At 40.0% G+C, this 248079-nt stretch overlaps 4 protein-coding genes across 14 annotated transcripts; 3 read left to right on the forward strand and 1 right to left on the reverse strand.

Annotated features, from left to right (window-relative positions):
- Nucleotides 1-36212: 36212 nt before the first annotated feature.
- ANGPTL5 (angiopoietin like 5) lies at nucleotides 36213-52739 on the reverse strand. The gene is made up of 8 exons (XM_039320701.1): nucleotides 52473-52739; nucleotides 49469-49613; nucleotides 48451-48554; nucleotides 46360-46453; nucleotides 45582-45682; nucleotides 42922-43042; nucleotides 40679-40864; nucleotides 36213-37635 (listed from the first exon to the last, which is right to left on the reverse strand). The coding sequence occupies exons 1-8, from the start codon at nucleotides 52569-52571 to the stop codon at nucleotides 37325-37327; spliced, it is 1161 nt and encodes a 386-aa protein (XP_039176635.1). The 5' UTR covers nucleotides 52572-52739; the 3' UTR covers nucleotides 36213-37324.
- A 1177-nt stretch (nucleotides 52740-53916) lies between these two features.
- Nucleotides 53917-77884, forward strand: CEP126 (centrosomal protein 126). Of its 4 annotated transcripts, none has more exons than XM_039320689.1 (12): nucleotides 53917-54528; nucleotides 57323-57442; nucleotides 58215-58360; nucleotides 60674-60752; nucleotides 63673-63862; nucleotides 65352-67452; nucleotides 69489-69650; nucleotides 70540-70664; nucleotides 71131-71218; nucleotides 72673-72828; nucleotides 73966-74030; nucleotides 77404-77884. In XM_039320689.1, the coding sequence occupies exons 1-12, from the start codon at nucleotides 54260-54262 to the stop codon at nucleotides 77497-77499; spliced, it is 3597 nt and encodes a 1198-aa protein (XP_039176623.1). In that variant the 5' UTR covers nucleotides 53917-54259; the 3' UTR covers nucleotides 77500-77884. The 4 variants fall into 4 exon arrangements, with proteins under 4 accessions (XP_039176623.1, XP_039176621.1, XP_039176625.1 ...); XM_039320687.1 differs by having other exon boundaries at nucleotides 53919-54528; nucleotides 72625-72828; XM_039320688.1 differs by having other exon boundaries at nucleotides 53921-54516; nucleotides 72625-72828; nucleotides 77404-77883.
- A 10521-nt stretch (nucleotides 77885-88405) lies between these two features.
- CFAP300 (cilia and flagella associated protein 300) lies at nucleotides 88406-117944 on the forward strand. Its single transcript, XM_039320700.1, has 7 exons — nucleotides 88406-88659; nucleotides 90371-90452; nucleotides 94052-94124; nucleotides 98838-99004; nucleotides 110027-110199; nucleotides 111376-111439; nucleotides 117553-117944. The coding sequence occupies exons 1-7, from the start codon at nucleotides 88547-88549 to the stop codon at nucleotides 117682-117684; spliced, it is 804 nt and encodes a 267-aa protein (XP_039176634.1). The 5' UTR covers nucleotides 88406-88546; the 3' UTR covers nucleotides 117685-117944.
- A 2319-nt stretch (nucleotides 117945-120263) lies between these two features.
- On the forward strand, nucleotides 120264-219704 carry YAP1 (Yes1 associated transcriptional regulator). Of its 8 annotated transcripts, none has more exons than XM_039320692.1 (9): nucleotides 120265-121232; nucleotides 130437-130672; nucleotides 177372-177487; nucleotides 182469-182582; nucleotides 200752-200945; nucleotides 202815-202862; nucleotides 215500-215627; nucleotides 217494-217606; nucleotides 218896-219704. In XM_039320692.1, exons 1-9 carry the CDS (start codon nucleotides 120918-120920, stop codon nucleotides 219132-219134), a joined length of 1503 nt encoding a protein of 500 aa, XP_039176626.1. In that variant the 5' UTR covers nucleotides 120265-120917; the 3' UTR covers nucleotides 219135-219704. The 8 variants fall into 8 exon arrangements, with proteins under 8 accessions (XP_039176628.1, XP_039176629.1, XP_039176626.1 ...); XM_039320693.1 differs by having other exon boundaries at nucleotides 120268-121232; nucleotides 200752-200933; XM_039320694.1 differs by lacking the exon at nucleotides 202815-202862 and having other exon boundaries at nucleotides 120264-121232.
- The last annotated feature ends 28375 nt before the right edge of the window (nucleotides 219705-248079 follow it).

The raw sequence follows: 248079 nt of genomic DNA on the forward strand, positions 1-248079 counted from the left end.
GCCGCCAAGCCCTGCGAGTTCAAGGACCTCGAGGAACGACTGAGGGACCGATTCGTGTGCGGGTTAAGGCATCGCGAGCTACAACAGAGACTTTTCGCAAAGGAAGAATTATCCTTCCAAGACGCCTTAAGGGAAGTCACCGCAGAAGAAGCAGCAGGCGGCGCCGTCAAAAACATGCGGCCGATCAGAAACAGTGCAGAGGGTGCGTCCGTGCACCAGGAAGACGTCCGACGAAACTCCGAGGAGGATCCGGACGAGGAAGTCGACCGTCTACACCCCGCGAAGGAAGAGAACCAGAAGGGAAGCTCTTCGGCTCCGCTCAAGTGCATCGGCTGTGGAGGTCGCCACAGGAGAACCGACTGCAAGTTCCGCTCCGCTACCTGCCGGGCATGCGGTAAACAAGGGCACATTGCAGCTGTGTGCCTGGGCCGACGAAAGGCACAACCCCAAGAAGAACGCCTGAAGGGTACCAGATTCCCCAGCCAGAATAGGGTAGGTTTTTGCGCTTCGCGAAGAAGCATCTGTAGAACAGGCACACACAAGCCCATGAAGAAAAAGCTGTCACTCAACGTGAAGCTACAAGGGGTTCCATTATCTATGGAACTAGACACAGGGTCTGCCCTGTCCATCATTTCATTGCATACATTTAGGAAGATTTGTTCCAGAAGTGGGTCTAAGGCCAAGTTAAGGCCTTCTGATATTGTATTAACAGATTTTCAGAACTCAAGAGTGTGTGTTAAGGGGGAGGCCACCCTTAACGTGCAATACAAGAGTTTTGAAGGTCCACTAGACTTATTAGTAGTAGGGGGTGAACGAACGAGTCTCATAGGACTCGATTGGTTTGAGGCCCTGGGGATACACGTCACAGGACTCAATAGCTTACAAACACTCGACCTACAGGAAGTCTGCACAGAATTTGCAGATGTTTTCAGCCCCCAGCTGGGCACATTCAAAGGACCACCTGTGTCCTTAAAGCTAGACCCCACTGTCACTCCCATTAGGATTAAAGCAAGAAGGGTCCCTTTTGCTTTAAAAAGTAAGATTGACACTGAACTAGACAAACTAATCCAACAGGGAATCCTAGAACCTGTTGATTCCAGCCCGTGGGAGACCCCCATTGTCACGCCTCTAAAGGCAAATGGGGACATTCGCATTTGTGCTGATTACAAATGCACACTCAATAAGGCATTGCAGCAACATGCCTATCCTGTTCCTGTGGTCAGTCACATCCTGGCCTCTCTCAAGGGGGGGCGTGTTTTTGCAAAGCTTGACCTAGCTCAAGCATATCAACAGCTGCCTGTTGATGATGATGCTGCCATAGCTCAGACCATTGTGACCCACAGGGGTGCCTTTAAAGTAAAAAGGCTACAGTTTGGAGTGAATGTCGCTCCTGGGATTTTCCAAAGCGTTATGGAAAACACACTACGAGGTATACCAGGGGTCTGCCCCTACTTTGACGATGTCTTGATTGCAGGAGACTCCACACACATTCTAGCTGAAAGGCTTAGGGCTGTCCTGTTAAGATTCAGGAAATCAGGCCTCAAGCTCAGAAAAGACAAATGCCAGATTGGGGTGCCTTCTACTGAATTTCTGGGATTCAAAATTGATGCTGCTGGGATTCATCCTGCTGAATCCAAACTAACTGCTATTTTAGATGCACCCAGGCCAAAGTCTAAGGCCGAACTTCAGGCCTTTCTAGGCCTCCTGAATTTCTACAATTCTTTTCTTCCACATAAAGCTAGTGTAGCTGAGCCTCTTCACAGGCTACTAGACAAACAGGCTGTGTGGCTGTGGTCACAAGCGCATGAGGCTTGCTTTAAAGAAGTCAAGGCCTTGCTCACTTCTAACAGTGTTCTTGCACATTTCAACGAGTCTCTCCCTGTGTGCATCGCTTGTGATGCGTCCCCCTACGGGGTTGGAGCTGTCCTGAGTCACCTCAGGTCTGATGGAACTCAGGTTCCTATTGCATACTACTCCAGAACACTGTCTTCTGCCGAGCGCAACTACGCTCAGATAGACAGGGAGGCTCTGGCTGTTGTTGCTGGAATTAAAAAATTCCACGATTTTCTATATGGCAGGCATTTCACGGTCTTCACTGACCATAAGCCTCTGCTGGGACTGTTTACCACACGTAAGCAGACTCCCCACATCATTTCCCCTAGAATGCTTAGGTGGTCTATTTTCTTGTCTGCATATGATTTTTCATTACTCCACAAGCCTGGGAAAGAAATGGGCCATGCTGATGGCCTCAGTAGATTGCCTCTGCCAGTAGTAGAAGCTGACCCCGCGCCAGCTGTCAACATTCTATCAATCCAAGCCTTGCCCGAGCTCCCTCTTAGTGCCAGGGATGTTACCGCTGAAACAGGTACAGATCACACACTTTCACGTGTCCGCTCCTGGGTCCTGTCCGGGTGGCCTGAGCACTGCCCTAGTCCTGAGTTTCAGAGTTTCTGGTCCAAAAGAAACGAACTGTCCCTTTCTCAGGGTTGTCTGCTTTGGGGAAACAGAGTTGTCATTCCCACCTCAATGAGGACTAGGGTCTTAGAATCCCTCCACGAGGGTCATCCTGGCATTGTTCGTATGAAGGCTCTTGCACGCAGCCACTTGTGGTGGCCTGCTTTAGATAAAGATATTGAGGCTAAGGTACACGCATGCCACCTGTGCCAACGATCTCGCCCAGAGATGCCCCAAGCTCCTGTGCATAGATGGGAGGAAACACAGTCCCCATGGTCTAGGGTGCACATTGACTACGCTGGGCCCTTTCAGGGCCAGTTCTTCTTGGTCCTTGTTGACAGCCATTCAAAATGGCTTGAGGTTGTGCCTGTCTCATCCACCACCACTGCAAAGACTATTCAGGTACTGAGGGGGATTTTTGCTGCACACGGGCTGCCAGATGTCATTGTGTCCGACAACGGCCCTCAATTCACCTCCTCCGAATTCCAAGCTTTCTTACAGGCAAACCTGATTCGTCATGCCACGTCTGCGCCTTTTCACCCGTCCACCAACGGTATGGCTGAACGCATGGTGCGCATCGCAAAGGACGCCTTGAAGAGACTCACCTACGGGGACTGGCATCACAGGTTGGCTGACTTTCTCCTTTCTTATCGCACCACACCGTCCACTTCTACAGGGAGAAGTCCAGCTGAACTTCGTTGGGGGCGCCAACTTACTACTAGACTTGACCGGTTGCATCCGGACAGACTGCCTTCATCTACCTCACATCCTAGGGCACCTAGACAACTACTTGTGGGTGCCCCGGTTTGGGCTCGCAATTACGGGCCTGGTCATACATGGGTCCCCGCTTCTGTGTCCAGGATCACAGGTCCTCTCTCCTACGAGGTTGCCCTGGACAACGGTCGTGTCCTGCGTCGGCACATCGACCAACTTCGCTCTAGGCGAGACTTTTCTGCTGAGACTCCTGGGTCTTTTCCAGGGGGGGAGGGGGACCCTTTGGAGCAAAGGGAAGGGCAAGAGCTACTGCCCATCTCCACTGAGGGAGCCACAAACGGCTCGTCCCAAGGTTCTGCAATTGCTCCGAAAAGAAAGTCATGGAGCTTACCCACACAACAGGCACTCACGCCTACTCCAGCCAGGGAGTCACCCCGGGGGCATACTCACTTTCCACACACATCACACAGCACTCCAGCAACGGAGGATACCCGGGGGCATCCCAACAAATCATTCCCCGCAAGAGAGCTGGCACACAATTCCCAAGGTTGGCCTGACCTTACCCCAAATCCTACAGGGGGTCAAACATACACAGAGCTAGTCGAGGAACCAAGTCCCGACTACAACAACCCTAGCACAAATCAGGGAACACCTGAGTTTTGGGAAAGTACAGAAACCCACACGAGCCCGAACACAGAATGGGGTTCAGGGAATGGACAGCCTCCTGACAGGTCTTGGACTGACCTAGGAGGTTCTACAGAGACGCCCAGCAGCGGCTATCACTTCAAGGGGCCTGAGGGTCTACAGCTAGGTAGGTCAACCAGGTCACAAAGTAACAGAAGCCCTGGCCTGACGAGCCCGGTGGGCAAGCAAGCAGGCCAGGCATCGGGGCACAGTCCTTGGAAGACACCAGGGCACAATAGAGAGAACAGGCTCACGCCTCCCTCCAGTCAGGGGACTTATGCCAGTAACCCAGAGCTAAGAAGGTCACAGAGAGCAAAGAAATCTCCTAAGTATCTAGAAGATTACATAACATTGCTGGCAAGGCAAAAGCCAGTAATCAGTGGGAGCACTGGGGAGCAAAATGTCATATAAAATAAATGTTGTATGTTGGTAGTAGTTTTAGCCCGGGGGAAAGGGGTGTTATGTCCCGAGCCTTTGCAAACGGCTCGGGCGTTTGCAGGCAGTCCCGGGCAGGTGCAAAGCTGCCCGGGACCAGACAGGCTGTCGCCAGCGCCGTGCGCATGCGCGGGTGCTGGCGCGGGAAAAGTAACCCATTTACCCAGGAGTTGCCTAGAGGCTGCGAGGCGTTTGGGCGAGGCTGAAGCCATCTTCCTGTAAGCTGAACGCTGTAAATGAAACTGAGAACTCCAGCTGCTTCTCGTGTCTGTTTTCCCGCCACGGACTCAACACTAAGGATCAAACTTGAGTGAGTTAAGGAAGAATATCTCCCATCTGTTTGTTACTAATGAGTCGCTCTGCCTCTAGAACGCAGGTGTCAAATTCGCCGCATCACGTGATGTGTTGTGATGTAGCGTCACTTTTTTTGCATTGCCGGAGCTGTGGTGGGCGTGGCCTCCACCCCAGCTTGACATCCCTGTTCTAGAGAGTTACCTAGTGAAAAATCAATAGGATAATAGGTTGGCACTAAACGGCCCTGTATAAAACACAGCCAAAAAGAAAAATATCCCACACTCTCTTTTTAACTAGCCTTATTTATCTTATCATCAAATCAAGCTTTTAATACAACATCAACAGAAATTGGGCTGTTGGCCTTGCAAAAGGTTATTAAAGCATCAAACAGAAAGAAGTCAAAATCATTGACTGCTTTTGAAAAGTTCATAAAACTTAATTTTATCTAACTATAAAGTCCCAAGATATGTGTAAGATAGCAAATTTCTTTTGCCCTTTATATTATTTCCTTAGAGATATATTGCCTCTAGAGTGAAAGTTAGTTTTGACCTGGGCCAAGCTCCTGAGCAGTAAAAACACATGGGGTACAAGCATTAACAAAATTATTTTGCTATGGAGATATACTGTTTGTGTGTGTGGGGGGGGGTGGGTGTGTGCGTGCGTGTGTGTGTTTAAGCTTGTGCCCTAATAAAGCTGTCTATTCTGTTAAAACAGCTCTTTTGCTATTTCCCAAATGTGCTGAAATAACCAGACTGGGTTCCTTAAAAGTCACAAAAAGGACTCCTAATTAAGTTTAGTACCTTGTACTAACGCAGCTGACCTGGTAAAACATTGTTGTATGAACCCAGCCAACATGCTATGACATCATTTCTTGATCATTTTACTCATATGTTGATATTTTTAAAATGTACACAGTTTGGCTATTTCCCACAGCAAGTATTTCTGCTTCCTGCTTCAGAACCTATGACCTTTAATCCTGGGAAAAGATTTAAATAGATTTCAAAAAACGGCACGTGATGATGTTTTCAATATATCATCACAGGAAATATGCCCATGTGAAGACATCCCACATACGACATAGGAAATGGTAAGAGAGGAATGTTCTCATTCTCCTCACAATATAAATAAATGTGGCATTTTCTTTTGATGTTTGAATTGTTTGGCTTTCATATGAAGGGGCAGCAAATTCCCAAACACTGTATCATCCACCCAGAGGCTGTTTATACTGTATTCAGCCTTGCCTTTGTTATTCTGATATGTCCTCATCATTAGAGCTGAGGGCTTCAGAGATACAGGCGGATGGATTAATCAAACATCACTCTTAGGTTGTTTGCTTAAATCCCAGCAGCACTGCAGCTCTTGAATCATTGAATTGGGCCAGAAGGAAGGAAGGAAGGAAGGAAGGAAGGAAGGAAGGAAGGAAGGAAGGAAGGAAGGAAGGAAGGAAGGAAAAGTTGAGTGTCCTAGAATGACCAGAATCCAAAGCCCAGACACAAATCCCATTAAGATGCTATGCGGTGATTTGAAACTGGTTGGGCAAGAAACTCCTTGTGAAAACTAGACTCTGTTTAGGGCAGGATAGACCTCTTCTCTGTAAACCACCTTTTAAAACCTTTCAAGGTTTTGGGCCATCTCTCTGGCATGGAGATTGAAGTAAATATAAATGGAAAGAAAAATCTAAACAATAAATCATATACAATATATTAAAAATCAAGATCTCTACTATACTAAAACATTCAGGCCTGTAGGGTTGCAGTCCTATGGTCTTTGTGAGAACATATGAAAGGTCATATAGGATTAATCAAATTACTCCCTCTGGGTCTGAAGGAGGAGGAAATATGACCTTGGAATTCCCCTTTTGCTTTCTGACAGCCTGCATATAGCTGTTTCCAAGGTTGGAAATTCCCAAAATGAGGGTGATGGAGTTGGGAAGAGAGAAGGATATGAAAAGCATTAGATCCAGTAAATCAAAAGCATCCTTCATCCTTGCCAATCCCCAACCTGAAAATGTTGTCCCTGGAAATACTTTCTGACTTATATTTGGGAAAACTGCAATAGAAATGCACAATCAGTTCAAATTTAGCTTGGGATAAAGACCAATCAGCCTAACAGAACAAATTTTGGGGAAGTTATATAAAATTTTTATGAAACTTAAATACTGGAAATATGAAAGTCGAAAAGTAACAGCCTCTGTGACCTTGCCTATAAATTGCAATAGCAAACTAAAACATTATTAGAAGATGCCTTGTCCTGGGGTTTTTTAGAAGGAAAAGTCTAGAGATACCAAGATGATGATGATCATCATCATCATCAACAGCAACAACAACAACCCAGGTTCTTGTGAAGGAATTGATAGGCAGATAAAAATGCCAAATCCAGTCTAAACATGTAGCTGACTGTGTAACCAACCATAATATTAATAATGCGTTGAATTTAAATCACAAGCAGGGGAGAATGTGCTTTGAACTGTGTGTGTAAATGTTCAATAAATGTTGTTTGAAAAGAAACTTTGAGAATGGAAGATGGAAAACCTGCATGTGAAGATCTAAGTCAGAGGAGATTCAAGAAAGGGGAAAATTAGCTGAAAAATTAAGATTGGAAGAAAGTACAAAACCAAAACCCCTTAGTCCAAAATGCAATAGCTTTGGGAATGAAGGTGGCTAGGTGAAAAGTAATAATGATGATGATGATGATGATGATGATGATGATGATAAAGTTGGAAGGGACCTTAGAGGTCATCTAGTCCAACCCCCTGCTCAGGCAGGTAACCTTACACCATTTCGGACAAATGGCTGTCCAGTTTCTTCTTAAAAACTTCCAGTGTTGGAGCATTCACCGTTTCTGGAGGCAGATTGTTCCACTGGTTAATTGTTCTAACTGTCAGGAAGTTTCTCCTTAGTTCTAGGTTGCTTCTCTCCTTGATTAGTTTCCATCCATTGCTTCTTGTCCTGCCTTCAGATGCTTTGGAAAATAGCTTGACTCCCTCTTCTCTGTGGCAGCCCCTGAGATATTGGAATACTGCTATCATGTCCCCCCTCGTCCTTCTCTTCATTAAACTAGATATACCCAATTCCATCAACCTTTCCTTATATGTTTTAACCCCCAGTCCCCTAATCATCTTTGTTGCTCTTCTCTGTACTCTTTCTAGAGTCTCAATATCTTTTTTACATCATGGTGATCAAAACTGGATGCAGTAAGTGGAGCCAGCAACTATGGTGAAGAATTAAGAACTATTGAATAGATCAGCTATTTGAACTCTTCAGACAAAGAGAAGACAGGAGATCACCCACAAGTCCTTCAGACAATTGCTCCTTGAGATGAGACTACAAAACAATGGTGTCTGCTGGGTTTTAGCCCTGGGAGATGTGGGAATAGCCATCTTGGTCAAACTGTGGTCAGGGCCTTTAAAACAACACTAAATTTGCCTACTTCCTTTTCTTCCTTTTTTAAACAGAGTTATTTTTCAAGGAAGATAAAAATGAACACGAACTGATATAAAATAAGAAAAAGAAGGAAATCAAAGAGAAATCTAAAAATGTAAAATAGTAAAAGACAAATAGAAAAGTAAGAAAAATGATATAAAGAAATGGCTTCCAATCTTTTTTTTGCAATAGTGATAAGTACCATTATAAATTTATCTTTCATCTATAATTACAACATAACTCTCTTCTTTCTATAATCTATCCTGTCTAATCATTAGAATTAAAAATTATGAGGGTTTTTTCGGTTTTATACAAAAAGTCCATAGATATTATCTTTTCTCTGATAAAAAAAATCAATTTAGCCATCTCAGCAAGTTCCATCCTCTTCACCAACCTTTCCTCCGCTGTGGGTAGTACTGAAGCTTTTCATTTTTGTGTATACAATAATCTCACTGCATTTGTTATATATAAAAACAAGGTTCCATGATTTTTCACATACATCTTTTTATAATCACAATTATGATTGATGATTAACTACCTTTCAGCTATGAGAAACTCTTGGATCAACAAGTCTGAAACACCAGTGACTCCCTCTTCAATCCCTAATGAAAGAAATTTTGAACTAAAAGCTTAAGAACTTAAAAAAACTGAAATAAACAACAAAAAGCTAATTAAGGCTTTGATTTTGGAAAGCTACACACGGATTAAGGGTACAGATAAATTTGAAACAAGTTTTAAGTATTTAAGTATTAAGAATTCTTCCCATGAGAAAGTCAATTTCTTTATTTTTTTCTAAGACATAAAAGAGATAAACCGTTTTAATAATTGGACAAAGAAGGGAACTAACTATTTTAATTAAAGGAGAAGAATACATAAACTTGATTAGCAGCTACAAAATGATGCAAAATATTATAACATTTGAAATAAGGATATTTTCAATAAATTGAATCAGAGGTTAGTATTAACAATGTCACTGATGATGTTTGCTTCCATGAATAATTGTCCAAAATATGTTTTGGAAGAAATGGCAGAAGAGGAATAAATTTTATCAGAACCTTCTGACATTGTTAAGACTCCCTATGCATTGGACTCAGTGGAAGATGTATATTACCTGAAATTAAGTTTTCATCCCAAATGACAAAAGACTTGTCCAATCAGTTGGATGAGATGTTAAACAGGATAAAAGACAGGAATGCACCTTGAGCCACACCATAACAAAGTTGCATTGGTTCATCCCAATCTCCCTCTTCACTAACTACCATCCAGGCACCCCAAGTCAAATTGGAGTGAACTGTTATTGCACGATCCAATCTGGATCGGTCACTGGGACCAGAGATTTAATTCTTCTGAGCTTTTGGACTCGTGCTGGAGCCCATCCTCAGGGAACTTTTCTCTCATCAGAATGTGTCACCAGAACTGCTATTATACATGCCACGATTCCCAAGCTAGTCAAGAAAGCTACTGTAACCAAATGATTTTCACTTGCAGAAATATGGGTGCATATAGAATGTTTCCACCCCAAAAGTCTCATCTGGAACCCCTGTTGGATTTTCAGAAGACCCTGAACACATGACTCCATCAGGCCTGCGGATTCTGTGAAAGATAGAGCCTGAAAGATGGCTGTATTGTTTCTAAGCTACTAGCTGGCATTCTTCTGAATGTTATTTTTGTTTTAATTTGTTTTTAATATTTTTGTTTCTTTGTTTTGGCTCTTTATTTATATTGGTTTTGAATTTTGTTATATTAACTTGGTGAGGTGCACATAGTCATGGATGGATGGAGATAGATAGATAGATAGATAGATAGATAGATAGATAGATAGATAGATAGATAGATAGTACAGATAGTCCTTGACATATCAGCAGAATTAAGTTCAAAATTTCTGTGGCTAAGCAAGACATTTGTTAAGTGAGTTTTGCCCAATTTTACAACTTTTTCTGCCACAATTATTAAGTAAATCACTGCAGTTCTTAACTTAATAACATGGTTGTTAAGTGAATCTGGCTTCCCCATTGACTTTGCTTGTCAGAAGGTCGTAAAAATTGACCACATGATCCTGGGACACTGTAATAATTATGAGTCAGTTGCCAAGTGTCTGAATTTTTATCACATGATCATAGGAATGCTGCAATGGTTGTAAGTGTAAAAAACAGTTTTAAATCACTTTTTTCAGTGCTGTTCTAACTTTGAATGGTCACTAAATGAACTGTTGCAAGTCGAGGGCTGCCTGTATTGTACACTGTTAGGTCCAATATATTAGAAACCCAGATAGTTAACTACTTACCAATGGTAGGAACCAAAGCATCCGATAAGGAAGATACATGAAACAAAGCAATTCTCTCAAACATCAGCCCAACACTGAAGCCTACAACAATCACCATCTAAGACTAAAAATTCCAACAAATTTTCCACAACAACATGTGTATATGTCTGTGTGAATAGTGAAAAGAATATTGCTATTTTATTCCCATGGCCCATTTGATTTTTTTTTAAAAAAAAAAAATCTTTGTTTAGCTATTCTTTTAATCCCATCCTCGTACAGAAATCAAATGGAAAAGGGTCAAAATTACTCATGGGAAAAAGCAAGCTGTTCCACAGGAAATATCTTCTTAGCTGCTCAGATCTAAATAAGAAACATGCATTTTCCCAGCATTGGTAATTTTAGAAATGGCAATCTCCTTTTTTTAAAAAAATAAAAGATTGGTATCTTTCAGTATGTAAAACTGTATGGTTGGCATATTTCAAAACTAGATAAGTTCTGTTTATCAAGGCAATGAATTTTTCATTGCTGGTCATGATAACAAATTTGCTACTAGACCCTACAAAATGTTGACATTTCAAGACATTTCTCTTTTCTAAAATCTTTATTATAAATGATTTTATTCTTAGCAACATGTGTCGATTGCCAAGACTGTCATGATCTTCCATCTCCTGTATAACTTCAAAGAAGTAAGTTTTTGTTGAATTTGTTGGCCTTCTTGGAGTGTTACCCTTTAGCCTGTCACTTGTTCAAAGTACACAAATTCCCAGGATGTTTGCTCATAGTGTGGGTACACATGCAGATTGTTGTCCTAAGGCATGTCAGGAGGGATACATGAATCTAAGATGGCAACATTTGTAATAGAGTGCACAAGCATGCCTTTCTGCTTTTACAATTTTGTGATTCTATGACCACTAGAGAAAGCAGCAACATAAAATGAGCCCCTAGGATGAATTAGAGTAAATACCTAATTTTCAGCAATCTCAGAACTATAAATATCACTCATTCTCTATGCTATTATAGTTGCCTTCTCCACCCTGATAGCATGGGCCTTGGGACTACAGCTTCTAAAATGCTGCCTGGAAATTCTGGAAATAGTGACCCAAACATATATGGAGGTTGAGATGATTGTTAGATTGTTAGAAAAAAGTAGGGCAAATCAGACCTTTGTTCTTTGTAGTTTGGATTTTATCAGGGTGGTTAAAGTCACTTCCTGCTGTTTAAATTTGTGTGGGTTGATGAGCCATTCTATATATTTCAAAGTGCTGTGTTGGTTTATGTATTTATTCAATTTATAAGGTCACTAGTCTTGCTACTGTGAGTCGGAGCAGCTAACAAAATTTTAAAAGCATACAAGCAACAAAATAAAAAGTATATCTGAAACAACACACTATGACAACTGAGAAAAACAGCAACCAACCCAACTTCCTCATGCCTGGGAAAATACACAGGTCTTAACAACTTTCCAAAAGGCCAACAAAGTTGTGCTAATCTACTGTTGGCTATTATGGTGTTCCAGAAGGATTTTTTTTCTTGAAAGTAGTTTTTAACTTGCTATAATTAGATAACAAAAATGTCAAACGTGACATTTGAGAGATATTGGTGTAGTAGTCAAAGGCACTGAGCTAGAAAGAAGATATTGTTCTAGTCCTGCCTTAACACAAAACCAGATGGGTGACCTACAGCAAGTTATTATCAGCAGAAGGAGGAGGAGGATTCTAGAAAGAGTGCAGAAAAGAGCAACAAAGATGATTAGGGGACTGGAAGCTAAAACATATAAAGAAGAGTTGCTGGAATTGGATAAGTCTAGTTTAATGAAGAGAAGGACGAGGGGGAACATGATAGCAGTGTTCCAATATCTCAGGGGTTGCCACAAAGAAGAGGGAGTCAGGCTATTCTCCAAAGCGCTTGAAGGCAGGAAAGAAGCAATGGATGGAAACTAATCAAGGAGAGAAGCAACCTACAACTAAGGAGAAATTTCCTGCCAGTTAGAACAATTAGTCAGTGGAACGACTTGCCTCTAGAAGTGAATGCTCCAACACTGGAAGTTTTTAAGAAGAGAACAGACAACCATTTGTCTGAAATGGCATAGGGTTTCCTGCCTGAGCAGGGGGTTGGACTAGAAGACCTCCGAGGTCCCTTCCAAATCTGTTATTATGTTATTTTGAGGAGAAGGAGGAGGAGGAAACAATAGCATACTTCTGAAATCTTGCCTAGAAAACCTGCAGTTCAAAACTGATTCAAAGAGGTATACACATGCTCACATTCACACACACAACTTATTCCTTTGCAGATCTATCCTCTGTGACTTTTTTCCTATGTATCCCAGTCTAAGCATAGTGAACACAGCAGAAACCGACTAGAATGAACTAGTAACCTACTTCATAGGTAGGCTAGAGAGACAAAAACCCCACATTTTTTTTCTTTATCAGAAAATGAGCTGAAGACCAAGCTGATTAGGATTTGTTTTATTTATTTATTTTTCTCATGGCTGGTCTTTGTGCCTGGTTACTTGCAAACTTAACTGTTATGTCCTGAGCCTGCAAAAGGGCAGGCTTGGGATGTTGCAACGGTCCCGGGCAGCTGCAAGTTGCCCGGGACCAGACTGCTTGGCGCCAGCGCTCGCGCACATGCACGAGGCGCTTTGCGCGCCTAAATGTTGCCTTTTGGCCCGGGGAAAAAGGTCCTTAAGAGAGGCTGAGAAGTCCGTGCTGCCTTGAGTTGTAACGGGCTGCTGAAGAGAAATAAAGAAGGTTACTGAACATCAAGAATGTCTCGCGTCATCATTGCCATTAGCCGAGGACTCAACACTGGCGACGAAGGTGGGATGGCCTTGCAATTACGCAAACAATTGTAAGCTTACCCTGGAGTCCAGCACAGCGAGGAAACGGCGTTAAATTCAGCAACTGCCTGCCAATACAGCTTCGTTGGAGGTAAGCTGGCTGATAGACCCTTCCTGCTTTATTAAAATGGCAAAGATTGGAAAACTTTCGGAGTTTGATATTACACATCCCGAAAGATGGGAATCTTACGTGACCCGAGCAGAAAATTATTTCAGAGTTAATCAAGTAAGAGAAGAGGCCTAAAGGCCGCCACCCTACTCTGCGTTTGTGGTCAAGATGCATTTGAAATTGCTGAAAACTTAGTAGCCCCTGCACCTCTTGAATCTGTTACCTACACAGATCTTAAGAAATTACTGAAAGATCATTTTCAACCCAAGTTGTCTGTTATTGCTTGGAGACATAATTTTGAACAGCGGGATCAATGGGCTGGTGAATCAGCTAAAGAGTACATTGCTGCATTAAGAAGGGCAGCTAAGCATTGTGAATTTAAAGACTTAGAGGAAAGACTGAGAGACAAATTTGTATGTGGACTGAGAAACAGAGATGTACAACAAAGGCTTTTTGCCAAAGAGGACATATCATTCCAAGATGCCTTGAAAGAGGTTACTGCAGAAGAGGCAGCAAGTGGGGCAATCAAGAATATGAGGCCCATCAAAAGCTTTCCAGCAGCTGTTTCCGTGCATCATGAGGGAGTTCAAGGAAGCTCAGAAGAGGAGCCTGATGAAGAAATAGATCATCTCTACCCAACCAAAGAAGGAAAGCAGAGGGAAGGCAAAGAAAAGTCTTCACCTGTACCCAAGTGCTTCGGGTGTGGAGGTCGCCACAAGAGGACCGACTGCAAGTTCCATTCTGCAATCTGTAGAGCACGTGGGAAGCAAGGCCACATAGCAGCTGTGTGTCTGGGCCGACAGAAGGTACAACCCCGAGAAGAATTGCGCCTGAAAGGTACCAGGGTCCCCAGCCAAAACACGGTGGGTTTCTGTGCTTCATGAAGAAGCATTTTTAAGACAGGCACACAGAGACCACTTAAAAAGAAGCTGTCACTTAGGATGAAATTGCAAGGAGTTCCATTGGTCATGGAACTAGACACTGGGTCTGCACTTTCAATCATCTCCATTCACACATTCAGAAAGATTTGTTCTGGCAGTGGTTTCCAGGCCAAGCTTAGGCCTTCTAACATTGTACTAACAGACTTTCAAAACTCCAAAGTGTTTGTTAAGGGGAAGGCCACCCTTAACGTGCAGTGTAAGGATTTTGAAGGTCCATTAGATGTATTGGTAGTGGGGGGTGATCGTACGAGTCTCATAGGACTCAATTGGTTTGAGGCCCTGGAAATACAAATTACAGGGCTCAACAGCTTGCAAATGTTAGACTTACAGGAAGTCTGCAAGGAATTTGCAGATGTATTCAGTCCTCAGTTGGGCACATACAAGGGTCCCCCAGTGTCTTTGAAATTAGACCCCACTGTCACTCCTATCAGAGTAAAGGCAAGAAGGGTACCGTTTGCCTTAAAAGGGAAAATTGATGCTGAATTGGACAAATTGATTCAGCAAGGAGTCTTAGAACCTGTTGACTCCAGTCCATGGGAAACTCCCATAGTAATGCCTCTTAAGGCTAATGGGGATATTTGCATTTGTGCAGATTACAAATGCACGCTCAATAAGGCATTACAACAACATGCCTATCCTGTGCCTATTGTCAGCCACATTCTGGCTTCCCTCAAAGGGGGGCGTATTTTTGCAAAGCTTGATTTAGCTCAGGCTTACCAACAGTTGCCTGTGGACGAAGCTGCTGCTGTGGCACAAACCATTGTAACTCATAGGGGGGCATTCAAGGTCAAGAGACTGCAATTTGGAGTAAACGTAGCTCCTGGAATTTTCCAAAGAGTAATGGAAAATACCTTGAGGGGTATTCCAGGGGTTTGCCCCTATTTTGATGATGTCTTAATTGCTGGAGAGTCTATCCAAAATCTGGCTGAAAGATTGAGGGCTGTCCTGCTGAGGTTTCGGAAAACAGGACTCAAACTCAAAAAAGACAAATGTAAAATTGGGGTGTCTTCTACAGATTTTCTGGGGTTCAGAATTGATGCCAATGGGATTCATCCTGCTGAGTCCAAATTAAAAGCTATCACACAAGTTCCCAGACCTAAGTCCAAAGCTGAACTGCAAGCTTTTCTGGGACTTTTGAATTTCTACAATTCATTTATTCCTAACAAGGCTGATGTAGCTGAACCACTTCATAAGCTTCTTGACAAACAAGCTATGTGGGAATGGTCACAAGCACACGAAGCAAGCTTCAATAAGGTTAAGGCCTTGCTAACATCTAACAATGTGCTTGCACATTTTAATGAAACACTCCCTGTGTGCATTGCTTGTGATGCTTCCCCTTATGGCGTAGGAGCTGTACTCAGCCATCTCACACCTGATGGAACTCAGATTCCTGTTGCATATTACTCCAGAACTTTATCCTCTGCTGAGAGGAATTATGCCCAGATAGACAGGGAGGCCTTAGCTGTTGTTGCTGAAATGAAAAAATTCCATGATTTTTTATATGGCAGACATTTCACGGTCTACACTGACCATAAGCCTTTGTTGGGATTGTTTACAACTAACAAACAGACCCCTCACATTATCTCTCCCAGGATGCTCAGATGGTCAATCTTCCTGTCAGCTTATGATTTTTCTTTAATTCACAAACCGGGCAAAGAAATGGGCCATGCTGATTACCCTTACAGGTAGCTGAGGCTGACCCTGCCCCGGCAATCAATATTCTTTCAATTCAAGCACTGCCTGAGTCACCCCTTAACGCCAGGGATGTGGCTGCTGAATCAGCCACGGATCTTACACTCTCTCGAGTCTTATCCTGGGTTTTGTCTGGATGGCCAGAGAGTTGTCCAGGTACTGAGTTTCAGAGTTTCTGGTTAAAAAGGAACGAGTTGTCTACCTTCCAGGGCTGTCTGCTGTGGGGTAGCAGAGTTGTCATTCCTACCTCAATGAGGTCTAGAGTCTTAGGGTCCCTTCACGAGGGTCATTCTGGCATTGTTTGAATGAAGGCGCTTGCGCGCAGCCACTTGTAATGGCCTGGGTTAGATAAGGAAATTGAGGCTAAGGTGCATGCTTGTCACCTTTGTCAACGCTCATGCCCAGAAATGCCTCAGGCTCCCGTACATAGGTGGGAGGAAACACTGTCCCCATGGTCTAGGGTGCACATTGACTACGCTGGGCCCTTTCAGGGTCAATTCTTCTTGGTCCTGGTTGATAGCTATTCAAAATGGCTTGAGGTTGTACCTGTCTCGTCCACCACCACTGCAAAGACTATCCAAGTACTGCGGGGAATTTTTGCTGCACATGGGCTTCCGGATGTTTTGGTGTCTGACAATGGCCCGCAATTCACTTCTTCCAAATTCCAAACTTTCTTACAGGCCAACATGATTCGTCATGCCACTTCTGCTCCTTTCCACCCTTCCACCAACGGGATGGCTGAACGGATGGTCCGCATCACCAAGGATGCTTTAAAGAGACTTACCGATGAGGACTGGCATCACAGGTTGGCTGACTTCCTCCTTTCCTACCACACTACACCTTCCACTTCTACCGGGAGGAGCCCAGCTGAACTTCGTTGGGGGCGCAAACTGATTACTAAACTTGACCGGTTGCATCCGGACAGACTGCCGCCTAGGGGTACACAGCCCAGGGCACCACGGCAATTGCAAGTGGGTGCCCCTGTATGGACCCGTAACTACGGGCCAGGCCATTTATGGGTTCCTGCCACTGTTTGCAAGGTTACAGGCCCTTTGTCTTATGAGGTCTCCTTGGAAGACGGCCGCATCCTGCGAAGGCATATTGACCAGCTGCGTACAAGGTTGGACTCACCTGCAGAGACTCCTGGTTCTTTTCCAGGGGGGGAGGGGGACCCTTATGGGCAAAGGGAAGGGTGTTAGCAGCATTCAGACTCTCACAGTGAGGCCACAGACAGCCTGTCGCATGATTCCGCGAGTGTTCCAAACAGGAATTCAAGGGAACCAGTTAGCGCACAAGCTACAGCGCAGACTCCAGCCAGGGAGTCACCCGGGGGCATAATCATTACACACATACACCTTTCAGCACTCCAGTCAGGGAGAATAACCGGGAGCATCCTAATAACTCAAACATTGCAAGAGAGCTGGCACACAATCAATACAATTGGCCCAACACAGCCACAGTCTCCAGAGAAGGACACTGCCACAGGGAAGTGGGAGAAGAGCCAATTTTAGACAGTGGACTCTCTGGTTCAACGGAGGGGGAACTGAGTTTTGGGACTATACTGAAATAATAGACAATCCTGCTATGGAACTGGGGAGTAGAGGAAGCCAGCCTCCCGTTAGGTCCAGTGTGGGCTTGAGAGGCCATTCAGAGCTACCCAACAATGGCAGCTTAATAGAAGGGTCAGATCGCCTGCAACTAGGCAGGTCAACCAGGTTAGAGAGAGAGCAAAGTCCTGGCCTGATGAACCCGGTGGGCAAGCAAGCAGGCCAGGCATCAGGGCACAGTCCACGGGGGCCACCAAGGTCTGAGAAGGGGGGTGAACCTATAACCTCCACAGGACAAGGTGTACTTGTAAATAATCCAGGCCTACGTAGGTCACAGAGAGATAAGAGGTCTCCCAAATATCTTGAAGATTTTATAACCTTACAGGCCAGGCAGTAGACTTAAGTGTGTTCTGTGGAAGCCGGAAATGGGAACACTGGAGTTAATCCCCAGCACTATAGCGTGGTACCATTTAACAAGAGTGTACACCACGCTTGTGTTGAGGTCGCGTTAAAATTGTCATGTAGTCTTAGCTGGGGGGGAAGGGGTGTTATGTCCTGAGCCTGCAAAAGGGTAGGCTCGGGACGTTGCAACGGTCCCGGGCAGCTGCAAGTTGCCCGGGACCAGACTGGTTGGCGCCAGCGCTCACGCGCATGCGCGAGGTGCTTCGTGCGCCTAAATGTTGCCTTTTGGCCCGGGGAAAAAGGTCCTTAAAAGAGGCTGAGAAGTCCGTGCTGCCTTGAGTTGTAACGGGCTGCTGAAGAGAAATAAAGAAGGTTACTGAACATCAAGAATGTCTCGAGTCGTCATTGCCATTAGCCGAGGACTCAACATTAACTATCTCCTTTTTTCAGGAAAAGAGCCATCGTGCAAAGCATCGGGGTGCTTGGTGAGTTGTTATTATTAGTCATGGCAGATTATTCCATCTGATCTGGATTGACAGGGTCACTTATTTAGTTGTCATTTTCTTAATCCTTCCATTTATAATGAAGGAGATAAGACCGTACTCAGTGTGTGGTCCTCAAGGGAACTGCATCTACATGGAGGGAAGTGTGTAGTGGGGTGCCCCAGGGCTCTGTTCTGGGCCCAGTGCTCTTCAACATCTTCATCAACGATCTGGACGAGGGGATAGATGGGGAACTCATCAAATTTGCAGACGACACCAAGCTGGCAGGAATAGCCAACACTCCAGAAGACAGGCTTAGGATACAGGAGGATCTGGACAGACTTGAACACTGGGCGCTATCTAACAAAATGAAATTCAATGGTGAAAAAAGTAAGGTTCTACATTTAGGCAAGAAAAACCAAATGTACAGGTATAGTATAGGGGGTACCTTGCTCAATAGTAGTAACTGTGAGAGGGATCTTGGAGTCCTGGTGGACAATCATTTAAATATAAGCCAGCAGTGTGCTACAGCTGCCAAAAAAGCCAACACAGTGCTAGGCTGCATTAACAGAGGGATAGAATCAAGATCACGTGAAGTATTAATACCACTTTACAATGCCTTCGTAAGGCCACATTTGGAATACTGCATCCAGTTTTGGTCATCACGATGTAAAAAAGATGTTGAGACTCTAGAAAGAATACAGAGAAGGGCAACAAGGATAATTAGGGGACTGGAGGATAAAACATATAAGGAACGGTTGCTAGAATTGGGTATGTCTAGTTTAACGAAGAGAAGGACGAGGGGGGACATGATAGCTGTGTTCCAATATCTCAGGGGCTGCCACAAAGAAGAGGGAGTCAAGCTATTCTCCAAAGCGCCTGAAGGGAAAGGCAAGAAGCAATGGGTGGAAACTAACCAAAGAGAGAAGCAACCTAGAACTAAAGAGAAACTTCCTGACAGTTAGAACAATTAACCAGTGGAACAACCTGCCTCCAGAGTGGTGAATGCTCCAACACTGGAAATTTTTAAGGAGAAACTGGACAGCCATTTGTCAGAAGTGGTATAGGGTTTCCTGCCTGAGCAGGGGGTTGGACTAAATGACCTTCAAGGTCCCTTCCAACTATCATTATTATTATTATTGTTATTATTATTATTATCATTATTATTATACTGTTATTTCACTTTCTTTTTATCATCTTCCCATACTGGAGCAAAAAATATCACTGCAGAATTATAATTATTCAGTATCAATTATCAATATCACTGCAGAATTATAATTATTCCCCCTCTCCTTCTGCTCCTTTTCCCCAATGGGATGATCTTTGAAAACTAAAATCATGGTGAAGATGAAGTTTCTACAGAAACTTTATTTTGCTGGATCCTCTCTTGGGCATTGCTTTTGTTTTGAAATGGGAAAGGCCAGTTAATACTGCAGGATGATCCATGACTTATGATTGGTGGCATCATGACTATTCAAAGTTATGATGGACTTGAAAAAAGTTACTTACAACATCTTCAAATTTGTGATTGTGGCATCAACCTCACAATCACACAATCACATTTCTGGCACTTGGCAAACAGATCGCATTTACAACTGGTTGCAGCATCCCACAGCTAAGTGATTAGGTTTTGCAATGTTTTTTGCCCTTTTCCAGCAAAAAACACCCATTGGATCATAAATTAGATTCAAACTTATGACCATGTGATTCACTCAACAACTGTGGGGCTCGCTTATTGACTGTCATAAAAATGACCTTAAAATTGAATCCGGTCACATGGTAACTTGACTTATGACCACAACAACCAAAATTTTGGCTTAATTGTGGTCGTAAGTCAAGGACCCCTGAACCACAAAGAAGAGGGAGTCAAGCTATTCTCCAGAAGGCAAGACAAGAAGCAACGGATGGAAACTAATCAAGGAGAGAAGCAACCTAGAACTAAAGAGAAATTTCCTGACAGTTAGAACAATTAATCAGTGGAACAACTTGACCCCAGAAGTTGTGAATGCTCCAACACTGGAAGTTTTTAAGAAGAGATTGGACAGCCATTTTTCCGAAATGGTGTAGGGTTTCCTGCCTAAGCAGGGGGTTGGACTAGATGACCTCCAAGGTCCCTTCCAATTCTATTCTATTCTATTCTATTCTTATTCCAAATAAAATTAAGGCTGAAATGAACTTTTTATGGGTTAATTTTATTTTAAGCAATAAGACTATTAATCTCTCTTTTCCCCAACCCCTCTGGTGATCTTCCTTTGGACAGGTAGATGTAATTTTAATCAAATGTTTGGGCTGTACTATACAATTTCTGAAGCCTAAGACAGATTCAAAGTAACATTTGGTCTATTGACACCTATTTGGAAACCCTTGGGCTATGCTGGTTTCACTTTCAGATCAATAGTCTCTTCTTGGGAATAAAGCATTAGTCTGAGCTGGTGAATGGTATAAATGCAATTGTATTTCTCTACTGATGTTTTCCTGATAATAAATAGAGTTCTGTCTCAATTATTAGAGAAAATGAATGGGTTTCCAAGTATTTTTACCTAAATTTGTAGCTTGGAGCTCTTTCAATTATTAATCTCCCTACATTTATTGAAGAAAATTGAGAATATTTTTGTAGGGAATCTTTATATTAAAGTTATGGGCTTATTATCTCCATAAATGAAGCATCAACATTTCAAACAGGTTTTTTAAAATATAAAACTGAAGTTTTGTTTTTGTGCCTTTTAACTTTGAACAACCAAAATATCTAAATTCCTGAGTAAAGTTAAGTTACAAACGTTTCTACCACTTGATATTATCTAAATCCATAAAATGCAAAACATATTTCTATTTCAAGCTTTCCATAAAAAGATCCAAAATTTCCTTCTAACATCTTGAAATTCATTCTGGATTCCTTTGTTTATTCTGTAACCCTAAATATATTCCTTCTGGCCCTCCAGATGTGTAGACTATAATTTTCATTATGCTCAACCAGCATGACCTCTGTCTATGCAAGTGGTATCATGGGACTTGTAATCCAATCCATCCATGGTAAAAGGAAGCAGGTCAGTGAAAGCTGCATTAGGAAATAAACCTCTCTGATGCAGTCACTGACTTACCAGAATGAACTCAACTTGATTGCTAAATCAACTAATATACTGTGTTTGTACAATATGTCAAAGTACAAAATGATTAGAATGAACTATGGTCAATTTAGTTAATGTTGTCACCTATAGATTATGATATCTCTTGGCTGCTATTTGTATTTAATTTATTTTTTTCATACTTTTAATTGTTTTTATGGTTGTACACTGCCTAGAGTTATTGATCTGATATTGGCAGCTATACAAATTGAATGAATGAATGAATGAATGAATGAATATATTATGCTCCTTCACAAAGGAAAAAAACTTTCTGAATCAGAGTAAGGTCCAACCAGTTTTACATATGTGATAGGTCCATTCAATATTTAACTTACTTGATTAAATGTTTGGGTAGTCTTTGATTTACAACAATTCATTTAGTGACCATTTGAAGACACAGTGTCACCAAAAAAAGTAACATGACCATTTTTCACACTTACAACCATTGCAGTACCCCCATGGTCATGTGATCAAAATTCATATGCTTGGCAACTGGCTATACTTATGATGGTTACAATGTCCTATGGTCATGTCACTTACCTTTTTGACCTTTTGATAAGCAAAGACAATGGGCAAGTTAGATTCACTTAACAACTATCTCGCCCAGCTACAGAAATTTTGGGCTCAATTGTGGTCCTAAGTCAAGGACTACTTATATTCTACAAACTCATTCAATGAAGCTTATGACATTGAACTGATTGAATGGTTAAACTATTTTCTGATTTTCTTAAAAAATATCTCTTTTTAATAACATTTAAAGAAATGCTATCTCTTTTTAATAACATTTAAAGAAATGCTTTTCTTGATATTGTACTAACAAAACATTGTCTTTGTACTTCTTGTAAATATTAAATGAACTACAATGGCTAAATTCACGTACTCCAAGTCATAAATGATGATTTACCTAAATGATGACATACAAACTGCTAGAGCTCAGTTTATAGAACAATTAATCAGTGGAACAACACTGGAAATTTTAAAGAAGAGACTGGATAGCTATTTGTCTGAAATAGTATAGGGTTTCCTGCCTGAGCAGGAGGTTGGACTAGATGACCTCCAAGGTCCCTTCCAACTTTATTATTATTATATCATTTGATAAACCACAACCAAACAAACTCCATTTTGCTTCCAACTGGTATTTGAACAAAAAGAGATGAATCCAGAAATCAGTGAGACCTAATAATCCAGCACTAACTTAAAGCCCATTAATTTCATAGTATCTACATCATTGTTTTTCACAACCATGGCAACTTTAAAATGTCTGAATTTGCATTTGCAATTTGATGGAATAACATGCTCATTTTGATAGAAGAAGCCTACCTTACAGATGTCCTGAAAGGAGATTTTACATATTCTATATTATAAGATTAAGTTAAGAATCAATCCTCAGGAAATCGCTGTTGACATTAATTCTGAAACAGTTTCTTGGAATAAATTTTGAAACAGGGGCCCTTGGTGCTCTCTGAGCTTGGATGTTTTCTTGCAGGTGTTTCATTAGGTAACACCATCAGTGCTAGTGAATGGAATAAGCTATATTCATTTGTACCTCATTTCAACCCTGAGCTACAAATATTCTCCTTTGCAACCCAGCTTTCCTAGGAAAGCCCTCATCTGAAGGTTTGTTGTGAGAAGAGTGCAATAATTTTTTCTTGTATTTGTTTCCTTAAAATAAATCAACCTCCACTAGGGTGATTATAAAAACTTACAAAATTACAATGCACTTTTCTGGGCAAGAATACAAAAGTAGTTGCCTATCACTTTTTTCCAGGATCCTTCTTGGAACTTCCCACTTTGTAGTGCTTAGTAAACAGTGTGTTGTCTGAGTTCATATATTTAAAAACAATCAACAATTAATTTCAATAGTTAATATGTTAGTCAATGATATATTTCCTTGAAATAATAATAATAATAATAATAATAATAATAATAATAATAATAATAATAATAATAATAATAATAATAATAGATCAAGTCCAACAAGAAGAGGATATCTAAAACGAATGCACCAGTTCTGGAAAGAATAACATCCAGAATCAGAAATAACAGAACAGAGACTAGCAGATCAATGCCGATTTATAATACAAAATAAAGTATTCACAGAAACAGAATTGGATGAACTGCAAAGGTTTACCCAGGGCAAAGAAATCAAAGCCTTACCAGAAGTAATTCAGAATGTAGAGGCAAACCAGGGGGAGTTGGCAGTGAAGGAATCCAGCAGAGATATACAACTGTTCTCATTTGGAAAACAGGCACCTCTTCCTCAGGAAGAACAAAACCCTCTAACTAAAGAAATAAAAGAATTGAAACAAAGAATAACTGAGCATCTAGAACAGCACACAAACAACAGAATAAGGCTGCCTGCATTGAAGCTTGTTCCAAAGAAACAGCTAGCACAAGCATTAAAAGATGCAAATACTGCAATAGCAAGTATAAGCACCAATTCACTGCAAGAAACAAACCAACTAATGTACAGCACAGCTGCAGTTATAACTGAATACCTGGGATGCAAAATCAACAAAGAAGAAAAACAAACAAACAGTGCACCAGAAAAATGGAAGGTTAGACTAGAAAATAAGATCAGCAATTTAAGATCACATGCAAGCAAGCTAGAACAGATGAAAGAAAAGAAGCTGAAGAACAAGAAGACCAAAGAATACCTAATCAAGAAATACTACTTAGAAACAAGGAAGATCAAGGAAGCACTGGAAATAATAAAGCAACAAATAACAGCTATAGCCAGGAAAATCAGTAGATACGAAGCTCGAATTGCAAACTATAGGCAGAACCTCCAATTTCAATCCAATCAGAAATGTTTCTACCAATCCATCAATGGAGAAACTGCAAGGAATCAGTCATTACCTGACAAGGAAGAAACAGTGCAATTCTGGAAGCAGATATGGGATAACCCAAAGAAATACAACAAGGATGCAGCTTGGTTAAAAGAGGTGGATGCAAATAAAACAGAAGTTGAAATGAAAGAACTAGTAATAACAACAAAAAATGGTAGAAAAAAGAGCAAAGAAAATCAAAAATTGGTCAGCACCAGGTGAAGATGAACTGCATGGGTTTTGGTTGAAACATCTAACTGTTATACACCCACTCATTGCCAAGGAGTTCAACAATATACTACAAGGAGGAGAAATTGAAAAGTGGCTAACAACTGGGAAAACCTACCTACTAATGAAAAATCCAGCAAAAGGGGCAACACCAGGTAACTACAGGCCAATTACCTGCTTACCAACAACTTTCAAATTACTAACTGGTGTGGTAGATGATGCAGTACAACAGCATCTAGTTGAAAACAATCTCTTTCCACCTGAGCAGAAAGGAAACCGCACCAATAGCAGAGGAACAAAAGATCAACTCCTAATAGACAAAATGATCTTGGAAAACTGCAAGAGAAGGAAGACCAACCTGAATGTGGCATGGATTGACTACAAAAAGGCATTTGACTCTCTGCCACATGATTGGATAATAAAGGGCCTAGAAATAACAGGAGTCAGTAGAAACATCAGAAAATTTGTGCAAAGATCGATGGCACAATGGAAGACACAACTGCAGATCAATGGTGAGAGGCTGGGAAAGGTTAATATCAAGAGAGGAATATTTCAAGGAGATTCATTATCACCATTACTATTTGTTATTGCACTGTTTCCTTTGTCAACAATACTGAATAACTCAGGACATGGCTATCAAACATCAAAAACATCTGCCAGACTATCCCACCTCCTTTACATAGATGATCTGAAGCTGTATGGAAAAACATCATCTGAAATAGAATCGCTGCTCAACACTGTCCGTATATATAGCCAAGATATTGTAATGGAGTTTGGCTTGGACAAATGTGCCACACTTACTATCAAACAAGGAAAAATAGTGAAAACTGAAGGAATCAAGATGCCCACGAAAATAACATTAAGAGTCTGGATGAGGAAGAGTACTACAAATACTTGGGTATCCTTCAAGCTGATAACATCAAGCACACTGAAGTCAAGAAAAAGATTAGAGGTGAATACATCAAGAGAGTGAAGAAGATCTTAAAGTCCAAACTCAATGGAGGAAATCCCATAAAGGCAATCAACACCTGGGCAATCCCAGTCATTAGGTACACAGCTGGAATAGTGGACTGGACTCAAGCAGAACTAAAAGCAATGGATAGGCAGACCAGAAAAATAATGACAATGAATCATGCCCTTCATCCACGCAGTGACATTGATAGACTTTATCTACCAAGGCAAATAGGTGGGCGTGGAATGCTACAAGTACATCAGATGGTTGAAGAAGAAAAAATGGCTTTAGAAGAATATCTGAAGAACAATGATGAAGATGCACTGAAATTAGTATATCAGGAAGGCTTACTAACTACTGGAGAGACTAAACTGGCCTACAAGAAAGACCAAATGAAGAACAGAATAGAGGCATGGGAAGACAAAGCACTACATGGCCAATACATAAAAAAATAGCTGGGAAAGCAGATATTAACAAGACCTGGCAATGGCTAAGAACAGGAAAATTGAAGAAAGAGACCGAGGGACTAATTCTGGCTGCACAAGACCAAGCCTGAAGGACAAATGCATATAAAGTCAAAATTGAGAAGACAGCAACAGACAGTAAGTGCTGCCTATGCAAAGAAGCTGAAGAAACAGTGGACCACTTGGTAAGATGTTGCAAGAAGATTGCACAAACTGATTACAAGCAGCGGCATGACAAAGTAGCAACAATGGTGCATTGGAAGATCTGCAAAAAATATCATTTGCCTGTAAGCAAAAACTGGTGGATCATAAAATAGAGAAAGTCATAGAAAATGATAAAATTAAACTGCTCTGGGACTTCAGAATTCAAACAGACAAGCACCTGCAATATAACACCCCAGACTTAACAATTGTCGATAAGAAAGACAAAAAAGTCTGGATAGTGGACGTGGCAATGCCTGGAGACAGCAGAATAGAAGAGAAAGAACTGGAGAAGATAACAAAATACAAAGACCTACAAATAGAAATAGAAAGACTGTGGCAAAAGCAAACAAGGGTAGTACCAATAGTCATAGGCTCCTTGGGTGCAATCCCAAAACAATTGGAGCACCACTTGAACACCATTGGCATTGACAAATTCGCTGTTAGTCAATTGCAAAAGGCGGCCTTATTAGGAACTGCTTCCATCCTGCGACGATATCTGTAATACTATCAAACATCCACATCTGCCTATCCCAGGTCCTGGGTAAGGACTCGATAGGTAGACAAAATGCCAAATCCAGTCTGAACATCTGGCTGACTGTGCGATGATCCATAATAATAATAATAATAATAATAATAATAATAATAATAATAATAACAACAACAACAACAACAATATAAAGTTGGAAGGGATCTTGGAGGTCATCGAGTCCAACCCCTGCTCAGGCAGGAAACCCTACACCATTTCAGAAAAATGGCTGTCCAGTTTCTTCTTAAAAACTTCCAGTGTTGGAGCATTCACCGCTTCTGGAGGTAGGTTGTTCCATTGGTTAATTGTTCTAACTGTCAGGAAATTTTTCCTTAGTTCTAGGTTGCTTCTCTCCTTGATTAGTTTCCATCCGTTGCTTCTTGTCCTGCCTTCAGGCGCTTTGGAGAATAGCTTGACTCCCTCTTCTTTGTGGCAACCCCCAAGATATTGGAACACTGCTTTCATGTCCCCCCTCATCCTTCTCTTCGTTAAAGTAGACATATCCAATTCCAGCAACTATTGCTTATATGTTTTAACCTCCAGTCCCCTAATCATCTTTGTTACTCTTCTCTGTACTCTTTCTAGAGTCTCAGCATCTTTTTTACATCGTGGTTACCAAAACTGGATGCAGTATTCCAAATGTGGCCTTACGAAGGCATTGTAAAGTGGTATTAATACATCACGTGATCTTGATTCTATCCCTCTGTTAATGTAGCCCAGCACTGTGTTGGCTTTTTTGGCAGCTGCAGCACATTGCTGGCTCATATTTAAGTGATTGTCCACTAGGACTCCAAGATTCCTCTCACAGTTACTACTACTGAGCAAGGTACCCACTGTACTATACCTGTACATTTGGTTTTTCTTGCCTAAATGTAGAACTTTACTTTTTTCACCATTGAATTTTATTTTGTTAGATAGTGCCCAGTGTTCAAGTCTGTCCAGATCCTCCTGTATCCTAAGCCTGTCTTCTGGAGTGTTGGCTATTCCTGCCAGCTTGGTGTCATCCACAAATTTGATGAGTTCCCCATCTATCCCCTCGTCCAGATCGTTGATGAAAATGTTGAAGAGCACTGGGCCCAGAACAGAGCCCTGAGGCACCCCACTACACATTTCCCTCCATGTAGATGCAGTTCCATTGAGGACCACACAGTGAGTACGGCCAGTCAGCCAACTACAAATCCATCTGGTGGTGTTGCTGTCTAACCCACATTTTTCTATCTTATTGAGTAGTAGGTTGTGATCTACTTTATCAAATGCCTTACTGAAGTCTAAGGAAATTATGTCCACAGCATTCCTCTGATCCACTAATTTTGTCACTTGATCAAAGAATGCAATAAGGTTTGTCTGGCATGATCTATTTTTGACAAACCCATGTTGGCTTTTAGTAGTGATTTTTTTTGCTTCTAGGTGTTCTCTGATTCATTGTTTGATTATCTTTTCCAGAATCTTCCCAAGTATTGAGATCAGGCTGATAGGTCTGTAATTTCCTGGATCCATTTTTTTTTCCTTTTTTGAAGATGGGAACTACATCAGCTCTTTTCCAGTCCTCTGGTAGTTCCCCAGTGCTCCAAGATCTTTGAAAAATATAATTTAGTGGTTCTGAGATCACATCTGCCAGTTCCTTGAGAACCTTGGGGTGTAATCCATCTGGTCCTGGCGATTTGAACTCATCTAGGCTGGACAGGTGCTTACTTATTATTTTCTTGCCTATCTTAACTTGTGTTTCTATACTGTTTTTTATGGCACTATTTTTGATAGGTTGGTCTGTTTTTTCCCTTTGTGTAAAGACAGATGCAAAAAACTAGTTAAATAGTTCTGCTTTCTCCCTATTGCTTCCTATCTTCTCTTCTTCCAGTAGTATTCTTCTTTTGTCTGTATTAAATACAATCCTTAATAGTTTCAATACATACAAGGTTGGATATAAACATTTTTCTAGTATTTGTACAACAATAACATCATATAATACCTTTTTAAATCAGTTTATATTTCACTGTATTGATAAAAGTCATCTTATTAAGTTATTATGTTTTCAAGATTTTTATTTAAGCTTAATTTCTCCACTGTATTCAAATCATTCTTATCAGTCATAATATTCTCAAAATTAAGTACCTTTAAATATCCAAGTTTCCCACTCTATCTTATAGTTCTTGGTATTCCTGGTGTTTCCAACTAGGTTTTAGACTAGTCTAATCCTACTTACCAGGACCAGACACCTGGAGGGAATGAGGGCTAAAAAGGTAAGATATCATGATGTAGAATAATAAATGTTGCCACAGCCTACTGGATGTACTTCTTATGCTGTTACTTCCGAGATGTAGGTATGTTCATAGGAAAAAGATGAGCAAGGCTTTTGCTGCAGAAACCTGCAAGCCATTGGTGAATGTGGCCAAAGCCAGCCACAGGCAAACTTTAGGATTCTCTTCTCATTCAATCAGCTAAACCTAAACTATTTGCTCTTTTCTCCTCAATGAACAGCTTCAGTGCTCTGCAGCCAGGAGCAACGTATATCTCCCTGCAGTTGAATGTATATCCCATCTCCCCTTCAGGAATTCAAGGCAATACACGATTCAAGGCAACACAATTCAACACAAGATTTTCACTCCTCTGATTTTTCTTCACAACAATAGATTCATCAGAGAGACAGAGAGTGAGGAACTTTCCATTGAATCTGGGCTGAGGAACTTTCCATTGAATCTGGGTCTCCCAACTGCTAGTCCAATATCTTTACTATACAACTCCCTTACTCTCTTAGTTGCTATTCATTAGTCAGGAATGATTTCTGAATGGAGCCAACAGAGCTTTGCATCCTGATTCGGTATGGTTTGTTTGTTTGTTCAGTTTAGATTTAATGCACTGTACCCAGTTGCAATGTATGGCTGTGAAAGTTGAACCATAAGAAAGGCTGAGGGACAAAGAATTGAGTCCTTTGAACTATGGTGCTGGAGAAGACTCCTGCAAGTCCCCTGGACTACAAGGTGATCAAACCGGTCAGTCCTAGAGGAGATCAATTCTGACTGCTCTTTAGAAGGCCAGATCCTGAAGTTGAAACTCAAATACTTTGGCCACCTAATGAGAAGGAAGGACTCACTGGAGAAGAGCCTAATGCTGGGAAAGATTGAGGGCAATAGAAGAAAGCGATGACGGAGAATGAGGTGGCTGGATGGAGTCACTGAAGCAGTAGGAGTAAGCTTAAATGGACTCCAGAAGATGGTAGAGGACAGGAAGACCTGGAGGAACATTGTCCATGGGGTCGCGATGGGTCGGACACGACTTCACAACTAACAACAACCCAGACTTTGTGCTTTGCAAATCATGATCTGCTGTTTAGTATAATGGGAATCTGTCCATGGTTTAGATAACAAATTATGGTTAAAGCAAACAATGAGCCAATAACAAATCTTATAAGAATTGTTGGTTACATTTCCATCATTTTAATGCTTTTGTGTTTAAGGGGACTTACTCCCAAATAAACCTGCTCAGGAATCCGATTTTAGATTTAGGAAACTTAAGGTAATTAGCAAACAAAAGAGAAAGTTAGTTTTGGTCTAGTGGTTAAGGCACCAGGCTAGAAATTAGGAGAGTGTGAGTTCTAGTCCTGCCTTAGGTATGAAATCTGGCTGAGTGACTTTGGGCCAGTCACTTTTTCTCAACCCAACCCTCTTCAAAGAGTTGTTGTTGTAGGGAAAATAGGAAGAAGAAGGGATATTAGATATATTCACCAGCTTGTTTATATCAATAGTAAAGGTGGGATAAAAATAAAACAAATAGTAAGGATTTCATTCCTTTCTATAAGTAATTAAATCATCACCCAATTTCGGTGTTCTGTTGCATTTGTAATAATATTGTAATGACATGACCATATTGTACATTGATAGCCAACTCTCTGAAGGCTGATCTTTAGGAAGCAAAATTGCACATTTCAGGAATATAAAGCATATAGAACAGTGATGGCGAAACTTTTAGAGACTGAGTACCCCAAAACTGTCCCCCCACCTGCCCCCAACCCACCTGCCTGCAGTGCCACCCACTGCCTCCACAGCCCGCCACAGATCACACAGGTGGCCCAGCAGCACCATGGCAGCCACGCCCTCCGCCCGCACCCCACAGCATCAGATGTGCATGACAGGTGCGAAGGCAAAGTCTTGTCCCTGCTGATCGGCTGCCATGTCCTTGGCTGCGCTGCTCTACATGGGCTGCGCTCAGGGGTGACTCTCCTTGGGGGAACTGCTGGTGAGGAGGGGCCGTGGGGGGAGGCAGATCTGGGGCGATGACGCACGTGCCCACAGAGAGGGCTCTGAGTGCCACCTCTGGCACGTATGCCATAGGTTTGCCACCACTGATATAGAACAATGAAACCAACCAACGCTTACTAATGAACATATTTAATGAACACCATACTGATGGCCCAGTAAGAGAAAAACAGAAAGTGGGGGACAGAAGACCCCTGACACCTTGAAAAGAGCAAGTCACATTATTTTGCTTGTTGAGGTATCTTTTAAAAAAACTGTACAGGTAGTCCTTGACTTATGACCACAACTGATCCAAAATTTCTGTTGCTAAGAATGACGGTTGTTAAGTGAGATTTGCTCCATTTTATGACCTTTCTTGCCACAGTTATTAAAATAAATCACTGCAGTTGTTACGTTAATAACACAGTTGCTAAGTGAATCTGGGTTCCCCATTGACTTTGCTTGTCAGTAAGTCACAAAAGGTGGTCACGTGACTCTGGGACACTGCAACCATCACAAACACTTGCCAGTTGTCAAGCGTCCAAATTTTGATCACGTGATCATGGGGATGCTGCAATGGTTTTAAGAGTGAAAGCTGTCATAGGTCAGGTTTTTTCGGTGCTGTTATAAATTTGAATGGTCACTAAATGAATGGTTATAAGTTGAGGGCTACCTACCGTATATTCCAGCATATAAGGCGACCCGGTGTATAAGACGACCCCCATCTTTGGCGCCGAGTCATGCCTAGAAAGTCATCTTATACGCCAGAAACTACTGTAATTTCCGGTGTATAAGATGACTCAGCATATAAGATGACCCCCGACTTCAGTGCCGATTTTACCGCTTGCGAAAGTCGTCTTATATGCCGGAAAGTACGGTATGATGAATTTGTATAGCTTTTTAAATGTCAGACAACATTTCTGTAAATGTAAGAGATTATGCTGTGCCTCTATTCCCTCCCTTCCCCAAATTAATTTTTTATTTGAATTCATCTATGTGTAACAGAGAGAGAAAGGAAGAGGGAGAAAAGAGAGAGGAGAGGAAAAAGAATAATTTTGTCCATTAGTCACAATAAATGCAAGAAAATATAACTCCGTTTCTTTCCTTGTACTGCCACCTGCTGATTCAGTAGTTCAACTGAAGTGATTATTTACTGCCAATCCAGATACTATTCAATGGACTGTATATTCCTGAAATAATGTGTTTGAGACTTCAGGTTATATACTCCACAGCCATAATAATTTAAAGCTAAAATATTGTTTTACTGCAGCGTGACTGTAGGCTAAAGAAAATATCTGCCACTGGCTGAATAGATAGGCCTTAGGCTACAGACCAAATGTCTGCCCTCTGGAATATTTTTCCCCACGGATTAAGGTCGGCTCCAAACCTCCCAATCTTCTGTAAGAGCCCAAAGACCTGGCTCTTCCAGTTAGTTTGGGATTCCAATGGGGGAACATCACAGTGAGGTGATTAATAGATTAAAAACAGATCTCATCTCCTGCCCATCAGCTCCTACTCTGCCCATCTTTAATTGGATCATAGTGTTTGGCTTGTATTAATTTATTTATGTTTTAATATCTATATTTTTTATCTGTTATGAATTGTACACCGCTGACAGCTATCCTATGGTAAGATGGGCAGCCAACAAACAAACAAACATCTGAAGACCCCTTATGAAATTACATTTACAATACTTTCAATTCTTACTAAACTAGAACGCTCAACCGAAGTGGTAATAAAATTCAAGATCTGAAAAATATTGGTAGGATAGGGGAGATAAATCTTCCATAACACCTCTCCAAATTGCATTGCCACGCAAGGCATTATTTATCTTGATGTACAACTCAAATGTCTAATGCAGGATTAGGTGACCTCAGTCAGAGGCCACGTTCCTAAAATATGAGCAGGGCTGGAAATCAGAGGGGCAGAGGCAAGATCAAAATTAATTTAAGAAGACGTGTAGACCTTCACTTATGTTCCTGAATCTTTATGGTGCATCTTTCCTCTGGCTCAGCAGTAGCAGCCCTTCATTGCTTTACCCCCGTTTTTCAAATTTGACAACTGTAAAATGTGTGGGCTTTAACCCTAGAATTCTGCAGCCGGTGTGCTGGCTGGGGAATTCTGGGAGTTGATGTTCACACACTTTAAAGCAGGGGTGTGGAACGATGGCCTCTTTACAACCTGTGGACTTCGACTTCCAGAATTCCTGAGCCAGCAGTGCTGCTTTAAAGTTACCATGCTTGAAAAACACTGCTTTAGCTTCACTCATGCTCTTGAGAGACACTTCTGCTAGATATTTCTTTGAGCACCTTTCCATGTTAGCCTTTCCATCCATGGCATACAATCTGTGTGTATTTAATGAACTGATTTGATTTAAATCCTGCCTCACAAGACCCTTCCCAAATCCGCTGAGAAAAGCTGAAATGTAGACTTCAAAAGACAAATAAAAATGCCATCTCTGAAAATTCAATTTAATTTACGGATAAAACATGTGTTTTGCTTGCTCCTCTAAAGATTAAGCCAATGGGGAGTGAAATAGACATGGAACAAGTGAAGGGCTGAAAGGATAACATCTAAGAGGAAAAGATGATAAGCATGTAAATTATCTGTTGAAGAGAAGGTTGGAAGTCATTGTATTTCATCAATTTAGTTTCCTCCTTCTCTTTTCTTTTCTTTTCTTGAATGTTTTCCTTTTTTTCTTTCATTCCTTTTTTGTTTTGTTTTTTATATTTTTATTTGTTATTTAATTTTAAGATTTCTTTATTTACATATAAAATTCTTAATATATATAAATAAATATCAACAGGGAGTAAAATGAATTCTTTGAATGGGGCAGGGGGAGGCAGGATGCTGGAAAGCCTATTTTTCCCCACACAAAAAATAAATAGGCCTGTAGTTCAGCCAGTTCTTCAGAAGATCTTCTCCTGCAATGCTTAGAATCTAGTCATATTTGCAGTGAAAGGGGCAACTCCTCAAGTAGTTAGGCCAGTGGTGGTGAACCTATGGCATGGGTGCCAGAGGCGGCACTCAGAGCCCTCTCTGTGAGCACGCATGCTGTCACCCCAGTTCTAGTCCTTCAGCTGGGTTTTATAAAACCTTTTCGCTTTAGGCCTCCGCCGCCGTGTGCAAAACAAAAAAGATTCAATCAATCAATCAATTTCAACTTCTCGCGGGGGAAAAAAAGATCTTGCAAAGTTGGAATTGATTGATAGAACTTTTTAATCCCACCCAGTCTGCCGTGACCACTGCAGCCATGCCCACCCAATGGGCCACACCCACCCAATGGGCCACACCCACCCGGCACTCGACAATGCATAAGTGGGTTTTGGGTTGCAGTTGGGCACTCGGTCTCTAAAATGTTCACCATCACTGAGTTAGGCTGTAGTTTTTTTAGATCATCAAACTTAACACCAACACCAGAATGAATACTTGCTTGCAGAGAGACTGGCAGACAGTGCAAATCCTTTACCACTGATGGCACACAACATCTGTATTTCCATATCTTCTTGAGTTAACAGCTTGCCTAGTACGTTTTGCACTAACTACAACTTTCTTTTAATTTTTTTTATCCTACCTTTATTTCTTTACAGTAATTTATAGTAAAGAACAATGTATACCAAAAATGATGAGAACCAAACAATTTTTTCCCCATAAGGAAAAATGTGAGTGAGTCACGGCAGCTGACACCGACAAGTTCTAGCTTGTGCATTGAGTACCAAACAAACGATGAGTACCAGGACAAAATTTTTCATATCAAAATAATTTGAGTACCAAATTTGATGTTTCAAAGCAAATGTGTACCAAGATACCACTGTATAAACAAGTCAAGGTGTCAGACCTGCCCCAACTAGTTTTTTAGGCAAGAAAGACCCTTTACTCCATTGGTAGTGAAAAGATACACATTACTAAAAGCTAAGTGATTTACAGTATAGCAAAGCCAGAACTGAAGTTCATACACCAAACTTTCTTGGTTAACTTTCCCCATTCGGTTCCTCCCCAATTCCTCCCCTTTGCTACCCTTATTGTCCAATAATATTTGAATACATTGTTTGGGGAACTGTCTCTTCAACAAGGGGTTGGTGAGCCATTGCATTCCATTCCCAGCACTTTGACCTTGAGATGGTTTCTCTGGAAGGCACGATGAATAGTTAGCCTTCCCCCCTCCTGACCTGCTCCCTCCCTCCCCCCATAGTTCATGGCAGATTGGCAGCTAGTGAATGCAAAGCTCAAGCCTATGATGGCAGTTCTGATACAAGATGACCAACATATCTAATACTCCTTCCTCTTTCTCTTTTCCTCACCCTTTCCTGCAACAACAACCTTGTAAGGTGAGTTGTACTGAGAGAAAGTGACTGGCCCAAGTCACCCAGCTAGCTTTGAGTCTAACGTGGGACTAGAACTCACAGTCACCTGGTTTCTAAGTCAACACCTTGACCACTACTTTCAGACACTTATAAGGGTATCTCCCTTAATTTCTCAAAGAATGCTGCAAACTGCCCTCTCAGTTTTTTGAAATCACTCTCTGCATTATTCCAGTCCCCTGCACTAAATATATGCTTCTCAGTGAGGAACTTTGCAGATCCAGGAGCAATCAGCAATATGTAAATAAATGTACTTTACTGCTAACTTCATTTAGAAACACAGAGAGATTTGTCATCAAAGTACATTTCAGAGGTTATGCAACTCAAACCAGAAGTTTTTCAGAGAAAAAGCACAATTCTTGGACCAAATTGCTCAGTTCTGTCCAGATGTTTAAAGCAGTCTGCATCTGCTGCCACGTCAGTTAGAGCCTGGCTGTATGATTTCCCCACTTAATGCAGAAAACATATTTTTCTCAGCTGCTCAGTAATATTAGGAATCATTTTAAATAATAGTTTTCATTACAATTAAAGTTAGCACGGAGAAAAGGGACCTAATAGGGATATAAAAAAATGTCCATTATGTTGCAACAACTGCCCCTAATATAATCTCTCCAAATGTTCTGATAAAAGAACTCCAGAATTCCAGCCAATGATTTGGGAGAATTCTGAAAGTTCTTATCTCTGCAACAAGTTGAAAAATTCTGTATAGCATATTAGAAAGCAGATAGACATTTTTCATATCCATTCTTCACTCCACCTGGAAGCCAGATATGTTGCATGAATCCAGTCCTGGTAGTTATTTTAGGGTAGAGTCTAGCGTACATACACAGGCAACCAGTTTCAGTTAAGTCATGATTGGTAACCATAGGATTGTAATATGATCACAGCTGTGCTTTTTTTTCTTAACAGTGCCACATGACAAAAATTGTAAGTGATAGTGTTTATTTTAAAAGGCTGTAAGAAAGCATTTGTTAAAGAAAATAGAACACATTCCAGATTGAAGTAATTAGAGACCAATCATTGCAGGGTGCAAGGATGTCTGACTGCCTTCGCAGTCTTTATTGCTCTTATACAGTTTTTACAAGCAGCAAAAGTTAACATAGGAGCAGCATTTTTATTGGTGGATTCTCCTGCCAATCCTTAAGAATATACCAGCCAAGGGGCACCAGCCAGGGGCAGTTTTCTCCAACATCCTGTTGGTGTGAACTAGGTAAGATCATGTGAACTAGGTGAGATCATGTATTTGAACCGAGGCAGTGTGCTGCACACGAACTCTACATGACCTCTATCTCTACACCAGATATTAACGATGTAAACAGAACATTAATCGAGGGCTACCTGCACTGCAAAGAAGCTATTTTTAAAAAAATAAGCAGCCTCAAACCAGATAGAAGGCCTTTTCCCCAGTAGTCTTCATTTAACGACCCCAGCTGGGACCAGCAATTTGCTTGTTAAGCAAAGTGGTCACTAAGTGAACCCACAACTTTGCTTGATCCTACTTCAATTTTTCTTTGCTTTATCGATGTACAAAGGCCATAAATGCAAGGGTCGGTCCCAATGTTATTTGTTCATCACTGTCATAACTATGAACAGTTACTAAAGGAGGACTATCTTCTCTTTTCTCTAAATAAAAAATAAAAAATTAACCACAGTCTAAGTGTTATTTTTGCACAGCCGGATATTTAACTACATTGAGGATTATTCGCCTGTTTTCATCATTCACTAAAAAATAAAAAGCATATCCATATTGTTTACTATCTTCACTGATTTACTACAATCGCTTGTGCAATTATAATCCTTGCATAGCCCTTCTCTTAAATTAACACTGGTATTTTAAATTTTCAGGTCTGCAAAGGAATAGAATTAGAATTATCATGCTTATAACTTTCCAATCCAGTAATGGCATATTAATATAGTAAGTCATGGATGCATTCAGCAGAGCAGTAAAATATCACAAATGCATTTATGGTGGAAATGTAATTATATTGTCCTGAAGAATGTAATTGCAAAATAATGCAATGTGCATAGTGCCTCCAACCTTTCAATAAATTGCTATACTAAAATATTATGCATATTAGACCGAGAAGAGCTATTAGACAGCCTAATTTCTTGATTGTAATGATATTTTTCTGTTATCTGAAGTATGTTCTTCTGATCTTCATTGACACGGATTTAATTTTAACTGGCTTGTTATCGATCTTCCAGGTGTCCCACTGGATACCCGATACCAGCAACTTCCTTGTGAACCGGTGGACACCGTTAAGATTTGCAAGACCGCATTGGTTAAACCACCAGCCTGTTTTCTCACTAAAGTTACTGCAGCTCTTGACAGGTGGTTCTTGGAAAGAGCAGGCTGGATTGCAACCATCGTTATCCACATCAAAAGTACTGAAAGGAAATGTATCCTGATTATCTTCTTTTCTATATCCTCGAAATGCATCACCTAAGCAGGAACAGAAAAGAAAAAGAAAAAAGGAGGGAACAATGGTTGAGATCATTCAATTTACTTCTTCACAAGTATTTGGAATTAAGGAGAGTCATAATCATCTACAAATCAAACACTCAGAGAAATGAAAAGAGTCTCTGTTAATTGCTGTTACAAATAAACAGCAGGAACAACTCAGAAGTTATGCAATCAAGGGCTCTTTCCCCATTGCAGAATTGAACTGCTTGCCAATAATATAGAGCATTATCCCACAATCCTTGAGTCAGCAGAAAGCTACAGCATGAAACTTGTTGTCCTCATTGCCAAATCCTAGCCTGGCTCTATTTTCTCTCTTCCCAGTGTCTGGCCATCAAGGGACTTGGTTTCTCTTCAAGGGAATTGATGAGAAAACCAGATTTACACATCCTCATTCTTTCCTTGAACACTTCTACAGCTAAAGATATTAGGCTGCTTCTCTATAGGCTGTGCACAAGATGAAGGAAGAAAGTAAAATATTGCCAGGACATATTGTGCCATATTAGGTGCAAGTTGGAGACATTTCTTGACAACAGAAAGTAAACCAAGTGCAGGCAAATTTGGGGGAGATTGGATGCTCTCTCTCTCTCTCTCTCTCTCTCTCTCTCTCTCCCTCCCTCCCTCCCTCCCTCTCTCCCTTCCTCTCACTCTCATCAACGCACACACACACACACAGGCACCACATACATATAATGTATAATGCACTGCCTTTGAAGACCACTGGAAGTTTCAACTGGTCTAGAATGCAGTATGGGCATGGGCAGTGATGAGCATGCCTAGGGATATCCATATAACACTTCTGCTTTGCAAACTGCACTGGTTGCTTCTGGGTGCAATTCAAGATGTTGTTCATTACCTCTAAAGAGGGCCTAGAGCAGAGGTCCCCAACCTTTTGGGCACCAGGGACAGTTCCATGGGGAGAGGTTTTTCCGCGGACAGGAGGGTGCGTGGTTTTATGTGCTGCCTGCATCTCGTGGATGGGGCTTTGCTTGTTTGTGTGGCCCAGTTGCTGGCATTCCACGGCCTGGTACTGTTCCACGGACTGGGGGTTGGGAACCCCTGGCACAGAGGGCTTGAGGGACCACTTAGTATAATATCTGCCTGGCCAATCTAGTCTGGCAGGGTCTGTGCACTCTGGCTTCCTTCAATTAAACAATAACATCAGAACCCCAGAAACTTTCTCTATAGCAGGTCCTGCCCTCTGTAATGAGTTTTCTCCCCCTGAGGTTTGAAGATCCCCCCCCCCCAAATCGTACTGGGCCTTTGAAAGTCCTTGAAGACCTGGCTCTTTGCCCAGACCTTTCATGAGCATGATTGAAATCTCTTTTCTTGTTATCTCTGCCAACTTTGCTCCTTTTGTTTGGTTTTGCACTGGTATCTTTTTTTTTTTTTTTTTGCTTTTAAAAGTTTTAACAATTTATAAACCTCCCAGAGAAACTGGGAGAAATCAGGTGGTATATAAATTTAATTTACAGATAGTCTCATTTAATAAATACAAAGGGACCAGCAATTCAGTTGTTAAGTGAAATGGTCGCTAAGTGAAACTGCAACTGCGCTTATGATCTTGCTTCAGCCTTCTTTTCCCTTAGAGACCTGCAAAGGTTGTAAGTGCAAGGATCGGTCGCAAAGTTACTTTTTCATTACTATCATAATTTTGAGTGGCTAAATGAGTGGGACAGTTGCTAAATGAGGATTACCTTGTGGGAAGTCAGCCTTCCAGAGAAGGAAATATTAAAAGGGCAGAACAATATATTTCCTCAAAGGATCTTAAAGCGGCAGAAAAGCATGCCCAGTTTTCTTAATAGCCCCAAGTCTCCCTCCCCCAAGCAGAAACCAGTTCTGTAGAAATGCAGATGTAAATAATCCAGGAAGGTTAGAAGCCCCCAGCTAGAAGATTAAGAAGACAAAGACATCCAAAATCTACATACCTCACCCAAAGTCTAAGACAGGACATAGTAGGATTAACCCACAGATGCCAAAGGGCACACCCAGACTCAGGTCAGAATACATGGCACAGGAAATACAAAACCTCAAACAGGAACAGCAAACAACTCCAAACAAAAGGCTCCAGAGGATATAAAAACCTACTCTCTACATGTGCTTGCTCTCTTTTCTTCCACAGCCATCTTTCTGTCTGGCTCTCCTATTCAATAAACTGCAACCTTCTTTCTAAAGCAGTCTCCATGTTGTTTATTCTCGGCTTGGACTGAACCATGATGAAGACTTTTCCTTCAACAACCTCTAATAATAATAATTTAAACAGACTTCCAAAGAATGACTGGGAATACATTTTAACTTACCTCTCCTACCATCATTCCAGCAAACTATGACAGTTATTGTTTTTGAACTCTGGGATACTAATATATTAGTTATATCATTTTAATCCAGACAATGAATATACAATTTGCATTTGGGGGGGGGGGAAATCTACAATGTTAAGATTGAGTTGGAATCAGTTTGGTGTAGTGGTTAAGCCATTAGGCTAGAAGCTGGGAGATTGTGAATTCTAGTCCCATCTTGGACATAAAGCCAGCTAAGTAACCATGGGCCAGTTACTCTGTCTTAGTCCTAGAAAGCAGGTAATGGCAAACCACATCCCAAAATCTTGCCAAGAAAACTGCAGGGACTAGTCCAGGCAGTCACCAGGAATCAAGAGTGACTTGAAAGCACCAACAAAAATAAATAAAACAAAAAATAATTGGAATATGAACAATTTTGCAGATTGCAGCAGGGAATCAGGGGCCAAATTCCACTTTCTTCAATGACAGCAACTTGATTTAATTTTAGTCATTTACTTATAGCTGACAGAATAATTTATTCTGAGAATGGCCTATGGATTTTTGTATCAAAGAGCATAAAACTAGATGCCATTTGGCCAATGTAACATAAAGAGTTGGGTTAAAAGGACCCAGGTGTAATTTGGTTTTAGAATATCCAGTGCAACTACAGACATTATTCATTGCCCTATTTTCCATGTGTAGAAACTTGCTCTGAAAAAACAACTGTTTGGGCATCCAAATCTTACCAGCATTTCCAGAATAACGTCCTAGATGTATTTTAAAGGAGCACATTTCATCCTCTAGCCAAAAGCTGTCATACGATGCGTACGCATACATGTCATCTTCAGACTCCAAGTCTATATAAAGCATGAAACTGGTTGTTTTCTGGTTTGCTGTGTGGAAAATCTTTCGGAGGCCAAGCCAAAATTCCCCTATTAAAAAAAACAAAATATAGACTTTAAAAATCCTTATCCTGGCTCATTCTAAGTATATGAAATTCAAAGGTTTGTCTGCAGAACATCAACTTGCCCATCACTCAATTGTCATCAGAATTGGGAGATCTGGGGAGCTGAGAAAAAATTACTAGGTACTTTGGGCTGGCTTCTTCTCTAAAATCCAAGGGAGGGAGGAATGTGTTACTAAATGTATAAACATTATATCACATTAGTACAGCAACAGTTCTGGCATGGCATTTTCCAAAACATAAAAATAAATAAGTATCAATACCTGCAAGATAGCTAAGTATAAATAAGGTTGGCATGTTATTATTAGCCAATAATTTTCAATGCTTTGACATAAAATGTTTACTGATACAGGATTATTTTTTTATTGCAAATCCTTCTGATGTAAGCTTTTCATTAAAATTATACAATTACAGGTGTTTGCATGGAAACTTTCAGAAATAGACTTTTTAAAAAATGCAATTTGTTTTTAATGAGGACAAATCATGATGGATTCATCCTTTTGCAAAGATTAATAAAAGCAGAATGGCCAAATATGATCCTGGTGGGAAACATGGAAAAATTCTTCTTTATCTGTGTGGCCAATTGCCATTTTTCAGCTTCTTTTTTTTCCCTGTTTACCCTCATTCAATGTCCTGTTCAGCATCATCAAGTTGCATACATGTAGTCTTCACCTTACTACCAGTCTCTTAGAGAGCAGTCAAGATTCCAATGAAACCCACCCCAAACCTACTTATGACCCAGTTTCAAAATCACATCACCCCACACAGGTCACATGACCGCATTTTGGGTGCTCAGCAACCAGCCCACATTTACTGCCATGTGACTGCAATTTTTGATGTTTTTGTCAGAAAATGTTGTTTATAGTTTCTGGGGGGGGGGAGTCCATTACAAACAAAGAGTTCACTTAACAATGGTGGCATTTGCTTAATCACCACTGCAAAATATTGCAAAAATGGGTCTGATCATGTGATGACCTGATTTATGACAGTCACGATTTATGAGTATAATTGTAAAGCGTATGAAATCAGGAGCCAGATTAGTTCAAATGAATACAGGTAATTGCAAGCTGAAGCTCTCTACAAGAACCTGAACTACTAACGGTCAAAGCAAATTGGTGGTAGATAAGAGTCAATGGAATTCAAGATGGGCTGGATTTAGATCTCTTGTGAATGTGAAGGGACTCAAGACTGATGACACGCTTGATCCTTTCCTGGGCTCAGCCTGGTCATCTCCTACAATAATTGAGCTTGGCAATTATAGCCATAAGTCAAGGACTATCCATACTGTGTTAATCAAGATACCATCCATGCATCTCTTCTTGTATATCCAGTTCTTCATCCAATAAGAACCAGATTACAATCTTTTGCCTAACCAGTTATGTTGCCTCTCTAAAGAAAACAACGATTTGGAAGACTGAGTTCAGGACAAAGATGTATCTCCACTGCTCAATCCTAAAGAGAGAAGGCCTTGAAACTACAGACTATGAGATGAGAGTTTGCTCGAGATAATGGCATGCAGAAACATGGATTCCCCTAAGCATTATAAATCATTTAACACCAGTTCATAAGGGGATCTCAGTATTTAAGCTTTCCATTTGCAGCTCTCCAGTGTTAGAAGAAAGGAGGCCTTGTTCTTGTTCTCCCACCTGATATTTGGATTCCTCAGAACTGCCTGACTTGACCTTTCAGATTATTCTAAGGCAGGGGTAGTCAACCTTGGCTCTTTTATGACTCGTGGACTTCAACTCCCAGAATTCCTGTGCTGGCTCAGGAATTCTGGGAATTGAAGTCCACGAGTCATAAAAGAGCCAAGGTTGACTACCCCTGTTCTAAGGTATCTCCTCTAGTCTAATCATTTGAAGATGAAGATGGTTGAAGTTGTTGTGAATCTTTTACATCTAAGACCACAGATGTTTGTAAACCAAACATTCATTGTAATTGTCTGCTGTTTTGTCCCATACATTAGGACATTGAGGTACACTGGAGTAACTAGGAAGAGGTGTAGCATGAATAATAAATTGATACCTGAAAGATCACCAAATCCATCCAAATATTCCGACCATGTCCTCTGAAACTCAACTGTTCCTTCAGTTCTCTTCTGAATTACTGTCCATCCCCCTCCTCTAAAATCCATTTCACACAAAGCCTAAAATGATTAAAGGCAGGGGAAGAATCTTGTAATAAGGCAGTGTGATGCATCAGTTAACCCATCAGTGTGAAGGGTTAAAACAGAGGAAACATAGGTTGACTTCTACTCTCACTGAGTGATTTGAGGCCAGTCTTTCTTTTTCAACCTGGCCTAATTCAAAGGTTGATTAGCATGGGAATAAAATTAAGGATCCTCAATAATCCAACTGGTAGTCTCAGTGAAAACTTGCCTCATGAATCTAATGAATCATATTTTTTAACAAAACAAATGGAAATTAATTAAGGAGAGAAGCAATCTAGAACTAAGGAGAAACTTCCTGACAGTTAGAACAATTAACCAGTGGAACAACATGCCTCCAGAAGTGGTGAATGCTCCAACACTGGACGTTTTTAAGAAGAGACTGGACAGCCATTTGTCTGAAATGGTATAGGGTTTCCTGCCTGAGCAGGGGGTTGGACTAGATGACCTCCAAGGTCCCTTCCAACTTTATTATTATTATAAGTTACAAATCAGCATATGGACTTTTTCACCTAAATGAAACAAAATTAATTCTAATGTCCATATGGAATGTGAATATGTATGAAGCTGGATCTTATGTTTTGCAAGCAATTGAGAATCAGTAAGAGTCTGGTAGCATATTCAGACTAACAAATTTTATCATAAACTTTTCTTAAAAAATAAAATTTTATCTGCAATGTAAAAAAAAAAAGCAGACCCTGAAACTTCAAACAAAATAAATAAGGTTTCTTTTAAAAAAAAAACTTTAAAATTGTTAAAAATGGCTTTGAAAGAATATTCTGCGTAATTTTGTCTATTTAAAAAAGGATTCATGGTTACTGGATCAGTAAAGTAAAATGTGCTTGCATCTTTAATTTTAAAAGCAGGCAAGAAAATTTTCATAGGCTGCTGCAGTGTAAAATAATTTTAACAATTTGGAGCAGCATACAAAGTTAGCAGAGTACCTTAATTGTAAGTATTGTGTTGTTTGATATCATATCTGGGAGGGGGGAGTGTTTTTTTCTACTACAAGTTCAGGAGTATAATTTCTTTGGTGTTTAAATCAGGAGACCTATCAAATTTGTTTACATTTCTTGGTCTTGATCTCTCTGAAACTTGAAATTTCATTCCTCATTTTATTATCTGTCATGACATGTTTTCCGTTGGTTTCTGATCTACATCCATTCTTATAACTAAATATTTCTACTTATTTGGTGATTTTGATTTTTGTAGACACTGGTATTAATTTCTAAGAGCTAGGAAAAAGTTAACATTGGTTGAAACAATTTTTGTCATTTCTGAAAGTATTCCAGTGTATGCTGAAACATTCCATGCTTTCTAACTCATAGGGGAAAAAATCCATTAATGGCTTTTGGGAAAAAATGCAAATGATTTAAAAGTATGCTTGTTTGAAAATACAAACTGCTTAGAGAGGGCTGTAATGCATTATGAAAAGGTATATAAATCTAAGTGCTATTGCTATTGCTATATAACAGCTCACTTTTTATGTTGCGTTTTCTCTATGAAATTTCCTGCATTGTTTCATAATGTGCTGAATTAAAAGCACATTTTCTTAGGTTTTTATTAGTCACTCATTTTGTAAGCAACAGTGTTGGGATAGGCCCAAGAAGGGTGGATAGTTGACAGAGCAGCTTAGAACTCTGGAACTGTTTTATGTGCAGTTCTGTTCTGAGTCTGTTTTGTCATAAATCATAAAGTAGCTAAGGCTAAACATCTATCAAAGAAAATACCTTTTCTCCATGAGCTTTCTGTTGATGGGCAGGTGAGCAAAGGGTGGGAAAGACAGGCTTATGATTTCAGATATCATGAGGTCCTATTGTTTTGATTTGTCAAAATTACAGTTCCATACAAAATAATGTTTTTCTTTTGGGGATTTTTCAAAATTTTACCTAACTTTGCCACTGAATGTTATCAGAGCTTTTTATGGCTAAACCCTTTTTAGCCTAGTGCAGTGGTGGCGAACCTATGGTACGGGTGCCAGAAGCGGCACTTGGAGCCCTCTCTGTTGGCACCCGTGCCATTGCCCCAGCCTTGCCTTCCCCCATGACCCCCTCCTCTCCAGCAGCTCCCCTGAAGGAGAGTCGCCCTCAAGTGTGGCCCACACAGAGCAACGCAGCCAAGGACATGATAGCCAGGCAGCGTAGACAAGACTCTGCCCTCACACCCCATCATGCAGGGCGCGGTCAGGGGTGTGGCCGCCATAGCATTGCTGGGCTGCCTGGGCGATCTGCAGCAGGCCCTGAAGGCAGTGAGTGGTCCTGTGGGTAGGCTGGGCATGGGATGGAGGGCAGAGCAGGGACGGGGCCAGTTTTTGGGCACTCGGTCTCTAAAAGGTTCACCATCACTGGTCTAGTGAGTTGTGTGAACTCAGCCTTTGAGCTGTATGAACTTGTCTAGCATTCTGAGAAGCCAGAACACGGGATTAATTGAATCAACCTTGGTCAGGTTTCCTGTGGATAAGCTGTCCTAAGGAAAAAGAAAATTCAAGCAAATAGTAAATATGAAAAATCAATATTACCTCAAAGGGATAACTTGCTCCTTCTGGATGGATTATATATAAACCGCTTGGAGTTTTTGTAACTGAGCCAATGGTATCTTTAATATCACTGCAATCTAAACCTACAGGACAATATTACAAGGGATGTTTTAGTTACGGTAAATAAAAGAGATCCTTTTTCATGCCAGTTATTTGTTCAATATTGCAACTCTTGAACATGGATTTCCCTGTACAATAGATCTTTCCACTGACAGAACTATTCTTTTCTCCCCAAGTTAAAAGGATTCTGGCTAGTTATGATAGGTGGAAATCTTCAAGAAGTTCTGTAACTGTTCTGACTCCTGCATTCAAGATTTTAGTCTGAATTTGTTTCATTATAAAAAAATAATGTTATCAAAGCTCTAAATCAGGCATGTCCAACTTGCAGCCTGCAGAGTGCATGTGGCCCCATAAGAGACTTTTTTGGGCACTCGGTCTTTAAAAAGTTAATGATCATCTTACTCTGCTCCCTTTTCCAAAATTAGCTGTAGGTGATTTAACCCATAAATTCTTACTGTATTCCAGATAGTGAGCAGGCATTTGTGACCTATTCAGAATGAAACAAGCAACCATCAAACTTCAAAAACAGTAATAAAAACTGTTTGACTTTCCCAACAATCAAACTTTAAAAACATTAATACAGTAAAAGACACTCTATCGGATGTACCTCTTTTATGGTAGAAACATGCTGTCTTATAGTTCAATATGTATTACAATAAATACTGTAAAATCTAAGCAGGAATTTTAAAAAGCCCTTTACCATGAGACTGAACTGCTCGATGGGGAAATACATCAATTGGTTTTCTGGACATGTCTGTATTTAATTGCATAACTCGGCTCATAAGTTCATTAATCTGCATATGCAAAAAGAGAAATGTTTAAAAATCTTCAACATGTGGAGTTACTCAATAGCATATTCCTTTGGCCATTGCTTTGTAATGCTAACACTGGATGTGAGCCAATTGAAATTAAATAATTCCTGTGCCGCAGTTAATTTATTGGAGGAAAACTCTATTGCACAAAAAGGGACTTGATTCTGAGCAATGCATTATTATGGAGTTGGCAGACTGGTTAGGGTAACCCCACAAACAATCATTTTTCTGTACTTCTTGAGCATAAAAAGTCAGTTCCAAGATTTTTAAAAGCTAAACATTTGAAAGCAGCGCCTTAAGGCACTGTGTTTTAGAACTTTCTTTGCATTTCATTGGCTCAAGAAAATAGTTGACAGAGGAATTTTCCAGTCATGTCTTTGCAACAAAAGTTGGCATGTTCAGATATACAGATGTGCACCACAATCCAGGGGAATGCCATGAGAAACCAAAGGACTTGCATGCAAGAATTAGAGGGTTATTTTCTAGTCAGGAGTCCCTCCTTATTCTATTGAAAAGAAGATTTTGAAGTAGTAAAGGGGCTCCATCGTTGGAGATAATAAAAAAAGATCCACAGATCACAATGGTTTGCTTTATCTTTCTCCTGTTTTTCTGATTGTTCTTTTTCTCATAGATAACAGCATGTGTGCAATTTGGTCAGGAGCGCTAACTTTTTCGAAAATTGAAACATCTTGGGGAGAGCCGGTGGCAGGTTGCAATTGCGTCTGCAGAAGAGGCTGTTCGCTAAAGTTCCTCTTTGTTCTAAGGGAAACTTCCATTAGGAAGTTCCATTCAGCCATGGTAGTGCAGTGGTTAGAATGCAGTATTGCAGGCTAATTCTGCCGACTGCCCACAATTCGATCCTGACCGGCTCAAGGTTGACTCAGCCTTTCATCCTTCCAAGGTCGGTAAAATGAGGACCCAGATTGTTGGGGGCAACACGCTGACTCTGTAAACTGCTCAGCACTGTGAAGTGGTATATAAGTGCTACTGTTATTGCCTCTGAAAGTTTTCTTTCAGCCTGCTATGACAACATATACAAGAGTGGAGTTCTAAGAAGGACAATAGCAATTAATATGTTTCAAGACTTCCTTTTCTTGTATCAATTTCTGTTCTACCTGAATCCTCATTATAGGTAGTCCTCGACTTATGACTACTATTGAGCCAAAAATTTCTGTTGCTAAGTGAATTTTGCCCCCATTTTATAACCTTTATTACCACAGTTGTTAAGTGAACCACTGCAGTTGCTAAATTACTAACAGGGTTGTTAAGGGAATCTGGCTTCTCCATTGACTTTGCTTGTTAGAAGGTCGCAAAAGGTGACCCTGGGACATTGCAATTGTCATAAATACGAGTCAGTTGCAAGCGTCTGAATTTTGATCACACGACCATCAGGAGGCTGCAATAACTGCAAGTGTGAACAATGTTCAGTTTTTTCAGCGCCGTTGTAACTCTGAACGGTCACTAAATGAACTGTTGTAAGTCGAGGACACCTATATGTTGGCAATTTGGGTTTTTGAAAACTTGCTTGCCTCATGAGACTCATGTCCTTTGCGACCAGTCTTAAATTTTGGCATGCATTGATTCTTCAATCACTTAATAACCTAAATTAATAATAACCTAAATTAGGGCTGATTAAGTAAATTACACCTAATATTTTATTGTATAGATCATATCTGTACTTTAAAAAAAATCAAAAAGTCTAACTATTTCTGGTCAACCTGAAGAATTCTTAAGAACTTTCAAGACTCTTATCTAGATTTTCAGTGATGTGATTGGCTTTTTCAAAGCCTTTCAAGGGTGGAATTATGTTTTTTCAGACATTATAAGACAGAACAATATTTTTTTCACAACAATATAACAAACTGTTTTTGGAGAAATTGCCCAATTTATTTGTTAATTAGAATGTTTTTTATTTTAGTTTTAAACAGTTCAATTATATTATCGTTGCCCAAAAACATTTAGCAAATATTGGCCAGTACCTGATCGGAGAGATAATCTAGAGAAGACTGGTGATCATCCATCATGTTCCGTATCATTTTCTTAGTACTTCTTGCATATTCAATTAGAGAATTCTGCAAATTCCCTTTAAAAATATAGATTGCCAGCTATGTTACAGTAATTAAGAGAATGCATTGTATAATTAAGAGAGGCAATGTGAAATTTTGTTTTCAGTTTTTCTTTTGTTAGCCATATTAAATAGGTTTGTTTGTACAAAACCTTTTCAAACAGAATTTGATTTTTTTTAATTGAAAAGGACTATAATGAAAGCTCCAGTTTTTACAAAAATCATGACTGGCAGGAAAGGAAAACCATCTATCAGATACAGATAATATTGAGTTAACAAGCCAAATACTTCAGTATATATGCTTGTAAATGTCAGTGTCACTAGACATAAAACACTTTGAAACAAATTAGAATCCCAACAGAATGAACTGATCTGGAAAATGACATTTATTTCATCACCATGGTAAAAAAAAGTAACTATCAAGTGTCTTTCTCTGAAAAGATCAAGTCACAAGTAGTGTACTGCCAAATACCAATATGGATAGGCCCTTGAGGAGAAGTCTAGCACACAGATAGGAACATATTGTATGAGACAAAGCAGTATTTTATTTCTTAATGTGAAGAATTCCATATTGTGGGAAATAATCTATACAAGAGGCCATGACAGTGATGGATATTGCATGCATAAGAAGAAATAGATAATCCATCAATTGATCAATTAGCAATGGCCTATAATAGGGTTCCTCCACCTTGACAACTTTAAGACTTGTGGACTTCAACTCCCAGAATTCCTCAGCCAGCAAAGCTGGCCTATAACATATAGGCTTATAGCAGTAGCCTATAACCTAAAACATATAGGCTATAAACATGTTGTCAGAGATTTGAATTGATGGGTTGCAGACTCCTGAAATCCCACATATATATTATATATAGGTTGTTCGGGCTCAAGTAACAAATCATAGGAAAGAGTTGTTAAAGTAAAAATATACATACGACACATGTAGTGTTTTTCTTCTCTTAATAGTTTAGCTTGAGAATCACAGGATGCATGACTCTTTTTCGCCTCTAAATTGTTCGTGGACAGATTTTTTGTTACTCGACCGGCGGGCTCCACCGCTACAGTTGCTGTAGAATTGCCCTGTAACATTAAATCAAACAAAACTTTATTTCTTAAAAATATTCTTTAATTTCTGCTCTATATGGGACCAAAGTGTCTAACATCATACAAACAAATAAACACAACAGAAATTAGAAGACTTTGCATTTTCAGAACTGAGAGAATGACTATTTTCCTTGTTTCAAATAACCATTGTTTTTACTTTCGTTCATATCATCCATATAATTTTTTATACAAGATTTGTAAGTTTCCCAAGACCAGACCGCCTTCATTCAGATCAATTACATCTTTCCCTTTTCTCTGGGAAAGAGAAATTACCAATGACACCTCTTAAATCACAATCATCCAGATGCTATTGCATTACTGGATACTACATAAACATTGACCTGTGCCATCCATCCTACCTTTAGTTAATTAAAGCCTCCACATATTTTTTATGTGAAGAAAGAAAAGACAGGTACAATATCGTTTCCAGCCTAAGCCACATCCTTGCCATATGAAGCATTCTTATACATAATAAGAACAGTGCCAATCATCCTGTCGTAGTGAACTATGAGCAAAACCAAACCCCATTTTAATCTCAAATATACTCACTGTTCTCTGCAAGCCAAGATCTCTAATCTGCAATGTATTTTGCAAGCCAATGTGCCAATTCATATAGAACTATGAAAAGGTATGTAAGTTATCTAAGTGCTATTGCTATTCATGAATCAAACTGGTAGGTGTGTGCAGAATACTAACACATGCTATGGATAAACCTGGCACCAGTGATGGGATTCAGTTGGTTTGCACCGGTTCAGCAGAACTGGTAGCTAAATTTTGCTGAGTTTGGAGAACCAGCTAATGTACACTGCTTCTGGAAGTCCATTCTAGGCCTCAGAGGCCTGGAGGAGGCCTCCCAGGCCTAGAATAGCCCGCTGGAAGTGCATGGATGCCACTTTGGAAGTGTGTTCTAGGCTTTGGAGGCCCAGGCCTGCATCCAATAAGAGAACCAGTTGTTTAGGTATTTGAATCCCCCCACTGCTTGGCACCTTCCTGATGTTTTTGGGCTGCCATTCCCAGAATTCCCAGGCAACATAGAAGCTGGGACATTTCAAAAACTAAATGTTTAAGATATCTGGAAAGCGTTAGTTTGATCTAGTGGTTAAGGCACCGGGTTAGAAACCAGGAGACTGTGAGTTCTAGTCCTGCCTTAGGCATGAAATCTGTCTGGGGGACTTGGGGCCAGTCACTCTTTGTCAGCCCAACTAATCTCACAAGATTGCTGTTGTGGGAAAAAGAGGAGGAAGAAGGAGTATTAGGTATGTTTGCCACTTTGAGTTATTTATAAAAATAATAAAGGGCTGGATTTTTTAAAAAAATTAAAGTAAAAAAGCTTAGAGAAAGCTATTCTGGGATATAAAGATACCTTTTTGGAAGAGTTTCTACATCAGATTTGAAGTCAAATGTTTGTGATAACCCTTTAAACATTTCTTTTTAGAGTAAAGGATAATAAATTGAACTATTTTTTGAAACTAGGGCTTAAAAATGCTTTGGTTATTTAAATATTTCTATTGGGCCATTTTATCATATAAACATATATTCCCTTAAAACAGTTCGTAGTAAGTGATACTCATTGTAGAATTCCCTTTAACTTAATTTGCATTTGGAAAATTCTTGAATGCATTTAGTACAGATTAAAACTCCACTGAATGCAATGGAATAGACTTTCACTAAATATCTGTGGGGTGTTCATGTAATATTTTGTTTGTTGTTTGTATAGAAATTCATCACTGTATCTTCAGTTTCTGAGGCCAATAATATCATGCCAGAACATCATATGAAGCACATTCCCTAAAAGAATAACAAAATGTAATGGGCAAAGGCTGAAATTAGACACTCTAAGGCAGTGGTTCTCAACCTGTCGGTTGGGACCCCATTTGGGGTCGAACGACCATTTCACGGGGGTCGCCAAACAACGCAGTCCGCCATTTTTTTCCCCTTTTCCTTAGCTGTGCTACTCCCTTTTATTCTATTGGCTTTTGAAAGCCAATAGAATAGACTCTCTTGAATAGAATATAATTCTATTGGCTTTCAAAAGCCAATAGGAATTGTCCAGGCTGTCTCTGCCCTGCTGAGCCCGCCAAAAGTTCCATTCTGCAAACAGTGCTGCACCAGTTGAGTAGTCCTCAACTTACGACCGATTGAATAGTCCTCGACTTACGACTGGTTGGGGGTCACGGCATTAAAAAGATTGAGAACCACTGCTCTAAGGGATAGATAAACTGAGAATAAACTAATTAAATCTCTTTCACCTAAACCTAATCCTTTGACAGGAAAAAAAAAAGAATTAAAAAAAAGAATTTCCAGAACTTTGAGTCACTTAAAACAGTGAAAAATAAAGTCCACACTTAAAAGCAAAGAATAAATTTGTCTTTAAAAAAATCCAGAACTTTTTCAAATCCAGTTTGAGTCTCCAGATAAAATTATAATAAACAAAAAGAATTACAAAAAAAAACCCAACTTCCCGTTTGTTAATATAAAAATATGCAATAGAACAAGCACTTATTCCCAGATCCATCTAGGAACCAGACTAAAAGATTGCAACACTCCCATATAATTTATCAAGACATGTCTCTCTGTTTTACTTTTATTAATGATCTGGTAATTTTCCCTGCCTTTGCAGAAGTTAATGTCAAAATGCTTAGTTTCAGCAAGGCTGAACAGAATCGACATCAACAACAGGAAAAAGCAAGCAGAGTTGCTGTTGCTAATTGCTCCAATACAGCTTTAACATAAATCTTTCAAACCAATTGAAGTGGTTTGGGGTGAAATAAACAATGCCATTTAAAAGCAGTCTATGGTTCTATCATTTATCAAGGAATACAACACAAACCTTACCATTGCAGAACATGGTGCGACACTATGAACTATCGAATCAGTCCAAATGAAAAATATATTTAGGAAGATCAGTGAGGTGGATCTATTAGGGTAGATCATGTCTGAGTTGGAAGAACAAACATTTTTCAAACGGTTTCAAATTGCCTTGAAAAAAAGGCTATCTACTGGCCAATGGAGTCTTGAATTAAGAATTCAGGAATGTGTTTAGCCCAAAAGCCAACCCTTTCACGTCCAGACTTCATAACCTTATATAAACTTGATTTTAGGTCACCACAATGTAAAAAAGCTGTCAAGACTCTAGAAAGAGTACAGAGAAGAGCAACAAAAATGATTAGGGGCTGGAGGCTAAAACATATAAAGAACCGTTGCTGGAATTGGGTACATCTAGTTTAATGAAGAGAAGGACCAGGGGAGATAGAGGTAATAGCCATGTTCCAATATCTCAGGGGCTGCCACAAAGAAGAGGGAGTCAAGCTATTTTCCAAAGCACCTGAAGGCAGGACAAGAAGCAACTGATGGAATTACTATTGGTAGTATCTTTGCTTTGCTTTGCTGAGGAATACTTTGGTCTAGTGGTTAAGGTGTGGACTTTGAGCAAAGGAATCTGAATTCTAGTCCTGCCTTAGCCATGAATCCAGCTGGATAACTTTGAACAAGTCTTCATCTCCACTCCTAGAGAGAAGAAATGATAAACAACATCCCCAAAAGCTGCCAAGAAAACTGTATGGATTTGTCTTTGTAATCACAAGTAATCAAGGCTGACTCAAGGGCACAAATTAATACTGATCTTGCACCAATCTTTACCATAACACAAAAATCTATTAAAATTTGCATCACAGGGGAAGGTGTGTTGGGTAATCATACAAAATGATAACTGTTATTTTGATCACCAGAAAAAATTCAAACTGCAGATTAGGTAAAGGATAATGACCAGCGAATTTGGTGCAGCAATTAAGGAACAAGACAAGTGGCTGTCTTAAAAACTTCCAATATTGGAGCATTCACAGTTTCTGGAGGCAGGTTGTTCTACTGGTTAATTGTTCTGTCAGGAAATTTCTCCTTAGTTCTAGATTGCTTCTCTCCTTGATTAGTTTCCATCCATTGCTTATTGTCCTGCCTTCAGATGCTTTGGAGAATAGCTTGACTCCCTCTTCTTTGTGGCAACCCCTGAGATATTGGAATACTGCTGTCATGTCCCTCCTCGTCCTTCTCTTCATTAAACTAGACATACCCAATTCCAGCAACCGTTCTTTATATGTTTTAGCCTCCAGTTCCCTGATCATCTTTGAAATCGCCCTCCCAAAGTAACCAGAGCATTGCTGAATAATGACAGAAAGCCCTGAGGGGGAGGGGCGGGGAGATGGGGAATACGAGGGAGGGGCCAAGAAAGAAAAACCGCGCCTGCTTCAATTCACCGCCCCTTCGGATGAGGCAGGGACTTCTGGGAGTTGGAATCTCCATCAAGCGAGAAAGCTCGGCTTGGGCGATGTCCCTTTTGCTTCTCCCTCCCTCTCCGAAGCTCCTCCCCTTCAGCGCCGGAGCTTGGTTGCCGTGGCGACGAAAGCGGCGTTGCCGGTTGCTAAGATGGCGGCCGTCTCTGGATTCCCCTGAGGGGCTTCTCTGGGTGCTTCCAAGGCGGCAAGTGGGGCTCGCGGGGGCTCGCTGCGGGTGGTCCGAGGAGCCCGGAACGCGAGCGCCCGAACCCTGTCAGACCCACCGCGCGCCGGGGCGAGTGACTGGGTCTGTGTTGGGCGGAGAAAAGGATGGCGGCGGAAGGCTAAGGGTGGATGGAGCTTGGCGGCGGTGGCGGCGGCGGCGGCAGCAGCGGCGGCGGCGGTGGCTACTATCCCAGCTCCTGGAGGCCGGCGACAGCGGTGGCGGCAGAGCGCAGCAGCCCGGCTTTGGGTAGGGCGTCCGCGGAAGTCGCTGCTGCTGCTGGAGGCGATCTTTCCACGACTGCTCCATGCTGGAGGAAGGGCTTATCGGAAAGTGCCCCGCCGCGGGGACTTGGCCGCCGGTCCTTGAACGCTTTCGTCCCTTGCACGTATCCTCCCAGGTAGCTGGAAGGGAGCCGGGGTTCGTGGGAAGCAGGAAGGCGGGCCATATTGCAAGCTGAGGGATGCCTGGTTTAAAAGCCATGCTTTGCTTAATCGCAGTGGCACTTTTAAGACCGGCAGACTCCAACTCCCAGAATTCCCCGCCAGCCATGGAATCATTATTTGGATTCCAGTAGAAGGGAATACTTGGAGTTCAGGATTAAACTGTTGTTGTTTCTTAAATGTGCTTGTGTTTATCTTATCTGCAAGAAAACAACCAGGCCAGTCCAGAGAGCATCAAGAAGCCAAATATTGTTTAGATTTGTAGAGATGCACTTTAAGCCAAACGGCTGTTTCCAAGGGTGCTGTTCTATTCAGAAGAGCATCCAAGAGTTAAGGGGCATAGAGATGTTACATGTATTTATTTGAAGTTGGTATCTCACAGATGATTGGATGGGAAAAGAGTATGCTTTCATGGGTCAGAAACAGACTAAGGAATTAGAATACAGGAGGTCAAATTGGCAGAATGTGAAAAGATCGTAAAACAATTTGTGACCAACTTAAATTGTCTAAAAAGGATACAAAGTTTTGAGTAGGGAGATTTCTAGTTATTATTCCATGCCTTTCAGGGTAATAAAATAAAGGAATTGCAAAGAGATTTAAGAGGATCTCTGTAAATTGGAAGCAGGGGACTGAAAATAGAAGATGTGATTCACTGTGGGTAATGCAGTATGATGCAGGATAGCTTCCAATGTTCAAAACTTCACAGATTCATTATTAAATTTTCTACTGGCAGTGGCCAAACAGGAAATGGATCTCAGAATTATGAGATAGGTCAATGAAAATGTCAAACTCGTGTATATCTTTTGTAAAAAGTTAAATGTCATGCTTTGATTCATTAGGAAGGGAATTGAAACTCAAACTGCCAGGGTGGTCTAACATAAATCTGTAGTGAGACTATACTTGGAGTACTGTATGTAGCTCTGGTCATCATTTCTGAAAGGAGATAGTGTTCAGCTGGAAAGGGCAAACAAAATCACTAGAGGACTAGAACTGCTTCCATATAAGGAAAGATTAAAGCACCTGGACCTGTTAACTTGTGGCTAAGATATGCAAGGAAATATAGAAATATAGAATAATGCATGGTATTGAAAATGTGAATAGTTTTTCTTTCTTTCTCACAGCTATAGTTTAGGGTTAGCATGATGTACAGATAACCATTTCTATATGCAGTTTAAACAGTTTCTATATAGATTTGACAAGTGGGATAGGTGTTGACGTATCAAAGGAAGTTTTCTACTTTATGAATAAAATGGTTACTTTCTGGATTTGTATGCATATATAAATCTATGTGTACTGTTGATTAAGGTTTTATGTAAATATTTAAAAACTTTAGTATTCATTTTTAATTAATGCAAAATGTGCAGATTGCTTCAGAGAGATAGAATGGGCTTGAGCTCCCTGTCAAGTGGGCACTCTGTTGCAAATACTGATTTTATGTAATGCATTATGATAGAAGAAGGGTAATCCTTAAAACTGAGAGCCAGTTTGGTATAGTGGTTAAGGCATCATACTAGAACAGTGGTTCTCAACCTGTGGGTCCGGACCCCATTTGGGGTCAAACGACCATTTCACGGGGGTCGCCAAACAACACAGTCCGCCATTTTTTTCCCCTTTTCCTTAGCTGTGCTACTCCCTTTTATTCTATTGGCTTTCAAAAGCCAATTGGAATTGTCCAGGCTGTCTCCGCCCTGCTGAGGCCGCCAAAAGTCCCTTTCTGCAAACGGTGCTGCACCAGTTGAGTAGTCCTCGACTTATGACCGGTTGAGTAGTCCTCAACTTACGACCGGTTGGGGGTCGTGGCATTAAAAAGGTTGAGAACCACTGTACTAGAAACTGGGAGACATGAGTTCTATTTCTGCCTTAGGCACAAAGCCAGCTGGGTGGCTTTGGGCTTGTCATTCCAAATAAGTGTATGTAGTGTAAGTGTTTATACTAAACTGAGCTTGGATTAATATTTCATTCTTTAGTTTAACTACTGGAGAAAGAACAGGAATCAGAGTAGGGAATAGGTAGTTTTAATCTATTTTAAACCGTGATTCTTCTTAACTCATCTGTAAGTGACACAGCGCAAAATTGGCAGTGGGTGGACCAGGTTTGCTGATACTTAATTATTCAGTAGTTAAATTAAAAAAAAAAAGATTGTGAAGATTTACAAAAGAATCTCTTTAGCCTGGTTGCATCAGTGTAGAGAATCACACTGAAGCAATCAGAAATTTGTTTCCCATTAATAGGCTTTGACAGAGATTTATGAACTGTACAGAGAATGCAAATAAAATATCTAGCATAAACACTGTAGAAAAACAAATTCCATGCATGGAAATATCCGAAAGCAAATACTTAAGATATGAAAGCTGAATTAAAATCAGGTTCATCATTTGAAGTTAAATTTGAAGAATCAATAGCAATGGAGAACAGGGCTTCCCCAGTATGCCCTAACATTAAGGGCAATTACAAAGAAGAAGCATTTGAAGAGAGTTACCATCTTCATCACTGATTGTAGTTGATTGGCCTCAGTATGACAGAATGATAGGTCAGACTAGTCTTGTACTTATTTGTTTAAAGCTACAACAACACAGTGCTAATATTATATCTGGATTGAAACAGTTATTTTTCTAAAATAAATTGGACTCCTATAAAGACAGTCATAATGCCAGTATACTATAAAACGCTTAGTTTGTAATTGTTATTAAAACTAGAAGCTTATACTCTGTGTTTAGAATTTTTGCTAAAGTTTCTTAATCTCATAATCAGAAATCTAAAGGTTCTTCTTGAAAGAGATTTATCAAAAGAGCGTCATGAATTGCTAAAAGACCAAAGATTGTTTCGTAATCGAGCAAGAAAACATTCTATAGAAACAAATAAAAGGAGGAGGTATGTAAATATCAGGGTTGCTTTTTCTTTTTCTTTTTTTTACAGTAATGCAGATTAACTGTTCTCTGTGTATGTTGACTTTCCAGTATGGTATATGACAGAGCAAGTAGCAGCTTCTTGCAGTTCAGTTCCTTTATAAGAAAACAAATGTGTTGGATCTTGATTAGCTCTTATTTGAGTGGCTGTGTTTAAATCAATATTTTTTAAAAATTAATAATGAGTTACTGGATAGTGATCTTTTGAAATCTTAAAATCATGACAATAATGTATTTTGTTATTTAATCTATATGATTTATATAGCAGGCCATTTCACAAGCATTGGGTGATGTACAATGATTAAAAACACAAAAATTAATTATTAATATATTTTTATGGTTGCAAGGTGCAATATGCCCCATAGGAACTTTTTCAGAACTATTTTCTAGGGGAATAGCCCTGGTCTATTCAGAATAAATTGGTCTGATTAAAAAAAATCAGAAGGCATACATCTGTTACTTCTAGAATATTCATTTTCAGCATAGACTTTAAACCACTATAGATACTGCTAAACGAATTACTGTGGGTGGGACATATCATGCCCTCAGATAATCAGAATTTTCAAGGTTCAGAGTTTGTTTTGTAAATAATGTTAATCATCTTTAGATCTTATATTACTGTCTTATATTTTCTCCCAAAAGGTAAGGTTAGAGAAATATGTTTTTTAATGAAATGGACTCTAAATGACACACTTAAAATGTAGTTATTATTATTAAAAGCTATAGTTTTTAAATAGAGCACTTGAAGAAAAATGGAAAGAGAATGAAGAAAAAGAACAAAAATTTAGAGAACAAATATTGCTGCAGAGGAAACTGAAACATCAGGAAGCAACTGAAAAATTCCAGCGCAGTCATATTTCATCTTCACAACATAAGAAAGGAGGTTGGTAAATTAATTGTACAATTAAAATATTATTTATAATATCTCTTGATGTCAGTTAATAGAGATATAGTTGTTGTTATTATTTTGTGCCTTCAAGTCAGTGCTAACTTCTGGTGACTCCTGGGTTAGTGCCTGCCGTTCTCTTGGTAAGATTTTGAAGTTGTTTCCCATTGCCTCTTTCCAAAGGCTGAAAGAATGATTGACTGAAGGTCACAAACCCACCTTCAGGACCAAGGCAGAACTAGAATTCATAGTCTCCTGGTTTCTAGCCTGGTGCTTTAACTGCTACATAAAACTTGCTCTTCCCGATAAATATTAATCAATCAAATGAATTCCTGGTCTTGGAGCATGCCATAGAATATGTTTGAAATGTACACAAAGAAAAAATACTTTCATTTTTCAAAAATAGAATATTTATTGAAAACAGCAGTGAAATTACATAATATCAGAGGGTAATGAAAGCTTTTCAGGTTTTTAGAATCAAATCATTTGTTAACCTGAATTGTGTCTGCTGTCAATCTAGTTAACTAAAATATTTTAGCAAAAATATAAATTACGCAGTAAAATATATATATCATTTTGCAGGAGGAAATTCTACTAGCCACTGCAATGCAATTTAGTATGTTGGCTTCGTATTAATTGTTGAAGTTCTGGCCATGAACTCTTTTCTTATGATAATTTCTCTTCAGCCTTGTGTATCCTGCTTTGCTTATATGTATTTTTTTGTAAAATCTAGTAATAGAATTCAGAACTTTGGAATACCAAAAAAAATGCCTTGGATGTAAAGATAGGTATAGCAATTATCAGATTTCCAGATGATACAAGAAGAGTGAGAGACCTAATATCCTAAGAAAGAAAAGTCAAACCATTTTGACAGAAAATCAGGTCAAGACAACAGAATGAATTTTGACAGATACAGGCAAAATGATTTCTTTAAGATCCAGAAATCTAATGTACAGATATAAGATGAGGGTTGTCAATGTGTATGGAGCCTTCTTGGCTGCAGGATGTTTTCTTCCCTGTGTCCCTTCACTGTTGAAAACAGGCACAGATTGTTGGAGTTGGGTCTGTGTTGCCTGCATCTGAAACTGAAGTGCAAATGGTTCCTGTAGTCTGCAATGTTTTCTGGAAATCCGTTCATACTCCCTCACCATTCAAAGGGTGTTCGTCCCAAAGTGCATAGCTAAATGTCTATGGAGATTCTTAATCATCCAAGTCATAGTTGTCCCAAAGGTGCTTTTTCAGGAGGCAACTGAAGAAGTGCTTGACCTTAGCCTGGCAATGAAGAGGTGAAATGACAGCTTCAGTGAGAGTGGTGAAAGTAAAAAAACAATAGCAGTGAAGCTACAACAGAATAAGAACAGCTGATAAGCTACTAGCACATGCGCTCACTCAGCCGTTAGCCAGGGTATCACTCATGATGGAGCCTCAGATTTCTCATCTGGCTGAAACAGCGATGACCAGCCTCTTAGCTGCCTCTTTGATGTCTTGGGAGTGAGCTGATCAGCCCACTTTCACTGACCTTTCACATTCAGGGAGGTAGATGTGATTGAATCCCAGCTTCTTGGTAGTAGTAGGAGCTCTGGTGATGCTGTAAGAGACAGACAGAGTTCTGTGGCTGAAATTTATCTCTGAGATAAATGACAGTTGTGTTGGTCCAAACAAGATTTTTGCTTTAACCTTGTTCTTCTCAATCAGATAAATGCCAAAGAACGGAATGTTAGACCATTTATTCAACAGGAATCCCAAACAATAACTTACAGTTAAGAAGAGTTCTTCTGCTGAACATATTATGACCTTCTCCATTCTTTTGGGTGAAAGATTGAAGGTGAACTCACCCCATGGCTCTTATGGGACACATCACCTCGTGTCGTTCTTCACAAAGACCTCTTTTACAAGCTGGCACATAGCCAGGATATCCTGTGATGAACTTAGCCCCTCTTACTGACTTGTTAACATGGGATTCACTGAATAGCTAAACTACATTACCCATAAGCCATCTCTTAAGGACACAGCGCTTAACCCTTTAAATGCCAAACATTCTAACATATAGTTTTCATCTAACTAGTCAGTCCAGAACAACAGTACCCATCTTATCTTCATAGTCCCTAGTATCTGGAAGGGGAGGGCAGAGACCATCTTCCACTCTAAGCTTTGTAGGTGCTATAGCAGCTGAACTCGACCTTGTCATTTTATGGAGGCATTGGGATTTTTTTGAGTTTTTCATCTGAAGTCTGATTTCAGAATGGTACTATCCATATTGTATTAAGATTTTGATATTTAACCAAATGTTTTGCCTGTTTTTCACTGTAGTACAGAGAAAGCCAGAAAATAAATTGGATGAAGCCCAGAAATGTCAGGTTCCAGGATTATCATCTAGAGTCATTGAAAGGTAAATTATTTTATTTAATTCAGGAATAGGATCAATGACATAACAATTAACAATGATGATGAAATAATAGTTGCACAAAAATATCTGACATAAATTAGCTTATCTTCTGAAACTACAGTACTGTGCAAAATACTGTGGTAAAGAGGATTGCTAATACAATATTTCACTGTGGTTATTATTGTGCTTACAATTAGATTTTGAATCTCTTAGCTTATTTGCTTTAGGTATTTGTTATGTAGAATTCTGAAATACCACAAATATTGCCAAAATTCCTTTCTTTGAGGTTTTAGATATTATGCTGGCTGTACTCACAGATTCTTCTGGGGAATTTGATACCATTTATCAAATTATCTTCGTTTCATAAGAAGGTATTATCTTCAGCTCTGAATAAACCTCTGTATTCTGAATGATTTAAAGTTCTTATTTATCCTGTTTTATGCTTTGATCCTTATTAGTTTTATACATGCTAAATTCTTCATTCAGATACAACATTGAGTTTATATTTATTTTTAGCTTTTAGCTTTGTCTTATAATGTCCATACAAACCACAAGATTCAGTTTCATTAAGATTTAGATTTGAAATGAACAGTCTAGTTAATGTCAAATCACAGGCGACTTAATCTGGGCTGAATTCAGAAAAAGGCTCAGAAACTTGAAATTCTATCCCTCCCATTATACAGCATATAAACTTGTCAAATGGCTGTAACATTTTAATTTTAAAAATAATAGGATACAATTTGTTGCTATACCAGATTTTGCTAGGGGGATAGATCCATCCAGATTTCAGATGCAAAAGTACAAGGATTTTGATGTCAAAATTATTTACATTATCTGTTAAAAATGTATATAACTCTAGATAGGTAGATAGCTAGGATGGTACTTGCAGGCACAATCGTCCATTTTGTAGGAATGAATCTATGCATGAGAATTATTTACTGATATTAATTGAATAAATATTAGCTAATATTTTGGGGGGGGGATCAATTTCTATAAAAATGGCAGTCATTGTAGAGCTATGAAATGTAGGTCAGTGTGCTTGATTTTTTTGAAAGAAGTTGTTAAAACCTAGTGATGATAAGGAGTAGTTTATTTCAACATTCACACTCTCTGTTTTTTGTAGGTACTGCTGAAAATGGAGTAAAATGGCAATATGTATAGTGAAAGCGTGATCTTCTGTTCAGTATTGATCTTGGCAAATTTCATCAGGCTGATTGGTCATTTACCATCAACATTTTACCAGTGATAATTGTGGCACTGGAAATAAATATCACCTGGCCCCATATTTGTGTCATTATGTATCCTCCATATTGACCTTTACAAGTTTCTATTTCTTGTGTTTCTGGGAAGTTCAGTCTGAACTGTTAATGCCATTTTTCCCCATTGCATTATCACTTGACTACTCTATTCCTGTCAAAATAAATATTTGCTTTGCGGGGGGGGGGAGAAGAAAAGAAAACCCAGCGATTTCTGTAGGCAATCTCTCCCATGCCTGCCCCATTTCCCCCCTCCCAGAGTGGAAACATTGGAGAGGAAAGGATTACAAACGAGAATGCAGGCATATCATGGGGAATATACCAGACTGTTTGTATGCTAAATTCAGAACTGCCAGTGCCACCACATTTCTTTCAGTGTGTATTTCTCATTATGTCTGCTTACTCTTTTCTAATCCCTTCCTCTACGATCTCTCCACTATGCAAGGGGGGAGCAACAGATGAGGCATAAGACAATAGGACTATAATGGTGATCATGTGACTGAGGGATGCTGTGAAAGCCATAAATGTGGGCATTGGTTATAAGGGGTTTATTTTTAGCCCCATCGTAACTTTGAACAGTCATTGAATGAAGCAGTTAGTAAGTAAGGTTTATCTATATGAAACGCTCCATACTATTCTTAATTACAAACTTATATGAAAGAATTTTTAAGTTTCTAGATACCAGAACATAAGGAAAATAGAACAAAAAAAAATCTATAAAGAAAGGGACATGTAGGGAGGAACATACTACTACCATGTGGATTTAGAAACACAGTGCTGTACTTATATTGTGTTATGAATTATATCAGCGGTTCCCAACCTTTTCTATACCCCGCACTCCTAGAATGCTTCTGATATATTCTCGCACCCCATACAAAAGTTCAAAATAACAGCAATGAATTGTGTATATACACTATAATTTTGAAAATCCAAGTTTTTGTACCACCTGGAATATCGTCTCGCATCCCCAGGGGATGCGAGCACCCTCGGTTGGGAACCCCTGAATTATATATTCAAAACTTCATCTTTCACATTAAAAAAGCAATTTTTTAAAAATAAATTATCTAGATGTGTTTGGACAGGGGCTTAAGTAGTTTTGTTAGGCTGGTAAAGTACCATCCTCAAATTGAGATACAAATTATGCATTATTACAGTGGAAAAGATGCTAACTACTAAAAAGAAGATAATAGAAAATGCAAACAGGTTTTTTTCCATTATATTATTTTAATGTGCTTTTCTTTCTGAAAAGGTCAAACTGATATGTTAAAAACACAGCATCAGAAAATAATGCAGTGTTATAAACATTTTTTCAACATTTAAAATGCTACATTACATGAGTAAATAGCATTTTAGTTGAATATCAGAACATTTCAATTCAATCCATTAACAGAAATCAGAAGAAATAAAGAAAGAAATCATTTATAAATATATGAAAGCATTTCATAACATAGCAGAGCTGCATGGTTTTAGTTTGGTTCATAGGTTTGGATGATTTTTTAAATAAAATACAGTTCTTAGAAATATTATGTATTAACTATTGGCTATTAGATGGATTCTGTTTTCTACAAGTTGCACTTTTAATTTATTTTAAAACAGCTTATATGACATTTTGTTCGTAATCTAATATACATTATCCAGAAATAACAGTAATGTTTCATCCTTCCAAGCTCTATTGGGATAAATTCCTCAGTTACGAGAAATGGTCCTTTTCAATGGAAACAGAACTCAGCAAAAGCTATTTATGATAGAACGCTGCAGGTAAAAAACAGGATAAACCCATGCAATGGCCAGCTTCTCCTCCAAAAAAATCTAGATGAAAAGCAGCATCAATTACAACAGCATTCCGGTAACTCTCAGGTATGATTGCTTTGAACTTTTGATTCTTAAAATAAGAATTCTCAAAATATCTAAGCAGGCATGCTTAATATTCTAATTGCTTTTGATGGGTTCAATAGAAATACCCTGACTTCAAACTAGAATTCCTAAGAAAAATTAATCCTTTCTCACATCAATTAATAAAATTTGATTGTACTTTTTAAATATCTACTGTAATATTATCTATCTGACTAATATAATCACCAAAAAAGAAAAGATTAGCTTGGAACACAGTACCCAACTGAATTGCTGTTTTTGAGTGTTTGGAAAGTACCCAATATTTTTTTCGAAGTGTAGTGAAGTACAATTTTTCAAAGTTTAGTGAAGTACTAGAAGTAGATTTAAAATTAAAAGACAGCCTTACTTTGAACAGATATTTATTTACTCAGACACTAAATCATTGTTTCTCAGCCTTGGCAGCTTAAGGATTTGTGGACATCAAGTCCCAGAATCCCTCAGCCAAAAATGTTATTGTTTGACACTTGTACATTTCCTAGTACAAAAAGTGTATTACATCCATTTTAGCTTTTCTGTCTTATTATTTATATTCTATATTTTTGGTAGGGCAAATTATTGGGGTTATGGTAATGATAGAACTAGAATTTTGGACTAGACATCCTATCCTTTCAATACTGTGCTCTTGGATGCCCAGAGATCATTTGTACATGTTGTTTTTAAACAATCCTGCCCTTTCTTTTAAAAAATGCACTCTTATATCTATTTTTGAAACAATTATAAATAATATCATTGGTTTGAGGTACTTCAGGTAGTGGTAGAAAGGATTTACTTTAAATATCAATTTTCCTGCTATATAAAGTTGTTTAACCATCTATCCTTTTGGTGAAGTAAATATTTTGGTCTAGTAAATTATTCTGGCTAGGCAATTACTATTCTATTGTACTTATTGTTCAGAAGGCATCTGAGCTGAGGAGTTAGAAGGGAAAAGATCTGCAGTTGGTTGAATTATAAAACAATCCTTCCTTCCTTCCTTTCTTTTTCTTTCTTTCTTTTTCATCAAACTACCACTAATTGCTGATTCTTTTGTAATGAACCATACCTAGCTGTACAACTATAGATGCTCATTCCTTTTCTGATTATTACACATATTGAGATATAAACATATAGTTAAATGAAAATCCAACAGAATAAATATTAAAATTGTTTCCCCAAATGGTAGTTATCTTATTCTTCAATTGTTACAAGTGAAGGTCCATTTTTATTAAATAAAGATTGAAAATTGTGGCATCCTAAAATTGTGGCATCTAAAAATGAAATTGTGTGGTGTCTAAAAGAAATAAACCAGTCAATTTGGCATTCAGTCAGTGAACTCATTTTATTGCCCTGAACTACTGACCTAAATATTTCTTAATATTTTTCATGAAATTTCCCAGTTGTCTCTGAAACTCAGAATGAAAGTTTTGATGGAATCATGTTAAATTATCTTTGTATTTTATTTATTTTTCTTGCGCAGAATTTTCATCAAGAAGTAAATGAAATAACCCGTTCAGGGAGTGTTTGTAGTGTTGACAGCCTTGAGGCTAAAGAACAAAACGGAAGTTGCACAGAACCCTGTAAAATCTCATCTTTATCTACTCAAGAGGAGTCTTCCATCCAGCATCCAGGAGGATCAAAGAGCAAAAATAGACGTTTCTCTGCTGAACATGATGATTCTTTTTCTACAGATCAGCATGTGAATAATTGGCTTATAAATTTAAAAACTTCAGACATTAAGGCAACCTCTCCTTTCCGTGATATTTTAATTAAATACAATGTTGTCCCATCTGATGAAGTCCGATGCAACCCTGACCTGAAATCATTAGTGCCAACTTCATCTGAACAGAGAGAGTCTGAGACAGGTGCTTCTGATGGCAATCTACCTTCTGTACAAAATAAAACAGAAGACAAAAGTGTTCTGTTGAAATGTCCATCTTCAAACATAATTAGCACAGGGGATCCTTTACCTGCTGACAGCCCTGCAGCCAAATTAAATAAAGCATGGCCTGTCCCTAATCCTTCTCCTGCAGTTGCAGAACAAGAGAACTTTGAACTTTCTGAAAGCAACAGAACTTCATCCACAGAAACTTTCATTCCCAATGTAGATTTGTCTAATCAACAGTGGAATGTCACTTCCTATTTCAGCAACAGCTTCTTACTTAATTGCATGCAGAAGGGGAAAGATATTCATGCAGCAAGGTGTACTGAAGATACAGACTATGCAGTTGAAGTTAAAGGTGAAAAGTATTCTGACCATGTTAACGTTGAGGCATCTACATTTGAAGAGCCTTCTAGAGGCAGCACTGATCAGCACAAAGACAACGAAGAAGGAAAAGAGGCTGAAATTATTTTACCTGTGCCCCAAGGAGAGGTAGCAACCAATTTATCTGACCCCGAGCAGCAGAAGAATGACAATATTTGTGAGACAAAAGTGACGAAGCTGCCAAAAAGCATTTTAAAAAAGGAATCTAAATATGAACTTGGCTGTTTCAAAGCAATGGTTGTAAACAGGGGTATCAAATTTGGACATCAGCCTGTGGCTTCTGTTAGAGACAGTGTTGAATTGGCAAAAATAAAAGGGAAAGATGGGGAAGCTCAAAGGAATTGTAAAAAGCTTAGGTGGTTTGATGAAATTAACAGAGTAGTGGAAATTAATAATAATGAAAAAAATTCAGAGTCATGTGTTAGTGATATATCTCAGGCACAATCCCAAGCACCTGGCTTTCAGCTTAAAACCACTGCTTCTAAAACTAATCTAAGAAGTATTCCCTCCTGTTTGCTCAATTCTGTTTTTGCAGAAAACAATTCAGAGAATTCTCAGATATCTGCCAAACTTGCTACTGTTGGAAACTCAGAAAGAGATAATACAGTGCACAACATCTTGGTGCCTAAAGGATATCATATTGCTAAACAAGCATGGATGGCATCAAGAAGTGAAGAAATGATACCTTTTATTTATAGTTGTGATCCTAAAAGTCCAAAAACTAATCCACGGAAAGGAAGAATGAAAATGATCAAAAGACCAAAATCTGCCAAAGTCCCATCATCGACCATAATAGCTAAAAATCGGAAGAATGCCGTTATTCGACCACAGTCTGCTAGTGAAGCTACTAAGATTGTAAGAGCGTCAGGCAAAATCATAACACCCCACCCTCCATGTAAGCCTATACAAAGCAAAAAGCCAGATGAAAATCCTACAAATGCCTTAGGTCAATCATCAAATTTGTGTAAGCCTTCCACAGATGTCGAATATAATCAGAGTGACAAGAATCTTTTGCCTGAATGTCAAACTTTGGGAAGAGTTTATACAGACGATCCTTCAACTTCAGGTAGCTCTTGTCATTCTCAAATAACAATGATCAGACCTTCTTACAGTATATACACCTATGAGCCTTTGACAAAGTCAAAGTGCATTATGAATTCGATTCCACCAGTTGTCCACTACAGCAATATTTCAAGGAGAAGTCCCATGTTCTCAGAAAATGGATTATGTCCGGATCGTATACCAACTGATGAAGAAATCACAATTTTGTGGCAAGGAGTACATCGTGCATTGGTTCAAAGGGATGGTGCTGCTGGTAAGATGCAATTTTTTTATAAGAATCTTTTACATTTCTGATTTTGTAAAATGTGCAAAGAATCTCTTCAAGGAGAACGAATAATTAAGGGTCACAGATATATCACAAGAGACAACTTTAATTCTAATTCAAAGTATGCAAACCTTTTCCTATTTCAAACTTATTCTATTCATTGTATGTGAAATAATTGGTTACTGTCTAGCCGTCTCCTCAGCATTGTTTTCTCCTTCAAGTATTAAGTCAAACCTGTATTAAATATTAAGCCAATCTCCAGTCTGTGGACCAGTACTGGGCCACGGTATGCCAGAAAATGGGCCGCACAAATAGCCCATTTGCAGGATGCAGGCAGCACACAAAACCACGCACCCTCCAGAACTGGTCCCTGGTGCCCAAAAGGTTGGGACTGCTGCTCCAGAGGACTAGTGTTGAAGGGACAAATTGGTTTATAACAAAGGGGTGGTGGCAGCAAAGGAATCTAGTTGTCCAATCATTGGTCACTACTTGGTGCAGATTATCTCAGAACCAAAACACCTTGTGGGACAGATGGTTCAACCCTGGGAGTGCCTACCATATTATAGTGGCAAAAATAGAATCCAGCAACAAACCCCACTTATATTTTTTTTTAAAAGAAAGTTAAGATCTCAAGTTAAGATTAACAATTTTGTTGAAAAAATAACAGAGATAATAATTATATTTTTTAGTAACTGTAACTTCTGATTTTTTTTATTATTGCATGGCAATACCAGACACTGAATACAGATAGTCCTCAAAATTATGGCCCATATGGAGCCTGCCCATGAGGGTCATAAAGTGACTGACCTGATTTTATGACTATTTTGCAGCAGAATGCCATGGTAGTAGTAATGATGATGATGATGATGTTGATGATGATGATGATGATGATGATGATGGAAGGGACCTTGGAGGTCTTCTAATCCAACCCCCTGCTCAGGCAGGAAACCCTATACCATTTCAGACAAGTGGCTGTCTTAAAAACTTCCAGTGTTGGAGCATTCACAGTTTCTGGAGGCAGGTTGTTCTACTGGTTAATTGTTCTAACTCTCAGGAAATTTCTCCTTAGTTCTAGGTTGCTTCTCTCCTTGATTAGTTTCCATCCATTGCTTCTTGTCCTGCCTTCAGATGCTTTGGAGAATAGCTTGACTCCCTCTTCTTTGTGGCAGCCTCTGAGATATTGGAACACTGCTATCATGTCACTCCTCATCCTTCTCTTTATTAGACTAAACATACCCAATTCCAGCAACCGTTCCTTGTATGTTTTAGCCTCCAGTGGATTAAGTGAATCCATTGTTTGCTGACAGCCACTTTTGCTGAAAATAGGAATTAAATACCAGTTTTCAGCAAAAATGTAAACCACAATCATGTAACAGTGAGATTGTAGGAGATGACCAGGCTGAGCCCGAGGGAGAGGTCAAACACATCATCAGTCATAGGCCTGCGCATCCACAAGAGATCTAAGTCCAGCCCAGCTTGAATGCCTTCTTAATTCCTGCTCATTTCCCTTGACCCAGAGTAGCTCAGATTTTGGGGGAAAGCTTAAACTTGCAATAAATCTTTATACTCATTTGAACTGCTTGAATCTCCTGATTTCCCCCGCACTTAATAGGGATGCTGCAAATGCTGTAAATGCAGGCCAGTTGTCGAGCGCCTGAAATGCAGCTGTTGTAACTTGGTAACCAGGTTGTAAGTACCTTTGGGACAGTTTGTCTTAACCTTGGTTAAGCAACAGTTGTAAATCAAGTATTACTATAACTATAATCAGACTATCGTAATTATCTATATGTAATATGTCTATATGTAATATCGTAATTATCTATATTACTACTAGTAGCATTAATAATGGCATTACTAATAACAGGTCTACCCCCCTCATAGGAAACAGGTACAAATAAGAGTGATGCTTGGTTTTTTAAAATAAATTAAAACAACATCTTCCTGGTTTAAAAATAATAATTCTATATTCTCAAGCTGAATTTTGCTAATATAATTGTATGATTCTATTTATTTATTACTTTCAGGTGATTCACAGCATTATGCTTCCTTGTGCAATAATTCAAATAATGGTGACTTGCAGCACGCTCGATCTAATGTGTCTCACATCACTATAGATGGTGGCCATCTGATGAGCAATATGAAATCAGGTGTTAGGGTGAATCCTATTTTGTCTTCCCAACCAAGTGGTAAGATTTTTGTTGCCAGGTTTTTATGTTGAAAGAATGCCAAAGGACACACTAGCAAGCATTTCTTCTAGTCAGTGAGCTATTTATGCAATTCAGTAAAAAAATAACTAATTTTAATTGGTGCAATATCTAGAAATCTGTCATTTTTATTATCTTTTAGTGCGTGAAAAACTTACAGAAATGTATATTGGGAATTGGTATTTACATTGGAGGAATTGTTAGTGATGCTTTTATTCAGTAGTTGTTTCTTCCTTTACTTGTATATTACTTGGGAGTGTTTCTGTTTTTCTTTTTCAGAACATTCAGGCTAAAAATGCTGATCAAATTTTTAAAAACGTATACCAGAATTGAACTGATTATAATTAACCATTTTTCTTTAGCTTTCAACTCTGCTAATTGTTAATGACATTTAGAACTTGCTGCTACTGATAAACCCGGACGCTGGTTGAGTAATCTAACCAAAGCATTCAACCCAGTGGTTTACAACCATGCCTTAACCATTGTCATAACTTTTAGCACAGGCATGTGATTCATTGGATGAGCCCATATTTTGGAGAAAACGGTAGATTCTGTTTTCGATTTCTTGTACTAAAAACATCTGTTCTAGTAAGACTAAGAAAGGCTCTGCTATACACTGTGGAGAAATGATGTTAATCAAAGCTCAGTGATTGAATTATATTTCATTTTTTAGAAGGAAAGTGCATCTCTGGAGAAAATGAGCACTGGTTTTTAATTCTTTTTCTTTCATTGTTATCCTAATTTTTGTTTTTCTTTATACCCTCATTGCAAACTTGACATTCAAAAAAAGTGTATATATAATTTAGGAAATCAAGCATTACCATTTAAGCTAATCTGTTCTATTTTTTTGACACTTTTTCATTACTTTTAGCCCATTTTGCTTTTGCAAGACGAAAACAAATTAATGACAATAATGAAAATAAACGCAAGGCTCTTTTAGAACAGAGGAGACAAATGCCAGCCTCTTCAGCAAGGAAACCCACTGGTGCTGGGCAGGTAGGTCTAATAAATTCTTGTGTCAAAATATTAAAAATAGCTTTTGGTCAAAACACCATATAAAAAAAGTTCCATGAGTAAATACAAAATATTTGGAAAAGACTTCAAATAAAATGTAGGTAAAGCAAACTGGATCTAACAATAATTGCAAGTTGTTTAAAATCTCAACATTCTGACATTTATGTGTATTCCATTTGTACAAGCATTAAGAAACATTGCAATTATCTTTATCAATAGTAACACTAAAAGTACACTGCCTTTTTTACCAACATTATTTGTTTGCAACAAATGTTACATATCGTACATGTAATCACAATAGAGAGATATGTATTACTTCTTGACTGTGAACTGTTTTATGTAAATTTTACATTTTTATGTGTAAAATTTTACATATGTTTTAGATACATAGATTTTTAATTCACTTTGATTGCATTTTTAAAAACAGCTTGATAACTTTTTTACATAGAATATATCACAAGCCCCAATTCAAGTGCATTCTCAATGTATGTTCGAGCCAGTCCGAGTCACAGGTGGCATCAATCATTCTGATGAAGGTAATGCAGTATATTTCAATCTGATTTGGGATCTGAATAATTAGATCATCATTCATTCCTATAGGTGTTATTCTCGTTCTTTATTAACACTGATTGGGACTGGCTTCAGAGGAAGGAGGTGAATCATCGTAACACTGTGTCACCTCCGCCCAACTCCCAAAGTCAGCCCAAATTGATATGGTCAATGTATCAAAAATTGCCGAAGAGCAAGGATGGATGAACAACCTCCATCACACTCCTACCGTAAATTGTCCATAAGTGCGACCAATACTGTTTCTGTCCAATATCCTGACATGAAACATGACTGAAAAGGGTCCAGATAATCCATTTCCTCCAGGATCTTCTGCAGTTGTACGGCTACCACCTTTTCAACCACCTAAAAAGGGAAGGTGGGAGACTGGATAAAATTTGTTCAGAACAATGGGATCCAGTGATGGCTTCTTAAGTAGGGGCACACTAGCACCTCGTTAAAAAGAGCCGGAAACACCTCCAAGGATGAATTCATTATTGCTTGGTTCCATCCGGGCACTTCCTGGTTGGCCTTAACCTGCGAGGAGAGGCATAGATCTTATGCACAGGTGGTAGTGTTTGCATTCCATAGGACCTTATCCACTTCCTCAGGTCCAACTGAATGAAGCCATTCCCAGGTAACTGAGTAAATCTAACCCCTGGGCATTTCAACAGGACTTGTACCACACTTGCCAGTCAACTAGAAATGAATCTGAACAATTTTATCTTCCAGATGCCCAGAGAATTCCTCCGCACAGCCTTGCAAGTGAATCTCCAGGCCACCCTTTCCAAGGATAGTCTGGGTGATCCTAAACAGGGCTGCTGAGCAATTCTATGGATGCAATAAGAGCGGACAAGTGTTGACCCTTTGCTGCTCTTACTGCCACGAGTTGGATCTTAATAGCAGCCTTAACTCATATTTGGTCAAGTTCATTCTTGTTTTTCCCAATTGTGTACTGAGAATGTCTTGTATTGATGCATTAAAGTAAATATTACACTGGAACTCTGAAAAGATGAAGGTATATATTTGATGTACACTAATTCAGATATATATGTCCTACTGTCACAGAAACAGAACCAGCCCTGAACTGAGATGATTTAAACAGTCAATATGATATGCTTTGAGGAGGAGAAAACCTATTCATTGTCTTCTTATATTTCATGCATTTTGTTTCAGCAGCCCTCCAATATGATACTAGTAGCCCCACAATTGCACTTATCCTAGCTATACATAAGCAATTTGTTTTTTCTGAAAGTTGTTTAAAAACCTATCAAACAATATTTTCAAACCTTTGAAAGATACATAAAAAATACTAAATGCAATAGCCAATCCAGATATTTCTAGCCCATCTTTCTTAAAAGCTTTTCACAGTATATATTTTTGTTCTAAAATTCAGATGGTACTACCCAGTTCATAATACCAGAAAACCTTGTGAATTTGTCAGCTGCAGAAGGTGAAATTTTGGCTGGGTTGGATACACCACAACCATATAGGCAGATTGCAGTGCGAAATAGACCCCCACGGCAAGGAATGAGTTCTCTGTCATTTGAAGAGCACAAAGTTCTTCAGTCCCTTGACCGCATCAATCATCGGCTACAAAGTAAGTATTCTGAAAATTATCCACTGAATTGCACCAAAGTGATTTAATAAGTCACATAAATGTAAACAAGTATGATTCTCTTTTCTTTTTCGCCTTACGTTGATTGCCAGGCAGGAACTTCAGGTCCAAAAGTCACTCTGATGTGAAATGCTGGTAGGATGTTTCACTTGAGTAATTAAAATTAGTCATAATATATTACTTTATGTTTTATTTTATACTGTCAGATCAAAGGAGCAGTCTCTAAGCCAGTGGAATTGAACAGCTACTAAGATGTTCTATTTTTCTTCCCTGGAAAATTAAAATCTATAGTACTGTTTGCTCAGGTATTATTATGATGACATATTAGCATTTTAAGGCAAAACATACTTTTCTCCTTATTTAGAAATCTACCACTAATCAGTATAATACACTTTGGAGATCAGCTGAAAGCCCTTTGTGCTTCACAGATAAACAATGGCCATAGAACATTCAGCAATATAAAGAAGAGGAGTATTATTATTATTATTATTATTATTATTATTATTATTATTATTATTATTAATCTTTTATTCATTAAACATGAACCTCAGTCAACTGAACATTCAAATTATTATTATTATTATGCTTCAGTTCTAAGTCACGTGACAGATGATAAATTAGTGAAAGCTGATTATAAATCAGTATCACCTAAAAGTTAAAAAATAAAAATGAACAACCATGTTGGTTGCTCGATCTGCATTGCATCAGAAGGTGGCAGTACTTGACAACCTTGTCTTGGCTCAGAAGTTCAGCAGGCCCTGGACTGAGCATTACTGGGATGGGAGACTTCCAGAAGTGCAGCTAGAATGGGAAGCCCAGAAATGGGTAATTTCAGTCCATTTTCAGGTGGCTGTCAAGAAGGCTACATGGGGAAGTTTGACTCAAAAGAGATATAATCAGTAATAAAATAGTTGTTGATAAACAATCATTCTCCTTAATTAAAAAATAGTAATTCCAAAATTAAAATGAAGTTTGATTCTAAAATAAAATATTTTCATGCATGCACCAATTTAAAAGTAATACACTAGATCACTTAATATTCAAGGGAAAGACTATACAGGCCACAATTTATTTCTTACCATACAATTGAAGTTTTATAATTATTTTATACTCTCTTAGATGTTCATGAAACAATTAACAAAAACCCATCTTCTACAAGTGTTTTGCAGACTATTTCCCCATTGGTAAGCATATTTGTTTAATGTAATGTTAACTAACATAATATAAGCTAACTAAATTAAAACTTAAACATTTACTTGTGAGTTACCAGATACATATAGCTTGCCCCTGCTAGAATTAGAACAGCGGATTTGGAATTTAGTTCTGATGCACCACAATTTATTGCCTGGTCACATTTAGAACAGCAAATGTGGTGTTGTAAAGGAATTGATGACTGCTGCTATGTGAGATCCTCAAATCATATTTTCCCCTTCCCTTTCCCCATACGAACCAAATATGTGCTCTGTATTTCTTCTTGTTGTCCATTTCGCTCACCGACTCTTAACTCCTTAAGTTTTCAATATTCAGATTCCAGTTAGAAGGAACAGTAGAAAAGAAACCAACTGTAATCATGAAGTATGTGTATATGTATGTGTGTTCCATGTGCTATGTGACTACTTCTAGAGTCACTTTATATGGAGAGGAATTAGGCTGTCAAGGAGAAAAAAACAGTCCGCATGAAATTAGGCTGTCTGTACACACTGTCTGGGAGAGAGAAGGGTAATTACTATTATGAGCCAGAGACCCAGTACAAAGTACATAATTTATTACTAAAGTTAGAAAAGAGTAATACAAACAGAACTTTAATGGGAACATCAGCAATTTAACTTACCAACTGAGATAAGGTCTGCATGGAAGGAAGGAAGAGGGGGGAGAATGAAATTGCTTCCTAATAAGAAAAAAACCCCTACATTTTCATAATTAACTTCCATTATATGAGGGAGGCAAAAAACAAGTCAAAAAATAAGAACAGCCAACTCACCAATATTACCTGCTCCTGTATGGGCACTGGTAGATTTTCAGTCAATTTCCTGCTTGGGAATAGATCATCAAATTTGGGAGCAGGCAGTCTGGATCCCTTGAGTTATTTGCAATGAAAGAGAAAGCACTTGAGCCTTGTAGGTTTATTTGTGCAATATGACCATTTCAGCAAAAATACCGTACTCTAAGGAGGAACATATACTTTGCCAAAATCTATATTTTCGTAGAACTGGGTACAATACAATATTAAATAGTAAAAATGTTGGTGACAGCTAACGGGGAGAACTGGGGGAGAAAATTGAACAAAAATTTTACAATCTATTTTACAATTCCCTTTAAACATCGTTACAAGCAGGTACGTTTCCCCCTAAACTAAAGAATGGAAATATAAAAATTAGAAAGCTTGGCCCGTAGGTTTTATTTATTTATCTAGAAAAAAAATTCTATCCGTGCTACAAGTTCCAAGCAAAATTACCAGCTGGGAATAGAGAATAAGGAAAGAATAAAACTGTATTGATATTGTTATAATAAAACAAATTTCAGTCTTTATATCAGGTAGATATTCAACATTTGAAATAAATGTATAGTGGGGCAAAAAAGTATTTAGTCAGCCACCAATTGTGCAAGTTCTCCCACTTAAAAAGATGAGAGAGGCCTGTAATTGTCATCATAGGTAGACCTCAACTATGAGAGACAAAATGAGAAAACAAATCCAGACAATCACATTGTCTGATATGGAAAGAATTTATTTGCAAATTATGGTGGAATATAAATATTTGGTCACCTACAAACAAGCAAGATTTCTGGCTCTCACAGACCTGTAACTTCTTTTTTAAGAGGCTCCTCTGTCCTCCACTCATTACCTGTATTAATGGCACCTGTTTGAACTTGTTATCAGTATAAAAGACACCTGTCCACAACCTCAAACAGTCACACTCCAAACTCCACTATGGTGAAGACCAAAGAGCTGTCGAAGGACACCAGAAACAAAATTGTAGACCTGCACCAGGCTGGGAAGACTGAATCTGCAATAGGCAAGCAGCTCGGTGTGAAGAAATCAACTGTGGGAGCAATAATTAGAAAATGGAAGACATACAAGACCACTGATAATCTCCCTCAATCTGGGGCTCCACGCAAGATCTCACCCCGTGGGGTCAACATGATCACAAGAACGGTGAGCAAAAATCCCAGAACCACACGGGGGGACCTAGTGAATGACCTGCAGAGAGCTGGGACCAACGTAACAAAGGCAACCATCAGTAACACACTACGTCACCAGGGACTCAGATCCTGCAGAGCCAGACGTGTCCCCCTGCTTAAGCCAGTACATGTCCGGGCCTGTCTGAAGTTTGCTAGAGAGCATTTGGGTGACCCAGAAGAGGATTGGGAGAATGTCATATGGTCAGATGAAACCAAAGTAGAACTGTTTGGTAGAAACACAACTCGTTGTGTTTGGAGGAGAGAGAATGCTGAGTTGCATCCAAAGAACACCATACCTACTGTGAAGCATGGGGGTGGCAACATCATGCTTTGGGGCTGTTTCTCTGCAAAGGGACCAGGACAACTGATCCGTGTACAGGAAAGAATGAATGGGGCCATGTATCGTGAGATTTTGAGTGCAAACCTCCTTCCATCAGCAAGGGCATTGAAGATGAAACGTGGCTGGGTCTTTCAGCATGACAATGATCCCAAACACACCGCCCGGGCAACGAAGGAGTGGCTTCGTAAGAAGCATTTCAAGGTCCTGGAGTGAACTAGCCAGTCTCCAGATCTCAGCCCCATAGAAAATCTTTGGAGGGAGTTGAAAGTCCGTGTTGCCCAGCAACAGCCCCAAAACATCACTGCTCTAAAGGAGATCTGCATGGAGGAATGGGCCAACATACCAGCAACAGTGTGTGACAACCTTGTGAAGACTTACAGAAAACGTTTGACTGATTGCCATCAAAGGATATATAATAAAGTATTGAGATGAACTTTTGATATTGACCAAATACTTATTTTCCACCATAATTTGCAAATAAATTCTTTCCAAATCAGTCAATGTGATTGTCTGGATTTGTTTTCTCATTTTGTCTCTCATAGTTGAGGTCTACCTATGATGACAATTACAGGCCTCTCTCATCTTTTTAAGTGGGAGAACTTGCAAAATTGGTGGCTGACTAAATACTTTTTTGCCCCACTGTATATTGAACTTTCAGCTGAACTGCAGATTTTCTATATTTTATTTATTTTTATTCAAATATTAATAAATAGTTAGCTTTATTAATTTGGGTTGTAATCTATGTTTATTTAATTGGACTAAATTCAATTTGAGTTAAATTAAGCTTGTAGAAAATTATACTATGCATCATCTTCCATCACCTGTTAATCATTACTTTTCCTAGGACTGTCCTTTGTAGGTTTTTGCTGTATTTTACTATTTCTATTTCTATTACTAGCAAATATGTAATCCATATTAACTTGGGTATAAATTCATATTTACAAATGGGTTATAGTAGGAAGTAACCTATTCTTACCATTACAATTCTCTGTGTGTTTTAATGTATATTTTTTATTGTTTGCTTTTTATCCTTACAGGTCACATCTCCCTCATATATGGATATAATGCCTCACAAGCAAAGGTATAGGAGCATATTGGATGCCACCCATAGCCTAAAGCAAAGAAGATACTGACTTGGCCCTAATAAAGGTTGCTGAACTGAGATTTATGTAATATATTCTCAGTTGCTATATTTGTAACATAATTATTTGCAACGTGCCTTAAATGCTATTTTTTTAAAAAAATTCTTCAAAATAAAGATGTAACACAAGTATTGACTGCTTGTTACCTAGTTTACATTTAGGGCAAAAATTATTTTATATATGCACTTTACTGTAAAATGTATTGTATTTTTTTAAGAATGGAAATACCTCAATTTTAAATGAGTGGCAATGTTTGTAAATTTACTGTAAATTTTAATTAAAAGGAAAAAATTATTTTGCTATTGATTAAAATTATGTATGAGTTCATCTAACTTTATGGTTTTCATTAAGCGCTAATAAATTTCTACTACATTTTCAAAACATGTGTTGTAGAAAATGAAACTCTTATCTATAAAACTCACCAATTTAATAATTTTCCCATTTTGACTACAATAGTGATAATAGTACAATAGTGATAACATTTTAAAAACTCAAAGTATTAATATACAGCTAACTCAATTCTTTGAACATATTTTTAAATTGAAATTACATAGAAACATGTCTGTCTCATTTCTGCAACACAGGGACATTTCAAAAATCAACAACAAATCTATTAAATCCATCTTTGGCATAAAAATATGATTCCACTTCATACTTACATCTTTAACAATGTTTTCCCCCAAAGTTGTATTAACATATAATAACAGAAGGATACAGAAGGATCTAGACAGACTTGAACACTGGGCGCTATCTAACAAAATGAAATTCAGTGGTGAAAAAAGCAAGGTTCTACATTTAGGCAAGAAAACCCAAATGTACAGGTATAGTATAGGGGGTACCTTGCTCAATAGTAGTAACTGTGAGAGGGACCTCGGAGTCCTAGTGGACAATCACCTAAATATGAGCCTGCAGTGTGCTGCAGCTGCCAAAAAGGCCAACACAGTGCTAGGCTGCATTAACAGAGGGATAGACTCAAGATCACATGAAGTGTTAATACCACTTTACAATGCCTTGGTAAGGCCACAATTGGAATACTGCATCTAGTTTTGGTCACCGCAATGTAAAAAAGATGTTGAGACTCTAGAAAGAGTACAGAGAAGAGCAACAAAGATGATTAGGGGACTGGAGGCTAAAGCATATAAGGAATGGCTGCTGGACTTGGGTTATTTCTAGTTTAATGAAGAGAAGGACGAGGGGGGGACATGATAGAAGTGTTCCAATATCTCAGGGGCTGCCACAAAGAAGAGGGAGTCAAACTATTTTCCGAAGTGCCTGAAGGCAGGACAAGAAGCAATGGATGGAAACTAACCAAAGAGAGAAGCAACCTAGAACTAAGGAAAAAATTCCTGACAGAACAATTAACCAATAGAACAACCTGCCTCCAGAAGTGGTGAATGCTCCAACACTGGAAGTTTTTAAGAATATACTGGACAGCCATTTGTCCGAAATGGTATAGGGTTTCCTGCCTGAGCAGGGGGGTTGGACTAGATGACCTCCAAGGTCCCTTCCAACATCATCATCATTATCATTATTATGGATCATCGCACAGTCAGCCAGATGTTCAGACTGGATTTGGCATTTTGTCTACCTATCGAGTCCTTACCCAGGACCTGGGATAGACAGATGTGGATGTTTGATGGTATTAGAGATATCGTCGCAAGATGGAAGCAGTTCCTAATAAGGCCGCCTTTTGCAATTGACTAATGGCAAATTTGTCAATGCCAATGGTGTTAAAGTGGTGCTCCAGTTGTTTTGGGATTGCACCCAAGGCGCCTATTACTATTGGTACTACCCTTGCTTGCTTTTGCCACAGTCTTTCTATTCTATTTGTAGGTCTTTGTATTTTGTTATCTTCTCCAGTTCTTTCTCGTCTATTCTGCTGTCTCCAGGCACTGCCACGTCCACTATCCAGACTTTTTTGTCTTTCTTATCGACAATTGTTAAGTCTGGGGTGTTATGTTGCAGGTGCTTGTCTGTTTGAATTCTGAAGTCCCAGAGCAGTTTAATTTATCATTTTCTATGACTTTCTCTATTTTATGATCCCACCAGTTTTTGCTTACAGGCAAATGATATTTTTGCAGATCTTCCAATGCACCATTGTTGCTACTTTGTCATGCCGCTGCTTGTAGTCAGTCTGTGCAATCTTCTTGCAACAGCTTACCAGGTGGTCCCCTGTTTCTTCAGCTTCTTTGCATAGGCGGCACTTACTGTCTGTTGCTGTCTTCTCAATTTTGACTTTATATGCATTTGTCCTTAAGGCTTGGTCTTGTGCAGCCAGAATTAATCCCTCGGTCTCTTTCTTCAATTTTCCTGCTCTTAGCCATTGCCAGGTCTTGTTATTATCTGCTTTCCTAGCTATTTTTTTAATGTATTATTATTATTATTATTATTAGAAACCAAATTTTGGGGAATTCAGTAAACATAAATAAGATTTTCTGATGAATACAGCTAATATTTTTAGTTATTGTTCAAGATTTAAGAATTACTTTCCGTGTGGTTTTTTGATATACTATTGTATTACAATATTTCAAGTATTATATCAAAAGTCCTGAAAATTTGGTAATCTTTTCTATCTTTATGAAAATATATCTTAAAAATATTCAGGATTAAGGATCAGCTTCTGTATATGGAATGAAATATGTCATTGTGCTTACAAATGATTTTGGATTTATCCTCAAAGTATCTTCATGGAAAACTATCCATCATTTGAGCTCTTACGGGTTAAACACCAAGGTTCTTTTCAACTGATTGAAGTAGATTCACCTACTGCGGGAAAGGAAACTTCCCAATTATTTTTTTTTACTATATTTCAAAGTATAATAAACAGATACTGGAGGAGGGGTTCAAAAATCAATCTTCTTCCAGGCACTTCAGACCCTTGATGAAATTCAACTGACTTTAATGCCTTATTCCTTTTAAAAGTTATCAATTCCAAAATGCCATTTTATAAATAACAGAAGAAGAAGTACCTTTCTATACTTTATGTTTCATGAAAAAAGTGCAATTCAGAGGATATTTTATTTACTTAAAATGTATAGTTGCCCATCTTGTAACCAACTCTGAGGAGCTCCCAATCAAAAGGTAAAACAGAATAAAAGTATGATTTTCACTGATTGGCTGTGTAGCCCCTGTGATACCTTCCATCCTGTTTTGGAAGCTCTCACAACTCAATGAAGTATGTTTTCATTGAAACGGGTCAGGAATCAAATCACTTTCCCACTTCTTACCATAACAGTGCTATGTCAGAAGGGTTCTGATTGTGGGAACTCTGGATGCAAGCCAATATTTTCTCTAACAAAATGCAGGAAACGTGAAATTAGCAGGAAGCATAACTACTCCCTAGATTCAGACTATTTATGATATTTGAATATGCTCACAACTTCAGGATATTTCTGGGTTGTTGGCTTTCAGATTAACAAGCTTGTCTTCATTTGGCTTGTTATGAATCTTGTTATTATATTGCTGTTTGCTTTTGTCACCTTTGCACAAGATTAATTCAATATCCCATAAATGAGACTCTAAGCAGGGGACATTGTTCCATCTGCTAAATGATTTCAAAATATTGTTATATTCCAGGTCGCGTAAATTGCTGCCAGTCTGATACTGCTTTGGTTAAATTTTAATTTTATAGGCTTTAGAATTTGAGGATTCATCCTGGGGAGAACTGAAGCTACTAACTAAAGACATATATCACTACTGTACCTGACCTCGATTTATGTTCACTTCAAAATATTTTTTTTCAAAAGGAGGCATAGCTAATGTAATTAAATGGAATAATTGACTCAATAGAACATTAGAATATTTGAAATAATTTTCTATCTATATCATCAAAAACAAATTGGCTGGATTTTCTTTTGTTAACTCTTTAAGCAGAGGCTGGATAGTCCAATAGCAGAAGATGCCCTAATAATAATTAGCCTACGTTGGGAGAGGGCTGAACTGGATGATCTTTCCAATTCTGTAATTCTGGTAATATTTAGTCATGTTGAAAATTTGGACCTTAATGTTTTTGCTACAGTAAAATATTTTGGAAAGAAGATGCCTCTAACTCTACTTGTTTTGCTTTCGGAACAGGCACAGCTGAGATTTCCTGGCACAGTGTGCATAGTTTTGGGCACCTTGTTTTGTAGCACTTCATAAATTTTATTTGCACCAATATAAACAGGGGAGAAAGAGAAGATAAATTTGCAATAAAGTTATTTATGTAAAAGCCAAAGAATTTTTTTTAAAAATAGGTGTGGCTCAGACACTATTATATAGGCAGCTAGCCAAAATGTTTTTGTTTTTTTTGTACTGTACAGGAGTTGGAATGCTAAAAAGAGATCCATACTTAATCAAATATACATAAAATATTTGTAACAATATGAATTTATGCTTTATTTAAAACTTACCTTGATAACTGTTTTCAATTTTTAACGTTTCTATTTTACTTTTGAGAGCAGGCAACAGAATTTCATTTTTTAATGTATGCCAGTGTGTTCAGAGAAAAAAAAGTGACAATAAAGGTTATCTATCTTAATCATTTCTTAGCGTTGCTTAGGTTATTTTTGTAAACAATCTTACAGCTCTGACAATATTGTAATGTGTGGTTTGGGCATATGTAATAAAATGCTATTAAGGTACTCTGGGTAGCTTATAATAATAAAAGATAAAAATCATTTAGACTAAAAACATAAGTTAAATGCATGATAGCAGTGAGCATCTATCTTGAATGGGTGAACTGTAGTAAGCCAATTACCTTAATCTTCTTCTCCTCTCCCTCTTTCTCTACGCTGCCAGACTGTTTGAAATATCTCACATGATTATCTTCTAAATATTTTCTGGATTTTGGCTGGGCTACTATTAATTGTAGAGTTCACTTGATCCAAAGCCAACCACTATCCTAATGGCTTGCACCAAAATTGTAATGGAATGAAAGCACGGATATAAGTTAGATAAGCTACTTACTTACACAAGTGGAAAATCTCTTTCCCTAGTGTCACAGCAGCAAGGTCATCTCTAACATACTAAAGTCTCAAATATATCACCACAATTACAGGTAGTCTTCATTTAACGACCATAACGGGACTTTGTTGCTAAGTGACATGGTAGTTAAGCAAAACATTATGTGACCACAATGGACTTAATGACTTTTACCTGCAAACATTAAGTGAATAACTTACGATCATTAAGCAAGACATCATGTTACCACAACTTGTAATTTTATCACTGGTTTCTCCATTGATTCTGCTTGTTGTAAGTCAGCTGTGAAATGTGTAAAAAGCAATCACATGACTGGGATGCTGTAAGAGTTATAAACTCTTCCCCCATTGCACAGCACCTGAATCTTGATCACATGACCACAGTTGCAACAGTTATAAATACGTTACTTTTTCAACACCGTTGTAATTTTGAACAGTTGCTAAATAGGGCAGTTGTTAAATAAGGATTACCTGCTACTTCTAACAGTGGCCAAGAAAGGGGTTATGTTTAGTTTTCTTCTCAAGAGTTCTCTACTTATGGTCTAGAAGCAGCTTCTATAACATTTAAAACATCATCATCCTTTGGATATTATCATGTATACTATCAGTAACCTTGCATGCTTGCTTCTGTCAGACTTCAGCTACCTTTGATGTGCCTCAATTGTTTTCATATCTAATGCGTGAGGAATAAGGTCAATAGAGCACTTCCTCTTTTTGAGGGTTTCTGGAACTACTACTTTGCCAAATCTGAAAATAGTACCTGTCTTTCTATGTGTCATTTGAACAGGGGTGAGAACATCCTCTGGCTTGAGTGGCTGTAGCTAGCTTTTCTGCTCAATTATGGTCATTTCCTTGAATAGCATTTGAACTTCAGGACTATGTAAATTCTCCCTTGCAATAACAGGTGTGGATTCACCTGCACTTCCTGCCAACACCCTCTAAGTGCCCTTTCCTCTCCTAAAGAACGGGAACAACCAGTCGGAGAAGTGAACACACCCTCAGAGTCTTCCTTACTCAGTGATTGAGCTGGCAGCATTGCAGGGTCTGAGCGGATGTCATGTACAGTACTTGATCCACGCTTAGTCATTTATTTATTAATTTGTACTTTGTAGGCTTCCCATTCCCTATGTATACCTTTAAAAACACATTTTTCAAACTGAAAGATACAAATGTTACACCATAATAAAGGGAGTAATAATAACACTACCATATTTGCTAGTGCTGCACAAAAAACTACATTTTTTAAAAAAAAGTGCTTTTACATATTTTGGTGAAATTGTTATGGATGGCATGCACAGTTTATGCACATCGAAAACAATGATCTTTCCATAGGCTCCAGGCTAGCATGCTCAGTAAAATCTCATGGAGATACATTATGATACGATTCTTCTCATAGAGCCTTTTAAAATCAGAAATTAATATTTCTGTAGTGGCTGCAAAATAAGGGAGTTGCCTAATCAAAGAATACAAAAAACAGAATAACAGAATACAATTAACTCAGAATTACCATAAAATACATTAAGGTAGCTGAGAAAGACACACAAAAAAAGGAGACCTTTATCTTGAAAGGAACATTTGGAGGAAAGCACAATTTTGACAGACAATCCCTTAAAATTATTTCTGTAGAATAAAATGTTTCAGTGATAGCTAAAGAATAAGGAACACTCCTATCAGTGTTCAAAACAGGCTAAATCACTGATATCAAGTTCAGTTTTCTATTTACCAATAATGTCTTCATCTTCATTTTCTTTGGATTTAATTCCAGTGTGTCCTCCCTCATTTAGCTCATTATTGAACACAAATATCAATCTAAGTTGCTGTTCATTATTTGGAAGTGAATATAAACAACCATGGAGCTGAGTGATATCAGATTCATTACAAAACTCCAGGTGACCTCCTGTAGGGGTTCCATGTAGATGCTGAAACATTTCGAAGACAAGACAAAAACCCTGGCACCAGTGCCTTCTAGGTGGCTGACAGGTAAGCCTGAACCACAGGTTGCAGTAAGGCAAAAATGGCTAAGTATGTGGTCACAGCTAAAATTCTAGTCTTTTGTCCTTGCAATGTAACATTGCATGCAAATGTTGTGATTTGCATCATAATGATGCCACATCATTTGTCATCTTTCCCCTTGCTCCTGTGCAGAAGCCTATGATTAAAACCTTTATAATACAATACCTCCAATACCCAATTCCATAAGGCAGTTCAGAAATAATAGAATAAGACAGTTGGAAGAGACCTTCTAGCAGTCCAACCCCCTGCACAAGCAGGAGACCCTATAGCCTATGCCATTCCACACAAGTAGCTGTCCAATCTCTTCTTAAAAGTTTCCAGTGATGGAGCACCCACAACTTCTGACAGCAAGCTGTTCCACTGGTTAATTGTTCTAGGGGTTAGGAAATTTCTCTTTGATTCTAGGTTGCTTCTCTCCCTGATTAGTTTCCATCCACTGTTTCTTGTCTTGTCTTCTGGTTCTTTGGAAAAATAGTTTGACCCCCTCTTCTTTGTGGCAGCCTCTCAAAAATTCAAATACTGCAATCATGTCACCCCCAATTCTTCTTTGCACTAGACTAGACATACTCAATTTCTGCAGCCATTCTTCATGTTTTAGGCTCCAGCCCTCTAATAATCTTTGTTACTCTTTTCTGCACTCTTTCCAGAGTCTCAACGTCCTTTTAAATCAGTGGTTCTCAACCTTTTTAATGCCGCGACCCCCAACCGGTTGTAAGTCGAGGACTACTCAACCGGTCGTAAGTCGAGGACTACCCAACCGGTCGAAAGTCGAGGACTTTCCCTGCCCGGGAGCGCTGCACATGCGTGATGCCACCCCCATGCCAGCTGAGGCGTAGCTGGCAAGGGGCAGCGACGGCGCAGGGTGACCACCGGCTGGGCCACCAGCTGGCCCAGCCCAAGGAAGGTAAGGCACCTGCCGGGCCCCACGCGCACCAGCAACCCTCCCTGCACCCGCCGGCCTCCCACCTCCCACCCCTGGCCCTCTTTTACTTACATTTTTAGTAGTTGCTCAGCAGAGAGGGGTGGAAACTTCCAGACAGCTCGCCTTCGCTGCAGACAACTTGCAGCACCGTTTGCAGAATGGGACTTTTGGCGGGCTCAGCAGGGCAGAGACAGCCTGGACAATTCCTATTGGCTTTTGAAAGCCAATAGAATTAGACTCTATTCAAGAGAGTCTATTCTATTGGCTTTCAAAAGCCAATAGAATAAAAGGGAGTAGCACAGCTAAGGAAAAGGGAAAAAAATGGCGGACTGCGTTGTTTGGCGACCCCCATGAAATGGTCGTTCGACCCCAAATGGGGTCGTGACCCACAGGTTGAGAACCGCTATTTTAAATTGTGGTGACCAAAACTGGATGCAGTATTCTAAGTATGATCTTACTAAGGCTTTATAAAGCAGTTCTAATACTTCGTAGGATCTTGATTCTATCCCTCTGTTAATGCAGCCTAAGACTGTGTTGGGTTTTTTTGGCAGCAGTGGCACGCTGCTGGCTCATATTTAAGTGATTATCCACTAGAACTCCAAGATCCCTCTCACAGTTACTGCTATTGAGCAATTCAACATATTCTATACTTATACATTTGGTTTTTCTTGCCTAAGTGAAAAACCTTACTTTTCTCTACATTGAATTTCATTTTATTAAGTAGGGCCCAGTGTTCAAGTCTGTAGAGATCCATCTGGCTATTCCTACCAGTTTAATCTTGTCTGCAAATTTGATGAGTTCCCCCTATATTCCCTATTCTAAATCATTTATGAAGACATTGAAGAATATGGAACAGAAACTTGGGGTACCCTTCTGCTTCCTTCCTTCCATGTAGATGTAGTTCCACATGTTGAGTGTGATTTGTCACCATCATATTCATCTGATGTTGATGCAATCTATCCCACAATTTTTTTAGCTTACCAAGAGGTGGGTTGTGATCTACTTTGTCAAATGCCTTACTGAAATCAAACTATACTATGTATACTATGTAAATCCAAGTGTGGACTTCACAATAATTCCATTGACCCATGGCATCAAATGCCATGCCAGACGAATTAGCAGTCTGCTCTTCCATTTAGTTTCCTGCATTGGCTGTCTACCAAGGCAACATTTGGTTGTTACTAATCCAACTGCAGAACTTCTGCTAGCCTAAACAATGATAGTAGTAGTACTCAGATGGAATACACTTAATGCATTTATTTTTAATTTTTTGAAAGTTTAGAAAGATCAGTCCCAAATATATTCAACTCTTAATGAATATTTTGGGGAAACTGTGTGACCATTAGTGGGACCAAGACAGATATAACTCTACTGGTTCTATTTGTTTTTTTTTTTTTGGCAGGTTTCAATGCCATCTATTATGATATCTAGATGAACTTTGTATGTTGAAGTGAAGGGCATTATGTTATAGTTTTCTTCCTTCCAGTTTGTGTTCGTAGAGGGGAAAGAGATTTGTAGGGTTTCTCATGGCCTGAGAAACTTCCCATTCTTACTTAATAACTACATGAGGCTGCTAAGTGAGGTCATCTATTGTTATGGGGCCAGATATTATTAAGTAGTTGATGATGCTAACTTTATAATTTGACCTTGGGCCAAACAAGCAATACAGATTAGGTTTTCTCCCTGAGGATTATCAGAATCTGGATAGGGAGAAATAAGCTTAGGCTCATCTCTAGCAAGACTGAATGGCTATGGATTCAAGGACTTTCTGATTCCAGGAATTTTCCAGCTTTAGTTCTTGATGGGTTTTGTATTTGCCCAATCTTGTATATAATTTATGGCTCATCTTGAACTGTCAACAGTTGCTCAGTGGGCCTGGGGATAGATTCATCTTTCATACCAATTATAACCTTTCCTGGACTGGGGTTGGCACTGTCTGAGGCATTTTTGTAAGCTACGGTACATCTTTGACCTGGGCTTAGGTCTCATTTACTGGATTGCTGTTTTATGTTGGGTCTTCCCTCTGTCATCCAAGGCCATCCTTTTTACTTACTGCAAACAGTTATTTTCCTGGATTGGAAGGCTCTTTTCATGATCAATCTCCTCATTGTCAACCTCCCATTCAGACTATCATTATGGACCCAGTCTTCGAAGACCACTTGGAAGCTACAGTGGGTGCACAATGTATATAATTTGCCCATGTCACACCATGTCAGCTCTATAAGGTAGTCAGACTAAGAATCAACAGTATGCAAAATCAAATAAATTAAATTAAATAATACTTTAAAATGTCTCTATTTCAATTTCTATTATTGATAGATATAACCATTAGAAACCAAAGGTCTTTGGGGTCTTCCATCACTTTTAAGAATGCAAATGGCTCTTGAAATCAAAATGTTTGAGAACCACTGCTCTCTCAATAGAGTTCTAGTGTTCTGTTCTAGTTTACCTCGTAGAGTTGATTTCTACAACCTCCCTCTTTTATGTTGATTGTATGCAATTATTTGTTTTGTCAAGGGAGAATGCTAGTAGTCTTGCAGTTATTGGCTATGATTTGTTTTTTTCCTCCAGACTTTTAGCCTTAATTCTACATATGTTCACTGCTTAGAAATATTGTGATGGAGGCCACCTATATTGATCAAATGTGAAGGCTTTTCTTATCTTGAGAATGCCTTTCATTTTGACTTTTGTATTTCATTGGTGAATTCTTTATTTCTGAAATAGTATTATGATTTAAAAAACTGTGAAAAGTAATGTAAAGGGCAGAACATAAATACTTAATATCCACAAGATATAATGCAGCCCAAAGGAGAAAAAGTTCCATTGAATAATGCATCTTATTCCAAAGCAGGAGAGGCAAAGCCGTTTTCTCCGACCTAGAGCCTTCCTTGAGGGTTGAACCACCCCCTCTGTTACTTCGAGACTGCTTGGTGAGAGAGATATAGCCCACCCTCGGCGGAAGTCAAACTGGCGGTATACAGCACCGCGTTTTCGTCCTTCTCTTCCGTCTCGCTATTGAAGGGAGGCAAACGGAACCTTTGTCCCCGGGACGCATGTTCCGGAGGGGCCCCAAAATACTTGGCGCCGAGAAAAACTGGTTCCCATGGTAACCGCTGGCGCGTCTAAGTGCTAAAAAGCGACTATGTCGGCTTGCGGGGACCACGGCTCGGAGTCCCGATATACTTTCCATTACCTCCGCCAGAAAAGCTTTCCGGCCTTGGAGAGCAAAGGCACACGGGAACGGCTACTCAAATGGTGGGGAGGGCCTTCTAACATTTGTCCCTTTCTCGGCTGGATGGGGGAGAAGCAAGAAGTGAGGATGTTTAGAGAAATGGGGGTGGGGAGGAAGTTTGGACTTCGGTGAGCGAGCAAATCGTCACCTTTGCTCCTACTAAGACGGAAAAGGGCTAGATTTTAAAAAAGAATTCAGATTTTTTTTGCCCTCTTTTATTTTTAAAGTTTTACAGGTTTTATTGTAAGTTCTTTGGTCGTTCTGAGCTGCCCAGCAGAGTCGTTGAGTTAGGAAGCATGCAAGTTGGTCATACAGATGTTTAATCGGATTAGGCATTTTTGACCATCTATGAGCCTTTCCGAAGGATTTGGGATAGGCAGATGTTGTCTGATGGAGTTAGAGGTATCGTGGCAGGATGAAAGCTGTTCTAAGTAAAGCTGCCTTTTGCAATTGACTGATGGCAATTTTGTCAATGTCGATTGTGTTCCATTGGTGCTCCAGATGTTTTGGGTTTGCAACCAAGGCACCCATTACTATTGATACTATTGCTTTTTTTTTTTTTTTTGGTCAGTCATTCTATTTGCAGATCTTTGTATTTTGTGATCGCCAGGTTTTATAATGTCCAATATCTGGATTATTATTATTGTTGTTGTTGTATGGGTTTTGAAATAACAGTTCCAGGCATGGGCATTAGCAGATGATTCTCTCTCTTTGTGTGTGTGTATGTGTGTACATGTGGACAAACTAAGATTGCTTCCATTCTTTAAGATTCTAGTTAGGCTTCCAGTCAGAACATCAGGTGTGAAAATAGCTATGTTGCAATCAGAATAGGTTTGGATGTGGAATCAGAATAGCAGATTCTGATTGGTACTACTGCCTGCTTTTCCAAAACTATAGAGATATATACATTTATATAATAACTACACTACAATCAGGTGGAGCAAGAATCAATAATTTGAAATTAATCGATTTTGATATTCTCATTTTCTATTTCTGAAAGCATTTAATTAGTCCTCCAAAAACCCTTATCAAGAACTACTGGTGCATTGTTCAATATGCATGTTTTTCAGTTGATGACTGATCTCTAATTTTACAAACATCATTCACTTCTTCTGGGTTAACTAGATATTCTTTGTCCTTGTTTTTATTAGCTCAACTTCTCTTTGTTTGTTCACATTTGTATTATATTGATATTTGTACACAATCCCATCTATTTTACAAATGAAGATAATTATGTTTTTAAATAATTTTCTTTATTTTAAATTTAAAAGACAATTCATACTCTGATTTATATATCTGTACAATTATGTTAGACTTCAAAATAAGGCATTCCAAATTTAAAGTTAAGACACAATGCTCAATTAAAAATAAAAATATGTATTGAATAGAGTGAGAGCTGATTAGACTTGGGCTATTAGAATAACCTATGAGCTCCTATGTAACATATGATATATGACAATATAAGTGGTTGTTTCATGCCCTGAATTCAGAAACATGTTCTATATGAGTAGTTCTAGAATTTGAATGCTGTAATTTAGCCTGTTCCAATCATTTATAGAAATGATACAAAACCCATTGTATACCAGGGATAATTATATTAATATTTCACTTGCAATGCTAATTTTTTTTCTTCCTAGGCAGCATTTGTTGTATATTCAAACTCCTTCTTTTTCAATAACTGTTTACTGTCTTATTAAACATCATTTATAAACTAACTCTAGCATTTCTTTACAGGTCCATGGATGGCAGAATCACAGCACAGGCATTCAGTTTTGATCAGAATCTCAAAGGCTACCAACAAGATGATTTTCTAATGGTAGTTACCCACATTTTATTTATTATTTAAAGGATTATTCATTTATTTATATTCCCCTTATTCAGTAGGAACTTAAGCTGGCATGTAAGGAGATATCCCCTCATTTTATTCTCAGAATAATATTCCTATAAATTACAGAATGACTCAAAACGTAATCCAATTAACTCCTCCATGAAGGGGTGACCTGAAGCTGGATTTCTTCCATTCTAGACCAGTTAGTTTATTACTATCCTACTTTTCAATATTAAATTAAATCATTCAAAGTAGAATGTCATAAATATTAAAAAGAAAGTAAGAATATAATCAACAGCCATACTCATATAGGCAGTTAAGAATTATAGTATATACTATATATGCCTCTGTAAACTGTTGCATAATAGTAATGAAAAACATTTGCCTTTGAAGAAAGGGATGTACATCAGTGATCTGTTTTCAGCTATTGTAGAAACCTGCATGGCTTTTATAATTAGATGTAACATCAAAACTGTGAGTATTTTTCTAGGTGGTGAGAAGATTTCTCTGCATGCCATTAATGGCCAACCAATGTATATCCTGAGGGTGGTATAGATTAACATCTTCAAAATAATTAATGGGAAAATACTTATAGAAGGACCTTCTTTTTGATTAACATATTTATAAATCTGTTTGTGTATATGTATGTGTATAGCAGAGTAAGATAAAATAATAGAGTGCTTAGGTTTTGCATTCTGTGTATGTATATGTATATGTGTGTATACACACACACACAATAAGGAACTTATTAAGGCACCATGTTTCTTAATTAGAATGTCAGTTAATAGTAAATAAACTCCCCAAGAAGATAGTTAATGTATTATTTTTTAATCTTTCTCAATTCAGTATGTTCTAGGATTTTTTAATGATTAGTGGCTACATACAAGAAGTCTCAAAGATGCTTTTTTTTAAAAGGCAACTGGACTGTTTTTTCTTTGAGAAAGAAGAAGAAAATATTTTGCTTCTCATCCAAGAAGCTTCATCAGTTCTGATGGTGTGGGAAATAGAAGGATAGATACTGTCAGTTGAGACTGGATGGTGGGGGGGATGGAAGGATAGGATTTGATAGGATGGTGGCAGTGATTGTGAAGGCTTGTAAATACAATTGTTTGTAACTGTCAGTACTTATCAGTTACCTGTCAGTACCTATCAGAATCTATCCTTCCATTTCCCCACCATCCAGTCTCAACTGTCAGTACCTATCCTTCTACCCACCCATCCCGATGAAGCTTCTTGGAAGAGAAGCAGAACATTTTTTTCCGTTAAGGCTAAAACAGTCCAGCTGTCTTTTGAAAAAGCACCTTTGAGACAATTATTACCTGGGTGACTGAGAATCTCCACAGACATATATACAAAATGAGATTTGGGTTCTCATTTTCACAGGGCAAGTTAAACATGAAGAGGCATCTAAATGTTTTATTTTGCATTGCATTGCATTACCTACAGTAATCAGATTCTTGGTAATATACAAACCTATAAAAATATCCGTAAATGTGCACGGTACAGATAGATAGTCCTAGGGTTACAATGGTGATTGAGAACGGGATTGCAGTCACTAATAGTCTCCCCTTAATTTATTCAGTGTATGTGATGAATAAATAGGGAGGGAAACTAGATTGGAAATAAATGGTCTTTTAAAATTGGAGGCAAAAAAATATAAATCTTTGCTGTACTGATAATATTACTCTGATAGTTGAAAATACAAATGATCTACGACAGGTGTCAAACTGCTGGCCCATGGGCCGGATGCGTCACACAGAAGCTGCGCCCACCCCATTGCTGGCAATGGCAAAACCATCCCGATACTTTGCGCAACGTCATGTGACGTCGCAAGTTTGACATGTCTGATCTACAAGTTTTAGTAAAGGAAGTCCAGGAACACAGTGAAAAAAGGAACTGAGTTAGATATAAAGCTCTAGCTCAGTGATGGCGAACCTTTTAGAGACCGAGTACCCAAACTGCAACCCAAAACCCACTTATTTATCACCAGGTGCCAGGTGGACGTGGCCCATTGAATAGGTGTGGCTGTGGTGGTCATGGAAGATTGGGTGGGTGTGGCCAAGGTGGGCGTGATCATCTCAATGTTGCTCGTGGGGAGGGACGCCTGTGGGGGCTGGGCAGGGTTGGGAGAGATCCAGGTGGAGCGGTGGGCAGGAGGCTCGTCCTGCGGGGTGAGGCATGGCAAGGCGAGGCAGGGCAGGGGTGCCATTGTCACAGGGCAAGGTGGGGCAGGGGCTGGGGCGGCTGCTGCCTGACATCATAGGCCCCTGCACACAGAGGCCAGCGAGCGCATGGGTGCTGGGATGCATCCAACCATGTGGGACCTCGGCAAGTTAGTGGGCAGCTGGTTGAAGAGGGACGGTTGTCATCTCTGTGGCATGGCGCGCATGCCCACAGAGAGGGCTCTGAGTGCCGCCTCTGGCACACGTGCCATAGGTTCGCCACCACTGCTCTAGCTAATGGCAATAGATACAACTGGCCTTAGAAAATACATTGAAGATATTAAAATAGTGAATAGCTTCTCCTTTTTAGAATTGGTTGTCAACAGTAAAGGAGCCAGCAATCAAGAAATACTCTGCAAACTAGAATTTGTCAGAATAGTAATAAAGGCCTTGGCAACATGATCAGCTGCTATAATAAGTCAATCATCTATAAATATCAGAATTATTTAGGAGATTATTTTCCTATGAGCTCTTTGAAAGTAAAAAAGCAAAATAGAAAGCAAGTTATCATCTTTGAACTTCGGTGATAGAGTTGACTTACGAGAATACCATGGATAGCCAAATAAATAAATGGATCATCATACAAATGGATCCGGAATTCTTTGAGGCACAAATGACCAGGCTTAAATTATCATATTTTAGACCCATTATGCAAAAATCTAGCTCTTTTGAGAAGTCTATTATACTAGAAAAGGTAAAAGGAAAGAAGAGGATACTAACAACAAGGTAGATGGACTTGATTACGGCAGAAATGAATGCAGATTTGGAAGTCCTGAAGGTTAGAAAGAGGTCATCCTGGAGAAAATCTTATTTATGGAATACTGATTTGAAGGCACATAAGCAATAGTGATTAATGTATAGGGTTATGTTGATCTGGGGTGTGAAGCAGCTTCAAAATGATGAGTAGTGAATTGGAGCTTAGAAAATGTTATATGAATGTTATATGCTGCTTTTAATTTTTTTTATTACTGTGCAGTGTATAGTATCAAATATTAATATACTTGGTTATTCCATAATCTAATAAATATTTTTCATTCATAGAAAAATCATGTTTTTGGCATGACAAGATTTTGAAGCAAGTGGCCAGACTTCTCTGGTTTATAAAGAGACATGGATATATATCTTTATATTTATATTTATATTTATATTTATATATATATATATATATATATATTATAGATTTCATCAGTGGAATGATTGCAAGTCTACTCACGTGAATAAAATCCAATTTGGAAGGTAGTCCCAAATTCCAGACAGTTGGAAGTACGCAGTGTCTGGTAGTTGTCATCTAATTTAACACGCCCATCAGATATTATTTCATAACAGAATCTAATTAATGACTTCTCATTGTCTCTATACTTCTAGGCTTTTTTTAATCACTCAGAAGTTAACAGCAATTTGAAATTGCTTTCATCATCTGGACAGTGGACTACATTGAGTAAGTAGAGGATATTTAAGATAAGTTTTTCTTATCTTTTAAATCCTTTTTCAGTGTAATTATTTTTCTCTTGCAACCACTAGGCTTGGAACTGATGTTATCTTGATAACATTATTACAAAGGTGAACATGTTACTGTTAAATTGATAAGGGACTATACTGGATTTTTTTTCTTCAGAACCCTTTATTATATGCTTTAATGTTTTTGGTTAATGATTTGTGATGTTGATTTGAATTATAAATAATTCAATTTTCTTTTTTAAAAACTGATACCAATCAAATGTGAATGTAGTAACGCATTAAACATTAGAACATTTTGGGGCAGATTATAGAAATCCATAACATAGCTTAGTATGTGACTAAGTGAGTGGCAGATCCTCAGCTCAGGTTTGTAGATTTCTTGATATTACAGTTGATTGAGGATTTTTATTCTGTTCTGTTCTTCTAACCATTCACTTATAAGTCATTATCTAAGGCAGCGGTTCTCAACCTGTGGGTCGCGACCCTTTTGGGGGTCACACGAGCCTTTCACAGGGATCACATAAGACCATCGGAAAACACATATTTCCGATGGTCTTAGGCAGGGCTTGTCAACCGCCTTCTCTCCCTTCCCCCCCTTCACTCCACCTCACTTGTTTGTGGAAAATATGCTGCTTGGTGGCAATCTGCACAAATTCTACCAAATGTGCCCTGCAGGGGGTGCATGAAGAGTGCAGGCGCAGAGCAAGGCCCCGCCCTCCCCAGAGACTCATTCTGCAGCAACCGGATTGACTTCTTCTCGTGCACACAGGTCAGCAAAGGGGAGGCCGCCGCAGCACCCAACTCCTGCGCCCGTCAGCTGGCGACCCCCGAAATTGCACTTGTCAGCCAAGAGGTCTGGCGATGGCCGCCGGTCTCCTTTGCCACCCCACCCGTCCTTGACTCCTCCGCCCGTTCATGTTGAGCCCGCTGGGGCTTGACAGGGAGAGAGGGAGGGAAGGGGAAAGGGACTCCTCCTCTCCTAAGCTTCAAAGCACGATCGGCTTCCCAAGGGCACCACAATCCTCCCAAAAGCGGGGAGGGGGGAGAAGCAAAGGGGGCGAGAAAGCTCACAGCGGGTTCGAAGAAGCACCTGTCAGCGTTGGTGACGAGAAATTCCCCACAAACCCAGGGAAGGGGTGGAGAAAAGGAGCCCTCTTTGGGAGGAAACCGCCATCTTCTTCTCCTTGGCTTTGCACTCTTCTGTTCCTTGGCAGCCGGGCTGCCAAGCCTCTGCTGGCTGAAACTTCCTTTCCTTCCCTCCCTCTTCATCTCTTCCTCCTTCCCTCCCTCTCCCATTGTCCCTTCCTTCCTTCCTCCCTCCCTCCCTCCCTCCCTTCCTTCCTTTCCTTCGTCTCCCTCTTTGTCCCTCCTTCCCTCCCTTTTTCACCTTGTCCCTCCCTCCCTTCCTTCCTTCCTTCCTTCCTTCCTTCCTTCCTTCCTTCCTTCCTTCCTTCCTTTCCTTCACCTCCCTCTTTGTCCCTCCTTCCCTCCCTCTTTCCCCTTGTCCCTTCCGTCCTTCCTTCCTTCCCTCTTTTCGGGGATCAGGGCGAACCTCTACAGCTGATCCGCGCTTCTGCAGAGCAGCCAAGAAGCAGGTCAGCTGTAGCAGCTCTCCTTGGCTCCTGCCCAGCAAACTTGCTCGAGCTTTGCTAGAAAACATGCCGCTTACTAATTTAGCAGAAGCGCGAATCAGCTATAGCCTGGTGCTGATCCTGGGGCTTCTGCTAACTTAGCAAGCGGCATGTTTTCTGGCGAAGCTGAGCAAGTGAGCTGGGCGGAGCTCTCCTCTGCCTCTGGCAGCCTGTCCCCCTCCCCTTGTCCCTTCCTGGGCACAGAGGGGGGGAGGAAGGAAGGGAGGAAGAGGGAGGGAAGTAAGGGACAATGGGAGAGGGAAGGAAGGAACAATGGAAGGGAAGGAAGGAAGGAAGGGACAAGAAGGAAGGAAGGAAGGAAGGAAGGAAGGAAGGAAGGAAGGAAGGAAGGAAGGAAGGAACTAAGAGGGAGGGGAAGAAAAAGAAGGAAATAAGGAAGGGACAATGGGAAAGAGGAAGGGAAGGAGGAAGAGACTAAGGGAGGTGAAAGAAAGGAAGGAAAGAAGGAAGGAAGGGACAATGGGAGAGAGGGAGGGAAGGAGGAAGAGACTAAGAAGGAGGTGAAGGAAAGAAGGAAGGGACAATGGGAAAGAGGGAGGGAAGGAGGAAGAGACTAAGAAGGAGGTGAAGGAAAGAAGGAAGGGACAATGGGAAAGAGGGAGGGAAGGAGGAAGAGACTAAGAAGGAGGTGAAGGAAAGAAGGAAGGGACAATGGGAAAGAGGGAGGGAAGGAGGAAAAGACTAAGAAGGAGGTGAAGGAAAGGAAGGAAAGAAGGAAGGGACAGTGGGAAAGAGGGAGGGAAGGTGGAAGAGACTAAGGGAGGTGAAGGAAAGGAAGAAAAGAAGGAAGGAAACGACAAGGGGAGAGAAGGGAGGGAAGGAAGGCAGGCACCCAACCCAGTCCCATCCCAGAGACCCACAGATTTCCCCCCCCCCACAGGCACTCTGCAACCTGAGTAATCAGCTGGCCACGCCCCCTGGCTATTGATCGCGTGACCCTGGGACACTGTGAATGTCATAAGTATGAATCAGTTGTCAAGCATCCGAATGTAAATTACATGACCCTGGGGATGCTGCAACAATCATATCTGTGAAAAATGATCATAATTCGCTTTTTCAGTGCTGTTGTAACTTCAAACAGTCACTAAGTGAATTGTTGTAAGTCGAGGACTACCTATACTTTCCCATTTTTTCCTCTTTTTTTTTTTTTGGTCAAGTTTTTGATACTCCCCGGCCATCTGGATGGGGGGTTGGGGGTCACCACAACATGAGGAACTGTATTAAAGGGTCACGGCATTAGGAAGGTTGAGAACCACTGATCTAAGGTCTGTTGAAGAGTCCTCATTATGTCTTAATTTGTTTCTTCAGGGTAGTAGCTCCCTAAAACATACTGTGTATTTTATATTTATTCCAGGCTATACTCAGGAAAGTAAATGTAACTTTTTAGTTTGAAAGGTTTCCAAAAGTAATCTTGGGGGAAAATATCCTGATATTCCTTCAGGATTCTAGTGGCATGGCCATGTGCAGAAATCAGCAGATTAAACTTTACTTTGCAATTACTTGCACATACCTAAAAGAATCAAGTTTGCATTGTGATGTGATCCATGATCCAGTTTTGTCACTAGAAAATCAAGGGAGGTGTGAACAAAAAAAGGTATGATCAGCACCTATATTTGGTTAATTTCCAGATTAGATTTATAATATATTGTCCATAATTATGCATTTGGATAATTATTTATTAAATGGCATGCACCTATTGGAAGATGCTTCTTCAATGATTTTATTCTCACAACACAATAAAGGTTGTGTGTCTGTCTGTCTGTCTGTCTGTCTGTCTGTCTGTCTGTCTATCTATCTATCTATCTATCTATCTATCTATCTATCTATCTATCTATCAATGAATTTTCCAATTGCCTAGGTTTGCTGCACATACTGAGCCATATAATTAACCACAATGGCAGTTCATACATTACAGACCAACTAACAACATTTTAGTGTAGTAAATGAATCAAACTTCTTTTTTAAAAAAAGCAACAACTATTGGCTTCAGGCCTGGTTGGACTTTATCTGCAATCTAAAGTATTGGTGTTTACTTATTAGTGCTGTACGTGTCTTCAGACTGGAGGAACTATTCTCGTTCAGATCAGTTTAGCTGTAACTAACATCTTCAAAGATTTTACAATTTCACTCACCAGGCACTGCATACAACTGGCAAAAGAGCATTCTAGATATGTTGTCCTAAGTATAGACATTTCTTCCCAGATGTGTAATTTAATTTTACCTGAAATTCTCAGTGCCAGTTTAATTATAGTTTTATTATGCTATATAATATTTGCATTTTATAATATGTTAAATTTCTAGGAGAGTTTACAGCATAAGGATAATATAAAAATGTTTTATTTCTTTGTTCATTTCACTCACACACACACACATGGAAAAATCAAGAAAAAAAAATTCAGTCAACGCCTTTTCTTTACAAGTATTGCTGGATGCTTTTAAATCTATTTTCTTTTTTCAGTTAGCACTGTTTCTTTTTTTTCCATCTTAACTTTTACTTAGAAGTAAAGATATGTACTTGCTGTTCAAAAAACAATTATATGTAATTTTTTTCTAGAAAAGTACTTGAATGTTTCCTGTTCACTTCAATAGCACATTGACAAGAGGCTTTTAAAGCTGAGGCTGTTTAAAAATACATATACAGTAAAAAAAAATAGTGCATTTAATAGAAAAACTTCAAGGTCTGGTATTTGAGCTATAATGTTATAATATATTATTAAAATGTATCGTCCTAAATAAGTAAAGACAATATTTTATTCTATGTTAATTTGAATTATAATGGGTTATGCAAGGCAATCTATTGAAGATATAACTGTTTTTGATCTCTCCTTTCCTATCCCCTCCCCTCTCCTTTCCATTCCTCTCCTCTCCATTTCTCCTCATCTCTACTCTCCCCTCCTCTCCCCTCCATAGGAAAAAAGAGCAGAAGCATGAATTAAATAGAGAGCCAGTTTGGGGTAGTGGTTAAGGTGCTGGCCTAGAAAATAGGAGACCTTGCAGACCTGCAAGTGGAAAATATCATGCAGATGCCTTTTATCTTTCAGATACTAAAGTGAAAAAAGTTGACGCCAAGAATATTTTGTGTACCCAAGTTTCTATGTCATTTTTTGACCGATTATACTGTGAAGGACTTGTCCGAGAAAATGGGACTATTGTAAAGTGTTTTGATGAATACCATGATGAAATTCTTATTGCAGATGAGCTGAGAAAGGTTAGTAAGTGTATTTTTAATCTCTTGCCAACATGCACATGTTGAGCCTTGTGAGTAATTTTTATCCTCCATCTATATTTTCTTAGAATTGTTGTCTTAGAGTTGAAGTAGGAATTATCAACTTTAGGGGAAAAGGAAATAAATCAAAAATTGGTTCAGCTGCAGTTCATCAGTAGGAGGTTGTTTTACAAATAGCACTGAGTTTACTTTTAGTATGATTATATAAGTAGTTCTTTTTGTTTCAGTGGAAGGTAATTAAGTCCCCTGAAATATTGCAGAACGATTCTATAGATTTTAGATATTTATTTTGCAGACCACATTCAGCTGTGATGGGCCTGTGCTATGGCCAAGGCATACCTTGAAAGAATATGGACCAAAAAGTTATTTTCTTCCAAGGCCCTTAATTACAAAGTTTTCTGAATGGAATGGCCAGGCTCTTGCAATTGTAAACTTTCTCAGTCCATTATCTTCATGGAAGCAGAGACATTAACAGGAAGGGGACTATTTTAACAGACTTTCCTTAAGAATTTTACCAAGGCTAGGAAATAATCCTCATCTTTTGTGTATGTGTACTTATATTATTATATATTATATTTATGAGTGAATGCATAACAGAATAACAGAGTTGGAAGGAACCTTGGAGTTCTTCTAGTCTAACGCCCTGCTCAAGCAGGAGACCCTATAGCATGTCAGACAAATGGCAGTCCAATCTTTTCTTAAAAACCTCCAGTGATGGAACACTCACAACTTCTGAAGGCAAACCGTTCCACTGTCAGGAAATTTCTCCTTAGTTCTAGGTTGCTTCTCTCTTTGGTTGGTTTCCATCCATTGCTTCTGGTCCTGCCTTCAGGTGCTTTGGAGAATAGCTTGACTCCCTCTTCTTTGTGGCAACCTCTGAGATATTGGAACACTGCTATCATGTCACCCCTAGTCCTTCTCTTCATTAAACTAGACATTCCAGCAACCGTTCTTCATATATTTTAACTTCCAGACCCTTAATCATCTTTGTTGCTCTTCTCTGCACTCTTTCCAGAGTCTCAACATCGTGTTTATATTGTGGAGACCAAAACTGGATGCAGTATCCCAAGTGTGATCTTACTACGGCATTATAAAATGATACTATCACTTTATGTGATCTTGATTCTATTTATTTATTTATTTATTTCTAAAATTTATATGCCGCCCAATCCCAAGGGACTCAGGGCGGCGTACAAAATTTAAAACAATAATATGACAATAAAACAATAAAATAAATACATTCATACAGCGTGTCCGATCATATCCCCCCCCCCGGGGACATCAGCCCCAGGCCTGCCGGAACAGGAGAGTTTTAATGGCTTTCTTAAAGGCCGGCAGGGTGAGAGTAGTTCGAATCTTGGGGGGAAGTTGATTCCACCAGGTCGGAGCCACCACAGAAAAGGCTCTTCCCTGAGGGCCCGCCGGCCGACAGTGTCTGGCCGACGGGATCTGAAGGAGGCCCAATCTGTGGGACCTCACCGGTCTCTGGGAACTGTGCGGCAGTATGCGGTCCTGTAAGTAACCTGGTCCTATGCCATGAAGGGCTTTAAAGGTGATAACCAACACCTTGAATTGCATCCGGAGACCCACAGGAAGCCAGTGCAGCTCGCGGAGGATAGGTGACACGTGGGCGTACCTTGGCGCGCCCACAATCGCTCTCGCGGCTGCATTCTGAACCAACTACAGCCTCCGAACGCTCTTCAAGGGTGGCCCCATGTAGAGCGCGTTACAGTAATCCAGTCTTGAGGTGACAAGGGCATGAGTGACCGTGAGTAAAGCCTCCCGGACCAAATAAGGCCGCAACTGGTGCACCAGGCGAACCTGGGCAAAGGTCCCCCTGGCCACAGCCAATAGATGTTCCAAATTTAGCTGTGAGTCCAGGAGGACACCCAAGTTGCGTGCCTGCACTGAGGGAGGTAAATTTACCCCCCCCCCAGGACTAATGATGGACCATCAAGTTGACTTTTGGGAGGCAAGACCCAGAGCCACTCGGTCTTGTCAGGGTTGAGTCTAAGCCTGTTCACCCCCATCCAGACCCTCACATCTTCCAGGCACCGGCACATTACGTCAACTGCTTCACTGAAAGGACACGGGGTGGAGATATACAATTGGGTATCATCCGCGTACTGATGACACCTCACCCCGTGTCGCCGAATGATCTCACCCAGCGGTTTCATGTAGATGTTAAAAGAGGGTGGACAGGACCGAGCCCTGAGGCACCCTATGATCGAGGCGCCTAGGGGTCGATCTCTGTCCGCCCGCCAACACCGACTGCGACCTGTCAGAGAGGTAGGAGGAGAACCACTGCAATACGGTGCCGCCCACCCCCACCTCTCCGAGACGACGCAGAAGGATACTATGGTCGATGGTATCGAAAGCCGCTGAGAGGTCAAGAAGCACCAAGATAGAGGAATGACCCCTATCCCGGGCTCGCCAGAGGTCATCGGTCAGTGCGACCAAAGCAGTGTCAGTGCTGTAGCCGGGCCTGAAACCACATTGAAAAGGGTCCAGATAATTAGTTTCATCCAAGGATCGCAAGAGTTGGGACGCCACCACCTTCTCTACAACCTTCCCCACAAAGGGGAGTTTGGAGACAGGACGAAAGTTCTTCAAAACAGCTGGGTCCAGGGAAGGCTTCTTGAGGAGGGGCCTCACCACCGCTTCCTTTAAAGGTTGCGGGAAAGACCCCTCCATCAAGGAGGCGTTGATTATCGCCTGGAGCCAGCCTCGTGTCACCTCCCTACTGGCAGAAACCAGCAGGAGGGGCATGGGTCCAATAAACAGGTGGCGGCATTCATTGCCCTCATGGCATTGTCCACTTCATCAGGGGTCACAGGCTCAAACTCGCTCCAGATAACATGACTAAGACCAGCCCCCGGCAACTCGGCTGGCACTACCCAGTCGGAGTCCAGGTCTCTCTGAATCTGAGCGATTTTGTCCGAAAGAAACTGAACAAACTCCTCAGCTCTCCCCTGCAAGGGTTCCTCCGCCTCCTCCACTTTAAGAAGGGAGCGGGTCACCCTAAACAAGGCGGCCGGGCGAGATTCTGCGGACGCAATAAGTGCGGAAAAGTGAACAAGCTTTGCCGCCCTTATCGCCACTAAATAAGTCCTAAGATAGGCTCTTAATAGTGATCAGTCAGATTCAGAGTTACTGGCCCTCCAACGTCGCTCTAGGCGTCTCTTGTGGTGCTTCATCTCCCGGAGCTCCTCAGTAAACCAAGGTGCCCTCCAGGGACCACCACCACAGAGAGGTCGCAAAGGCGCAATTCGATCCAGGGCCCCGGACGCCACCTCATTCCAGGCCGCAACCAGGGACCCGGACGAGTTGTGGACAAGGGAGTCAGGTATTTCCCCAAGCTCCTCCTGGAACCGATCTGGGTCCATTAGGCGCCTGGGGCGGAACCACCTAGTCGGCTCCATCTCCCTGCGATGGGGGAGTGATGCTCTGAAGTCCAGCCTCAATAGGAAATGATCTGTCCATGATAAGGGAGAGATCTCTATTCCCCTTAATTCCAGATTATGTCTCCATTGCCTCGAGAGAAACACAAGGTCGAGTGTGTGACCACCCCTATGAGTCGGATCCTGGATTACCTGGGTCAGGTCCATGGTTGCCATGGAAGCCATGAACTCTTGTGCCGCCTCTGAGCGTTCGCCGAGTGATGGCAGGTTAAAGTCCCCCAGTACCATAAGTCTGGGGAACTCCACCGCCAACCCGGCTACTGACTCCAGCAGCGCAGGCAGGGCTGTTGCAACGCAGCTGGGAGATAGGTACGTCAGCAGCAAGCCCAACTGAACCCGTGAACCCAACTTCAATAGGAGGGACTCATACCCAACAACCTCCGGGTTAGAAATCCCATGAGGACTCAAGGACCTCCGAGCGATGACTGCCACTCCCCCACCCCTGCCCTGATGTCGAGGCTGATGAAGCACCACAAACCCGTCTGGGCACATCTCCGAGAGGGAAACACCCCCCCCTCAGGGCCCAGCCAGGTTTCGGTTATACATGTCAGGTCTGCCCCGCTGTCCAATATTAAATCATGGACAAGGGGGGCTTTGTTGACAATGGACCTGGCATTAAGCAACAGCAGCCTACAACTAGGGCCCTGTATTCCCCTGTCACCAGTACTACAGGATGGGCCTTTTGAGGGGCCGGAACAAGGAATCGCTCTAATATAGCGAGTCCTCATTCCCCAAAGATGGCCTGCCCCTCGGCTCCCGCCATATCTGCCCATCCCAGTCATAACCAGGATGCTCCGACCTTCTCCCCTCCCCGGAGTACCCCCACCCTCACCAACCCTCTCCCTTCCTGACCGGACTAGCTTTCCACACACACCAAGCCCAAGGATAAGTCCTGCAACACCCCCCCCCCACTTTTGCTATTGTACTCAGCAGAGGGGGCACCAGGCTCCGCCCCCGACTCCATCATTCTACCACAAACACTCAATACACATTCACACTCAATTAATGTACATAAAAATAAAAATAATTCACATTCATACGCCCTAAATACAATAATAAAATTTATACCTAACAGGGCCACCATTCATCTACATACATACACATACCCACAACAAACATTCTCTAAAAAATATTGCCCCTCCGTGTCCCAAGCTGGTCCCTCTGTTAATGCAGCCTAGGATTGCATTGACTTTTTTGATGGCTGCAGCATAGTTTAGCTCATATTTAAGTGGTTGTCTACTAGGAGTCCTAGATCTCTTTTGCAGTTGCTGCTATTGAGCCAGGTTCCACCTAACCTGTTCCTATACATTGATTTTTCTTGCCTAAGTGTAAAACCTTATTTTTCTCTTACTTACTTTTAAATTTCATTTTGTTAGATAGGGCCAAGTGTTCAAGTCTGTCGAGATCCTTCTGGATTGTGAGCCTATTTACTGGAGTGTTGACTATTCATAAGATTGTCAAGATCCTCAAAGTCAAATAATTTCTCAGTTCTGGCTTATGGTATATCTAGTTGTTGAAATAGGATTTTCAAGTCCATTCTCAACTAGGGAAGTTCATTGGAGATTTCAATTGGCTATTACCCAACAGCCAAGTTTTGGTCTACAGGAGAAATGTGGAAATAACATCAAGACAGATTCTCATCTAAACTGCTTTAGTTCATGAAGGAACTCTAAAAAAGTCATTATTGAAGCATTTTTATATCTTTTCCTATTATTAGCTGGGGTGAATGAAATTGTAGTTCCAGACATTCAAAAAATGCCACTAACAAAATATACATTTTTTCATTCCATTAGAAAGGGAAGTTATAAAACATATATACAATTGTCTTTATCTGCCACGTCTCCAAAGAATCTTTATTTGCAAAGAAATCTGTTGACTGCTATTTTCAAATATATTAGATTTTTGGAAATAAAAAAGGAAAAGATGAAAGAAATATGACTCCTGTTTGAGTCAGTCAAAAGATTTTTATCGCTGTTAATAGCTGGAATGTTACTTTCTTTGCATTGAAATAAATCACACTGTACAAAGTATTTGTGTACTCTCCTATATTTTTCTTTTGTCCACTTATTGGAATACTAATCATGTTTTAGGTTGTAGCAGAATGTTACATTAACACCTAATCCACTAGCCCATGGAGCCAGTTGCTTTTTCCAGAAATAAAGCGTGGACTTTTTCTTTTCCATCAAAGATATAAACAGTATAATTAATATGAGCAAGCAGAAAGGGAAACAATGACACAATTGTTTTTCATCCTACCCTGTGAAGTTTTTTTTTTTATTTTTTATATTCGACAATGAAAGGAATTCAGTGCTGGATCACACCAAGCTGTATTTATTCCAGTCCTGCAGTTTAGTTTTCTTGGGAAGCTTATACATAGAAGCCGAAGGTGATTATTTGCTATGTCTTAACATTTTTGATCACAGAAGGCTTTTATTCCTAGATCAATCAGCTATATTATGAGGACCTTGTGCACATAAATCTACTACATATTAAAAACTCTCAAAATCCTTTGCTATTTGATAATGATGTAAGTGTTTAGTTTCATACAACTGTATTTGGCCATCATATTATTACATATTGTAAGGGCTGCAATGAACAGATTATATGCTTGAAGCATGATTTTTTATATTCCTTCCATTAAAAAATGTTTTGGCAACTGCTGTTTCATCAAGGGAGGGAGCCAGAAACTCACCCATAATGATTTTTTTAACTTCTATAAAATCAATATTTCTTCTCTTCAGTGAATTTTTCCTGAACTTCTTGCTGCCCTCGTTGATATTTAACTGCTCCATTTCCTTGATAACCCAGCTTTGCAGAATGGAACAATAGGTCCTTTTATAAATTTTTCTTCCAGCATGATCTGATTCGAGAGTGGATTATATGTCTCCTGTGGTTATAAACATACAATTATAGAACCAAGGGAATATATCTGTTTCAATACGTGCAATCCAAGTGTCAATGATAATGTTTCTAGGGCAAGGTATAGTTCAGAATTGCTTAGGATATAAGAAGTATGACTCATTTCAATCTTAATAAGTAGGTTGGTTTTTCAAACATATATACATGTCTATCATGGTATTCCCTTTCAGAGTAAAGCAATATTATGCAAGCACAAAAAGAAGGTAAGAAATAGGTCAGAGAAATTAAAGACTGATAAGGAAAAAAAAAGAGGAAAAGTAGGTAAATCTAGCTTACATCAGCAACATTCAACATTCAGCATCCAGCTCTATATTTTTCTCTATAAACTGCCTGTGCTTCCACCATGACCATTCTCTGTTCATTGCCTTGCCATATTCCCTCTTAGTGTTGAACCATTAGTTAAGCATTTGATTTATTCTTAGTAATGATGTACTTTCATCATACAGACAGACAGGCTTTCATCCTGTAGTCACGAAAGTATTCCATAATTCAGGCCTCTTCAGTTTATTACATAGTGTGTCTGAATTAACAACTTATCACAAATTTTCTCAAATTCATACATTTCACAATGACCTGTTAACACAAGCTTGGTCTGCACACCCTCCTTCCTATCACAAAGCCACACTGCATTTCTCTTATTTTGCACATCAATATCTCTCATAATTTTTCAATCAAAATTACAAGAAATACTTTTCCAGATGTACTTAATAACCTCTTTCCCTTTTAGGTTTTTTTTTTTTTTTTTTCATTTACTGTTGCCCTCTAAGGATGTGGTCAATTCTGAGTCCGTCTTATATATAATAGTACCAGCTAGCTTTGCCATTATATCTTATTAAGAATAACAGAAGGCATTTTGTTAATGATTTTGCTGAGGGCGAAGTACATGACATCTGCAGCGTTCCCCTGATCTACTAAGCGAAGAGCTCTGTCAAAGAAAGAAAATACAAAAAGGGAAAAAAATAATCTGGCAGGATTGTTTGTGGCAAATCCATATTGCTACTGTTAATTGTAAATGTCTATACAAGTACTCACAAACATTTTATAGACATCACATTGATTGGTTGGTAGTTTCTTAGATCTTCCTCCTTTCTTTTTTTTGAAAACGAGGGAAACGTTTGCTCCCTTCCAGCCTTCTCAGTTCTTGCTGTCCTTGGAAAATTATTTGTAAAGAGTACTAAATTATTTATATGATGATCTCTGTTAATTCTTTTAATACCCTAGGATGGAATCTATTTGGCCTCAGAATCTTGAATACCTTTAAATAAGTTTTCTTATTCTGTCTATTCTGTGGTTTCCTCATTCCCCAGTAGCATAACAGTGACCAACTAGGACTCCCATTTCTCTCCTATAAAGCGACTTACGTAAAATATGAATTAAATTGTAAAATATGAATTAAGATATTCTGCCTTTTCACTAACAACTCATATTTTCTCCTTTAATACTCACATTTTCTCCTTACAATGCTCCTAAATCCTCTTAGATTTCCTGTTTCTTGTTTGTGGTATTTGTCACAAGACTCAACTCCTTCTAAACTAGATTCTTTTTATTCTTATTTTATGGGTGGAGGCCATCTTGTATTCTTCTTCCATTATTTGTTCCTCCATCCATTTCCTATACCTATCCCTTTTTCCTTACAGCATTTTGTAGAGTTCTACATGTATCTTTGGCATTTCTCTTTAGATTTCTCTGGTTTTTTTCCCTTCTTGTAGAACTTGTTTGCCATTTTTGTTTTACTGTTTTATTTCATCAGATTTCCCATTCTTCTGGACACTTTTCTCCTTTCAATTGCTAGTCATTAGAATTAGTCTTATCTTACCTCAGAATTCATCAACAATCGGTTTAGAAAAACAAAAAAGTCCCACTGTTTTGTTCCTCTTCTGGCAAAACAAATTTAAGATAGCATATTTGCTTTCCCCCAAGATTCTAGACACCTTTAATTCTTCAACCAATTCTTCCCTATTAGCGAAGACTAGTTCCAGGATAGTAGAACCTCTCTATTTTTCTTCAGCTTTCTGAAAAAGAGAACTTCTCAGCAAGAGAGGAAAAAGAACTTGTTGATCTTCTGGCTCTTAGTTGTCAGGATAATTGAAATAACAATGACAATAACATTATATAGGAGTGGCTGATACAGTTCTACAGAGGAATTATTGAATCTGAGAAGATATCTACAGACCCCTCACATTCTGGACATAAACTGCTCTAACTCTTCTCCTCAGGACACCACTATAGGGCATTGCATGCCAAAATAGCTAGACATAAAGACAGTTTTCCCCCATGCCATCACTCTGTTAAACACCAAATTCCCACAGCACTATCTTATCTCTAAGGATATTTACCCATGTAGTAGGGCTGTATTATTATCTTTCTTATCTTTCCTATTACCTACTCCTACTGGTATCTTATGACTACCACTTTGTTGGTTGTATCCTACGATTTATAGAATAGAATTCTTTATTGGTCAAGTGTGGTTGGATACACAAGGAATTTGTTTTCGGTGCATAAGCTCTCAGGTGTACATACAAGTAATAGTGGTAATCATGACCATATACAATATGAAAATACATTCATCATAAATCATGAAATACAACACTTCATCATAAATCATAAGATGCAACACCTAGTGATATGATTTATGACTTATCACTTTATTGATTATATGCGTACTGAGAACTTACAGTATGCACCAGAGACATTCATTGTGTGTCAAATCACATTTGGCCAATAAAGAATGTTCTGCTCTGCTCTGCTCTGCTCTGCTCTGCTCTATTCTATTCCATTCCATTCCATTCCATTCCATTCTTTATAGTGCTTTACAACACTCTAAGCCAGTGGTTCTCAACCTTTTTAATGCCGCGACCCCCAACCGGTCGTAAGTCGAGGACTAAACTGGTTGTAAGTTGAGGACTATCCAACCGGTCATAAGTTGAGGACTTTCCTTGCCCGGGAGCGCCACGCATGCGTGGTGCCGACCCCTGCGCCGGCCGAGACATACCTGGCAGGCGGGAGAGACGGAGCAGGCTGACCACTGGCTGGGCCACCAGCTGACCCAGCCCAAGGGAGATAAGGCACCTGCCGGACCCCACGCATGCCAGCAACCCTCCCTGTGCCTGCTGGCCTCCCACTTCCCACCCCTGGCCCTCTTTTACTTATATTTTTAGTAGTTGCTCAGCAGGGAGGGGTGGAAACTTCCAGACAGCTCGCCTTCGCTGCAGACAACTTGCAGCACCATTTGCAGAATGGGACTTTTGGCGGGCTCAGCAGGGCAGAGACAGCCTGAACAATTCCTATTGGCTTTTGAAAGCCAATAGAATTAAACTCTATTCAAGAGAGTCTATTCTATTGGCTTTCAAAAGCCAATAGAATAAAAGGGAGTAGCACAGCTAAGGAAAAGGGGAAAAAATGGCGGACTGCGTTGTTTGGTGACCCCCGTGAAATGGTCGTTCAACCCCAAATGGGGTCCCTACCCACAGGTTGAGAACCGCTGTTCTAAGCAGTTTACAGAATGCCACAATTGCATGCCCCTTTGAAAGACTGAACATCTACCACTGAGTCATTTCTTCCTCTTTTAATCTGTTTCTTGTTCTCTTTGGCCAGATGCTTTGTAAATATCTTTTAATATATATTATATACTTCTTTCATCCTCATTTTTGCAGCAGCCACTTTCATATGTATGTTTTCCTCCATTTATGGCTTTTTTTTTTACTTCATTATTCCCTCAGGCATTTTATATACTTCCCATTAATGCATTTGCACACATTTCCATGACACCCTATAATGTTCTTTTCATCAAGCAACTTTAATATATTCTTTTCCCATGTCTACTTTCCATTTCATCCGCTCTTCTATTATATTCTCCTTCAGTTTTTAATTGCCCAATCACTTTTTCTGAATTCTCTCATCTTATTCCAGCCCATCCATACATGTCATTATACTGCATATTAATGCTAGAGTTATTATTTCCATTCTGCTTTAATTCTATTTTCACTTTAGTTTATTTCCTTTCTTCCAAGTCCACTTACTCCTAAGATATACTGTTGATCATACAAGAATCTGTTTCACATTCAGGGCCTCTCTATTACTCTAATATCTTTCATTGATTGTTGAAGATTTTATTACAGAAACAAAAAAAATGTGTCTGTATTTTTTCATTCATTTGTAGTATGAAAAGTTTTAACTTAAACCATATATACTGCTCAAAAAAATAAAGGGAACACAAAATTATGGGATCCTATATGTTTGTGTTCTCTTTATTTTTTTGAGCAGTATAGTTGAAATACATCTTTTTCTAAGATCACCATTCTCATTCCTAGTTCTTCAAATGCCCCAATCTGTTTTATGTTCTCATATCTACTCATCCTTCAGGTCAACTAATGAATAATTTATCCTCAGATTACATTTATTCAGAATGTGGTCCAATTTTCCTAAAACTCATTTCTGGTTCTTCGGTTGTCACCATTCATTGCAATATATATACCACTTCATCAATGTACAACTCCATTATTCTGTTTACTATACATGTCTATACAGAAAACACATTGGGAATCCAGGTGAATTTATATTTGTATATCTGAGGTAATTAAAATATTTCCCAACTCACTTTGCCTTTGCTTTTTGTTTCACCAAGGTACTACTTCTGGATGATTCAGACCACTATGACTTATTCAGCCATTTAGACCGTGAAGAGTTTCTTTTTTGCATTTTTAAACACCTTTGCCTTGGAGGAGCTTTCTGTCAATATGAAGATGATCTCGGCCCATACTTAGAAACCACAAAATCTTTATATAAGGATCTAGTGAGGTGTGTTCCTTTTATGTAACCAATTTTCCCATTTATTTTTCAACTGTTCACCCAGATCTTCAGGTAAATACTAAACATTTAAAATAAAAAATGTAATAATTGTATCAAAAGAGTATAAAAAAGTAAGTTGATACAATATAGAATTCAGCATTTAAAGTGTCTATCCAAAGAAAGTGCTTTTCTACTGCTGGAAAAAGTCCGGATTTTGTGCCAGGCAAGTGTCCTTGGAAATTCAAAGTCAAAATACAACAATATAAAATGCCCTAGTCTCATTGGCAATGGAAAAGGTACTCAAATGTATTGGTGGCAATGCCAGGTTAGGTAACTACTGCAATTGATTTAAGGCTAGCTTGTTGGAGAAGACTCTAGGGATCCCTTGGACTGCAAGGAGATCAAATCAGTCAATCCTAAAGGAAGTCAACCCTGACTCATTTAGAAGGACAGATATTGAAGCTGAAGCTCAAATACTTTGACCACCAAATTAGAAGAGGACTCGTTGAAAAAAACCCCTATGTTGGGAAGGCAAAAGGAAAAGATGATGGCAGAGGATGATATAGTTAGATGGTGTCATCCACATACTGGGGATGAGTTTCGGCAGAACTCAAGCAGATAGTGGAGCACAAGGGAGGAGGGGGCTGACATGCTAAATGGTCCATGGTTCCTGAAGTGTCAGATAACTTAGTGACTGAACAACAGCAAGATGCTAGCTACACTCCCACCCTAGTTCACTTAATTGTTGAATTTTGTACAAACTGGTGTTTTTAAATAAAGCTTATGAAGAGTATCATGCACAAGATATATCATGGAGAACATTACCATAACATGAACACATGCTACTCTTCAGGAAAGCAGAACATAGCAAATGTTTTGTCTTGGTTGGTGAAAGGTAAAATAAATTCTAATTGTATCCTACTTAACCATTTCAGATTTTTCTTCAGAACTTTTTTCTTTTCCTCTATCTAATGTATTTCATCTTATAACTTAGAGGTTTACTGTTGTTGTTCCTGAAAACTTAATTTGATTTTTTTAAAAAAATTGATTTAATTTGATCAGTTTAACTTAAGATTGTGTTTTATTTTTTGGACTTTGGATAAATCTCTCAGAGTGTAAAATGTAAGTTTTAAGTAGGCTAGCTGACTTTATTAAAAGCTGTTTTGTATTTTTTATGAATTTCAGTGTACAAAAGGATCCTGAAACAAATATAAACATAGTATCTACTGTGTTTAAAGTGTGTGCATATGTAAGTATCTTGGTAAAGCAGTATTAAATACGTAACATTTTTCGGTATAATTTGAAATAAGATTGCATGTAAGAGTAATCCAAATAAGTATCATCATTTATTTTTAAACTGAATTAATCTTGTTAACAAATTTAATAGATTGGGGTATAATATATACAATACACAAACACAATCACAAACATTTATTCATGGCTATGGAGGTTCTTAATCATATAGATCTTGATTGTCCCAAAGGTGCTTTTCCAAAAGGAAACTGGATTTTCTTGTGTTTTTTCCTTGAAAATGTTTCACTTTTCATCCAAGAAGCTCCTTCAGTTCAAACTGACTGGTGGGAATGGAAGGATTTATATTCTTTGCAGCCATCTGGTTGTTATTTCTCTGAGAGTCATTGAGGCCACTTGGAAGTTTATCTGTATCTTCAGAGTCATCTGAATCAGAGGACAAATGGGTGTGGAACCTTCTTGGGACTGCTGAAAGGACTGTGTTGTAGGCAGGAGATAGGTGGTGTTGTATCCCTCCCCCTCTGTTGAGAGAGGGATGTTCAATTTTAACAATAGATGTCCTAACATAGGCCATCTGATGAGAATGGTATCACTTAAAAAATAAATTGTATTGTCAGTTTAATTTTTGGAGATTATGATGATATACCAATTAACTTTATATTTTTCTTTAGCTAATTATAAAAAAGTAGATTTCTGGATTAATATGGAACAGATATGAGAGATATGCTCTGCTTATGATATAAATATCAAAATGTCTTGCAGTTCTTAGGCTGTTTTAATGACAACATATAAAATGAAAATGATTCCCATTTTACAAATTGGAGAGTTAACTGTAACTTGGTTACAAATTCTATTAAGGTTCATTTGGAAAATCTGTATATTTTATGCAGAACATTTTGTGTGAGACAAATAGTCTGATTTGTGTTGAGTCAGTGTTCATCCTCATGTTGCAATAACTGCAGCACAAACATGTCTTACTAATCATTCTTAAATGACATGTTTTTATGATACTGCTTTTGGCTCATTCCCAGTCTCCAGTGTAGACAGCTTAATATTGTCTCAAGCTGTTACAGATTTAAAGTAGGTACTATTTTCTCTCTTCTCGGTGTTTATCATGAATATAATATAGGGTGCTTCATTAACAATGTACTTGAGATTGGGTGTGATTATACGGTGTTGTAAGAAAGTTCCTTCCCACTTCACCTCACAGCTACCCTGTGCCTATCAGCCAACTTAAAAACTCCATTTGAGTGGTGAGAGATACTTCAACTGATGGAGAATGTACAAAAATAAAACCTTTTGGGGGACATATCCTGACGTGATTGCATTCCCATCATCTCATTTTGATTTTTGTATTTTTGAACTGTAGAGATGAATGTATTTACAAATAAATAAGAAATAATGCTTTGTTTAGAAAAACTCACATGGTAGGCAGGATATGAAACCGAAGCATAGAAAAAATAAGGTTTATGAATTCAAAACATATTCACACATGACTCTTTGACGTCTCTAATGATGATAATGATTCTCTTAAAATTCAAGCTGCTTGCCCATCTATTCTAAAACAAAGGAACATAATAGACCAGTTCTAATCCAATATTCACGCAGCGGACTAAGCAGAAGAAAATTGCCCAGTGAAGCAGGAGAGCATCTCCGTTTTATCAAGCAACCACCTATTCCACAGATCAACTGTCTTGATACCATTTTTGACAGAAGGCTAAACCAAGTGGTCTGGCCATCTTTCAAAACAGACCTTCCTCCCCAATTCACGCCATGATTATAAATAATGACTTGGTGATTACTTTTCCTACCTGTACATGATCTTGATGAATGGGGAAACTGAATCAGGAATTTCCTAGTTACTTTCCACCACCTTTCCCAGGCATTAAGGACAGTAGCATTATGTACAGTAGGCAAACTAAGATTCAGTAGTCAGGACAATATAATTGATGCCAGCATACTTTTCTACAGACTTAAGGACCAGATGTTAACTCATTTCATGCGGCCATGAGAGTTTTGTAAATGAAAGTGGTTGACTGAAACACTTGTAACTTAGCATAGAACTGCAAATGGATAGATGGAAGGCTGGCTGGCTGGATATTTACAACATGCACTGTATCTGTATGCCTGAAGTAGTCTGCTTGGAATATTTTATTTTTCATTTATGAAGTTCACAATGCAGCCTTTAAAATATCAGTAAATAGTTAAGTTTGTGAATTGACTGTAGCATATTTTAGAGTAAAAGGATAGAGATCATCCAGATTACAGAGTTTGCTTTTCCAAAAGAGCAAGTTGATGTTTTCTTAATGGGATTTTGATGCCTTTGTAAGAAACACTTATTCTGATATGCAGTTTTAAATCTTTTAGAACAAATTATTTTCCTATTTAATTTGCAACTCTATCCCTGCACAGAGACCACACAGAGAAAATTATCCCATCCAACACAAACATAATCCCAGACCTGGGAGTGGGGGGGAACCACATTCTCTGCCCTCTCCTCTTCTTCCCTCCACCAGGCAAAAACAAGCCTCTGGAGACCTGTTACCTGCATGCATAGGTCTATAACTCTCTCTGTGTTTGTATATGTGGTGTGTGTGTGTGTGTGTGTGTGTGTGTGTGTGTATGTATGTATGTATGTATGTATGTATGTATGTATGTGTGGTAAGGAGCCAGGTAGTTGTCTGGCTGCATTGTGATGTACATGAATGCAGTGTTGCCAATTTCAGAATTAGAAAATAAGTCTTAACTGAAGTTTGTTTTTGTTTTGTGCCTTTGAGTCACTTTGTGACACCTGGCAATTGTCTGGACAAGTCCCTGCAATTTTCAGGACAAGGTTTTTCAGAAACAGTTTGTCCTTGCCTCTTTATTCCTAGAACTGAAAGAAAGAGACTGATCCAAGATCCTCCAGCTATCTTCATGGCTAAGGTGGGATTAGAACTCAGAGTCCCACTGCCTGCTGCCTTAACCACTACCCCAAATTGTCTCTTGAATTGAATTTAGTGGGGCTTATAGTAAATGTTTATCACATTTTAAAACCGCCCATCTCGCTCACATATAAAAGTGATACACAGTTTTCACTTTGAAAGCACTAAACTATGTTTAATACTATGGTGGTGTTGGCAAATATATCCAACTATGGCACAATTGACAAAGCTAAAGAATTTGCAAAGTATATTCCATATAAAAGTTGAACTCTCACTTTCTGGCATTAAAATAAATGCACATAAGAAGTAGCTAAATAGGTTATGTAGTGTCTTAATAATTTAGTAATAGCAACAAAACCATAACACCCATTTTCCAATTCATCTATATACTACTAAAACTTTCATGCCCATAACCTTTAACTAGGCAAAATGGTGTATCATAGGGACAACAGTTTTTGAATCAAGGTGCCTCAAATGGAATAATTTACAGAATGTGTCCTAAATCTTGGACCCATGACTCCCATTGAATTGAAATTTGGCAAATTTTATAAAATACTTTATGACATAAAAATTATCATAAAAGAGTTTATAATACAAAAGGTCATAAAACAGTTTCTACAATGATGTTTGATTGTATAGTGATGTAAGTACTACTATACAGTTTTGCTAAACTAGTGGCCCCCAACCTTTTTGGCACCAGGGACCAATTTCGTGGAAGACCATTTTTCCACGGACGGGGTGGGGTGGGGAAGGAGCACCTAACCTAGATCCCTCCCACACATGTGCAATTTATGTTTGCTTGCTCACATGCCACCTCCAGCTGTGCGGCCAGACTGGTACCGGTTCATGATCCAGGGGTAGGGACTTCTGTGTTATACAGTTCAACATGGACTGCTTTCAAGGCAGATACATCTCTGAACTTCTCCCTGAATTTTAAGAACTTTTCAAATACACTAAACATTCTATCATTGTTGAAGGTATTGAGGAATCTGGTAATGAAATAGATCAGAAGAGATGCCCAACAGGTCACAGGTTGTCTGGTTATAATTAATAATAATAATGTAGACTTTCCTACATTATTCTTAATAATTCTGAGACAACTAGGTTTTTGAAACTATATTTGAAGAAAGCAAGCAACAAATAATTAATGGGTTGGATATGGCCAGTAATATAGAAAAAAAATCATTTCTCAAACACTTCCCTATTGGAAAAGCAATTGGGCAACAGCTCAAAACGTTGCTGATTTTATATTCTCACACTCCTTTTTTCCTTAACAATAGTAATTGCTATTATGAAGTGATTGCAAAGAATTCTAGTAGCCATGCACTGTATGCTTTATCTAGGTTGTTATATTATGGTTTCCTAGAATATTATTTATTATGTGCCAGCAAGTCAATTTTGAATGTTGGTGACCACAATATTTTCCCCATGATAGTATGCCCTAACCCAGTGATGGTGAACCTTTAAGAGACCGAGTGCCCAAAAACTGGCCCTGCCCCTGCTCCACCCCCGCTCCGCCCCACCCTGCCTGCCTGCAGGGCCACTCACCGCTTCCAGGGCCCACCGCAGATCACCCAGGCAGTCCAGCAGCGCCATGGGGCACGTTGGGGCATGAGGGCAGAGTCCTGTCTATGCTGCCTGGCTGCCATATCCTTGGCTGCACTGCTCCGCACTCGGGGTCAACTCTCCTCCAGGGGGGTTGCTGGTGACGGGGTCGCAGGCAGAGGCAAGGCTGGGGCAATGGCACGTGTGCCCACAGAGAGGCCTCTGAGTGCCGCCTCTGGCACCCGTGCCATAGGTTCACCACCACTGCCCTAACCTGATCCTTCTGATCTTCACCACTATAACTGAGTCCATCCACCCTTGTTGCTGGTTGTCTTCTTCTCTTTCCTGTTTAATAAACTAGGTGATTTAAAAGCTGAAGTCGCTCTTCTTTAAGAAATCTTTTACCGCATGAGGATTTCCCATCTAAGTGATAGAGAGGTCAGACATACACAAGTGGTGGCTAAAGATCAGCTAGGTGGTAGTAAACAATCCTGATTTGTTTTGGAGCAAGAAAGAAATGGTTTAGAATATTTTAAATTTTGGTAATTAAAATTGTAACAGCAGGGCATTGCTTTTTTTAGCTAATCTATTCTTATAAAGATGAGCCAAACCTTTTACATTTATGTTTTTCTTATATTTTTAGTTTTGTGGTTGATCAGATAATTTTGACTTGAGTTTTTAAACAGGTTTGGGGATCTTTAATTGATCATAATACAGTTTTAACTAGACCAAGTTTTAACCCGTGGAAAATGCTGTGTCTGTTTCATAGAATTGAACATAGTAGAATTCTGATATTGTTCCACGGATCTGTTGGAGTCATTCTCCCAGCTTAGGAATCACAGCCCCAAGTGCTCCTAACACTATTGGGACTTTTTTGCCTTTATTTCCACATCATCTCTACTTTCACTTTCAAGCCCCGATACTTTTCCAGCTTCTCATTCTCCTCCTTCCTGATGTGGCTTCACTTGGCACTGCTACATCTATCACCATTGTTGTCTTCTGGTCCTTCTCTACCATTATAATGTCTGGTTTATGTCGCTCCTGTATGACTCCTGGCAACTCCATGGACAAGGCCCCGAATTTTTCTTAGCAAGATTTCAGAAGTGATTTGCTATTGCCTCTTTCTGAAGGCTGAGAGAAACTGACTAGCCTAAGTCACTCAGCTGCTATTTTTACCTAAGGTGGGACCAGAATGCATCATCTCCTGGTTTCTAACTTGATGCCTTAACCACTCCACCAAACTGGCACTTGTCTTAGATTAATGTGATAGAAATGTGTTTGCAGTTTCCCTGAACTTAAAGAAAAGAATAAATGTAATTAAAGTGAATGTTACTTCATGATTGATTTATATTTTTAGAGGGATTTCCATGTAAATGCATGCCAAGTATTTTAAACAGGCTGGCAAACCACTCAGAAAGTGTTAAAGGAAGGTCACACCGTTAGGTTTTCTTTACCTAAATTATAATTTTCACATTGAAGATAGGAATTTCCACTTTCCAAAATACAACTGGGCACATATTTTTTAGTCCTAGTTCATCATGAAATTTAAGTGATTATTTCAAAATTAGAATTGGAAAATTATTATTTTACCATCTTAATATATTTACTGCATTATATTAATGATTAATATTTTGTCCTCTAGGATGCTGATGGCCTTTGTTATCCTTCATCCAATAACCATGAACAAAATTTTGCCTATTTGATTGTGAATCCTTCAAATCGTCATATCTATGTTTTGTACCATGTTTTTGGAGTATCTTCATTCTGTGAGTGATTGCTCATAGTTATTCAATTAGTTCTCGTAAATAGAGGAATTTGTTTTAAATATTGTTTGTTGGAATTCCAATATTGTTAGGGCATTAGAAATTACTTGCACACTGAATGGAATTGATTTTGTCGGAATGTTGTTAAATTAATGTTACCAATACCTGCATATACCTTGAAATGGGCGATTGCTAAATTAACTTACATCCTGTCCTTAGAGATCTTTATTTTAATAATTCTTTTATTGTACCACTAATAAATTATTAAGCAGAAATTTTGCAATGGTGTGAATGTATATCCCCATTATATAATTTTACAATATTATTTTTGGATTGTCTTTTGACCCCGGAAGGATGGCTAGGTAAGGTATAATTTAAAATCTTAAAACAATAGACAATGTTTAGAAGATAAGAAACATCAATATTTAAAATAAGAAAAATAGTCTTATAGAAGGCAGAAGTGGAACAGCAATATTAACAGCTTTCTTAAAAGTTAAAGAAGAACCTGTCTGAATTTTCTAGGACAGAAATATAGGCTGTTGATAAAAAAAAGACTCTCCCAGCATTTGTATTTTTCCTAATAAACTGGAAGACATAAGAAAATTTCTGAAATACAGTGTGTGGGATAGATATGGGGAATAGATAGATCTTTTATTTTGAGATGATCCAGTTCAGTTCATATTTATAATTCTTATAGAAGACGTCAATGAACAAATTTACTCAAAATTTAGATTACTAATGAGAAAAGGAAATACTGCTTAACAATATTATTGTAACACATTACATGGGTCTGCCTTTTCAAAGAATCCAGAAACTTCAATTGGTTCAAATGCAGCAGGCCTAGAGGCGCATGTGTCATCTCTCCTGCTGGAATTGCACGACTGACTGATTTTGGGTTTTTTGCAGTAGTTGTTAAGCAAATCACAGTAGTTGATAAGTGAATTCACGGTTGTTAAGTGAATGATGTGGTTGTTAAGCAAAGGAAAAACGGAAATGCAGAGTTTTGACAAAACTGTGATAAAGCATGATCACGTGATTGGTGAACCCTGCAAAAAACTATAAGGGCGGCTGTGTTGGGCATGTAACTATGGAGGAGGGGGTTGACTGTCCTGTTTTTCAGGTTGGTTGCAACTTTGCTAAGTAAGCAGTTGCAAATCAAGGACAACCCCCTACATTCTTTCACCTTTTATTTATTTATCAAATTTATATGTCCACCCATCTCACAAAAAGTGACTCCTGGTTGTATACAACATTTAAATAAAATACCAAATATATATCAAACAATCCCAGTCATTGTTAACAATTAAAATATTAAAAAATAAATAATTGTTCTTTTGTCTCGGAGATCAATATATGTTTATACATTTTAGGAACGACATGTTCATCATTTGTATACATTTTGATTTCAAATTCAGCCTTACAAAGTTTAATTTTAATTAAAACGAAAATTTTAGAAAAAGAGCAGGAAAGAGAGTCCAGAGAAGGGGAAAGGTATTCCTACCAATAAGCACTATTGTGTTTCTTAGCTTTCAATAGCAAGTAGAACCATCAATCGCATACAATCATAATTTCAACGATTAAATTGAAAAACAGGTTTTAGGGAGATAAAGACACTGGAAGGTAACATTCTGGAGTGGTTGACAGGATTAGAGGAGTGGACAAGAAGTTTTTGTCTCTTAATTCTTTCTTGTATTTATGCACCTATTTTATTTATTTCTTAAAAACAGCCATAAATATTCTTAAGTGGTTTGTTGTGATGTGTATGCTAATTATGTGTTGTCTGGTATAATGTGTCTCTTTTTTGAACTACTGTTTTTATCGTTTCTGTACTGTTGCCAAAAATTGTAAGGTTATGCCATTTTAATCACCAGGAATCAGGATCAACTTGAGGATTTATTTAATCAGGATCAATTTGAGGATCTATTTACCACATTTATACAGTTGCTGTGCTCATATATGACTCTGCGAGGTTAATGATTAAAACATATTAAAACACAAAAGAACAATAATGTAGGAAAGAAGAAAAAGGCATATAAAAACTATCATAAAAACGTCGAAGCTGAAATAATCCCATCTAAATAATAATACTAATACAACCACAGTGCAATCTCTACCACATTCCCCGATTTTCTTTTTTCTTTACTTTAGTTACTTGTACTTTTATTTACACCTGCGTGTTTTGAATCCGAGTTTTTCCCACAAGGATTTCTCTTCTGCAAAACGAGCCCTGCGTGGTGATTTGCAAGGGTGCCAGGCAAAGCTAATTCCAGGTTACAATCAAGAGTTTTGTGCTGGTCAGGACTTGCATCCAGCTTATTGGACTACAAGTCCCAGCACTGCCCTTGGGATTGTGAGACTTAAAAGCGCAGAAATCTGGACAACAGCAAGTGGGGGGGGGGCGGCATAGTGGGGAGGGGGAGGGACAAAGGAAAAGTGTTTCCTTTCTCTTTTCCCATCTAACCCTGATGGGTCGGGGTCTAGTTGCTATTTCCCTTTTTTCTTCCAGTGTGGGGGAGGAAGAGAAAATAGTCCCAACTATCCCTCCTCCCCCTCCTCCCCTCTCTGGGTGGGTTGGAAAACTTTTTTGGAAAAGGGGGGGGGAGAGGAAGAGAGCCAGAACTATAAACCCCATGTTTCCTGTCCACATCGGCGACGGTGAATCCTGCACGGGCGGCTCCAGGAAATTAGAAAACAAGTTAATCCGGAGGCGTCGAAGAAGCAGTTGTACCAGTTAGGAAGAGAAGGAAGTGGGAAAAAACACTATAGGCTGGACGGGCGTGGAAAGGAACCTCGGGAACACTCCGTGGCAAAGTTCGCCGCCGTTCAATTTCAGCGCGGCCGGGCGCGGAAAAAGAAAAGGCGGCGGCCGCGGCGGCTCCTAAACCCGGCTGAGTGGAATTAAAGCTGCTGTTGGGATTCGGGGCGGGCGGGCGCGCGCTGGGCGGAGCAGGCTCGGGCGGGCGTCTTTCCGAACTTTTGTTTGGGAGGGTTCGTGCGCGACCGAGCCGCGGCGACCGATTTATGCCCCTGGCTTCGGGTCCGGCGGAGCGAAAGCGCGGGAGGCCCCGAGTCCCCCCTCGCGTGTCAGACCCCCGGAGTCGCCGGTGCCCCCCTCCCGCGGAAGACGGGCGCGAGGCGAGGGAGCGAACGACCCCGGCGCCTGGGCATGCGGGGCGGCCAGTTCGGCGCTGTTGCTTAAGCGGAGCGGCTCCAGCGAGCGAGCGAGCGCGGAGGGGAGACGGCCATGGACGTCGCCGGGCAGCCCCAGCAGGCTCCGTCGGCGCCCCAGCCGTCGGCGGGGCAGCCCCAGCCTTCGGGGCAGCCCTCGCCGCCGGCGCCTCAGCAGCCGCAGCCCGGCGGAGGCGCCGTGTCCGGGCCGCCCCCGGCCGGCCACCAGGTCGTCCACGTCCGGGGCGACTCGGAGACGGACTTGGAGGCCCTCTTCAACGCCGTCATGAACCCCAAGGGCGCCAACGTGCCCCACACGCTCCCTATGCGGCTCCGCAAACTGCCGGACTCCTTCTTCAAGCCGCCGGAGCCCAAGGCCCACTCCCGCCAGGTGAGGGGAGAAGTAGGGGAGGGGGAGGCGGGGGGGTCGGTCTCCGGAATCTCTCTCTTTCTCAACGCACACACAAACACACACCCCGCCCCCCGTCAATAGTCGCTGCGCTGCTTTGGAAAACTTTCCCGGGGAAAGGCGAGAGAGGGAGCGCGCGCCTGCCTTTTTCAGATTGTGCAGGCTGGGAATTGTAGTCTGGAGACATCTTGGAGAGGCCAAGCTGGAGTGAAGTGACTTAGAAACAGGGCAAGAGCAGCAAAAAGCTCCTTCCAAGCGCCGCAGGACTTTGCGTGGCGGTGGGCGGAAGATGGGAGCAGGCAGAGCCAGGCTGGAGTCTGTCCTCCGCCATGGGACTGCCGGAGGGGACTGGGAGGCAGGCACCCTCTTTCAGCCCGGGAGGCCCAGGGTTGATGGTGGAAAACAGGAGGAGAGGAGCGCTGGGGATGCCCTTTTCAGCTGCAGAGCAAAACGCGGGATTTAAATCTGTTTTCAGCTGCAGGAGAAAAAAAAAACCCAACCAGCAAAGAAATATTTCCGAAGCAAATATGACAGATGGGGCTGGGTGAAGCAGGCCTTCCCGATCAGGCCCTCTGGATGGGGCAACTCCTGGAACAATATTGTTACAACACTCCAGCCAACAAGGTCATTGTGCTGGCTGTGTGTAATGGGAACTGTAATCCGACACAACCCCAGAGGGACAAGTTGAGGAAGGCTGGGGAAGTTCTTAAATCAGCTTTTGGAGGTTGGTTTTATTCAGAGGCATGGATTTATTGGAATACTAGTGCGATACATCTGGGATTAGGACATCATATAGGTAGTCCTCAATTTACAACAGTTCATTTAGTGACCATTCAAAGTGACAATGGCACTGAAAAAAGTGACTTATGACCATTTTTCAACACTTATGACCATTGTAGCATCCCATGGTCATGTGATTTACATTCTGATACTTGGCAACTGATTAATATTTATGACAGCTGCAGTGGCCCAGGGTCATGTCATCATCTTTCATGACCTTTGGACAAGCAAAGTCAGTGGGGAAACCCAGTTCACTTAACAACCATGTTACTAATTTAGCAACTGCAGTGATTCACTTAACAAATGTGGCAAGAAAAGTCGTAAAATGGGGCAAAACTCACTTAACAAATTTCTCACTTAGCAGTGTAAATTCTGGGCTGTGGTTGTAAGTTGAGGACTACCTGTATTTTAATCTCATGCATTGATTATGATGCTGGTTACTATCCTCCCAGACTGGGATGGCAGCTATTTTATCTCGCAGTTAAATTTTTGGGGACCAGATGATGGATATGAAACAGTAGGTGGAGCTAGTATCAAAAATGGATGGCCCCACTCATTTTTTTTCCTGAAATTCTGGTTTTTTTTTTTTTTCCTTCTGTCTGAAGTCCTCTTCTGTTTTTTCAAGCAGCAGGCTGCAAGGGGAGGAGAAAGCACTTTTATCAAGGGTCTGAACTGATCTTTTGCAGATGGGTTTTAAAGTAGGTCAAGGATTTTGTGAAATCAGCCTGAAGGCTGCAGGTTTCTCATCCCAAACTAGTGGCGTGTATTTGATATTTGCAAAGTTGGTTCGGTTAAAAAAAGAACTAGGACTCCTCTCCCAATTTAAGTATAATAGAGATAGAAATGGGAATGCAACGAAAAGCTCAAAAGATACCTGGTTAGAGGAATCCTGCAAGTCATGCCAGAAGGAGATCCAAATATAGATGAACCACCTCATTCAGTGTTGACAGACTTTTGGTGGGAGGGAACCATTTCTCCCCCTTTAGTTTTTCTTTCCTTTTTAAATGTTTTGCATGCTATTGAAAGCAAAAGTGCAATTTATGTATGCAAATTCCCAGAGTGGCATACATTTCTGCCTATATGGAGGGTTTTTGGGAGGGTGGAGATTGGGTACTTAGATTTATGTAGCACTTCAACAGAATTGGAGTGTTATCACTGTGACCCTTCTCTTAACCATTCTGAGTTAACCCATAAAAACATAAGCAGGGCTTCCCAGCTGTCTTAATATACAAACTGGATGCTAGTGGGGGAGGGGAAATTTTAGATACCTGAGTACTAAGCCCACTGTAATTTTCTATTCCATCAGAGATCAGATTCAAATGGGCTGCTTAGCTGACATCTTCTCAGAAATCATTGTGGTCTTAACTTGCATTCAATAAAAACTAGTGTGGTTCTGCTTCCCTCCTTTCTTGCAGTCCTGTGGCTGAAATGGGCCTTCACAAGCCATATCTTCTTGCACCCTTTGCATTATATGAGTAAAATGTGCATATGATAGTTGGTATTTCTAATGATGGAATATGCCATGAATGGCTAAATAAATATCCGTGTGTAGCAGCATAAAGTTTGGATTTGTTACAATGATTGTGTATATATAATTTATGCCAATATAAGTGGATGCTTTTTCTTGGAAGAAAACTCTTGTCAAGTCTTCTATACTGTTTGATGCTGCATCTTTATAATTATAAAATAATTATATTAATATAACATATATGATATTATTTTATAATTATATTTTTATAACTTAAATCTGTACAGATTTCCTATACAGTAATTGCATTGTGTTGAAGATTTCCCTTTAAAAGAAAGAAGTGTAGAAAGCATTTTCTATTTCTTTACACCCCAGAGTATTCTTTTGTTTCCCAACTTCACAGAGAGGACAATTATTTTATGTCATCAAATGTTAAAATCATTATTCAGCATATTTTAAAGTAGTGGAAGTGATGGCTGTTGTTTCCATCTTATCCTGACTTTAGTTCTGTGAAGTTGATTAGGATGTGCAGGAACAAGTGGATTCACAAATGGAAATTGGAAAATTTCACTCTTTTCTTGAATGTGTCTCTGGGAAGCAGACTCTTTCTTCATTTGCATCTTCTCTGTGGTACTTGTAAATAAGTGGTAGGGTGCCATGTTGGCAGTTCTAATATTTCAAGAAACAAGTCCCGGAAATATTGTAAGAAAAATAAGCTTTTCTTGTTGTGGAGAAATTCTGACCATCGATAGAGATTACATTTCTTATCCAAATTTCCCTCATCAAAGGATAAAAGATAATGCTGCCCTTTCTATATCTTAGGAGGAATAATTGTTGCATGCTGGGGGATTATACCCTTATCATGTATTAAAGGTAGGATTCACCAAATGTTGCCTATTTCCACGTACAGATTCATCCAATTCATGTTACCCATCTTTCTTTCAGAACTCATCTTTAGGAAAAGCTACTTCTTTTCTTGTTCATTTTTTAAATTTAGTTGTGGGAGAGTTCCTTCAGTTTTGTTCATTTTGATATTTGTTACAAAAAAGTTGATTTTTGCTCTCGCTTTATTTTTTCTTCTGAAATTAACTCATTCATGCCCCTTCTTTCATAGTTTGTTTTTCTTAACTCTCTCTGTGTGTGGGCTAATAAGAGTGGTTGTAATAGTAACCATAATATATTTTACATCCTTTGGGAATTCTCTTCTGACACTGGGGAGCCTACTTTGGTCTTTCAGTCTTTCTCAGCTGCTTGTGATAATTCCTGTTTTCTTTCTGTCTTTAAGGAAGCTAATGTCAGGGTGGGAGATGGAGAAGAACTAAACCTATGTTGAATTAAGTGATGTGTTTACAAACTTCATCTACATTTATCGTGTCTCAAATTTGGGAAATCTGGAACACTACTCTTGAGATAGAGGACCTCTATGGCGAGCTCCATTCTTGCCCCAGCTTCTTCCCACCTATCAATTTGAAAGCATGAAAATGCGAGTAGATAAATAGGTACCACTTTGGTGGTAACAGTGTTCCGTGTTTCACCTCACGCTCTGCACTATGGCCTGATGTCATGCTGGCCACATGACTATGGAAATGTCTTCAGACAATGTTGGCTCCCTCTGCTAAGAAATAAGAGACGAGTACCGCTCCCTAGAATCAGACACGACTGGATAGAGCAGGCATGTCAAACTCACAATGTCATGTGACATCACGCGACGTATCGCGACTTTTCCCCCATTGCCAGCACTGGGGTGGGCGCGGTTTCAACGTGACGCATCCAGCCTATGGGCTGGCAGTTTGACATGTCTGGTATAGAGGAAACCTTTACCTTTTTAAAATATTCTAATCTTCAAATTTGCTGCAGTGGCAGACTTCATTATCATATAACAAGGTTCTTATGTCTCTCAATAAATACTTAAATACGTAAAACTCATAAAGTTAGATTTGGAATAATATAGAAGACCCAAGAACCTTGATAGCATCATTAATCTTGGTTGAGTTGTTGAATCGCAGCAGGTTGGGTGGGCAAGAGTGCCCCCAAACTCCAGGTGATTTATTTATATTCCTCCTTTATATTATTACAAATAGTTCAAGATATTGAACATATTTAATATACTTTTGTCCTATGGTCTCCACCACAGCAACCCTGTGAGGTGAGTTGGGTTGAGAGAAGGTGACTGGCCCAAGGTCACCAGCTGGTGGGACTAGAACTCACAGTGTCCTACTTTCTAGCCTGATGTCTTAATCCCTAGACCAGGGGTCCCCAACCTCTGGGCCATGCGCCACTACTGGGCTGCTGCCCTATTTGCAACTGGCCCGTGTGAGTGGAAGGCCAGCGAGCAGGCAAGCGCAGCTCAACTTGCACAAGTTGAGCTGTGCGTACATGCACACTGGCCTGACGCTCGTGTGAATCGAACTGCATGCATGTGCACCAGCCTGACACTCATATGGCCTGGTTCCTCCTCCGCCAAACCACAAAGGTTGGGAACCGCTGCCCTAGAGCAAGCTGGCTGTGCCGAATTTATTTATATAGAGCAGGGGTGTCAAACTGGCAGCCTACGGGCCAGACGCGTCACACGGAAGCCGCGCCCACCCCATTGCCAGCAATGGCAAAACTGTCCCGATACGTTACGTCCCGAGTTTGACATGTCTGATATAGAGCTTCCTCCCTCTAGACAATCCCTTTTGCCTCTTCTGTTATTAGAATGCCATCATGAGAATGGCAAATTAAGATTAAGATGCTTGATCTGAAAGTAGATTTTTTTTATTTTCTTGTGGTCATTAAGTCATGTATTAATGCTTGAGTTTATATGGACACAATGTAGACAAAATTGCAAGATTAAATTTACTTGAAAAGCTTTTACATTCCGTTTATTTTTTAATCTGCATGTTTTAAGTTATATTTATTATAAAATGGTTTAATTATTAGCTATTTATTTATATAGCAAAAAGGAGTGAGTGTTCCTCAGTAACTCTGTCAAATATTTCTGTGACTAGTTATGTCTTTTTAAGAGGCTTTTGACAGCACAAGTGTTTTAAAAAGAAAGATTTTATTTGTTTATTTAGTTGTTAGTTTTATTTGCCTCCCGTCTCATTTCGAAAAGACACTGGGTGGCTTACAGCTTTAAGATGCTCAAATCATAGTTCAAAAAATCTTTGCCTAAAGTGTTAATTTACTTGTCAGATATAAAATGGAGAAAACCTAGACTTTTAAGTCATGGGATTGTAAATGGAGACTATTGCTTTATCACCTTTGAACTTTAGCCTAATATAAGCCTGACACATGCTTTCCCTGTGGGCTGAGTTTCTCAGTATCTGCTGTGACAACTATGAAAAACAAGATACTCCTTATATAGAAGCAAAAACTTCAACAAAGATATTCTGCTTTTTTCTCAAATAATTCACATTTGAAATATGAGGGCCTTTCCATTTACTGAGAATATAGGAAAGAAAGCAGATTATTTGATTTGGGTGAGAAATTGCTGTAAATTAAATTAAAAACATGTAAATAGATTAAAATTGTTGCCGGAATTGTATTAATTTTGTATATATTATTGAATGGATTATTTAATTCTTTGTTATGAGCCTTAAAACTTACAGAAATATGTGTGGATACAGTATTCTGTTGCACAGGGATAGCAGCATTTTCAAGTGGCAGGCACTATTGCACAATTTCATTTAAAAATAATATTCAAAGTTGAGCACTCTCCTATGAAGGCATAAATCCTATATAAGAACTCAAAAAATACATGTTACAATTTTAAAAATCAAGTCCTTGAGTGCCATCTAGTGGTTTTGTAAATGCAGCAGTGTCTATAGGTGCTGTATTGTTGACCCCTTTTTCTAGAAAGGTAATTGAATGGAGAGCAACCTACTAACACTGGCTGAAGATTATCTGCTAAAATGTAGACTATGGTTTCTGGATTAATTAAATCAGATAAAAGTCTGGTTTAATTATAGCAGGAGTCTCTTTACATCTCTGCAGTCAAGTTTTTTAATTTGTATACATTAATTGTAAAGACTTTCAGTTGTGTAGGTAGTCCTCAGCTTTCAGCCATTTGTTAAGCGACTAAAGTTACGAAGGCATTGAAAAAAGTGACTTATGAACATTTCTCACACAACCATTGTAGCATCCCCATTGTCACGTGATCAGAATTTGGATGCTTGGCAACTGGCATGTATTTATGATGGTTGCAATGTCCCAGGGTCATGTGATCACTTTTGCGACCTTCTAACAAGAAAAGTCAATGGGGAAGCCAGACTCATTTAGTAATTTTATCACTAACTTAATAACGGCAATGATTCATTTAACAACTATGACCCAAAAAAAAAAAGTCGTAAAAGGGCAAAATTCTGTCAAGTATGTTTTGGATAAACAGATGTGTACTGTTTATATGAAGGTGTATAATACCAAGAGACAATTTCTTCTCTGTAGAATCAACAGTAATGTATTCCTCAATTCATCATATAATAGCAAGATATCTCCATGGTGGAGGTATATGTCTATGTAATAATATGATATAAATACTGACACAGACAAGCTAGTAAATATGTGTTCTACTTGTATGATTTAACTTGACTTGCATGTGAGCAGCTGTCATCCTTAACAATTCCAGTGCATTTTTCTGTAGTTATGCATATTGTTAATGTGGTTTAAGAAGCAGTTTTATATTTCATCTTTATCTTAGTGCCTAAGTGTAAAAACAAATACGTTGTCATACATTTGCCTGATATTTATTATTCCAGTGTGTTAGACTGTAGTTAATACCTTTCTCAGACAATTATGTTGCTGTCAAATGTTTATGGGAGTTTTAATCTAATAAATCATAAATGAATGGCAGAAAAATTAGCTAAGCTTATGATGTGATAGTTCTTTAGAACCTTTGGAAGAAAAAAAAGATAAAGCAAGCAAATTTCTGTAACCCTTAATATGCATGTATTTTAAAAAATGACATCTTTTTAAACTTTTATATTCAAGGCCAGAATTCATTAGGCCATTATTAATTTTAATAGTTTCATTTTTTTTTTATTTTAAGGAAAAGTTAAACCCTGTTGCTGACAGTAATAATAGTGTGTAGTTTACAAATGTGGCTTACTATCATACTAATATATATGAACATAATATTTACATTAATTTAGTGGGTTGAATGTGTTTGCATTCTTCCATTTGGTTGAAAAGTACTTGATCCTGCGGAAGCCCCCCCTGTCTGGAGAGAGTTGACTCTGTTCTCACCAATTTCCTCTGCAGCCCTCCAAAATCAGCTTAGGGGGACTGGGAGTCTCTCCAGAACAGTATGGAATGTGGCACAGAGAAAAGGGTAATTGATGAAAATTGCTTCCCTATCTCTTCTGCTAGCTGAGTTCTCCATTGATTCAAAGAGTTGTCTGCAAACAGAAGGATTCCTTCTGTTCCTGGAAGGGATTGTTGGTTATAGTTCACAGCTGTGACTTAATCCCCCCTCCTGAGATTTAAAGGAGGTGAGGGTCCTTCCAAGACCTTTTGTGCAGATGCTAAAAAGGTTTCCCTAAACAGTCTTCATGACATCTGTTGAAAGTAAAAGAGGAACTGAGGTGCTTCATTAGATATTTTTTAGAATTATTTCTTCTTAAGGCTGTTAGTTTAAAGGCATATTTTTCCAAGAGAATGTCTGATATTCAGATGGCTACTGAGAAGAATCTTAAAGAATAACACATTTACTATGGCATAAGTTTTCATAACCCATAGTCCACTCCATCAAAAAAATGGTGCATTATTATCCTGGACAAAAAATATAGTACTCCTCTGTTGGACTGCAATACCCTATATTGATGAAAACCTATGCCATAATATATTTGTCAATCACCATAATATTCTGTTGTTTCTGCTCCCCTTCCTCTGTCTCTTTCTTTAACAGTATGCAGAGGAAAGTTATTGCGATGGGAAAGAGTTGTGTGGATTATTTTCCAAATAATTTTTTAAAAGGCAACTTTTGTGAATTTTAATTCAAAATTAATAGTAAAAGGAGGAAAGACTGAAGAACAGAATGATTCGCCCTGTCCTGCTTTAAATCATGCTTTGCTTTCTTTCTCTCCCCCCCCCCCCCTTTAAATCTTTTGTCATCTGGAATACATTTTAGGAAAACCAGACATGTATTACTGTTTGCAATGTGGACCTCATTTGTCCTATTCTGTAATACTGTTTAAATAGCTTTCACAGCTGTCTCTGAAGCCCTTGATAAAGATGTGGGACAAAGAAGGGAAAAGAAAAAAGGAGATTGACTCAGGTATTCTGAGAAAAAAAGAAAGAGAACTACTTGAACATTCTAAAAAGTAGTTATAACTATGTGGGTCCATGGGGAAAAACTGAAAATCTAAAGCTGCATGATCCCTTTATTAGAGTAACCAGATTTTATTTCTATTCCCTTCTTATGCCTGACAGAATGCAGAAATAAAGAAACATCAGTGTTTTTATCCATAGATCTGGGGAATAATTTGGCTTGTCTGTAAAATGAACCATTTCTTAATGGTTGGAAGGATTTTACACTCTCAAAATGTACAAATTTTGTACAAAATGTACAAAAGCATAAATTTTCAGAATCAATTTTCTCAGTCTGTGCAAAGCATCCTCCAGGTTCCATAAGAAGCAGTTGTAGATATCATTGAGCTTTGGTAAAAATAAACAAATCAGCCCCAAATGGTAAGATGTTGCATACATATAAGCCCTTTATAATGCAATAGTAGTGTTTTTGTAAAGCATTATACAATTATTCCCATTCTGTTCTTGTATTTCTTACTTTGTGTCACACATACTTCAAGATTAGTTTGGTGCTGGGATGAGTATTGCCCTACACATTCATTGGTCTCTAAAGTATAGGTCTAGTTGCAAAATATTTCAAGTTAGTGGTTCTTTAGCATGCTGTTAATGTATTAGGTATCTAGATTAAAGAGCTGTTTAACTCTCTACAGGCCAGCACAGATGCAGGAACGGCAGGAGCCCTAACTCCTCAACATGTCCGTGCTCACTCCTCTCCAGCTTTGTTGGGAACAGTTTCTCCAGGTGCCCTTGCTCCATCTGGTGTAGTTCCTGGAGGTACACCCTCTCAGCATCTCCGTCAATCATCTTTTGAAATCCCTGATGATGTGCCCCTACCGCCAGGTTGGGAGATGGCAAAGACACCTTCTGGCCAGAGATATTTTCTGAAGTAAGTAAAAGTATGAAAGATGGGGAGGGGGAAATGATGGTGCTGGCAGTTCGTGGAGCAGCGTTTGATTGAATCCTTACCTTTTGCCTAATCTGTTCATCCAAGATGTATTCCTGTTTAATAGTATGAATAATGTTGAAAATTATATTACCTGAAAAAGTTGTGCTGAAGTAACTTATGTTTAAATGATTTATGTTTAAAAGCCTAGATCAGGGGTATCAAACTCAATTTCATTGAGGGCCGCATCAGCATTGCGATTACCCTCGAAGGGGGCGGAGGTGTTTGACCAGGGTGGGTGCGGCCTACTGGGTGGGTATGGATGGAGTGGGTGTGGCCTACTGGGTGGGCATGGCCAGCTCTACATCGTTCACGTCAAGGATGCCTGTGGGGGCCTGTGCAGGAGTGGGACAGATCTGAGGGTCTCTGGCAGAAGGGGGTGGGACCGGGGCAAGCACCAAGGCATGGTTCATTTCTTCATTCCTCACAAAGGGTGACACCTCCCCAGCATGCACCCAGGGGGCGGGGCCGATGCAGCAGGGGCTGGTTCCTCGCTGTTTCTAGATGGCCTTGTGGAGCTAAGACTGAATATGTTTCAGCATAGATGACCATCACAAAATTGTACATTGGCTCCCAGCCGGCCTGGGCCAGGGCCAAGGCAGTGAGGGCGGTTCCCTCACTGTTTCCAGGATGGCTTTGCGGGCCACATGAAACCACTTCATGGGTCGCATCCGGCCCCTAGGCCTTGTGTTTGACATGTTTGGCCTAGATGATTTGTCACCTGGGCACTTGAAGGGGCCATCTTTCTGTTCAGTTTTTGGCTTGCTTGTGTGCTGCCTGAGAGAAGGTATGCCACCATAAATATAATTTTATTTATAGGCTTAAGTAGGAATGAACTGATTAAAATTCATCTTAGAAAGTATGAATTGGTTGTGGTGGATATGTATGAAACTAGGAATCTATAGGTAGGAATCCATTTTCATTTCAAATTCATTTGATTATAGTTGCATGTTATACGGATGGTGAATTGTGAATGAAAGAATCAGAAGAGAGTTTGAAACTTTCTGGGTGACTGTGATTCAGGGGAGAGAAGAATACTCTGCTAGGTGACAGAAAATAGACTTACTCATTACGAGCTAGAGGAGCAGAATCTCATAAGATGACTGAAGTATATTGTAAAAACATCTTGGATTCTTTCAAGACTGATTCCTGAGAAAATTGACAGCCAACTGAGAATTAGGTACTTGTCTGATGTGAGGCCAGAGAAATTACTGTGCCATAAGTGGAGGTGAATATGTCTTTCAGAGGGGATGATATGTCTTGATTGATTATGCTCCCTCATAAGACTGCCATTTCTTGACCTCTGTCGGGATATACCAACCACTCTCCAAATTATTATATCTTATTAAGGTGATTGAAAAGGGTCCTGGATGAGATGGATTTTCCTGTCTAGCCTTTCAAAGTTGGGCTTGGAAAGGACATTGTCATTATGGCACCCTTGGAGAAGTGATAGCTTACTACTTCTCGTCTTACTCAACCTCAGTGCCATTGATCATTGTACTCCTTTGCGTTATCTACAGAGGGTGGGAATTAGAGACATTATTCTGAGCGAGAGCCTTGCAACAGATTGGCAAGTTGCACTTGAGAATTACATTTTCAGTAGCAGCTTTTCATTTTAGTATGCTCCTTGAGATCATGTAGCTCTCCCCCTTAGTTTAGGCAGGGCAGAGTTTGGTATGAAAGTGCTGAAGATTCCCCTTTCTATTGGGAAAATTGGACTGTAAGTCCATAATTAAACAGTTATAATTTGCCGAAAATTCTGAATTGTTTTAATGAATTTTTTAAATTTTGTATATTGTAAACTATTTGGAGTTGCTTTAGTATCATACTGATCTTGTTAAATAAATAAATGAATGAAGTGAGTGATTGAGTGAGAGTGAGTAAATGAATAAATGAATGAGAGGATATGAGACAGCAACACAAGATGGTATAGACCAGGGGGCCCCAACCTGTGGGCCGTGGTCTACCACTGGGCTGTTGGCCACTGGGCCGTGTGAGTAGCTGGCCAGTACATGCTCATTTGTCCCCTATTCATGCTACAATGCTAGCATTGCCATGAGCTCACCCCTCACTTGTGCTAGCGTTGCGGATGTCGTGATGGCACTAGTGAAGCTGCGAGTGACGTGTGGGTGCTAGCATCACTGCAAGTGCACACTCCCCCCACCTGTAGCATCGCAGCATTGCACAGGCGCTATCATTGCTGCTAGTGCATACTCCCCCCACTCATGCTAGCATCGTGGCATCACGCAAGTGCTATCGTCACCGCAAGTGCACACTTCTCCAACTTGCGCTAGCATCACAGCATCGCATGAGCACTAGCGTCACCTGAGCATTGCACAGGTGCTCGTGGCCCCGTTTGCGTTGCGTGCGCAATACAACCTGCTCCTGCGCGTGCGGGTAAAGGCATCTCCACCCCACTGCCCCGGGTCTCCAACCCAGAAAGGTTGAGGACCCCTGGTGTAGACAGTTATTGGGCAGTTTGGAGACCCAAGGATTATGGAGAACAATAATTCTTGGGTAAGAATAAAAGGTGATCCTTTGTTTCAAAGACATGGTTTAACATGGGTGCATTTATATGGCAGATGAATTACTATAAATCTAACTTCATGACTGCTTTACTGTTTATGATTAAAAAATTGAGCACATTAGTGATGAGAGGCTTCAAATGTAATTCAGACCATTTCTTGATAATGAAGAGTTGATATAGGAGGGATATGGAAGAGAAGGAAAGTAGAAAAGAAGAAAAAAAAAGATTTGAGAGTACAATGTCTACAGGAAAAATAAGTCTTGTCAGGTGCAAGGAATCAGCAACCAAGGTTGTTCCAATGAATGCAAATTTATTCTATGCTATCCCTAAACCAGAATCTGAACTACTAATAGTCAAGGCAAATTAGCGGTAGATAAGAGATAGGAATTCAAGGAGGGCTGGACTTAGATCACTTTACCCCTCCCTCCCTTGGGCTCAGTCTGGTCATCTACCATCCTACCTCTTACCATCCTCCTAGTATTAATCCTGTGTATTAGAAGATAAATTATTACTCCACAGAATGAGTAGAAAATGAATATTTTTTTAAAAAAGGATCTAAAAGTCACTTAGAATATGTTAAAAGTCAATAATTTACAAATGTATAGAAATATACAGCAAAAAGATGCTTGGTGGAGTGAAAAGGGTGCTTGATAGAATTACAAAATGAAAAAACTCTGTGGATGGAAAAACAGATCTAAGACTGTAATTATTGAAAAATGAGGATTCATTCAGCGAAGATTGCCAAGAATGTTGTCATAGAGAGCAAGGAATTGTTAAGATTGGTCAGCTTCTTCTTTGGATTATTTCCGTTATATTTGACACCTTTCTTGCTGTAATAAGTTTTCACATACATGCCAGTACACTTAGCCAAGTGATAACTTGGGCTAGCAGAGATAGATAATGTATAGTTCTGGTTTGCTTTTATTCTGCATATATTCCTAAAATTGCAGGAAGTTGTCCATAAAATGGTGCCCTGTTGACCTTGTTGTGTGCAAGGAAGCACTTTGATAGATTAGTAATTACCTTCCTTATATTAATAAGGGTATTTGTGTTGTTTAAGTCATATCATAGTGTTTGATTTGTGTGTCCTGGGCTGAAATAAACACATAGAAATATTTTTGGTAACTGCCTCATTGTTTCTTCCTTTCTCCAGGGGTTATTGGCAGACCTTATTCTCTTTCACTTTCCAGTTCTGAGACAAAATGTCTGAGCCAGGCTCTTCCATAGTGAGCTTCATAACTGAGGCTTGTTATCCCTAGTCCTAATTCAATCCTATCCAATGCATACATTGTGTCTTTGTAGGTTTGTATTGTATTCATTCCCTAGGCCAGGGGTAGGCAACGCAAAACACTCAAAGAGCCACTTGGACCCGTTTCCCACTGAAAATAAAACACCAGGAGCCGCAAAACCTTTTTGATATCTAAAATGAAGATAACACTGCATATATCCTTTTTTACCTTTATTATAGGTGTGTGTGTGTGTAAACACAGGTAAAAAAGGATATATGCAGTATTATCTTCATTTTAGATGTCAAAAGGGTCTCTGTCTCTCTCTCTCTCCCTCCCTCTCTCTCTATCTGCCCTTGGTTTGCCAGTCTTCTTCCCCCACTCTCTCTCTCTCTCTCTCCCTCCCTCCCTCCCTCTCTCTCTCTCTTCCCCCCCTAGCCTGAACTAGAAACAATTTTGGGCTGTAAGAAAGTTTAGTGGAACAAATAAACAATATAGGCCTGTTCGATTTATTGTACTTGGTGATAGGTCACACAGTTGAATAGGACATGCTTTACTTGCAGAAGAATCAGGGTATTGGCACCTCCAGTTAATAAGATTAGGTAATAGGTAATGGAAAATAGCTGTACTTAAGTCCTGGGTAAAGAATAACGGAGCAGCTAAAATGCTTCATAATATACATCCATTATATAGCTAAATAATAGGTCAAACTCAAACTATACTGCGACTATTAAAAATCCATGATTCTAGAGACAACACAGTTTGGTGGATTTGAAGGCCAGCTTAGACAAAATTGTTAAAGATATTTCTGAATGAATTATAAGCAATTATGAACAAAATAAAAAGAAATTCTGAAAGTCTTTTCTTGATAATTTGAGGTGGAGACTTCTACATTTCTGAGCAATTCAGTCTTAGGAGTTTGCCATATCTATTATCTATGTTTATCCATGTTTTGTTGGTGGGTTCCTGAACATCTTAGGATAAAAAGTTTAAAATTTCTGAATTATCTAGACTATAGACTCTTTTGTGTTAAAATACATTCTTGGGAAGATCCAGAACAGTGTTTGCAACACCAATCATAATATAAGTAGTTATACTGTATTGTTCACTGCTTACAAACATATACAACTCCAAATCCAAAAGCTAATTTATTCTGATAGACTTTTTTCCTTGTTAGCTTTATTCCATTGGAGAGAAAAATATGTGTTTTTATCTGGAGTGTCAATATTTTGTACTACATAAATAGAAAGCACAAAGAAAGTTGACTTTAGCTGTGATATATTTCTGTCATGATTTTTGACTATGTAAAATTAATATCACCTTTTACTAGCAGCATAGCCTGACCTCCTTCATGATGATCTGAACCAGTGTGGCTCTTAAGGATTTCCATTCTTACATCCATTACTGCAACAGTTACATCTGTCTTCCTTTGTATTGGTGATCATCTTCTCCTTCTTTCCATTTTTCCCATCTTAGAGGAGCTGTGATCTGCATAATGTGACTAATACACATTAATTTAAACCTAGTCATTTGGGCCTTGTGTGAGAATTGAGAAATGATTTGTTCTATGATTTCTTTGTTTTCTTGGCTGCCTGAGGTATTCTCAGAAGTCTTCCTTAACATCAAAGTTCAAAGATATCAATACTCTTTTTTTATCTTGATTCTTTAAAGTCCAGATTTCACTTCCCTACAGCGTCACAGGAAAAACAATATGTGGTTGCGATCTATGTAGGTCAGGAGTAGGCAATCCAAAACACTCAAAGAGCCATTTGGACCCATTTCCCACCAAAAACTGGGAGCCGCAAAACCCTTTTGATATCTAAAATGAAGCTAACACTGCATATATCCTTTTTTACCTTTATTATAAGTGTTTGTGTGTGTGTGTGTATATATAATAAAGGTAAAAAAGGATATATGCAGTATTATCTTCATTTTAGATGTCAGAAGGGTCTCTCTGTGTGTGTGTGTGTGTCTCTCTCTCTCTTTCTCTCCCTCTCTCTCTACCCCCCCTCTCTCTCCAATCTTCTGCTCACCTGGCAAGCTGGCTTCAAGCTATTCTCCAACAAACTCAGGAGTAGGCAACCTCGGCTCTTTTATGACTCATGGACTTCAACTCCCAGAATTCCTGAGTCAGCATAGCTGGGCTAGCTAGCTCTCTCCTGCCCTTTCTGTTTCCTGCTTCCTGCAGAGATGCACCAAAGGGAGGAGCTCAGCCTAATAAGCTTTTCAGCTCCTCGGAGAACACTGTGAGTCCACTCTCTTTTTTACACACAAACACACACACACACACACACACACACACAGAGAGAGAGAGAGAGAGAGAGAGAGAGAGAAGCAGGGAAGCGCAAGTGCCTCTCTCTGTCTCTTTTCTCTGTCTGCAAATGGCAGAGGAGGCTCGGAGCCGCAGGGGAAGGCTCAAAGAGCCACATGCGGCTCCGGAGCCACAGGTTGCCGACCTGTGATGTAGGTATAGACATGTTATGGCATCCAGATATCTTTTCCAACGTTTTCTTTGCTACCCTACCAAGCATTAGTCTGCAGCAGATTTCTTGACTATCAGTTTCTTTAATGTTGATAGTTGATCCTAAAAGGCAAAAACTATCAATCACTTCAATGTCTTCATTGTCTATTCTGTCTAGCTGCAGTACCCATTGTCATTAATGTAGCGTGTTTTATATTTAATCTTAATCTCACTTTTTCACTGTGCTCCTTGACTTTCATTACTAGAATTTCTAAATACTTTGCATCAGAGTGGTAGCATTGATATAACATAAGGTATTGATTTCTGCCTCCAGTTTTAATATTGCACTTATCTTCTTCAAAGCCTCCCTCCTTCACTGTATATTTGCATATAGACTAAATAAATAAAAGGAGGGTATACAGTTTTGTTTCACACCTTTGCCAATCTGAAGTCACAAGTTTCACTGTGTTCCATCCAGACTATGGCTTCCTATTTTCTTTATAGGACAATGAGATTTTATGGAATTGCTACTTTACTAAGAACATTTCACAATTGGACATGGTCATGACAATCAAAGGCCCTTCTATAATCAATGAAGCTTTTTTAAAATTCCTTTTTGGCCTTCTCTATTATCCACTATGGCCTTCTTTGGCCTTCTCTATTCTTTGGCCTTCTCTATTATCCGCTATGCACCAGTAAAAAAATTTCTTGTGGTTCAGGTTTTTATAATATAAAATCAAATATCTGTCATTTCACCTATGTAAGGCTCCAATATGCATTGGATTATCCCAAACATAATTTTGTTAATATATGAAATTAAGAATATTTGTGCTACTTCTCACATTATGATAATTGTCCTTTCTGTGATAATGATCTCTTCAAATCTGTTGGGGGCAGATTGGATCATTTCCCAGTTTTCCTTGAATAGTTTGATTAGAACCTTTATTGATTCTTTTTCTGGTGCTTGCCATATTTCTATAGATTCAGTCAATTAACGTTAATTTTAGTTAATATTATTTTTAATTCAATTTTAGTGTTACTATTTACTGTTTTAAATGTTTTACCTTGTTTTAATTGATAGTAGGAGAGAGACTTCTGTAGCCTTCCCACTTGGTTATGATGAGATTGCTTAGATATCTTGGATGGTGATACTACAGAATTTTAGTGTACTCTTTCCATCCTTCTTTGATCTTTTTTGAATCAGTTACTGTATATCCCTTGGGATCGTTAACATCTTCTGAGTTTGAAACTCTTTTGGCAGATATATTTTATTTCTTGTCTGTTTCCATTTTTAGTATGTTTTTAGATGTTGTAGTGTAGCTCCTTGTGTCTTCTACCAACTGTCTGAAACAGCAAATTTCAGAGATTTGTTTCCTGAGGTCTTTGTCTTTCTCAGCTCTGATTTTTTTTTCTTCTTGGAAATTTATTTCCTTAATTTCTATCCCATATTTATCAGTTTTATATCCCGAAATCCACTTTGATTTGTACTATTTCTTTTTCTATGGCAGCCTCTTTTTACATTCATCAGAAGTTTCATCTGGTCCAGAGTGCAGTAGCATGTACAGTATCAGAAACACAATGATACATCCATGTAATATTGTTACATGAGCTGCACTGGCTCCTAGTAGGCTTCCAGCTGCCATATAAGTTTTCACAATTAAATTCCTACATGGCATGGGATCAGATTACTTGCAGAACTGCCAATCCCGAAGGGTTTCTGCCTGTGCTTTTAGGTCTGGTCCCAGAAGGCAACTGGACTTTCTTTGTTTTTGCTTGAAGACGTTTTGCTTTTCATCTGAAGAACTGAAGAAGCTTCTTGGATGAGAAGCAAAACATCTTCAAACAAAAATAAAGAAAGTCCAGTTGCCTTTTTAAAACGCACTTTTGGAACATCCATTACCTGGATGACTGAGAATCTCCATAGATATTAGGTCTGGTGTTTGCCAGTTGCCTTCAAGTCCAATTCAAGGGATAAACAATTCAAGGGATAAACAGTTGTGGCCCAAGGAAGTGGTGGGATTACACTCAGTGCATCTGACTGTTTATTGTACTCTTGTGAGGTCCATCCCAGGTAGGTTTGACATCAGTACGTGGTTCTGTTTTGTTTGACTTATGGATGTTATTGGAAGCAAAATCACTCCTGAAGAGAATCAAAAAAATTATTTTCTTAGGCCTTTGATATTGTTTAATCTTTGTCACCATCACCATCATCATTCTCATCTGGTTGTTAATGAGTTTTTTTATTGTAACTTGCAAACTGCTGGTAAGGAGATAAATTAATACACTACTAGCTGCATAATTACTATGAAAATGAGCTGTGCATTAAAGAACCATTTACTTGATTCTTTGCCTAGCCATGGTTATATTTCTTAGCACAAAATATAGGAATAATAAAGGATTGCTTTACAAAGGGGTTATAAGGATAAAGTCATGTAAATATACTTTGTATCTAACACAGCTATTGTAAATTCTTACTGGGAAATTATTTTAGGTTGGAATGAGCAGCTTTGACGTACTATTTACAACACACAAGTATTTACAACTGGGTCTGTTCACCGTTATTATAAATATATATTAGGATTATTTTGTGTGAAATGTTTCTTTGAGATTTGTTGGGCTGAAAACTATGTGGGGATTATTTTTAAAAAAATCAAAAGACTATAAAAATGGGGAAGCTTCAGGGTGTCTTTTCCATGCAGTTTGTTCCAGGATCAATGCCTGGCATTCTTTGATAAGACAAACTTCCACCTGAATCCTTATAAAACTTAGAGTCCACTCAAACACTATGACCTGATTTTGATGCAAAATAGTCTGAGAAATCAGATCTGTTTTTTATTTAAAGGTTATTTAACGTTGCAGTTAATGTTTTTAATTTGGCTCTAGTATATATATTTTATCAGCTACATATTAGATGTTTTGGTCAAGACAGTTACCTCCTTTTAAACAATTCTAATTTTTGCATGAAACAAAGAAAGCAAGGCTTTTTACAGATGTTTTTTGAAATTATGGTCCTGCTAGTGAAATCAGAATAGATTTTATTATGACTAGATTTTTATTATTGCTACTGAAAACAGGGCTCTCCACCCTTGAGAGAGGTGAGTTTGGTTTTTATCCTCTCTTTCTCTGACCTTTGTTTTTTTTTCTGATATCTACTTCAAAGAATCATGTTTCAGTAAGAACAATAAAGAAACTGAGACTGGAAAGTACACACAAGTCTGGCAAACTCATCTGCATGAGCATGATCATTTGTTCCCAAGCAGACATCCAAAGTAAATGATTGAAAGAGCTGCTAGCTATGACGGATCTGTCTTGAAGGGAGGTGGAGTTGGGGGTGTAGAAACAAACCAGGTTGTTAGGAGGAAAAATAAAGACTGTACTTTTTTAATCTCTCCCTGCTGGGTCACATGCTATTATGGAGGAATAAGCTGTGGGTTTTTTTTCCCTGCTTTTGCTTGGGGGCTTCTGTGCTTTGAGAATCTGAAATAACTGTAAAAGTTTTACTAAGGCTTAAAGAAGAACATAAATCTGTATAAACTATAAGCGATGTCTGGTTTGCTTTGAAATAAGAACTAGATAATTTAAACAAGTGATTAGTTTTGTAAGCTTTCTTTTTTGGAAATGTTTATTAGTACGTGTGTATCTTGTACAAGATACTGAATTCTCATTTGTCCTTGTATAAGCTGTAAAATTAATATCTTTTCATTAAATGGTATCAGGTTTTTACAGCTTGAAGAAATTAACAGTAGATCTTTTTTTTGTTATTTTCCCCCATTGCCACTCCCCAAAATTACCAATTGTGGTTCCATTGGCAGCATCAATTTGCGTCTATATAGGGTTCTGCTGCCAATTCACTACCATTGCTAAATAACAGTGATGCTTACAAGTTTGTGTACCCTTTTAAATTTTCAATATTTCTGCAAAAAATAAGACCATAAAAATAAACTCTTCTCCACACATCCTAAAACAAGAGAAAGAGAACCCAATTTAATAGATGAATCTAAACAATGGTATATTTGTTCATTGATTTATTGAGGAAAATATTCCAAAGCTACATATTTGTGTCTGGCAAAAGTATGGCAACCTCTATGATTATCAGTTCATTTGAAGGGGAAAGTTCAGATGTTTCATTGAAAGGGGTGCTAATCAGATATAACAGGTCCTGCCTTAATTAAAGATCAGAATTCTGGATAGTCATTATCAAAGCCTAATCTTCACAATACAGATATGTGGAAGTGGGTCACGTCTTGAATCGAGATTTCTGAGAATCTCTGAAAAAACAATCTATCTCACCATCAGGTTGGAAAATGTTACAGGCTGTCCACTGTCGGGCAGATCATATACAAGTGTGGCAATTCAGCATCATTGTTGCCTTCTGCAGGAATGGTCAACCAACCAGATTGCACTAAGACAGTGGTTCTCAACCTGTGGATTGGGACCCCATTTGGGGTCAAATGACCATTTCATAGGGGTCGCCAAACAATGCAGTCCGCCATTTTTTCCCCCTTTTCCTTAGCTGTGCTATTCCCTTTTATTTTATTGGCTTTTGAAAGCCAATAAAATAGACTCTCTTGAATAGAGTCTAATTCTATTGGCTTTCAAAAGCCAATAGGAATTGTCCAGGCTGTCTCTGCCCTGCTGAGCCCGCCAAAAGTCCCATTCTGCAAACGGTGCTGCACCAGTTGAGTAGTTCTCGACTTACGACCAGTTGGGTAGTCCTCGACTTACGACCGGTTGGGGGTCGCAGCATTAAAAAGGTTGAGAACCACTACACTAAGAAGAAGGTATGTAGTACTTTAGGAGCTCTCAAAGAACCCCGAATAATGTCTGAAGCCCTGTTGTGCTTGGAGCCCTTGTGCAAGAGTTGCAAGGAGACCATTCTTGAAACAGAACACTGCTACCTGTCTATAGTTTGGGAAAGATTAACAGAATAATAGAGCTGGAAGGGACCTTGGAAGTTTTCTAGTCCAACCCCCTCCTGAAGCAGGAGACTCTGTAGCATTTTCAATAAATGGTTATCCAGTCCTTTCTTAAAAGCCTCCAGTATTGGAACATTCTCTACTTCTGAAGGCAAGTAGTTCCACTAGTTGATTGTTCTTACTATTAGGAAGTTTCTCCTTAGAGATAGATAGATAGATAGATAGATAGATAGATAGATAGATAGATAGATAGATAGATAGATAGATAGATAACCTTTATTGACTGAATCTGGATGTTCTGCTTCAGATACCACGAAGCCTCCTCCCAGAAGGTAACAAAACAAAAACAAGCTGTGAAGAGGATATGTAGTATCCCAGACAATCTTGTAGACCCTGCTCAAGCAACGCTTATATACCATGTCCTGGATGGAAGGGAGGGAACTGCCAATAATCTTTTCAGCCATCCTCGCCACACTTTGCACCGCCTTCCTGTCTAAAGCAGTGATGCTTCTAAACCAGACTGTGATGCTGTATGACAGGATGCTCTTGATTATCCCTCTGTAGAAAGTGGTAAGGACAGGGGAAGGAAGATGTGCTTTTCTCCAGTACAGGAGATGGAGAATCCACCAATGGGTTTTCTCTGTCTGCCTGCTCTTGAGACCAAGTAGCCAAACTTGACACGCCGCCTCTTGCTGGGAGACCCAGTCTTGACTTGATCTCAAGCTCTTGAAGACGTGTCAGGGTTGGCTCTCTCAGCAGATTAGCATGTAGAAACCTATTGGTGAATTCTCCTTTATTAAAAATCTACATCAATAACTGTAATATTTAGAATATTATAATACTTATAATATTAAAGAACTTAATACTTTCCCACTGTTTCCCCTGCAGCGCTGGGATCAGTGCTGCCTAAAATCGGAGGGGTGATGGGGGAGGAGGCAACTGCTTTGCATTTGTTTAGTTTTCCCCAGGGCTCTGGGGGAAAGTATTCTTGGGCTACCTTAAAAATAATCTTCTCTCCCCTCTCAAGACCTGAGGAGCTGCATTCAGAGCTCCCACATCTGTAAAATTTCATTTCCAAGCCTCCGGAGCCATTTGCAAGCTGCGGGTGCCATTTGGGTTGCCATTTCAGGCAACAAAGTTTTAAAAAGCTGATTCCAGGGCTCTGCTTTTTTCAAGCTTCGATCGGAGGCCACCTTTGGGGCTATTCCCTGGCATAGCACCCAGCGCTGCGGCCACGGCTACCCCAGCATTAACAACACTTCCTTGGGGTTGATATGGCCCTTTTTTCGAGGGCAGAGGGAGTCGCGGCCGCCATTTTGTTGCCGCCTAAGGCAACGAAGAATAAAACGGTTCCCTTTTGCAGGATTTTAAAAAAAAAATTGCTTGTTCTGTGGCTAAATTGCTAAATCCTTTAGGACTTTAGTTCCCTACTCAAGGCACAGCCCCAGGGATTATAATTATCTCTTACAGCTCAATCGGTCGTCATTTTGATTGCCACGTGGTTGCTTCTTTAGGCCTCTTCAAGCGAGGACTTAATAGTCATACAGGCCGGGGCTGCATTGGAGGAATGTGTGTTTTATCTCATTTGCCAACACACAGACCACGCCAAATTTCTCAACCACTTTTGTCTTTATTCTTCCTTGCCAGGCCTTACTTCAGGCCCTCTGCGCCCTTCATTGGGCTATCTGGTACACCTTGACTGGCCACCTAAGGCCTCCGGGCGGAGCCCAGAACGGGTCCCCAACTGTGCCTTCGGCATCAGCCTCAATTGCTGTGACCAAGCCTAGATAGATTTGATTTTCCGGTTAGGGGAGCAGTCCTCGTTACTTGCTCCAATTTCGCTTCCACCAACTGCTTGCCTGCCAGAGCTTCACCTCAGTTTCCCTGAGACAGCTCAACCTAGGATGGAGGACTCTACTGGGCCTCAACCCATGTGCACAGCTTCCCCATCCTCTAGTTATGGCCGGCAGACCACCTCCAAACCGGAGGGAGCAGGCAAGCCCACAACCAAGGCTAAGGGCACACTCAAGAAAACCTCCAAGTTGGCGGAAAAGCATGCCAGCCGTAGGCACCAGGCTCTGGAGAAGGAGTTCTCCAGAGCACAGAGACAGGCAGGATTAGAGATGGATCAAATGGCAGCCCCTGAGTTTGACCTTCCTTTAGGTCCTTCAACCTCAGCTCATAGCGTGTGGTTCCTGACAGAAGCCCCCATCACACCTTCTGCAATGGGTTCAGCCCCTGAGGCTTCTTTTACTCCAACTGCAGCAGGGCTCAGGGATCCTGATCTCGAAGATATTTTCTCTGATGGACGACTGGAGGCCCTGTTATCCAAGGTAATGGACCACGCTCTGGTAGAACGGTCCTTCCATCCACCTGGACAGGGGCATCCACATCAGCTATGCTGCCTTATGTTCCCCCTTCAGGGATCCCTATGTTTCAGGGAGATGTTTCCACATCTCCTGCACACTCTTCAATGAGTGGATACTCATCTCTGCAGGGTGAGGACCACCCGGACTTCAATCTTTCAGAGGAGGAGGAACTCCCCCCTGAACCCTCCCCATCTGGAGATCTATTCAATCCAGCCCTGTTCCTTCCCTTACTCCGCAAGGTCACCTCAACAGCAAACATTGGGTCGGATCAGTTCCCTCAACCGCAGGCCACATCGGATTCCAGTCCAAATCCAATATTCTTTGAAACGGTGGCAGCCCAACACCACATTCCCTGTCCTTCTATATTTCTCAAGGGGATCAAAAAAACAATGGGTCTCCCTTGCCTCATTTCCTTCTGTAAGCAGGTTGGATAAAAAGATCTTTAGTACCTCTACAGACTTAGTGAGGTCCCCAAGGTGGATGAGGCCTGGACCCCACTGGTATCCCAGACTGTGGTCGCTGGGGATATGTCTGAGGCACTTAAAGCTGACGACAAGGAATGGGAACAGACTTTCCGTAAGACCCATCACTCAGTGGTATGGGCAATTAAAACTGCCACCTGTGCGTCCTTTTTTGTCAGGACCACCCTCTACCACCGTCAACTACAGGCCAGAGTCCCTTCTGAGGACATTCGGACTCACCAGGACCTAAGTAAAATGGTGGCTGCAACTGAGTATGCCACGGATGCAACTCTTCAGTCGGCCAACTTTGCTTCCAGGTCCCTAGCCTCCAACATCACAGCCAGAAGGAGGCTATGGCTGAAACACTGGCAGGCCGACGCCAAAGCCAAATGGCGCCTCGCCACTGCTCTATATCTGGGCAACAATCTCTTTGGGGAGGCACTGAATCCGTACCTTGTCGAGAACAAGGATAAACGGAAGGTCATGGCCCACCTTAATAAACGGTCCGACAAACGTGCCACTCCCTATTTCCGCAGGCAGTTCTTTCGGACAGCAGCAGGTTCAGCAGCCACCCAGACCTCCCGTTCATACATGCCCCAGCAGGACAGGCCATATGACCATCCGTACGATAGACCGGGCTTTTGGCCCAGGCAGCAGAACCAATCCAAGAGGCCATTTCGAGGGGCAGGACGTCTCTTCAGGAAGTCCAAATGACTCTCACACCACACGCCCCAGAGGGGGAAGACTTGCCCACTTCTTCCATCAGTGGGAACTCACATCCACGGACGCCTGGGTCTTACAAACAATCCAGTTTGGCCTGTCCCTGGAATTTCTGGCCAGTCCCCTGGGTCGCTTCATCTTCTGTTCCACTTCTCGGGATCCGATAAAAAAGGGACTTATGCAGGAGGCCATTCAACATCTCTTGGAGATTCAGGCCATAGAACCGGTACCGCCGGACCACATAGGCAGGGAATTCTACTCCATCCTCTTTATGTTTCCCAAAGCCTCAGGGGGATGGAGGGCAATTCTAGACCTCAAGAGTCTACTCTAAACTATTACATTGCATACAAAAAGTTCAAAATGCAATCCCTCCAGTCCATCCTGGGAGGCATCAGACAAGGAGACTTCCTGGTGTCAATAGACCTCACGGAAGCGTATCTCCACATCCCCACCCATCCAGAACACTGGCGGTTCCTCAGGTTTTGTTACAGGGGCCGCCACTTCTAGTACAAGGCCCTTCCGTTCAGCCTTTCTTCGGCACCCAGGGTGTTCACCAAGATCCTGGCTGTTCTGACCGCCCACTTGCGGAAGGTACCGGTACGCTTCCAATGTTATCTGGACAACATTCTGATCCAAGCGTCCTCCTTCCGGGCGGCCCAGTCGGACCTGGAACTAACTATTCGGGTCCTCCAGCAGCACGGGTTCTCGGTGAAGTTCCAAAAGAGCCAGGCAGTTCCCTCATCCAGGCTCCTACACCTGGGAACCATCATAGACACCACAAACTGCATGGTCTATCTCTCCCAGGAGCGGCTGGTCAGTATCAGGGATCTGGCTCGCCGAGTGTACAAGGACCGCACCGTTCCACTGGTCTTACTTTCCCAGATTCTGGGAAAGATGATCTCCTGCATAGCCATTGTTCCCTGGGCCAAACTCCACCTCAGGGAACTCCAATGGTTCCTCCTTCCATTCCAGCGGTTGAATGCCAGCACATCCAGCTGGCAGGTGAGGCTACCGGTCCATACCCTCAGGTCTCTACACTGGTGGTTCTCACAACCAGTAGCTAAGGGATCTCCTTTCAAGGAGCTGGACCGCCTCACTATCATGACGGACACCAGCCTCTTCAGTTGGGGAGCCCATCTTCAGTCTCAGTTTGCGCAGGGACATTGGTCCCGTGCAGACTTGAGACACAACATCAATTAGCTGGAACTCAGGGCCATTCACTTGGCTCTTCGTCAATTCCGACACTGGATTAGGGGAGGTCATGTATTGATCCTCATGGGCAACGTGGCATCCAAGGTCCACGTGAATCGGCAGGGGGGCACCTGGTCCAAGTCCCTTATGTCCGAGGCCCGGTTACTGAGATCCTGGGCAGAGTCCAACCTGGCCTCTCTCAGGGCCGAACACATCTCGGGGGTCAAGAACCAGCAGGTAGACTTTCTGAGTCGCTCCACGATAGACCCCTCGGAATGGGGACTACATCCGGATCTTTTTTCCGAAATATCCCACAGGTTTGGCCATCCGGTCATCAACCTGTTTGCATTGTCGAGCAATGCCCAACTCCCCAGGTACTTCTCCCGTTATTATCTTCCGGGGGCGGAGGGGACGGATGCCCTGAGGACTCCGTGGCCACAAGGTCTTCTTTATGCCTTCCCTCCCCTCTCGCTCATTCCGGCGACCATCCGCAAACTGCTTCAGGAGCAAGCAGAAGTGATCCTCATGGCCCCATATTGGCCACAGAGGCCCTGGTTTGCTGATCTAATGAATCTATCCCGTTCTCCTCCATGGAAGATTCCCCCACATTGTATATCCTTACACCAGAGGGTCCTCCAACATCCGGATCCTCAGTGGTTACAGTTAGCCGCCTGGCGCTTGAGCGCAACATCATGACACAAGAGTTATTCTCTCCACGAGCAATAACCATGATTCAGCCTCTCGCAGACCGGCGACCAATTGCATTTATGATTCCACATGAAAAAAATTTTGCCATTGGTGCAGGAGGCAACAACTGGATGTCTACAATTTAACTATTCCCCAGATCATAGACTACCTTCTTGATGGTCTGGACAGAGGTCTGGCCCCTGCGACCCTTCGTAGGCAGGTGGCAGCCCTATTGACATTGCTCACTTGTGCAGATTCAGTTCCTCTAGCTCATCCCAGGATACGCGCTTTCATCAAGGGGGCTTGCAACACTAGACCTCCCGTGGTACACAGGTACCCTTCTTGGGAGCTGCCTCGTGTGCTTCGTGCACTAACAAAGCCACCCTTCGAGCCGATAGCTACTATACCATTGCGGGCCTTATCTCTTAAAGTTACATTCTTGATCGCCATCACGTCAGCCAGGCGTATCTCAGAACTGGCTGCTCTCTCGGTCAGGAATGATCTTTGCATCTTCCACTGAGACCGGGTGGGTCCTTCAGTTGGATCCCGCCTTCGTGCCCAAGGTCAACTCACTCTTCCATAGGTCACAGGAAGTCATCTTGCCTAACTTTTGTCCGGATACTTCCCATGACTTGGAGCGGCAGTGGCACACGTTGGACATCCACAGGGCCCTGCGATGTTACATTAAATGTATGGAACCCTTTCGCAGATCTGAGGCCCTCTTTGTTTCCTTCCGTCCGGCTTCTCTGGGACAGAAGGTATCCGCTGGCACTATCGGCAGGTGGATCAGGTCCTGTATCGCAGAGGTGTACCAATCTTCTTCCCTACCAACTCCAAGTCATATCACGGCCCATTCCATTCGCAGCGCTGCGACATCTGCGGCGTGGGCCTCTCAGGCATCCATCGAAGAGATTTGCAGGGCTGCAACATGGTTGTCGCCCTCCCCTTTTATACGTCATTATAGGATTGACCGATTTGCTTCAGCAGACACCTCCTTTGGTCGGAGGGTCCTCTAGCAAGTGGTCCCCAGGGACGTAGAGTCGGCTTTTTCTTTTTAAATATATTTTATTGGTTTTATAGTTTTAACAAAAAGTGTTTAAGGCACACCGTGGTGTTTGGGTAAACAAAGATTCCAACATAAAATCACACAATAACAGCTCAACTTAATACATTCGCTATCATCTCTCTATTTCCCTCAAGTAACACAGTAAATTTAATATATTTCATTTCTATCCTAAATTTCTATTACTATTAAACCTGTTTATTAAAACTTTAAATCAATTTCAATTACCATAATCAGCATCAACATCAACATATTATCACTTCAAATACTTCTTGCAAATATATTCAAGTTCTTAATCCCTCTCATCCCTTTTTTATCACCAATCTTATTTATTTCTTCTTCCAATAATAACTAGTTTAGTTAAAAAAAACAATATTATCATATCTTATTAAATCGTATTATTATACACAAACATCTCTTAAATAATTAAACATTAAACATGTATAGAGTTGACTTTTTCTGTTTCCCACCCATCGGGACAGTGAGGCTTTGTTATGTCCAATTGGTGGATTCTCCATCTCCTGTCCTGGAGAAGGGGCGTTGTCTTACCTGAACGCCTTTTCTCAGTATGGAGATGGAGAATCCACACCCACCCTACGGTCAGTTAGGCCGTTATTAGGGAGTTGAGAGCCAACTCCTCATCCTTGCATCAGCCACTTTCGCCCTCGTCAACACTGGATCTCCTAGTAAGAGGGGGCATCTCAGATTTGGCTACTTGGTCTCAAGAGCAGGCAGACAGAGAAAACCCATTGGTGGATTCTCCATCTCTGTACTGAGAAAAGGCGTTCAGGTAAGACAACACTCCTTCTCATGCAACACAGAAAACGCAGCACTAGGTTGGTTCTCTTTGTATTCAGTTTCCATCTACTGCTTCTTGTCCTGCCTTCTGGTGCCTTGGAAAATAGGTTGGCTTCCTCTTCTTTGTAGCAGCCTGTCAAATATTGGAACACTGTTTTCATGTTACCCCTAGTTCTTCGTTTCACTAGACTAGACATACCCAATTTCTGCAAATGTTCTTCATATGTTTTAGCCTTCAGCCCCCCCACCCAATCATTTTTATCACTCAGAATCTTAACATCTTTTTTATATTGTGACCAAAACTGGATGCAGTATTCCTAGTATGGTCTTACCAAGACATTATAAAGCGGTAGTATTACTTCTCATGATCTTGATTCTGTCCCTCTGTCAATACAGCCTAAGATTGTGTTGGCTTTTTTGGCAGTGGCAGTACCTTGCTGGCTCATATTTAAGTGATTGTCCTCTAGGACTTCAAGATCCCTCTCACGGTTACTGCTTATGTGGACAAGCCAGAAGGCTATTGGAGGAATGTTCAATTATTTTGTGGACAAAATGAGACCAAAATTAATTTTTTTAGCTTGAATAAAAAGTGTTAATGTTTGGCAAAAGATAACTACTGCATTCCAGCATAAGAACATTATGCATCTGGGAAACGTGGCAGTAACATGCTTTGCTGTCTCTGGACTAGGATGGCTTATTACCAGTATTAATGGAACTGTGAATTCTGAATTGCATCAGCAAATTCTGCAGGAAAATGTCAGGCTATCTTCTACGAACTGAAGCTTAAGAGAATGTGGGTCATGCAGTAGTAGGACAGTGTCCCAAAGAATGGTTGAAGAAGAAAGTTAATATTTTGGAATGACCAGGTCAAAGTCCTGACAACCTGAAGCAGGCAGTGAGGTAGTCCATCAACATCCCTAAGTTGAAATTGTTCTGTAAGGAGAAATGGACTAAAATTTCTCCAAGTTAATATGCAGGACTGATCAACAGTTATTGGAATTATTGCTGTCCAAGGAGCGTTAATATATTTTTGCCAGACACAAGTAGTTTTGGGTCATTTTTTCTCAGTAAATCAATAAACAAATGTAATGTTTTTTGATTGATTTGTTTATTTTTGTGCCTTGTGAGTCAACATTGAATACAAATCCCTGCATTTATTCATTTTATTTATGTAACAGATTTGTCACCCATCTCAAAGTTCAGGTGACTCTAGTTTTTCTTGGCAAGATTTCAGAAATGGTTTTACATTGTCTACTTCCTAGGACCGAGAGAAAGTAACTGGCCCAAGTTTACTGGCTTCATGTCTAACTTTGGACTAGAACTCACAATCTCCCAATTTCTAGAGTGATACCTTAAACACTATACCAAACTGGCTTTTTCATTTTTTAAAAATTGAGTTCTCTTTATATAAATTTAGGACGTGTGGAAAACAGGTCATATTTAAGAAACATTGAAAATTCAAAAGGGGTCACCAAATTTTAAGCACCATAGTAATATAATGTGGTAGCAGGACTGTGTATAATTGTACTTTTTTTTTCTTTTTGCAAAGTTGTGCAGATGCAACACTGTTTCATGGTGGATACCTATATGAGATTTTTATGCTATATGACAAGTCATTCCTGACTGTTACAAATGATTCTTCAGCTGTAGCAAGCACATAAAAGTAGTACTTCGTATGATGTTCTTGAATTATTTGGACTTGATCTATTTTGTTCAAGTTGAATTCTGGATGCAGTTTAGTGCATTAAATCTATCGTAGCTTTATTCACTTTTGATCAAAGGTCATCTGCAACTATATTATAACTGAAACAGTGCAACAGTAGTTCACTGCTTGTTCCTGTGAATTCTTTTAAAGAGTGTGCCAAAAATTCATATATAAATGTTTGGGTATTTCTGTTCTATTGGAGAGAGAGTTGGAAAGAAAACATTTCATGAAAGTAATGTTTCCTGGAATAAATTAGTGCAAGATAGACCCCAGTCTTAGTTTTGATGAAGAGTTTTTCATGAAAAAGATAATCAGTGTTTAAAATACATAGGCAGTTTTTCTTTTTCTGTTTAATTCATTCATTTCAAAATAGGATCTACTTTATGCCTGAACAGAACACCCCCCCCCCATATTTAAATAGAATAGAAAATTAAAAGAACCTGCTTGGAAACTACCTCAATAGGATTTGGCTTATCATCTGTTGAACATTATCTAATAATATCTATAAAGCCTGGAAACAACACAGAATAAAGCGTTTTAACTTCTCATTTGTTAAGGTTGGACAAGCTGTACAGAAATAAAGTGCATTACTGGTTCTGTTTGAAAAGAGACATTTATGTATCTTTGAATCATGCAGTACCAAATTGATTTGGCATGTATACTGTCTGAGGCATGTATCATTTCTATTTGGAATTTAATCTTACATATCACACCATCATGGTTTTGATCCAAGGTATGATTTTAAAAATACATGCAGCAGCCTTATTTAAATATAAGCAGGCCCAGTATAAATCTGGTTGATACGTGAGTAGGAGACTTCCTGTACAATCCATCTATCTTGTCTTGAACTCTATCTTAGAAGGAAGTTAGCATAAAGAACAACTATGTAATTAAATACAATAAAGAACAAACAAATGGCAATTAGCTATTTTCCTTTTTATTTATTGCAAACAGCAATTATCTCTCCATTTAAAATCAATTTATGGTGTCCATCACTTGTCCTCCCCTTTATAGAAATTATGCTGCAATTTTCTAATTACCGCATTTAATTTATTTAAGATGTGTGATAAAATTAATTTTAGAATTCCAATTTTATTTAAACATACTAATAATGCAAGTTATTGGTTACTTCTGCAACTTCCGACATCTTTGTTGATGAATAGTACTGCCAGATGCACAGCTTTTGTTTTTGAGAGCTATTTCCTGTTTTTCCATAACACACTCATTTTGCATATTTCTCTTACGCTGATGTGAGATAGTTGGCTATTGCACAGATGGGAGCTTTGTGAGAATTTGTATTTGGGATCATAGTATGACAGGAAGAGCAAGACATAAAGCTTGTTAGCAAGTCTCTTCCTGTTATGACTGCTTACATAGCCTAACCTAATTTTAATTTCATTGTGGAGACTTGCAAATGAAGCTATAAGTTTAGTATCTTAAATGAAATTCATCAGATGATTATTGAACTTTTATTCCTTTTTTTTGCACACAGAGCACAGTGCATGTTAATTTGTGTCTCTTTTGAAGATTCATTGACCTTTATTAGGAAATTAGTGTCTTTAAAAGTCTGGACTTATTCACCAGGTGTATGATGAATTGAACAAAGACATATATACTACTTTCAAAATGCTTCCTGCTGGCCAGCTGTGGGTTGACATGCAGTGAACTATGGTGCAGTTTTGGGTTCATCCTGCAAGGTAAAAAGCAGGCTTTAATTATCAACAGATGATTTTTCAGAACTGTCTTCAAGAGAAGTGCTTCCCTTTAGGTGAATTTATGTTTATTTTCTAAAGCAACCAAAATTGAATGATTTGATTTCATATTTTCATGAATTAACTCACACATTCTTACAATGCTTGCTTAATCATACCCCATGATGAGGAAATAGTTACTGATTATCCCTGCTGTTGTTAGCTTTCTCTGCAGGAAACTGTTCTTTCAAAGAGTTTGTCAACAACTTCCTTTTTTCTTTTTCATCTGGCATATAGCTTCCTAAATGAATTTCTAGGCTGTCTTCAGTTGATGTCTGGGTTCTCTTAAAGATGTTACTACAGCTCTAAGTAAGTACTAATATAGTGACAAATTGTTCTACCCTTAGCGAATCAGTGTTGGATTGAATATAAGGCATTCAGATAGTCTCTTTAAAAAAGTAATCTATTTAATAGAACAATTTCATAAATAGGCAAAGTCATAGCTCTGTGTCTGGAAAGGACAATGAATGGGCATTATATATCAGAATTAATCCAAATAACTGGGATCCCTATGGCTATGAGTCCAGTCTGAATTTCTGAGATTTGTAACATGGGGTTCTTTTGGGTTCTGAGCTCCTGCAAAAGAATAAACAATAGCTGTGACTAGGAAAGAATTTGCAGTTATGTCTTGCATGGCATTTTTTATTCTTCCTAGATTGGGAAGCCCTAGTTAGTGTTACTAATGCATTGGTGATTTCTTGTTTGAACTGTTGCAGTGTGCTGTACATACAACTGCCCTTAAAGACAATTGAAATTTTCAGTTGGTCTTGAATTTAGTAGCTTGTGTAGCCTCTAGATATTCTTACATAAGACCTCTAGTTCAGGAACTGCACTGGTTACTACTTAATTTCTGGGTACAATTCAGAGTTCTGGTGTTAAAGCCTTCCGTGGCTTAAAATTTGGGAATTGCCTAATCCTACTTCCACTGGCTTCGGATTGTGGAGTAAGATTTGAAAGAGTAGTCTCTGGATTCTTCTCCCTTGGGAATTTCATTATTAAGAACTAGAGGGACAAGACTTCTCAGTCTCAGCTCTACATTCTTTGGAGGATCATTCCCTTCCCTTGTTGATCTTTTTTTAAAGAAAGCCTTTAAAATCTGTTTCCAGAGAAACTTGTGTAGAATAGATAATCTTGAAGAAGGAATGTAAGAACAGATATGCAAACACCAGCTCAATCCCTGAGAAAGAGGGAGGTAGAAAGAAACTCAAAATTTCCCTGCTTTAATTCTTGATGTAAGACAGTGTTTCTCAACCTTGACAATTTTAAGGCATGTGGACTTCAACTCCCAGAATTCCACAGCCAGCATTGCTGGCTGTGGAATTCTGGGAGTTGAAGTCCACATGCCTTAAAATTGTCAAGGTTGAAAAACACTGATGTAAGAAGAGCAGAGAAAAATTCTGTGAGGCTGCCAAGATGATTGTCAGCCATTCCAGGTAGGCCATGTTAGGATTTGGATACCACAAGAAGTACTAGAAGTCTTCTTTATTGCTGTAGGATACAATACAGTTAGAGTATCCTGAAAACCTGATACCTTGGGAGTGGATTAGTTTTGAATGATAATATATTATGATTACAGGTAGTCTTCAATTTACGATAATTGGCAGTTGTTAAGTAAGTTGTGCCCAATTTTATAATCAATTTTGCCACGGTATAATAGTAGTAGTAGTAGTAGTAGTAGTAGTAGTAGTAGTAGTGGTAGTAGTAGTAGTAGTAAGGGATGAAGTGACATTGACAGACTTTATCTACCAAGGCAAATAGGTGGGCATGGAATGCTGCAAGTACATCAGATGGTTGAAGAAGAAAAAATGGCTTTGGAAGAATATCTGAAGGATAGTGATGAAGATGCACTGAAATTAGTATATCAGGAAGGCTTACTGACTACTGGAGAGACCAAATTGGCCTACAAGAAAGACCAAATGAAGAACAGAATAGAGGCATGGGAAGACAAAGCACTACATGGCCAATACATTAAAAAAATAGCTGGGAAAGCAGATAATAACAAGACCTGGCAATGGCTAAGAGCAGGAAAATTGAAGAAAGAGACCGAGGGACTAATTCTGGCTGCACAAGACCAAGCCTTAAGGACAAATGCATATAAAGTCAAAATTGAGAAGACAGCAACAGACAGTGCCGCCTATGCAAAGAAGCTGAAGAAACAGTGGACCACCCGGTAAGCTGCTGCAAGAAGATTGCAAAGACTGACTACGAACAGCAGCATGACAAAGTAGCAACAATGGTGCATTGGAAGATCTGCAAAAAATATCATTTGCCTGTAAGCAAAAACTGGTGGGATCATAAAATAAAGAAAGTCATAGAAAATGATAAAATTAAACTGCTCTGGGACTTCAGAATTCAAACAGACAAGCACCTGCAACATAACACCCAGGACTTAACAATTGTTGATAAGAAAGACAAAACAGTCTGGATAGTGGATGTGGCAGTGCCTGGAGACAGCAAAATAGAAGAGAAAGAACTGGAGAAGATAACAAAATACAAAGACCTACAAATAGAAATAGAAAGATTGTGGCAAAAGCAAGCAAGAGTAGTACCAATAGTAATAGGCACCTTGGGTGCAATCCCAAAACAACTGGAGCACCACTTGAACACCATTGGCACTGAAAAATTCGCCATTAGTTAATTGCAAAAGGCGGCCTTACTAGGAACTGCTTCCATCCTGCGATGATATCTGTAATACCATCAAACATCCACATCTGCCTATCCCAGGTACTGGGTAAGGACTTGATGGATAGACAAAATGCCAAATCCAGTCTGAACATCTGGCTGACTGTGCAATGACTAATTATTATTATTATTATTATTATTATTATTATTATTATTATTATTATTATTATTATTATTATTATTATTATTATTGGACGAACTGCAAAGGTTTACCCAGGGCAAAGAAATCAAAGCCATACAAGAGGTAATTCAGAATGTAGAGGCAAACCAGGGGGAGTTGGCAGTGAAAGAATCCAGTAGAGATATACAACTGTTCTCATTTGGAAACCAGGCACCTCTCCTCAGGAAGAACAAAACCCTCTAACTAAAGAAATAAAAGAATTGAAAAAAAGAATAACTGAGCATCTAGAACAGCACAAAAACAACAGAATAAGGCTACCTGCATTGAAGCTTGTTTCAAAGAAACAGCTAGCACAAGCATTAAAAGATGCAAATACTGCAATAGCAAGTATAAGCACCAATTCACTGCAAGAAACAAACCAACTAATGTACAGCACAGCTGCAGTTATAACAGAATACCTGGGATGCAAAATCAACAAAGAAGAAAAACAAACAAACAGTGCACCAGAAAAATGGAAGGTTAGACTAGAAAATAAGATCAGCAAGTTAAGATCACATGCAAGCAAGCTAGAACAGATGAAAGAAAAGAAGCTGAAGAACAAGAAGACCAAAGAATACCTAATCAAGAAATACCACTTAGAAACAAGGAAGATCAAGGAAGCACTGGAAATAATAAAGCAACAAATAACAGCTATAGCCAGGAAAATCAGTAGATATGAAGCTCGAATTGCAAACTATAGGCAGAACCTCCAATTTCAATCCAATCAGAAACGTTTCTACCAATTCATCAATGGAGAAACTGCAAGGAATCAGTCAGTACCTGACAAGGAAGAAACAGTGCAGTTCTGGAAGCAGATATGGGATAACCCAAAGAAATACAACAAGGATGTGGCTTGGTTAAAAGAGGTGGATGCAAATAAAACAGAAGTTGAAATGAAAGAACTAGTAATAACAACAAAAATGGTAGAAAAAAGAGCAAAGAAAATCAAAAATTGGTCAGCACCAGGTGAAGATGAACTGCATGGGTTTTGGTTGAAACATCTAACTGTTATACACCCACTCATTGCCAAGCAGTTCAACAATATACTACAAGGAGGAGAAATTGAAAAGTGGCTAACAACTGGGAAAACCTACCTAATAATGAAAAATCCAGCAAAAGGGGCAACACCAGGTAACTACAGGCCAATTACCTGCTTACCAACAACTTTCAAATTACTAACTGGTGTGGTAGCTGATGCAGTACAACAGCATCTAGTTGAAAACAATCTCTTTCCACCTGAGCAGAAAGGAAACCGCCCCAATAGCAGAGGAACAAAAGATCAACTCCTAATAGACAAAATGATCTTGGAAAACTGCAAGAGAAGGAAGACCAACCTGAATGTGGCATGGATTGACTACAAAAAGGCATTTGACTCTCTGCCACATAACTGGATAATCAAGTGCCTAGAAATAACAGGAGTCAGTAGAAACATCAGAAAATTTGTGCAAAGATTGATGGCACAATGGAAGACACAGTTGCAGATCAATGGTGAGAGACTGGGAGAGGTTAATATCAAGAGAGGAATATTTCAAGGAGATTCATTATCACCATTACTATTTGTTATTGCACTGTTTCCTCTGTCAACAATACTGAATAACTCAGGACATGGCTATCAAACATCAAAAACATCTGCCAGACTATCCCACCTCCTTTACATGGATGATCTGAAGCTGTATGGAAAAACATCATCTGAAATAGAATCGCTGCTCAACACTGTCCGTATATATAGCCAAGATATTGTAATGGAGTTTGGCTTGGACAAATGTGCCACACTTACTATCAAACAAGGAAAAATAGTGAAAACTGAAGGAATCAAGATGCCCCACGAAAATAACATTAAGAGTCTGGATGAGGAAGAGTACTACAAATACTTGGGTATCCTTCAAGCTGACAACATCAAGCACACTGAAGTCAAGAAAAAGATTAGAGGTGAATACATCAAGAGAGTGAAGAAGATCTTAAAATCCAAACTCAATGGAGGAAATACCATAAAGGCAATCAACACCTGGGCAATCCCAGTCATTAGGTACACAGCTGGAATAGTGGACTGGACTCAAGCAGAACTAAAAGCAATGGATAGGCAGACCAGAAAAATAATGACAATGAATCATGCCCTTCATCCACGCAGTGACATTGATAGACTTTATCTACCAAGGCAAATAGGTGGGCGTGGAATGCTACAAGTACATCAGATGGTTGAAGAAGAAAAAATGGCTTTGGAAGAATATCTGAAGAACAATGATGAAGATGCACTGAAATTAGTATATCAGGAAGGCTTACTAACTACTGGAGAGACCAAACTGGCCTACAAGAAAGACCAAATGAAGAACAGAATAGAGGCATGGGAAGACAAAGCACTACATGGCCAATACATGAAAAAAATAGCTGGGAAAGCAGATAATAATAAAACCTGGCAATGGCTAAGAGCAGGAAAATTGAAGAAAGAGACCGAGGGACTAATTCTGGCTGCACAAGACCAAGCCTTAAGGACAAATGCATACAAAGTCAAAATTGAGAAGACAGCAACAGACAGTAAGTGCCGCCTATGCAAAGAAGCTGAAGAAACAGTGGACCACTTGGTAAGCTGTTGCAAGAAGATTGCACAGACTGATTACAAGCAGCGGCATGACAAAGTAGCAACAATGGTGCATTGGAAGATCTGCAAAAAATATCATTTGCCTGTAAGCAAAAACTGGTGGGATCATAAAATAGAGAAAGTCATAGAAAATGATAAAATTAAACTGCTCTGGGACTTCAGAATTCAAACAGACAAGCACCTGCAACATAACACTCCAGACTTAACAATTGTCGATAAGAAAGACAAAAAAGTCTGGATAGTGGACGTGGCAGTGCCTGGAGATAGCAGAATAGAAGAGAAAGAACTGGAGAAGATAACAAAATACAAAGACCTACAAATAGAAATAGAAAGACTGTGGCAAAAGCAAGCAAGGGTAGTACCAATAGTAATAGGCTCCTTGGGTGCAATCCCAAAACAACTGGAGCACCACTTGAACACCATTGGCATTGACAAATTCGCTATTAGTCAATTGCAAAAGGCGGCCTTATTAGGAACTGCTTCCATCCTGCGACGATATCTGTAATACCATCAAACATCCACATCTGCCTATCCCAGGTCCTGGGTAAGGACTCGATAGGTAGACAAAATGCCAAATCCAGTCTGAACATCTGGCTGACTGTGCGATGATCGATAATAATAATAATAATAATAATAATAATAATAATAATAATAATAATAATAATAATAATAATAATAATAATAATAATTAGTCCTGCTCAGGCAGGAAACCTATACCATTTCAGACAAATGGCTGTCCAGTCTCTTCTTAAAAACTTCCAGTGTTGGGGAACCGCTTCTGGAGGCAGGTTGTTCCATTGATTAATTGTTTTAACTGTCAGGAAATTAATTCTAGGTTGCTTCTCTCCCTGATTAGTTTCCATCCTTTGCTTCTGTCCTGCCTTTAGGTGCTTTGGAGAATAGCTTGACTCTTTCTTTGTGGCAGTCCCTGAGAAATGAATCAGGCTTTCATTAAGTGGATCCAATTTTCCCCATTAACAGTGTCAGAAGCCAGCTGGGAAGATCACAAATGGTGATTACATGATCCCAGGATGTTGCAACCGTCCTAAATACATGCCGGTTGCCAAGTATCCAAATTTTGATTGTGTATCCATGGGAATGCTGTGGCTGTCATAAGCGCAAGGACTGGTCGTGTCACTTTTTTTCAGTGCCATAACTTTAAACAGTCGCTAAATGAATTGTTTAACTCTAGGAATCTTTATATGTGTTTTGCGTTTGTCATTTCTCAGGTGTGAAAGTTTATTCTAAAAGTTAATTACAATTGGTTTTTGTAATCAGTTTTCTTATTTGTGTGATTTTTTGTTTTGAACTTTATTGTAGTGCAAGTAAACTGTTCAGTCTTTTCTGTTTGGAGTTGCATGTAATTCCTAGCAAATAGATTATTTTTATGTGTGTATATATACATATTATTAAATAATAATATTAATATAGCACATTTAATGCTTTCTGCTTACAGTGAAATCTCATTTTAATGCATTAATTGGGGTAGGGGTTATGCAATATCTAATAAATCAGAGTATATCATTATGATACAAAATAACATAGGTTTAGTATGTGGTCTGTTACATATAAACTCTGTGGCATTGAAGTTTGAAGAATTATGGTGTCATTGTACATTGTGTTGCAAACCTCTTTTAATCAGCCCAGAAACTGAGGTAAAGGAAATGTGATTAGACAAAAGAGTCTTATTTCCACCCAAGTGAGATGTTAAGCTCTTTAAAGGTTTTGCCTGACAATTGCAAAATATCTTTGTGTTGATATGACATTCATTTTGTTTTAGCTAGTATGCAGTGATCTCTAATTATCAGCAGGCATAGTTTAGCAATTCACTAACCATAAGCCTGTGACTTTCTTCAGTAGTTATCAGGCGAACTTCAACCACTGATGACTTCCTGGACACATCTTTGCTTTTTGGCAGTATAACAGAAGTGATTTGCTAGGATCTTTTTCTGAAAGGTATTGGGGGGGGGGGGAGAGAAATAATCTTTGAAATAAATGCTGCCACTTATTGACTCTTTCCACACATTTCTGCTATCATCTTCAATTTGTGTGTTGAGCAAATGTTTCGTAGATGAGCAGATACTTGCTATGCTACACTTTCTATATCTTGCCCTCAATTGTATAGAAGTGATGTAAAATATTTTGTTGTTTGGCTTGCTACCAAAGTTCTTGGTTAGAAAAGGATACAGGAATGAATAAACGTTGGCTTTTGAGGTGCTACTAAATTAGAGTTTTCACCAGTCCCAGCAAATGCAGCCAGTAGTAAGGAAATTGAAAGTTAACAGTAGATTATGGTGAATACTAGGTGACTGCCCACCTCCAGTGTTGTTCTACATATCTGTTTAAAAAGGTTGTTCTTGGATACATGTGAGGCAAAAGGTTTTGCTATAATCTCTTCTCTTAAATGTGCTGTGATAGTGTTGAAATAATGGAAAATATTTATTAAATGTAAATTAAGTACAGTTTTCCAATATTATTTTTCTATCTGTAGTAAGGGGCATTTGCCTATTTATGTAAGTTTTCTGGTCAACAAGGGTAGAGTATTGGTCAGCGGGGGCAGCTTAATGAGTAACCAGTGGAAGAAAGATTAACATGCTAAATAACATACTACCTTAAAAAAATGGGAGTTACTTTGCTGTGTAACTTCCTAGAAGAGAAGAGAGCAAAGAAACAAATCTGAAGAAATATCTTCTGGATTCTTTAGGATATATGAGGGGTAGGGCTTATATTAGGCCTACTCCCCAAAATCAAGCAAGGACTTATTTTCGGGGTAGGTCTTATTTTTGGGGAAACATGGTAGCAGTTATTCTGATAGTTGTGCACTTATCTGGATATAAAATTTGAGCTGTGGAAAGAAATCTGCAATTTTTGACTGGAAAGAACTTCTATATACATATTTAAAGAATGAACCATAATGCAGAAGACATATAAAATACTAATATAGGATGCCTTATTGTGGACTCTAGCATATGTGATTATTTTCTATTGCTTGTGTTCTGTATGGCCTTACAGCGAAATTGATGTGCAATATCTCTATTATATACAATCTCCTGAAATTTCAAACATCTTGAGTTTTTCTGTTAACAAAAGCTTTCAGCTTAGTAACTGTTTTTAGGAAATTCTGACTTGTGAATTGCAGGGGTACAGAATCAGTGAGCCACAGGTACTTTCTTCTGGGTTCCCCCACCCCACCCCAAACCCTCTAACTGGATTTAGAATGATCCATTAAAAATAAGTAGTAAAATATGTTAAGGATTGTAGGAGGAAGGATTGGATTTCGGTCATAAGGTTTATCACTTTGACTTTGGTTGCAGTTTTCCCCTTCCTTTGAAAAGAGATTAGGCTTCTGTCTACATCACCAAGATGGTTGTTTGGGGAAAACAGGGGGAGGAAGGTGTGCTGGGTATGTTTGAATTATTTGTAAAAATAATACATGTGGGATACAAATAAGTAAAAGCAAATATATGCTCTAATGTTCTAAGTCACCGAGATGAGAGACCATTCTCATAAAAGCATGTGCTTTTGAAATAGTAGTGGGTGGGCTTTGTACCCAAAAAATATAAGGATGCTTGTACCTTTTATCTCACCCCTAACAATAATGCCAGTAGTATTGTTGCCTACATAAGAATGTAGGCATACATGTATCTTATTTTTTTTTTTTTGACAGTGAAAGACTCAGAAGAAGCAACAGGCAGTGGCCTCTCCCATGTTATTTTTTATGTGGATAACAACCTTAGTGGCCTCGTTTCTTAAGGCTGTGAGAGCAATAGTTTTTAAGTGGCATATTTTCTTCCTATCTCAAGAATGGAAAAAAGCACATTATCTTGGGTGTGTGTATAAGCCTTAGAAACAGTTCAAATATTTTCATTCAACATTGTTCACTTGTGTGCCAGAATAAAAAGACACAGAAGGTAACCATTATAAATCCTCATAAATCTTAGGCCATCCAGAAACCTGAAACCAACTGCTTAATTTTGTTAACCCCTTTGAAAAATCCCTACTTCTGTGCTTCCTACTAAAGCACAAAGCTAATTGCAAATCTGATACCAGAAGTATTCTCAGGCAAAATCTGTGCATTCCAAGTGACTCTATACCAGTGGTTCTCAATCTTTTTAATGCCGCGACCCCCAACCGGTCATAAGTAAAGGACTACTCAACTGGTGCAGCACCGTTTGCAGAATGGGACTTTTGGCGGGCTCAGCAGGGCAGAGACAGCCTGGACAATTCCTATTGGCTTTTGAAAGCCAATAGAATTAGACTCTATTTAAGAGAGTCTATTCTATTGGCTTTCAAAAGCCAATAGAATAAAAGGGAGTAGCACAGCTAAGGAAAAGGGGGAAAAAATGGCGGACTGCATTGTTTGGTGACCCCCGTGAAATGGTTGTTCGACCCCAAATGGGTCCCGACCCACAGGTTGAGAACCACTGCTCTATACAAAGCCCCCACCCCCATTTATTTCAAGGAGATATAGTTTACAGCAATGTGAAATGAAAGTCAACACAGCAAGGAAAACTGCTCTTTTGGTAGCCCCACTTTCTTGAAGGTGGTTTTAATGGGTTGAAGTTTCTTTATTCTCTACTAGAAAAGAATCCCTATTCCAGGGGTAGGCAACCTTGGCTCTTTTATGACCCGTGGACTTCAACTCCGGCTCAGGAATTCTGGAAGTTCAAGCCCACGAGTCATAAAAGAGCCAAGGTTGCCTACCTCTGCCCTATTCCAATCCATCCCCAGAAATTCTGTGTTGCTAGTTTTGCTTGTGTATCTGGGGAAATGTATCAAGGAATATGTGTAAATGTGCCACCTAAAGTTACCTTATAGGGGAGATGGGCGGCATAAACATTTAATAAATAAATAAATAAAAAATAAATGTAAACCTCTATTGTAGTTTGAATTGTTTACAAGTCGTGATCACTTTATTGCTTGCTCATGAGCTAAGTCTTTTAAATAATATTTCTAAGTGTGTGAAATTGTGAATTTCAGATTGCAAATATACTTGATTATCTTTATTGTATGTTCCTTAGTATTTATTTAAAAGCATTTCATCCTCTTTAAGGCATTGGTGCTTAGTCATGTTTACAAATTGTTTCACAATGTAATAATAATCAATGAAGTCTTAAACCTGTAAATGAAACTATATATACCTGTCATTTTATGATAGTTCTTCATAAAATAGTGAGATGAGATTTCACCATTCTTTTTGTCCCTTTGTCCCTACTTTTCCCTCTATATCAGGGGTCCCCTAACCCCCGGTCCGTGGCCCAGTACTGGTCCACAGCATGCCAGCAACCGGTCTGCACAAACAAGTAAAGCCCCATCCGCGAGATGCAGGCAGCACACAAAACCACGCACTCTCCGGTCCACGGAAAAACCTCTCTCCATGGAACAAGTCCCTGGTGCCCAAAAGGTTGGGGACCTCTGCTCTACATCTTTATAAAAATGTAAATAAGCATTATGTAAGAAAGACTATGTAAACTCGATCTTCATGAATAAATTTTTGAAAAATTATTTTCAACCTATTAGCTAGGCTCATTGTGAACAGTTTATAATGATTATTAAGTGATGGTATTGGTCTATAATTTATTGCCAAAGTCAAATGCTTTCTCCTCTTACATTCAGTGCCATTGTAACTTTCCATGGTGGACCCCTATACTGTCACTCAGTAGTCCTGTGTAAGATTACTAATTCACTTCTAGAAAGGAGTCTTCAGAGACACCCCCACCCACCCCCACCTGGCTGATGTGACCAATTTACATAGCACTTCAATTCACCTGAATTCACAGACTTGAATAGGCAGATTCTATAGTCTTGCCCTGTTATTTGGAAATTTTGTAGTCTTTTAACTTTAAGGAAATGGATAGCATGCTGACTGAAATGATTTTCCAGAGTTCATAAACCAATTAATATTTAATTATTCATATTATGCCTTGTGTGGCAAGCATGCATGGGTTTTGCATCTCTGATGCCTTGAGGAATGCTGGAAACTGATTTCCCTGCTCCCTTTAGTATTTTACTATATTTATTTTCAAACATTCAGGGAACCTATGAATGATGTTGCTTTTCACCATGCATAATTGCAAAACTAAAATATATAAAGTAGGATTGCAAGATGCATTTAGCTGAATCAGACTTTCACATGCTAATGCATGTCAGCTTTACTGTTGACAGTACTGAATTTGGATGAAGGAATGTACAGAAGGCATACTCATCAGGCACCAAGTTGTGGAATGTATACTAGACAACTATTTCAAGTAGAGCTAAAAGGAAAAGAAGGAGACTCCCAACCCTGTCTTTGAATCATTTGAATAATTTAAAATAGTATTTATAAATAGTGGCGTACAGAAGTTGACAGGCCGTTGTTTTGAAGAAGAAAGATATGTATTTAATTCTAATGCGGAAAATAATTAACTAGATTGACTTAAGTGATTTTAGAATTTCTGTACTTTGGAAACTCTGAGCTTATTGCCCAATTAAGTATGTAAATTAGGTTCAAGAAGCCATTTTATTACTACTGTTGCTTGCTCATGAGACCTTACATATGAGATCCTGTTCTCTAGCAGAGCTGGAAAAACTGCATCTTAAGAAATGTGATTGCTCAATACTGATGGCTTGAAATAAGTTGTACATGTGTTTCTGCATTCTGATCCTCTAGTCTATTCCCTATTCTTTTCTGGGCCAGATTCATTGATTTATGCTTTGTGCATCATACTATCTCATATTGTTTGCGTGGATTTTCTCTCCAGTGCATCCCATGTAAACTGATGACTGTAAATTGTTATGACTTGTTTATTAGTGCAATGTCTAGAACTTGTTTCTCTGCCATTTGTCTTAATTCTACCCATATTCCTAAAATATTGGGTAGAAAGCTATATGTGTCCAGATGCGGATACTTTGGAATCTAGCTAACGAAAGGCAGAACTATATTTAAGAACTTAAAGCTAAGCAGTAACAGTAGTCTCTTCATTTTCCCTACTCCTTGAAACCAAGGGGGGGAAAAGTGTCCTCTGTATGGACAGAGGACTGTAAGCTCCCCACAGTTGCTTTGGAACAAGATGGGGGCTGAATTAATTAATTAATTAATTAATTAATTAATTAATTTTGTAGCCCGGGGTTGAAATGAGGGATCCTTGGTGATCTCTGAGTTTGGTTCAGGAACCCCTCTATGTTTTGTGCTTTTGTAATCTATAGAACTATATATAGAACTGTTCATCATATTTATATTTTAATGAAATAACTTCTCCATTTGTTAATCATTAAACTTTGTGGGGAAATGAATTAGTTAATACCTAACTAGCTGGAAATATGCTATCAAGTATGTATATTTTGTCCTGATGGACAAAATTACTAGGATTTATAATTCTAGTAATAAGTTAATAATTTCCAAGCTGTCTTAAAAGTATTAAAAATAACTGTTCTGTATAGTAAATATTGAAGGTGTAATTGAATCCTTGCTTTCTGAATTAAATAAAGGATTTATGATACTTAAGCCTGATTTTTTTTTTTACTATATTATGCTTGTAGTATTAGCCACTGGTGAGATTTCTTGTGAAAAGCTGACTTCCATTATAGTATGAAATTAATAAACATGGTTTTAATTTGTGTAATGTAATTGTAGTTTGTTGTGTCTATGCTTTGTATTGACAATTCTGCAAATAGACAAAAGCAAATGTCTAATAGAGTAAGCCAGATGAGAGATTTTTGTATGAGGAACTGTAACAAGATTACATAGTCAACAATAAAGCATTGTGAAGAGAGTAAATTAAACTTGTAGGTTTAGTGAGCTCGAGAACAAGTCCAAGCATGTGACTTTATAAATAACAATTTCACAAGGAATATAGGCTTGGTAAGCAGCCCATAAATCTGGGCAAACAGCCTGCTGAGCATTTTAATGCTAGCTGCGCCATCTCCATTCTTTGAACTGGCTACTGATGAGAAAATTAAGGAAAGCTGAAATTAAGTAGGATTCTGTGGACAAAAACAATTTTATACTCTTCATGAATTTAACCCGTATCACTTGTCTTTTCTATCAAGAAATATGGAATCATTAGATTAAATGAAGAATTCAAAGGATTTTGATATACAGGAAAAAGAAATACAGCACAGGTGGAATGCAACAGATGGCATATCTCTTACAACATAAGGTAGTAATGCAAGCTTTGTCATAGGAGCTATTGTGTGACTTAAATTTTTTCCAAGTCTTCTGTTCCAAGCAAAAGGAAAAATATAGAGGAGAACACAATTTGGATATGTAGAGAGGTTATACTCCTTCCCATGCACCCACCCTTCTCCAAGTATAATCTGCAGGTAGGTAGAAGAGATTTGGAGGAAAGTACTTGTATACACTCTTTTCTGGCTTCCCTGGAAGCTTTGCAATCTCTCCTTTTCCTTCTCCAGTATTCTATTGTTCTTCAACAGTGTAGAGGTAGGAACTCCCTATATTCAATTATTTAAAAATATAATCCCTAGTTTAATATAATAACATGTATTCTTGATGAGAGAGAGATACCTATCTCACAAAACATAACTCTGGATAGCATACAAGTACAACGACAATTAATTACACGCATACACAATATATCATTGAACAGCTTCTCATTCATGGTTACATATTGCTCTATCTGCAATAATAATTGCAAATAACAGGTACTTTATATTCTACTTAGAACTGTGAGAAATGATTTGTGTATGCATATCGCATTACACATCTGTGATAATAGGCCAAGAGCACTGTAGAGGGTTAAATGAAAGTTAATATAAACAAGTTGAAAATTCAAGAAAGCTTGATATTTGGGGGACAGTGTTGTGCCTTGCCTGGATTTTAGTTTTGTAGTTTCCTATGTTTTAAAATTTTAGTATAAAAAGGTCCCTAGATTCATTGAAAAGCAATTTGGCAGCTTTAACTTTTGGAAGACGAGGTAATTTTTTTTTTCATAATTTGAGCTCCAGTAAAATTAAGACATTCTCCCATTGTCAATATAAACCTTTAATTCTTTTTCCACTCATTTTTTAACCTCAGAATTTATTTATTGATAACATATTTATTAAAATTAATGGATTTTTTTTTTTGCTGTTAAAGCTTTAAGTTGTTCTAGTATCTCAAGTGTCTCAGAAGTTGAAAATGCTTCTGGTCCAAACAATGTTAGAGTTGTAAATATTGCCATTGACTTATATCTAATAGATTATATTTGTTTTTTAACATAGACTATATTAAAAATTCATCTTCATTATGAGTTGGTCCAGAATCAGTATCCCTGCTTCCACATAGTTTTAACATATCCCCATCTTTTTCTCAATTTTCAAGGTTGGGTTTACCTATAAGTTCAATTTGGCTTGAGAAAGAGTCATTTTTTATTAGACATTCCATTCCATAACTTCCTAATTGATATAATTGTTTCCAGAGTTTTGGTATATTTAGATCCTATATAACCAAAGGCGTTGCCCATGAATATTACAGAGTTGCCCATAATGGAAAAATAACACCAATTGTTGGTTTTGAGTATTTAATTCTTAATAGGTCAGCATTATGATATAGTACCAGTGAAGGAGAATATTTATAGCTCAGGGTTGAAATGGAGGGGTCCTTAGTGCTCTCTGCGCTTGCTTGTTTTCTTGCAGACGTTTCATTACTCTAACTAGGTAACATCATCAGTGCTAGGAAGGAGTGCTGTTTGCTGTCAGTTTATATCAGGGGTCTTCAAACATGGCCCTTTTATGACTGGTGGACTTCAACTCCCAGAATTCCTCAGCCAGGCAAGTCCACAAGTCATAAAAGGGCCAAGTTTGAAGACCCCTGGTTTATATTAACTCCAAGGCCAACTTCAGACCAACAATCACGTATGCAATACCCCAATCAAGAACCTGACCAAGAGCCATTAGTAAACAGCCCAACTAAAGAATTCCTAAGACCGCTCCCACCCACACCGACAGGCAAGACACCAGAATATAAACTGACAGCAAACAGCACTCCTTACTAGCACTGATGATGTTACCTAATTAGGGTAATGAAACATCTGCAAGAAAACAAGCAAGCACAGAGAGCACCAAGGACACCTCATGATGATATGGCTCCAGTTTCAGAAAACTGAATCCTCCCTTATTAATTGATAATTGCATTTTCTTAAAAGATATTCTTGGAATCAAAGAACCCAATAGAAATTCTCTAAAAAAAGAATTTATTTTCTGGAACTATTGTCCTGCTATATAAACTGAAATTCCTTTCAGAATATAAATTAATCTGGCAATAGTATTCATTTTGAGAGTGTTTACCTTTCCGCTTAGAATCAAGGAGCTAAGACAAAGTCTTTACGGTATACTTCTGGCGTGCAGCATTAAAGGCATAATGAGGTATCTAGACTAGTATTGTATCAGAGCTATAGCAAGCAGTAAACTGCATGCTTTACTCTTGGAAGTGACTGGCTGAAAAGTTAGCTTCTAAGAATTTATTTAAACAGTGGTACATCTGGTAATGATAGGGTGTTTTTTTTCTGTAGGATTATTAAGGGCTTCTGTCCAGCACTGTTTCATTTGTAAAGTTAAATATATTTTCTTCCAAGTCAGCTGCTTACCTTCTAGTGCTTATTTCTTTTCTTCTGAAAAGAAGCAGGGCAACTGTAATATGAGATTCATGCTGAGTGGGAGTCAGAGATATGCCTTAGAACAACAGGCCATATTAAAGGACTGAAAGTCAACTTTTTGTAAACACTGGGCTGTGGTTTGTCTTGAAAAGATCCGTGAGAAGTTGCTGCTAATGTTTTCGTTTTAATAAAATCAGTCAACTTCTTCTGTTAATCTAATTTTTAAAATTAATATTTGAAACATATTGTGGGTTGGTAGTTACTGAGCTACATTTTCCTATAAACTTATTCTATTTCTGATGAGAGACAGGGAGAGGGAGGATTAGTTAGGATTTGAATGCATCTTTATTAAAAAGGGATTGGAAGAATTATATGGAACTTTCATCACTTCCTTTTGAATAGAAACCAAATATAGTTATTGAAGTTATTGAAAAGTACATTGCAGGCTGAACTAAAGGAGATCAGAAAGTGTTTTTCAGTGATCTATGAGCTGTGACTCTGATTAAGGATTGTAGTGAAAAGTTCACAACATTAAACATGGGAAAATTTTTCTACAATAAACAATGAATGTTTTTCTGGCTGAAAAATAGTAATATTGAGTGATGGATGTGTGTGGCAAAATGGGCAGTCATCTACAGATATTCTCTGTTAATTAAAGGCTTCTTGTGCTTTTCATTTATCTAATAGTACAAATGGATGGAAATTTTGGATCTTTAACTTTAGTATTTGCATGAACTTAGTGAGATGGGGAGTGTCTAAATTGAATGGATGGATATGTGTATCTACAACTTAGAATATTTAGAATCAGTCTGCTGCTATATATCCCATCCCTGCATCTATTATCAATTTTGTAGAAAGCTATGTGTGTCTGTGTAAATTAGTGGTATATGTTCTAGGTCAGCTGCCCCCAATCTTGTGGACACCAGGGGCTGGTTCTGTGGAGAGTGGTTTTTCTGCGCACCGGTGGGGGCGTGGTTTTACATGCTGCGTGCATCCCAGGGATGGGGCTTTGCTTGTTTGTGCAGCCTAGTTTCTGGAATGCCGTGGCCTGATGCCAGTCCACGGCCCAGGGGGTTGGGGACCCCTATTCTAGATATTTTCTTTAAGAGTCATGTTCATGATGCAATTTCTCATGCAACTTATCTTTCAAAAAATAATGATGGTTGTTCTCCAGCACTGGAGATGGATAATCCACGCAGTGGGTTGAGACTGTATTCCTGGCCAATCAGATCAGTCAGCCAAAGTTGCCACGCCCCGTCTTGGACCATGATCCTTTAGTCTTGACTGATCTGGCCATGCAGAGACATCTACAACTTTTGGCTCCTGGGCAGGTATAGTTCCTTTCCATTAGGGGGGATTTTTTCTAGTAGCTGAAATTGCTTAGTTTAAAAGTTAATTAGAGATAATTTAATTCAATTTAATTGACCACTCAAAAATTTCCTTGCTAAATTGTAAAACTCAGGAAGTCAGATTCCTACAGGGGAAACCACCCCCACTTAAAAGGGGGAAATCCCTAACTCCCCTCCCTAACCAACCCCAGCCACCTTCCAGCAGCCGGCAGCCGCCTTAAACAAACGGGGAGGCTCGGGCAACCCCTCGCGTTTAAAACAAACAAACAAAAAAAAAAGACAGAAAGGCAAGCAGTTAGCGAGGGAAGCGGAGGACAAAGGACGCATGCTGGGAGGGAGATTGATTAAGGGAAACAGCTGGCGTGCGAAGGAGCAGTCTTTTCACTCCAGGCTGCTCAGGATTTTTTAAACGAGGCGCCATTGTCTGTACAGCTGGAAGCACGCGCAGCTCTTTGTTACAACCGCACGTGGCATAGGCAGCCTTGTTAACACATGCGCAGTAGTTTCCTGGCAGCGGCGGCCATATTTTTTGTCCAAACAGGGGAGTTAAAGTTCCTTAAGAAAGCTAGGTTCAGCCGCTGGAGTGAATTAATAGGCAAGCAGTACTGGGGTACTAAAGCATCTATTATTCATTCAGAGACATTCAAATCAGACACATAGCTACTGGTTCCAGGACTTGGTGTCTTCTACCTAAAGTAAATAAGAACCTTTCATAACTAACTGTGTTTAGTTGCCTTTGGCTCCTTCCAGACTTCGGGTCCCCCATTAGTGGCCCGTACGCCTCTGGATTTAGTGGTGGGTCCCAGGCATCCCCAGTCGCGTGCCTGTCCTTACCCACCATAGTCAAGCCGGGTTCCAGGCATTCCCATTAGCATGCCTGTTCTTATCCGTGCACAGTGACTAACTCTGACAATTTGGCAGAGTCTGCTCCTGAGTTCCAGACGCCCCCAGTAGTGCGCCTGTCCTTACTCAAAGTTGGAGCTCTCCTACTACCTGGGTCCCCCCTATCGCGGCCCAGCGTTAGTGGAGAATGGAGGAAGCAATCATTCCCTCCACTGGAGCCCCGCCTTCATCCTCTGGAGCACCTGCTTCAGAGGATTCGGAATCCTCTGCAGCCCCTAGAAAGGCTGCAAGGAAGTCATCAAAGAAGGCTGACAAACAGGCAATCAGAAGACACCAAGCCCTAGAAAAAGAGTTCGACAGAGCCCAGAAAAGGGCCAGAATTGAAAATAGGCAGAATGGGGGAATAGGTCCTGATCTACCGCTGGGTCTCCCTTCATCCCCACGGGCCATTTGGTCATTAGGGAGCTCATCACAGTCCCAAACAGAGGGTGGGATAGGCGAATTCTCATCGCTCTCCCGATCCCCCTCCCCACGGAGGTTACAGGAAACCCCGAGGACCATGCTAACCACAGCACCTGCAGGGTCGCAGGCAATGGTCACTCCTCCTGCATTGACGGGGGATCTGCTAGCTACCCTAATAGCACAGGCAGTGGACCGTGCATTTGAGGCCAGGGCTCAAACTTCAAAAGCCAAGTCTCTAGGACTTAGAACGAGGCATCGGGAGGAAACGGAGGACCATCAGGACCTCTCCTCCGTCTCAGACTCGTCGGTCTCTGAGGAAGCTTACCTGGACCAGCCAGGTACGTCACAAGGGATTCAAATGTCTGAGGAGGAGGAGGACACCTCACCTCAAGGGCCGTCCTTCAGCGGCCTGTTTAACCCTTCTCTTTTTGTTACTATTCTGCGCAAGGCTGAGGCCACAGCCCATCTGGGGCATGGGACACCAGCGGAGCCTGTCACAGTTGACACGGAGGCTGAGCCGACGTTCGCCGAAAAGGTAACCACTCAACACCGCATACCATGCCCGACCATGTTCCTAAACACAATAAGGAAACAGTGGGCAGCGCCAACCTCCCTACCGCTTCCTAGCAATGCGGAGAGGAAGCTATTTAACGTAGCAAGGGAGCTAGAGGGAACATTGGAGGTGCCGGTGGTGGACGAACCCATAGGTCCCCTGATATCGGACACGGCCATATCAGGAGATTTTGCTGAGGCTCTTAAAGCCGAGGACCGAAAGAGTGAGTCCAACTACAGGAGAACGCACCAGGCAATAGCTTGGGCTACCAGGGCGTCTACCTCCGCGTCCTTTTTCACCAGAGCCACACTTTGTTGGCTCCGTGAGCTACAGGGCCGGGTTCCCATGGAAGATATACGCACTCATCAGGAACTCAGCAAAATGGTAGCGGCCACGGAATATGCGTCGGACGCAACACTTTTAGCGACCAAGTTTTCAGCCAAGGCAATGGCGGCAAACAACACGAGCAGGCGCATCCTCTGGCTAAAGAACTGGCAGGCGGATACCAAATCCAAGTGGAAATTGGCTTCGGCTCCGTACCAAGGGGCAAAGCTGTTTGGTGAGGCACTAACGCCATACCTGACAGAGAACAAGGACAAGCGCAAGGTCCTTAAACACATGCTTAAAAGGCAGGACAAGAGACCCGGCTCCTGGGGAAGGAAACAATCCTTTCGTACGGAAGCCAGGGTCAACTACTTTCAAAATTCCCAACCCTTCCAAGCTAGACAGGATAGGGAAAGACAGGGGGACAGACAGAACACAAGACATAGGCAAACACAGGGAAGACGGCCCTTTCGGGGGAACAACCGCCCCTTCCGCCGTACCAGATGACTCCCGCCCAGACCTTCCCATAGGGGGCAGACTAGCAGGGTTTGCTCCCCAGTGGGAAGAGACCACCACGGACGTATGGGTCAGGAACACCATACGTCATGGTCTATCTCTAGAATTTCTCTCAAAGCCCCCGAACCGCTTCCGCCCGTGCCCCTGTCCCACAAACCCAACAAAGAGAAGGCTCATGAACGAGGCCGTTCAGCACCTTCTAAACATACGGGCCGTAGAGCCGGTGCCTATGAACCAGAGAGACCAGGGGTTTTATTCTATCCTCTTCGTGGTCCCAAAACCCTCGGGGGGTTGGAGAGCCGTTTTGGATTTGAAAAGGCTAAATTTCTACATAAAATACCGCAAATTCAAAATGCAGACACTACGCTCCATCCTTGGAAGCGTAAGGAAAGGGGATTTTCTGGCATCGATCGACCTCACGGAGGCATACTTGCACATCCCTATCTCTCTGGCTCACCGCCGCTTTCTACGGTTTGCCTACAGGGGGCACCATTTTCAATACAGGGCACTTCCATTCGGCCTGTCATCAGCGCCCAGGGTGTTCACCAAGATTCTGGCGGTTCTGGCAGCACAACTAAGAAACGTACCAGTCAGAGTCCAGTGCTACCTGGACGATATTCTAATCCAGTCATCGTCCGCCCAGCAGTCTCGGGCGGACCTAAAGTTAGTGATAAAAATGCTGCAGGACCACGGCTTCTCGGTGAACTTTCCAAAGAGCCATCTAACCCCAACTACGAGAATACTCCACCTGGGAGCGGTCATAGACACAAAGGAATGCAAGGTGTACCTATCACAGGAACGCCTCAGCAGCATAAAGAAAGCCGTAAAACAGGTAAGCCGCGGTCAGTCAGTGACGCTAGTCTGCCTCTCCCAGCTGCTAGGGAAGATGATATCGACCATAGCAATAGTTCCTTGGGCAAGGCTGCACTCAAGAGAACTGCAATGGTTCATGCTCCCGTTTCAGAGACAACAAATCAGTGCATCCCGGAAGAGGGTAGGCATACCTCTGAGAGTACGACACTCCCTCAGGTGGTGGCTATCTCCAGCTCTCCTCAGGGGGTCCCCCTTCAGGGAACCAGACAGAGTAGTAGTCACAACAGATGCGAGCTTATTCGGCTGGGGAGGCCACTTGGGGACCAAGTGGACACAGGGCCGCTGGTCAGCGGTGGATCTCCGACACAACATAAACTGGCTCGAGCTGCGGGCTATTCACCTAGCGTTAAGGCATTTTCACAGCAGCATAAAAGGCAGGCACGTACTGGTCCTGACGGACAACGTGACAGCCAAGGCCCACATAAACCGTCAGGGGGGCACACACTCTCGCTCGCTCTCGGCCGAGGCCCTCCTACTGGGGGCCTGGGCGGAACAAAATCTGGCCTCCATAAAGGCCGACCACATATCGGGGGAGGCAAACATCCAAGCAGATCTGTTGAGCAGATCAACAATAGATCACTCGGAGTGGCAACTACACCCGAGGATCTTCAGGGAGGTCTGTCACCGCTTCGGGCTTCCCCAGGTGGACCTTTTTGCCTCTCCTTCCAATGCCCACCTAACTCGCTTCTTCTCCCGATTCCCATCCAAGGGAGCAGAGCAGACGGACGCGTTACGGAGCCCATGGCCAAGGGGGCTCCTGTACGCGTTTCCACCCTTACCTCTCCTTCCGGCGGTAGTACGCAAGATTCTGCGGGAAAGGGCCGAGGTAATCCTTGTGGCCCCTTATTGGCCAAGGAGACCTTGGTTCGCAGACTTGAGGAGTCTCTCCCGCACGAATCCATGGCGGATTCCTCCGGAGAGGATCTCCCTCAAGCAGGGGGAGATCTCCCACCCAGAGCCACAATGGCTACAACTAGCCGTCTGGCTCTTGAACGGTCAATTTTAGCCAAGGGGGCTTGCTCACAGGGTGTAATTAGGGTCATACAGGCATCAAGGCGCCCCTCCACGAACCGTATCTACGAGGCCACGTGGAGAAGCTTCCAATCATGGTGCTCTAAACAGGAAGTGTTACTCGAAGGGATCACAATTCCCAAGATCCTAGAATTTTTACTAGATGGCCTAGAGAGGGACCTCTCGCCAAACACACTGCGCAGGCAAATCGCCGCCCTCTCAACTATACTTTCTGCCAGCCCCGGTGAATCCTTGGGCAAGCATCCCTTAATACGATCCTTCCTCAAGGGGGCTGCAAACATCAGACCGCCAACCGTGCACAGGTATCCATCGTGGGAACTACCACGAGTACTACAAGCTCTTACCAGAGCGCCCTTCGAACCACTCAAAACATGTGACATTCGCTATCTGACCCATAAGGTAGCATTCTTGGTAGCCATCACGTCAGCTCGGCGGATATCCGAGTTAGCTTCTCTCTCAATGAGGAAGGACCTGTGCCATTTTCACAGGGACAAGGTAGTCCTAAGAATAGACCCTTCATTCATTCCAAAGGTCAACTCCCTTTTTCACAGATCACAGGAAATAGTCCTACCAGACTTCTGTCCAAACCCAGCTCATCCCCTGGAACAACAATGGCACACCTTGGACGTACGCAGGGCACTAAGACATTACATTTCACGCACAGCGGAATTCCGACGCTCGGAAGCGCTTTTCATATCCTTCCACCCTGCTACTAGGGGCCGGAAGGTCTCGTCCTCTACCATCGGTAGGTGGATTAGGGCATGCATCACGGGGGCATACCAGGCGGAGTCCTTGCAAGTCCCCAAGCATATCACAGCCCATTCCACAAGGAGTGCTGCCACCTCAGCAGCATGGGCCATGCAGGCTTCTATTGAAGAGGTATGCAGGGCAGCCACTTGGGCCTCGCCCTCTCCATTCATTCGTCATTACAAAATCGACAGGTACTCCTCTGCAGAGGCCTCCTTCGGTAGGAGGGTTCTCCAGCAGGTGCTAGACCAAAGTTGCACACGGGACCAGTCTATTCCCCAACCCAAGGGACAATAGGCTTTGGTATGTCCCACTGCGTGGATTATCCATCTCCAGTGCTGGAGAAGGGGCGTTGACTTACCTGAACGCCTTTTCTCAGCACGGAGATGGATAATCCACACCCACCCTTATAGACTAGAATAATAGGGTATATTTAGTGGAGCCAAAACGTCTTACTGTCAGTCAATGGCTGCGCTCGAGTCAAGACTAAAGGATCATGGTCCAAGACGGGGCGTGGCAACTTTGGCTGACTGATCTGATTGGCCAGGAATACAGTCTCAACCCACTGCGTGGATTATCCATCTCCGTGCTGAGAAAAGGCGTTCAGGTAAGTCAACGCCTCCTTTCTTATTTTAGTGGGAAGGTGTGCTATTCCAATCACAAACAATGCTGACCCAAATCTGTAAATTGAGGTAAAAACAATACAATAGAACTAAATTGGTAATATTGTGCAACCTACATATAGCACTGCAAACCTCTATTTACTTGCTTTGGAAAGCAAGGTTGGGGTTCTTCAAAGTTCTTGGTGGGCAGAGAGTGTTTTAAAGGGGAGTGCTGTGATCAGGTGCTTCTTGGGTCCTGTCACATGACATTGCTTCATGGATGGGATCCAGAACATGCCAACTTCATCTGATCTTATAGAACTGGCAGAAACAAAGGGAGAAAGGTAGTCCCACAAGTAACATTACAGGTAATCCTCAACTTGCTATAGCAATAAGGACCAGAATTTCTGTCACTAAGCAATGAGGTCATAAAGCTTGACTGCATCACATAGTAACAGCGATGCCTATAGTCTTGGTTGCTGTTGTTAACCAAATCCCATAATCATTAGGTGAGGCAGCTTCCTTCCAGTTTCCCACAACAAAGTCATTGGGGAAGCTGATAAGAAGTTGTAAGTTCCATGCCAGCTGGCAGACAAGTGACTGGAGGTTGTAAAGAGATGCGTGGAAGAGAAGGCACAAAAGAGTGCACTGGGGGAGGGAGGGGCATGGGCATATATGAGTGGCCAATGTGGCTTGAGCACAGAAGGGCTAGGGGAGGGTGTGCAGGCAGAAAAGACTTACTCCAGAAACTTGTGACCTTCCCTGTAGTTTTCTCAGAAAGTCAGTGGAGAAACTGGCAAGGAAAGTTGTAAATGGCACTCACATGATTGTAGGGCTGCAGCTAATCATAAGTGCAAACTGGTTGCCAGGTGCCCAGATCACAATCACATGACTGTGGGACTGCTGGGATGGCCAGAATTCCAAGGATCAGTCATAACTACCATTCTTTCAGCATCTTCTTAACTTTGAACCGCCACTGAATGGCCATAGGTTGAGGTCTACCTGTAGTCAATATGACAAAAATCACAGATAATCCACTACCAGACGGAATAAACTACATCGCTTGTTCCCCAGTACCTGATAAATGTGTTTTCTAATAACTATAGAACAGCAGCAAAGACTGCCTTTGGTGGTCCTTTATATCAGGGGTGCTCAACCTTGGCAACTTTAAGACTTGTGGACTTCAACTCCGAGAATTCCTTAGCCAGGAATTGAAACATCAGACCTCACATGACACATTACAGATTTATTCTTTTGAAGTATTTCTGAATTTCAAAAGCAACACATATCAGCAAAAATTCTTGGACAAACTGCACTAACTCTGTCTCCTGGCAGCAGTGATTTGGAGCAGATTTTTTCAGGACTGTATTCATTGCTCATTTTTTAACTGCTCACTATTAATTTTTATATTGATTCACTTATGTGGTATTTTAACACTTTGTTCTATTTTGCTTTAGTCACATTGATCAGACAACAACATGGCAGGATCCAAGGAAGACTCTCCTTTCCCAAATGAATGTTACAGCTCCTACAAGCCCTCCAGTGCAGCAGAACATAATGAATTCAGCAACTGGTAAGGAGAAATCAACCAAAATTTCTAGAGAATTGCAAGTTTAACATTTAGTATATAAAGTTTATGCTGACCAGTGTTGTTTGTCATTATTGCTGAGATTTATTACTGAAAATGGATCTTAAAGAGATTGTCTTCCATAAGTGTTTATCAAACAGATATTTCCTATGAGAAATAAAATACACAAATTTATGAATAGAAAGTGTTATGCAAGTGAAGATAGTAATTTTAAAACAGTACACGAGGATTTATGCAAAATGCTGTAAAAATATATGCAAGCCTTCATTATCCCTTTCCCAGGCTTTGCCTCGTCATGCTGAAAATTTTCTCAGTTTTGTTTCTTTTATATCTTGCTGCATTTATTTCTTATTATTTTGTTTGCTATGACTTCATAGTGGCTTTTGTTGGCATTAGTTTGTCATATAAAACAAATCTTTTTAAAACATCAGTATTGTTTTCTGAATTCCATGTTGCCAAGTGATTTAAACAATCTGGAATACTTTTTTTATAGCAAAGGCATGTCAAACATGTATGTTCTTAAGACCATGTTACAGCTGTGGAAGGCAGCTCAGTGATCTTGGAAAGAGATGTAGCTACCTTAAGTGGTTGCCTACAGGTATTACATTACTGTTTTTACTTGGGAAGTAAATTTCTCACACAGTCCTGAGGAATCTGAATGGACTAGGCCAGTGATGGCGAACCTTTCAGAGACCAAGTGCCTCAAAACTGCTCCACCCCTGCCCCTGCTCCACTCACTGCCCCTGCCCTGCCCCACCCTGCCTGCCTGCAGGACCACTCACTGCCTCCAGGGCCCGCCGCAGATCGCCCAGGCAACCCAGCAGTACCATGGCGGCCTCTGACCATGCCCCACAGCATCGACTGTACGCATTGGGACGTGAGGGCAGAGTCTTGTCTATGCTGCCTGGCTGCCATGTTCTTGGCTGCGCTGCTCCGTGTGGGCCACGCTCAGGGGTGACTCTCCTCCAAGGGGGCTGCTGATGAGGGGGTTGCGGGTGGAGGCAAGGCTGGGCCAATGGCAGATGTGCCCACAGAGGGCTCCAAGTACCACCTCTGGCTCCCGTGCCATAGGTTCGCCACCACTGGACTTGGCTTTGGATTGGAGGAAATCAGACTAGAGTGTTCAGGGGAAAAGGTGTGGCTTCTCCCCTGTTGGGTTTTGCCATCCAACTTTTTTTCTTAGCTTGTCATTCCCACCATCTTTTCATCATTCTAATGAATGATTTTCTGCCTTTAAAATAATATTCAAAGTAGCTTACAAATATATAATGCACAAAGAAAGTCAACTATAAATGTGCAGAACATTTGAAACAAAAAATGAAGTATATTCTACAAAATAACAAACTAAATAAGAGTATTGAAGAAAAACAAATATTGATTTTTTGGCAACCAGTGAAGGAAAGATTTTTTTGAATGAAGATGGCACTTTTTACAGATTCTGCTACAGATAAATTAATAATCAGTACAGATAGTCCTAGACTTACAACCACAATTGGAACTGGAACTTCCATTGCTAAGTGATGTGGTCATTAAGTGAGTTGTGCCCAATTTTATGACTTTTATTGACAGACAGACAGACTGACTGATTGACTAAGCTGAAATGGATTAGTTCTGCCCCTGCTAGGATTGTGAATCAACAGACATTGGAATAGGCAGTCAGAAAACTTGGCTGCAATTTCCCCAGTAAGAATATACTAATATCTAATATCTGCCTGCTACAAGTTTTGGTATAGTGAGTGATCTGAAACAATTGCCTTTCCCTGACAGAAAAGTCCTGGCTTATTAATCTGTAGCTTCTCCATTCATTTTGGTAGATAACATCCAGGCTCTCAGTCTGAATGATAACTAAATAGGTCTTAACAATCCTCATCTCAGTCCATATCTTGTCCATTTGAAATAAAAATGTAGACTTTATTAAAACATTTGTATGAGCAAATACTTTTATGACTAAGAAACAGGTGGTTTACTCTAAATGGTTAAGGTTTGTTCCATAGGCCTCTATTCTCCATTTGCTGGTTCTCCTTCCTAGAAGATTAAGAAAAGATGATACTATAAAAACTTTGCAGAAGTTGTTCTACTGTTATTTGTTCCATTGGCATGTTAAAGGAAAGACTTCTATTTGAGAATATTGTTTGATTATTTAAGAGGGAAAGAGTTCATTTATAGTTACAGAAAAAGATGTTTATGAAAATCTCCAGGGATTTTTAGCAAAATAAGTGTGTTTATTTATTTTATATTTTTAAAACCATAATTTAGAGAATGGTAAAAGTTTCACAGTAGTAATTTTTGAATAAGACATGTGGCTGATTTGAAAGGACATTCCTTGCTGAGGAATAATAGAGATTTGTAATTAGTTATACTTCCTAAGCTTGGTGAAAAATGATAATTATGGGTATCTAAGAATGTGGAGAGAATACTGCAAATTATTCTGGTGGCAAATGTAGTCTTAGCAGCACACTGATTCATCTTGGCCCAAGATGTAACAGTGAGACATGATTTAATGGCATTGTATGAAGTTCAAAATTGTTTTGTGAAAATAGTATTTAGTATTTGGTTCAACAACATACTAATCATAAGCAGAATCAGTGGTTGAAAAGAGACAGATATTTAATGGTTTTATTTTATTTACAGTATATAGCCACTCATCTCAAGTACATAACTGGGCAGCTCACATTATTAAATGATATAGCAGTTCTTTGCAAGCCTAACCTGGTATTTGAACCTCATCTCACTTTTACGGAATTGCTTTATGGTATTTTCTAAGCAGAACAAGGTCAACTTTGGCATTTTGTTTTGCTTTGTTGTATTTGTGTCATGGTTCCGATAAATGAGACCAACTAAAACAAAACTCTGAGTCTTGAGCTTTCCTCTAAGAACATGTTTATTGGTTACAAAGTATTGGCATCGTCAAAAGCAAAGCCAAGACTAAAGTTCCCTCCAAAACGTTACAGTAATACAAAGTTAAACTTCCCAGCCCAGTACTATGCAATCAACTATGTTTCCCAATAGAATAGTTTGGCGGGCTTTCTAACATAAGGTTCAACCCCCAGTCTAACAAATAGAAATGGCCTTAGTTCCCACAGGACAGAGAATTGTTTAGACTAGCATAAAACTCCATATCCCTCCCCCCATTCTTGTGGCTATCGAAAATGAGCAAGATGGCTTCAACCAGGTTTGTTGCAGAGTTGACAATTTGCTCACATCAGAGCAAAGCATGTTTGAAGGGGGAAGATTATTACTAATGTGAAATAAAATACATTATCCTAGATAATATATTGAAATTTTTCAAATCATGGCTTATTAAAGCAGCATATTAAAGCAGACAAGATAAACTTGTCTTCAAAATTAAAACAAAATTCTGATTTTTTTTTAAAAAAAACTAGCTCACTTTATACAGATGGAGATAAATATAGAGATAAATGCAGGCACAGAAATAGACTTCCTACATTAGGAAGCAAGGCACTGCACTATAGCCCCAAAATTTAACAGTTGAAAAGGATTGAGGATGGTATGGGAAATAAGAGTTAAGAATATTTGCCACAGTTGTATTAGATGAATTATAGTGGTTTAGCAATTTTGTTTATTCTCAAGCTACAAAGTTTGATGAAAGTTGGAGTAATAAAGCTAGCCAAACTCTGTCTTATCAATACTTTTTTTTAAAAAAAATAATATAAACAAAGGTAAATGAGCAAAGATTTTGGCAGCATAACATTATTCTCGATGTTTTGAATTTTTCAGAAAGACAATATTGCAAATAAACTTTCCTATTTTTCTACATTCTTCATATCTGCCTTTTATTCTCTCTTGGTTGACCTTCCCAACTTAAGAGTTCATTCTCTCTGTTTTTCTTGAAATAACACTGAAAAGTTCATTAGCTAATCACTTTCATTTTCAACATAATTTCCATAGATTTTCATAATTAATGTGTGTTTTCCATTGAAGCTAAGTGGAGCATGTTCTACTGTGATATTTCAATATGGAACATTAGCAGTGCTCATTAAATAAAACAGGACGTTGCTGTTCCCAGCTAATAAACAAGCTTCTCCCTGATTAATGGTTTATATAGTTCTTTTATCCTCTAATTTATTTGTGATCTTACCAAACCTGTGAAAACTACATAATTGCTCTTCCCATTCTGTAGAACAGGGGCAGGCAGCATGTTGCCCTCCAGTTGTCTACAGTAAGTTCATGGTTAAAGATAAAAAATGATCTGAGATTTGTGAAATGATAGTTCAAAGAGTCTGAAGACCATCAGGCCCCATTTGCTTTTTATACGCACTGTAGAAAAGGGGAAAAAAGGATTTTTTCTCAGAAGATATCCATTAATTTGCCAACCCAAAATTAGCATATGTATTGTTAAGGGGTTCATGACAACCTGTATTAATATATACAGCCTCTTTATTGAGTTATTGCAGGATATTGTTCTCATATAGAACTCCCACTGTTTCACATAAAAACAGTTGTACAATATAAGGAATAATGTACAATATATGGAAAATTAACATAGATAAATAGGAACAGAAATGTGCCTAAAATAGAACTTTGAAATGTCCTGAAATATGAATGTTCAGCTAATTCTGAAAAAGGTGCCAAGACAAAAATGAAAATAGGAATAGTTGTTTTGTCTCCTATTATGAAGCCAGGCAGCAGAGCTGGACTTGTAATTATCCCTTCCTTTTCATTTTCACAATAGGAAGAATTTAGATTAATCAAAAGATGGGGTAAATTTTAGGGCATTTTTATTTTTTCACTCTAAATATTTGAAACAAATGTTTTATTGCAACACAGCTATAGTATTCTTCCTTTTCCTTAATCCCTCAGAGCCACGATATGCTGAAACAATTAGTTTCATGTGTGCTGTGTTTTATGTAAATTAATTGAGGTTTGTTTCTTTTTTTAAGTTTAGCTACTTTTTTTTAGCAGGCATAGCACAGCCTACTATGAATTGCTTCCTTCTGTGTTACAGGCCCGCTCCCTGAAGGATGGGAACAAGCCATGACCCAGGATGGAGAAATTTACTACATAAACCATAAGAACAAGACTACATCTTGGCTAGATCCAAGACTTGACCCACGTTTTGGTAAAAGTTCCTGGCACTTAAAATTCTTCCCTCCACCCACCTACCCACCCTTTCCCCCCATTTAGATAAAAACTAGTAGTTGTAGCCAGAGACTTGGCTAATGATTTCAAATTAATTGAGAAATTCACCCCCCATCTTGATGTCTTGTGCCTTTGCCCATTCCTACTAACAGCATGTAACTCTTTCTCTTCCTTGAGGGCAAGGTGAAACTTTCCAGAAACTCTCTCTTTTCATTCATCTCATCGTATTTCAATTTTCTGTTGCCTCTCCATCCTTTTTTTCAGATTTGAATTTTTCCATTGCTATTACATTTGTTATTTTTATTGTATAAATATAGAAATAATTATTTATATTGCCAGTTGTTTCAAAGATAATTCAGTTTTCTTATTGACCATGATGGTTTAGGTGTTAATAAAAACAGAGACTACCTGGTGCGCGTAGGGTAAAATGAACTTTAAAAAGTCTAGTTCATGATAGTTTTTAAGCCTGTATGTTTACTTAACAAGAAGCTGATATGACTCTGAATATTAATTTAGCTTTCAAATCTTCCTTTAGATTTATGTGTCGTGGGGCATTGTTTTAGGTTTCTGTTCTATTGTATATCAGGCATTGTTAGGCAGTATAAATTCTTGTTAGTATAATTGTTTGCATTAAAGTAAAGCAATGGCAGTTATTTGTTGTTTAAGCTATCATTATCAGTCTTGTACTCTGACCTAAGAACTTCCCCACAACTGCACAGTGGATTTTTTTTTAAAGTGCACATAACACCTTTGTTCAAAATTTACAGCTTCCAATTCTGTATAATTTTATTTTCATGATATAAGAGTTCATGCATAAGAGAGTTGAGTAAACCCCATTAAAACTAATATGTCACATCGTTAACTTTTTAAAATACTCCATTGAGGACCAAATAATTTTGGAGAGCTAAAATACTAGTGTCTGATGCAGTAATATCACTTCGTACTTTATCCTTTGAGATGAATTTTCTTGAATATAAAGATTACTGGAAAAAGTTAGGTTTAATTTTCTTTCACTTTTAAACAACTGCTAATGCAGAGGCAGCAAAATTATGCAGAAGTTTCTGTTTTCCCCGGTGGATTAGTAGTTTGCAATGTTTTTCATGTTCAGTGCAATCCTATGTATGTGTATTCATATGTTAATTTTACAGTGATTAATTGGGCTTCCTAAACTGTTGAGTTTTAGTGACCCTTGTTTGGAATTTAAGCAGTCAAAGGTACTTTGCAACTAATGCAGGAAAAAGTAAAGAAATTGCAATAAAATATTAGCATATGCCTCTTTCTTTAATAAGAACACTTTCATTCAGATCTGCAGCATAGCTGAAGCTTCAAGAGTGAAGGAAGAAAAAGAAATATTCCCTTCCATTAAAATCTCCCCATTCTTTATTATGTAATAAGAAAAGGAGATCAAAGATTGTCTTAATTCTCAAATGTAACAGAGATAGGACTATTTATCATTATAACTTTTAATTGCTACTATTATTATTTCATTCAAGATGCAATAATAGGACTTACATTTCCATTTTTTTCATATAACAGCTCTGTCAGCTGGCCTGAATTGACTGATAGTGAAGAACCATGAATCTTTCACCAGTTCTAGTCCTATACTTTATTAACAAATAAGCATCTGGCTCTAAATGGCAGAAGTGGGGCAGCTTCCAGAGAGTTGCAGAAGAAAGGTGTTTTTTTCTATCTTATTCTAGAAGTATTTCATAAGACATGGGGGGGGGGAGAAGAGTTGAAAAATTCTTATAACACATAATTTATTTCTGTTACCAGTTCTAAATCCTGTAAAAAGTCAGGGGTTATAAGCTATTCCACATACAGACTGTTTTCTTTTCCATTTTCTTTAAAATTATCACTCACAACATATTGTCATATTTGCAGACATCCAGGTGCACAGAACATTTCTTCCTTCCAATCCTCACATTGTACATATTGCATGGATGATGATGCAGTTCAGTTATCACAGTGGGTCTGTAACTGCTTGATAATACTGAAGGCTGCTTAGCAGGATGGAATAGGAATGACAGTCCACAAATTACTTCTTAGTACAATACTTAGCTTATGTCATTTGAAAGTATTGTTCTGCAATTTTGGAGTCTGGCTGAATTGAAACTACCATAAACTGGAAGAGCTTAATGGAGACTTCTACTGCTTGATAATAGCTTGAATAATTATCTTAACTTTCTTCAAGTTGGACAAAACAATATTTAAAACACTACATAAATCAAGGATGATATTACTATCTTCTCACAACAATTTGAAGACACAGTTGCCAGATTTTTTAGCTGATGTTGGCCTTCATATACATCACGTTCTTCCCAAGAATCTAGGGTGTTGTAATGATATGTGCAATGTAATCTGGGTTCCCAGCAGAGAGGGGCTGTTTTCCAGAGAGCAAAGAAGCAGTGAAGCTTGCAAAGAAAGAGGGTTAAAATAGTTCCTCTGTAGCTATTCCCAGAATATATCTGTAGTTATGCCAATAGTTGCTTTAGTTTGGCAAGATTCTGTCTATAGGTGGAGAGTGATAAAGGAAACTACTCTTAAGTGTTGTTCTTGGGGCCTAGCAAGTTGTGCTAGAAAAGGCATGCTTCTTCCTTGCTCCCATAAAATGACAGCATTTAATTGATGGGACTTGGAGTGCATCCATTCTGCAGATGATGCATTTAGGAAGAGACATGTTAGTATCTAAAGAGGAAGGATATGGATAATCCTGTAGATAGGATTGTATCTAAAAATGTGGTTTAATCTGTTTCCCATAAATGTATGCAGTTAGCATATATGATTTTCAAAGGCAGATTAGAAGTGTAGTAAAGTTTTTGCCTAAAGCAAGGCTGCCTAGTACGGAATATATTAGCCTTTGGCTTTTTCCTAATTGTACCTGACAAGCTAAGTTACTGGTGGATACTTTCAGGTTTTCATAAGATTGTTTTTCAAATTATTCGTGTTGAATACATACTCTTAATTTCCAACGACTGATGTATACCTTCATATGAGTGAAAGGTGATGTCTCTTTCAAATCAGTTCTTGACTCTGCTCTTATAACTACCCATATATTTGTATAACCTCCCATCTCACAAAAAGAACTTTGAGCAATGTGAACGATCAAATAAAACAACAAATAAAAAATATATAAAAATCTACATTAAAAGATACACGTTACAGAAAAGAATTTACAGACTCTAGGCAAAGAGGATAAAAATGGCTACTTTAGTAATGGAGTCATCTGAAAATGTCATTGGTCTATATAATTGGCTTGATAGCACATAGAAGTGCTTTCCTCCAGGATGTGTATGCGTCCCATTACTAGGATTTCTTGATTGCCTTCCATCCATGTATTAATTTAGCCTTACAGCGTAGACGTAGATAAAATTATCCAGGTACTGTTTATCTGCTGAGACTTTTAAATGGTACATATCACATAAAGTGTGTGTGTGCGTGAGTGCGTGTGCGTGCTTTCAGGTTAGTCTTGACTTCTAGTGACTGCCTAGACCAGGGGTCTGCAACCTTAAACACTCAAAAGAGCCACTTGGACCCATTTCCCAGAGAAAAGAAAATACTGGGAGCCACAAAACTTGCATGTGCACGCACACACACAGGAGGGGAGTTTGATTGAAGAGTTTAATTAAAAAGAAATAGAGGCTGCTGTGCATGAGTTCTCTCTCTCTCTCTTTCCTCTCTCTCTCTCTCTCTTTCTTTCTCTCTTTCCTCTCTCTCTCTCCCTCTCTTTCTCTCTCTCTTTCCTCTCCCCCTCTCTCCCTCTCTTTTTTCTCTCCCTTTCTTTCCTCTCCCTTTCACTCTTTGTCTCTCGTTCCTCTCTCTCCCTCCTCTCTTTCCTCTCTATCTCTGCCTCTCTCTTGCTCTCTTTCCTCTCCCTCTCTTTCTCTTTCTCTTTCTCTCTTTCCTCTCCCTCTCTCTCTTTGTGTCTCATTACTCTCTCTCCCCCTTTCCTCTCTCTGCCTCTCTCTCTTCCTTTCTCTCTTTCCTCTCTCTCCCTCTCTTTCTCTCTCGCTCTTTCCTCTCCCCGTCTCTCTCTCTCTTTCCTTCTCTCTTTCCTCTCCCTCTTTCTCTTTCATGTCTTCCTCTCTCTCTTTCTCTCCCTCTTTCTCTCCCGCTCTCTTTCTCTCTCCCTCTTTCCTCTCCCTCTCTCTCTTTGTGTCTCGTTCTTCTCTCCCCCTCTCTTTCCTCTCTATCTCTGCCTCTCTCTCACTCTCTTTCCTCTCCCTTTCTCTCTTTCCACTCACTCTTCCCTCTCTCCCTCTCTTTTTCTCTCTCTTTCCTCTCTCTCTTCCCTCTCACTCTCACTCTCTTTCTTCTTTCTCTCTCTCTTTCCTCTCCCCCTCTTTCTCTCCTTCTCTGTCTTTCTCCCTCTCTTTCTCTGTCTCTTTCCTCTCTCTCTCTCTTTCACTCCCTCTCCCTCTCTCTTTTTTTCTCTCTCTCCCTCTCTCTCTCTCTCTTTTTAACAGTGGATGTATTGAAGGACACGTTTGAACAATGGATCCAGAAGTTAACTTTAAGAGTGTCTGCCTCTGTAAATAAACTATGTTTAAAATATGTTATGGAAGAGGAATAAAATTTACTGAACTAGACAAACATTGATCTGAAAGTGGATTTAAAAATGATACAGGAATGAGATGCCAAAAGATGTTACACTGGTTATCTATAAGAAACAGGCAGATTTCTTAATAGTTAAAAGGCATATACAAATAACAAGCCAAAAGAGCAACTTGGATAACTTTCTTATGTTGGATTTACAAAAGAGGCTTGTCAAAGCTGTGAATCAATAATCAAACTTGGTGACTTGAAGATGTGTGGAGACCTTATACCATCCTGATCAAATAGCAATAGCAGTTAGACTTCATTGTGCTTTATAGCCCTCTCTAAGCCATTTACAGAGTCAGCCTATTGCCCCAAACAATCTGGGTCCTCATTTTACCAACCTTGGAAGGATGGAAGGCTGAGTCAACCTTGAACTGGTCAGGATCAAACTGCTGAACTGCTGGCAGTGGGCAGTCAGCCTGCAATACTGCATTCTAACTATAATGTTAAAAGAAAGAAGGAAGGAAGGAAGGAAGGAAGGAAGGAAGGAAGGAAGGAAGAAAGAAAGAAAGAAAGAAAGAAAGAAAGAAAGAAAGAAAGAAAGAAAGAAAGAAAGAAAGAAAGAGCAATAGCTCTTAAGACTTCTATACTGCTTCACAGTGCTGTACAGCTCTCTCTAAGTCAGTGGTTCTCAACCTGTGGGTCGGGACTCCATTTGGGGTCGAATGACCATTTCACGGGGGTCGCCAAACAAGGCTGTCCGCCATTTTTTCCCCCTTTTCTTTGGCCATGCCCCTGGCACCCGGTGATGTATAAGTGGTTGGGGGTCACCACAACATGGGGAACTGTATTATGGGGTCACGGCATTAGAAAGGTTGAGAACCACTGCTCTAAGTGGTTTACAGAGTCAGCATATTGCCCCTAACAATCTGAGTCCTCATTTTACCAACCTTGGAAGGATGGAAGGCTAAGTCTGCCATGAGCAGGTCAGGATCAAACTCTTGGATGTGAGCAGTGAGTTAGTCTGCAATACTGCTTTCTAACCACTGCACCACCACAGCTCTTGATGTTGTTGAACTAAAGATAGTGCTTTAGATAAAAGTTATAGATCTTGTTCCTCTAGATATATCTGATAGGAAAGGTTGCTTCACCTCCCAGAAACATTATTTGTTTGACTGCCCTGTATCTTGATTCCTTGATACCCCTTCTTCTTAAAAAATGGTTATTTACAATTCTGTGTTGAAAGTAGACGATTCTGAAGTTTATTTATGAAAACTTGAAAATTTGTTTGAAGGAATAAATAATCATTTATAATAAGTATAATAATAATTTACATTTATTGATTTACATCTACTAACATGCTGAAAATAATCCCAGGTGAACCCTTGGGTTAGGAACTAAGGAAAAAGTTAAATGTCAGAATAAACAGAATTAAAGGACCAGGACCTATACTGCAGAGACCTGTTGCAACACAAGAGTCAGAATGTAATCAAAAATAAGCAGCTATAACAGATATCCTATTATTCAAGCACTCTGGAAATCAAATGCATTGAGTCTTGGTCATCACATAATATTTCTTCCTTGCCAATTAATAAAGTAAAAACACATCTGCATTTCTTTATATTAGTTTTTTACAAAGCTGAAATATTGGTAATGAAATGCAGCATCTTGCTTGCATTTTCCATTCAGTTCAGCTTTTATGGGAAAGTTTCCAATTGACCCACTGTAGCTCTTGACAGGCAGATAGAGAACTTCAAGCAAATTATTTGTCCACAGTTTTTCGTACAGCATAGCAATAATAGAGAGGTGAAGGCATCACTCTGGAGGATAGAGGAAGTGGGAGTAGCAGAAATAGGAGGAAATGGAGGAGGCAAGCAGGTGTTAGCAAGCAATGTAAGTATATGTTTTGGTGAATGAAATATGCAGAAGTATGCACACAAGTTCTCACTTGTACATCCTTTTTTCTGAAGACCTAAACTGGCATTCAGTGAGCCCTTGGGAACAAAAAAAAAAAAAAAATACAGCTATTCCTGTTTTAGTGCTTGACAAAGTAATCCTGCTGACACTGTCTTCATAGAGACAGTGATCAAGGTATTAGTCTAGGTAGACTTGATAAAACTTTTTTCAAAATGTTATCCAAACAAAATCAAAATAGGAGAAACAGCAAGCATAATGCTTTTGATAAGGTATGCAAAGAGCCATATTCTCAAGTAAATAAGTGCCTGGTTTTGATTGGGAGCCACCCAGATTTCAGCTATGTACATTTTAAAAATAAAATAAATAAATAACTTTCATATTTTCAAAGCTACATTTCAGATTTGTAAAGCTTTTCTATAACATTGATAGCTTTGAGAAGAGGATGAGCTATTACAAGTGACCATTACTCTTCTAAATGAGCTGCTTTCTCTCTAGGGATGCAGAGAAGATTCTTTCCCATCATGAGCATTGGATTATACTTCCCACTCCACAGTCTCCTCAGCATCTCCATAGATTGGAGAAGGAATAGATGGAGTTATGTCCTTTTTGCATTGGACAGCAAAATGACATGAGCTCCCCTTGTTTGTTGTTTTCTCTAAATTATGGCTTAGAGAACTAGATAACTAGAACTAGATGGGTCACATCTCTGCTTTCTTCAGTCAGTGGTATCCGTATCAAGAATTGAATGCACAATTAGTGTATTTTTCTTCTATTTTATTTAAAAATATATTCCTGAAAAGGTTTATGATCATATTTTAAGAATACTAAGAATACTTTACTTACACTTTATAACTTGGTCAAACCATTTTATAAAATGTGAATAATATATATACATTCTGTGCAGGTTAGTAACAGTGATAAGACATGTTAGGATTTGTTAGTTTTCAAGTAACGTAAAAGTGAGTTCTTGGCCTTAGTAGTATAGAGATTCTGAAATCATGAGCATGTCTAATAAAATGTCAGAATCTGAAGAAAAATCGACCTATGCCGTGAAGGTGATAACCAACATATAAAATTGCACCTGGAAGCAAAACAGCAGCCAATGCAGCTCGCTCGCAGAATATCAATGTAACATGGGCCACCCTAGGGGTAAAGAACTGCCCATACCACCACATTCTGCACTAATTTTAATTTTCAAATATTCTTCAAAGGTAGCCCCGTGTAGAATGCATTGCAGTAGTCCAGATATGAGCTGACCAGGGCTTGAATGATTGAATACAGGGACTCCCAATCCAAGAAAGGATACAACTGGCATACAATATAGAGTTGTGCAAAGGGGGTTCCAGCCAGGACTGCCACCTGTTCTTTGAGCAGAAATTGCGAGTTCCAGGAGAACCCCAAATTGCGCACTGGCTCTGACTGGGGTAGTGCAATCCCATCCAGAATTGGAGATGCTGCACTCCTGGATTTCAAAAGTCCATGAACATAAAGCCACTTGGTCTTGCTAGTCAAAGACTGTTGGGCCCATCCCGACCGTCATAGCCTCCAGCCAATACACAAAGGCAACAACATCACTTGGGTCACCAGGGTTGGAAATAAGAATATTCGGTATCATCTGCATACTGATAAAACTTCAACCTATGGTGATATATGACTTTACCCAGCAGCTTCATGTAGAAGTTAAAGAGGAGTGGAGAGGAGAGTACCAATACTGAGCCCTGCAGCACCCCACAAGAAGCTAAAGTGAATTGGATCTCTCACTCCCTATCATTTGGGACCAGCCTTGAAGAAAGGAGCCATGCCCAGCCTCAAACAGTGGGTCCATGGTTGATGGTATCAAAGGCTGCTGAGAGGTTGAATAAGGATGTTTGTACCACCCCCATCCCACTCTCATCAGAGATCATCAACAAATGGAATCAAATGTTTTTGCCCCATAACCAGGCCTGAAACCTGACTGGAAGGGGTCCAGATAATCCTTTTCATCCAGGGTCCTCTTCAAGCAACCACCTTCTCCAGCACTGGAGATGGAGAATCCACCAATGGGTTTTGACTGTATTCCTGCCCAATCAGATCAGGTCAGCCAAAGTTGCCACGCCAGTCCTGGACCACCGAGATCCCAGTCTTGACTGATCTCACCCAGGGAACAGACGTGCAACTTGGCTCTTAGGCAAGTACAGTCTCCATTGGTGGATTTTCCTTCCCAGTAGCTGAGAGATTGTAGCAAGGTAATTGGATTTTTCCCTAATTTGGATTAACCTTACCTAATTCTAAACACTTCCCAAGAAATTAGTGATAGCCTTTCTCCATTGAGGGGATATTCATCCTTGCTAAGAAAGGGGTCCTTCCTCCTCCCCCCACACACACCCCACTTCCAAAGGGGATTAAGCCCCGGATTAACGAGGAGTTGTGACCAATGGCCGTTACCGCAGCCAGCTCGAATGGAGCCTGCGGCTGCAGCTCCGCTGAAGAGCTCAGATTCAGGACACCTGAGACTTTCACTTACTCAGGAACCGCAGCTGCTTCACGGGCCATTTTGGAGCCGTAAAAGCAATTTCCGACTGCTTTTCCCATCGGGTTGCCGTAGGGAGGGGTGCGCATGCAGAAGGCAGCGCGGATCAGCTGGCAGGCAGCTGGCGGCTGCTGGGGATTCCGGAACCGGGGCCGCTTCCGATTCTCCTTCCGATGAACTGCTAGCTTCTTCGGCCTGAGTAGGCACCGTTCTCCACGCGCGGCCGCCAGTTTTCAAGCCGCGCGGTGCACACTCGCTTTCCTTTGTTGGGCCCACGTGGCCTAAAGAAGCCCAGGGGACACAGACTTGAGAGGAAGAGCCACGGCACATGCGTGGCCACCATTTTTGAGACCGCGCGGCCTAAATAGGCCCCAACGGACACAAGTTGTGCCAATACCTACCACGGGGGGAGGGACACCTGGGGTGGAAGCTTGCCCTCTCCGGGGGAGGTGGTCCCCAGACAAACATCAGACCGGACCATCTGCAGGCTGTTTGGGAGACTTTATAGAGAATCGCCCCTGGACACAGGTTGAGGATCCTTCCAAAGAAGGACCTCTGATTTCCCCTAGACATTTTCACAATAGTCACAAGCTTCGCTTGATGACCTGACTAGGTTGAAGGGGGGACACAACCACACTTCTCTGATTCTCCAATTTTCAGGCCCTGGTGTCTCCTCGCTCTCAATTTGTTGGCATTTTTACAAGTTGGCTCCACCCGGATTCCAGGCACCCCCAGTCGTGTGCCTGTCCTTATCTGTGCACAGCCATATCCTATCTACATAGAGACTGTACCTGGGTTCCAGGCGTCCCCTGTAGTACATCTGTCCTTACCCAGCGTGTATACTCTCCAGATACCAGGGGCCCCCTACCGTGTCCCTGTGTTATTGGAGAATGGAGGAAGCCATCCTTCCCTCGACAGGAGTCTTGCCATCCTCATCAGGTTTACCTGGTCCGGAAGGCATTGATAAACCAACGGCCACTAAGGCCAGGTCTACCAAAAAATCTTCCAGAAAGGCAGACAAACAGGCCAGCAGAGACACCAAGCCCTAGAAAAGGAGTTTTCCAGGGTGCAGAAAAGGGCAGACTGGAAACAACTCAGACTGGAGGCTTAGCCCCTGACTTGCCTTTGGGGGTCCCGACTTCCCCTCTAGGGATCTGGTCAACGGGGGAATCCTCACAGTCCCCCGCACGCTGCGGGACAGGTGAGTTCTCTTCCCTTTCCCAATTCTCTACTCCATGGGCATCTCAGGGGGGCCCCGAAGCCACATTCACTCCTGCTGCAGCAGGGCTACGCCCTAGCGAGTCGTTCCCTTTACCCTCGGAGGACTGCCTAGCCTTACTGATTACACAAGCAGTAGGCCAAGCCCTTGAGACTAGGGCCCAGGCTCCCAAGCCAGGAACAGCCATGATTCGCCCTGTTCAACAACCAGGGGCGGAGGCCAATCATTATCCCTCTTCTCCATCAGGGTCATCTGTCTCCAAAGTCTCTTACCCCGACCAACCCATCACAGAGCAGGAGGTCCAAATGTCCGAGGAGGAAGACATTCCACCTGAGGTGCCCTCATTCAGCGGCCTCTTTAACCCCTCTTTCTTTATTACTTTACTGCGCAAGGCTATATCCACAGCTCATCTCGGACAGGGAACCTCAGCTGAATCGGCTCCCGTTCTCCCTGACGCGGAGGCTGACCCGAACTTCGTCGAACAGGTAGCGGCCCAACACTGCATCCCATGTCCCTCTTTATTCCTGAATGCGATCCGGAAACAATGGACTTCCCTGGCTTCTCTTCCCCTCCCAGGTAACACTGACAAGAGGTTGTTCAATGTAGCCAAGGAGCTGGAGGAGACGTTGGAGGTACCGATGGTGGACGAGCCCTTAGGGCCCCTAGTATCGGCCACTGCCACATCCGGGGATTTCTCTGAGGCCCTTAAGGCCGAGGACCGCAAATGCGAGTCCACCTACTGCAGAACACACCAGGCGACAGCATGGGTAATCAGGGCCGCAACCTCCGCCTCATTTTTCAACAGAGCCACGCTCAGCTGACAGCGACAACTACAGACTCGGGTTCCAGCGGAGGACCTCCGCACACATCAGGACCTCAGTAAAATGGTAGCGGCCACGGAGTATGCGGCAGATGCAACACTCCAGGCTGCCAGATTTTCGGTCAGAGCCATAGCGTCCAGTATCACCGGTCGGCGCATGCTCTGGTTGAAACACTGGCAAGTCAATGCTAAGTCCAAATGGAAGCTGGCAGCTGCCCCATACCAGGGAGGCAAGCTGTTTGGGGACTCACTGAACCCCTACCTAACGGAGGACAAGGACAAACGCAAGGTCATTAATCACCTCCTTAAGAGACCGGACAAACGCTTCGGTTACTACCCAAGGAGGCAGCCCTTTTGGGCGGGGACCAGGTTCGGGTACACCCAGCCATCACAGCCCTTCCGGGCCAGACAAGAAAGGCAGGAGAGACAGGCAGATAGACAGGCCTCTAGACCCAGACAACAAGCGCAGGGTAGGCGGCCCTTTCGGGGAAACAGCAGGCCATTCTGCCGTTCCAGATGACTCCATATCAGCACCTCCCAAAGGGGGCAGACTCTCCCTGTTTGCCCACCAATGGGAGGCCACCACCACGGACGCGTGGGTACTCAACACTATCCATCACGGTCTCTCCCTAGAATTTGTCTCCAACCCCCCAAATCGGTTTCTCTCTTGCCCATTTCCCCAGAACCGAACAAAGAAAAGACTCATGAACGAAGCCGTTCAACACTTATTACACATACGGGCCATAGAACCGGTACCTCTGGACCAGAGAGGTCAGGGATTTTACTCCATACTCTTCGTCGTCCCCAAGGCATCGGGGATGGAGGGCCATCCTAGATCTCAAAGGCTTGAATTTCCATCTTGCATATCGCAAATTCAAGATGCAAATGCTCCGGTTCATCTTGGGGAGCGTAAGGAAAGGGGAGCTCTTGACGTCTATCGACCTCACAGGGGCATATCTTCATATCCCTATCTCTCTGGCCCACCGCCGGTTCCTACGGTTCGCATACATGGGATGCCACTTTCAATACAGGGCGCTCCCATTCGGCCTATCATCGGCTCCCAGGGTGTTCACCAAGATCCTGGCAGTCCTGGCGGCTTATTTACGAATGATACCAGTCAGAGTCCAATGTTATCTGGACAACATATTAATACAGTCGTCATCCAACCGGGACGCTCGGTCGGACCTTGATCTGGTGGTAAAACTGCTCCAGGACCACGGGTTTTCGGTAAACTTTCCCAAAAGCCACTTGTTCCCACAACAAGACTATTACACCTCAGGGCCATCATAGACAAAGTGGAGTGCCGGGTATACCTATCTCAGGAACACCGCAACTGCATAAGGGAGTCAGTTCTCCAACTACGCAGGAGCCAGGCTCTCCCAGTTGTTAGGGAAGATGATGTTGGCCATAGCGATTGTCCCGTGGTCAAGACTTCACTCCCGGGAACTGCAATGGTTCATGCTCCCCTTCCAGAGCAGAACCTAAGTGCATCCCAATGAAGGGTAAGACTCCACAACGGGTACGGCGTTCCCTCAAGTGGTGACTGTCTCCAGCCATACTCAGAGGGTCATACTTCAAGGAACCGGACAGGTTAGTACTCACGACTGACGCCAGCCTCTTCGGCTGGGGAACACATCTCCAGTCTCAGTGGACATAGGGACGTTGGTCCACGTCGGATCTCCGGCACAACATAAACTGGCTCAAACTACGAGCCATCCACCCCTACGGCATTTCCGCAATTTAGTGACACGGCGGCACATATTGGTCCTCACGGACAATGTGGCAGCCAAGGCTCAGGTAAATTGCCAAGGGGACACCCGCTCTTGCTCCCTACTGTCCGAGTCCCTCCTACTGGGATCCTGGGCAGAACAGAACCTGGCCTTTGGGATTCGGCGGCATATAAAATAAATAAATATCTCAGGGGAAGCGAACACACAGGCCGATCTGCTGAGCAGGGCAACGGTAGATCACTCGGAATGGCGTCTCCACCCGAGGGTCTTCAAAGAAATTTGTCACCGCTTAGGCCGCCCTCTTGTGGACCTCTTCATAACTGTCCAATGCCCAGCTGACTTGTTTCTTCTCCCGCTTCCCATCCGCAGGAGCGGAGCAGACAGATGCGCTTCGGAGCCCATGGCCACAGGGCCTGCTTTACGCCTTTCCCCCTCTGCCTCTCCTCCCAGCGGTAATACGCAAACTCCTTCGGGAGCGAGCCGAGATACTCCTGGTGGCCCCATATTGGTCAAGGAGACCTTGGTTCACCAACCTGAGGAGCTTCTCTTTCACGGACCCGTGGCGGATTCCCCCGGATCGAGTCTCGCTCAGTCAAAGGGTGATCCTCCATCCGGAACCCCAGTGGCTACAATTAGCCGTCTGGCACTTGAGCGCTCGATCTTAACAAGGGAGCTTTGTTCGCAAGGGGTCATCAAGGTAATTCAGGCGTCTCGCCGCCCTTCCACGAATCGCATATACGAGGCCATGTGGAAAAATTTTCAGTCATGGTGCTCTAGCCGACACTTGCCCATAGGGGAACTTACGGTTCCCAACATCTTGGACTACTTGTTAGATGGGCTGGAGAGGGGCTTGGCCCCAAACATGCTGCGCAGACAGATGGCGGCCCTCTTCACGGTTCTATCTTGTAACTCTGTGGAGTCACTGGGCCATCATCCCTTACTCCGCTCATTCCTTAAAGGGGCCGCAAATATAAGGCGATCCACTGTGCACAGGTACCCTTCGTGGGAACTACCACGGGTCTTACGGGTGATTACCAAGGCACCATTTGAGCCCCTAAAAACATGCGACGTCCACTACCTGTCCCACAAGGTAGCATTTTTGGTGGCAATTACGTCAGCACGACATATCTCTGAATTAACGGCGCTCTCAATGCAGGATGACCTGTGTGTTTCCCATAGGGATCGAGTAGTCCTTCGACTCAACCCTACATTCATCCCGAAGGTCAATTCTTTATTTCATAGATCACAGGAGATAGTGCTGCCGGATTTTTGCCCAAATCCAGCGCACGACATGGAACGACGGAGATGGAGAATCCACACCCGCCCTCGTAGACCATATAGGTTTAGGGTTAGTCAGTTTGTGAGCCACAACGTCTGCTGTCAATCAAGGGCTTCAATCGCGTCAATACTGGGATTTTGGTGGTCCAGGACGGGCGTGGCAACTTTGGCTGACCTGATCTGATTGGGCAGGAATACAGTCAAAACCCATTGGTGGATTCTCCATCTCCGTGCTGAGAAAAGGCGTTCAGGTAAGACAACGCCCTTTCTCTACCACCTTCCCTAAAAAGGGAAAGTTGGAAACTGGATGAAAATTGTCCAGGAAGGTAGGGTCAAGAGATGTTTTTTTTAGAAGGGGGCAACCCAGAGCTAGGAATATCCCCTCCTGCAATGAGGAACTAATTACTTCCTAAAAGCATCTGGTGGTCACCATCCTGGAAACTGTCATCAACCAGGAGGGATAAAGATCTAACTGGCAGGCAGTTGCACTGACAGCATCGAGGACCCTGCCAACTTCATCAAGTGCAGCAGATTGAACTGTTCCCAGGTAACTAGGTAAAATCTTTCTCCAGACATTTCACATGAACCCACACACAGGTTCCAACTGGGAACAAATTTGAGTGACTTTGTCCATCAGGTATGGAACAAAATCCTCTGCAACCATGAAGATGATCATCCAAAACACACACACACACACAATCTCAGGAAGGACCAATAGTTCCTGAACAAAGCCACCTGGCAGTACTCTGTGGACGCAATAAGAGCAGAGAAATGATATTTCACTACTCATAACTGCCACAACATGGGCCTTAATGGCAGCTCTGAGTCATGTCCAATTAGTGTCATCCCTCATCTTCCTCCAGTGGTGCTCTAGGTATCTCTTAACCCTTTTCAAACCCCACAATTCCTCCGTGAAACTGTTGCTGAAAAGTCAAGCAGCTTCGTGATACGTTATATTAAACTTCTCACTGAAGGCTACAAAGGAACCATTTTTTAATTCACTTATACAAATAGAGATTCTCTTATATAGAAATAAGATCTGCCTATTTTTGCTTTGCGTCATATCAAATGACTAACATGAAGAAATACCGTTTTTTTTGTAGGTGTATATGGTCATAAATACTTATGAAGACTGTATTGAAACCAGTACCCCTCCATCTATATGGACATGGGAATCCTGGAGAAAAGTGTCTAAAGCCAGCATAGTCTTCCATTTTTCTATTGAGACCTGTGCCTTTTAAGTTTGCCCATAATATATAAAATGTGAATGTTCAAATAAAGAACCTTTTCAGTTCTTTTTTTTGAAATAGACATAACATTAAATCCCACATATAAGTTAACCGGAGTGTAAAGCCCTTTGAACGTAGTTGGATTTAGTTCTAAAGAAACATGGATATACTTGTTTATGATTTGGTTCTTTGTATTTACTAGGTATTTAAGAATTTCCAGGATTTTGGTCTTCAGATTTCTTTTTTTAAAAAAGAAATACTGTACAGTTGTCTTTTAGACAGAATGAGTAGGGTATGTATAATAGACTGGATTTTGATAATTTCAGAAGAATAACTGGATAATGTACTTCATTAGAGCAGCAAGAAAGTGATTAGACAACATTCTTTCCTAAAATTATCCTTGTTAAAAGGCATGGTGGTTTCATGAAACTAAGATAGGTAAACAGTGCATTACTAACTTGTTCCTTCACTTCTTCCAAATCCTTTTTCCTCCTAAATCGTCTGTGAAACAAAGATTTGCTTTCTTCTTGTCTGCCTGTGAGGTCTTTGCTACTTGCCCCGTGTGGGTGTAGAACCCCATATTTAAATACTTCTCTGTTACCCAAGAAAAGAAAGAACAGGAAACAGATAAATCCAAGTTCTAGTAGATAAAGGACTACATATTTACTTTTCCCCTTTCCTCAATTTAGGCACCATTTAAAAAGCGGTTATGTTTTGAGCCGCTAAAGAGGCATTGAAGCTATACAAAAAAGGATCCCCTATGGGAGACTTGCACAGTTGAAACTTAATTTGTATGGTTTTTTTCTGGTCTAACATCCGCTCCTTCCTTTCTTCCTCAACAGAATTATTCTATTCTGTTAATAATGTTTTAAAATAATGTTAATAATCTCTTTAAAATACATTTTATTATATAAAAAAGCTTTTAGTGTTGTTTTTCTATTTCACTCATGGGTTGAAAGTTATACAGCAGGGGTCCCCAACCCCTGGTCCATGCACCAGTACCGGGCTGCGGCATGCCAGCAACAGGTCTGCATAAACAAGCAAAGCCCCATCCGCGGGATGCAGGCAGCACACAAAACCACGCACCCTCCGGTCCAAGAAAAACCTCTCTCCACGGAACCGGTCCCTGATGCCCAAAAGGTTGGGGACCTCTGTTGTAGAGTTTGGACTCACTGCCCAAAGATGTTTCTCAGTGTGTTTTTTTTTAAGTGTTTCCTTTCACATCTTTTAATCTCCTATTATAGAGATAGAATGCAGAGGCTGAGTAGTACTTTTGTGTCTTTATTTTTCTGTATCAGAGATGTTATTAGAGAACACGGTGCTCATAAATGTTAATCATTGTATATCTTAGATCTGGCTTAAAATCAATTGAGAGATTGAAAATGTTTGGTTCTTATTATCACACGCCTATAAAAAAGCCTCATCTTGGTTTACAGCCCAGTAGAACTGGTTGATCGTTGTCTGTTTACAACCAAAATGGAAACTGACACATGAGCCTATATTTATCTTAAATGTATTTTATTTCTATGACCTAGGAGCAACCCAGCTGACTAAAACATATAATTGGAATAGCAGACATTTTGCCCAACTGCTTGGATAATTTAAACAGATTTTGCTGGATATAAACCAGGTTTATGGAATTCCTGACCTTGTTTTCTCTTCAACTGCTATACTGAATTCAGTTTGTTTCTTCCTTTCATTAAGCCATTTTATTCTACTTGAAATAATATTGGAAATAATAAAGGTATCACTAAATATTTATCACATAATTATGGCCATGTTCTAAGGACTTCCTTTGATACACAAACTAAATTTTGTACATATATACTGATATTATGATTTCAATTTTAAACTACCTTTAGAATTTATCTTTGTGCAATATTGGCAATCTCTTTGAAATTCAGAGAGAGAGCGAGAGAGGGAGGCAGGCAGACAGACAGACCCATCTGGATGGCCTTTATTAGAAGTACTAAGAAGATAATTTTGCTTTGCCTATTCATCTAGAATTTCCTCTGCCTTATTATCTCTTCAGATTTAAACTTCCAATGTGTGTTGGTGAACTCAAAACATAAATTTGCCTTTTTCCATCTCTTGTTAGCATTATTTATTTGTTAAATGTATAGGTAGTCCTCAACGTATGACCACAATTAAGCCCAAAATTTCTGTTGTTAAGTGAGACATTTGTTTAGTGAGTTTTGCTCCATTTTACAACCTTTTTTGCCACAGTTGTTAAGTGAATCCCTGCAATTGTTAAGTTAATGACAAAATTGTTAAATGAATCTGGCTTTCCCAATGCCTTTGCTTTTCAGGTTTCAAAAGATATATGACCCCAGGACACTGCAATGATTATAAATATGAGTCAGTTGTCCAGTACCTGAATTTTGATCACATGACCCTGGGGATGCTGCAATGGTCTTAAGTGTGAAAAGTGGTCATAGACAGTCACTTTTTTCATTACTGTTGTAACTTTGAATGGTCAAAAAATGAACTGTTGTAGGTCGAGGACTACCTGCATTTGCCACCAATCTCACTGTGGGGTACTTTAGCGTTAAAAATAATAAACAAGATATATTTATACTTGCTAATGGGAATTTTTATTCTATTTCCTTTCTGACTTCTCATTTCTCAAAGTCTGTTAATGTGGGGAGACTATTATATTTGGCCCTAATTCTTCCCTTATTAAATCAACTAAGGCAGCGGCCCCCAACCTTTTGGGCACCAGGGACTGGTTATGTGGGGAGAGGTTTTTCCACAAACTGGTTTCATATGCTGTGTGCATCCCATGGAAGGGGCTTCGCTTGTCTATGTAGCCTGGGTTCTGGCATGCCGTGCTCTGTAGATTCCAAAACATGAGGATCTTTGGGATAAGGCTGCTTTACAGTGCCTGCTCTTTTGTTTGCTTCTACAGCTATGAACCAGAGAATCAGCCAAAGCGCTCCAGTGAAACAGCCACCACCACTGGCCCCCCAAAGTCCTCCTGGTGGAGTCCTGGGAGGGGGCAATTCCAGTCAACAGCAACAGATAAGACTGCAGCAGCTGCAGATGGAAAAAGAAAGGTTGCGACTGAAACATCAAGAACTGCTTCGGCAGGTGAGGCCACAGGTTAGAAAACACACTTCAACTCTAATACGATACTTGTTGCATATGCATGAATGGCATTGTGCTTTTCAACTCGCAACTCTAGCAAGCATCAGTAGATAGAGGAAGTCGCAAATTGTATAACTTGCTCCAGCAAGCAATGAATGAGACTCTTTGATCCTTTCAGAATATTTCTTTGAGACGGTTTGTGGTGCTGGGCTGTTTCTAGCATGGTGCTCTTTTTATTGCTGATAACTCTGCTTCCTGGACAACTTGCTGAGTAGCTCTGCAACTATATTAATGCTCTGCATGGTCAGAGCTCATCTGACTGAATTTTCCAGCTTTCATGGTGGATGGCATGTGTGAATTGGATCTGGTCTTGCTGTGTTTGTGAAGAGTATTGAAACTTCAGCCTTTCTGTAAAAACGAAGCTGTTCCTTGTTTTTAAGGACATGATGCATTGTTCCATTTCTGTCAGTAGTCACCAGGAGATTTTGGAAGTTGACAAGCAAGGCCTAAGGATATTGGCCCTGTTACCTATCTCAAGCATCTAGAATTTAAATATAAAAATATTTATCTCTTTAGGTAACATAATTTAACAGTCCTCGAAGAATCGATGCTCCAAATATACCTAAACCTTTTTTAAAAAGTCATCTAAGCCTGTTTCTGTCAACAGATCTTGTGGAAGTGAATCCCATAAAATAATGAAATTCAGGAAACTTATCATCATGGTACTTTACTGAGCCCTCTTCCATGGATGTGAATTCTTGCAGAATGCATGTCAAAGTGCTAAATTACATAGGTCATTATGAACAGATTCTCTGTGTGCTTCATAAGAGAGAAAATGAAAGGGAGAAATTCATCCATGTTAGGTAATGTTTACGTGGTTGCAGTAACATTAGTAACTCTCAGAACAGAACTTTAAAACGGATTAACCAAGGTCTTTTACTTCAGTTTAAATTTAGTTCTTTTAAACCATAATACTTTTCTTAAATGCTTAAATGTAAGCTGATTTGTTGCTTTTGCTTTTTTTGTGACTCAAAGAAACAATGAAGCTTACTTTCTAAAACCTTTGCTCTCAGTCATTGCTTACTGTCCTAGATCTTTTGCTAATGATTGATTAGCTCCTTGTCTGTAGTGCTTTGCATCATGTTTTGTGAGGGCTGTGGAGTATTGCAGATTTCCTAACCGCTTTTGGAGAATCCTTTTAAAACCTCTTTTTCCTTGCTTTTTGGGTGGTGGTTCTTGCATCAGGCAGTATTTTCCTATTCTTGGAGATCACTTCTTCAGGCTTTTGCCTTCATCATTCCTTGCTTTTTCTGCCCTTGTTCTAGAGGCAGTTAGACTTTATACTAAAATAATATTTAAAGAAATAATACTCCGTTTAAATTGGATGGTTATGGGATGTCTCTCTCTTTTTTTTTTTAATTATCATGTTGCCTCTGGACAAGTTCAAAATAACAGCTTCCTAAGCTGAAATTTCCAAACTTTGCCTATAACTGCTTTGCTATTAATATCAAACAAATTCAAGTGCCGCCAGGCCAGCATGCTTTTAGAAAAGGCTTCTAATTTGGGATTTCTTTTCTTCAATATCTTCTTCTCAAGAAGATAACTAACTTCAGGCCAGGCAGTGTCCACACTACTTCTTTTTGTCCCATATGTGTTTAAGCAAAATGTGTTCATGTGCTCTGTAAGCACTCCTAAGCGTCTTATTCCATTATGCGGCAAACTTTGTCATCTCTTAATCACCTTATCCCTTGTCATCGGTGGCTGCTTTAGGAGCTTCCCTCTTGAGAACATTAAGAAGATGATGAGTAAGTCAAGGTAGCGTAGCCATCCCTGTCATAAGACACAAAAAGTAATGTTGACCCATCTTATTTCTTTTACTCTTAGGCGTTGCGGAATATCAATCCCAGCACAGCAAATTCTCCAAAACGTCAGGTAGGCTCATAACAAATGTTTCAGCAAAATAAGAAACATTTTCTTTTGACTTAGATCAGCTGTGCAAGGTTCTTGGGTTTCATTTGTATTTTAATACCCTGGCATGCCTAAAAAAAGCAGCTATGTGTATCTCATTAGCTTGCTTTTGGTATGTTTCATAAATAATTGATGGTTTAATAACAGATACCTTCACTTGATCTGTCTCCCCACTCATCCAATACATATCCCCGTAAATAACTTCAAGATGGTATGGTCATATTTGTCATTGCTGGTTTCAGGCATTAAAAGAAGGTGCCTAGTTTTCAGTTCTCTCTTAGACTTGTGTAACTTTGGATTTCTAAAGCATACAAACTGGCCTATAAAGCTAAGGACTCCATTTCAGCTTCAAGGAGCTAAGTTGCCTCAACTGTTTTCTTGGTTGTAAAACTTGACAGTCAATCTTACAACGTTTCTTCTGTAGAAAATAGGCCTAAAATTGAAATTATGGAATCTGCTGAATGTTTTATAAAGATTTAAAAATTATATTAACTGCCAATTCTCATTTTCAGATCTCCTATGCAAATAACTATGTCACATTTAAATAAACAATACCTCAGAGAAATCTTGTATTGGCCACCCTGGGATATAGTTTTTCAAATTTTGCCAGTTAAGGAATTGGATAGCATACTGAATCTTATACCGGGCTATGTTAGGAATGGACCTCTGTATGGAAAAATTTTGCTATAGTACTTTGTTGGAAAATGCTTTGGGGGTAAGGAAAATAATGACATACAGTTTCATTCCATCTGTCACATTTCTGGGAGAGTCTCACATTTTTATCTTCTCCAAAGCCTTCAGTAATAACATGATTTATCAAAAGTCAATTGATTTCAGTTATAGCCAAGGCAAGATTAAAGCCTGATTATCTTGATTGAAAATCAGTACTTATTCCTGGTATTGGATTAGGTTTTGTGTTTGTCATATTATTCCTGTGCTCTATATTTAGAAGCTGGCAAAATTGATGCAATGGTGTTATTTTAATTTTTACAGACATCCCAGTAATCAACTTTGTTTTAATCAGTATATGGGCTGTACTGTTTTTGTTTATTACAGATGTTTTATTTTTCTGCACGCCATACACAAGTTGAAATAGCTAAATAATTTGCATTTTAATATATGATTGGCTGACTTGAGTTTTGTAACTTGGTCACTCTGTGCCATTTTAACAATCAAATTCTATTTGAAAGAAAAATTTTGGTAACAACTCAAGCACATTTGCTTCATCTGGCCACTGTACAGAATTTGTACAATTTTGTAGCAAATTTGTAACAAACCTGAACCACTCAATTTTAATTGGAATGTTGTTTCTTACAGTATAGATTTTTGATACCTTGTCATCAATTTTCTTTATCAGCATAAATTGTCATATATAGGCCATAATTAGATTAATGTTCAATAAGCAATTTTCTCATCTTTTATTTTCTTCAGTCACTCTGAAACATAGACTCCTCTGTTTCACAGAGACACATCTTTATACTGATATTTTGGGGGTGAGGACTCATCAATATGTGGATGATACCCAGTTATATGTCACTGTCCCTGATGGCTATGAGGATCTGGAAAGGGAAGAACAGCTTGCAACTCAACCCAGCCAAGACTGATTGGTTATGGGTTTTGCATCCCAGATCCAGGAGTTGGAGGACTTCAATCTTTGGTTCTGAATGGGGTGGCATTACCATGTTCAGCCTGTGTGTAATTCAACAGCACTCCTGGGCAGCGAAGGTGGTGGTTTTGCAGAACTGTGCCTTGTGTGCCAGTTGCACTTATTCCAGGACCCAGAGACTCTGCTCATGGTGACTCATGCCTTAATTACCCCCTGACTAGATGTTTGTTTGTACCCTGCCTTCATTATTTTTACAAATAACTCATGGCAGCAAGCATACCTAATACTCCCTCCTATTTTCCACACAACAACAATCCTGTGAGGTAAGTTAGGCTAAGAGAATGTGACTGGCCTAAGGTCACCCATCTGGCTTTCATGGCTAAGGTGGGACTAGAATTGTACATGGGGCTCTCTTTGAAGACCATCTGGAACAGGGGTTCTCAACCTGTGGGTCTGGACCCCATTTGGGGTTGAACGACCATTTCACGGGGGTCGCCTAACAACACAGTCCGCCATTTTTTTCCCTTTTCCTTAGCTGTGCTACTCCCTTTTATTCTATTGGCTTTCAAAAGCCAATAGGAATTGTCCAGGCTGTCTCTGCCCTGCTGAGCCCGCCAAAAGTCCCATTCTGCAAACGGTGCTGCACCAGTTGAGTAGTCCTCGACTTACGACCGGTTGAGTAGTCCTTGACTTACGACTGGTGGGGGGGGGTCGCGGCATTAAAAAGGTTGAGAACCACTGATCTGGAAGTTTAATTTAGTCCAGAATTCAGACAAGTGGGTAGTTAAGAGCACATTTTGTTGTTTTTATGTAACATTGCTACTCTATGAATTTCACTGGCTTCCAGTAAACATCTCGGTGAGATTCAAAGAAGTGATTACCATCTCTAAAACTCTACATAGCATAGGAGTAGAATACTTGCAGGACTGCCTTTTCTCATCTGCCCACTACACATGCCACACCACACAGGGATGGGATACTCCAGGTTTCGTCTTTTATGCGTCACCACTTTACGGGACCTTTTTCTGTAATTGCCCATTTTCTCTGGAATGATCTCTGAGATATGACAGGTCCCAAATCTGCTCCATTTTTCAGCAAGCTGTTAATAACTGTCTTTCCCTCCCCCCCCCCGCCTTAGGGGCCAATTGAGAGTCCCATTAGTTCTACTATGTTGCCCTTTTTATAAATGTTTCATGTTACATGGATTGGGAAGGATGGTTTATTGTTTGTTTTTGATGCTGTACACTGCCCAGAGTCACATTGTTTGAGTTGGGTGGTTTTATACAGCTTGTAAATCAATAAAATATTTCAGGAGGGAGGGCTGTTAGGCCATTTCTTTTAATTTTTGAAGTGGTCATTTTTATGTTTTTCTCAGCTCTGCTATTTGTGACTCCAATTCTTACTTGTATTAATTGTAGTTGCCGCCTCCCAGTGTGATTCACATGGGTTCATAATTTTTTGTTTGAAAATATACTGAAATATGTTTGAAGTCTATAGGTCTTCTTACTGCTTTTTTCTTTTTTCTTAGAGGCTCTAAAGATACGTTCGATCAATTGCTGGAATCATATAATTGTATTCACCCAATATACATTTTCAAAAGGAATTTGAGTATCTTATAAAAGTTTTTGAAACAGCATGAGACTCAGAGTTGCAAAAAGAACTATAATAGATTATCTCATGTCCTAGCAAAAAAGATGAGTTTGCCATACTTGCAAAATTAAAATATATTCTTAGTAACAACATTACCAATAATGTATAAAATTATCAAGCAAAATAAAATCATTCCTAGCCCTATGTGGTAATAACTCTGATAAGAAAAAACATTTAATCCACTGATTTATCTTACGAATGTTATCTGTTAGTGGAAGCTTTCAACATCAACTACACTTTACATATGTTGATTACTCAAATGCTGCAGAATATGTAAAGAAATATTAATCTCAGTAAATTATAAGAATCCATTATAATGTGACTTAAAATTTCCTCTTGTTTGACTTTTATTTTTAACGCAGGGGTCCCCCTGGACCACGGCCCACTACCAGGCTATGAGCTGTTTAAAATCGGGCCACCCGAAGTGGCAGGCAAGCACTCCTGCACCCCCTTGCAGGCAAGTGTGTGCACGCGCACTCCATTTGTATGAGCAGCATGTATGCATGTCTGCTGCTCACTCATATGGAGCTGGCACACGTGAGCTTACCCGCCGCTCACACAGAACCATCCCTTCTCCCCCCGCCAATCCGCAAAGTTGAAAAGGTTGAGGAACTCTGTTTTATGCATACTGTGTACTGGACTATGAAGACTCTTATACCAAAATTGATCTTGCAGGAATTGACAATTGGAAACATTGAATAGTATCTTCAAAGATGGTATTGTTTAAATCCTTCTGAAATGTTGATTATATTACATGCGGGTACAGAAATGTGATTACAAAAAATTGGTATCTCTCTTCCTTTTTGAAATGCCTCCAGCAGCTCTATAATGCAGGTAACCCTCAATTTATGACCATAGTTGGGTCCAGAATTTCCAATGCTGAAGTAGGTGGTGATTAAGTGAGTCACACCTGATTGTATGACTTTTTTTTTTTAACCACAGTTGTTAGGCAAATTATTGCAATTGTTAAGTGAATCAGACCATCATTTAAGCAAATCCAGCTTCTCCCATTGACTTTGCTTGTGGGAAGCCAGCCAGGAAGATTGTAGATGGCAATCACAGGACCCCAGTACCCTGCAACTGTTGTAAATACATGCCAGTTGGCAAAGTGACCATGAAGTTGCTGCAACAGTGGTAAGTGTGAGGGCAAGTCATAAACCACTTTCTTCAGTGCTATTGTAATTTCAGGTGATCACTAAACAAATGGTTTTAAATCATGGATTACCTGCAATATAAAAAATGACTAGAATATTTTAGGTATCTGGTTTGTTTGTTATCTTCAGATTTGTTTGCTTTTGTTTTTGCTTTCAAGTCAGTCAGTCTTGAGTCCTGGCAACTGCAAACACAAATCCATGCAGTTTTCCTGGCAACATTTTCAGCAGTGGTTTTCCATTGCTTTCTTTTTATGTCCACAAAAAGTGACTGGCTCCCAGTTATCCAGCCAGCTTCTTTAATTGAGGCAGGACCTGAACTCAGGTTTCCCTGCTCCTAGTTTACCACCAAATTACACCAAATTGGCTTTGCATGCACATGCATATACCAAATCAGTCAAAGGTCTATATACTTGCTGTTCTGAGGTTTGGGCAAGTTTTATCCTTTGAGAAGAAACAAATATCTTGCAAAATCAGTATACTTCTGTCAAGAAATAAAAAGGTCATTAGCAGTCCCCATGTTAAAAAACAATATCAACTAGTCCCATTGGATCCATATTGGTATTTCCAAGAAAGTCAGCTTCACAACGTACATGCCTAAATTATTGAAATACTGTAGATATAATTTATTTTGATTCCAGCAGGTGTCTCATGATATTCTGATTAGCATACTGCTTAAAGGGTTGGCTTAAAAGAATAAGTGGATATATTGCTTATTCAAAAATCATATTTAAAATGTCTTATTAGTCATTTTTCATTAAATTCAATGAAGTATTTAGTAGGATGTCAAAAGATTTTGGATCCTGTACAGCTTTTGTATTAATGCCTTGGATGAAAATCAGGGAATAACTATCAGAACTGCAGATGCCAAAAATTGGGTGGGATAGTTAATAGCTTAGAATTGTTGTTGTTAATTGCGAAGTCATGTCCGACCCATCGCGACCCCATGGACAACGTTCCTCCAGGTCTTCCTGTCCTCTACCATCTTCTGGAGTCCATTTAAGTTCACGCCTGCTGCTTCAATGACTCCATCCAGCCACCTCATTCTCTGTCTTCCCATTCTTCTATTTCCCTCAATCTTTCCCAGCATTGGGCCCTTCTCCAGTGAGTCCTTCCTTCTCATTAGGTGGCCAAAGTATTTAGAATAGAGGTTCTCACAGTCATATTTTGATGCCCACACCATGCCCATGAGTGAAACCAATGATTTCCATAGAGTTAGTAGCTGCCAAGAAATGTTAATTACCTATTTTTAAAAATATGTTTATTTATTACATTTTATACACCCACTTAGTCCAGCAAGGATCAAAGTATCTTACATCAATATAGTCACACCGCGAGAGTATGCAGTATTAAAATAGCAACAATCATTATCAACAACATGGAGAAGTAGCAGCCTGAGGAACAGCAACAACATCCAATCTAAAGGAAGCTTCCCCCCATCACTGATCTATACCAGAGTTCTTTGGAAAAGCTAGATTGTAAGAGGTTCCTCAAAAAAGGAATAAGGTAGAAGCCAACTTAAACTATTTAAGATCTTAAATTATATATCACAGTGATTTTCAAGATGCCCACTAAGATTTGCACAAGCAGAGCTCAGAACCCAGAGCAAGCTTTGAAAGCTATAGGCAAATCTGGGGTTGTATAAAACCTGCTCCCATTTGGCTAGCCCAGGGGTAGGCAACTTTGGCACTTTTATGACTCATGGACTTCAACTCCCAGAATTCCTGAGCCAGTCCATGAGTCATAAAAGAGCCAAGGTTGCCTAACCCTGGGCTAGAGCAAAGTAATCAGATTTTAAAAACTGTAACCCCTTTGCCTTTAACTTGCTTGCAACCTTCTCAAACGGTTCAAAACTGTTGTTTTAAAATCCTGCTCTAAAATACAAGTTTCAAGTCAGACTTTTATTTCTGTCTGAAAAAACTTCAGAAGTGGAATTAGTTAACTAGGAGATGTGTTGAAAAAGAGACTAGGCAGCCATCCATCAGGGACACTTCAATTTGGATTCCTGAACTGAACAGTACATAAATTACTGCTTCCTATTCTAGGATTCCTAATAATAAATAACTGAATACAAATGTTTAAACAGATTCAGCAGAAAGGTATTGGCATCATGCAGTGGCTTCAGCAACTCGGCTATAGAGAAAGAAAAAGTGGTTAACTTAAATTCTTAAGAATACAAACTGACAATTTTTAATAAATATTTTTTGAAAAAGTCAGGAAGAAGAATGAATGGAAATAATGTACTGCCTTGATAGATACAGACTTATAAACCTGGGCAAATATTTTAAAATAGTCTGAAATGACTACAGAGTGTACAATCTGCAAAGGACTGTACCATATTAGTTGGTGTAATATATAGCTCAGGTAAGACCTTTCTGGATATGGCAGACAGGCTTAAGATACAGGAGGATCTGGACAGACTTGAACACTGGGCACTAACTAACAAAATGAAATTCAATGGTGAAAAAAGCAAGTTTCTACATTTAGGCAAGAAAAACCAAATGCACAAGTACAGCATAGGTGGCACCATGCTCAATAGTAGTAACTGTGAGAGGGACCTCGGAGTCCTAGTAGACAATCACCTAAATATGAGCCAGCAGTGTGCTGCAGCTGCCAAAAAGGCCAACACAGTGCTAGGCTGCATTAACAGAGGGATAGAATCAAGATCACGTGAGGTATTAATACCACTCTTCAATGCCTTGGTAAGGCCACACTTGGAATACTGCATCCAGTTTTGGTCACCACGATGTAAAAAAGATGTTGAGACTCTAGAAAGCGTACAGAGAAGAGCAACAAAGATGATTAGGGGACTGGAGGCTAAAACATATAAGGAACGGTTGCTAGAATTGGGTATGTCTAGTTTAACGAAGAGAAGGACAAGGGGGGACATGATAGCAGTATTCCAATATCTCAGGGGCTGCCATAAAGAAGAGGGAATTAAGCTATTTTCCAAAGCGCCTGAAGGCAGGACAAGAAGCAATGGGTGGAAACTAATCAAGGAGAGAAGCAACCTAGAACTAAGGAGAAACTTCCTGACAGTGAGAACAATTAATCAGTGGAACAGCCTGCCTCCAGAAGCAGTAAATGCTCCAACACTGGAAGTTTTTAAGAAGAGACTGGACAGCCATTTGTCCGAAATGGTGTAGGGTTTCCTGCCTGAGCAGGGGGTTGGACTAGAATGACCTCCAAGGTCCCTTCCAACTTTACTATTATTACTATTACAAAGTTATATTAAATAGCTGATTTGCCTTGATCTTAAACTGATCGTTTGAAATAGTTGAGATAGTTGCAGATAGTGATCAGTATGATGGATGTCTTTGCAATTTTGTACTTGGACTTATTTTTAAATACCATTTTTAGAAAACTGCTAATTTGCACTGTTCTCCTTCTGAGATCAACAAATTAAGCCCAATTTATATGTAGTTAAAAGCATAGTACTAGAATTATTTCACACCAAAGAACTAAACCCCTCAAAAAGTCACTAAGTTCACAACACTATGCCGTTGTCAACAGTGAGGCTGTGTGCTCTCTGAAGATTTTGGTGTAAGACTGAGCTCATCTGTGTTGAATTTCCTGACAAAATGTGTATTAATGTTTTTAATAAAAGTGCGTATGATCACAAGTCTGCTTGTGATGTTCCATCTTCTCTAGTGTGGCTCAAAATTTTGCCAGACCTCAAAAGCACATACTACTAATTCCACATTGCAGTGCTGTGGGTTCACTGTTCAGGACTAATGGGAGGGATTGCTTGAATACTAAGTACTGTAACTGAATGTAGAAGAGTTGATTATAGAAGTATTACAGGAGGCCATGCGAATCCTGATTTAAACAGACTTTTAAGAAAATAAACTAGAAGGTATGAAAAAGCTCCTATTGTAGCTTCATGCAAGATGATTGGTCCAATTAAGCATCTACAAACAGTGAAATTAAGTAGACATTATTGATGTCTCGTGTTACTTCAAAATCAATGTGAGTGGGACAAATTTTGGACTCAGGAAATACTATAAGTGCTTAGGAGACAATATTTGCCTGATCTTGGCTGATTTCAAAAAGCTAATTGGATTACATTTACTTAGTGCTTAGATATAGGATCAAGAAATTGCTGGATTATATGTAAGACTCTGGAATTGAGATTATCTCAGAAAATGGCTGTGGCAAACCCATTCTGTATTGCTGCCAAGAAAACTACATGGATCATCAAATCACCAATAATGGAGGATATTTTATTTTTTCTTACCTAATTAAAACTTGCAGCCTTTAAATTATTGCTCATAAAAGTTGCTGATTCTTAAGCAAAAGAATGAACAATAATATCACATGTAATCTTAATTGTTACTATGTTTACCTGCTTGAGCCATTGGTTATTTTTATTCATAATCTCTAATTCTGGATAAACTTCTGAAAGTTTAAGGTAGGATTCTTGATTATTTATCTGTCCATTTATTCAAATATGTAATATCAAATTGGGAGAAACCAGCAGTGTCTTGGATTCCAGAGGACTACAATCTTAATCTGAAATTAATTTTTTTGTTTTGCTTTCTTACTTATTGCTATACAAAATATGAAGCTGTATTACCTGAACTCCTGTTTTAGGGCAAGATACCTGTATGGTTATGTATAACATTGAGAGTGTATGCTTTTAGTCTATTAGAAGCAATAATCTGACTGCTAAAGCTATAATCTAGTGAAAAGTTCTTAGAGCTCATTTCAGCAATGAAACCATTGTAGAGAAAGTTGGTTCTGATGATATAGCAGCAATTAACTTCTTTCTAATTATTCCTGGGAGTTGCTTACTTGTAGAAATAGTAATATCAAGGCTGAAGATTCATGTGAGATCACAGGTTCTTTTGATTAAAAATAATTTAGCAGATTAATGAGTCGAAGCACTAGTTGATAACTAATAGCGCATCTAACAGAAAAAACTTGCCCCAGAATACCTTGAAACTGTATGAGTTGAACAGCGATTTGAGGATTGCAATCTTGCTAGTCCTGTGTTGTGTATTCCTTTGATTCCACTACATAATAAGCCTGTTTTTGTCATTGTTTCAGTCATTGCTTTTGTCAACTCCACCCTTAACATTTTGTCCATGTTCATATGCAGTCAGATCCTGAAATTCAAGTATGTCTATGCGACACCTGTTTGGTCACTTTCAGGGCCTTTGGAACACCAAGACTAGAGTGGTGTCAATGTCTAGAAAAGCCTCTAAAAATAAAGGGGCCAGCAGCCTAATAGATTTATTTTGGCTTGAATCTAAATATTCTTTAGCCTGTGGAAACTATGACTCTTCTGTAGTTCTGTTAAAAGTCATTTGAAAGATTCCATTCATATTTGGTGACTAAACTTTATACTCACTTGCTTCTGATTGATAATATTAACGTCTATATTGAAATAAAAAAGTGAAAATTATAAAAATAATATAAAATATATTATAAAATATTTTATATTATAATAATATAGTTTATATTATAATTATATTAATAATGTATATGATAAAAATAATATAAAAATATGCCCATGGTAGTTTAGAACTTGAGTGTGTTTTTTTATTCAGTAGACATAGCTGCCTACTTACCAAGCAATTATGGGCAACTAACAATATCAAAAAGAAAAATCAGTAATAAGCCAACAAATCAGTAGACTTCAGGTACTGAGAAAAAGTGTTGCACCATAATAATAATATTTTCAGTTTAAATTTGTATTCCTTATCTGGTAAAATATTACTAGGTCTTAGCCGCTTTTTTAAAAAAGCTATTTTTAATTTATGGAGATTTCTCTTTTGCAAATACTCCTTTTTTTCACATAGAACTTTATTTTAACCTGCAACTTTTTTATATTCCAGAAAATATATCCCAAATAAATAATGTTGTGCCAGTACAATGAAGTCACATTATTGTCCATGGTATCAGAATCTGAACCCTCATGACACATTTTACATTTATGGAAATGAATACATTACTGCCATACACTTAATAAATCTGTCATTTATTATTTCTAATCTTGTATATCTCAATTTGATAGAGTTCATAAATAGGATGTGTAAAAGATCAAGCAATATCAGAAAATGGTCACATTAATAGCTATAGATCACTGGTATTATGAAATATCCATTATATGCAACAATAATTTAAAGATGACAAATTATCTGCATTTATACATTGCGCTAAGCCATTCCGAGGTTACTTTGTTTTTGACTGAGAGTATTGCACAAATGTACATGCTAAGGTACATAAAACACGGTTTGTAACTTAGCATGTTATGCGAAACCAGTCAGATGGTTTCTGTTCAGCAAACTACTATATTGTGATGTAGTATAAATTCACTATTGAAAAAGAACACTGGAACACTAGAAATCAAAATCTTTTTGTAAGATATTGTAAGGAATTAGCTATTAACCTTCACTTCTGAAGTCACTCTGACAACTTTAGTGAAATGGAAAAATTACTGAAATTAAAAGCATAAATGGGGGGGATGTGTATTAGAAGGCTTAATGGCATGTATAAATAATTAAATGAATATGGGATATGGCCTATAAACAATTGTCACAAACACATATAAATTATTTAATAATTATGTTATTAATAGGAGGTTTTGGAATTATATTTGTATTCTACAACTGATAACTGTATTTTAATCTAGACTGCTCTCCAGCATAATCCTATTGCAGTGCCTTCCATTGCCAAATATTCACTGATTTAATAACTAATCTTTTTTGAAATCTTTGGATTTGATCCTATAAAACATCTACATTACTATAAAATATAAGATTTTCACATTTCAAGGACAGAAAATGTTAAAAGAATCTTATTACATATTTCAAGATTAGCAATACATTTTATGAATTTCTGACTCAAAAAATATCATTTAAAGTGCAGTTGGACAGTATTCAGAAGTCTAAATACTTCTTTATAGTAGCTTCTCTATGGATTTGATGGATTATTTTATCTTGGTTTTTAAAGTCTAGTGTTAAAAATTGTGTACTAACAAAAGTGTTAAATCTTATTGGTAATTAGAAACATTTAACTATGTTTTTTTAAGTAATGAGGAAATAACAATTACCAGGCAGATTTTTCCAGACTTCATATTCAAACAATAACTTTATGAATTGAAATATCAAGTTTCAAAGCCTTGCGTTGGATTATATACTGTATGTTAATTTCATGATTAAGAAATCATGTTACAGTGCTTTTTTATTCAGCTGCATTTAAAACAGAACTGTGCACATGTCTTGTCTCTATCCAGTGTTATCTTTTATTCTGAAAACATTAATTTCATGAGTGAAATGTTGAAAATAGTGGGCAGTTATGAATTACTTTCTCCTTGTTGTGTAAGTTAAGAGCCATGCTAACATTTATTACGAATCAAGGTGAGTAATATTTGAGGAGCCATTGAAGGATGGTGTCTCCCAATCCCCATTAAACCTGTTGGCGCATGTCCCCATTTCTAAAGCTGCTGACAGCACCAGGTAACTTCCTATGTTTCAGGTGGCAGAACTTTGGCAAACGTTCAAGGCCCTTCCCATCATTTAAACTGGCCCTTCCTGTCTCTTAAACTAGCAAAGCAAATCCTGTTTGTTTTTTTTTAAACTTCATAAGAACTGAAATACCTCCTGTGTCATTACCATTCACATTGTCTTTGACTTGCCCATCCCTCCTGTTAGGTCTCAGTTTCTTTTTCCTGCAGGTGTCTTGGTCTATTTTTTTTCTCCAACTCCACCATTTAAGTTGTTTCTCAAATTATTTTTCATTGTACCCCAATAAGGAGTGTGTGTATGTATAAAGAAAGGCATCCAGATGCTAAGAAAGTGAAATAAATGGATGAGAGCGTAGCAATAAGTCTGTGAGTTCTGCTGGCTCTGATCAAAGATTTACTTAGTTCATCATTCTGTTCTTACATCTGCCAACCAAATGCCTCTTGGGAAGTTTAGAAGTAGGAGATGAGTCTTTTACATTAGTACTTTCCCATTTAATTTCCCCAACAGCTGATATTCAGAGGTGTACCCATGTGACTGATGTAGGAGGTGGCACATAAAATACCATGACTAGTAAATAATCACTGATAACTGGTAAGAGACTTGTCATAACTTTTGAAACCGTATAGCTTAGCACCAAACAAATAGTATCTTCCTCCAATGTTACAAAATGAGCATTGAACCTTAAATGTGAGTTATGAATACAATCATTTCTTAATTGGCAGGAATTGGCTCTCCGTAGTCAGCTTCCCAGTATGGAACAAGATGGCACCCAGAATCGAGTTTCCTCTCCTGGAATGTCTCAAGAACTGAGAACAATGACCACAAATAGCTCAGATCCCTTTCTTAACAGGTTAGTGGCAGTAGCTAGGAGAGTAGCTTCATTTCACCCAAAAGCTAATGATTTTTCAAATTGTGTTTGGTTTATGTAATCATCTGTTTGGGACTGTGGTCTGTTCCAAGAACCACAGCTGTAAAAAGATCTTTTCTTCCAGGGCAAATCCAGTTCACTCTCACATTCGCACCCCCCCCCCCAAAAAAAAAGCTGAAGATTAAGAGCTGTGGAAATCAACTGTTCAGAATTGTAGGAAAGATTTGTCTTCAAAGTCATAACATGTTGTCCCAGGCACAAGTCAATTTATGCACAGCCATTTAAAATTACTGACTCAGAAAACCTTTTCAAAAGCTAGCAGTGAACTTGCTGTGGGGCTCTCTTAAAGGAGTTTGCAGCATTCCTGGTTTCAATTTTATTCTTTACGGCATTGACACACAGGAAATGGTGATAGGATTTAGCATATCATATTTCAAGGCAAGTAGGCTATTTTTTTTTGGTATTAATTTATGCAGCCTCTGGTTACTTGTTAACAGTGTTGTATGTTTAATGCTTCTAGCCCTTATTATTGAATAGTTAAGGTTTAAAATGGGATATCAATACACACAAACAACTGAAAAGAAACCATTGTTGGTTATTTGGATATTGCTTCACCTGAGGACTTGATTCTTATTTTTCAAACATAAGTCAATCACAGAAGAAATTACTACTTTTTAATGAAATGTGTCATTTCTCAAGGGCATTCCTCATTGTCCTACTATCATATAAATATTATTTTCAAAATTTTCTCAGTGGCAGTCCTACAAAATTCTAACTTCAAGGATACTGACTACCATAAGTAAACTCTGAATATATCTGAAGCCCCTGTGTGTGCGATATGTCTGTGTATGTTATAGTTAAAATGTTAGCCATTGTGGAACAAGTGCATTCAGGTAGTCCTTGACTTACAACCACAAATGAGCCCAAAATTTCTGATGCTAAGCAAGACATTTGTTAAGTGAGTCTTGCTCCACTTGACGACCTTTCTTGCCACATTTGTTAAGTGAATCAGTGCAGTTGTTAAGCTAGTAGCATGGTTGTTAAGTGAATCCGGCTTCCCCCGTAGACTTTGCTTGTCAGAAGTTCGCAAAAGGTGATCCCGGGACACTGCAACCGTCAGAAATATGAACCAGTTGCTAAGCATCTGAATTTTGATCACGTGACCATGCAGCGGTTGTAAGTGTGGAGAAAAGGTCATATGTCATTTTTTTCAGTGCTGTTTTAACTTTGAACCATCACTAAATGGACTGCTGTAAGTCGAGGAGTATCTGCACACTTTTGCAGCAGGGCAGTCAGTAGTATAATAGTGTGTAAACTAAATTTTGTTTATTTATGCAAATTTTATACTGCTTCAGTCAATTGACTCAAACCAAATTAGAAACGTGTTTAGATTAAAATTCTGAAGAACACATGAGCAAATTAGAAGGCATTGCCAACTTTTTAAAATAATGTTGCCCTAGTGGAACTCTATTATTACTAACTCCTGTGAATTTATTAATTTTTTTATTGAGGGTCACAGACTCATTTACCATTTCAGAAGACTGCAGTATCATAGCGATTGAGAAACACAGGGTTTTTATGTGGTGGCAGCAAAGATTAGTCAAGGTTGTGGATGAACTTGATTGTGCTGGGAATGGATGCCACATGCTGTATTGTATGCGGCATTGTGGGAATTGAGACTTGCAGAATTGAACATTTAAAGAATTCTCCTTCACAGACTTTTTTAAAGGTGTAATTTTACAGAGAGAACATAATTCAACCCTGACTGTGAAAACGAACCCTTTTGATGATAAATGCTGGCTGTTGTTTCCATCAGTAACTTAAATTAACGTAACATTTCCCTTGCAGTGGAACATACCACTCCAGAGATGAGAGCACAGACAGTGGCCTCAGCATGAGCAGTTACAGTATTCCTAGAACTCCGGATGACTTCCTTAATAGTGTTGATGAAATGGATACAGGTGAGGCTCAGCTCCTTCCAGTTGCTTTCTGACTGATGCTTCTTGTACCTAGTTTAGGGGTAGGCAACCTTGGCTCTTTTATGGCTCAGGAATTCTGGGAGTTGAAGTCCACGAGTCATAAAAGAGCCAAGGTTGCCTACACCTGACCTAGTTTAACGAGCAGTAAGTTAGGTGGGTTAACTGCAGTAGAATAGATATGAGCGAAACAATGGAATTGTCAGGAGACATAAAGGTGCACTTGACATCACTTCCCTCCATGAACAAGGAATTCAACTATTCATCTCACAGAGTTCTGCCCAAATCTTCTTTTCTATGAGGTATCATTTGTAACGAGAGCGAGAAAAAAACACTATGGATTTGTAGTGATTTTGACAACAATATTATATTATATCTTCTTCAATTAGGTGCTCAAATATGAATATAAACATATGAAATATCTTTAGTTTAAAATGGCCTGAATATTTTTGAGCAGCAAATCCTAATTTACTGCTCCAGCCTGTCCCTATGGCTTCAGTTTTTAAGGTTCCATCTTTCCCTTCACATTGATAAGAAACATTATTGAAAGTTACCCTGGTTGCATCTTATAATGTTTATTTAATCCTTTTGTATTATTTATAAAACAATTTTTATTATTTTAATTTTACTTTAATCTTGACAAGTCTTCCAGAGCGTCCTACAAGATCAGTCATAACACAGTCCCGCTTTCTGTTTTGCAATCTAAATAACATGCTCAAAGAAAGGGACGGGAAAAAACAAGTACAGGTTTTAAATTGATAACCCTCCTTTTACAATCTTTTATTGTGGGTTGCTGGCAGTTTCAGAAGAGATTATCTTTTCCATGAGCAACAGTTGTTGCAAGTTTTCTCAACATGGATCGGCAGTTGTTCTTACTATCAGTTGATGCCTTCCTTTCTTCAAAGGAGATGCCCCAGTGGGAAGGGTCTCCATGATTATGAGCACAAGATGTTGTGCTGATGTTCCTTCCACAGGGTGGGAGTGGCTTCAAATGACCAATATTTAGAGCAGTGGTTCTCAGCCTGTGGGTCGGGACCCCATTTGGGGTCGAACGACCATTTCATGGGGGTCGCCAAACAAGGCTGTCCACCATTTTTCCCCCCTTTTCTTTGGCCACACCCCTGGCACCCGGTGATGTATAAGTGGTTGGGGGTCACTACAACATGGGGAACTGTATTATGGGGTCGCGGCATTAGAAAGGTTGAGAACCACTGATTTAGAGCGACTTAAATATATCTGCTTAATGCCCTGCTTTGCATTTATGCTGAATCTAGGTGACACTATCAACCAAAGCACCATCCCCTCCCATCAGAACCGCTTTCCAGACTACCTTGAAGCCATTCCGGGGACTAATGTGGACCTTGGAACACTGGAAGGTGATGCAATGAATATAGAAGGAGAGGAACTGATGCCAAGCCTGCAAGAAGCTTTGAGCTCCGATATCCTTAATGACATGGAATCTGTGTTGGCAGCCACCAAGCTAGATAAAGAAAGCTTTCTTACTTGGTTATAGGGCCCTCGGGGAGATGGAATTTGAAATCTTTGAAGGATCTAAGGAGATAAGACACGTACCTGTTGTTGAGAACGAGCCTGTATCATAAAGGCATCTTGGCTTATGATCAGAGAGGAAAACATTTTATTGAACGAAATACTTCAGATTTTATTGATCCAATGTTTTGTTCTTTTTTTGTCCAATCGCTGCTGTTATATCGCTGACCTCTTTCACATAGACTCTGAAGAATTCAGTTTTTTTTTTTTTTTCTGTTGCAACTACTGTTCAGCATGGTGGTAATGGACAGGGAGAGGATGGGAAAGTTGGGAGAGGAAGAGAGAGAAAGAGACCAGCTATATTTCTGGATAATGTCTACCATTCCTTTTGCCCTGCTTTCTGTTTGCTTGTCCTTTTCTTTGACTAAGGCTGTCGTGGAGCTTCAGCTTTTGTGTGTTGGAAAAACAAAACAAAACACATAACTGGCCCAGCAAGCCAAAAATGATGTATTTGATAGGGGGTAGGGTAGAGGGAGTCTATACTAATTTGGAAATAAAGCATAAAATGTTTTAATGTTGGGCAGAAACTATCAGACATTTTAGTGTTGGGTATAGTTCTTCATGCTACTTGATCTATATTGAACAAAATAAGACACATGCCAAGAACGGCTGTGGGATTGTGTCCACTGGCGGCTTCTTATTCCCTCAATTAGTTTGCTCACATTTTACAGCAGGGGTAGTCAACCTTGGCTCTTTTATGACTCGTGGACTTCAACTCCCAGAATTCCTGAGCCAGCTTTGCTGGCTCAGGAATTCTGGGAGTTGAAGTCCACGAGTCATAAAAGAGCCAAGGTTGACTACCCCTGTTTTACAGCATCATGAAGAAACTCTTTTATACAAAAACGTGGGTCATGATTGTTGCCTCTTAACTTTAGCTTGTTTTCCAAAGTTTAGGTCTATTTTTAATTATAGCAGTAGATTAGAAAAGGAACTTTTTCTGGTTCTGTTGTGTGTATTGGTTGTTTTTGTTTTAATATTTTTAATTACTGAAATCTAAATTTCCTGACTTCACCTAGTCTTATTTAAGTCTGAATGGATTTTTTTATACTAAGCTAGTATAGCCAGTTAATATCAGTAGTTCTGTGTTTTGCTTACAGCTTTTTAAAAAATAATTTTGAATGTATTCATTAGATTAAAGAGCCATTGGCTTAAGTTTCACCCCTCTACCCAGAATTCAAAGAAACTTCCTCTTCTTACAGAATACTTTACCTAAATCTACTTATTTGAACATTAGTCTCACATATTCTGGAAGGAGTTTTTTATCTTTTTAACTGCCGTTTAAGAATGGCCAACTGTGTAGCTTTTACCCCAAGTTTTAAACACAGTAAACACTACACTATGTTTTTAATGAAAGGACAGTTTTTATCATCTCTTGGAGAGCTTTTTAATTTTGATGAAATTGATGGCTTGAGAATCAAGTGTCCCTAATGAATAGAAACCGATGCTTTCCTGTACATAGTTTCATGATACTGTCTGCACTGTTATGTGAGTTTACAATATTACCAATGAGAACACTAAAGTTAAACTGTGTCAAAAGCATATTGAGAAATAGGTCCATTATACATTTAGAAGACTGTAAAGATAAGTGATAGATGGCAACATGAGCATGTAGTTGGCCATGTATTTTAGTTGTAGTGATTAGCACTGAAGTCAAAGAGTGAGTATATATCTATAACTTTGCTTTTAGCAGGAATGGGTTATTCTCAAAGTTGTCTGTAGGAACTGTGATATTCCAAAGAGTATTTTAAATGAACAAAATGCCCATGTTGAAATATAAGCTAGGATGCCTTTTTTTTTCTTTAAATGTATTGGCACCAATAAGTGCCTTAAAGGTCTGTCAACATTCCCATTAATTTGTTGTCTTTATTGCAAGAGTTTATAATATAACAGTCAGGAAAAGTTTAAACCTGAAATCCAGTGTATAATTTTCAGACTAGGACAGTGATGGCGAACCTTTTAGAGACCGAGTGCCCAAAAACTGGCCCCCGCCCCACTCCACCCCGTTTTACCCCTGCTCTGCCTGCCGGCGGGGCCACTCATCGCCTCCAGGGCCCGCCGCAGATTGCCCAGGCAGTCTAGCAGTGCCATGGCAGCCATGCCCTCTGCCTGTGCCCCGCAGCATCAACTGTACATATTGGGGCGTGAAGGCAGAGTCTTGTCTATGCTGCCTGGCTGCCATGTCCTTGGCTGCGCTGCTCCGTGTGCGCCATGCTCAAGGCTGACTCCCCAGGGAGGCTACTGGTGAGGGGGTCGCGGGCCGAGGCAAGGCTGGGGCAACGGCACGTGTGCCCACAGAAATGGTTCCGAGTGCCACCTCTGGCACCCGTGCCATAGGTACGCCACCACTGGACCAGGACATGCTTTTAAAAAATGGACGGAGTCCAGTTCTTTGCTCAAGTTGGTAAAAATTATTTCCATTTGATATATTGTGAAACAGGAAATGCCCTCTCCCTTGGGCACCGCCTATTCACCCTCAAAATCTGCTCTAAAGAGATCTGCTCTTTTGGGAAAGATTTTATGGGTGTATGGAAGAGAAGTCAAGAAGTGTAATGCTGGGTTTTAGCAATGTGTCCCTTTTTAGTTGACACGAGGATGAAATTAACAGTTGCAGCCTTCAGTTTTATGTATGCCGAAAAGCCACAGCTTAATGAATTATTTTTCTTCTGCAATGCCATATCAACTTCCAAGTCGGTGAACATGTGAATGGGATCATGTGAGCAGATTCTCAGTCCCATTAAGAAGATTCCTTTGTTTTTTACTTCCCTACCCTTTCCAAGAAATACTTGAAAGCCAACTGAAACTAACTTTAAATTGATTCAAATAGTGTTCCAGATGGGAGAAAAGGTGAAAAATTCAGAGTTCTTACATTTGGGTTGTTTTGGTTTTTTTCCATACGTGGGAGGACCATGTGCCCCTGTTTGAATATCAGATAGGAACTTCTGAATTCCTGTACCCAGTAATAGTTTTGGGATGCTTTAGTTGGTTACAGCTTTAAAGTTGGAACATTTTTTCCTAATTTTTCCTTGTTGTACACTACACTACACTACACTACACTACACAGCTCAAACTATATTTGAGTAGCACTGCTAGAGAAGTACTTACCTAAAATTGTTCTTGAATTTTTCTTAACACTAAGCCGTCTGTACAGTACTTAACTCTAGTTACATTTTAGTGGGAAATGTGCCTTAGCAATCACTTGTACTGTTGGCAGAAGAAAAACAAACTAGATGCTATTACACATTTTTTATTCAAATCTATCATTTGACAAAGTGGCTTACTCCTTTTAGGGTGTTGAAATGCAAAAGAAAAAAAAGTGTTATAGGTAGTATTTTGTATTGAACTGGTGTATATATTTAAACAGATTTACTGTCCTAACTTTATGGCTTCTAGATATTTTTTTAAGTACAGTGTGTTCAAAATGCAATGAAAGCTTATGAATTCTTGTGTATGTTTGACAACATATTTTGAAAACTATACTGTTTCGATAAATCATGTGGATTCACAGTTGTACCAATCAGTGTTGGAGCTCAAGCAATGCAAGGTTAAGAGCAATTAATGGTACCCTATCTTTTGCACATATGGAAAATCCATATTAAAATGACTTCACTTGCAATCATGGGGGGGAGCGACTTTTTATACAAGAGGCGGGTTTGTACGTTTGTCTAAAGTGACACTTTTTCCTTTGGGTGAAAAACTTCTATATTTTAAGATGTTTTCTATTAGAGAACTCTGAAACACAACTCTCAAATATATATAGTTATAAATGTTATATTTTCTTTAGGTGTAAGAGCATGCCTATGTTAGATATCCTAGAAATTTCTGTTACATTATTTTCTTTTATGTAATACATTTTTCACTGCTTTTTTTGTTTTACATGATATAAATATATACTTTGCGCTTACAATGTGTTTGTTTTATTTTTTAATATTTATATTTTTAACATTAAGCACATCCTAATGCTAATAAAACCTTAATATGAGCAAATTTTCACCCATAAACTGACAGGTAACTTAAAATAATTTATAATCATATTTGAAGACAGTGACTGCTGTATTCTCAAGAAATCCAAGTACTTTAAGAAATGTAAGCCTGGCTGGTAAGATTAAACAAAGCAAATCAAAGTGGTGCTTTGCCCATTCAAACAAAATTATTTTGCAAAGTACGTTAGCATTAGTAAAATAATCTTTTAACTAAGGGGTTAAATCTGCCACATCTTTTAGCATGATTGCATAGTTGCTTCAAAAGGTGTCATGATTTCTACAGATATGTGTACATTCACAGACGAGATTTCCGATGGGAATTCCCATGTGACTGGGGAAACCTTTTGAAGCAGCTGTGAGTCTTTCCCAGAACATAACTGCTTTAATTGCTTCAAAAAGAGTGGCAGAGGGTGGATCTTTTATTTGAGATACAGAAGGAGGGAAAAGGACAAAGTCTATTGAGACTTTTGAGACACTAACCTCTCAGATTTGGTAATACAGTGAGGTGTACCTTTGACTCAAAATTGTATGGCAGATTACTATCAAGTCTGCAAGACCTTTCTACTTTGGGAATGACTCTTTAGACTTTTACCCCAAAAGTTGAACCTCAGATATTTGGTGCTTGGCTGTTTTTGATATGCTGATCTTAAATTGCAATAATAAATTTGATTTTACACCCAGATCTTAGACAGTATACTCAAAAGAATGTTTATGTATCTAATATTTCTAATGCAGTATATGATCCAGCGTTAATGCAGCACATTACGTTTCTGAGGTGTACATGGGAAGAGAAGCAGAACTGAACAGAATGGGCCTCCATCATTCAGCAAATCTGCCTGTTATCTTAGGAACAGTTCTGTGTTACTTTGCACAGATGAAATATTCAGAGGAGGAGGGATGTGATTGCCCATTTATATAACATAACTTAAGCTTAAATAAAAACTGCTGGGCCTAACTCCCATCTTGACCCAAATGTAGAGGAAGAGCCAGGTCTTAATGGGCTTCCGTAAGGCCAGGTGGGAAGACCCTCCAGATCTTGGGAGGGCCTCATAAGGCAGGCGCCACTCCTACGTCCTGGCCAATGACATTGTTTAATAGGACCTGGAAGGTGGCCACCTAATCTGATTTACCCCTCAAATAACCTGACTCTGTGCTATGAAGGGCTTTTAAGGCTAATAACTGGAAGCTTGAATTGCAACCATAAAGAAGCAGGAGCTCATGTAGCTCATACAGCAGTGATATGACAGGCAAACTGCTGGGCATCCAAGACCATGCAACTTGGTATTCTGGATCAGTTGAAGCTTCTGGGTGGTCTTCATTACATCATGAAGCACACACATACTTTAGTTGTGAAATGTACATTATATTTAAATCCTTATGACTTGTGTATTAATAGCTGTTGAAGAGCAACGCAATAAAAAAGCAAGTTTTGGATTGGAAGGGGGCTTCTTGCCATTAAGAAAAACTAATTTGCATAGGATGTATCATAGGAAGGAGTTGCTGCATTAACTAAGCAACAGAGCGAAAAATTCACCGTTTTTAAATTCTGGATTATTAAGCACATCATTCATGTAATGTGTTCATTGTTTGTCTGGACATCTACAAATGCATTTCTGTCTCAAAACATTTCTTTCCATGTATTTACTATCTCAATATTCCTCTTTCCTAAGTCATTCTCATATTGGGTTCCCACCCACCCCCTCCAATCAAAACAAATCTTTATTACAATCATTGACCAACATAAGGAGGACAGGGTACCAACAATCAGTAATTTTTTAAAACTGAAAAGAAATTTAAAAAACAAAAAACAGAGTAATTTTATGTATATTCTCTATAAAAATGAAACTAGAGTTTTCTTTTTCAAAGCTCATCACCATAATCGTTCAGTGAAGACAAGGTTCTGTAATTCATTGTTTATGTGTAATATATTGTATATTACACATAATATTGTTATAGGGTGGTAGAGTTTGCTTGTATTGCAATAGCATTGTGAAAATCATTCCAACAGTGTTTGTGACAGCACTGTTATATTCATCATATGGCACCTTCACATCACATTTCAATAAAAAGATAACAAAATATGAAATATAAAAGCTAAAATATTATAAACGTATCTCTAGATTGCAGATATGTTTCTATGTTTATTTGACAAATCTTGATCACAGGGCCAACCTCTTTTATCACAGAGTCCTGAAAATGGCCTTGTATTCATACCTTGCATAATTTAGTATAGTGTCATGTGATAATAGCCAGGAGATCACTAGAATTAACTGGCTGATGTATCTTTGTTTTGCCTTGGAAGTGACACCTTGTTAAGTGTGACAGCACATAATTGACCTTAGCTGGTTTAGGAAAAGATTTGGACCTGATTTGTACAGATAGCCCGTGACCTATTTGTTTAGCAACTGTTCGAAGCTACAACAGCACTGAAAAAAAAAAAGGATTTAAAACTCTGCACTTATGACCATCACAACATCCCCCTAGTCACAGTGATCAAAATTCAGGCACTTGGCAACCAACATGTACTGTATTTACAACAATGCAGTGTCCCACGGTGATGTTTTCACCATTTGCAATCTTCCCAGCAGACCTCTGACAAAGTCAATGCGGGAAGCTGGATTTACTTAACAACTGCCTAATTCACTTAACAACTGCAGTGATTCGCTCAACCATGGCAAAAAAATAAAATAAAATCAGATACAACTCATTTAATAACTGCCTTACCTAGCAACAGAAATTCTGGTCTCTTAATTGTCATAAATTGAGGACTACTTGAAGAGATGAACAGGATGTAAACTAGGCTGGGAAGTCTCGAGGAGAGCAATAGCAAATCACTTCTGTATTGTCAGAGAAAAGTACAGCAACCCGTTCAAATCTTTGCTCAAGGAAGCTTTATGTTTATCCATCAGCACATGTATACAGTACAGCCATAAAAAGGGTGACAGGGTTTGGGGTTTTCTTTTGTGTCTTTGAGTCAGCATTGTCTCTTGACAACTGCCTGGACTAGTTCTTGGCAAGATTATGGCTTCTGAGAAACAAAAGCAAGACGTGTGTGAAAGTGCAATCAATACATTGCAAGATCTCTTGGTGGGTATGTTTAAATTTTGCACATTAAAGCTTTTTTTGGGGGGGGGGTTGCTAACAAAATATGAAAGCAAGAAGGCCAGAAATGTCTATTTCATAGGAAATCAGTTTGCTTTACAAACATTCATACACTGCATTTTGTGGAGTTAAAGCACTTTTAAAAACCACGAATACCTTTCTAGAGTAGGGCAGTATCTGCACCTATGTTGTAGATAGAAGACTGAGGCTGAGAAAATGTGTGACTTTTCCAGACCACGTAGTGCTGTGTGACACACTAAACTTTTCTGATTTAGCTAAGAATGAGCATTTGTCCATTTGCCTGTATTTGAGACCTAAAACCATTTTTCTTCCCTTTAATGATCATTTCCAACATTTTCTAAGCATTAAAATGCTTACTCGCTCTGTGAGCGAGATGGGTGGTATCTAAATTTGATAACTACAGATAGTCCTTGAGTTATGAGTGTAATGGAGCCTGTCAGAGAAATGTTGGAAATGTAAGCATAAACCAGGTACTTATTATCATATATGGTGGACATGGAAATATTGGACAAAAATTCACACTTGGTTAGAAAAAATGTTAGAGAAACACATAGACTATAAACCTGAATTTTTTTTTACTAGGTATAATGCCAGAAAAACTTGATAAGCACAGTACATATTTGATTTGAGATGTGATAACAGCAGCAAGAATTATATTTGCACAATACTTGAAGAATGAAGAAACACCACTAGAAGAAGAAATAATTAAAAAAATACTAGACTGTGCGGAAATGGACAGATTTACTTTAAGGTTGAAAGAAAAAGAAGAAACAGAACATTCTCCAGCATGATGACTGAAGAATCCACCAATGGGTTATTTCAGTCCTCTGTCCAATCAGACTAAGTTGTCAAGTTGTCACGCCCCTCCTTGACTGGAATCTCCCAGTTTCATCTTAGTCTTTTGCCCATGAGGACGTGATAACTTGACTCTCAGGCTCTTCAGGCAGGTTAGACTAATAGAAGCTGTTACATCCATTAGTGGATTCTTCAATTTGGAGAATTGGAGGCTCCCAGCCTCTAATTTTTTCCCTTACAGGGGATTCCGTCCCCTATTTCCTTTAAACAAGGGGGGGGAGTATTTTTCTCCCCTGTTCTGGGGGGGTGGTTTTTCCCTCTTCCTATAGCTCAGCAGCCAGCTGGGTCTCCTTCCCAGCCCCTTTTAGGTCACTGGGGGGGGGGTGGCTTCCCTCTCTCTCTGTAGCTCAGCAGTCTGCTGAGTCTCTTTCCCAGTTCCTTCAGGGCAATCCATCGCCGGGACACGGAGACTGCCTCCGTCGGCGTTCTAACTCACGCGGCTGCCATTTTGAGGCCAGTCGGCCTTCTGCTGCTTGCTGGCCTCTGTTGACACTCAGCCACTCGCGGCCACCATTTTGAGGCCGTTCGGCCTTCAGTCTTGCTGAAGTCTCCTTCATCCCAGCTGAAGGGCCGAATTCAACAAATTACGAGCGCAGCGGGCGAGAAGAGGACTACCCTCAATTTTCCTCCAGCTACTTTTTTAGAGACGGAGGCCCTGCTAAAGCGCCGTGAGCACCGTTGCACCTAAACAGCCATTAGGCGCGAACCAGCCAGCCTCTCCTCTTTGATCTTAAGGAACCCTAAGATAATAGGATTTCACTGGAGAGTTTCTTCCTACACTGAATCCAGGCCTTGATCGCCAAGACACACCCCCCCCAGGATTGGGTGTGACCGCTATTTTGCGAGGCATTAGTATACTCAAGGAAGATTCTAGAATTGCCTCACAGTTGCGGGTGCCATTTTGTTTGCTCTGATCACACTAATTTAAATTAAAAAAAGAGGAAAAGTTTTCTGGATTCAATTCTGGTCATAAGTCTGGGACTGTCTGGATAGATTGCTCTAATTGAAATAAGATTTTACAATCACAAGAATTGTGGATCCTTACCAACTTGCAGACAAAAAGCTCTATTAGGCCCTGCTTGCCTAACACTCCTTCACCTTAACCTCTGCGACTTTGCATCTAGTGCAGCGGTTGTCAACCTGTGGGTCGCGACCCAATTTGGGGTCGAACAACCATTTCACGGGGGTCGCCAAACAACGCAGTTTTTTCCCCCTTTTCCTTAGCTGTGCTACTCCCTTTTATTCTATTGGCTTTTGAAAGCCAATAGAATAGACTCTCTTGAATAGAGTCCAGGCTGTCTCTGCCCTGCTGAGCCTGCCAAAAGTCCTATTCTGCAAACAGTGCTGCAAGTTGTCTGCAGCGAAGGCGAGCTGTCTGGAAGTTTCCATCCCTCCCTGCTGAGCAACTACTAAAAATGTAAGTAAAAGAGGGCCAGGGGTGGGAGGTGGGAGACCAGCGGGTGCAGGGAGGGTTGCTAGTATGAGTGGGGCCCGGCGGGTGCCTTACCTCCCTTGGGCTGGGCCCAGCCGTTGGTCGGCCTGCTCCGTCTCTGCCGCTTGCCAGCTATGCCTCGGCCGGTGCAGGGGGCGGCACCACGCATGTGTGGCGCTCCCGGGCAGGGAAAGTCCTTGACTTATGACCGGTTGGGTAGTCCTTGACTTACGACCGGTTGGGTAGTCCTTGACTTATGACCGGTTGGGTAGTCCTCGACGTACGACTGGTTGAGGGTCGTGGCACTAAAAAAGTTGAGAACTACTGATCTAGTGGTTGCTTACCAGGACCTGACCATTGCCACTATTGTGAGACGCGTGTGATTTCATTACCACTTCGGCCACAGGACTGGCACACGGATTGTCCTTAGCCTTGGTGATGAGCGCCTTGAAGCGCCCAGCGTGAGTCCAGCTTAGCTAGTGGGCCGGCTCACGCTAATCCACGTGCAGTCAGTGCCTCCACAGGGGGTCAACTGATATCTTTTGCAGAGCGAGCCAGTACCAGAGCCTCATCTGGGACACTTCTCGATTGCCATGGCAGACCTCACTGTGCCACAGCCTTTGGACACGGACAACCAATCCAGCCAAACTGATCCGGTTCCAGAGGCGCCTAAGGGAAAGGCCAAAGCAAAATCCAAATACGGCAGGAAGGCAAGTAAGGCAAGCAACAAGCCGATCACAAGCACAGAGCCCTGGAGAAGCAATTCTCCCAGGCCCAACGCTTGTCAGCTGGGCAAGGACATACGTCTCCACTCCCCCTACCTGCAGCTCCTGAGGCAGGAGCACAACTACTGACTTCATCGAGGGCGTGGTCACCGGAGCATGAGCATCAGCAGGTCCCGATTCAGACCTTTGGTCAGGAAGAGCCACCCCTCTTTGGGGAGGACCTCGAACTGCCAGGCCCCTCCACAGCACCCAAGCGACATTCACACCAACTACTGTGGGGCTTCGACCTCTGCTAGAGCCATCCTTTACCGACCAGCTGCAATCATTGATATCGCAGGCGGTCCTTCAAGCCATGACCTCTTCGGGTCATCATCAAACGTCACCCATATCGAGGTCCTCATTAGCGCCCACTACCTCATCACAACCCACACTCGATCGTACTGGCATGGTCTCACCATCCCACTCACCTGAATCCGATTCTTCCAGTGCTTCGGATTATGACGAAAGTGCAGACCGGTGGTTGGATTGCGAGGAGTCTCCACAAGACTCCCAGCCCATGGCAGAGCTCTTCAATACTTCTCTTTTTTCTTCCTTACTGTGTAGGGCATGTGCAGCGGGTAAGCTCACCTCCGACTCGGTCCCCACCCCAGAGACCTCCACCAGCCAAGACACGAATCCCCTATTCTCCGAACCAGTAGTTTGGCACCTACAAATACCCTGCCCCTCCTTATTCCTGAAGAATATTCAGGGACAATGGGAATCACCGGCAGCTCAGCCATCCCAGGGAGCGGCTGAATGCAAGATTGTTAACATGGCTCAAATCTTGATGGACTTATTGGAGGTGCCCAAAGTGGATGAATCCCTAGCTCCACTTTTCTCAGCAGCCAGTCTTCCAGCAGATGTCTCTGACGCCCTTAAGGCGGAAGATAGGAAATCTGAGCTAGCCTTACGCAAAGTTCACCAGGCATCTGCATGGGCATCGAAGGCGGCAACCTCCACCTCATTCTTTGCTAGAATTTCCCTTACCTGGCTTAGACTGCTACAAGACAGAATTCCCCTGGAGGAGGTCAGAGTACACCAGGACCTGACCAAACTTATAGCGACCTCTGAGTATATGGCGGATGTCTCCTTATATTCCGCCAAACACTCGGCCCGAGCAATGGCTTCCAGCGTAGTCACTCGGAGGCTACTCTGGCTCAAAAATTGGAGGGCCAAAAGCAAGCACAAGTGGCAGGCGGCCACTGCCCCTTTCAAGGGAGGCAGATTATTTGGGGAGGCATTAACTCCGTAGAAAATAAACAGAAGCAGAAGGTCATTTCTCATTTGACATGGAGAGCTAACAGACGCTTCCTCCCCTATGGCCGCCGTCAGTCCTTTCGGACTGGCGCTACAACAGAGACAGGGCAATCATACCGGCCTTCAGCTCCCAAGACAGAACGCCCATTTGACAAGACGAGTTAAAGGGACCGGTCCCAGTACCAGATCACGTGACTGTGGGGAGGCTGCAACAGCTGTTAGTGTGAAAAAGGTCATAAGTCACTTTTTTCAGTGCTGTTGTAACTTTGAATGGTCACTAAATGAATTGTTGTAAGTCAAGGATTACTTGCAGAACAGCTACAAGAAAGTATAAAAGAAATAGTTATGCCCAAATAATAAAATAATTCAGCCTAGCTAAAGGGATATGTTAACATTAAATCTTTTTCTGTTTCAAGGTTCTGTCTTTTTTACAGTAGTCATTCATATTAAGTAATTTTGCATTCATATTGATCATATTCTCAACCCTGTGGTCTCCCCTTGATTTATATAGAGGAGCATTTACTTTACTGGAGGAAAGTATTAAATCATTTGAAAATTTAACAAGGGCAAACAAAACTATCAACCAATTGCCTGACTAATAATAAAAATACTCTAGTTCAGAGTGACATTTGCTGTTGTTAATTTGGAATAGGAACTAACTTGAAAATCTGTCCTTCTAAAACTCTTAGAACAACTCTGTAGACTATACACCCCTTTGCAATACTTAGATAAACACGCAGCTCCTGCTTATAGTCCACCAGAAAAGGAAATGAAGAATATCTTAAGTTACTTTTCAGCAAGCAACTTAAAAATGCCCAGGCAAGATCCTGCAATTACACTATATACACAAATGCACTCTTCAGATACTGTATGTTTCCATGAATGCTTTCAGTTCTGTAAAATGTTTTAGAAGCACTTTTGTAAGTTTGTTTTTGAAGCATTGTTCTTCTCATTGCAGGAATTGGATATGTCTAATTTAATGAAGAGAAGGACTAGGGGTGACATGATGGCAGTGTTCCAATATCTCAGGGGTTGCCACAAAGAAGAGGCAGTCAAGCTATTCTCCGAAGCACCTGAAGGCAACACAAGAAGCAATGGATGGAAACTAATCAAAGAGAGAAGCAACCTAGAACTACTGTAAGAAAAAATTTCCTAACAGAACAATTAATTAGTGGAACAACTTGCCTCCAGAAGTTGTGGGTACTCCAATTCTGGAGGCTTTTAAGAAGAGACTGGACAATCATTAGTCTGAAATGTTATAAAGTTTCTTGCTTGAGTAGGGAGTTGGACTAGAAGACCTCCAACTCTGTTATATTCATTTGGAGTGCAGGAATTTTTTCCATATAGTGCTGTGACATTGGAGTTGAAGCTACTAATAGTAATCATATTCTATCTCTAAGCACTGCCGGAGTAAGAAGAAAAAAGATATCACTCAATTCCCTTCCATCAGTATGTATGAAATTTGGCATGCTTCATTTTCCCAGAAAGTTCTAGTTTGCTTGCAAACATTGTCCTCTTATTGCAACACAATTTGCTTTCTCCAAGTTAGAGGAAAATAAGACTCACTTTTCCAGAATCTATATTTAGCATGAAATCAGATTGGACTGTTTTTTGAGTAATTTGTATTGGATAGGGCCATTTCTCAAGCTCTAGACTAGGCAATCCCTGAGTATTTGAAAGAAGAAAAATAATATAATTTCATAAATATTGTCCATGACCGATTCTTCTTAACTTAGACTCCCAATGCTGAACTGGGTATGATTCATTTGTTCTTGGCAACCTCATATGTTTTGCTATCAGTGAAAAAGAAGATTTCCAGCCAAATTGTTAGCTCTGAACTTTGGAAACAGTTGAATTTGGTTTCAGTGGGAAATGACATTGAGAATGTACTGACTTTGGATGACCCTATTCTATGTAGTGTATATAGAGACGGATGGAGTTTCATAGACAGATGTATGAAGAGTGTCATTCTGTGTGTGATATAGAGAGCAGTTATTCTGCAAAACAATCTTAATGGCAGATAAAAGCCTAGCAGCAGCATTTGCACAACATTAGGGCTTAACCTTGGTTAGTTAGAATTTGGGAAAGGGGCTTTGTTGCCTGAACTTAGCTTGTTTGGTTAGTTTAAGATTCACTGTACTATGGGAACTGAGAACATGAGTTAAGCATGTTATGTGAATACAGGGAATCTCTAATCCAGGGGTTCTCAACCTTGGCAACTTTAAGACTTGTGGACTTCAACTCCCAGAATTCCTCAGCCAGCTTTGCTGGCTGAGGAATTCTGGGAATTGAAGTCCACTAGTCTTAAAGTTGCCAAGGTTGAGAACCCCTGCTAATCTCTGGCTGTGAAAATTGGACCATAAGGAAGACTGAGTGCCAAAGAATTGATGCTTTCAAATTGTGGGGTTGAAGACTCTTGAGAGTTCCTTGGATTGCAAGGAGAGCAAATTGGTCAATCCTAAAAGAAATAAACTCTGACGGTCCTTTGGAAGGGCAGATATTGAAGCTGAAACTCAGATACTTTGGCCACCAAACAAAAAGAGAGGACTAACTGGAAAAGACGCTGCTGTTGGAAAAGATTGAAGGCAAAAAGAGAAAGGGATGGCATAAGATGGGATAGTTAGATAGTATCATCAATGCAACGGGCATGAATTTCAGCAACTATGGGAGATAATGGAGGACAGAGGTCCTGGCATTCTATGGTCCATTGGGTCCTGAAGAAACAGACACCTCAACTGAACAACAACAACAACAAAGCCTTTGAACAAGTGTTCCATGGTGGCACCCCAACCTTCCATTGAGGACATCCACTGTTGCTCTCTCCAGCTAGTAAATGCAAACATGCTAAAAAAAAATCTCCAAGAACCAATTGACCTACTCTCCACTTACTCTCTTACAATAATTGTTTTGTGTAGCAACAGCAACCAGGTGACTGTGAGAAAGAGTGAATGGATGGCAGCAAGATGCCTTAGCTACAGGCAAGTGGGAGAAAATTCCAGAAGATAGACAATACAAAACTTACAGAGTTGAGAAAATGCTGCCATTTGGAATAGCAGTTCAGTCAATGCAAATATGCTGATTAGCTAATGCAGCCCGGCCAATAGAAAATTAGCTTAGTTTCCAAAACCCCATGAATTGAGGGGAGAGGGAGCAGTGACTATTGTAAGATCGATGCAGTCCCCACATTGGAAGAAGTGATGTCTCTGGATTATTTAAAATAAGTTAAACCAACAACGTAATTCCTATTATCTTCCTTTCTTTCTTCTATTCTTCTTTTTCCAATGGAACTGCTGATCTGCAGAGCAGATTCCAAATACAGGAGTACCTTGGTACTCAACTGCTTTGAAACTCATCAAGTTTTTTACTCAATGCATTCATGTGAAAATTTTGTCCCAATACTCATCATTTGTTTGATATTCAATGCACAATAGAACTTGTCAGTGTTGACTGCCTTGTAACTCACTACATTATTCCTTATAGGAAAAACTTCTTTGGTACTCATTGTTTTTGATATTCATTGCGCCTCCCAGAACCAATTAACAATGCATACCAAGGTACCATTGTATGCTTGAGTGACAGCTGAGTGATTTCTGGGATTGCACCAAATTGGGAAATACTCATTCATCAGTTTAAAACCTTAGCTTTCCTTAAAAATAAAAATATTTCCCATACATATATGCTAAAATAAGCTTGCAAGTTATGGAGGAGGCAGATGTAACCCAAAGTTGGTCACTGCTGGGATATCTGATTCTCTTCTTAGCTCATGGCCCTTCCACAAACTCAATTATAAGAGAAATAGCTATTAAATTAGTTCAAACAGGCAAATGCCCTAGTCAGCTTGATCATTTTAAGTCAATAACACATTGCCCTTCTGCTTTTCTCACCTCTTTGTTTTCCATTTCAATTGGGTCTTAACCACTAAAATATGACTTTGCATGCACAGAGGGAAATCTGAATGTCTTTGGGGATACAAATGTGTTTCTAAGGAGACTTCCAGATGTTGGTGTTCCCCAGTGATTTGAATACTTTTCTGGGAGCCTGGCATCTGCAGTCCAGATGTCAGCTATGCCAATAAATTCTTGCAAGGTTTTGCTTACTGTCCAAGGGAAACCAGCATGAGCAGTGTGGGGATGAAGGCTCAGCACTGTGCAAAATGTGCTGCTAAAACTCCAAATCTCCATGCTAAGGGGGTGTGTCTTCCCCTAGGTCTTCCCTTTTTCACTTTGCTTTCCCCCCAACTCTTTCTTGCTAAAAAAGGTAACATCCAAAAGTGCTTCACCCCGAGGTTTCCACGTTGTACTTCAGATGGAGCTGCCAAAAGTCCTGGATCAAATCAAACACACAGGCAGGCTGATGCATCTGGTTGCAAAACTGCAGAGTTATAAAACTCTGGCAGAAGGAAATAGGTTGTTGAAACCTTTCAGTGGCTGCTCCAATGAACAGTTGTGCAGCTGGGATGGGCGGGTGGGCTGGGGAAATGGCCTTTTAGAGTTTACTTCAATTTATATCTGATGACCCAAGGTTTTCTTTCAGGAGTTGAGAATTTGACACCCATGAAGGAAGAGGGCAGGAAATCTAACTTAGCGATTCAGTTTATTTCAAAGACTCAAGGCCAGGAAAAGGCTGGATTTTGCTAAGATTGCTGCAAACCAAAGGTGACTCAATTTGGCCTAGTCACTAAGGCAGCAGGATAGAAAACAAGAGACCGCAAGTTCAGGTCCCGCTTTAATCATGAAAGCCAACTGGGTGATCTTTGGCCAGTCACTCTCTGTCAACCACCTCACAGGGTTGTTGTTGTGGGGGAAAATAGGAGTAGAAAGGTGTGTTGGATCTGTTCGCTGCCTTGAGTTATTTGTGAAAATAATAAAGGTGGGATATAAACAAACAAACAAGAAGGTACTACTTTTCCAGCTACATGGCAAAATAGGAGATTATTATTTCAGAAAAAGGTACCAAACCAAAGATAAGCAAGCAGGATATATAGATTTTCTTGGGAAACAGGAATTGTTAGGGTTGTCATGAGTTCCTTCTCAAGACTTTAACTCTGTACCAGTGACACCTTGATATTCCCCTGCTTCAAAACCTATTGAATTTGTTACTCTGTGCATTTTGGCATGAAAATGTTGTCCCAGTACTTGTTGTATTCAGTGCACTATGATAGGAAAAGGGGGACAGTCGAGAGAACGAACAGGAAGTCAGCCATGCCGGAAATGTCACTGTAAAACTATGGCCCTTTTATGACCTGTGGACTTCAGCTCCCAGAATTCCTGAGGTAGCCACACTGACTCAGGAATTCTGGAAGTTGAAGTCCACAAGTCATGAAGGAGCCATAATTCCCTACCTCTGCTGTAAAAGAAAGAGGAGGACTGCCACAGAGGATAGACAGGAAGTCAGCCATGCTGGAAAAGTCACTGTAAAAGGAAGAGGGGGACAGCTGGAAAGAGTAGAAAGGAAGTTGGCCATGCTGGGAAGGTCACTGTAAAAGGAAAAGGGGGACGGCTGGAGAGGGTAGACAGGAAGTCGGCCATGCTGGAAAAGTCACTGACGTAGGAAAAGGGACAGACAGAAAGTTTTTCCAAGCTAAAACAAACGATCATGTGGTAAGGCACATGGTTTGTTTAGTACTCGTCATTTTTTAATACTCATTGCACCTCCTGGAATTAATTAATGATGAGTACCGAGGTACCACTGTATCTGAAATGTCAAAGCATATCAGATATATCAATATTTGGAGTTTCTCTGTACCTGCTTACTGTGCTGTTCATTTCTGTAGACAAAATGGATGGAAGAAAAACAAATTGCATTTGTTTTCATTAACTTAGCATTCAAAAAGAAGAAAGTTGAAGAGGAGACATTTTATTCCAGAATCTCTCAGAATTTCAAAAAGACCCTGCAACAAGTAGAATGAATTTGAACAAGAGAGAAACTAGTGAAATAATAAAGAGCTGAGCATCAAGAGAAAGACGGACAAATAATAATAAAGCAAAATTGATTATTCTATGATGTATGATAAGAATAAAATTGGAGAACCAATTTGGTCTAATGGTTAAAGCGCCTAGCTAGAAGCCAGGAGACAGTGAGTTCTAGTCCTGCCTTAGGCATAGAGGCTGACTGGGTGACTTTGGGCCAATCATTCTCTTTTAGCTCAACCCACCTGACAGGGTTGTTTTTGTGAAGAAAAGAGGGGGGAAAGGATGGATATTTGCTGCCTTTAAAAAATGTATTTATTAAATTTGCCACCCATCTTTCCATAATAATAATATACATACACATTTTACAACACACACACACACACAAAATCACATTAAAATACAATGCAATAAAATACAAGTTATAACTAGTTACTATTAAAATAATAGGGATTTGAATAAATAACATGAAAATAAATAAAACAAAAGGACAAACCTCAGAGCTAATTTGTCTTATGAGTGCTATATCCGAGTGTAAACTGTACAAATGCAATGTGTATCTGAAGCGAGCAATGGAGAAGCTCCAAGCCATGTACACCTGCAAAACATCATTTGGTACCACACCCAAGAAATAACAATCACACCTGGCTACACCTTTTGGCTCTAAAATCACTCCCCTGGTGGGAACCTATTCTCTGCAAAGTTGCAAACCAATTTATATCGGGATGAGACAATGAGGTGATTGTTGAGGAATCCCAAGAGGTGAGATTATTGAATGACTACTTCAATAACAGTAAGGGGCAACCAACTCCATTTTTCCCCAGTAAGTATAAAGTAGCATGCTCTTTATATAAAAATAAATTACGCTTCAATAAATTATCCCACCTAAAAGCATAATTATACTACAGAGATACAGTTTCTGTAAGTTGCTTTGAGTGACCTGCTAGATGGCAGCTGGTTGATTGACCGATTAAATAAAGGCAGAAATAAAAATGGCAGCAGAGATTATACCAATATTGCATATTGCCCCTCAGCATAATTTTGCCACCTCCACAAGATACTGCTAAATTCAGCATCAAAAACAGAGTGACTGTGGAACTGTAAGGTTTTTCTAAAATACCATAAAAACCAAGAAGCCACAAGACTATTGAATAGGGCTCAACCTACTTTTTTTGCTCCTTAACCCATCTGTCTCCCACCCACCATATACAGATAGTCCTCCAGTAACCACTTCAACTGAGCCTGGCAATTACAGTTATCAAGTGCCAGAGAAATCAGGAGATCCAGGCAGTTCAAATGGGTTTAAAGATTTATTGCAAAGTTAAGTTTTCTACAAGAATCTGAACTAATAATGGTCAAAGCAATTTGGCGGTAGATAAATTTCTTTGTGAATTACACAACGACAATACAGATATTCTATTCTATAAGGAATCCAAGGTGGGCTGGACTTAGGTCTCTTGTGGGTGTGAAGGGACTCACGACTGATGATGTGTTTGACTCCTCCCTCGGATTCAGCCTGATCATCATCTATAACAGTCATAAGTCGTGATGGTTGTAAAACAGATCACCATGTGTTGGGACACAACTTTATGACCTTTTTCACAGTGATTATTAAGTGAAGAGGTGATCGTAAAGCAAACACCGTGGTTGTTAGGCAAACACCATGATAGTTAAGTGAACGCCACAGTCTTTAAGTGAACCTATTCCAGCTTTGCTGGAAACTGGAAGTAAACTCCAGTTTCTGGCAAAACTATCGTAAATATAGTCAGGTGAATATAAGGTACTGCATAAGAAGAGGCTAGACAGTCACTTATCTGAAATGGTATAGGTTCTCCTGTTAGAGCAGATGGCTGAACTAGAAGACCTCCAAGGTCCCTTTCCAATTCTGATTCTACTCTACTCTACTCTACTCTACTCTACTCTATTTTGCAGTAAAATTGCCTAAAATGCAGCCATGTGACTGCGGGGGGGGGGGGGAATCAGCACTTAGAAACTTGGTGTAACTAGTTTTTGGGAGTTCATAACTTCAAACTGTCAGTAAGCAACTGGTCATAAATTGAGGACTACCTGTACATAGAGTCCAATGTTGAATTTCAATAAATAAATAAACATTTTAAAAAAATTATTCAGTAATAAGTCCTTTATCTATAACAATGCAGAGAAAAATAGGCCTATCCTGCTCCACTATCAGAGAGTTAACAAAGTGGCAACAGGAATGCCTCTATAAAGTGTGTGTGTGTGTGTGTGTGTGTGTGTGTGCCCGTGTTTTCTCTCCCCAGTTTCCCTCGGTTCTTGGAAGTTAAATTTGAAGTCCAGGAAAACAGACACACATAGTGAATTTGACAGAAAAAAATGGATAGTGAAAGTGACAGCCTGCCTGAGGATAATGAGCAGCTGGCCCAGAAACGCAGCATGTTCAGACCTGATGTTTCACCTTTGGTTGCTTCTTCCTGTGTGTTTATATACCATTAAAGCACATTTCTAGACAAGGAGAGTGTGTTCTCTTGGGGGTTGTTGCCAGCCCCTTCATGTACTGTGCATGGAAGACATAAATAAATAGAGAAACAATCAAATAGGATGCAACTCAGGACAACTGGAACATTTATGGTGACTTTAAATGCTATTTGGGGACCAGCCAGTGAAATAAGCAATACATCTTCAGCAGAGAAATAACTAAATTATCTTGAAGGAATTGAGGGAACAAGGAAAAGCAGATCAGTGTGGGAATTTTGCACTCCAAAGAGGAGTCCCTTCTCAATTCCCACTGTAATCTGATGGTGCGGATAGTTGCTAAGATGATGATGATATAAATTTTATTCTGGGGTCCTTGTTTTTTGAACAACATGGTTTTCTTGCAGATCTTTCATTACCAATCTAGGCAACATCATTGGTGAACCCTGATGATATTACCTAGTGTGGTAATGAAACTTTTCCAAGAGAACCACCAAGTTCAGAGACCACCAAGGACCCCACAGTTTAACCCTGAGTTATTTATCTTCTATTGATAAATTTTAATATTTTTTAAGATTTTTATCCCAGCATAAAGTGGGATTAGAAGTCACATCCTCTGGGGATATATACAAACAATGCCTTATCATTGGAAGTCTCTTTTTCCTTCTGATTAGAAATGCTGATACTGTCTGGACTCATCTTCATGAAGAGTTTAGGGTTCTCCAAGGGGTGCCAGACTCACTGACTATGTCCCTTTTAAATGTTAGTGAAGCAAACTGAAATGGATTAACTTTGACCTACTTCCTCCTTCAGAGGCATTATGCATTATAATAGAAAAGTTTAACCAGTAGAAAAATAGATCCTGGCAGCCAGGACAGGAACAGCTTTAAGTCATTTTAAAAAGGGAAAGCAATTTAAAGGTGGGTGATGATGAAAGATAAACCTGTTGCTCTTCCTTCTCTACTTCTTCCTTGTTACTCATTCTGCATCGACTGAATACTGCATGAACAGCAATTGTGAAAGGAATATAATTCAACTACCTTGATATTCAAATTGTGGCACATAGTATTTGAGGATTCTATTACTTACAGCTCATTGCCTATAATATATAATCAATGACAGCTGCCCTACACTCTTGCAGTCTGGAGTGTGTCTTTGAAAATGAGGTAGACAGTGCAGTAGGTGCAAAGTAAGGCAGTCAATTTTTCAAGTGGGACAGATCAATAATATCATGTTACATCTCTGCTTTATCAGCAGTGTTTCTAGGTCCAAAACAAAAGGCTGATTTTCAAGAGAATGTGAGTAGGACCAAACACACACACACACACACACACACACACACACACAGCTAGCTAGTGAAAACATTGCTGTTTATTACTATGGTATACAAAGTGTATTAAAAATAATTCTACTGATAAAATATTTACATGTGTGTATAAAAGTAGTTTTTGACATACAACCACAACTGGGGTCAGAATTTCTATTGCCGGGCAAGGAGATGGTGAAGTGAATCACATCTGATTTTACAATCTTTTTTTTTTTTGTCACAGTTGTTGGACAAATTTCTACAGCTGTTAAGTGAATTGTGCAGTTGTTAAGTGAATCTGGCTTCTCCCATTATTATGTGACCCTGGGATGATGCGACAGTCATAAGTGTTAAGACCAGTCATAAGTCCCCTTTCCTAATGCTGTTCGAAGGATCGCTAAATGAATGGTTTTTAATTGAGAACTACCTGTTGTCAACACTGCCAACATCGGATGTTTTTGCATTGACAACAGATGGAAATGTAGCCATCTGTTACCTTTTGCTTTTAGAGTTAGATGATGCTGGGAGGGGGGATGTGAACGAGAGTCCAGCTAGACATAACAACACTAAACCTAGCATGAGAAACAACTGGAGAGGAAGCCCTTGCTTCAAGCAAATTGGGGAATGTGATTTATGACTGTTAATTGGAGGAAGAAATTGTGCTCAAGAGAGGGGGAATTCAGTTTTTGGCTTCGATTATGCAGTGCTGATGTTATGCTACTCAAAATAAAGATTCTTTAAGGTAAACAATGCTTCAAAGTTCTTTTGAAGAGTTTCATCTGTCGGAACCATGACACCTGTGTGCATGTGTCTATGTGTCTACGCAAAGAGAGATAGAGAAAGAAAGTGAGAGGCATCAAATATTTTGAATATGTGCACGAAGAAAATCTAACTATATAATATAATGTTATATATTATAAAATTATAGATATATATATATATACTCATGTTTCCCTGAAAATAAGACTGGGTCTTATTTTTTTTGCCTCCAAAAGAGGCACCAGGTCTTATTTTCAGGGGATGTCTTTTATACTCACCTCTGGCACCGACAGCCCCACCCAGCCGGTCCACTTCTTCTGGGGCCAAAGGAGCAGCTTCATTCTGTAGCTGCATTCCAGCCTGCATTTTGCAGTCAGGCCTTTCCGGAAGGCCTATTCAGCCAAATATTGAGCTATGGATTGAATCCATAGCTCGGTTCTCAGCTGCAGTGGCCTTCTGGAAAGGCCTCTGACTGAGAAATGCAGGCATGGCTGAAGAAGATACCGCAGAAGAAGTGGGCCAGTGAGGAGAGGCCTGGCTGCCAGGTAAGTGCGTGCGCAACCTGTGGGACAGAACCACATAGCCCACTCCTCCTAGCTTGATATTTAGGTGTGTGCCTCACCCTAAGCTAGGGCTTATTTTGGGGGTAGGGCTTATATTAGGCTCACCCCCAAAAATCAAGCTGGGGCTTATTATAGGGGTAGGCCTTACTTTTGGGGAAACATGGGTAGTTTATATATAAGAGCCCTGGTGGTGCAGTGGTTAGAATGCATTACTGCAGGTTACTTCCGCTGACTGCCAGCTGCCAGCAGTTCGTCAGTTCAACCCTGACTGCCTCAAGGTTGACTCAGCCTTACATCCTTTTGAGGTCAGTAAAATGAGGGCCAAGGTTGTTGGGGGCAATAGACTATAGGTCTAAGTGCTATTGCTATACACAGAATTTTAACTAAATGAATGAAGCCTTTACTCCTTTACTTTACCATACAACATATTTAGCTGCTGGTTTCTTCCTCTTCCCACTTATTTACAGTACAGAGTTAGGAATGCTAACAACTTTGCCTGCCCACTCATTACTATCTGAAAGTTTACTATTTTCATTCCTTCTGAACTGAGCCTTGTTCAGTTCTCCAGCTCCTGAACTACCTGGTGTTTGCCACCATCTACAGTCCAAGGCTGTGTTCTGCATTCTGCCAAGTCTTTGCAGAATCTCTCTCTGGCTTTAGCTGCCTCGGACTTCTTCATAGCAATAGATCTGATTCCTGGCTCATTCAGGCATGGCCTTTCCTGCTTCATCTTCCATCTAGTCATCTTTCACTTCAGAAGCATCTCTTGCCAAACCTAGAAGACTAACCATCCCTTTCCCCAGCCTGCATCTACCTCTTCTGGCTTCTTTCTTTCAATAGCAATAGTAATAGCACTTAGACTTATATACCACTTCACAGTGCTTTATAGCCCTCTCTCAGAGGTTTACAAATGTCAGCATATTGCCCCGACAATCTGGGTCCTCATTTTATTGATCTTGGAAGGATGGAAGGCTGAATCAATCTTGAGCCCATCAGGATCGAACTCCTGACAGTGGTCAGAGTCAGCCTGCAATACTGCATTCTAACTTCAAAACCCAAGTACCAACTTTCAAGTGATTTGAAAGACTTAAACCTTTCCCCTCTTTTCTGTACCTACGAGTCTTAAGCTGGGCACCTGACAGTCAGATCACTGAAATGAGAGAGGAAAAAAGTCCTTGAAACATAAGATAAACATTTTCTGTTTCAGGACAGTTCCTCTTTCTACAAAAGGATGTAGAATGACTCGAAAATGGAATGTTTCTGGTTTTCCATTTTTAACTTTTCCAAACTTTGGACAGCCTTCCTTGACACTGGTTAAGGGATCATCTCAATGCTGAGATTCTTGCAGGTAAATATTAGGGTCAAAGTATCAGGCCTTGAAGGCTTGGGGTTCTCTCTTTGGAGACCTCTGGTGCTATCTAAGTTCTCTTGTATGTGCACAGAAGGCACATCAAAGAAACTGTCAATAAATGTACTGGGTGGAGCAGTCATATGTGCCCAGGCTTGTTCAGATGGCATTGACTTCTTCACTAATATGATAATTGTAATAAAATTAGGTCTGCAGAGTCAGATGATGTGAGGAACCTTTCAAGGAGCTTTACCAAGCCTGGGATAAGTTGTGACATTTGGCTAGCTCCTTGCATACTACCTCTTCAACTGATCTGCAGACGTCTGCCCAATTCTATTTATTTGCTTGAAATTTCTTAATTCATGACATTTTAATTTTCTAGTTCCTACTATCACTTTGTGCTTTGCCCACTGAATATTATTGAGCACCATTACAAGCAATTAATTCATCTGCTTTCAACTCACACTCACTTCTTCAAGTCTTGTTTGTTTTATTGCCAGAATTACATAATCCTTGTTCAATAATAGAGGCAGCAGGCTACACAAACCCCCAGATTTGGTTGAAGTACAAACAATCTTCATGGGATGGAGGGAAGAAGCAGCCTAAAAGGAAGAAACAATTCATTGAAGACTAAGTTTATTCTGTGGGTGTGAAATATGTCAGTTATGAAAAGCAAAAGATTTGGGGAACGTATTTCTGGGTGGCCAAACTGCCTTTGCTGAGAGCCCATCTAAAAACAGAGGGAAGTACTGTGCTGAAAGTTTATTCTGCATTTTTTCCCCATCTGATTCAGTGGGGTAGAAAAGAAATTACTTTTGATTCCCCCACGCCACCAGAAGAAAATACCTTGCATTTACTTCAGTTAAGGAAATGAGACTGTCCTTCCTTATCCAATTTGAAGCAGACTGCAGCCCCCCCCCCCACTTTCTAGATTTCAGATTTGATCAAGAGGAATACCTCCCACACAGCTTTTTCAGATTGGGGACAGCCAGAAGCTACTTCATAGGAAAAAAGCAATCACCGCATCAGCCTCACAAGAATAAAGCTTAAAAACCTGCCTAATAGAATCTTCGAAGCAATTTTAAATCATTCTGAATATAAAATATTACAATGGAACCCTGATTCATAGGCCTCTGGAACATCTTGCCCCCCTGATGTGAGGTTGGCCCCAACCCTCTTCTTCCATAAGGGCCTCAAGTTGTGGCTCTGCCAGTTGGCTTGGTGCCCCAATGGGGGAACATTGTAGTGGAGCTGGTTGATCAAGTAACAAGAGATCCCACCTCCCTCCACTCCGCCCCTGGGCCCCCCCCCGTGTCATTAGTTTTTAATGTCTGGTTCCAATTTATTTATGTTTTAATGTGTATTACTGTAAGCCGCCCAGAGTTAACCTGTAGTAAGATGGGTGGAAATACATACATACATACATACATACATACATACATACATACATACATACATACTGAATGAATGAATGAATGAATGAATGAATGAATGAATGAATGAATAAATGCATATCCAATTCCTCTTCCAGAAAATTCATCAATGTGTATTCATATTGGATATTTCATGTGTGTTCCAAACATGTGAAAAAAAGGGATGGGGGGCTCAGGTTTTTCACAGGAAGAAAGGAAATATAGAATCATAGGGCTGGAAAGGACCTTGGAAGTCTTCTAGTTCACACACATACCCTGCCCAAAGCAGGAGACTTTATACTATCCTGGACAAATGGCTGTCCAGACTCTCCTTGAAAACCTCCAGCGATGAAGCACCCACAACTCTAGGAGGCAAGATGTTCCACTGATTAATTGTTTTCACTGTCAGGAAATTTCTCCTTAGTTCCAGGAAGGATCTCCCTCTGACAAACTTCCACCCATTACTTCTTGTCCTGTTCTCAGGTACTTGGAGAATAAGTCCACCCTTCTCCTCTGGGACAGCCCCTCTGGGACAGCTATCATATGAGCTCTTCTCTTTGTTATTATTTATTTGTTTGCTTATTTATCTTTTAATTCTCTTCGACACTGACTAGATTGTAAACAACCAGTTTCCAAAGGCACTTTTTTTTCATAGCTGAGCTCTGATCTTGCATATGAACTTGGCTGGAAATTTAAGAGGAGGCTTGCATGATGTCCTGTCCTGCCAATCTGGATTTGTTATTTCAGATCTTAACTTGCAGGGATGGCCATTACTGCCACGTGAAGTAGACCAGCCATAACTACTACCTTCTGGGTGGCTATTTTAAAGAGGCTCAGGGGATCATGCATTGGGATTTAGCCATCTTTAGGGTGTCTTCTGGATTTTTACCTGCTGATGTTGCATCTTCTGTGTTCAGGCCTTTAATCCTTCCCATGTTATACAGAACACTAAAGAAACTACAATCGTTTCCTTCTAAGAAGCTGCTGTTACAGTTGGGCAAGCTTTAACAATGGAAGTATTGTCTTGGCCTCTCCTACGTGGTCACTCTTAATTCCTGGGAGACAGCTGGGTAGGAACACAATCAGTCACTCTTCTCTTTAATCAACAGGTTCTCAAGAGGATCTAGAAAACCGGAATGCCACTCCTATATATTCAGATTTACCAAATGACTGAATGAGTCAGGCTGTAACATTTGATGGAAAGCAACTGGGTACAATGAATTAAAAATACAGAAGGTAGGATTCGTGGTGCAGTAGCTTCTTCTGATGCTGCAAATGGAGTTGGAAAAGCAGGTCACAATATATTATCTGAGGAATCCAGCCTAAAGACACCCTTCCCCCTCTCAATTAAGGAAATGTTTTTTTAAAAAAAGAGCAATATAATCTCATATATTTTTACTCATTAAATTCCATGTAACTTAATCCCAGGTAAATGCATGCAGAACTGCTGCTCCCATTCTAAACATGCAGACTTCAGAATAAGAACACGCTCTTTATGTAGTGAGGCACAGAGACTAGATCTTGAAAGATGGAAAACTGTCCAACTCTTCTTCAAAACAAATAAAATATACCTGAATACTTAAGTATGCCTTTTTTTTTTTTTTTTACTTCTGTTCAATTTTTAAAGTCTGCCTGTACAACTTCCTGCAGTCTTCTTGGCAATGTTTTTCAGAGGTGGTTTGCCATTGTCTCCTTCCTAAGGCTGAGAAAAAGTGATTGATCCAAGATCACCAAACCAACTTCGTGCCTAAGATGGGATTAGAGCTCTCTGTTTCTAGTTTAGTCAACCACTACACCAAACTGCCTCTCAAGTATGTCTACTTAGCTAGAAATCTAAAAATCAATAAAGGAGACTAGTGGTGGTGAACCTATGGCACAGGTGCCAGAGGCAGCACTCGGAACCCTCTCTGTGGGCACACGTGCCGTTGCCCCAGCCTTGCCTCCCCCCTGTGACCCCCTCCTCACCAGCAGTCCCCCTGGAGGAGAGTCACCCCTGAGTGTAGCCCATGCAGAGCAGCACAGCCAAGGACATGGCAGCCAGGCAGTGTAGACAAGACTCTGCCCTCATGCCCCATCATGAACAGTTGATGCTGTGGGGCGTGGGCAGAGGGCATGGCCACCATGACTCTGCTGGGCTGCCTGGGCGATCTGCGGTGGGCCCTGGAGATGGTGAGTGGCCCTGTGGGCAGGCGGAGTGGGGGCGGGGCCAGTTTTTGGGCACTCAGTCTCTAAAAGGTTCTCCATCACTGGCATAGACCAAGACATCTCAATTCAAAAACAGACAATTTGTTACACTCTCCAAGTATTTTGGACTGTAATCATAATAATTCCTGATTATTTTGTATTCTGTGAGGGGCCCTAACAGATGTAGTGCCAACTGACTGGAAAGAACCAGTTTGTTTGCCTAATTACTAGAGATGTCTGAAAATAGGACTTTTTTCTTTTTCTTTTTAAAGCAGCCATAATTTGAAACAGAATGTGGTTTATAATAAAGATTCCCTTCTCTAAATAGCACACTTTAGATGGTGTGTTGGATCTTCTGCTTCTTCTTCGTATGCTTGAATAAAATTTGGATTTGGGAGAGAAAAGTTTTCCAGGAACATTAATCTATTCTTGAAGAATGCAAATCTCATTTATTCAAGTATTTAAATGACATGTGGGCTTCATTTGCCCTGAAATTCACAATTGTTAATATAAATCCACAAATAAAGTAAGTTAAAAGGTCACACTCCAAACTTCCATTTAAAAATTTGCTTGGCTGATCTTGAAACAATTTAAATTGAGTTGGACGAGGTTAGTGCCCGATGGGAGAGCACACAAGGCTAAATCGGGAAGGAGAAAAAGTCAGTCTGAATAAGACAAACACAAAGTGATCCTTTTTATTGATTCCTATAGTTGAACACAAATGCAATGTAGTCCTTGCTATTTGTTGGGAAAAAGTGAAAAATTAGTCATGTCCACGACAATCTAGCTGTAGGAGAAGGAGTAGCAGAACCTAGGTCAGGGGTGGGGAACCTTGGCTCTTTTATGACTTGTGGACTTCAACTCCCAGAATTCCTGAGCCAGCCTGGCGCAGGAATTCTTGGAGTTGAAGTCCACAAGTCATAAAAGAGCCAAGGTTCCCCACCCCTGACCTAGGGCCACAGTTAAAAGACCAATCAGCTTAGAATCCATATGTAGGCACAAGAGGACTAGGTCCAACTCCCCTCCCTTGGATCCCATTAACACTTATTTAACTCCAAGCAAGTGTTGACAGTTAGTTGAGAAGATTCTTGTACATAGGCTGTTTAGCAATAAATCAATAAATTGAAACTGGTCTTTCAAACCTGACACTAGTAAATTGTACTCTTAATGACTCTATTTCCAATTGGAGATTCTACATCAGGGGTCTTTAAACATGGCCCTTTTATGACTTGTGGACTTCAACTCCCAGAATTCCTCAGCCAGCATGCCTGGCTGAGGAATTCTGGGAGTTGAAGTCCACAAGTCATAAAAGGGCCAAGTTTGAAGACCCCCGTTTTACATGAATCAGTCTTTGAATGGCCACACTGTCATAAAATGACCAGAATGCAATGACAACAAACTAGAAGGTCTATCTAACACCCAAGACAACAGATTGAGATTGCACTCCAATCTGGACAGGATAGAGGATTGGGCTAAGTCTAAGACAAACAAATGCCCCTTAACAATGTAAGGTATTACATCTAGGAAGAATAAATGTAGGACATATATACAAAATGGAGAACTCAAA

Source organism: Crotalus tigris, unplaced genomic scaffold (assembly GCF_016545835.1).
Source record: "Crotalus tigris isolate CLP2741 ecotype Arizona unplaced genomic scaffold, ASM1654583v1 scf7180000023684.367845, whole genome shotgun sequence".
NCBI lineage: Eukaryota > Metazoa > Chordata > Lepidosauria > Squamata > Viperidae > Crotalus > Crotalus tigris.

What these genes read in the sequence shown, in the direction of transcription:
- CEP126 (XM_039320687.1), top strand. Translation starts at nt 54,260, where the DNA reads ATGGAGCTTGGCGGCGGTGGCGGCGGCGGCGGCAGCAGCGGCGGCGGC. An exon ending in CCTTGCACGTATCCTCCCAG is followed by an intron (nt 54,529 to 57,322) that starts GTAGCTGGAAGG and finishes TCTCATAATCAG; the next exon opens with AAATCTAAAGGTTCTTCTTG. An exon ending in AGCATTCCGGTAACTCTCAG is followed by an intron (nt 63,863 to 65,351) that starts GTATGATTGCTT and finishes TTTCTTGCGCAG; the next exon opens with AATTTTCATCAAGAAGTAAA.
- CFAP300 (XM_039320700.1), top strand. Translation starts at nt 88,547, where the DNA reads ATGTCGGCTTGCGGGGACCACGGCTCGGAGTCCCGATATACTTTCCAT. An exon ending in AACAAGATGATTTTCTAATG is followed by an intron (nt 90,453 to 94,051) that starts GTAGTTACCCAC and finishes CTATACTTCTAG; the next exon opens with GCTTTTTTTAATCACTCAGA. An exon ending in TTATATAAGGATCTAGTGAG is followed by an intron (nt 110,200 to 111,375) that starts GTGTGTTCCTTT and finishes TATGAATTTCAG; the next exon opens with TGTACAAAAGGATCCTGAAA.
- YAP1 (XM_039320692.1), top strand. Translation starts at nt 120,918, where the DNA reads ATGGACGTCGCCGGGCAGCCCCAGCAGGCTCCGTCGGCGCCCCAGCCG. An exon ending in CCAAGGCCCACTCCCGCCAG is followed by an intron (nt 121,233 to 130,436) that starts GTGAGGGGAGAA and finishes AACTCTCTACAG; the next exon opens with GCCAGCACAGATGCAGGAAC. An exon ending in TGTTGATGAAATGGATACAG is followed by an intron (nt 217,607 to 218,895) that starts GTGAGGCTCAGC and finishes TGCTGAATCTAG; the next exon opens with GTGACACTATCAACCAAAGC.
- ANGPTL5 (XM_039320701.1), bottom strand. Translation starts at nt 52,571, where the DNA reads ATGATCTACCCTAATAGATCCACCTCACTGATCTTCCTAAATATATTT. An exon ending in AGAAAAACACTACATGTGTC is followed by an intron (nt 48,555 to 49,468) that starts GTATGTATATTT and finishes ATATTTTTAAAG; the next exon opens with GGAATTTGCAGAATTCTCTA. An exon ending in ACGTTATTCTGGAAATGCTG is followed by an intron (nt 37,636 to 40,678) that starts GTAAGATTTGGA and finishes GTTCCTGCTTAG; the next exon opens with GTGATGCATTTCGAGGATAT.